This window comes from Epargyreus clarus, unplaced genomic scaffold, assembly GCF_041222505.1.
Source record: "Epargyreus clarus isolate Ecla_fem2 unplaced genomic scaffold, WU_Ecla_fem_2.2 ptg000031l, whole genome shotgun sequence".
Taxonomy (NCBI): Eukaryota; Metazoa; Arthropoda; class Insecta; order Lepidoptera; family Hesperiidae; genus Epargyreus; species Epargyreus clarus.
The window spans coordinates 8,126,967-8,376,912 of record NW_027332236.1 but is presented as its reverse complement, the minus strand read 5'-3'; the positions used below and the strand labels follow the sequence as shown (position 1 = coordinate 8,376,912).

Below are 249,946 nucleotides of genomic sequence, written 5' to 3'. Positions count from 1 at the left end.
GTTATTACTATGACATACGGCTTAGTATGAGAAAGTAATAGTTTGGCAAATAAGTTACCGCCGTTTTTGGGATTTATTTTTGAATGAAAATAGATAACTGATTAAATAGTAAACCCTTATTGTTTGTTGTTTTTCAACTTCGTTTCAACGTTAAATATGATTTTCTATATCTCTTTTTTTAGTAATCACTCGAATTTGACTCTAAAAAGTAATTCTCGCAAATTGTCAACTTTACATCTGTATTAAACGAAACGCCGCCCATAACAAGTAAATCTATTTTAATGGTCCTATAAATAACCTTAGCTAAGTCGGACATAAAATATAAATTATTGGGAAACAAAACGTCAATTTCGAATGATTAGAAACATTGAGCCAAAAAAAATGTTAATACACGAAATGTTTAAATTGATGAATGGCGGGAACTTAACTGCCAAATTAATATGAAAAAATATGTATTTTCTTAAAATTGAGGCTTTTCCTTTAGTTTGTCATTTATCATTACTTTCCAGATTTTGATCCTTATAAGCAACACTATCAGATAGTGGAATAATATAGAGGGTGCATTTTTTTTTCAAAATGAACTCGTTCGATTCCCGGCTAGGGAAAAAGTTATTTTGAAAAAGTAACGATGCAGTTTTAGTTTTTATCAAAATCGGCCTCGTAACTCCTTTCAGCATTTTTCGCTAATCGTTATAGTTTCGGATTTGGCCCTGAAGGCCCGTTTTAAAAATTCACCCTGTATATTAATATTGTTCTTGTTAGATATCTACAAGAGATTTTAATATTCCATTTTTATATCTAAGCGTGTCATCAATAGAAATAAAATTGAAAATTTGTAGGAGAAACTGTGTTACAAGTGTAGTTATAACTTTTTAAAATTGTGAAATGGATGAAGAATTCCTAAAGAATATATTTTAAAATTTATAATCAAATATTAATGTAACATGTATTTATGTTATTTGGTATGTGCCAATTCTAAATTAAAATAATTTTGACTGCAGCCAATGGGTTGATATAAAAATCAATGCATATTTAAAAAAAAACTATTTTATTTTATAGTTTTTTTTCTCTCCTTTGCGAATACGTGCATTTTTTGTAAATAATACATATGAACCCATTGGTTGCAGTATTTTTATATAAAAAATTATTAAACTATAAATTTAAAAATACAGTATAGTAGCTTGTCATTGACTTCATTTACATTTATTAAAAATTAATATATATTATTAATTAATTATTTATTATTTACAAATTAATTTAATAATATATTATTGTCTTACCTTTCATAAAGTGCAATGGCAATAAATATTTTTTGTCTTTCTAGTTATTGGCCTTGAATCTCTCTGTTTTATAAATATGTAAACTAAAGTGCCTACTGCTTATAGTAGATAACCATTGAGAAATTATTTTTAAATTGATAGATAACTTTGTATTACTATGCTATTACTCTCCTTAAAAAAACCTGTTTAGCGTTATACTTGTTTAAAAGGTTTTTAGAGGGAGAGAGAGGACGCAAGGCATTTCAACTTAGTCTTCAGGCTTTAGATAACTTCTATGCTATTAGGGTTTGATTACAGATGTCCATGGGCGGCAGTGACTACTTACCATAAGTACGGTATTAACGATTGATTACATACCCTTACCATCAATTTTCAAAACAACCCATAATTTTACGTTATGTTTACTCAATCCATTATTCTGTTCCGTTTGCATCAGTAGACTGAATAAACGTAACAATAAGTAAATGTTCAAGTCTTCTTGTCTGCCTCACATGTTCGCAAAACAGAGAGACAAAACAAAAAGCGCCATTTTGTCAATTTAGACATTTAATGTTACGTTACTGACACTATAGTTCTGATATAATCCGTTAGGGGCGCTGATTGGAATTTGTATGGAAATATACTTAAACAAATATCAAAACAGTCATATTTGTCCAAACGTAATAACTTATGGTAAGGATACAGATGTGCATGGGCGGCAGTTACTATCATTTAAACTGCTAATTTTTCTGCTGCTATTTCAATTTAAAAAAAAATAAGTTATGATACCACCAGTCGGATTTTACATTAAATAACGTATTTGCCAATATTTTATATAACGACCTACTTCGCTATCTATTTGCTATACATAATTATAATATTCTAGGTATATATAATTATATTATATGCTATATAGTTATATCGAATTTGTAACAAACATAATGATTACAATGGAAAATGTATTGTAAAATGAGTTTATTCTAGTCTAAATGAAGCTTGAATTGTAAAATATATGAATGATATAGAAATATTTTATTTAGTGTTGTATTTTGTATGAAGTATATCTTACCTGTTATCGCGAATAAAATTTTTGAACGAATTTTAATTACTATGTTTTATTTCAGAAAATTTAATTTTGTTTGCTCCGACCATAGATAAGTATAGATATCTCACCGCCTTGTAATTGAAGGAAGCCATTAAAAGGCTTAAACTGCTGACAATGTGTCAGCCGTTTAATGGCTGTCATGGTGTAATTTACGCGGAACAAAGCCGACATGTGGTGCAAAAACACGAAATCGAAGAAAAAATACGGGGAAATATCGTTTCATTCGTAAATTATGTAAAAACTATTTTTTTTAATATTTTTTAAACACGAAAATAGATGACAGTGACAATTTCAATTGTAAAACTGGTTACATTTTATTGTTAGGAATCTATGGCTCCGACGCTGAAGTGGTTTTCAAAATATTTATTTTCAAGTAGCTACATAAATGAAAATCTCATAAATATTCATATACAGGGTGGATACTACAATACTACAATAAATTTAATCACATGAACATTAATCACATGGTTCGACTCCGGCGGCACCACCGCGATTCTACCTAATAATATCAGTGTTAGGCGCTGCTGAGTTCCGTTTTGAAGGGTGAGGAAAGGGAAACATACTTTTCCGAGACGTTCCAGCTTAGTCCTCAGGGGTAGCGGCGCGTCTGTGGCCGACCTCAGGTAGGAATATCTAATCATATCTGGGGTTGATTACAGATGTCCATGGGTGCCAGTAGCCACTTAACATCAGGTAGACTGCACGCTCGTCTACTACTCCTATATTCGAGCAGTTGTGGCCTGTGACCACTTTTTATCTGTGGACGATACGCTCGTTTGCTACTCCAGTCTTTCTAAAAAAAAGTATTTTTTTTAATGTTAATTTTTGGTGTAAGTAAAAAAAAATGTGTTTAAAATCTAATTGTTTTAGTTATTCTATTTTTGAGAAACCTGTTCTTAGGACATAAAAAGTAAATTGCTAGCTTGCAACTGAATTTTACTTTAAAATACATTTTTATTTTAGATCGTCTACATATCTTAGAAGTAAATAATAAAAACCGTTGTGGTTTAGTTGTTTAATTACTGTAAATAATCAGAATTGGTTTTGGTTTTTCTTAAAACAATCGGCCCATCATTATTTTTTGTTCAACGTATCTATCGTATCATTAATTTCAGCTCTCAGTTCCGCTATCATGACTGTGATGCTATCCTTATCAACAATAGTCTTGCTTTCTTCTTTCATTTCATTTATATTGTCTTTCCAATCAAATGAGACCCTCTGCCCAATAGTAGGCATATTTTTGTCTACACCGTGTATGAGGACTTTACCATCAGACTCATCTTCATTTATAATAATTGTAGGTTTGTCCTCTTCTAATTCCGTTTCCTCTGTTTCCTCATCTTGATTTTCTTGTACGTGACCAATATCTCTGAGTATTATCGGATAGCGATGGCTTGCTGATTCCATAGATTTCTGCGTTTTGTCTATCGCAGTATTTATTTTATCTATTATAACCTCATCCTCAGGTTGACATATGTCAGGTTGTGGGCATTCAGGTTCTTCAGACTCGCATGCGTAGTTGCAAGATGTAGGAGAATACTTTCCTTCACATGGGTTGCCGCGCTTGTTGGCACAGTACATCTCATTCAATTCGTCTTGAAGTTGCTTAATTAAACATTCGAGATCAGAAATCTTTTTATCAATGTCACAACTTGGTGGTGGCGTAGACTCTCGGGATTTATTTGAAGCTTGAATAGTCAGCTTTTTTATATTCACCATATCTTCATCGGATGTTTTTGAGATTTCCAATCTGATTTTTTCGATCAACGAATCTGTACTTGAGCCGCAAGGGCTGCTCTGTTTGCAACAATTGTCCATACCGTTTATTCCCAATATCTTCTCATTCTTTCTTTGCACTCGGCTAATGATATTTTCTTTTCTTGAATTTCACAAGGGGTTGGGCCTGGTGGTGGTGGGACTATCACGGGTGGTGGACAGCCTGGCCACGGGAGATCAGGATGTGCCGCGCTCAGGTCCTGAATTGCATCACACCTTTCCGTTCCAGTTCGTTCTCTTTCAACGACACATACAGTGCGTTTGTCTGTTATTTTAACTGGAGGGTTTTTGATTCTTTCGATACAAAGAGCGTGGCAAACAGGTGGTGGGGGTGGAGGCTCAATTGGGGGTGTCGGACATATTTTTATACCAGCCTTTATTTTTTGTTGAATTCGTTGAATCTTGCATGGATCTGGCGGTGGGGGCTCAGGCGTGGGCTCGACGGTACATTTCTTTGTATTCATATTACTTTGATCTGTTATTTCAACATTTTTGTTTTGGTTTTGAATCTGGTTAGACTGTCAGATGAATAAGTTTGTCAATTGTCATTTCAATTTCACTTCTTCTTAATTTAAGAATTATAGGAGCCAGTGTTGTCCTACATTTGTCATTTTATAAGTTTATGCTTTTATAGTTTGCAAGCAATACAAATTTAAACAACCGAGAAGCAATAAGAAAAATTGTTGCGCGTGATTTTTAACAATAAAAAAACTTTAATTTCGGCCATATTAATTAAATAAAATACATTAAATAAGTATACTTTAATAAGTGAAAGAAATACACTCGTATATAATTATTAAAACGACTTTATTTTAAATGTGAAGAAGGGATGGTTAAATAATTATCTGTTTGTGATTTTATTACGTATCATTAGACTTATTTTCCAGGAACAACTTATACTTTCTTGTTCTTCATTTTATTTCTTTATTCTTTATTCTTCTGTTCGACCTGTAATTATGAATATGAATTAAAAATAGCTAAAGGGGTGGGAAAACCTTTGGTTTAATGGTAAATTTAACTATAATTCCATCTAAACATCTAATGAACATAAAGACAGTTCATAATGAAGTTGAAACTGCTGTGATCTGCCATGATGGTCACATATCATTGTGATGACATTATAAAAAGACCAAACTGAGTACAAGTTAGAAATACCTGATTATTTCGCTTCATCTTTATCTGAATCGCAACATCCCTTCGGAGCACATTGACAGGAGTGGTCATTTTCAGGATCATCGAATTCGTCTTCTATGTGTCCCTTTTCCTCTTTTACATTATCATCTTTGTATGGTAATACACATGCTAAACATTTCATTTGAACCTTCTTACAGTTGATGCAATATTCTCTATTATTGTTATCAGCCATATTTTATCGGATTTTGTTAAAATATATTAGTGTCGTTACATTTTGTAATTGATGGGTGAATGACGTCGAAATGTTAAAAAACCATAGATGACATAGAAGTTAAAAATTCGAATTATATGGTCGAGAAAGATAGTTTGTATGATTTCCTAAAATCTAAAAAAAAAACTTGCCAAGTCCGAACCGGAACTACGAATGTATAAACTAAACAATTACTTATAAATCGTTACGTCATCATCCCATTATTGTCCCACTGTTGGGAAGGGGTCTCCTCTCAGAATGAGCAGGATTAGGCCATAGTCCACCGCGCTGGCCAAGTGCGTGTTGGTAGACTTCACATACCTTTGAGATTTTTTAATATTAATCTCTCAGGTAAGGTTTCCTCACGATGTTTTCGTTCACCTTTTTAAGCAAGTGATTTCTAATCATCTTACTTATCTACTTATAAATAAAGTAAATATTTCTTTCATATTTTCTCTAATTCATATACGTTACTGTGTTTGGGTAACAGAAACTTATCTATGAAAGAGATTGGGGATAAATGGGCTGTAACAGACACATATGTGTTCCTTGTAGTATGTAATGTGTAATAATTTAAATACTGCAACGTTTCAAACTTTAAAGGACATTAGCAACCAATTTTAAATCAAATGGGATTCCAAAATTCGTTAAGAAATGTGTTGCTACCACGAGTATAGTATATGAATCAAATATGCCTAATTGATTCTCTGTAAGTATAATATTGATTGGATTTTTAGCCAAGAAGAAATTTTAACGGATTAACAAATGAGGCAAAAATAATATAATTTAATTACTGTTATATTTTTATTAATGGTGTATATTTTTACTATTGTTCCATAAATCTTTCAAACGGATATTCGTCATCGTCATCTTGATTTGATTCATTTATTTCTTCCGGTTTTTCTTCCTCTCCAAATAATGAAAATATTTTTGATTTTATGATCTTAAACATATTCGATGCTGACGGTGGGTCTGGCGTATGATCTATTGCACTCACAGTCGGCATTCTAGACTCTACGGGTACAGGTAGCTTATTTGAGACCTCTTTGGGTAACGGTTTATCATATGGTGAACTTTTATCAATTCTTTTATTTACTATATCTTCTGCTATTTTGCTGATAAGATTCCCTGGACTTATGGCTGGCGGTGAATTATTTACAGATTCCGGCTCTTCAGAATTTGGAAGGTCCTTTATTATAGGTTTATTTTCTGCCTTTTTGAAAAAGAAACTGGCGATAGAATCAGCACTTATATTTCGTAACTTCCTTTGCTTTCGATCAGTGTTATTGTCACTAATATTTTCGCTACTTTTTTCTTTATCTTTACTTAATAATTTTGCACTCTCTGAAGTTATTAGGGTGACAGCATCCTTCGAGTTCTTATAGAATTTACCCGCTAAGTCTTTTACTGTTTCTTTAATTGTAATTATCTTCTCACTGTGGTTATTTAACAGGTTCTTTATACTTTTAAGGCTATTACCTGTTTCCGTTTGAACATTATGAGAAGCATTACATTCCACTTTTGGTTTTTCAATAGCGTAATACGTTGGTTTCTCACCCGGCTTTTCGGGTTTCTTGATGCCTATACCAATTTCTATTTTTTCAATACAAGAACTAGCAGTTCGCTTAAGAGCTGTAAGACTTTCCTTTACACATTTTGCAAGGGATTCGGATGATATACTTCTCTCAGGCTTGACTGCAACAGTTTCTTCGGCTACAACAGTTGGTAGCTGAACATTGTCTGTATAAGCTGGTTTGCTGTTTTTCTCGTCAACTTTAGATGATGATGAACGCGATGATAGTAAAGGTGTAAATTGCTCTTCTGATTTGTTATCACTTGTTTTGTCACTTGGAATATTATTTCTTATGGAAGTGTCTTTTTTACTTTCAGTCTTAGGCGTGGTGTCCATCTTTTTAATTTTTAAACTCCTTCCTGTTATTTTTTCTTGAATATCCTTTTTTCCTTCGTAAACCTCGTTACAGGGTTGAAAATCGGGGAAGTCTTCTAACGCGTCTTGGATTAATTTTTCCAATGAATCAATGTTATCTTCACAGTCGTTCAAGTGAGGTTTTAAGTAAGGCGTAACAACTTCCCTGCAGTACGTTTGTCTTGGAGACTCACTTCCCTCGCTAGTGCTAACGTTTGCGATGTCTTTCACAAAACTTTCCGTTAGAATTATTTGTCTGGAATCACTCGGGTCTTTGATAACTTTACAGTCCAACAAATTGTCAACTTTCACTTCAACGTTTGATTTGTTGATACCTTTCGGGAGGGGACGTGATGGGCCTTTTACCAAAGTAAATGAATCTGTGATATACGCAGTACTCGTTTGGGTTTCTTTGTTACTTAAAATTTCACCTGAATTATCCAATGATCTCTCTTCTATCGATAAATTATTTGAACTCATAGTCCAACTGTATTATTTCACGTTTGTTGCGTTGTGTCCGGCATGGTGAGTTAATTATTTAGGAAATGTATCTTTATTAATATTAACCATTGTTATGTATACATTTATCAGAATTTGTAGTTTTCCTCTCAGAGAAAAAATTGTGACAGTGACATCTTCATTACGTTTATCTTTTTTGTTTAAATAAGAATTATCTACTTCTTTTAAGTTTTATTGTAGTAATACCACAGAACTAAAAAACTAGAACAATACAATAATATAAGTGAGAATGATATTTTAACTTATATCGGTCAAAGCTCACAATATTTTCAAATTTAATTTCAGAACTAAATAACATTAATAAAAAGTAACAATAAAAACTTTTACATGTTTTCGATTTTCATATATTATAATGTTAGTCAAAACTTAGCATGCAGTTCACCTAATAGTTCGTTGTCATTGTCGCTGAAGACATTTTTAGGTAGAATCAATCCCAAATACGGCAGAAATCTCTTTGAGTCGGCCACCAATAGGATGCTATTCTTAAGGACTAAACGAGGACGAATCGTGAAAGAGCCTCTGCTTTCAAACCAGAATACAGCCTTAAGTTGTAGGTATATAACTTAAGGAGTTAATAAGATGCTCTACTGCTGTTACAAAAAACATTCAAACATTCTATACTATCATCACAAAAAGAAACATTTTCATAATAATACTGAAGCAAACAAGCTTGCAGTTCATATGATGGTTAGTAGTCTCTACTGACCATTGCCATCTATAACCAACACCATTCAGAATAAAGATTCTATTCGAAGCTAATCACAAATGCATTGCGACTCCTATAGTGTTCATTTAGCATGTACATACGATTTTTTTTTATAAATTAAGTGTAGCAGACGAGCATGCAGTCCACCTAATGGTAAGTGATTACTGCCGCCCATGCACATCTGTAATCAACCCCAGATAGGATTAGATATTCCTACCTGAGGTCGGCCACAGATGCGCCGCTACCCCTGAGGACTAAGCTGGAACGCCTCGGAAAAGTCTGGCTCCCTTACCACACCCTTCAAATCAGAACACAGCAGGCTTAACACTGCTGTTATAAGGCAGAAATAGGTGGGGCGGTGGTGCCGCCGGAGTCGAATCACAAAGGGTTCTACCACCTAAAATACGAATACTTTAGTTACTCAATCAAACACATTATTATAAACTCATATGCCTTTATTTCTGGTGCGTTTGCCTTACAAATATACTTATTACAAATTAAACAAAACTATTACTTTTCATTAATTTATCTATTATTATCATTATGACGTGATATATCACTTAAATCGATATGCTTTGAACAAAAGCGACATCGGAATAAACAAAATAATAAATAGGAAACATTTATGATAATTACATTTATTAAAATATGAGTAGATCGTTCTATATGTGGACTTTTCTAAGGTAGAATATGTTAGCGTGAAAAAGATAGTTGGAAATTGAAAATAAAAGCACAAAAAGTTAGGTTTGATCAATAATAAGTTTGTTTTTCAGTTAATTGAGTAAATGTAAAATGCGCAGAGAATATCGAACTACCGACTTTTTATTAAGAAAGTGGTATCATTGATCAATATATTTGATTATACATTTAAATTATTCAAAAAGATCGAGAACATTTTAAAAATAAAGTTTTTGATCCGATACTGTGATTATAGTAAAATTATATATGCATTTCAAAAGTGTCGTTAAAATTTTATATCTTGTAATGACCACACAATATAATGTCATGTTTTTGCATGTCAAAAGTTAAAAAATAAATCGATATCAAAATCTGGAAACACTGAAACTATTTTATGCTCATTTATTTTGAAAATAAACATGCAAATATAAATTTTGATACTACAAACCATTTTATATATTGTGATATCGCTTCGACGTTTAAAATAATATCTGTTCTTTCTCAAAAAAGTCCACGTCATTCATCTTTGGCGATAAAAATATTGCTTTATATAAAAATAAGCTACTTTAAATGGGTTGAAAAGACATACAACAAGTCTTTGGCGTGTCTCTAAACTGTATGTATTAGTATTGAAACAAAACACTTTTCATATTTATGCTAACGGAATGACATTGAAAAAATATGCACTAGGAATTATTTACAAAATAATTTATAATAATAAAGAAAAAATGGACGGAAACGATAAGATTATAAAACGATGTTCATTTAAAATAAACACGAAATAATATTTTGAACATATAAAAGCATTTACAGTTAATCTATGACACATCTTGTTTAGATCTCAAATGTATTCCATAAAATCAAACTTGATGAGTTAAGTACTAGAACCTAAAACTTTTTTATAAAAAGTAAAAAAAAGGAAACACAATAATCTCAAAGTAATTTCAAATGAATGTACAAAGTACATTAATTACTGGTCTCAATTAATATATAATTTGTTCCGAAGCTTTATTTAAGAGCATTCAGTATATGTACCTAATATTTAACAATAAAATAAGTTAACTTATGCGAACAATAACAACTTTAAGTAATTATGCCATTGTGCTTTGAAGACAGCTCAAAGAAAATAAGTCCTGATGCTACATAACATACATTTGTTTTGAGGTAAAAGAAAATACATTCATTCTTAACACTAATAATGACATTAAATGAATTACATTTATTTCCATTAAAATACAATATTTACATCTTAGTCTTAATGAAACATTATCAACACTTTGGCTCTCTCATTCATTTAATATTTTAACTAAACATAATGAGTATGAATGAACTGTAGCCTTTGTATGAGTTATTAATGCGAAAAAACTTTTCGAATATGATCATCAACACTCGATAGTGAAAATGGCTAGGTAATATGGAAAATTATAAAAATTACTTTAGTTATATGTTTTAGTATAGATGAGGATTGGCATGATTTTCATAAAAAAACTTTCATATCGCCGACACCATCTCGGGTTGAACAGATTTTAGAACAACTTATTACTAATCGGTAATAAATCGTGGATGTCACTTTTTACCCCATATCCGTTCTATAAATACTAAACATTGGAATTTTTATTTTATGGGTAATTTGAGCACATATATTTACACAAAGTTTTTATAAATTTTGCCTAAATACAATTATGTTGACTTTTCTTCGAAAATTTTTTCGCATAGTAACTCTCAGTTAAGGCCTTTGAATTAACGCTATTAAAATATATAATTAATCATTTCGAGAAAGCAAAAGAAAGCGATATACTGACCTCAATACAATTAATATAATAACGAGAATAAAAATCGAATTGTACATATTTTATCTACACGAATTGAGATTGTCTAAAGGAATGGATAAGGTAAACTAAACTCTCACATTATGTAATATAGTGTCCATTATCACTTGGTTTCGTTGTGACCCGCCCGCAGCTAATGCTCGCATGGCGTCCGTTGATATCTGAAAAAAATACAGTTATTATTAATAAATTGAATAATAAAACAGTAATTCTTGGATAACAGTAGGGTAATTTTTGGGTCAACAGTCATTCTTGGAGCAGATTCATAGACTTAGAATATTTTTAGGGTTCCTTACCCAAAGGGTAAAAACTGTCACACTATATCTTCGGAACCGTAATAGATAGACACATGATTTTTTACAGAGGATGCATAACGGTAGCCGCTAGAACAACAAATACTAAAAATAAAATAAAGTTGAATATTAAAGGGGGTTTTCATGCAACAAACCGGTATTTTTCGGCATTTTTCGATCTAACAGTCAAACTGTACTAAGGAAACGGTTGAAATTTTTACAATCCATTTACTACTATAACTGGTATTATAATAAATACAAATAAGAACCATAAAACATATTTTAATATAGTTATTTTAATTTTATTATACGTTGTTTACGTATCATTGATCATCACCCCAACGCTTATCTATTTTTGTGTAATATAACTAAATATTGTAGAAAATAATAAAATGGATAAAAATAAATACAAAATAATGAACATTTGGTGGTACGGAAGCCTCCAGTGCGAGTTCGACTCGTACTTGGCGAATTATTTTTTCATTACTATGATCAGTTTTAATGAAACTGTAAAACAATAGCACACATAACAAAAAATAATAAAAATATACTGTAAAAATACAAGTGTATTACCTACAATTGTTTATAAAACGACGTACATTATCGATGAATGATATAAAACCAGTTACTATTATAGGCGCTACTTCGCGGAAATCTATGTTACAAAGTTAGGTAATTTTTTTTTAAATCTCATTTATTTAGAAGTTTTAAACAATAGTACATGACAACTTCATTATAACTAACACTAGTGACATACAAATATATAACAAGAATACTAAAATATTCAAATAGTTACTCAAAACATTAGATTTTTCTATTTTGAAGAGAAGCATTGATGAAAACATATACGCGTTTAGCTTTAGTTTAGATGTTGGATTTGCTAGAATAGGTAAAAATAATAATACAATGCATATGAAGGTTAGGTTTTAAAGGTTCGAACCTTATTTACTATGCTTTGATGTATAGCAAGCAAGAAGTTTACTGAATTATGTTATTTCGTTAATAGAAAGTACTGTCTCAAACCATTTGTAAATATTTAGCTTAAAATTAACTGCTTTTTAACGTTTAATCGGAAACGCATCTCGTGTGTTTAACATCCAACAATATATCTTCATTCAAAACTAAAAAAACAGCACCAATAATTATTTTCGTATTTACAATTTACTGTCAACACCAAACAATATACACAAGCAATCCAATTCAAAAGCTTCACAGTAAGAATACCTGTGATCTTACCGCCCATATTGAATCAAAGCTCAATTCCCCTTAACTTTCGAAAACTTTAAAAGCGATAGCAGTGGAATCACTTAGATTTAATGCCCTATAAGTTACTCCCTCTCTCTAGGGACCCACCCTGCCCTTTGTCGCAGCCCCCCGGGAGGTATAAGGGACAATTCGACAAATGTACGAAAGAATCCTCCATTGTATACCAATGATGCTCGGATTGATGATTTTAAACCGATACTGATTAGTTTAGAAACGATAGTGATGATTGAAATGAATGGAATTAGATTTGATGGTTCCGTACGGTACGGAAGTTTTTGTTTATGTCGAAATAAATTTACGTGAAAATAAGAAAAACCAATATTAAAGATTATTCGTATTTATAACATAGCTGACCGGCAAACGTTGTGTTGTCATATAAATAAAAAAAATGTTATTGGTGAAAAACCCTTATCAGTTAGGGGTATGAAAAATAGATTGTATCCGATTCACAGACCTACTGAATATGCACATAAAATTTGGTGAAAATCGGTAAAGCCGTTTCGGAGGAGTACGGTAACTAACATTGTGACAGGAGAATTTGATATATAAGATGTACAAAAACTTATATATATGAGTGCGACGTGCGTGTATTCGAAACTATAAATATGTAAAATAATAATTGATATAATCAATTTATATTTTACATTTAGGTACTAAAAAGTATAAACAGGTAAAATATTTGAAAGAGAGCAACGCAAGCTTAGAGATTTTCGGATGTGACAAACTATATCCGCGTGAAATAGACTGAAAATCTCATCACTTCGCTGGAAAGCATGTTTCTTTTTGACAAGGGTTTTTAAATATTACCTTTTTTAGCGGATATAACGTTCAATAGACTTCACTTAACGTTCACTTCGAAAAAATGATTTAAATAAACGCGTCAGATATATTTAAAGTTAATTTAAAAACAAAGCGTCAAATTGAACGATTTAAAACACGCACGAACATTAAAACCACAGGTGCTAACATATCTCCCTGAGGCACACCTCCAAATGCTGGCTCGTCCAGTTTTACCAAGTGATAAAACGTTTCAGATTTATTCAGTACACACGGCCATTTGTATTCCGGCGGTTGTTAAATGGGCGAACGTTTTAAAGGCTGTAAAATCTGGGCACAGTCGTAATGTTCGTGTGGTCAAAGGCCTCTGCGAAGTCGAAATCCTCCAGAGAACGTAATGTAGGTTAATGTGTTGAGGCAATTAGATGTGTGCGATGCAAAATTTGTCGAGTCGTAGGATGTGACGTTTTTTACTTTTAGCTAACTGAACTCAGAATGTTTGTGTAGATTTTTAAAGAGGTTGTTTAGATTAAAAAAAGGCAAGGCAAATTTGTATAAACTTGAATACCAAAATAATGTAACAATTCTATTTAAAGGTCTAAACTTTTTTCAAATAAGTAGAGTTCAAATGTATTGATTCGATAACGGCTACAGTAGGCTATCGTCATAATAATATTAATATCATAACTTTTCAGTTTCATTACAATTCCCTAAATATTCGTTTCTGGCATTTTTATTCTGATTCTCAAAAAATCGATCCAATTTTTGTACTACTTCTTCTCCATAAAGCATGTAGCTACTCAAGGACAAGATAACTCTGTAAATAATCTATTTTCAACCGATTTCAAAACCGATTCTTTATTTGACCGCTATCTATGTATGTAAACTTGTACATCCGCGATTTTCTTAGAAACTACTGATCAAAGGCTGGAGGTTTTTAGTATAAATATTTTAGCGTTCAATTTTAAACCATTGATACATATACTTACCACTTAGACAGTAGCCCGGTAGCCGCGGAGTGGGAGTAGGGTCCTCCGTACGGGGAATACTGGGAGTAAGGCGCGGCGTACGCGTACTCACTCGCTAGGGTCGCTGTTCCTGTAATTTTAACGGGAATTTTTTAACGTCATTGTTGCTAATGGTACCTTCATGTAAATCGCTGTAAAGTTTTTTTGTATCCCGCAATTAGGAAGGCCTGGAGCGTACGTCACCGAGTTATCTTATGCTATCTTTGAAGGTAGAACCTTGTGTTCGATTCCGGTGGCACTATCGTCACACCAAATTTTGCTTATTAACAGTAGTGTTAAGCACTGTTTTATTCTATTTGGAAGGGTGTTGTACAGGAGATATACTTATCCGACGCCTTCTAACTTAGTTCTTAGAGGTAGCAACCCATCTGTTGCCAACGAATGTAATCTTATCGAGGATTGATTACAGATGTTTGTGGGCGGCACTAGCCACTTACTATCAGGTGACCTGCATGCTTGTTTGCTATTTAAAAAAAGAAAACATATTATCTGAAATGAACAAAATTAGAAATTTTGAACACGAAATATAAATCGTTAATCAACACATTTTAGAACTATTATCTACTTTACTCATTGATACTGATACAGTAAAGTAAATACTTTATAACTTGCAAATACTAAGCTACATACATTGTATGTTAGAAACAGTCATAAATTCTAGAAACAAAAGGACGTTCTCCGATAGAAACATTATCCTCGGCAAACGATATTGTTACGTGATATCGCGTTTCCAAACATATGCACGCTATGACACGCCTAGAGAACTATTTAGAATTTACATCGGCACGCCCCGCAGTATCATGCGTAACCACCCACTCCACCCGAGAGGTGACAGTTTAATATTTATAACCGAAAACCTCGAAACCCGTTTGAAGTAGAACCACTCCGTGCCATCAGACTTGTCTTGCTTCGTTAACCGCTACAGACAAAGCCCGTATGATTTCCCCCTCGAAAATTATTTGCATAGCCCCGAATGAGCTATTAAAGGCACCCCCACCCACCCGGGATAAGCAGATTGCGGTGGATTAAAGACCAGGCGTAAAGAGAGAGCGACGTACACCCGCAGATTTCGCGCTTGCTATTAATATGCATAAGTGCGAGAATTCTGTGGATCCGTATGGATTTTATGGCGTTCCGAGTACCGCCCTATCCACAGAGAAAATTGGATTTTCAACAGAGTGCCGCTAGTGCTCGAGTTTGTCGAGACACCATCTAAAGTCCCTTTTTTTCCTCATACTGTTTTTCTGTCCGGCCACTCCTGAATTTACCTCCATTATTTTATTTCAGCGTCTCGTAAATGGGGGCCACGATTGATGTTTTTCCGTGTTTAAAAAAGCCGCTTTTATTAATTCCATTTTGGTTTCTTTTATTGTTTAGTCCCAATCTGGCTCCTTGTGCCAAGTTCGCAGATGTTTGAGTTTACTGCGAATTAGATTTGGGGCGTTAGAGAATATTTTCTGAAATGCCTTTTTATATTAAGACTAAAGAAAGTTAATGCGATGTTAATAGATAACTTAGGCACTTAGCAGCGTTGAATTAGTTATGTTTTTGTTTAACTTGATTTTACTTGTTAACGAATCATTAGTTCTAATGTGGTTCTAATAGACAAAGTTTATTTAGAACGTCAGTTTTACTTTACTGATTTTCGTCTCTTCACTTTAGACACACCCTTCAGACATGAACTCAGCGCTGGATACGATTGTTTATTACTAGGTAGAAAAAGGTGTGGCGGTGGTGCCTTCAGAGTTGAAAGACAAAGGAATCTACTACGTTAACTTCAATAATCTATTCTTTTTTATAATACAGGAGTAGCAGACGAGTATGCAGTCCACCTAATGGTAAGTGGCCACTACAGCTCATGTACATCCGTAATCAACCCCAGATAGAATTAGATATTCCTACCTGAGGTCGCCTCAATACGCCACTACCGCTGAAGACTAAGCTGGAACACCTCGTAAGTCTCCTTTCAAACCAGAATACAGGATCGCTTAACTGATGTTGCTAGCCAGAAATAAATGGGGCAGTGGTGCCGCTGGAGTTTAAGCACAGAAGTTCTACCACCTTCAAGCTTACAAGACTAACTAGGCTATCATTAGAAAGAAAGAAAGAAAGAAAAATACTTTACAAGTACTCACCATCATAATGCGCGTATGGAGGGTAAGGAGGCGCCGGCGGCTGCAGCACCACCAACGCCGCAGCGTCAGGGCTCCCCGCGGCCGACGGCGGCTCACCTGCCGCACCACCTGTTGACCCCGTTGAATCATTTGTTGCTGTAAATGCGGTTCGTGTGTTAGTTATTGATAATCATCATCATCATCAATCACTGTATCAAAAGTTAACAGAGATAGTTTTCCCTTGATTTGTTAAATTTTTGAAGTTTTTTTATTTTTTATAATAGTAGACGAGCATGCAGTCCATCTGATGGTAAGTGGCTACTGCCGCCTATGGACGATTATAATCAACCTCGGATAAGATTAGATTCCTACCCAAGGTCGATCACAGATGCGCCGCTACCCCTGAGGACTAAGCTGGAATGTCTCGAAAAAGAACATCTCCCTTACCACACTCTTCAAATCACAACACAGCAGCGTTTAAAACTGCCGTAAAGTATACTTTAGACAGAACGTTGAAATGAGTTTATGTAATACATAACTTTAGCGTGGAACGAAGTTGCGCGCCGATGTAACACATTATGTATTTCCAGTATTTACTTTTCAATAGCTTAGTTAAAAATTATTTAATCTATAACTTCTTTCGCTTTTTATTTTAAAACCAAAAATTTACGAATATTATTGATCACAATATTTTATTTAAAATTGTCAGCAGAAATGAAGAGACGCAGTTCACTACATCGATCGATACGAGTACTAAAAATTATTAAATTGACATTGAATTGATTTTGAATTATTAATTAGTTCAGTGAAATCCTTTATTTGAATACACTGATAAAGTTGAGAACTTTTTAGAAATAGGTATTTAGATAAACGTCTCATATTGTAATATCAAGATATTCGTGATTAAAAGGGCAGTGACTAAAACTGATATTCAACTAAAATAGATAGTCACTTAAATGTATTTATTTTTATAGATTAGGAGTCTATCGATTACTTCGTCTTAAACCCATTCACAAACCGGAAGCCATTGATTCCCATGTCGGGTGATGGGGAATAAAACGATGGAAACCACAAGATGATATGCGGTTAGGATCCCATGGGATGGGAAAGGTCCATTCATTCGATTGAATGGGATTCTATAAATAGACCCTTGATCAACGCGATAGAGGTTAATTGAGTTATGCAGTTTTATTTTAAGAGTGATAGCTATTTTTATGAGTTTTTTAATTTGATTTGTTAGTTCGTATCAAATTTTGCAACTGAATTTTAAACTTCTTAACCCTAACAGATTGATCTGACATTTAACATACACGATTGGTTTGGATGACAATGCAAGGTTAGTGACGTCATTCTAAATTCAACATGGCGCACCAATTATTTTTTATGCACTCCCATTAAAAACAAATTAAAGGGTTTTCTGAGTAGAATACAATAAATAAAATCAATTTACTATAACGAGTTATTTGCTTGTATCCAAAAATATAAGGATAATAAGTAATCAATAAGTTTTCAAAGTTCAAATCATCATCAACCCGATACTGTCCCACTGCTGGGCATCTCAAAATAAGAATGTTTTTTTTTTATAATATAGGAGAAGTAGACAAGCATGCAGTCCACTTGATGGTAAGTTGATTATGTCATAGTCCTCCGCGCTGCCGAATTGGTAGACTTCACATGCCTTTGAAAATCTTTTATTAAGTTTTCTCAGGTATGCATATTTCCTCATGATATTTTTCTTCACCATTTGAACACATAGCTTTGAAAAGTCAAAAGTGATTCTTAGATTTGAATCTCGAACTCGTGGATCAAAAGGCCGAGTTTCTTAACCAATAGGCTGCTTAACCTACAAACTGCTTAAAGTTATTTAGTTTTAAATCGTATGACGTCACTATCGATCTACATAACCCACCGGTTAAGTGTCTATAAAAAAATATGGAGACATAAAGACCGTTCAATTTCTTTCCAACTAAGTTTATCTCTAGGTCTATTTAGCCCTTACAATCGCGGCGCCGACCACATCCCGGTGTGAAAGGAGCTGAGGCGCCCTCCCAGTAACCTGACGCTGTAATGAGATAGCCGATCTATTATGGACTAGTTTCGTGGGTCGATGACCACTGACACCTGTGTGGAGTGTGTTAATGACTTGAAGATTGTGTGGTTCATACATTGTCTATGAAACAGGATTAAAATACGTTTTATGTCCATTTAGCAAGTTTCTTGGGTTGTAATAGTTGCGTAAGCTAGGTTCAACCACATATATTATTTTGGAGAAATATATATGCCAAATAGTAGTCCATTTTCTACTTACTAGACTTTTCCAACTAGGGTATGGTGGTAACTAGTAACAAATTAATTATTGTGAATATTAAGTGTAAACGAAAATATCCTATGAAAATTACTTGGAGACGTCTTAAAGATATCTAAATTAAAAGTTCTCAAATTTGCGTTAGTCCAATTTAGGCTTAAAAAGACCCAATTTTAATATCCAATGTATGATTATTTTTATTTTGAGAGGATTGTAGAAAATTATTTGGTGTAGTTTCATTGTACCTATTTGTATATTTATTGTACTGATTCAATATTGAGGATTGATACTTTAAACAGCGATATTTTTTACCACGCTTTTATTAGCTTGACTTGTACCTATGTATCTGGGTATGTAACCGAATCTTTGAAATATATTTATACGCACTTTGAACGATCAAAATAATTCAATATTTTTAATAATTATCAAGAGCTGATGATTGATCATTTTTGTCCTATTTGCATCACCAGAATCGTTAGTATACGTAGTGTGGTTTTTAGTTTTTTAAACTTAAATTTTATTATTTTTTAAACAATCATCAAGAACTGATAATTAATCATTTTGCCCTATTTGTCTCATCATAATCGTTAGTATACGTAGCTTGTTTTTTTTAGTTTTTTTAAACTTTAATTTTATTATTTTGTCATCCAAACCTAGTCTTAGCACAACATGTCACCTGTTGAAAGGGAATCCAAGAACAGTTAAACCAATCACGGAGCCATAGCATCACGAGTAAAGGTACACCGCAGACAAATCAGGGCGTAACTAATAACTTGGTGATTATGGGAGGTTTAGCATCCGTTAGCGAGTCACGATACCTGCTTAGTTACTTTATGTTGACTTTGGTTTAGGTTTAATAATACTGAAGGTGTAAACAAGCAGTCTATCTAATAATAAGTAGAAACTGCCAAATATTTTGAAGGTGGTAGAACCCTCTGTGGTTCAGCTCCGGCGGCACTACCGCCACACCTATTTCTACCTAATAACAGCAGTGTTATGCGCGCTGTGTTCCGGTTTGAAGGGTGTGGTAAGGAAGGTATACTTTTCCGAGGCGTTCCAGCTTAGTCCTCAGGGGTAGCGGCGCATCTGCGACCGACCTCAAGTGGGAAGCTAATCCTATCTGGGGTTGATTACGGATGTCCATGAGCGGCAGTAGCCACATACCATCAGGTGGCCTGCATGCTCATCTGCTTCTCCTTAATTAAAAAAAATACATGAGAATTGAAAGCATGTAACATAATTTAGAACAAACATTTGCGCCACTGACAAATTTCCCATCCACGCAACGCGCGCAAAATATATTTCCCGCTAATTGGATCACTGTCACGGCGCTAATCGTTCCCTATTTTTCCGTTTTGCACCTTGATTTGAATTTATTTATTTCCATTTCCGTCTATCACAATTTGTAGCTCGTAATTTAGTTAAATCAAATAATTATTTGATCATAAATGTATGTCAGGAGGCTAATAATTTGGAATCTTTTCATTGACTGACTACTCAACTTTTGACTATCGTAGATTAAAGTTACTTAATCGTCATGATTATTATAAATGATGATTATACTTATCATCAAATCATTTTTATATGTCGACTAACTAATACTAGTAGACGTGTACCACAGATTAATAAATAGTTACTACGTAAGCTTTTTTCTAAAACATATATCGTCATATAATTTTCATATACATACGAGTACCTAGTAAAATTAATGATGTAATCTCAGAATTAAAAAAAGAAAGTTGTAAAATATCGGAAACTCTCTTTTTTCTCTTTAGTCGTTCACTCTTGACAGAGCGGTCGTGGTTTCACGATGTTACATCAGTTCTCAGTTCTCTTTCTCTCTTTCTTAGCTTCTCTCTTTTTTAGCGGAAATTATTTTTTTTTCATTTGCAATATGTTTACGACTTTCACATCTAAAGGTTTTTGATAATTGTAAAAATTCGACTAATAACAAGTTAAAATTTGATCAAAAGCAAAAGGCCTCATACTCCACCATTTTATCCAGAACAACTCACCAGAATGGGGGGTGTAGTGGGGGTGTGCTGCGTGCTCGTAGGGGGTGTCGAAGAGTTCTCCGTAGTAGCCAGTACCACCGCCGAGCTCCGACAGCAGCTTGTACTCGTCTTTGAGACTCCATTTCGAAGATGACCATAGCTGTAATAGAAAAATCTGTAATTATCTAAGTCGGATATGACCTTACGCAAATTCTTTTACCAGTATCTATATATTTATACATATGTTGGGGCACAAATTTATCATTCTGAAATAGTTTCTTCCCAGCTATATTGACCAAAGGAATAATAACCGACGGATAAGGAAGGTTCCAGAATGAAATATGGAGAATATGTTTCAACTGTGGACTGACTACCACAAACGATGCTAACCTTTGCAGTCGAGATTGAATCGAATGATGTTATCTCAAGGAGAGCTCTGTATAGTAGGACCTCCAAATATTAAATACATGGATTAAGCTTCCTTTTGGTACAAAATATCGTGGCCACATCTACATATTTCTTTAAACATTGCAAAATTGTTTGTTTCGCTTGCAATGACACCATTTCTATCTCATAACAGCTGTGTAGTGTTCTAACTTAGTTCTTTAGAGCAGCGAGGCATTTGTGATCGATCTGAGTTAGGACTGATATCCTGTGTTTGACAGTCAAAAGATGCTATGCTAGTAGTGGCATCAGGTGGACTGCATTCCCGTACCCTATTTCCATTATAAATATTTACTTACATTTGATAGTTAATTGTATCTAGGCGTTACTTGTACATTTGTAGCGGATTGTTGCGAAGTAGTTTTAACCTTAACTTAATACTTACGTTTGAGTATATTTGGTCGCCGTTGTAATGACTTCGCTGTCTTTTCACGTCGTCTTCTGAATGGCTGTTGAAGTCTCGATTTTCGTCTGAGAACAAAACATTATTGGTAACGTTAATCTGTCGAACTTAAGGCCTTAAGTAGCTTAAAAGGTACATGGATTGGCCACTAGCTCTTATCTTAGAATAATTCGCATTGAAACCACGTGGTGTGGATGATGAAAACCAATGATTTGGATATTCGTTTTGCGGATATGCCTTTGACCAGCAGTGAGACAAAAGAGGTTGCAGTTAAGTGTAGAATACGTTTATCATAATAGTAATAGATTCCAATTAAAATTAATGAAAAAAAATCTACTTAAAACAAAATTGTTATAATTGGCTTTTGTTGTTTTAATTTTTATACAAAATTTGACTGACACGTAATAATGAATTAAGAAAGAAAAGAAAGAAAACATTTATTTCGGTAAACATCCTGTTACAATTAAGGTTACTTAGTACTTAATACATAAAACATACAGACAGATATAACATAATATATATGACATAACAAATGAGAATTAGAATTAGAATTAGAAACATTTTTTCACATTTCCACCGCATTTCTAACATAAGCAGCTATAATCTATACAAAATGATATAAGTTATAACATCTTCAAATTTATGCACAAGAAGATTATGCCTATTATAGGAGGCTGTGCGGTGGATATAAAGAGGAGTTATAACTTAATATAATATGGCCACAATTTGTGCAAGACTTAATAGCACAGTAAATCTCAGCGGTTCCGCTCTGCGCCCACCACTATGGTTAAAAGGATATTAGGGATGGGACGGGAAAGGGTTGTATCGATAAAAATTGAATTTTGTTAAGTCGATTTTAATTTTGAATTTGGTACTTGTCGGATATGGAAGTATTGTTTCATAGTTTGAATTAATTGTTTAATAAGTATAAAATTGTAATTATTAGGTTTGTGTGAAAACTAATGAAATTAAAATAATCTTTACAGGTATTTTTATATGTTTTTACTTTACCAATTTTGCGTTTGTTACGTTGACAATATTTAAATTTGATTTTAAAAACCTATAATTAAATATTTTATAACAATAAAATGTCATCATTTTGATCTTGTAAAACTATACTCTATTCATTTGTTTGTTTGTCTGTTTTTTATTTATTAAACCGACTATTTTGCAAAATATGTTTTTTAATGCACATTTTCGATACCAAAATAATTGCGTCACATCACTACACACGATTTGGGGACAAACCACGGCACAAAGCGGGGGGTCTCTCTAGTATTTTAATTCATATACTTTGGCATCATTACTTGAAACTTTTGGACCCTTGCACAAAGAGTTCGCTGGTTATCGGGCCCATGTGGCGAGATACGACTGCCGGGGGTATATAACTTTTGAATTTATGTTTGTGTGGAACCAATTATATGATATTGATTCAGGAACAAGTGTTTTCGCGTTAAAATAGTTTTTAGTAAAAGTTAAGATGTTTTCGTAAAATAATTAAATTATTTTTTATGATTAAGTAAAATGATTAAGATTTTTTAGGAGAAAAAGATGAAATTTATTTACAAAGCTCAGAAAATAACTGTCTGTTGTAAACGTTAAACACCTAGATATCACACGATTTATCATAGATTTTTTTAAATAAGCTAAACATGTATTCGCAATATTTAGAAGTAAATCCAGCACTTTTAACCGGTTTTATTATAGAAAATGAAGACTGTCATGAAGAATGAAGTTTTGAAACTGTGTGGGTTGACTCTAGATCAGGGTGTTTCCAAAAAGTCGATATTATCTTGATAACTGCGTAAACGGTAACGGAGTCTGAACTCCTTACGGGCCTCCAAATCTCTATATCAACCATTGTATGATACAAGTGTTGTATTAAACGCACAAAATCAAAACTTACATAATCATGTGTCATATTAATCTATATACCCACCCACAATACCCACATATTAATATATATATTATATAGATTAATATGTGGGTATTTACAGTGACATATGATTTATAGTGACAATGCCACATGGATAGACAAGTCCACAAAAGCTCTTAAAAGTCGTAAATCCCTTACCCTGGTCCTCATGTCTCTTCCTCTTCAGCCCGTTCCCATTATGCAGGCCCTCCACCTGCTCGATGCCCAGGATGCCGTTGATGCTGTAGCTGCCGGTGTTGGTGACGTGCTGCTCCGTGGTCGGAGACAACACCGCTGTGGTGCCGGGAGCGTTGCCCGCGTGGGTTATTACCTGGAGGAAGGTAGATATTAAGCAGCTGTACAAAATGTAGAAAGAAAGGAAATAAACATCAGCAAAATACATAAACACTGTCAAATGTTAGAGGCGTCTGTAGTTTGACTTTATTACCTGGTAGGAGGTGGATATTAAGATATACAAAATATAGAAAGAAAAACAATTTATTCGGCAAAATAAGATACACTGTTGGATGGTGGTAGAACCCTCTGTGGTTCGATTCCGGCCGCATCATCGCTACACCTATTTCTGCCTAATAAAAGCAGTGTTAAGCGCTGTTGTGTTCTAATTTGAAGGGTGTGGTAAGGGACATACTTATCCGAGGAATTCCAATATAGTCGTCAGGGGAAGTGGTGCATTTGTGAGCGACCTCAGGTAGGAATTCTAATCCTATCTGTCAACCACAGATGTCCATGGGCGGCAGTAGCCACTTACCATCAAGTAGACTGCAGGCGTCAACCCCAAATAAGAGTCCTACCTGAGGTCGGCCACAGATGTGTTGACCCTCTGAGGACTAAGGTGGAACTCCTCAGGAAAGTATATGTCTCTTACAACACTCTTATAACTTGAATACAGCAGCGCTTAACTCTGCTGTTATGAGACAGAAATAGGTGTGGCGGTGGTGCCACCGGAGTCGAACCTTCTGATATCTTTAAAGGAAAACCTTGACTTGTTTTAACTAATATTTTGCGTATCTGACCACTGACAATGATAGCATTAGCCAATATTGTAGTATAGTTACTTACAGAAACAACACTCCCTTGCGCGGAGCTGATCTCCTGCTCCTGCTGTTGTTGTTGTTGTTGGTTGTGCGCGTGCTTCGCCTTCTCCGCTGCTTTGTTGCGGACGATCCTGGAACAAAATTACGTATTTATAATATGCAGTGATAACGTAGTTGATACGACGTCGAGTCCTTAGAAGGGTTCGAATCTTAGTCATACAACTTTCGATTTTACAAAAAAAATATGCGCTCATTCGAAGATTTGGTCATTATTAGGTTTATCGTAATATCTCAACAGACAACATCGTGAGGAAGCTTATAAGTTTTAATTCTTAACAAAAGTTTTATTTCGTATGGTTATGTGAAGTCTACCGATTCACACTTGCCTAGTGGCTATGAGCTTATGCCCCTCACTCTGGGAGACACGAGTCCAGAAGTGGAACAATAATGGGTAGCCGACGATATCCATCTACCCTTAAAAGTCGACTTACTAGTTATGGACCTTTAGAAAACACTTATTATCTTTAAGGATTAATTATTAATTACTTTTAATGCAATTAACCGCTAAAACCTACCTATCAAAACAATCAGTACCCACCGAATAACATAATTACAACCGCACATCCGCGAAAAAAACGCAAGCTTATAATCCGTCATCAGAAAATAAATTACCAACATGAATATTCCATTACCGCTGCGACTGCGACACGACACGCGACACGACACGTGCCGCGACATCCAACCGCAATATACGCGCGGCTGTCGCGATTTGTAACGCTTCCTTCCGTCGTAAAAAACGCACGCTTGTAAATTGCTTTATTGTTGGCGATAGTTTTAAGTATTTTAAAGCAGTATTTATATAGAAAATTTGATTTTTAAAATGTTTTAAAATTATCGAAGTATTTGAAATTATTCCATCATAGGTGATTGATTTAGCTACGTATATAAATTTTGAAATAAATATATTTTTAATTTAATTTTAAATTCGCAAAACAAGCAAAACCTTACTCTAGAAGTTGAATACGAAATAAGCCATAATTAAGGATCCCATATCCAAAGTGTAAAAACGGAATGCTTTTACTAAGTCTCTCATAGATTCTGTCATTGACAGACATTTTTTTCTAGAGCATCTGTCTACATCGTCACTGCCATAACAATGCTAGAAATTAAAAAAAAGATAAGAATGATGTGGTATGGAACCCTTGAAGTGTGAGTTCGTCTCATACTTGACCAATTATTTAAAATTTGCATCACCATTTACTTCGCAATGACAATAATGTAAACCGCCTCTGTTACTATGTATCCCAACTAACCCTAATAAAATTGATTAATATTCAGTGACAATACTTAAATACCTTAAGAAACGATATTCGATGTTTATGCAAACAAATTGCACACCATAATCCCGTCATACCAAAAAACGTGCAATAACTTAAGAAATCAACACAATAGCGAACAATGTCAAAAATCAGTGACAATGGGATGCAACCGATGACGTCATTAGTTTGTTGCGCGCCATTTTCCGCGGGTTGACAGCTCATTCCGCAGCCATGATGAATGATGGCGGCTCGTGAAATATTGCCAGATTCGCCCGGGTTGACATATGCAAAAATTGTTTTGCAACTAGTAATAGACTTATCACTTTTTGCAAAGGGATTCCGTGTGATTTATCGGTGTTATTACTGGTTTTTTGATTGTGTTTTTGGTGTTACGTTGTTATTAGGATATGAGGGAATTTGATGTTAGTAAAGTCTTTCAGGACGATTTTTCGATACTTATACCTACTAACTAGATAGTGGGGTTTACAAATTATTAAGTCACAGGAATGCTTTGTTTAGTAACATATAATTAATGATGTTATACAGATAACGGTTTACTGAAAATATTTGTGCGGGGAAATATCAGTACTTACGTACGTTGACATTAAGCAAAAAATGTTTATGAGTTACACAAAGGTCATATCAGGATTCGGGGGCGATAATAGATTTTTCTTTAAAAAAAGATACTTTATACACTCACACACTCACAGATTCCCTGTGTCGTGGGTGCAATGGACGCACATAAAGACGAATATACAAACACCCAGACCCAGAACAAAAATTATTAGAATCCGAACATTCTGCGCGTCTGACCAGTATGGTGACCGCTCTGCCACGCGGGTCATCAGGTCGGGTGGTTTGATATGAATTGGGTGGGGTGCATTATTTTAATAATATGTATGGAATGACTAATGACGGAAAATACAACCCAAAATAATTTTTGCCTACAAAGCAGACCCGTAGCAGCAGATCAGCCTTATCACACTTTTCAAAATTCAAACATAAACTAAGAATATGGCTAATTGACAAATGTTTTTACAATGTGCAAGAATTTGTTGACATAAAATGATTAATTTATTCAGTAATATTAACTTTTATTAAATTGAAATTTTATTGTGTAAATGGCGTGAAATCTTGACATTATAATTATAATCTATCCTAATTTATAAATTATGATATTTGTGTGTATTATTTTGTATTTAAGTAATAATTACTAATACTGTAAGTTTATAATAATTTTGTACGTCAGTGATGACAAAATGTATAGTATTGTATTGATAAAATATGTATATTAAGCATTTCACAAAATAAATTTGATTTGAATTGATTTGATTTGAAAATGGAACACAGCAACTCATACGCGACCTTCGAGATAAAAAAGATGTAGAAACACTTGTATATTATGTACAGTTCTTGTCAACTTATACTTGAACTGTATAAAAACAGTGATAGGCTAATGGTTAAGAAACTTGGCCTCTTTATCGAAGAGTCCGAGGTTCTAACCACCCAAGTCTATATCTGTTACAGTCTCTATGTATGCTATGATAAATTAAAAAAATAACTAAGTAATGAAAATTCGGCGGTATCGAACCTTCCGTGTATGAGTTCGACTCACACTTGCACAATTATTTTATTTATAAACATTATTTAATAGGTACACTCATGTAAATTTTTTGTATGACAATTTTGCAAACGGCCCTATATTCGTTTCCGGGTGAAAGGGTACTTGCTTTACCACGGTTTTTCCCTAATTTATTATTTGCGCTTTTCTTTGCCGGAAGAACGTACAGTTATTGTTCGCAAATATTTTTGATTTATTAGCCTGAGGTAAAATGTTGTAGAATTATGATGTTCCCTCTCTTAATTTTACTTCTACTTTTGTGTCTATTTTTAGTAATTCACTTTTCTATGACATGGTATTGACTAACGCTCCTTATTTTGTCTATAATATATACAAATTTAGCCTAACAGAGATAGAAATTTTACAATTTCTAGTAAGCCGAAATTGTCAAATTTAGATTTTGCGCATATGTAAATTTATACTTAACCTCACGACTTCTGCACATCATAGCATTCGTAGCCGATTTAAAAAGTTAAGCAACCTTAGCTTTGGTAGCTAGTAAGTAGTAAGGATAACCAGTAATGCACTTTCGCGCCCACTTCTGTTCTTAAAGGGCATGTCAAAGCATTGGGTAATAGTCACCGTGTCGGTATTAAATCAGATTGAATGTTAAAAAAACAGTAGTTAGTGATTACAAGTAAAATATCAATCAAATTTAAGAAAATTTATTTCAAGATTACTTAATACAAATATGATATGGTTTTCTTCTGTTGGAAGCATAGATTAGTAAAGATTACTCGCTCCTAACAAGAAAATGTAACCTTTTGACAATTGTCACTGTCAATTATTTTCGTTTTTGAAAAATATTAAAAAAATGACGTTTTTAGATCATTTACGAATGAAACGATATTGCTTCTCACTTTTTCTTCGATTTCGTGTCTTAACTGCGCATGTCGTTATTGTTCCGCGTAAATTACACCATGACAGCCATTAAACGGTTGACAGAATTGTCAGCTGTTTAAGTCATTTAATGGCTTCCTTCAATTACAAGGCGGTAAGATATCTAAACTTATCTATGGTTGGAAGGCTCAGATTTGTCCAGCGCACTACCGTGTGTCCAAATAGTTTGACAGTCATAAATGCTTGTCTTAAAAAAGTAGTAAACCTCTTTAAAAACCAAATTACAAAACAAAAAACGACCCCGAAAGCGTTGACAACTGACAACCCCACGACAATCCGACCTAAATTATCCTATCGGACAAATTATTCTGTATTGCGCGGCAAAAAATTCAAATGTCAAACGGGGGTTGCCAGAATTATTACTTCAATTACCCGCCGCCGCCCCCGATTAAAAATGTCTTGACGTTTCGCAACTTGGCGTTTTTTTACTCTGTGCTTTTTGCTTTTTTATTTTATTGTTTCGGAGGGCATTTTTATGGTTATGATTTTCGTTACACACTGTTGATTTTTACACTGGACGTTTGGTACTTTATAACGATGCATTGCATCCACTTTTATTTTTAGTTTGGGTGATAAAATGTGTGCTGTACCTAATTCTCGTGCTTGCAACGTTAGTTTTTTCAGTATTTTTTTGCTTAAAATAACAGGTACATACATGGTGGTTACAAAAGGTTGAATGGTGGTTACATGGTGTTGAAGGTGGTAGAACCCTTTGTGGTTCGACTCCGGCGGCACCACCGCCACACCTATTTCTACCTAATAACAGCAGTGTTAGGCGCTGCTGTGTTCCGGTTTGAAGGGTGTGGTAAGGGAGACAGACTTTTCCGAGGCGTTCCAGCTTAGTCCTCAGGGGTAGCGGTGCATCTGTGGCCGACCTCAGGTAGGAATATCTAATCCTATCTGGGGTTGATTACAGATGTCCATGGGCGGCAGTAGCCACTTACCATCAGGTGGACTGCATGCTCGTCTGCTATCCTTATATTATAAAAAAAAACAATGGCAGTGGTTTCAGTGTGTATACGTGCATTTTTAAACAATTTTCTTATTAAATATTTATTTGGTATGCTGTTTGATATTTCAAATTAAATATGTATTTTACATATGTTTATGTTATTATTGACAATTATGTAATTAATGTAATTGTTGGCAAATGCATATGAGAATAAGATGTTAGAAAAGTATAGGGATATTTTTTCTGTTTCAAACTTTCATGACCGTGCAGATTTCTTGCAAAAACAAGCCCATTCTTCTTTTATTTCCAATACCTCATGAATTATGTGTGTTCACTGTGTTTTTACGTTGATCTTCAAAACCGTTCAACGGAACTCTGTGAATCATGTGAGTGAACGGGTGAGTGTGTGTTTTTGTGTATGTGCGAGTGAATTGGTGTGTGTGTTTGTGTGTGCGCATGTGTATGTGTGTGTGTTTGTGCGTATGTGTTTGTGTATATGATGTGTTTGTGTGTATGTGTCTCTGTGTATGCACTTATATGCGCGCGTGAATGTGTGTGTCTATGTGTAATTTTGGGAAGTGATCGCACCTCAGTCGCAACGAGTTCAATTCCATAAAAAGCTCATCCAAGTCAGCACCCAAATTTATTACATTTCTCGATCTAATCTAGCAGTTTAAACTAATAATGGCCCCACTAAACACATCATACCAGCCACAATCGAGATCATCTGAACCAAACATCCAGAGTCAATTTTAAAGCAATCGCAATACGAGGGCGATTCGCACCCCACGACACGTGTCCGACACGTGCCGGTAATGTGCCGTCGTCGACCTTCCTGTGGTCGTATCGGGGTAAATAGAAATCTATTTAAATGTGACGATTTCGCAAAATAATGTGAAATGTTAAGTCTGGTGATGATTGTGAAATCGAGCGATGGTATTGAATTTGTTTTTGTAGATAAAATTATCTTTTCTCTCTCGATCTCGTTCTCGATACTTACAGGGTAAAGTAAGTATCGAGAACATTAATAATTTTTGTCGTTAATGTGTGGCGGTGGTGCCGCCGGAGTCGAAACGGTTCAGTTGAACTGCTGTGATTACTTAATATCGCGTCGAAGGTGATAGAACCGTCTGTGGTTCGAGTCCAGCGGCACCACTGCCACTTTGCCTAATAACAACAGTGTTAAGCGCTGTTGTGTTCTGGTTTGAAGGGTGTGGTAAGGGAGACATTCCTACTTATCCGAGGCTTAAGAACTTAGTCCTCAGGAGTAGCAGAGCTTCTGTTGTCAACTTCATACTGGACTCTTATCTTATCGGGGGTTGATTTTAGATATCCATGGGCAGCAGTAGCCACTTGCCATCAGGTCGACTGCATGTTCGTTTGCTACGAGTACTTTAATATTTAAATAAAAAAGATGGACTACATGTTCTTTTATTAAAGAAAATGCGAGTAAGTCTAAGAAGATATGCTCGCATTTTCTTAAAGATAATGTATATTGTATAGTTTTCAAAGTGATCTTTCCTATTGTTAGTGTAAGAAATAGACCAGTTTTCCGAAAAACTTTGGAATGTAATCTGCAAATGTTTTTACCGAGGAACTCCATTTCTGCCCTTTTACGAAGTTTGCTAAAAGTTTCAGGACAGCGTTTATTGTAATCCCAACTCTTTTGTGTTATATTACAGTTTGTTTTTGTCCGATTGATTGAGTAGAGTATGGAGGGGTTAGTGGGGCCATAGAAAAAGCGGGAAGTTACAAGCGATAAACAGTACGTTGAAATGTTTTAACTGACTTCAAAAAGAGGAGGTGCTCAAGTCGAATGATTTTTTGTAGCAATATTGTATGTGTTAAGGATTTTATTATTTAATATATTAGTTTTAACATTTAACTTTCATTGTGCTTAGAATTACATTAGCCAGGGTTGTGTTTTTTGAGCGTATGTGGGTATGTCTTATTCCTTGGCCATGCCCTGCAACCCTGATTTATCGTATGGGGTGTCCTTAGATCTATCTGAATTGTACGAGTGTAATAGGCTATATTTTTAAGCTGTCTGGATTTAGGTGTTTATAATAATTTGCTTACTTAAAACATAAAGTACATATCACCTTTAGACCTTTAGGTTTTCATTAAAAAGGTTATTTTTATCGTAAAACCATGTAATTAATTCTTATTGTTTATATCGTATTATAAAAATGTCAGTTAAATTACAAGTCTTCTGACTTGTAATTTAACTGACATTTTTATTATTAATTATGTCTTAAAATAATCAATTATCTCCGTTTTCATGGCCCCAAGCAAGGGGTTGCGTGACTCGAAAGCTACCGGAAGTCGGATCTCGGGCGGGGAGCAAAGATGGCGGTACCGGAAGCAGGGACACGTGCTCCTCTCGCCGGATATCCCCTGCCTCTATCCTGAATTATTGCTATTCCCGTTACAATAATAATCATATAAACTATCTCTTGGTTATTCCTATTTCCTTCATTGCTTATGGGATTCTGGATTTTTCGGTTACAACGTTTTTCGATTAGGCTTTGTGTGGAGTTGGTTTTATGATTTGTATTGTCTGTCTTTATCGAATATCATAGTAAATTATTAATAATTTATTGATTATTTGTTTGTTGGTTTTGGGAGGTAGGTTTAAATCATAGATTTTGAAGTCTTATTTTTCATTAAATGCATAGCATATTTTGGTCAAAAGCCTGTATGTTCTGTGAGGTATGTTAGGATAATCTCAATTGTGACTTGATGTCTGGCTTGAGGTGTTTATATACGTGTTCAATAACAAGTACGTACAAGCAAATAAATAGGTATACACCGTTATGGACATATAATGATACCTTTTATGAAGATAGATGATTATCTATCCGTAGAATCGATTGATTCTACGGATAGATAATCATCTATCTTCATAAAAGGTAATAAAAGGTATTCCTTGGAATATAACACTTTTTTTTACAAAAGTCTACATTGTTTTTGTAAAAAAAATATATGGTACCAGCTTACTTTAAAATGAAATAAAAAAATATATAAATGAACAGTTCCATTCAATAACTTGAACTATAAAATATTATTTTGATGAATACAATGTCAAATGGATACCAGGACTTATACAAGTAGGTACCTACTAGCATGTCAAGCCATCACTAGATAAATTCCAATATTAATAAATTAACAAAAACATCCAGTCATGTTATCACTGACACTTCAACTCAAGTGTGGCCAGCATTAAAAAATCCACGCGTCTAATTACGCGTAGTGTTGCCAGATTAGATAAAACTCCCCAGATCCGGGGTGTATATTGAAGTTTATGTCAACATTTGTTATCTGTGCTACCGATTATTAATTTATACGTTATCTGTGTAATAGCGATCGTGATGTTTATGATATGCTTAATAAGTTTGTAACGCGAAATTGGGTTACGTCAAGCTTAGGACTTTTTGATAAAAAAATTATCAATTATCACGTGTATTGTCCGCGCCAAACTTCTAGTCTGCTCTGAAGTTGTTGCGCGCAGGTTTAGTTAGCATATACTCTGTAACGTAAGGGCTCACTAACGCAGCTATGTACCCGTGGGCGAGAGCGGGCAGTGGAGGGTGCCGGGGGTACCGCACTGTCTTCGTACCCCTAATATTTACAATTTGTTATTGCGACGCGACTCGTATCTATATTCGGAGCGGAGTAGCAGTTTGGCGCGGACTCTACATAAATACATATACATACATCAAATAGAGAAGAAACATATTAAACATTTTGGAAGATATTTTAGTTATGTTTTTCATTCTTAAAGGTGATCTGACGCATATGTCCGAGGTTCGAATTCCAAACACGCACTTCTGATTTTTCAAAATTATGTATATATTACCAATTAATTAGCACTTAAAGGTAGAACCCTCTGTGGTTCGACTCCGACGGCACCACCGCCACTTCTATTTCTGGTTAATAGCAGCAATGTTAGGCGCTGCTGTATTCTGGTTTAAAGGGTGTGGTATGGGCGACATACTTTTCATAGACATTCTAGCTTAGTCCTCAGAGGTAGCGGCGCATCTGTGGCTGACCTTAGGTAGCAGTCTAATCCTATCTGTGGTCGATCACACATGTCCATGTGCCAACCACTACCATCAGGTAAATGCTCGTCTTCCTATATTACAAAAATAAAAAATCAATATGCAAAATTTCCTTTCAAAACGTTAAAATACATTTCTGTAATGTAGGCACCGTCCATTCGAGGGGACGCAGGGGCTCAGGGGTCCATTATCGAACAATGGAACAGGATTGGTATCAATAAACATTGCACCCGACTCCACTCGCTTGGGGTAACACAATTTGTTGTAAAGTGCTTGTAATTGAGATGTAATGAAGATTGTTTTGGGTATTTTAGGTAAGTTACTTATTATTATAAATACTGATAGCCTATTCTCTTGAAACTTAGTCTTTCAATTAGGGTTCGAGGTTTGAATCTCAGAAAGGAATTCTGCTCTGACTGTTTTAAGGTATGTGTGTGTTAGATATTTACTTAACAACGATAAAGAAAATCATCCTGAAGAAACCTACATACCCGATAGGCTTTATTACATTTATGAGTTAAAAAATGTACCCAAGAATATGAAGCCTATCAATTCGCACTTGGCTACCGTGTCGAACTATGGCCTAAAACCCTCTTACTCCGAGAGGAGACCCATACCCAGCAGTAGGACAGTATTGTGTAGACTTATTTTTTATTCATTATCATAGCAATTTTTAAGGTAGTTACTTTAAAGAAGTGACAATAGGAACCAGAGTCCACCTGATGGTAAGTGGCTATAGCCGCTTGTGTACCTCAGTTATCAACCCGATTAGTATAAACGCCTGAGGTCAGTCACAGAACTAAGTTGAGATACCGCGTAAAGTCTATCACACTCATCACTGCTGTTCTGAGGACGAACCATGTGTTGATGCTATGGTATCGTACCACGACGGGTTCTACACTAAACAATGAAATAGTATCAATCATCTTACCTGTTAATACTGGACACTGACGGCACATTATCCTGGCTGCATATCCCCTCACTCAGCAGCCGATCCCGGATCTCCCAGGCGAACATCGTCGGGTTCTCTCTCTTGTAGGCAGCTATCGCGTCCACAACGGGCGGGGTGGCCACCTTCGGCTTCGAACCCCCTATCACACCCGCTTTGAAGCTCCCCGTCTCGTAATACCTGGTGGAGATGATAAAAATATTAATAAATAGAAAACTTGAAAGATGTATATAAATAAAACTACAATTTAGGTACTATGTGGTTTGTGTCAAGAATGTACATACTTTTTTTTTTTATATAATATAAGAGTAGCAGACGAGCATGCAGTCCACCTGATGGTAAGTGGCTACTGCCGCCCATGGACATCTGTAATAAACCCCAGATAGGATTAGATATTCCTACCTGAGGTCGGCCACAGATGCGCCGCTACCCCTGAGGACTAAGCTGGAATGCCTCGGAAAAGTCTTTCTCCCTTACCACACCCTTCAAACCGGAACACAGCAGCACCTAACACTGCAGTTATTAGGTAGAAATAGGTGTGGCGATGGTGCCGCCGGAGTCGAACCACAAAGGGTTCTACCACCTAAACGTATATTGAATACTCGTATATTGAGGTTCATTTACACCTACAGGCAATATTTAATTATTGTTACATCCTCATACTAATATTTTTTACACGTATTAACATTTTGGATATACAAGAAATGATCACAACGTACTATATCACATCTTTAATTTACATTTAACTTGAATTTAAACTTTACTTAGATTTTAATAGTTTAATATGTGACGGTTACTGGCGATATTTGTAATCGTAATTATGCTGAATTATCGAGTATAAAGAGGTTAAAACTGCGTATCGTGAATACCCGTTGTATGTTAAAATGTCTCAACTCACCGATAAATTTAGTCTAAAATCATAATACGAGTATAATATATTAGATTTTTATACTTTTAAATTACAAAATCTAACGCACAATAATCTAGACATCCAATCAAAAATCGCGACACAAAAATAAATCACTCGTACGCACCCTTTAAACTCTACGTAGGGTGTCCATCTAATCGAATTGCCATAATACAGTCCTATTATTTTATTGAGCAGAATTTAATTTTCGTCAGTCTAATGCCACGTCCCTAGGGATGGGGCGTGAATCGAAAGGGTAGTTTATGGTTGATTTGGGAATTACTAGCTGGTAGCTGGTAGCTGGTAGCTGGGAATTACTAGCTACTTACTGGTTCGCGTTTGTTGGCAATATGGTGTGATTTCGCACTTGTATGGTAGGTAATGGAAGTGTTATTACTTTTAGAAGTGTTTTTGGAAATGTACTTTGTACACGTGTTTTAACAAAAAAAATAAAAAAAACATTACAATGAACTTAGAGAAAGAATCAAATTTATGTAGTCAGCTAAAATAAAAGTAGATTTAATAAATAGGGGTCGCTATACAATAGACCGCTATTTTTCGACGATTTATGCTTAGTCTAAGTATTTATTGATTAACTTTATATGATTAGCTAAAATAAAAATAGCTTGAAAATAAAGGGGGGTGGTAAGAAACCGCTATTTTTCGTTGTGTTTCGTATTTCTATTGAATCATAACAGGTAGGCAAATAGATATAAAGTTATAGTAAGCCTACTAATACTGAAGGTGAATTAAAAAATACGCAAAAAGTTCAAATCACATAAACCTTGAATCCAAAAAGAAAAAAAGATACAAAATCTAGTTTCTCTTTTAGTGGGGACGGAATTATTAGAAAACTGGGTTAATAACTGCCTGTAGGTTTTTGTGACGGACAAGTATACTTTGTATCAATAGAGAATGTAATCAAAATTGCTAATATATCTATGTTTCTTGCTTACTCATTATATAGATAGAGACATAGTAATGTCGCCATTTTGGAAAACAATCTTTATTGAAACAAGTTGTATATTTTTTTACTCGACTGCGAAGAGTAAGTTCCTGGAGCGTACGTATGTATGTATGTATGTATGTATGTATGTATGTATGTATGTATGTTTGTATGTATGTATGTATGTATGAACGTACGTATGTATGTATGTATGTATGTATGTAAGTATGTATGTATGTTGCATTCTTTGGCACGCGTTGCAGCTCGGTTTGACGGATTTTAACATATGAAATGTCGTTGGATTCGTCTAAATTATAGGCTATGTTTTTAAGCAGTTGTTTTTTTATGTATAATATTCCTGGTTATTTCGTATTTTAGCTTTAAAAGTGGCTCTAGAAAACGTAGTACTCATTTACACAAATTTTGTAGTGACTTTACCACTTTGAATTTTTGTCGACTGCGGCGAAGAGGTCACATATTATGTTTTTTGTATGTATATTTTTCGTCTTCCATTTAATCTTTACATTTTTTAAGAACCGAGTATGTATAATGATGAGGAACTAATGTAATGTTCGTTACTAAGTTGGTATATACAGTTCTATTGCGTAATTATGGAGCCTAGTTGAGCTTAAGTTAAGTTTAGTCTTTTAGTTAAGTTTAGTTAAACTTTCACATGAAATGACCATGAGCAAAATCAAATTTTATTTGCTAAATTAAAATAAAAAATAAGTCACGTTAGAAGCAAAGTAAATTAGTTATAAAGTTTTTTATTTATTTGGACATCCATATTTTAATAATATATTTTACAGGAATCGATAATAAAGGAAAGTTAAATAATAATATCTATTTTTTTTTTCAAATAAATTAATTAAACTGTTTTACTGTGATTTATATTTCAAATTTCAATTCAATTCAATTCAATTCAATTCATTTATTGCTGGATAAGGTGAAATACATTATATGTGGAATACATTAGTTTTGTGCTCCTATCCTAACTCAAAGGGTATGCAAATATGTCACATGTAATAATTCTTATTAAAAAGTAAAGTTAAAGTATAAGTATAAAGTATAAGTTAAAAAAGTAAAGTTATAATAAAAATATTTATTTAAGTATCATTTAATAATATTTTGACTCCAAATAAATTAATACAGAAATGTACCTATTTATTTGTAAATCATAATTTGTTATACACAATACTCAACTGACAGTAGCAATGTGACTGACGGAGTGCTTTAGGGATGCCCGCGTCCCCCGGGATAGCGGGACGGGCCCGGGATCTTTGTAATAATAGATTGTTTTCATTAACGAGACAACAAATTTAATGATATGGGATGTAGAATGATTTATCTATTTGACAGTTATATTTTGTCAGTATAACATATAAAAAAATATTTTCTTATTTGAATACGAATCGACGACTCGCGTTGCGGAGCGGTCAGCATGCCGGTCTGACGCACAGGGTTCCAGGTTCGATACCCGACCAGACAGATAATTGAATGATGAACTTTGTGCTTTAGGGCGGACATTTAAACGCTTATTCCGTGTGTTGTCATGATATCAGTTGTTAAACCTTGTAAGAAATTCTACGAGCAGTTTTATTAAAGTCAACACGAGCTCATCTAAGTCGTTCTTTTTTCACGAATCTACAATCAATCAGCGTAGTAGAGTACGCCCTAGGCCTCCACAAGTTATATAAATGGGTAACCCCAAGAAAACTCCATGTAACACGAATTGGGGAATTAAAATACTGCCGAATTTAGAACCTCTTCTTTCAAAGTCGGTTAAAATGGATTACAGCCAATAAAACATTACATTACATAATTATAACCGCAAAATTATTCAAAGTGCATCTAAGTGCTGAAACCCAAAGCAAAACAAGATTAAACAGATAAAAATAACTCAATCGGATCTTGCACTTAAGTAATTTGGTGGGGAAGCATGTATCGGGCGCGGGATAAGTCAATTAGAAGCGATCACACCCTTAGTGGAATGGGGTGGCCAAAAGTGTTATGAACTTATTTATGGTTTACTTTAGTAATGGTTGAATAGTGACATATTATTCGCTTTTTTTTGTGTAATCTATTCATCTATAGAATACTTATAATCTATACATATACCTACTTGATCTATATTTTTAATTTAAAGTAAGTATTACTCTTAGATTCGACCCGAATGATAAAAGCTATATGAATAATATTGTTTATGTACTAGACTAAACTATTTAATTATTTATATTAAAATGGATAAGTATTCTTTGCTATTTACACTTAAAAAAATTAAATTGTGAGTTCTTATAAAATGATCTGATGATTTAAAAGCTTTAATTTTCCTTCAAGAATCTAGCAAATTTAGTTATTTTTATTATAATTTGAGACTGCATAAAATTAGAAAGGTGTGTTTAACTCATTTATCAAATGTACTAACTACGTGTATGTAGGTAATGTCAAGTGTAATTAAAAATTGTTAAACATAAAAGATGTATAAGAACGCCACATTAAGATAAAAGTTGCTTTTGGAATATTATTCTACGCGCATATAATAAAGTTATTTTTACTGTTCTTTAAAATATTACACTTTTCTGCGTGACTGTACCATTGAACAAGGGTGCCTGTGTCCTCCCATGGGGATCTACTGTCGTAATGTACTGCAGTGTTTTAGGGTTGAATATTGCGATATTTTGAGTGTGTTGTCGTTGCTCTTTTTGCGCCTGTTTGTGGCTAATAATATTATTAGATGGTAGACGTTATTAAGTTAAAAACCAGTTATATGTATTCAATTTTCTTCAATTTCCATTTTTTGGCCTGAGTTTAAATTCCTCTTATTGTGCAAAATCATGTTTTTGATTTCGATCCATTTTATATCTCTTGGGCACTGGTAGTTTCTCCTCCTAATTGAAGTACTTACTTCAATCACGCTACTCCAAGATAGTCCGAAGTTAGTAACAAATATTATTTAAAGTTGCTTTCATAATTATGGCAAATCTACGTATGTTCCCAAAATTTGTATTAACATATAAAATCAACTTATATTTGGTTTGCATGAAGACCATCATCTAGTAGCGGATGTCAGCCTTGATATGGATTATGACTTTGGTATAGGGGGAGATTTCCACTTCCCACTTCTTACAAGATGAGGAATATATCCTATAGAACGCCACTCCGAATTCCGATAACTATAACTCAATAAGCATCAAAGTGGTGAATTGTAAACTGACGAGCGTAAGCCGACCGAATCCCGCTGAATCCCGCCCGTAATCTCGCTTGTAAGCCCGTAAGCCTATTACGCCGACACTGGTTATCTTGATCGGCAATATGTCCGATATTCGATGAACAAATTGGCGTCTCTATACGATAGGTTTCTGCGAGAATCGATTTTGCATAGCAGTCTTGTTTGAGGGTATGCAATTATGCATGATATAATATGAAACATAACACACGACATAATAGTTTCAAAAAATATCTGCGGTGGTTACTGCTATTTATCTTTATATTTTGTCTTTTTTAAAAAATCAATTGATTAACTCATTTTGAAGTATTTAATATTAGTAGATAAGTACCATGTTATTTAATAAATATATTTGTATTAGTATAGCTACGAGTATGTATGTAATGTTTATTTTTCTTCCTTTTAATTTGAAATATCTTGATTGTTGAACTAGTGTATCAATTATATGTTTATATTTTACCTAAGTACCATTTTTAAATAAGAAAGTCTTAAGTCTTAAAAATAATATTTATAGCACTCAGCACGACATTTAGGTTTAGGTATAAACTAAGTACCAAGTTTATAAATATGTGTAAGCTGAGTTAGATAAGGAAGGTCTACATCGAATCGTAGGTAGATGGGAATCATGGGAGCTATAAAGCACATAGTGTTGGCAGAGACGTATGTGGGAGTATAAAGATTAACGTATAGCTACAGGGATAGCTGCCCACATAGAACAACATAGTAACATCGACCGCGTAGAAGTGTGGGGTGGGATAAATTTTATCATCTGATTTTTCGAAGATAGTTACTTTTTTATTTGAATGTTCAGAAGTGCACATATCTATTTTTTACTTAGTATTTAAAAAAGGACCTCTAAAGTGGCTCTACGGTTTTTTTTAAAAACCGTAGAGCCACTGATTCACTGCAACTATTCAAAGATGACTTACAATAATCTTCAGATTTACAGCACATGAATTAGTTAAGAGATCTCACAACCACTGTGATAAAGATCTTACATTATGATTAACATAGTTCTTTGATCAGATCAGGTCTAAGTTTAGACTTGCTCAGAATGATTGCTAGTTTAAAATATTGAAGAATCGAATCAGAACCTTTGAGAATTTGGGTAATTTCCGCCAAGAACTGGGTAACATCAGGAATACCATTGTTTCCGGGTTACAAATTAAAACCGAAACACCTATCACAAATGAAAGTAGTACGGACGGTCCTGCGTCCGTATATAATAATTAGTCTGTTTTTTCTGACCGTACGCCGGCATTCAGAAAGCGTGACGCCCGCCACACTTCCGCTGTTAGAACTAAACTTTTGACACGCGATTCCCACCTTCAATACAATTGGCTTACAGGTGAGTTTTCCATGGCAGGAAAATGAGACTTTACAGTAAAACACACAGAACAATACCGTTATATGTAGCACACGAAAATATTCTGTATACTCTTGTTTGTAGGATTGTTTTCCTACAGCTTCACTTCTACGTTAGATCTATATAACAAAGTCTACGTTTTGTGTACTGTGTTAATGATTTTAAGAAATAATTACAATTAAGAATCGGCACAGTTTAAGTCGGCTCGTTGGTTTCGTTTGAAATCAGATCTAGACCGCTGTTTATTTAGATTTAAGTTTAATCTAACTGGAATCTAGTCTAACGTTAAATGTAACATTGTTAATAGAAGTCTGGTTTTAGAATGGTAATTACCGTTTTAGTGCAACTTATGTTAGGAACTTACATTATTTAAAGGTGTGAAAAAATGAGTATTTTTAAATCATTACTTATTCACACTAAACATTGTTTGCTCTCATTATTTCTTTCCTTCCTATATGGTTTAAAAGATAGCAAGTGCCCTGAAGCTTCATATTTGTTTGAGATTATAACAGCTGATATACGGTGATTTAAAAATGGCAGGTCAGGATGAATGGAAGGACACTTACGAAATTTTCTAACTTAGTCTTTATATAGCATCTCATCTATAGCCGATCTCAAGTATGTAACATATACCAACTTAAGTTCGGCTCGTCATATTTGGGGTTGATTCCAAATGTCCAAGACAACTTAGTACCAAGGAGACTATTCTTTATTAGACTCAGTAGCCTTAATTAAAAAAGAAAATGATTTTATTCTGATTTAAAAAAAAATAACCCTAATATGCCTAACTCGCAGAACATACCATCAAGTGGACTGAGTTTTTTAGAATTTCATATCAAAGACAGCAGCATGTATTACAAAACAAAATATTTTTATTCCAATTTCGAAAACATAGATTACCCTAATACGCCCAACTCGAGTGATACGGCACTGCAGTGGCTAAATTCAAAACAGTGTGATGGAAAGGACCGGGCAAATAAATTGAAAAGCGATGGCCAGTTCTATTCAGACTCCCGAGGGAGTAGTGATGTGCGTGTGTCCCGTACGTAGGGAAGATGTTTGGATGTGACTGTAGGCGTTGGATAATAGATACAGAACAGTGTAGTGACTAAAATATCAGTGTATCTGTTTCATTCAAAGAACAAAACATATAATATTCAATTTGGAGATGTAAAGGTCCAATACTGAGCTTTCATATGGACATAAAATCTACCTTACAAGGAAGGGCTTTGCCTATAAATTACACCAAAATCAAAAAAATATATATCTTTTAAACATTAGAATAAATAAAGATAATAATATCATCTGCGCCTTTATAAATAAATATTTTCTGTCAATTTCAATAAAAAGAAATATCACAACAAATGAAACCCAATGAAAACTAATTATGATAATCCCGTGGCCCTAAACTCCGGTCTTCATATAAAATATGTTTCCCTAAAAATCAATGCCATCAAAAATAACAACAAATGAATCCAAATAAAAACAAAACTAATTATAACAATTCCGCAATCCCGGGGCCCGGTACATCCCTCACTAGTCGGTCAGTTTCAATTTAAATCAGACAATGGCTCGGCCCAACCTCTCATTCATATCATTGTTCATTTATATTGAAATTATTGACTTTTCATATGTTTGTCGCCCTGGGTCTCATTCGATATTAACTGTTGGGGTTTATTAAGCGACATTCAATTATATTCATTATTTCATTTATTTCTCGAATAAGTTCGTTATTTCGTTGAATTAATGATAATTATTGTGCGCTGAATCCTGAATAGTAATGATATTAACTAATTGATTTAATTTAGAGTATCGAAGCTGATATGTAGTGATAACTGTCCATAGTTCGAAACCTATGTAGATTATGATGCTATGTGCGTATTGCTTATTTTTTTTTATATATATGTAATATCTCCTATATTAGCAGACGAGCATGCAGTCCACCTGATAGTATGTGGCTACTGCCGCCCATAGACATACCAATGGTCTGTAATCAACCCCAGATAGGATGAGTTATTCCTATCTGAGGTCGGCCACAGATGCGCCGCTACCCCTGAGGACTAAGCTGGAACGCCTCGGAAAAGTATGTCTCCCTTACCACACCCTTCAAAACGGAACACAGCAGCGCCTAACACTGCTGTTATTAGGTAGAAATTGGTGTGGTGCCGCCGGAGTCACAAAGGGTTCTACCATCTTCAAATTAATTCCTACCACCTTCAAATTAGTTCCTGATTAATTATTTATTACTTGCTTTAACGATAAGGGAAAATACCGGGAGGACATGAGTCTGTCTGCGAGTTCTCGAAGTTTTCGAAGATGTGTAAAGTCTTCTAATCTGTACCTACTAGGTCAGGATGTCAGCAACGAGCTTGCAGTCTATCTGTCTAGATGGTCACTACAGTCCAAAAAAATCAAGCAACTCCATAAAGCCCAATTCCACCTGAAGATGATTCCTCTCCAGAAAAATAATAAGCAAAGATCGATTTACGACAATTTCCTCATATTAGACATTGTCTTTTTTCGATCTTTAACAGGCAAAAACATGGATAGATTGCTACTTAATAACGAGCGTAAGATTACCTCATATGTAACGTAATGTAAGAACTGTTACAATCTAAAAAATAAGTGTAACGATTTACCTCCCCATTTGACTACTGTACCCTTACCATGAGTTTTCAAAACATCCCACAATTTTACGTTATGTTTACTAATCTATTATTCTGTTCCGTTTGCTTCAGTAGACTGAGTAAACGTAACAATAAGTATGCGCTCAAGTCTTTTTGTCTGCCTCACATATTCGCAAAATAGAGAGACAAAACATAAAGCGCCATTTTATCAATTTAGACATTTAATGTTACGTTACTGACACTATAGTTCTGATACAATTCGCTAGGGGCGCTGATTGGAATTTGTATGGGCAAATACGTAAACATACTAAAACAGTCATATTTATCAAAACGTAAAAACACATGGTAAGGGTACTGGTTCTACCACCTTTCAAATTACAACCACATAAATCTTACAATTTACATACAAATTAATTCTCATTACAATATCGTGTAACCAGTAAGCTACAGCCGATCGTCTGGTTAATGATCTCATCGTGGTTAACCGATGTTTAGTGATGTACGCTTTAACCAAACCGCAGTTAACTCGAGATCGTTAAGATGTAACGGTTATGTTAATTAGTTATGTTAAGTTATTGTCTAGTCTGTACCTTTAGTATGAGCTTTTACGTTTTTACAAAAATAACTGTTTTTGTATTTGTTTACGTATTTCACATACATTTCCAATCAGTTCTGATACAGTGCGCTAGGGGCGCTGATTGGAAATGTATCGGCAGATACGTAAGCAAATACAAAAACAGTCATTTTGTAAAAACGTAAAAACTCATACTAAGGGTAATGTATGGAGAAAAAACTGTGTATGTGTGTATGTTAATTGATGAGTTTATAATATGTATGTTGTTACAGATTTTGTGTGAAAAGTAGGCCATCACGGAATGTCCGTCATCAACCCATTACTGTCCCACTGCAGGGTCTTCTCTCAGAATGAGAAGGATTAGGCCATAGTCCACCGCGCTGGCCAAGTGCGTATTGGTAGCCTTGACATACCTTTGAATACTTATTTTTTAAAGATATATCGGGTAGGTATGTTTGAGAGGCTGTGTTTCGAACCAGTACGCTATCGCTGCTAGTCACAGGGAGATATTAATCAAAAGTGGTAGTAGAATATCAATATGGGTATATAATAATAAAATAGTCAAATTATGTATAATGAAATAACCAAAATAAAAAAATGGTTAGCTAGTAAAATAGACACAGATACTGAAATATTTTGGCTTTGTTTATTCTATGAATACAGCCTAGCCTGGGTACGAATCTGGAACTCATAAGACTAGTATAATAACCGCTCCGCCATGCATATCTATGGTGCTTTTTACTCGTAGAACACTACCTAACTCATGGCCGTAACTTATATGGTACATTTTAATGTACCAATCGTAGTGGTTATAGGAGCGTAATATATGGTTTTATTTCTGATAATTACTGTAATTATACAAGCTTCCGTGTGTACTACATAGTACATACCTTAGGTGTTTACGTAACGATAAATTGTTATACTGTTGCGTTTTTCTTTCTTTACCGTATTCATGTTATTATTTTAAATATTTTACGTTTATTGTGCAAATATGTAGTCCTTAGCTAAACGTGAAATTGTAAAAGTTACTTTTGTCAGTACCATATCATCATCAACAACAACCCATTACTGTCCCATTGCTGGGCACGGGTCTCCTCTCATAATGAGAAGGATTAGGCCATAGTCCACCGCGCTGACCAAGTGCGTATTGGTAGACTTCACATACCTTTGCGATTTATTTTATAAATCTCTCAGGTATATAGGTTTCCTCACGATGTTTTCCTTCACAGTTTAGCAAGTGATAATTAATTTCTAATACGCACATAACTTTGAAAAATCAGAGGTGCGTGAGATTGCCTGAGATTGCCTGAGAGTGCCTGAGATTTGAACCTCGAGCCCTCGATCAAGAGGCTGAGTTTCTTAACCACTAGGCTATCACTGCCCTTGTACCATACGAGTATGTTATATCATAAGCCAAAACATAACAGCTAGTCTAACGACTTTGCGACTGCAAAATTAATCTAGCCAGCTAGATTATCCGTTATAGATAAATTTAAATTGACAAACAACCCATATTTTAACCCAAATTTCAAGAGTTAATTGTGTGCACCTTATTTTAATATCACATAAAGATTGGTTAAAGTTAAAAAATATACGCTGTCCATTCAATTTTGAATCGCAAACTAAAATTTAAAAAATGCCTCAAAATAAAAGAAAATCGTTCTACATTGTTCGTTGCCCAGCAGTGGGATAATGAGTTTATGATGAAGCAAGTCGACTACGACGTTCCGGACGGTGCGCTCGGCGCGTGCGCACACTTACCGTCAGACATTACACTTATGTCATTTACCATTGTTCTTCCTAACTGTACTATACAATAGACCATTTTAAACTACTCCAACATTTATATACGAGGATTACCTCAGGTGACAACGCACGACTGATTTCCAAAACGTCGTGTCGTTATCGTGGCATCTAAATGAGCGTTTTTTGTTATGAAAATCGGTGACTATTGTTTTGTATAGGAAGTTAATGTTTTGTTCTGTTGAAATAATAATTACAAGTTTAAACACCTATGGCAATATTGTGTTTTTTAATATAAATGATGAATAGCAGACGAGCATGCAGTCTACCTGGTGTTAAGTAGCTACCGCCGCCCATGGACAGACACGACCAAATTCCTATCTGAGGTCGGCCACAGATACGCCGCTACACATGAGGACTAAGCTGCAAATGCCTTCGAAAATTATGTGACATACCTATGCGTAAGGAAGCAATAAAAATGCAAATCGTGAAAAGAAAATTTGAATATGAATAGTAAATTATCGAATAATAAGTTCCTTAGGTACAAAGCAAAAAATGGACATTTGTGTTAAACATATTATAATTAAAACGGATTTAATAGCTTAAAAATGATTCAACTATTGAAAAATGTCTGTGAAAGAAACGTAATATGCAATATCTTCGTAAAAAACTAATCACTTGCTTGCATATTTTATGGTAATTATATATTGATTTTCGTAACGTGTAAAGGATGATTTATTAAAAGATTAAATAAACATTTTTTTTATAATATAAGAGTAGCAGACGAGCATGAAGTCCACCTGATGGTAAGTGTCTACTGCCGCCCATGGACATCTGTAATCAACCCCAGATAGGATTAGATATTCCTACCTGAGGTCGGCCACAGATGCGCCGCTACCCCTGAGGACTAAGCTGGAACGCCTCGGAAAAGTCTGTCTCCCTTACCACACCCTTCAAACCGGAACACAGCAGCGCCTAACACTGCTTTTATTAGGTAGAAATAGGTGTGGCGGTGGTGCCGCCGGAGTCGAACCACAAAGGGTTCTACCACCCTCAAAATACGTACGGGTCTAGTTGGTAGTAAGTAACCCTTAGTTTAAGGGTACAAAAATAAACAAATATATAAATAAGTCACTTGCGCACGCAGATTTGTAAAGATTACTCACTCCTAACAAGAAAATGTCACCAGTTTTGACAATTGAAATTGTCATCTATTGTGTTTGATAAATATTTAAAAAATGTAGTTCTTAGATCATTTACGAAAGAAACGATATTTCTCCGCACTTTTTCTTAGATTTCGTGTTTTTGCACCACTTAACTGCACATGTCGGCATGGTTCCGCGTGAATTTACACATTGAGAGCCATTAGATGGCTGCCACATTTGTCAGCCGTTTAAGCCATTTTATGGCTTCGTTCAATTACAAGGCGGTGAGATATCTGTACTTATCTATGTACGCACATGGACATCTGTGACCAAGTCCATTTACAATAGATTACGTATCTAGAAATATATCTACACTAATATTATAAAGAGGAAACCTTTGTTTATTTGTTTGGTTGTAATGAATAGGCTCAAAAACTACTCGACCGATTTTAAAAATTCTTTCACCATTCGAAAGCTACATTATCCACGAGTAACATAGGCTTTATTTTATATGAAATATATTTCATAAATAGATTTTGAGGCGGTACAAAGTTTGCCGGGACAGCTAGTGACTTATAAAATGTAAGAATATATGCCGTGAATGATTGTACAAGTTCTGACATAAAGTCAGAGTTTACGATATAGGGAAGTGGGTGATTGGTTTAAGGTTTTTTTAAAACCCATTGTTGTGTATGAACTCTTATTATGTACGAGCTATTGCCGGCAGCTTCGCTCGCGTTACGAAGTAATATTTTCATCTCCTATTTTATCCCCTTGGGGGTAGAATTGATCAAAATCCTTTCTTAGCGGATGCCTACTTCATAACATCTACCTGCATGCCAAATTTCAGCCCGATCCGTCCAGTGGTTTGGGTTGTGCGTTGATAGATCATTATGTCAGTCAGTCACCTTTAGTTATATATTTAGAAGGGCCTACATTGTTATGAAGTGGGATATAATAATGCTTTGGCTAAAGAAAATCCAAAAAATACTTACTATAATTTCTACTACTAAATACTATACTTTAAATGCTTTAAGCGCTTTGGTGGAAGAAGTTGCGAATTAGTGGCAAACTCCTATTTTGTATTTTTTAAACGTTAACAACAAGGTCTAAAGTCACCTGTAGCACTACCATGAGTTGGCATAGAAACGCCACTATAGAAATTGTAAATAGAAAACTATTGTCATTTTGCTAGTCAATAACATAACTACTATCGTTACGGTATTTCTTGACAACGTCTGTCAAATTAATGACTCATGGAACCGAATTTGTATGGCAATGACATTCGCTAGCGATTTGATTTCGATAGGTTTTTTACGTATCGAGTTACGTAGTGGCTCACACTACGGATTTTAATTCTACGAGTAACCACCAGAGGCGCCTTACAATTTTTCATACATTTATTTTACGCAGTCGCTAGCGAGTAATACTTTTGTAAACTCATGGTAGTGCTACTGATAACAAGAATAAAGTCTAAAAAGCATACATGTGAGTCTTTATCAGTAATCCGTCAATATTTCAACGTAACACTGCTATTTTGCAGATCTATAAGCCTCAAGACTATCTTCACAATAAGCTACCACTAAAATAGGATTATTTTTTTAAGAACTTGTAGAACAGAGGTTTTCAAGAACAGTACAGTACCCTTACCATGAGTTTTGACGTTTGCACAAATATGACTGTTTTGGTATTTGTTTACGTATTTGCCCATACTATTTCCAATCAGCGCCCCTAGCGGATTATATTAGAACTTGGAAATTGTATGCCAATACGTAAACAAATACCAAAACAGTCATATTTGTCGAAACGTAAAACTCATGGTAAGGGTACAGAACAGTACAGTCAAGAACAGTAGTAGGCTATCATTATAAAACTAGGAAAACTCACCTAGACAGTATCTTCGAGACGCAACCATGCGACACTCGCAACTGGCGGCTAATGTCGCATGGTCGCACGCCGCTATGCGCCAGTTCCACTATCCGCTGCCTGACCACGTCGGGTAGTGGTCGACCGTTGACGAACACACCGCCTAGTTGGTTGACTCCACCATGACCTGCAATGAAGAATAGAGTTGTATTTGCGCGAAAGAAATTTGTTATCATTTGTACGCCAATATTTGTACAGTAAGCGTTGTTTTTTATAATATAGGAGTAGCAGCCGAGCAAGCAGTCCACCTGATGGTAAGTGGCTATTGCCACCCATAGACATCTGTAATCAGCCCCAGATAGAATTGGTTTCCTCCCAGAGATCGGCCACAGATGTGTCTCTGGTCCTGAGGTCTAAGCTGGAACGCCTCGGACAAGTATGTCTCCCTTACCACAACCTTCAAACTAGAACACAGCAGTGCTTACACAGCTGTTATGTTGCTCCCAAATTATCAATAATTTACAAGTCAATAAATGATTATGGTTATGATAAATTGTTGGAAGAAGAGAAGAGAAGAAAGCTGGCCAGGTGCTATTAACTGCAAACTGACGTTTTGCATATTAGATAAACATCTTATTCCACAAGAGTGGCAATTCTGTGGTCGGCTTCTGTTAGAACGCCTATTCCACATGAAGCTAAGTCAAGAGTTGAAGACAAATGCTCTACTACTTCTAAAAACTAAGTTATATATCTAAGGGATATCTATTTTTCTGATTGCATTTGTTACTCCTACAGAAAAAAGATACAGTATAAAAATACCCGGTTAAAAAAAGAATAATTCGTAAAACAACGTATTGTTTTCACCATGTCAATTTGTTAAACCGGTACGGATATTATTGTAAAAGTGTACACCCAATGAGCCGTGGTGGCGGCCGTGAACCGGGTATCGATCTCGCCCGGTTTATCCGTGTACACATCGATCGGGTTTACCCGGGTCGGCGGTGCATCCGACCATAACCGGGTATTTTGATGTGAAGTTTTGAGTAAGAAATTGTTATACAATTGGACCATAACCGGGTTGAGTTTGTGAAGAAATTTTGAGTAAAAAATTGTTACACAATTCACCCATAACTGGGTAGTGTTATGTGACAATTTGAGTAAGAAATTATTATATAATGAAACCATAACCGGGTAAACTTTAATGTCAAAAATTGTGTAAAAAATGTTTTACAATCCTTACTTAACTGAGCTGAGTTTGTTCAGAAATTTTAAGTAAAATAATCTCATACTAGTAAACCATAACTAGGTAATTTGATGTCATATTTTGAGGTACAAATTGATATATAATTCGGCCATAATCCGGTAGATTTTGATGAGTTGCTTTCATAAGAAATTGTTATACAATCCGAACATAATCATGTAGATTTTAAAGTGCAGATTTGAGTAAGGAATTTATATACAATCTGATAATATTCCGGGAGATATGGAAGTGCAATTTCGAGTAAAAAAAAGTTTGTAAAAATTATTGAAGGATTACATCGGCGGCAGTAGTCAATTAATATGAGGTGAACTGAGGTGAGGTAAGGTGAGGTGCATGCTTTGAAATTTAAATATTATGAATACCTTTATAACAAGACTTAATAGATTTTATGTAAACAAGTATTATAACGGGGGATATCCGTCTCATATTCGATTTATCGGATATAATAATATCTGTTATGTAATTTACACGGAAATACGTATGTTACTTACATCACTTTATAAGTAAGACTGTGTTATTTATGTTCTAAGGTATAATTTTCCTTTATGTAATAGAAGTAGTATGCAGCCTACCTAATGTTAGTGGTCTCTACCGCCTATATTAGTCAATATATTAGTACAAAATAATATAATCATTTTAGGTGAGACTATTCTAACGATAACTATCTGGACTACTAGTTTTAAGGATTTTTCCTAAATAAATGCATTTTTATTTTTTATGTTTAACTAAGTGACGACTAAGTATGAATGCCTTTTAGCATTAATAAGCCTTAGATATATTATTTTTTTAGAGCAAGATATATTTTACACAAATACGACGATATACCTAATATCCAAAATATTATATTATTTAAGATGAAACATTTTCTAAATATAAATATATATAAATACTAGAAGATATATACTACTAAATAATAACTATAAGTACTACATAGTATCAGTACTACTAGTTAATAATAAGGAAGAAACTTAAATTTCAACATTTGAACGTGATATACCTACCGACTGTGATACATTTGTAACCAAAATATCTTAAGACTTTCAGTATTAAGAATTAAGACCCTCTACGATTAACATTTTTTAATTCAACAAAACCAATTAATTAAAATAAAGCTTAGCTTATTCCTTAAGAATTTTACCAACTATAGTCCAACGCAATTTTGTAAAAACCAAAGGTCATTCACACCCAAAATCGCAAGATTTCCGCGAGTCCAAGACGAACACTTTCGGCGGGGGGCGCACGAGGCGTGACGCCGGATCGATCGGTCACGCCCCTCGGCGAATCGATACCGCCTGGCTTTGTTGATATCCGTGAGCTTCTGCTCTCCTGGTACCGTGATACTGATGTATGCTTGATTGTATGAAAAGTCGATGGTTTAATGCCGTTATTAATAAACAATCTATGTAATATTTCGCGTAAAGATCGACATTTAGCAATTTCTGCTTATTAGACATTGTCAAAATTTGTACTTTGGTTAATAAATATTATAAAAAGAAAAACTCAATTTTTTAAAATCATAGCCTATAGTTAGCCTATACTCCTGCAATTTAAACGAATTGAATGACACCTAGTACCTTAAAATCCTTTGAGCCGGGCTGCAGGGCGTGCCGAAAAATGAGAGATTCACATTTGAAAACTGGCAGTCGTAATGGTCTTATATATAAAATTCTCGTGTCACAATGTTAGTTACCGTACTCCTTCGAAACGACTTCACCGATTTTCTCCAAATTTTATATGCATATTCAGTAGGTCTGAGAATCGGCTACTATCTATTTTTCATACCCGTAAGTGATAAGGGTTTTATTTATATGGCAACACAACGTTTGCCGGGTCAGCTAGTAATCTTATAAACTTTACTCTACTACTTACACTACCATGTAACCTGTCCACAAGTACTTTGACAAAGCATTGTACCCTTGGGTACATGTACGCTTCATCAAAACTATTGTAGGTAGGACCGATGACAATTTAAAATATTACCTACTCATGCTTCTGTCACCTTTTTAGAGTTGATTTAAATCTACAGCATAGTGTTTAACGCGTGCCGAGGCAGGCAAAACTGAAAATGTGTTTCAATGTACCACAGTCCATGTTTGATACGTTCAATGTCTGTAGCCTGATACCTTCAATATATACAGAGCCTGATGCCCTATTCCTAGAGACAGGTCTATTCTCAGTAAGAAATTTAGACTAAAGTCTATTAAAACACCTAAGTGTGTGTTATTAGACTTCAAACGCCTATAAAAATATTTTGAGGGCTTCAAATATGTGGGTAAATAAGGAATTTGCGTTACAACACGTAGCATCTAATTCTTATTCTTTTTCATTATCTCTTAATTAATTGAAATCTAATTTGCAAATTTACATTTAGCTACATTTCTTTACTATTTTTAGATATAAACTTAACTAATGTCTGCTGAAACAGCTTGATGAATTCGCTTAGTTCAAATGATATAGCCATTACCAGTAGTGGGACATTTGAAGGTTGCGAAAAGAATAGCATTTGCACTCCTAATCTCATAACATTAGTATCTGACGTCGCTCATAGATACCCCAGTGGATTAGGTTAATTTAAATTTATTATTATGTTCATCATCATCATCATTAACCCTTTACTGTCACACTGCTGGGCACAGGTCTCCTCTCAGAATGAGAAGGATTAGGCCATAGTTCACCGCGCTGGCCAAGTGCGTATTGGTAGACTTCACATACCTTTGAGATTTTTTTTATATAAATCTCTCAGCTATGCAGGTTTCTTCACGATGTTTTCCTTCATCGTTTAGCAAGTGATAATTAATATCTAATACGCAGATAACTTTGAAAAATCATAAGTGCCTGGGATTTGAATCTCGGACCCCTCGATCGAGAGGCCGAGTTTCTTAACCATTACCATGACTAGGTTTCTTATTTTTTTAGTTTCAATTTTTTTAGTTAGTTATTATTTTCTTAGTTTCTTAACCATTAGGCTATCACTGTTTTTCTTATTATGTTTCTAAATAGGTATTTTTCAAGTACAATAGGAGGAAAGTACCTATACATATTAATACAAAGAATTTCCGTGCCCTACACAAAATAAGCTAGTAGGAACTAAAGCACCCTTGTTCCGTAGTAATTAAGCGTAATGGCGGACAAGATGGCGCACCGGAAGTGGGGAAGCGGGAAAGCGTCGCAGGTGTATCCTGGATCTAAACCTTGGAGAAAATGTACCTACTACGTGATTATAAGTATTTTTAGAGAATATCGGATTATTCTACCGTTACATGATGATCTAGAATAGTCTAGACATAGCCTTCGTCAAACCATTTTTGTATCAGGAACTCGTCATCTGTCCCACTGCTTTTTATACTATAGGAGTATCAGACGAGTATACAGTCCACCTGATGGTAGATGGCTACAACCATGAACTGTAATCAACCCCAAATAAGATTAGATTCCTACTTGAGGTCGCCCACAGATGCAAAGATGCAGAATAGGAAAAGTTTGTCCTTAGCACACCCTTCAAACCAGAACACAGCGCTGAACACTGCTGTTGTTAGGTAGAAATAGGTGGTGGTGCCACCGGAGTCGAACCACATATAGTTCTACCTCCCTTTTTGCAATTTCATGTCGGTCTAGAAAGCACACATCATCATATCTTTTCTAGAACTTGTCAACCGGCCAATGTAACTAACTAGAAAGATGATGAAGTTTAATCAAAAAATTATGTTATTTTTAATGGTACTTAAGTAATCTTTCCATTGTAAAGTTAATTATTCTAATATTTTTTTAATCTGTGGTATAGTGATAGTGTATGGTATGGTATAGTGATGGACTGTTAAGGTGGTAGAACCCTTTGTGGTTCGACTCCGGCGGCACCACCGTCACACCTATTTCTAATAACAGCAGTGGTAGGCGCTGCTGTATTCCGGTTTGAAGGGTGTGGTAAGGGAGACATACTTTTCCGAGGCGTTACCGCTTAGTCCTCAGGGGTAGCAGCGCATCTGTGGCCGACCTCAGGTAGGAATATCTAATCCTCTCTGGGGTTGATTACAGATGTCCATGGGCGGCAGTAACCACTTACCATCAGGTGGACTGCATGCTCGTCTGCTACTCCTATATTATAAAAAAAGTGAAATTTAATAACTAGTTTTAGTTTGTTAGGTATACAGCTGTACTGAAAATTTAAACACATTTCAGGTACGAATTTAGTTAAGAAAAATACATTTCGTATGTAAACTCGACTCATTACGTCAAAAGCTCTACCTTCGACGCTAAGAAATTTTAGCCGAGTTTTTCCTCCATTCACATTACTTTTAATTGAGTTACGTAGCTACCTACTTAATGAATTAAGAATAGTAGCGCAGTGGAGTGGGCTATTAAGTTGCCCAGTAGTGGTATAAACATGATGATTTTGGTTATAGTTGATATCCTTACTAATATTATAAATCCGAAAGTAACTCTTACTGTCTGTCTGTCTGTCTGGTTGTCTCTTCTTCACACCCAAACCACTGAACCGATTTTAATGAAATTTTCTACAAAGATAGTCTGATACCCGAGAAAGGACATAGGATAGTTTTTATCCTGGAAATCCCACGGGAACTAGGGATGGCGACCTAAGATCAATTAATCGGAGAATCCATCTTTTGGACCAAAAAGTCTATTATTTTAATCGGTATTAGTAAGGATTGAATCGTAAACTATGCATTTGATCAAGTGATGATCTTTAGCAAAGTTACGAATTTAACGAAGGTACGAATTTTCAGTTTTATTTATTTATTATTTTCTATTAAACGCGGGCGAAGCGGCGGGCAAAAACTAGCTAAACTATACAGCATAAATAAGAAAATACCTATACTTTTTATAATATTGGAGTAGTCACTGCTGCCATAATCAAGTCCACATAGGACAAAGGTTCTACCTTAAGTCTATCACTGATGCATTGCTATTCCTGAAAAGTAATATGGTCTCAGATATAATTAGGATATACTTGATAATCTGTAATTTTAGGATTGTAGTGTGTTTCGGACTTTCCCCAGTCATGGACAAGATTCCGCAAACTTAGAACATAAATTCTTAAGAAACTACTACATAGTTAAATGTCTTCCATGCACAGAACATAAAACATAAGAATCGAAGAAATCTTATAGAAAAGAACATAAGCTTCGAAGCAATCTTAAGTTAACGAAATAGTTTCATAACAAAACAAAACATAACTAAATCCGATTATCTGACAAAAACTTCCCATCAAATTCTATCCGTGGGTCCATAAGTCACTCCAATCGGTTTTCAAATTTGGATAGTCCTCCCGTAGACATCGGTGACCATTCGCCATTAGGTGGACTGCAAGATTTTTTGCTATACCAATCTTTAAAAAAAAACATTAAAGTCTTTGTGAATTGTAACATGTTTGTGATATGTCCGAACAATGGAAAAATCATGCCTGATTTAGAGTCAAAATTTCTTCATTCGTTCAATTTGCAGAGAGAAGTGTGTATTTTAGACATTCTTAGTTGGGAGAAAGTGTCTTCAGCATTAAAACACTAACAACTACGATTTAATAAATTACGTCATAGCTCAATATCTTTGAAACATAGAACATAAGCTTCGGAAAAATCTTAACTTCACCAAATAGTTTAATAACAAAACAAAACAAAATCCGATTATCTGACAAAAACGTCCAGAAATCATCCAATCGGAATTCAAATTTGGAATAGCCGGGAAGCGCGCCCGGAAGACCTCCCCTTGGACATTGGTGACCAATTACCATCAGGTGAACTGCTAGGTGCTTTGCTACTCCAGTCTTTTGTTATTGTAACGTATCGATGTTAATCAAAGTAGGTAAAGTTTATGTCCGATTTAGAAAAAAATATTCATTCGATTTGCAAGAGAGCAGAGTGTATTTCGGACCTTCCTAGTTGTGGTCAAGACTGCAGAATTAAAACATAAATAAAATGACGTCATATATACCTCAATATTTTTTTCAAAAATAGAAAATAAGCTTCAAAGTAGGTAATCTTAAGACAACTAAATACATAGTTTCGTAACAAAACAAAACACAACTAAATCCGATTATCTGACAAAAACGTCCCATCAAATTCTATCCGAGGGTCCACAAATCACTCCAATCGGAATTCAAATTTGGAATAGCCAGGAAGCGCGCCCGGAAGACCTCCCCCGTTTCAAATTGGATGGACGTTCGTTTTTAACTTTTAAATTTGTGGCCACAGATAAAATTGAGCTTTTGACTTTTAACGGATGCGGAAGTTGTAATGATAATAATGTGGTGCTTTAATGTATAATCGTTTTGGTTTGTGAATATAATTTTAATTTAATTGTTATTGTCTTTTTTAAATAGAAATTGCAAATGCGTATTCAGCCCAGCTGATGGTAAGAACCTTCTGCCAGTAGATATCTGTGGTAAATTTCAGATCGGATTGAATTGCTAACTTAGATTGGCTCATAGTGATGGTAAGTCACTACTGTCTATAGATATCTGTAATCAATCTCAAATAGGATTGGACTGCTAACTTAGATTAGCCAGATGCGCGGTCAAAAGTTGATTATTATTTAAAAAAACATTGCTTTAAATACAGCCCATGTCACTATGCTTATACCCAAAGACGAATCCAAATCTGTCAAGTTCTTTGGGATGCAGAGGTAGCCAAAAATTTAACTCACATACACTCATACCCTCCTCAGTTAAAAGACTTTTCTGTGTCCTAAAATCTTTGCTCAACAGTGACGATTGAAATAAACTAGTAGAGTCCAAAAACTCTACAAATCTCTACAATTCTAAAGTCAACTTTAACAGTCAAGGACGATCACCATACCCCTCGTTATGGTGTCTGCACACCCATGCTATCATGGTTTTTGTATGGGATCGCCCGAGACTGAATTAATTATAGGATGTAGAAATGCGGACCAATGACCCTATGGTATGGGGCATGCTAAACTAGTAGGAACTAGTTAAATCTGGTTTAACGTAAAGAGCTGAACAGATTTTCATTTTAATATAAAGAAAGATGATAGGGCTACCTCTTAAAATATTGTTGTACAGCATAGATAAGTAAAGATTACTCACTCCTAACAAGAAAATGTACCCAGTTTAAGACAAATGAAATAGTTGCGTAAAAAAGTTTTGCCACGTCTCCGTGCTAAAATGTCCCTAAAATATTTGAAATAAATATTTATTTATTATGTAAATTACGCAGTATTAGTTATTTATTCGTAAATTTTCTCTAAGAATGTTTTTATTTGTCAAGAATTCCAAAAAATAACTTACTAATAAGCCGTTTGTGGCTTCATTCAATATCAAGGCGGCGAAGTATCTTTACTAATCTATGATGTACAGGAATTAAATAAAATGTACATATTCAAAACGTTATTAAGTTACTTCAGAATTAGATATTATGGTCCTACACTAAAATGTAAGAAGTAGAGTGAAGGTACACCAAAGATAGAGTAAGGCTTTCATTTTCTACCCCACTCTACATTTAAGTCGTCATATTTTAATAAGTGAAACTCACTATAATAATAAAATTGTGAATTGTTATTGCTCTACAATGTAGAGTCTACATAGTTACTTCCACCGTGGAATCCGTGGATCGCCACGCATATATTTATTATTACTATGTGTATTATGGCTTCAAAAATTTTGTACGAGTCTGAGTTTTAGGCAAATACAGACCTGAGTGCAGAGCTACTTCAAGTAGAGTCTTATTTTATTGGTTTGTTTCATGGCACTGACCACTCAACATCAGCTTCACTTCACATGAACTTTTTTATTATTTATTGATAAAACTGAATAGACATAATTTTCCCACAAAAAATGATTTACCGCAACATTCACATATCGTTTCCAAAGTTATCCTATCTTTAAAGCTTAAAACAATTATTATAAACACACAAAATTTTATCGAAATCAGATGAGCAATTTTGGTAATTAGCGACTACTACAGTGACACGGTTTGTGTGTGTAAGATATAATTTATATTACCGGACAAACAACAATATAGTAATAAAAAGCATATTACAACAATAAAAAACTGGTTCCTTTTTTGAACTAAAACAAGATGGCGGCCCAACGGCGGCTGCGTTTCCGGTGGGTATGGTAATTCAGTTCCTCTGACTCTACCATACTCTACCACACAGCTTTAAATTAAATTTCATTGTATAATTTTGTAATCTGTTTCATAACTCTACTTTTTATTTTGAATACTAATTAATTTTGACCTAATATGTTTTAACTCCGTAAAGACCTATCTTAGATTAAATCTGGTTGCAATCTATATTTTGTTACTTAACTGTGTCTGTGATCTAGGGATTATGCTAAGGCTAATATTCCACCATGTTTTTCTAGAGTGAAGTGATTTAATCTCTTTTAAAATACATTATTAAATTGTTTTATCTACACTAATATTATAAAGAGGAAAACTTTTTTGTTTGTTTGGTTGTAATGAATAGGCTCAAAAACTACTGGACCGATTTAAAAAATTATTTCACCATTCGAAAGCTACATTATCCACGAGTAGCATAGGCTATATTTTATATGAAATATATTTCATAAATAGATTTTGAGGCGGTATAAAGTTTGCCGGGTCAGCTAGTTGTATATATAAGGGAATATTGTAATTGTTCTACTATAAGTCAAAAAATTAACAGAAATCTATATTTTGGTTTATGAAGATTATAAATTAATGAAAATCGTATGATTTATAAGTTTTACTGTCATTACACAGAAAAATGACTTGATTATTTTAGAAAATCAAAATTAAATGTACGTATATTGCAAAAATCTGAACGATATAAGAGTCATTAGAGTATCTTAAGTGCCTAAGTACAGAATTTACCTACTGTATAGATATTTCATAATTTGTATAGAGTTACTACATAATATTGATTCAGCCGTATGTACCAAAAAATGATGTGTGTATATTTTAAGCAAAACACATACCTATAGATATTAAATTGCGAAATATTTTAAAAACTTTACAGTATATTCAAGGATCGCCAGGAAACATTACAAAACGCTCAATCAATCCACACACATAAATTGTATTTTATAAGCAGATAAATTATGTAGATAGCTGTTAACGAATACTTTATATAACCTAACGCACGCAATGGCACGTATTAATAAGATATTAAGACCAAAATTGCTTAAACCGAGCCTGCGCAACAAACTGGTTCTATTTCAACAGACCAAACCACCTTTCTAAAATCTCCACAATTACTCACAACTCGTTTCAAAACGAAGATCTATATGTGATATATGCGCCTGCGCATTGACCAATCACAGCGCTGGGTTCGTAGTGTGTGTTCTGTGTGATATATGAAACCTTTGTGTGTCTCGGGTTACGCATATGCTGCCGTTACTTTGTTTTGTGCATGCCATTTTGAACTTTAGCGGCTGGGGTTTTCATACATGTTTCGTGTTATTATGGTGTGTGGTTGTATTGAAGGTGGTTGTACAATGTCATTCACTCGAGGTGCGGCATCTTGCCATACATTATACCTACTCTATTGTTCAGAATAATTTTAACGTGATCTATGCTATGAGTCAGTTATGTCTACCAGGAAACGTTTTTTTAAACTCCTATTGTAATAAACATGGTTTTGATTTTTTTTTGGTATAGGTAAGCATTTGTGAGTTTTCGAAGTGATATGCATATTACAAATTAATTATCACGGGCTTTAATGGTGAAGGAAAACATCGTGAGGAAACCTGTATACCTTAGAGATTTATAAAAAATATCTCAAAGGTATGTGAAGTCTACCAATACGCACTTGGCCAGCGCGGTGGACTATGACCTAATCCTTCTCATTCTGAGAGGAGACCCGTGCCCAGCAGTGGGACAGTAATGGGTTGACGACAACTGTACGTAAAATAAAATAAAAATAGAAATTGCGAAATATTAAAAAAATATATATAATATTATCGTATTTGTTATTGTACATAATGTCTTTCACTCCAGGTAGATACGTCATCTTGCCATACATTATATACCTACCTACGATATTGTTGACTACCCTTAGTATGAGTTTTTACGTTGTGACAAAAATTACTGTTTTTGTTTTTGATTACGTATTTCTCATATATTTCCAATCATATAAACAAATACCAAAACAGTCATTTTTGTCAAAACGTAAAAACTCATTCTAAGGGTACAGAGCATAGTTTTAACGTGATCTATGCTGTGACTCAGTTAAATGCCTACCAGGAAATATTTTTTAAACTCCTATTGTAATAAACATGGTTTCTACTTTTTATGTTAACAAAAAATAATTAATTGTTTCCGACTGGTTAGTGTGGGTAATTTTATTAATCAAGCAATCTGTTTTAATTACTTAATTTAATGTTGGGCCTACATGGTAAGTGGTGTAAATCAGGGTAAAAAGGTAGTAACCCTTCGTAGTTTGTTTTTGAAGAAACTATTGCCACACCTTTTTTGCTTGGGTTATGAATTTTAAACATTAATCACAAATTTAATTCTACTATGTCGATAGGAGAGTCACCAGTCGCCTCTCGTTCCACAATGAGAGGTCGCTATCCGATGTCGGCTGTACGGTCCCCTTGGACGAAGCTTTTAAAGGAGTTTTAGTGGGTTGGTCCTCCCTTCAGGAGGTCCTTTCACGAGCCCCACTCGACGCAGGCACCGCCGTCGCGGCCTGTAAATGCTTGAATGCATTTTTACTCCTGTTTCTCCGCAGAGGGTAGCCCAGTCTTCCACCTATTCGTCTGGGCGCAAAAAAAAATAGAGTCACCATTATACACTTGGCCTCCATAGGCCACCGCGCTCGCCAAGTGTTTTAATTCCAAGTTATTTTTTTAAATTTGTAAATTTAATTCAAGTTTTAATTCTAAGTTAATAACATGTATTTTCGCAAAGTAACGCCTGATACAATTAACTGACTAACAAATACTGATTTTACCTTTCGATTCATATTTTTATCCTAGATTACAAAAAAACACAAACTCTACCAGCGATCTCCATTTATTATGAACTTTCGCTCTACAAAGCTCTACCATCTGCATAAAGTACCAAAACCGCTCTAATATTTAGATAGTAAAACCACCCTCATCCCTTAACACTGAGGTCCGTTGAATCCTACGCTATCGAATAACCTCAAAATAGAAGCCTCGATCCGCCATTTTATATCACAATTTACGTTAAGTAGAGTACTCACTAACCTTACGATAGCGGAGATAGAGTTTTCCAAAATATTTATTTTATAGATAATATTATTGTCTATATTTTTGACCGACTGTAAAAAAAGTCTAGATTATCATGCCCTTTTGCCTATAGGTAGAGTATCCACTACCCTTACAATAGCGGAGGTAGAGTTTGATCAAATTTATTTTATAATATGATTATTTATATTTTTGACTGAGTGACGTTTTTTTACAAAAATATCATGCCGTTTTGCCTATAGTACCTAAGTGGTCCCTTCTGCCAATGGACTAACCAACCATGAAGCTTACATGTGGCCAAGGATGGATCTATATGAATAGAAGAAGGGTTTTACTGAAGTCTTTGTGTTACTCCTAAGGACTAAGAAGTGGCCTTATATATAAGTAAGCTGACATCCATAGTCCACACCATATACACTATAAAGTAGATATTGCATTGTCTACGAGAGAATTAGCACGTATGCGACAAATAGTTATGTTCTATTTTGAATCTATTAAAAATGAAAATATCGAATGTGGTAGAACTCTTTGTGGTTCGACTCCGGCGGCACCACCGCCACACCTATTTCTACCTAATAACAGCAGTGTTGGCACTGCTGTGTTCCGGTTTGAAGGGTGTGGTAAGGGAGACAGACTTTTCCGAGGCGTTCCAGCTTAGTCCTCAGGGGTAGCGGCGCATCTGTGGTCGACCTCAGGTAGGAATATCTAATCCTATCTGGGGTGTATTACAGATGTCCATGGGCGGCAGTAGCCACTTACCATCAGGTGGACTGCATGCTCGTCTGCTACTCCTATATTATAAAAAAAAAATGAAAATGTATAGAATCACCAATCCAAGTAGATTTTTATTTTCTATTTCTAATAAAGAATTTTAGGAAGAAATTGACTAATTTAGGTAAATTAAATAGGAATTGCTTAAGGAACACCGATTTATAATTTACATTCCTAGTTATTTCTTCAGTATGCATTTAAGTAAAGGTCGCCTTCTAAAATACCCAATAGGAAAGATCTACATATTTCTGAACGTAGGTAGATACATATTTTAAAATCCATATTCAGATTATTCATAATATTATATAAACTTACTCTCATTCTGCTGGTGAAATACTTAAAATTAAAATAGTGTACCATTAATTGTTAAATCATTTTAATTGCAATTGCAAACATTTTTTATTGCAATTGATATTCAAATTCAAATATTAATTTCCATCACCAGTTTTAATTTAATTTCCTATTTTTATCGTGTATGAAATGAGTGTTTTTTGACGAGAGAAACAGAAATAGAACTGACAAGAAATCGAGGGTCAGAAACCGAAATTCTCGGATAGTGGGTTGGCGTTTTACGACATGCGCCATGTTCCATCTCAATTTGCCTTACGCATGTGAGGCAAGAACAGCCTCCGAGCCACGCATGTCAACGCACACCAGTGCAGCGCCCCGCCTCGCTGTATCAACCAATCAGAAAGCTCCGTTGGCCCTCCCGCGCGAAAACTCTACTACGTTCTCGAAGCTCATTGGTCGGTTATTCGGAGGGAATTTTTCGGGTGTTTTATGAAATCACGAACACAGATGTGCGGTTATGTTATAGAGGCATTGTATGTGGTTTTTACTGTCGTTATGATAATCTCGTTATGGATCGGGCTCGTTGTTTTTGCATAATGGACGCCGGTTTTTATTCGGCTTATGAGGGATGGGACGGGGTAATTGAGACGCTAAATAGATTTGGTTGGCAAGTGTAGGTATTCAAAGTGGTTTTGGTTATGTATTAAATAGGGATTTGGGCAGATTATTAGGTATAGGTATGTGTATGTACATGGGCTTAATGAAGTATAAAATTACAGTCAACTTGCGTTAATTTTTTGAAGTCGTTTAACAAGAAATAGGTAATCTAGTAACTAGTAACTTAGGTACCTGTAAAAATACTATATCTGTACGTTTTTTCACTAAATTTTATTTCAATTGATCAGATTAGCTTCTGTATTTAGACTAAGTTATATAGGTACACGAGTTTTTGCCCGCGGCTTCGCTCGCGTTACGTAGTAATATATTCATCCCCTATTTTATCCCCCTGGTGGTAGAATTGATCAAAATCCTTTCTTAGCGGATGCCTACGTCATAACATCTACCTGCATGCCAAATTTCAGTCCGATCCGTGCAGTGGTTTGGGCTGTGCGTTGATAGATCACTATGTCAGTCAGTCACCTTTGAGTTATATATTTAAGAAGAAGATACCTTTCATTAATTTGCAAGCTTACCTAGACTTTTATGCACCTAGACTTTTCATTATACTTAATTTCAACTAAATTTACGAAAATTAAACTATTTGACCTACCTACTTAGATTTACTATTTGCATTTCTATTGTCATTTTCTGCCTACTCTTTTCTACTGTCATATTATTTTATTATTAGAATAACTGACTAAAACTAATTCAGGAAAAATAATAGCGGCAGTACAAAGTAGGTGTTTTCCACTGTAGGTAACTGTTGCAAAGAAATGTAGTAACATTTCATTATAATTGATGTAATTTACTCAGGCTGGTGTAATTAGCATAGATGAGTTTTTGTAGTAAATTTATACACAATCAAAGATTTATATGGTTACGTAAAGAGACCGCAAGCTTAGTGGTTACAAGTTGGGTTTCTTACGCAAAGAGTCACAGGTTCGAATCCCATGTCTGTACCTCTGATTTCAATGTTACGCACATTATTACAATGCCTAGAATATGATATAAAGGCGGACTTAATGCTATAATAATTATGACTTGTTTTAACATCAAGGAAAACATTGTGAGGAACCTATTAATGTCCCACTGCTGGGCACGAATCTCCTATAAGAGAAAGAGTAGTTTAGGTCAAACTCCACCACCCTGGGCAAGTGCGAATAGGTAAAATTCACACACCCTTAAAAATTATTAAAATAATTCTCTACCAAGTCTGTCCTGGCCAAGTGACTGGTGGTGTCTGACCTGGACAAGTGCGGATTGCTAGACTTCTTAAAAAAAATATTTAAAAAAATATTTAATAAAAATCTTAGGCGAAAAATTTCTTAACACTAATTTCCTCGCCCTATTCCTTTACAATTTTAGGAAGTTTTCATCAATTTCTAATAGCTACTTACGAATATTAGGTAGGTTCTTGTGAACTTTAACAAAATAATATTAGGTATCTATGTACCGTAGTTTAATAATTATAGGTACGTACATTGTGTCTAGGTGTAGGTACTTATAGGTATCATACTCTAAAACTTACAGGTGTAATATTCCATCATATTCTGGTTGTATCTGTAAGCCGCGGATAGGTCCACGCCGGCCCGCAGCCCGAACAGGGCCGCGAACGTCGCCTTGCTTTGCCCCTCCAGTTTTGAACCCACTACCACCGATTTAAAACCACACACACATGTCAAAAACAAAAAAAAATATTTTTAATTTTCGAACACCCTGTACGCACTTCACTGATACATTTTTAGTCTATGGTTTAAAAGTTCAAAACGTCATTTTTAAACGTCATCGTGGTTTTGACATATCGATATATTATTGGTAGCACATTTTATATCACTGAGTATCGATTTGTCATTAAAAAACGTTTTCTTTTTTAAGTTTTTTATGTCACTTTTAACACATATTTAACACACTTTTTTATTACTATTTAACACACAGTTTTATAGTTGGTACTAGTAAATTAACTTTATTTTTAAGTCACAGATTTTCAATGTTTAAACTACAAGGAAAAAAACATAATTTAATTATTAAAAACATCGTTATATGTAAAGATGTTAAAATAACTAAACTCAAGTTAATTTAAATTTTAATTGCACTTTTTTGGAATACTTATTGAGTTTAGACTATTAAGGTTAAAAACCTTTCGATTCAATGAAGTTAATTAAAACAGTTGATTGAGATACTTAACGAAAGATTTCCTTACAAAAAAGGTTTTCAAATGCTAATTCTGCAGCAAAAACCTTTTCGAAACCAGCTTTTTATTACAAAATCCGGAAATCTTTATTTATCGTCTATTTACTGCGTTTAAGACGAATGCTTTAATGATTTCCAAAAAAGCTTTGATCACCGTGAAAGCTGTGTAAAATCGTATCTCCGATTGGTGGGTTAACATCTTTGATAAGTGAAATAGAAAGATACTTCACCGCCTTGCAATTGGATGAAGTCACAAAAGGCTGATTTGGCAGTTATTTTGAATTCTTCAAGTAAAAAACATTTTTAGAGAAAATTTACGTATAATTAACTAATGCTACATTATTTACGTAATTAATAAATAAGTATTTCAAAAATTTTAGGAACATTTTAGCACGGAGACGTTACAGTTTCAATTCTTATAATTGTACCCTTAGTATGAGTTTTTACGTTCTTATTTTTGACGTGACAACGTCTTAAATTAGGTTGCGGCTGGGAGTCACTTATGAAAAAGTGTAACGCCCGGTAACGTTACGATGAGTCACCGAACGAGAGAGAGGCCCGCCGAATGCCTTGCGTCTCTCTCCCACTCAACTATGATCGGTCTGCCGCGCGCGCAGCACTAGAGACTAAACAAAATATATTTCTATAGTTAAAATTTGTGCAATTCTTATTTTCATTCAATTCCTTGTTCCTATTGTGCAATTTAATTATATTCATATCAATAAATATTCTACCGAGAAAAAGACGTTGTCACGTAAAATCTTCGCCCGTAAAACCGACTTTACAGGCAACCATTTTTTTTTTGTTTTTGTATACTTTTACGTATTTCCCGTACATTTACAGTCAGCTCTGATACAGTCCGCTAGGGGCGCTGATTGGAAATGTATGGGCAAATACGTAAACAAATAGAAAAACAGTCATTTTTGTAAAAAGTATAAACTCATACTAAGGGTACTGATTACACTTTCTTGTTAGGAGTGATGTATCTATATATTTTACTCGTCTAAGGTTAAAGTCGATTCGTTTGGTTTAATTTTGCCGGTTTTTGGGCGATTTTCCGGTGTTTGAACACTGCTTTTCCGGTTGGTCAGCGGCAGGTGGGTCCATAAGGCCCTTTCTCGTGAGAATAGGCTTTAATGGTTGGCGCCTTTAATGAGGAAGTTGAGTAATGAACCTATTTTTATAATATAGAAGCAGTAGAGCTTGCAGTCCACCTGATTGTAAGACTATTGCCGCTAATAGACATCTGTAAACAACCCCAGATAGGATTCCTACCTGAGGTTGATTACAAATACGTTTCTACCCCTGAGAACTAAGTTAGAACGTTTCGTATAAGTATGTCTCCCTTACCACACTTTTAAAATCAGAACACAGCAGCGCTTTAGACTGTTGTTATTAGACAAAAATAGATGTGGCGGTGATGCCACCGGAGTCGAACCACAAAAGGTTTTACAACCAAATGAACTCTACAAAATTTACCGAAAATATAGTATAATTTTATGCCAAATTTCGAGTTATATTCAAATAATTGATCTGATGGTAAGTCACCATCTGCATGGACAGGAAGTCGTTAAAGTCGTGGACGTTAAAAGAGAGCTCTGGAAGCTTTGTTGAAGCTTTTATTTGGACTTTTACAGACAATCCGAATTTTATTGGTGTTATAATTTCAAAATTAGTTAGTTGTTTAGTAGTTATTTTACCATTAAATTAATTTAAAGATATGTAAACGAAATATTTTTTTTTGGGTTTTTTTGGAGAATAACTTAGTTTTTTTAATAAATAGGTAGCTATATATTAATAGGTATGTGAATTAGGTTAAAGCTTTTTATGTACTTATTGTTTAGTACGTTTAATGTTAATTGCATACATTTTGGAAAAATGTTACAAAGGAATGTACAAAAAATACCAAAGTATATGAATTTTACTAATAATGTTTCAAAGTTATTGAGACACTTTCTAAAATCACACACTATTTTAATATTAAAACACACACAAAAATCACGGACTTCACGGTCACAAAAAATCACGTTTGATTTTTATAATCGAGTTCAAAATATAACCGCGAAAACTTTTTTCCAAAATAACTTTAATTCACTTTCTAATTAAGAACTGAATTGAAATTGATCGATCGATTTAAAACCAAACACTTTTGAACAAACTCAAAAAAAAATTTTTTTCAAACATTTTATTTTCAAAAATTTTTCACAATGCTTTTTGAATTAAATACGTCTTAATCGCTCGCGAGATGGTTGGGTACAGATGACTTGGTGTCGATTTTGAGGTATATTTTACGGTTGGTTCACTCGTAGTCGATGGGTTGTGACAAGGGGATCAGTTACCGTCATCCAAGATGTTAGAACGTGGGATTTTATTGTTTTTAATTACGAAATGTCATTTACACTTGACGACTGGCGCGGTCACGGTTCGCGTCGTATCGTCGGCGGCGAAGTAGATATGAGAGAATTGATGAGAGTAAAATTTAAATGACGTCCAATAATTTGATTTTGACAATTTTTTGTATTTAGTCGTTTATTATTTTCCTATTCAACATATGCGTTCTAAGTATGTCTTACTTATACTGTTTTTAAAAAACCGATTAGATGTTTTATATTTTAACAGATTCCTTTAGAACATAACGTATCTAAAAATTTCATTTCATATTACTATAGGTATCTATATCATTACATAGCTGTTATTTTATTTTATTTATCAAAAAAAAAACACAGCTCTTAAAGTATTATACAATTTTCATGCTTAATACCTACAGCCAATTAAGGATTTTATGAGTATGAAACAGAATATAAGTGCCATTTTCAAAATTTGATACTACAGATAAACTACATACATATTTAAATTAAGTTTTGTCCATTGGACACTGGAGGGTAATGGATTGGACATTGGAGGGTAATGTTCTTAATAGCGTATGTACGCAGCTCTTATTTATTGGCATGTCCTGCAGCCCAAATGGCTTAAAATATTTTTATACTAAATTTAAATCTTGTTGGCTTTGTCTTAATTGTGTGAGTAAAATACGTGATATAGTTATAAGTATATATTAAGATGTATGTTAGTCTGTAAGGTATATATGATATGGACCTCTGTATTCAATTATACTTTTGTATCTTTGTTTATATTGTCTGAAATAAATGATGATTATTATTATTAAAATAAGCTATTTTTAACTAGTGTGATTTTTAAAATATTTCTATAGTTATCTACTGGTGTTTCGCAAATAAGTAAAGAATAAAAAACGCATTTATTTTGAAACTGCAGATTTTTTATTCATCATTTCTTTATTTAGTTACGATAAATTGCAACAATATTTAACACATAAGATCTTGTTGGCTTTGTCTTAATAGTGGGAGTAAAATAGGCTATTTTTAATTATTCTAATTTTTTATAATATTTCTATAGTTATCATTCTTTGCTTATTTGCGAAACACCAGTATCGCAAATAAGCCAAGAATGAAAAACGTAGTTATTTTTAAACTACAGATTTTTTATTATTTATTTTGTTCCTATAAATTGCAACAAGTTGGTAATTTTAAGTAATTGTTGCGAATTATTATTGCCACTCACGAGTTTTAATTGGTACCGATTAATTAGTAGTTTTTGTGACTAATTAATTAGTTTTTAGGCAACTTAGGAGTAATTATGACTAGTAAGTTTAACTCTACGGTAGGAATAGGTAGGTAAAGGTCCGCGTAAAACTGCTAATCCGCTCTGAATATAGAAATAAATCGCGTCGCCATAGCAAATTGTATGACTACACCTGCTCGCAACAACTTCAGAGCGGACCAGCAGTTTGGCGCGGACTATACCAATGAGACTGGTTAAATAGTGTAGGTATTATAAGTAGCTATTCACAAATATTCTAATATTAAGAATGGGTTACTTATATATGATTAAAAGACTCAATTTTGCCATATTTAAGAATTTGATCACAAACATTATTTCTGAGTATGATGACCGAGTTATGCATGAAAAGGTTTTAAAGATGGTAGGTATATCCTTTTACGGTTCGATTGTAATGGCACTACTGTCACAGATATTTCTCATAATAAAAGTAGATAGGTAGGTGACATTGACAGTGAACGATGCTGTGTACTGATTTAAAAGGTGTGGGATATTTAAAATACATGTTATATCTTAGAATTCTGTCATTTGAGATAATAACGCAATTGTGCAGAGTAGAATTCCTATTTAATTTGAACTTTGTTATCATCAGTATCGGTCGCCACCTAGTATCATGTCAACTTCAGGTGTTTTACTTCTTTATGTTACGAAAAGCTATTTTAGAGTCATAATATTGTTAAAAAACCAAAGTGGGTACGTACTTGAAAGAAATGACTACGTAACACGCATTATATTGTGACTGCCGCCCACAGATATGTTATTTACTACAAAAAGAGTAGTTCTACCGAAATTGATTCTGTGATCGATTGATCAATATTCTTAGGCATATAAGAACATCGAAAGTAAATATATGCCTCCGTATTCTTTAGAATGCAGAATCTTACTTGTCAAACACGAATTCAGTAGTTTTAAGAAGGTACACAGCTGCTATGAAATTGTAATGTTTAAAATGTAATAAGCTTTGATTCCTACCTAAGATCGGCCACAGATGCGGTACTACCTTAAAGTACTAAGCTGGAATGCCTCGGAAAAGTATGTCTCCCTTACCACACCCTTCAAACCAGAACACAGCAACTTAACACTGCTGTTATTAGAAAGAAATAGGTGTGGTAGTGCCGCCGGAGTCAAACTACAGAGTTCTATCGTTAAATGACCTTTTATATAATTGTATACATCTGTACATAGCCGAATATAGAGGTAGATGGCTCTCCCTTACCACACCCTTCAAACCAGAACACAGCAACTTAACACTGCTGTTATTAGAAATAAATAGATGTGGCGGTGCCGCCGGAGTCGAGTTACACTGTTTTACCGTTAAATTACCTTTAATAATATTATTTATACCCATACATTGCCGAAAATAGTGGCAGATCGCAAGATATTATCATGATAAAGGTGACAAATAGAGGCCACGGCCCTCAGCATTGAGGAAAACGAAGCAAGGGAGGAATTGTATAAACAAACCCGTGGACTAACATTAGTTACACACATTCACACGGACAATCATTCGATACTCGGTTTCTTATTATACGGTATTAGAATTACACGGCGTATTGATTTACATATCTACTTTATAACTATAAATTATTTATAAACTTGCCTGTAATATCTACTACATTTGTATTAAATGCTTCCTATATTATTTACTAGCTGACCCGGCAAATTTTGTACCGCCTCAAAATCTATTTATCATTTATTTCATATAAAATATAGCCAATGTTACTCGTGGATAATGTAGGTTTCGAATGGTGAAATAATTTTTAAAATCGGTCCAGTAGTTTTTGAGCCTATTCATTACAATCAAACAAACAAACAAAGTTTTCCTGTTTATAATATTAGGGTAGACTATTTAACTGGCATTTGTTTTTCTCAGAGTAAGAGGAGAGTCGAATTTGAAGGTAGAACCATATGTGGTTCGACTCCGGCGGCACCACCGCCATACCTATTTCTGCCTAATAACAGCAGTGGTTAACGGTGCTGTGTTCTGGTTTGAAGGGTATAGTAGGGAGAGATACTTTTTCGACTTTAGATACGAAAGTCATCTTAACTGGGGTTGATTACAGATATATGAGCGGCAGTAGCCATTTACCATTACATGGACTACATGCTCGTCTGATACTCCTATATTATATATAAAAGAAAAAATGCCTAGAGTTTATACATTTTTGAAGACTTTTAAAGAACTCTCAGGTGTATAGGTTTGCTCACGATAATCCTTCACAGTTATAACTAGAGATATATCATTTCAAATACGTTTATGATATTAGAGGCCCCTGGGATGCCAAACTTGGAGCCCTCAACTAATTTTCCGTTATAGAAGTATAATGTAATCATTTGTGGTGCAATAGTGGTTCTCTCAAGCGTCGTAAAACTGTTCTTGATTTGAATCAATTAGTAAGGTGCAAATACTTTTTATAGACATTTTAATTTAGTCCTCAACAGCAGCATTTTAAAATACCTGTAATTAATCCATTTATATTATAGGTAGGCGTTCTCTTAGTTTTACGCATATGACTATTTAAGATGTATGAAAGAAAAATAGGCGTGGCGTGCTTGCATTACATCATGGTTTTGGTGCCAACGTCGCTAAATATTTAAAAATGTAATGGAATAATTTGTCTATGTATTTTCAAAGGATTATACAGTAGGTTTGAGTAAATGCTACAACATTATCTATACATTATATACATTTGTTTTTAGAGAACTTTCAGAGTTGAAGCACTTCCGGCGGCATTTTATCTTTACTGTTTTGAAGCTTAATTATTTTTTCAGACAGTTCCAACATAATTATGGACTAAAGGAAGTTTTATAAGGTAATCGTTTAGTTATTTTGGAAGTTATGTCTGTGTTTTAAAATAAATTATGGAATTTTATTTTAGATCATAGGATATTATGAAGTTTAATAATACAATCTTGGGAGTAGTTATTATGTAGCTAAGATATGTTAGTTTATAAATTTAAATTTCTATTTTTTCTTTATGTCCCTATACTGAAGCAGCGTGGTGAAAAGTACTCCAAGACGAGATATATGTTAAGGGGTCTGGAAGCGAAAGTCGCGGTATTTAACAATATGTCATTATTTGTGTATTTATTTACTTATGTTAATTTGTAAAGATGTAATTATTTTTTATGTTTCTAGGCTATTACGTTGTGCATTATTTTTTTACATATATCTACCTATAAACTGTTTTATAATAGCATTGTTTTTTTTTATATTTTTACACCATTGGAAGCTTTAACATGATTATTTTAAGCATAAAAAAATATTTGATACACACACCACTTTACCGCACACAACTAAACCGATTCACAGTCACACACAAATTCACTAAATCACAATCACGTTTTAAACCATATTCGTATTCGCTATGGTATTCGCAACTCGTCTTCGTATTCGCGACATTCGACAACCGTGCGTCCGCTCAACGCGGGATCAAAACACCCTCTGAGGTCACGTGGCGCTACCCCCGAGGGTTGAACCAAATAAGTTTTAGTTTTATTTTCTTATGAGTGTTTTTAAATATTTTTATTGGGTTTGATTTTGATTTAGAACTAATTAATTTTGAAAATATTTTAGTGATAAAAATGTATATATAATATCATTATTAAATCTATTATTTTTATAATAAATACCTACTTATCTTATATTTAACTTTAAGTTTATGACATTTTCTAAGGATCTGTGAAAGTATTTTTAGTATGAAGAGAATTTTGAATTATAACGAATATGGTCGTTATGTTCAAAATATTTTTAATTTGTAGAGATTTTGAAATCCTTTGTATTTTTATTTATTTAGTGTGGATAATACATGTACATAGGTACAGTAACAGCTCGGTATTTGTAAATGTAAATGACGGAGTTGCAGACGCGGGTTCGAATCTATGGCCGATCTTTGAGGTCATGTGCTGCGTAATATTTTCGAACCTTTGGGCGCAGAAAGGAATTCGACATTCCTGAACAGTATCTATACAATTCTTATATGTCCACTAGTGGGATATTAAATTCTGATATTTATTATAGCAGGAAAATATAAAAATAATATTAAAAAATATGTGACGCGACACCCCTCTCTTTACTGTTGCTATCTCTTTCATTCGACAGATAAGATAGTAGTTTTTGATAATACATTTATATTAAATGTAATCGATAGTACATTTTCCTTATCTTTAGTCTATAGTAAAACAAATTTACAGAATAAAAATAGGTTAATTGCATCCCTATTCTGATTCATATTTTATTTTTGCAAAATACTTTTTAAGATACCTTAATTTTATCCCATAACTGTTTAAATTCCAAAATATTTAAGTGTTATTTATACATGTATGAGTAGGTACGAATTCAATGAAAATGTATGTACGTTAGGTCGTGGTATTTTAATACATCTTTGAAAACGTATTTGAAAATTTTATATTGTTCTCTTTCTATGTAATTTCATATAGTCTCTTTCTTATACATCATTACTTTAATTATACTTTTATATTAAAGCTTTTTACAGTCATAATCCACACTAACTGGCTAAAGATTTAATAGGGTTAATGTTAGGTTTAGGATTTAGGAGTAGTGTGCTAAAAAACCCACATAACCCGACATCGCTCCCACGTCGTCGGGTACCTTTTGAAGGTTTCCCCCTCGTAAACAAAAAAAAATGTTTAGGATTTTATTAAAGGTGCCACAGATACACAGAAATACAAGTGAAAACACCCAGACCCAGGACAAAAATCTGAATTAATCTGTTTGGCCGGGGATCGAACCCGAGAACCTGTGCGTGTCAGACCGGAATGGTAACCGCTCCGCCACGCGAGTGTTTGTTTATTTATTTCATTTCTTTGATTCCATAAAAATTACTACAATATCAGGGGCATTGAAATTTGTACCTTCACGATATAATTAGTTAGCTCTCATACAAGATGATAAAATATGTGGTATAGATAGTCTTCACACAGTAAGCTGATACAAAGGACATCACATTATTGGATGCTAGTTTGACAAATTGCCTACATCAGAGATTCAGTTATACAGCACAGATATAGACGAGTGGGTAAACTTCGGACTTGGGAAGTTAAGTAGATACTGAAAATAATTAGAAATATTGTAGGATATGAGAAATTGTAGCCCACCTGATATACAAGGTACCTATTATGTGTAGTACCATGCTACCATGGTACTATTTTACCTTCGGCTTCTTGTGTTTAGAACATTATAGAATCTTTAATGGATCGACTCCGGTAGCACCACCGCCACATCTATTTCTGCCTAATAACAGCAGTGTTAAGCGTTGCTGTGTTCTGGTTTGCAGTGTGTGGTAAGGGAAACATCCCTTTTCGAGGTGTTCCAGCTTAGTCCTCAGGGGTAGCGGTGCCTCTGTGGCCGACTGCAGATAGGACTTAGTACCATTCGAAGCTGGGATCATGGGAATCTGGGATAACCATTAAAAAGTAGTCAGTATGCTCATTTGCTACGTCTATTTAAATTAAGATAAAATTGCATTCTGACAGTTCTTTTTTCTTCTTAAATTATTTTTCTTATATAGCAATTATATTATATATAATAATTATATATCTAATCGCATTTAGCCCAAGTCCGCAGTTTCAGTGGCCACCAATGTAAGTTTGTGTAACACACACACATTTAGTAGGATCATAGAATCTATTGATGAATGGACGGTTCATTAGCTAACCTACTTATTAGTTACGTATATTAGTTTGTAGGTATCTATTTGTGTGATTAATATATCAGTAAAATAACATTGTAAGATTCTGGTTGGTGCTGTAGGTATTAAATGCGATGTTTTATTTGCAAACCGTAATGCTTTTTTTGTGGATTACATTACTTACCCAACTTTCATGGTTCTAGCTTACGAAATTTAGGCTCTGTGATAATTCATCATCATCATCATCATCAACAACCCATTACTGTCACACTGCTGGGCACGGGTCTCCTCTCATAATGAGAAGGATTAGGCCATAGTCCACCGCGCTGGCCAAGTGCGTATTGGTAGACTTCACATACTTTGGGATTTTTTTTATATATCGCTCAGGTATGCAGGTTTCCTCACGATGTTTTCCTTCACCGTTTAGCAAGTGATAATTAATTTCTAATACGCACATAACTTTGAAAAATCAGAGATGCGTGCCTGGGATTTGAACCTCGGACCCCTCGATCGAGAGGCCGGGTTTCTTAACCACTAGGCTATCACTGCTTTTTTTATGTGTGATAATTAGTTAGTCCTTTTTTGTGCCTTCAATGGTGTAAAGCAAATATTCTACGCCAAGTAGACACATTAAGACCCAGACCCAGATCATGAATATAATTTCATTTAAATATTGACCTGGCCAGAGATCGAACACAGAACCTACTAAATGTCTAAGCATCTTATAAACTCTCAACCTTGAAAGTTATTTTTTTTATAATATACGAGTAGCAGACGAGCATGCAGTTCACCTGATGGTAAGTGGCTACTGCCGCCCATGGACATCTGTAATCAACCCCAGATATTCCTACCTGAGGTCGGCCACAGATGCGCCGCTACCCCTGAGGACTAAGCTGGAACGCCTCGGAAAAGTCTGTCTCCCTTACCACATCCTTCAAAAAGGAACACAGCAGCGCCTAACACTGCTGTTATTAGGTAGAAATAGGTGTGGCGGTGGTGCCCCCGGAGTCGAACCACAAAGGGTTCTACCACCTTCGAAGTTAAGTTCGAGAAACGTCTCATGTGTCCTCCCTTACGTCCTTTAAACTAGAACATGACACTTAACACAACAGTTATAAAAAGAAATGTGAAATAGAGTGTTTGTCCCGCTAAATTTAAAGCACGAAAGATTGTACCACCTTGAGATAAAATCAAAATTCTTATTAATAAAAATAAGGCTAAGGTCCATCTAACACAATTTATAAATACCTACTAAACCTTTATCGTTACCCAACTAAAAACTAACACCGCCTACCTACTTAAATCTTTCCTGATTGAGGCTCTGTTTTAGGAAGTCGAAAAACAAGTTCTTTAATTAAAAAGTTCGAAAACCTTCTTAAAAACACAAGTTACTTAATAATTCAAATTAAAATACACCTTACATTGATAAACTTAGAGTTGAAAACCAAATGATGTTTAAAGAGATGTACAGCGTTTAGGTCCAAGCGACTCTACATTATCTTGACAAATGAAAATGAGTTCTAATATCCACGGCTTACGGACCAACGTGCAATAATTATAACAAATCTGACACAAATGGATTAACAACCTCCAAACGTAATACCAGCTCCGAACTCTACTTAAAATCCAACCTTATTACTTGTTAGTAAAGTTGACTTATATGGAAAACTTAGGTGCCATATAAGCCGTTTTGACCAAGTGACGTGATTTAGAATGCGCAAGCCATGTGATCTGATTGGTGTGTAAGCTGTCAAAATTTGAACCAAGGCGGTGTAATGGAGTGGAACGGACTGAATATAGCTGTCTCTTTCTTTACTTTGTTTGACCTTATGGTGTTTGTAAATAGTTAATAAGACAAAAGCTATAATGTAGAGCTTTTGAAATGAATGTAGAGTTTTAGGAACAATGAAAATGTAATTTGTATGTCAAATGAAATGTGTACTTTTATAAAATTGTTTGTTTGGTTTACTAACGCCATCTAGTGACGATTGAGGTGATGATTCGTGGTAGATAGGTAGTAGTAGATAGCTTTAAGCTCTGTATAGATGGCAGCAGCCATATTGCAAATAGCGGTTTCGAAAAAGAGTACTTTAGAACTCTACATGATATTAATTGGTTATAATACGACGACCCGCGTGGCGGAGTGGTCACCATACTGGTCTGACGCGCAGAGGGTTTTGGGTTCGATCCCTGGCCAGGCAGAAATCTGAATATTGAATTTAGATGTCTGTTCTGGGTCTGGGTGTTTGTGTATTCGTCTTTGTATGTGTCCATAGCACCCACGATATAGGGAATCCTAGTGTGGGACTATGAGTGTAGAAAAGCGTCTTTTTTTTATAGTTTTTTTAGATTTTAAACTCTATACTACACGTTATAAATTGGTTATTGTAATTTGGCTTACTCTACTTTTTCGGTATTTCTTTAAGTTAGGTTTACTCTCAAACCACGTGTACTTAATAAGCTTTTGTTACTCGTTTTTGTTGTTGTTATTAGTTTTTTGGAATAGAATTTATATTTGTAATAATAAAGAAATGATAGTGACAGTGATATTGATGAACAAGTATTCGTAAAAATTTTCCAAGATTATTCATTGTGTATGTCCAGTACCCTTAATATTTTTAGTTTTTACTTTTTACAAAAATGACTGTTTTTATTTGTTTACGTATTTACCCATACATTTCCCCCTAGCGGACTGTATCAGAACTAAAACCACTAGTGTCTGACTTGTACTAATATCAGTATTTTTCATTTCATTATCAACTTATTACTGTTCCACTGCTGGGCACGGGTTTCCTCTCAGAATGAGAAGGATTAGGCCATAGTCCACTGCGCTGACCAAGTGCGTATTGGTAGACTTCACATAGCTTTGAGATTTTTTTTATAAATCTCTCATGTATGCAGGTCTCTTCACGATGTTTTCCTTCACCGTTTAAGCAAGTGATGATTAATTAGAGGTGCGCGCCTGCGATTTGAACCTCGGACCCCTCAATCGAGAGGCCAAGTTTCTTAACCACTAGGCTATCACCGCCTTCCTAATTAATATAAGTACCTTAGTACATACACCCATATTCGGGGATTGAGGGATTTGAACCTCGGACCACATTAGAAGCCCAACTTTCAACCCACTAGCCTATAATTCGTAATATACTAACACCCAAGTACATTATTGACTTGTACGTGACAAAATGACCACAGAATTCCACATCGGGAGCTTCTCACCAAACCAGTCGGTACGTCGCCAGTCATCGCGATTAGTTCCGCCCCGGCACCGAACCCGCGACCCGCTGTTCAGTCGAAGAATTTTACTTCTTAATTGTAATGAATGGAATTAGAATTGTAATTTTAAAATTTTAGACTATTTTTTTTTGTTTGTACGCTTTTTGTATAATTAACAAAAATACTAAAAAAGATCTGTGTTATGGAGTTTCTTTCGCCGCTTCTTCTCCATAACGAAACACCTTGTGACGTGGTGGTAGTTGTATTGACATTCAAAAAGTGCTTTGTAAAGAACCTATTTCGAATAAAAAAAAATGATTTGATTTGATTTACTTACTACAGGTTTAGAGTTATCACACTTTAAAGGTTCTTGTAAGGAAAAGATATCTAATAATGGAACTTAAACCTATAAGTAGTATGCAGTCTCCCAAATATCAAGAATTGCCTGGATTTTCCATTATTATGTTATAAGGCTTGGCTTTAAGTTAATCCTCAAAAGTTATATCGATAAATTGTATATCGTATGCCTTATTTGGGTTATATATGTCGGATGACTTTTTAATATATATTGTTTTGGTTATGAAAGTGACATGAATGGAGTCTGATAGGGCTATGATAGTAGTGACAGTAATTTTACACCGAAAACGAAGGGATACCTGTACCCTTAGTATGAAATCTTACGTTTTTACAAAATTGACTGTTCTTGTATTTGTTTACGTATTTGTCCATACATTTCCAATCAGCGTCCCTAGCGGCCTGTATCAGAATTGATTAGAAGTGTATGGGAAGTACGTAAACAAATACAAAAACAGTCATTTTTGTAAAAACGCAAAAACTCATATTAAGAGTACTGGTTGGCTTTGATAGTAATAACAGTTAATACCATGAAAACTAAGAGATACCTGTCTTTTGTCGCATTACTACAATACTCGGCGCGCTGGCTCCGTAATCGAGCTGGCTAACCACAGCCACTTCCTTGGGAACTCACCGGGTTCGATTACACACGGTTTATTTTCTCTGCTTTTTAGTTGTAATACATCTGTGATTGTTAGGTGGTGGGACTAGTAAGGAAGTAAGTCCCTATAAATATACCCTATAAATACTTTGGTGTGTTTATAAATAATTTAATTTAAAAAAAGCAGTGATAGCCTAGTGGTTAAGAAACTCGGCCTCTCGATCGCGGGTTCCGAGGTTCAAATCCCAGGCACGCACCTCTGATTTTTCGAAATTATGTGCGTATTAGAAATTAATTATCACTTGCTAAATGGTGAAGGAAAACATCGTGTGGAAACCTGCATACCTAAGAGGTTTATAAAAAAAATTCAAAGGTAATTTAAGTCTACCAATACGCACCTGGCCAGCGCGGTGGACTATGGCCTGAGAGGAGACCCATGCCCAGCAGTGGGACAGTAATGGGTTGATGATGATGATGATGATAAATAATTTGCTTGTAACATTATAATTGTAACTTAATATTATTTAAATGTGAAGTTGTCTACATTTTTGCCGTAAATGGGTTTTTAAATAAAATAATTTATTTGCAAGAATTCAAGTGTTATGTTATTAAAATAAGTCAATAATTCAGGTATTGACAGGAAGTAAACCCTTTTGTGGTTCAACTCCAGAGGCACTTTCGCCACACTTATTTTTGCCTAATAACAGCAGTGTTAAGCGATGCTGTGTTCTGATTTGAAGGGTGTGGCACGTGAAAGACATATCTATTCATCCCAGACGTTCCAACATAGTATTTAAGGGCGGCAACGCATCAGTGGCCGATCTCAGGTAGGAATCAAATCTTATCTGGGTTTGATTACAGATGTCTATGGGTAGCAGTTACCAATTGGAACCAGTATTTAGCAACAGACTAACTTACTAAATTATAAAAGAGGCTATTAGAAAACTACATTAGGTCGAGCTAGGAAATTTCACGCAAACCTGATTCAAACCTGAGACTCAAATCAAACGCGTGCGCAAATCCACACCACTAAACCATAACTTTTTATACAAGGAAACATAAAAACGTATGTACTGTCGGTCGCTTGGTCACGCGCATCGAAAGCGAAACCCTCAGCTGAGGACGCAAAAAACGTTACGTGATCAGATGCTGTGAAGGGCTTGCCAACGAACTGTTTGGCCCTTTCGAAAAGGTACTAAGGTACATACCTTACAGAGAGATTAGTGGCTAGATCTAAATTTGAAATAGAATCTGAAATTAGTGAATAAAATAAAGTATACATACCTTACAGGTAGTGGCTAGATCTAAATTTAGGATAAAAACAAAAATTTAATTAAAAGCCACTTTTAAAGACTGATGGATAGATGAAAAGTGACTAGATAAAAGATTAAAAAAGGTTCCAAAAATTTGTTCTACGTATTACTAAACATTTGTATACCGATAATATATGGTCTTAACTTATGTTCCATCAAAATCCATTTTATTTTCTTTTGAATTTGTACTTCAATCGTAATTACACTTTCTACGTTCAGAAACTATACTAGAATTCCATGTAGCGAGGGTTATAGAAAATATGAAAATAAGGTGTATCTAATAAAATTTTGACCAGTGTGATGATCTACGTAATTTCTCCTCATCATAAGTAAAACTTCGTGAGGATTCTTATATTTAATGTGGATCAAATAGAAGAGACAACGGACACGAGAGAGTCGCGCGGTAGATAGGTAGGTATATATTAAACTTTTAAGCGTTATCCCTGTGAATAATGTCATGTTATCATGATCTAAGTCATTCGCGGCATACCTGTAAATAATGTCATGCTATGATGATCTAAGTAGCGTGTGAGTGCAACAATCCTGTTCTCATATAAAAGACAATGCGAAGTTACATAGAAGTGTTGTGGAGCGACATTTCGTCGCCTGTGTTTCTTGTTTGACTTTAAGTTTGCGCTTTATCCTCGCCTGATGTTTCTTCTGCTTGACGTTAAGATCATTATAAAGATTTACGTCAAAGTCTTAATCAGTGATACGTGTTAAGGATAATTTACTTACTGAGTAGACGTTTTCATTAATGTTATTTATCATCTAAGTAACATGAAAAATTTAATTTTAGAATCTTCTAAATGTTTAAAAATGTAGCGAACATTTTTTAGAAAAAAGTAAAATGTAAATTTTTCGATTTTCCTTAAAATTCGAAAATGTATCTTAAAATGTTATAAAACATAATGAGATTCTCAAACCAATTTAATCATCAAAACGAAAAATTTACGAAAAATACAATATTAACAAACGTTAAAACAACCGAATATCGGGACCGATCACTTTCTACAAACCAAAAAAGTTGCTCGGAACTCTCTCTCACATGCTTCGATCTAAATATAAATTCATTCAAAAACTCAGCCACGTTCTGAGCGAGTAGCCGGGCGAGTGAATGGGCTGTTTTTTGTGCGAGTACACTTGACTAAATCGGTGTGAAATTAGTTGGGCCGGCGGCGGCGCGCGGCTCCAGTTCTTACGAAGCGAGTAGGGTTACAGTGGTAGAGATTTAGGGATTATTAGTCAATCTATCGAATGTTTTGGTAACCAAAGATAATTTTTGCATAAGTAATTTCAATTTTACAAAAGTGGCTCTTTGGTAGACAAAATTTCGATAGGCTATGAAAATAGCGCAATTTATGAAACCTAATATTTTTCTAAAATTATGGACTATTTTCTTTATGAGCAACAAGTGATGTACTGTACCCTCATCATGAGTTTTCAAAACATCCCACAATTTTACGTTACGTTTACTCAATCCATTATTCTGTTCCGTTTGCTTCAGTACACTGCGTAAACATAACAATAGTTCGCAAAAAAGAGAGACAAAACATAAAGAGCCATTTTGTCAATTTAGACATTTAATGTTACGTTACTGACACTATAGTTCTGATACAATCCGCTAGGGGCGCTGATTGGAAATTGTATGGGCAAATACGTAAACAAATACCAAAACAGTCATATTTGTCAAAACGTAAAAACTCATGGCAACGGTACTGTGATCAGGTGGGTGTTATAAAATACTCGTAGCATAAACCATTACCCAATTTAAATGAAGAGTGGCAAGTTCTAATTTTGAGTTGAATAAATGGCTAAACGTTTTGTGGTAAATATGTATGTTTATGTACTTCATTTAGAACACAAAATTTGTGTCATTTTGTCCTTGTTAAAGATAATATTTGATAGTTCAATACAGCTACAATATAGAGTCGTTATAGGATCTCATCATAGTTATTTCTTCGTTTACTACTTAGTCTACTAAATTTGAATAGTTTTAAATTTCTGTAGTGAGTTTTTATACAGTAGATTATTTACAATTATTAATAAAAATCAAAAGACTTACCGGCAATAAAATCCAAGGCAGACTGTTAATAAAACAAACGTTTAATAAATTATATAAAGAAATCTTCACACATCATTGTATCTATTGAAACACACCTAAAATATCAATACTAATAGCAGAATGAATCGGAAATAACTATTAAATATTAAATAAACCACCCGCTCTCCGCTCCGCTACCCCATCGCTAGCACTCGCACCATACCCTTCCTCACTTATACGTGTATCACAGATAACTGATTCATCTATAAACAACAAAACTCCATTTTTTATTAAGGTTTTGAGGTCTTATGGTTAATCTATCACCACTTTTTGATCGGCTACTGTATTGGATTTTAATGAATGAATATTTTTTTCTAATCAATTATTATCAATCTTAGAGTACTTATTCGAAATTCTTTTATGAATGATGCATTAAGACACGTAGCTATGTCTCAATATGTATTTCAAAGTATCTCTCCAAAGTAAAGAACCAGTTTGGTTTGAACAGAAAGGTATAACCACCACACCCATTTTAGGTGTGAAGCAGTTCTTGAGGTCGTAGAACCCTTTGTGGTTCGACTCCGGTGGCACCACCGCCACACCTATTTCTACGTAATAACAGCAGTGTTGGCACTGCTGTGTTCCGATTTGAAGGGTGTGGTAAGCGAGACAGACTTTTCCGAGGCGTTCCAGCTTCGTCCTCAGGGGTAGTGGCGCATCTGTGGCCGACCTTAGGTAGGAATATCTAATCCTGTCTGGGATTGATTAGACAGATGTCCATGGGCGGCAGTAGCCACTTACCATCAGGTGGACTGCATGCTCGTCTGCTACTCCTATATTATAAAAAAAAGTTCTGCATTTTGTTTGAATAGTGGATGGTAGTGGATATCGGCTAACTTAGACACGAGGCGGTTTTAGTCTTCAGGAGTCGCAGCGCATCTGTGAAGCTTCAGGTTGAATCTGTTCTATATGGAGTTGGGTATAGATGTCCATTCCAGGGCCAATACGTGGATGTCCATCCATCTACGTATTGGCCCATACAATTTCTAATTTCTGATATAATCCGCTAGGGGCGCTGATTGGAAATAGTATGGGCAAATACATAAACAAATACCAAAACAGTCATATTTGTCGAAATGTAAAAACTCATGGTAAGGGTGCAGAACACAGCTTAACACTGCTGTTATAAGGCACAAATAGATGTGACAGTGGTGCCACCGGAGTCGAATTCCAAAGGGTTCTACCACCTTTAAATAGGTTCAACCATCTATAACATCTCTTATAATTATTAAACAGATCACCAATTTAATGGTTTGATGTATTTTCAATTTCACACTTAAAATAAGTACCTACAGAAAAAATAAAATATTGCAGTATCAAGTGAAAGTTAATAATCTGAAATTATTTAATTCGCTAATCACACTGTCCGTGACGATTATGTAATCATTTCGGTAACTGTGTAGTGAAGCTGAACAGGCCTAATTCTGTTAACAATGTTACGTTTAAGGGCTATTGAATTGGCCCTTTTCACTTGAAAGGGCCAAATAATTTAATTTTTACATGAGATGTAATCGATTGATGTGTAAAGATGTAGTGTGTTGCTAGATGGCTATTTTGTGTAAAGTAAACTTATTGAGGCAATTCAATTGACAAGGCTAAAGTTATTTGCAATATTATCTTTGTATAAGATCCGTTTGACTGATGTGTTGCCAGATGGTGTTTTTGAAGGCTGTTTCGAGTAAGATAAAATTATTGAAATCAATTGAAAAGGCTAAAGTTATTGGCAATATCTGTGTAAAGGATCCATTTCACTAATGTGTTATCAGAAAGTGCAGTTATAAGAAGGCTTTTTGTTTATCATCAGCTCATTAAGGAAATTCAAAAATATCCATTTGACTGATGTTTTATCAAAGAGTGCATTCATTAAAAGATTATTTGGTACATCATCATCATCATCAGCCTATTAACCTCATTATCAATTAAAATTAAAGGAATAGTAATTAAAATTAAAAGTGTTATAAATATTTTCAAAGTAAATTTGTGTTAATATTTTCGGCTTATATTTTATAGTATCGAGTTAAAAACGACAAGATTGAAAGGGAATGCCCTTTCAATAATAAAAAATGTACAGCGTACTTATTGCAGATAATGCAATATAACCATAGAGATAAGAAAGAATAGACAATCTCAAAAATGTCAACATATAAATGTTATTCATGAAGTAATGAACAGTAATGTTGGTTTGTAAATTATTTTCAATAAAACTAATTGCTTTGCTGGTGGCCCTAGAGTTTCTTCTTCACTGTTCTTTCCTGCTTCACTGACTTTTGTTGGTGAGTAAAGCTCAGCGGAGACAAGAAGACTATTATAGTTTTAGTTTCATTATTAGGACGACCCTCGTGGCGGAGCGGCCACCATACCGGTCTGACGCGCAAAGGGTCCCGGGTTCGATCCCCGGCCAGACAGATGTCTAAATGATGAATTTAGATTTCTGTTTCTGGGTCTGGGTGTTTGTGTATTTGTCTATGTGTGTATCTATGGCACCCACGACACAGGGAATCCTAGTGTGGGGCTGTGAGTGTAGAAAGCGTTTATTATTATTATTTATTTATTAGTCACCGTTGCCGGTTTCCTAGACTGGCCTCCTTTGCTAGTTTGGTGTTGTATTGAAAGAAAGAAAGAAAAAAATATTGTATTATACAATGTATGATGTTGTACTATACAAATTTTGATATCCTGTAAATTCTTAATAGTATTGGTGTATATTTTAGTACAAAACACTCACCATCCCCACTCTGGTTGCTGCTGTGCGCGTGGTACTGCTCATCTGAAAAGTCGTACTCTACATCAGATAAATACATCTGCTCTCAATACAAATATTCGTAAAATTTAGTTGTCAAATTATAAATCCCGCTCCACATTCTCGCGAGAATCTTGCGAGAAGGCGAGAAAACCCCTTTTCGTATAGTTTCTCAACTACAGTGACGAATAGTTACATATGATTATTTATGATTTGCTGAGTGGTCTGAAATGTTTTGGTCTTAACATTGAATTATAAATACAATAATAATCTACTATTGTCCACGGATGCTTCTTTGACATTTTCTATTGTCATACCACTGACATTATTCATTATTCATTTTTATCTTTATGTGACATTTTATTGTTATTGACATTTTATTTTATTAACGTTTTAATAATATTGCAAATTAGTATCTAAAATTTAATAATTTGAACTTATAAAATGCGACTTAAAATTATATTTGTACGCCATTTATGGCAGAATGAGCGAAAATTCTTGACTGTAACACCAATGTATACACCTTATTCTACAAATAAAGACTTTGTATTTGTATTTTGTATTTGTATTTGCTCCACATTCTTGTTTCTCGTGTTCTCGCGAGAATGTCGAGCGGGCTTAATAATAAAGTCGGATACTTTTTTTAAAATTTGTGATATGCGTTATTTTCACATAACAAGCAATTTCATAAAAGCAAAAATAAAATTAGAGGAACAAGGTAAAATAGAGACGTATAAAGAGCTCTTCTTCAAATACAGTGATACGAGTAGAGGCTTTTCTTCAAGAAGCTCACGTGTCTTATTATAATTGATTATTTAAAAAAAAAAAATGAGATAAAACGAAAAACATATCGAACGAATGTGGAATTATAAGCCAAATTCGTATAATCGGTATAAATATATGGCACTCATAACTTATTTTTTGTCGTAAAAAAAACGAAATAAGATTACCTCCATTCCGATGGTCATTGCTGATCAGCTCCTGGCTTTGCAACGTTGGCGCATGGATGAGGACCTTCTGCTGAGGACTGTGAGGGTCCAAAACCTCAACCTCCAACAACGGCGGATGGGGCTCATAACCATGCACGACCATGGGTGGTAGATCCATTGTAAAATCTATACCATCACTTGTCAAACTCAATATTTTATTTATTTAATTAGTAATGTCCTGTCTAAACTATTTATAACTCTGTCACAGTTAAGGCACGTAATGGTTACTGTTCGTTGCTAGTTCAGTTCTATTTTTTTAACTCTGTGGTTTTGCACTGTTGTTGGCACTTTTGAAACTAAATCCTAAGAGAATTTGTGGAGTATTTTTGATGTACGGAACTATTAATGTCCTATATAATATTTGTTGATTGTCACATAATTAGTTAAGGCACTTGTTTCACTATTTCACCGTTCTCTTTCGGATTTTCAATCTCAGGTTCACCATTTTGATCTGAAACAAAACAAAAGCAGGTCATAAAAGTAATCAGCATTTTATTTTTGGTAAATTACAACATACATTTGTAAAATTGTTAATGAAATAAAGTTTTTGTTTTGTTATTTGAAATCGATAATTTTATTCACTTTTTTAATTGTTAAACAAATCTTCCATTGCTCTATATTTGAAGCCAGTAATAAACCTTTATGATTCTGATTGTATTCCATATTCCATATAGATACTCGTATTTAAATACAGCCTTTAAAATAAAGCCTTTTTAATATGTACGATGCCTGCATTAATTTTTTGCCTTAATATTTAAGCTTAGTCTTTTAAATTACTAAGTCGATTCACATGAAACTTTTACTCCAAGATAGACCATTCTAGTAGTAGTAACACAGACACTATTTACACTTTTTTCAAATAAAAACCACGTAAGGACAACTTTTATTTTTTATAAATAATCACCTTGTTACTTTAGTGTGTGTGGGTGTGAAGACAACTCGTCTTTCCCACGTGATTACATCGTTAGGGCGTTTTTATTGAAATTACGTTTATGTATTTTGAGGAACAGCTGTCGTCATACAAATAGAAAAGTATAAGTGTAAAGAAATTATAGGATAGTGTTCATGAATGATGTTCTTAGTTTTTAGAGGTTAGGTAGCTCAACTGTAAAAATGGAACTCTACTAAGCTTCTGCTGTCTGCATGTCCGTTTGTCCGTTCTGACTGAGACTCCACCCGTTACTCAAAATAAGAAAAGCTTGAAAATAAGATACACCTGTTTATTATCGAGCTTTATTAAGGTTCTTTGTCTTTCTTATTCGTCTTTTAGTTTTTCTTTTATAATATAGAAGTAGCAGACAAACATGCAGTCCACCTGATGGTAAGTGGTTACTGCCGCCCATGGACATCTGTAATCAACCCCAGATAGAATTAGATATTCCTACCTGAGGTCAGCCACAGATGCACCGCTACCCCTGAGGACTAAGCTGGAACACCTCGGAAAAGTATTGAAAACGGAACACAGCAGCGCCTAACACTGCTGTTATTAGGCAGAAATAGGTGTGGCGGTGGTGCTGCCGGAGTCGAACCATAAAAGGTTCTACCACCTTCAAAAAGTTTTAGTTAAAGAAGATTTACGATTACAAAATGATACGTATTATAACTTTGTAAGAATGAAATTTTAAAATTTATTAAGACATTACAATTAATTTATACGAATACCTACATACGAAACGATTCCTTCATCAAACATTTTTTATAAAGTATATAATTAAATAGTATATAGAGGTGAGCATACGATAAAATTGTATACGATATACGTGTGAATGGCCCGTGAGAATACGTCGCACACGGTAACAATATGTCGGGATACGTGTGACGATATCATGTTAATTAAATTTAAAGTTATTATACAATTGTCGTTTGTATGTATAATTTAATTTAATTGTCTTTAAGGAAGTTACATTGACCTCTTTTTATTTTTATGTAAAAGCTATTGTTTTGTTTTGTAAGCCGTTGTAATGTTAGTATGACATGCAAAGGGTGTCGTGTGGAACGTAGGAATATGAACGAGTGGGCACATTTCTCGTTTTAATATACTCGTATATGTTACTGGTATCTAGACTAAGGGATTCTTAGTGTAGGTCAAGAGTGTACAAAATATAAGCATAAAAGTTATTTTTAATTTTCAATTTATTATTATAAGTATGTAAGACTTGTACCAACACAAAAACGTAGTTCAATATATCAAGAAGTTTAAAGTGTTGATGATTAAGTAAATGAATTCTTATTGTTATAGAGTGGCAGATAACTGTCTAGAATAGGTTATACTATACAATTATATTTTTAATTTAAATATACCTAGTTAACTTTAAATATGATGCTAAATTTAATAAAAAAATCATACCTAAATTAAACTGAAACCTCATAAATATTTATATTTTACAAGATCTGCGATCAATAATTATGCAAATAATACGATAATTTTTAACATTTTATAAAGCATATATTAGGTAAATGATCAAATAATTGAAAATGAAAATAAAATCGGGCACCGTCATAATTTTGTATCCCATCTCAATGTCACAATATCGTAAGACGCGTCTCCGGACCGCGCTGCCGTGTGTTCCAGACGGCATTGTATTGTCGAATTCTCACAGCCTTGTTCGTGCATCGTAACCTTTTTGTGCGGGATGGACTTAACTTTGTACTGTGCGTCATACTGAGTTTCTGCCTAAATTATTTAGCTGGCTTTGTTATTCAATATATTATAATACCTAATACGTTTTTAATTTGCGTTGTCTACGCTCCATTTTATTAATACTTTCCTTCCAAATAAGTAACGTAAATTCGTCTTACGAGACAATTTCATTTTGAAAAAGGATTTTTTGATGAGTCTGACATTTTTTAAATTTTATTGAAGTTGTAAACAAGCATGTACGAGTAGTCCACCTGATGGTTAGTGGCTTCTGCCGGCCGTGGACATTCGCAATAAATCCCAGATAAGATTAGATTCCTACATAAGATCGGTCGTAGATGCATTGCGACCCCTGTGGAACGCCTCGGAAAGGTCTTCGTGAACACACCCTTCAAACCAGAACACAGCAGCACTTAACACTGCTGTTATTGAGCAGAAATAGATGTGGCGGTGTTGCTTCCCAAGTTAAACCACAGAGGGCCTTATATTCAAAGTATCTAAGATTTGCTTTAAAGGTAAAAAGCAGTATTCCTTTTAAACACTTTATATTTTTGGCTATCAAAGTCCTTGTTATATTGAAAGATTTCCATTAAGGTAAAAACAGTATTCGTTTAGTCTGTTATATTTTTGGCTATTAAAATCCTTGTTTAACTTTTAACTAACGCATCCCATAAACCACTATTCTTAAAGCAAATATCCCAGCGAACAAACTTCCTGGACAGCAAAAATACTAGTAAATTTTAAATGTAAGTACAAATACTGTGACAGCATTTGAATATGAAACAAAAGCGCTCTCTAGCCAGTACGAAATAATAGTCCGCTTTCATATGAGCTACGAAGGTTTTAGAGTGGATATGTATTGTTTTAAAACGTGATTTATAAAAAAATATACTTAAACGGATATATTTATGAAGAATGTCTCAGTTTATTTTTAATTAATGATCAATTTCCGACTTAGTTCTTATTTGAATTTGAAAAGAATTTCGACGATTAATGGACAAAGAAATTTAATACAGAAAATTGACTATTACGTGATAGTATTTTAATAATAATAAAATTAATTTACTTTCTGGATATGTTAGTATTATGACGTAGTCTTTATAATGAAAAATAATAATAAAATAAAATATATAGTTCGGAAAAACTGTATATTTTAGTTTATTATACCACAACTTAAGAAAACATCACACATAAACTTAGGAATATATCTAAAAGGTTTTAAAGGACCTCAAAGGTGCTGAAGTCAGTCAATCTGTACTTAACCAACATGATAGGACTAATCCCTACTCTTTTATGTCTACTCAAACCCAGCAGAGGGACAACAGTAGGATCACTATAAAACGAATTAAAAAATAATAATATATTTTTATTATTCACCACTAAATCCGTTTTCGTATATCCGTGGCACAAGACGGGAAACAATAGCCGCCCGCGCCACGAACCTGGGACCGCTCCGTTTAAATAAATACTCACACATTTTATTTGCAAAACGGAAACACCTGATTTATATCTGCGTGCGGTTTGACTTCTAATGTATGAAAATTTTGCACAAAATATTCTCTGAAATGTGCCCTATTTTTTAATCCCAGTTTTAAAATGCTGTAGTTTTATTAAAGAGTAGAAAGAATGTCATTGTACATGAAGATCTATTGTTTATTAAATTAAAGAAATAGCATAATTATAATTATTAACCAATTTTATGTAGAACCCGTCGTGGATCGACTCCGGCGGCACCACCGCCACACCTATTTCTACATCATAACAGCAGTGTTAAGCGCTGCTGTGTTCCGCTTTGAAGGGTATGGTAAGGGAGACATACTTTTCCGAGGCGTTCCAGCATAGTCCCCACAGTTAACAACGTATATGGGGTAGGTTGAATGCAATCTTATCTGAGGTTGATTATAAATGTCCATGGCTGCCAATAGGTAACTGCTTAGTATCAAAAGGACTTCTCGAATGTTAATCGCGGATTGATGCAAAATATGTTACGCACATAACTTCGAAATTCACAATGCAATAAAAATTTGCATGATTGGGAATCGAACATCGGACCCCAAGCACATAAGACCAAATTATAAAATTAGGTTATTACTTACAATCTATACTAATATTATAAAGAAGAAAACTTTGTTTGTTTGATTGTAATTAATAGGCTCAAAAACTACTGAACCAATTTTAAAAATTCTTTCACCATTCGAAAGCTACATTATCCACGAGTAACATAGGCTATATTTTATATGAAATATATTTGATAAATAGATTTTGAGGCGGTACAAAGTTTGCCGGGTCAGCTAGTCCTTAATATAGAGCAAAAATCATTTCTAAAAGCAATTTAATAAACCTAAAACTAATTTTAAAGCCACTCCCAAATTTGTTTAAATAAAGAGTACTTAGCCAAAATTCGAGATATAATCAGTGGAATCCAATATGGCCACTAAAAGGATTCGCGCAAAAAAGGTGACATTGAACTCCAAGATAAATGAAGACAGACCAATGTTAATGCATAATTAATTGCGAGTAGGGTGACTATAGAATTAATTAAGAAATTGAAACATTTTCGGGACTGCGGAAGGTAATGTTTTTTTAGTGTTTGTGTTTGTGTTTGTGTTTTTGTTTTTATATGTGTGTGTATATATTTATGTAGCATTCCTTAACACTACACGGACGGATTTTACGAGAACAATATGAGATTTTTTCCTTTCTTAGTTAATTATCTAAAAAAGTGAAGTTTTCGTTTTTATAATAATTACTAGTTTGGTTTTTAGTGCCTCAATTTGGCCTTTTTTGGTGTTGTCACCACAAATTCGTTAAATACATACAAATTAAGGAATTTGTGGTAATATTAATGTAGAACGTAAGAATATGTCAGTGAAAAGTAGTGTCCTCTTATCTCGTAATAGTATAGGTTGAAGGCTCTTTTGTAGTTTCTAATTCTTAAAAAATACTAGACCAATTTCGATGTTCTTTGCTCAAAAATAAAGTTCCTAAGTAAATCTAAATTAGTTAAGTTATAACTAAATCAGTATTTCTTTTCTTCTAGCATGCACTGTTAGAATATTGCTATAACATTATTTTACTAAAGAAAAAATTAACAACAATGACGTCATAAAACCTACTTAAATTACCAAAAACCTGGTCACCACAATCTAGTTAGATATATATAAAATACTCGTTTGAAACTTGTCCTAACGTGCCATTGGGTTAATTATAACTTTTTATATCAAGGAATATGTAAATATGCACGTCACTAAGTGTGATATCTACATAACGTATATGTGAAAATATATTTTAATTAAATGGTGTGTATTTATTGATTCAGCAGTGATAGTAGTGGTTGAATCACGGGCTCTCAATCGAGGGGTCCCAGGGTCAAATCCCAGGCACAAATCTTTAGATTTTTCTGTTATTCGCGTATTATAAATTAATATACACTTGTTTTAACGGTGAATGGAACATGTATATAGGAGAAATTTATAACCAATTCTCAAAGATATCTAAAGTCTACCAATTATCATTGGGATAGCGCAGTGGACTATGGCCTAGTCATTTTCATGATGAGATTCGTTCCCAGCAGGGATAGTAAAGATTGATGATGATGATGATTATTTACTAAATATAATCATTTTTATGTTCCTCTGCGGGACACAGGCCTCAACCCGATCTGAGGGGAGGAGGGGGGCTTTGTGCATACTGTACTAAGGTTAGCGATAACCGAAATAACTTTTTTTGTAAGTTTATCTATCTTCGCCTGAAAGTCCCACAAGTATCAACGCAGTTCCCAAACCTACCAACTACAAACAGTTAGTCTTTTTTATGAAGACACAGATAGACAATCCAATTGTATTTTTCGTAGACAGTAAGACTTTACCACATTTCGTAGTGGAACAAAAAGCAGACAGTGCACAGATTTGAAATAATAATATGACTACATAGATTTTGCAAGTGAATAAATGAATGAAAATAGTTTATTTTCATTTTATTTGTACAGATAACTGTTACAGTCGATTTCAATGCAGTTTCAAGAATTTCTGGTCTAACCTGTCCCCCAATTACCGTTGGTGTAACGGTTGAATGAAAAACATAAAAATGAGTTATTTTGTAAACAATAGCAATTTTACGGTAGATTTAACTTACTGACCCTGCGTAAGCGCAGGTTGAAAAAATGTAATTAGGGTTTACCCTCCTAATTTTGCTACTATGGTATTTCAGTTGGGGTGGGATCTCGAACTAAACTCGATTCTAGTTCTAGTCGTGGCCAAATTTTAAATTTCTACAGTACCCTTAGTATGAGTTTTCACGTTTTTACAAAAATGACTGTTTTGTATTTCCCATATATTTCCAATCAGTTCTGATACAGTCCGCTGGGGGCGCTGATTGGAAATGTATGGGCAAATACGTAAACAAATACAAAAGCAGTATTTTTTGTAAAAACGTAATAACTTATAATGAGGGTACTGAAAGATAATAAATTACGTAAAATTAAACAATATTTACAACTACAGCTTCGAGTTATCAATACGAATTATTTAATATATTTTTTTAATTATTTAATTAATAAGATAGGTTACTTTATATATAAGAAACGATCAGGCCCGTAACCATCTTCTTAAAACTTAGAAAATAAAGTATTGTTTCCCTAAAGTTATTTTTAATTATACACAAATTTGAATGCTGTATTCAGTCTTCTTAGGGGATGGAATTTCCAAAATCCTTTCTAACTACTCTTAAATACTTTTTCACCCTTATGACCTAAATTAAAGGTTACCTTAAGCTTTGGGCTAAGCGTGAAACATGAAATGACTAGATTTTATTATTAAATTAATTTATCGCTATGCGTTAAGTGTAACTATATTAATTATTTATTAAGGCATTTAAAATTTATAATTGCGATATTAACATAAACTTATATAATATACTGGTATATGTTATGTTGGAATGTTCAAGTGGGCGGCAGGTTTTATATAATGCACATTATAGTAGAGTTAACTGTCTGTTAAATAAATAACTAACTAACCTTTAAAATTAATGGCCGAGTTTACACATTTTTGATAATAATTTAAGGAACTATCATGAATCAGGTTTTTGTTTCAAAATAAAATAAACACATTTTTTTGTTAAAAGGATGAAAATTATTTTTTTATAATTACGTACTTTTTTCGACAGTAAAAAAATATTTTATATTATTATACCTACAGCTTCTTCTTTAATGAGCATTATTACATATTTTTAATTACAGACATCTATACCTCTACATATCTATAATTACTTTGAACTTAATTTTTTACTTTTGAATTGAAAACATTGTTCTAAATTTCTGTTTTAAATTTAATACTTATCTACTTATAATTTTACACATTATACTTCGAAAAACAATAGTACTTAGAGCTGTTTGCGTGTTAAAAATGATAATTGTTCATTTTGACCCCATTTAGCTTATAAATTGTATCAACCCTCTGAATGCCGATGGTCAAACGCACCCTTTGACTTATATTGCGTGACGACAAACTATTATAATTAATGGGTTGTTTAGTCGAATGCGCGTAAAGTCATGATTTCCGTTGAACAAGTGGGAAATATTAAAACGATGCTTATAATTTCATTCATTCATTTCATAACACTCACGGTATTTGTTAAACAACGGTAGTAGATGCAGGGTTAACTGTCAAACATATTTAAAACATTAGTAGGAAGCCAAATAAATTATGTTCACTAATATAACGATGAATTATCTTTAACACAGAAACGTAATACTTAAAAATTATTAATGAAAAGGGAAGGGAACTTAATGTAGCCCACAATTTAAACGAATCCAACGACACCTTACACGCTATAACCATCCAGCCGTTTGGGATGCAAACGTTTCAAAAATGAGACATATATCCTATGACATACAGAGACATACATGAGTCATTTTATGCGTCTGAGGAGGGTAATGCTCGAGAAACATTACCTTCCGTGGTCATGTAAAAATTACAGTTACCATTTATATATTGTTGGGAATCGACTTCTCATTGCATTTGCGACTCCTCTGGTGTTGCAAATGTCCATTGGCGAGGGTGACTGCTTTCCATAAGGTAGCCCGTCTGCCTTATAGTTAGGTTACATATATAAAATAAAAGATAGAACCTGAAACCCTTTTAGCGTGAACATGGACAGCGGCATGGACCCGCGAGACTTATTTTAAAAATTTTAACCAACTCAATAATACAGTATTTTTTCTAAGCGTTAAAAATGACGAAATATAAAATTTCCTCCAAAGCAAGGAAAGTGTAACATTTTCCTTTCTACACCAACATGACATAATGTTATGGCATTGTGTTCTTTCACATGACCTCGACATTGATGCGTGGGAGTTGTGTCGATTGCAGATTTGTAGGTTAAGTCTTAACGCTGTGTGCGTTCGGTGGGAATTGTTGAACAACTATGGTTCGAGATATAACAACTTTGTTTTTATAATATCGGAGAAGCAGACGAGCATGCAGTCCACCTGATGGTAAGTGGCTACTGCCGCCCATGGACATCCGTAATAAACCCCAGATAGGATTAGATATTCCTACCTGAGTTCGGCCACAAATGCGCCGCTACCTCTGAGGACTAAGCTGGAATGCCTCGGAAAGGATGTTTCCCTACCACACTCTTCAAAGCAGAACACAACAGCACTTAACACTGCCGGTATGAGGTAGAATTAGGTCTTTTTCAAACGCATTCCTAACATTAATTTTATTAATTTATTTATTAATTTATTCACAACTTACATCTAACATTACAGGAAAAAAATCCTAATGCGTTAGTGTAGCAACATGAAGTAGTAGTACTGAAAGAAAGACATCAGTTCCCTTAGTATGCGTTTATTACGTGTTTACAAAAATCAGCGCCCCTAGCGGATTGCATCAGAACTGATTGGAAATATATGGGAAATAAGTAAACAAAACCAAATACATTCATTGTTGTCAAAACGTTAAACCTCATACTAAGGGTACTGATATGCGTCTTAATAATAGCCCCTCTGCTAATTTTCATTTAAATAAAAAAATATTTGTTTTTTTTTATGTGAAACATCTATAGCCGCACGTAAAACCGATTTCTGGCGTGGCGACGCATGCCGTGACGTCGCCACGCCAGAAATCGCTATACGATGGTATATATATACAGTCTATATGCTGTAGTGTGTACGGTGTGGCGACGCGTCGCCATTCGCAATCGAATTCAATAAATAGTCATCGTTATCTGGAAAAAAATCGTAATATTTTATTTTATCATTATGACATATTTAGTTCCTATCACAATATGTTCTTTTCTGCATATTACTTTTACAAAATAATGTCGATGTTTCACATCTGCCAGGCGTCCCGTGACGGCTCACATTTTTTTTAAATTATAGACTATACTTGACATAAGGAAAGACCTCGGATCTAAAAAAAATACCTTAGAGAACATTAAGCAGAAAACGCATTGCAAGGTATCTAACGAAGCAGAACTTAGGGTCTTAAGGTCCTCTTGTTCCCTTAACGTCCCCTGCCGTATCCTGTACACATCGGTTAACGTCTCTACCGACTTTTTAGTTAATTCCGTTAGTAGACACCTGTTCTAATCTAATGTTCAGTTTGTTTTAAGGCCACGGACTATAGCCTGAATTTTGATTTATTGCATGAAAATTTAGTAGCTTTTAGCTAGATTGAAGAGGGTAATGTTGTAAGAATATGTACGAATGTCTCATTCTTTGGCAAGTTCTACAGCGTAAACGGCTTGAGGAGTTTTAACATGTGGGGTGTCGTTGGATTCATATAAATTGTCGGAGTAACATAAACAATATTCTTTAGCTTTTTTCTTTTAAAAACTATTATCTAGGTGTAATATTACGGTAACTGTACCGGCATGATAAAGCTTAAAGGTTAAACATTCAATGTATGGTACACATGGATTGATATATGTTTGATATATGAAGGAACGTGATTGTAATCGAACTAAAATAATACTACAATTATTTGAATAGTTCATTTTTTACCTTTTAATATTTTATTTCTGCTTTGTTATAGTAAAATCTGGTTTGAAGGATGTGAACCTTTGGATGTGGTAAACGCCGCATATAGGCGTTACCACATCCAAATATATATGAGGCGATATAATATGAGGCGTTTCAACTTAGTTTTTCGGACTGACGGAATATCGTTAAGAAATCTATAATATCTTCGAATTCTCTTAACTTTGACCTGAACATTTACTAAGTGGAGATTTAAGCCCAACAGTGAAAAAGTATTTCAAACAGTACATCCCAACAAGCATACAGTACCCTTAATATGAGTTTTTACGTTTTGGCAAAAATGACTGTTTTTGTTTACGTATTTCCCAAACATTTACAATCAGTTCTGGTATAATCCGCCAGGGGCTCTGATTGGAAATGTATCGGCAAATACGTAAACAAATACCAAAACAGCCATTTTTGTAAAAACGCAAAACTCATACTAATGGTACAGGACACGCGTAAATCATTAAAATGTTAATTAACGTCTTTCCTCGTTCGTCAATTAATGACGAGTTTTTTCCTATTGTATTACAATAAGGCAATTATCTGAGGTGAATGAACCTGATAGCTGATATCTTGATTCATATAGAAAACTGTTTTTTTTAAGTCTGAGACGTTGAAGGTCTTATTCCAAGAGGAAAGCTCTTGGAATAAGGCCTCGGATATAAAAAACAAATATTTTAGTTGATGTAAATTTGTTTTTTATTTGTATTTTTGTATCTAAGTATGTATGGTTTACGACTTCGGTAAAGTACTAAAAATGGGAATTTTATGTATATTTTTTTGTAAAATAATACTCTAGCCTTATCACATGTTACAATGCAGAACACACCACTGTAAAGCAGGAATTAAGGTATTGAATGAATTAATGATTAAAAAGGCTCTAAATATATCGAAATTTGTAAAAATATAAATATAACATATTTGGTTACTTAATCAAGTACTCTTAATTTTATCTTCAACTTTTCAAGCTTCTTAAGACAAATACAAAACTGAGTTACACTTTTACCTATTTTTTTTACAAAACCACCCCAAAAACACAAAATTCACTGATAATAATTCAATAGATCAAATGATCATAGACCAGCTACCGAACAGCCGTTGATTTTTTCATCGACCCTAAGGTCCCTGAGGTCGTACACCTGCGGGGCGGGGGCGCACCTGACGTAACGGACTGCACGCGCCGTCTTCCCGCCTTTTTATGGATTTTTTTAATTTGGAATTATTGGAATGTGTAAAATTATTATTTTTAAAATTCTAACTTCTAATTTTAATTGTCTATCAGTGACATTGTTGCTTATTGTTGTGAATACTGGCTTATTTGTCATTGATAGAAGTTACCTATTTTTTTTCAAGCAGCGCAAATTTCGATGATTTTGACAGTTTAATAGCGTACGTATCTGTATGTGTTCATATATGAGATACAGTGTTACATGTCTTTTTGTCGTCGAAAACCAATAACTTTTAAACCAACAGGTAAATTACAATAACCAGTGCATGTAAGTACATAATTATAATAATTATAATATTCCGTTAATATTATGTAGAACTCAACGGCGTACGGCATAGATTAAAAAAAAGTAACATTTAAATAAAAAAATGCATTTATTTGTTTTTTTTTATCAATATTTTTTTTAAACGTATAATAGACCTACATATTTTTTGGTAGGCGTAATCAAAATATATCCAATCGTATCTTTTTATTAAAATACTATGATTGAAATATGTGCCTATCTTGAGACATGATCGTTATCAACATTGGCACCTTAAGGTCATTACCACGTGGGGGTGGCGCACCTGACGTAACGGAATCCTGCGCACGCGCCGGTAAGATCTTCCCGCTTAAATAGGGTTGCTCGAGCTTAAGCTTTTTCTATCTTTATCTTTGGCGCGATCTGATTTGCCTTTTTTAAATAATAACTTCATACTTATATTAGACTTTTTTAATAGTGTTATCATACTAAATAATTACTATAATAACAAAAAAAACGATTGCTTAAAAATATAGCTTACTGACCGTACTCGCCGTTTCACCCGCGTTAAGCAAATTAACATGAAATAATGTATCTGAAATTATACCTTCAACATGTAGCAAATGTCATTCACATGTTTGCCTTGTTCCCATGTTCATGTATTTTAATACCGCTCTGTTCAAGTCATTCTTATTGTGATAACATTGAAAGTAATAAATCTTAACATTCCTATCCCAAGGTTGCTGGAAGAAATTCCATTTTGGAATAAACAACCCTTTCTACTTTCTATCATATTTGTACCTATTGTTACAATTTTTGTGTATAAAAACTTATTAATGAAATAAAAAAAAAACAAAAAAAAAAAAAACAATATTGCTATGATTGAAATGGTGCCTAACTTGAGACATGGTTTATTAACATTGGCACCTTAAGGTCATTACCACGGGGGGTGGCGCACCTGACGTAACGGAATCCTGCGCACGCGCCGGTAAGATCTTCCCGCCGACATAGGGTTGCTCGAGCTTAAGCTTTATCTATCTTTATCTTTGGTGCGATCAGATTTTTCTTTTATTTAATAATAGATTCTTTTCTAAAACAGCGCCAACAAACTAGAGAATTGTTATAATAACAAAAAACAGACTTCTTAAAAATATACGTTATATCAGTCAGGCTATTTAAACGGACCTTACGATATATAATATGACAGACATACCTACATATATTTATATACATACTCAAAAACATTTTCTTCCGTAGTCGGGTAAAAAATTCAAAACGGATTTTAAATATGTGAATGGTTAATAATACATATGATATACAAAATACATATTCAATTTTTTCCTACATCTAACTCCTACTGAACAAGTTCATTATTTCATGGCGTTAGATAATAAGGTTGGCAATTCAATGAAATAGAAATTCTTGAAATGTTAAGGTGTGAACACTCTTTTGTATTGTTTTTTTTTTTACTTTATATTAAAAAAAATCAAATTCATTTCAAAGGCTTTCATTATATTAGCAATAAAAATATATTTTATCTGTTATTTAATCCTCAGCTTTTGAGATTCTTTATTACAATATATTTTTCATGTTATATTAAATTCCTAGTCACCAAAAATCTTTCAAAAACGAAACCTATTAATTATTCGTTTATAAATATACTCTGATTTTAACTATAACATGAAAATTATGTAACATAAACTTTACTTACACATTTAATAAAATTACCCAAAAATAAACAATTAAATTATTATAATTACCCTCAAAATGCCAGTACAAAACTAACGATTCTCACATACATTAAGCACCTGTTACAAATAATGTATTCAGGTATTTAAATTACAAATGTGACAACCCTAGGAGGGGAATGTATTGTTTTGCATAGATACCATTTCGTTCGGAAATTAAAGTTTTTGTTAAATAAATTATGTACAATTTACGATTATTTTAATGTCAGGGTTACAAATAATGGTATAGATACAAATAACTGAATAAAGATAATTATTTATTTAGTTTTTTTGAAAATATTTTTAGTTTTCTGTATATGGCTAAAAAAGGCTCATGATTAACGCTTGTGACTTAGTGGTTACTATAGTGAGGCAGTATATGTTCAAAATGTTAAAAGGTTTCGGGTTCAATCCTCGGCTATACAAACATATTTTTTTCTATTTCTAGTCTCTGGGCGTTTGTGTACCTACTTAGTTTGAGTGTTCAAAGTTCCTTTGATGCAAGGATACGCGTATATCGTAGAATGAATAAACGTTATTTTTCATATACTAATTTATAAAAAGTTCTAAAAAAACTAAAATATATTTATAAAAAAAGCCTAAAACCTTTCATTTATAATTTTTTTTGCACAGCTATTTGATATACAAATTCTTATATATAAACCGCAAACAAATATTAACACGCTACTGAATGAAAGGGCGCCAAGCGATTAGCGATAAAATAAGCATTAGGGCGATTACACATGACATTTTTAATAACTAGTGACGTGAATAACCGTTGGTTTTGCACTAAAGTTTGCATGATGCCTTATTTCAAATTACTATTTGTAGACGATTTAAATACTCAAAAAGGTATGCATGTCGTATTATGTATAGTTTTTGTTTATCATTTGAATGAATAGAGAACATAATTATATAGGTATATTTCTTTAACTTTAATCTTTATTTCTTCCAAGTAAAATTTTGGAATATAAAATAGGATAGCGTGTACAATTATTAATTATTTAAACCGTTTTGATTTAGTACGTACAACATTTTTTTAAATAACTACTTCGATATGTAAAGAATACTTATGCAAGATAAATTGCATTTTTATTAATAAATTATAAGTTATTAAATTATTATTAATTATAAGTAAATAACAAAATGATTTTAATAGCCTTAAACCAAATGTCGTACTAAGAAACATACTTACTAATTTGTAAAATAATAAAATAAAAATTGTACTTTAAACAAACTTTTTGAAACACATAGCCAGTGTAACCCTTATATTTATGGCAACACAGCACAGGTGTTGCCCCACGTGCTACGCGTGATTTTTTGCGCTGGCAACTGAATGTCAGCGCGGGTCGAGCGGGTTTGTTAACCTGTGCCACTATAATTTTATTCATTGATTTTGACGTTTCTTTGGCGGGAATACTTTTTTTTAATAAAACTTTAGTGCGATGTAGTAGTAACGATTTTAGTGATGATTTTTTTTTTTATAATATAAGAGTAGCAGACGAGCATGCAGTCCACCTGATGGTAAGTGGCTACTGCCGCCCATGGACATCTGTAATTAACCCCAGATAGGATTAGATATTCCTACCTGAGGTCGGCCACAGATGCGCCGCTACCCCTGAGGACTAAGCTGGAACGCCTCGGAAAAGTCTGTCTCCCTTACCACACCCTTCAAAGCGGAACATAGCAGCGCCTAACACTGCTGTTATTAGGTAGAAATAGGTGTGGCGGTGGTGCCGCCGGAGTCGAACCACAAAGGGTTCTACCACCTTCAAAAATGATGCTGGCTATCATTAGTAATTAATTAAATGTACACATAGATGCGTTTATAATATAGTCTAAGTTGGAATGCTTTCGTGACTGTCCCTTATAACATCTAATCAAAATACAACAAAGTTGACAGTCCTCTTAAGGTATGATAATAGGTGTGACAGTGGTGCCACCAGAGTAAAGTATGTAGGGTTTTACCACATTTAATGAGTAAAACAAAATAAAGTTATTAAAAATATTAAGCACATTATATTTTTAACATCACATATTCTACATACATACATACATACATACATACATACATACATACAGACATCTTACAGACAGACAGTTATTAGACAAACTAACACATTTACAAAAACACCTTGTCCCACAAAAAACTAAATTCATAAGCAATATGTTTTCTTGACCGGGGTTCAAACCCGGAACCACACCAAGAAACGAATAAAATAGAACGTTTATTCTAATCAACCCCAAAATAAAACGTCAGCTTGAACGGTAATAAGGGTACATTTGAGTTTTTATTTAAATTTGAACGCGTGGTGCCATCAAGCCTAATTATAAGGGGTGAGAGGGTGAAGGTAACTTCCTGTGATGATAGTAAAAGTGGTTTGGATAGAACGGTTGCAACCTTAAAGGTTTTGGAGGGAAATAAGAAACGGTTTGTCGAATCGACGTACGGTTTTATACGAGTAGAAGCCCTCACGAGAGCTTGCAAAGGTTTATTTATGTATAATAGGTTTATATATTTATGTATAATATGTTTATTATTTAAGGTTTATTTATGTATAATATGTTTATTATTGGATATCTTTTTTTACATTTTTTTTTTTTTATATTATAGGAGTAGCAGACGAACATGCAGTCCACCTGATGGTAAGTGGCTACTGCCGCCCATGGACATCTGTAATCAACCCCAGATAGGATTAGATATTCCTACCTGAGGTTGGCCACAGATGCGCCGCTACCCCTGAGGACTAAGCTGGAACGCCTCGGTAAAGTCTGTCTCCCTTACCACACCCTTCAAAACGGAACACAGCAGCGCCTAACACTGCTGTTATTAGGTAGAAATAGGTGTGGCGGTGGTGCCGCCGGAGTCGAACCACAAAGGGTTCTACCACCTTTATAATCTTACAAAGTACATTAAAATCTTATAAAAATGTATTTTTCTTTACCAATTTTTAACCAACTAAATATATTTCTATTTAAGTTATTAAAGTATTGTAACCTAAGTTTTAAACAAACATGGTAAGTAGAGCTAAGACCTATTTTTGCTAAAGTGGAGAAGGTACATACCAGGCATTCGATAGATTAAATAATCACTGCCGTCTTAGGATTTTAGAAGTAATCCTAAGTAGGATTGGAATCCTAACTTAGATCGACCACAGGTGCGTTTCTGCCCTTAGGTACTAAGTTGTAAGTCCTCGGATAAGTATATTTTCAGTCTTTTTAAACTAGAGTCATAGACTAGAGTACAGCGCCGCTTAAACACTGTTACAAAGCAAAAATAGGTGTGACGGTGGTGCCTTTACAGTGAAAATGAAAGGTTATACCACCTTAAGACATGAAGGACTTAATTATAACAGATATATTTAACCGAATGTTTTTCGTTATTTTTAAAATTGTATATCTTTATACAAGTCACTGGTTTCTTAATTAAAAAAATATACCTATTACTATCTACATTTTTTTAAGATATATTTTCTTAAAATTTAAATGCTACAAAGTCCTCGTTGATCAACATGTTGGATAGCAACAAATTATTTCCAATATAAAACAACATAGAAAAATGTTCAACACATTAAAGTTACAAAAAACTAGGAATAGATCAATCTTGTCTATTATAAACTTCCTTGTAATTATCCAAAGGGCTTGTAGGCACAACCAACTTTACAACTTTCATAAATATGGGAGTTTAGCCCTTAATTCGTAGTACAAAAGACATCAACGACATTTTTGTAAGGGTGAACACAAATTGGTCGGTAACAGCTGATCATTAGGGTTGTTAGACGGTTTTTTCTTACAGGTTGAAGGGAGGTCGCGTAACGGACTCCGCCACCTGTCTTGACAGGTCAGTGAAAGTTTGATGACCTCGTGAACGAATTCGGAGCTATGATTTTTTTTTTTTTTTTCATTTATTTAATAAAGAAGACTTACAAAATAAACATAATTTGAAATCTGCCAAACTGTAGGCCAGTTTGTCGGCAGTACACATCCAGCTCTCGTGGTCCTCATATAACAAGTTACACACACGATTACAATTGTCTCACTCCAACACAGATCTTACATAAAGTTATAAAATATATAAATACTCTTATTACTTACATTTACTCGAGTTACATATAATAATATCATAATTATCAGTGATACAGATGTGCTTTTTTAAGGGTATCATTGCATCATGTTGCTCCAATTGAAGATATACAATCTTTTTAACACGCTTTTATTCGCTTGGGTTGTATGTATGTATGTATGTTTGTATGTATGTATCTTTGAGCTCGATTTTTACCCACCTTGAACAGTCCGATTAATTTAAAATTTTGAACAATTATCAGGAACCGATGACAATACACGATTTTAATAATTTTATCCCATTCTCCTCATCAGGATCATCAGGAATTAGGATTAACGATTTTCCTTTTGCGATTTTAACGTGGTTTTTAGTTTTTAAACTATTATTATTTGATTCGAAGCCGGTACCGCCACACCTATTTCTGCCTTGTAATAGCAGTTTAAGTGCCGGCGTGTTTCAGTTTGAAGCGTAAAATGAGGGAGACATACTTGATGGCGTTCCAAATTAGTCCTCAGGGGTAGCGGCGCATCTGCGCTCGACCTTAGGTAGGTTTCTTATCTTATCTGGGGTTGATTACAGATGTTCATGGGCGGCAGTAGCCACTTACCATCAGGTGAACTGCATGCTCGTTTGATATTTATATTTTATAAAAAAAATATTTAAGAGTCACTTGACTTACATGTAAATGTAAGGTAAATGCGACTATCTTAGTCTTCAGGGATAGTAATGCAAATGTGAATACGATATTTTCCATAACCGTTACAACATGTGATAATTTATTTCTAATACAACAGCAACAATGTTAGAAATTAATTATCACTTGCTTAGCGGTAAAGGAAAACATCGTGAGGAAACCTACGTACCTGAGGGATTTATATAAAAAAAATCTCAAAGGTATGTGAAGTCCACCAATACGCACTTGGCCAGCGCGGTGGACTATGGCCTAATCCTTCTCATTCTGAGAGGAGACTCGTACCCAGCAGTGGGACTATAATGGGTTGATGACGTGACAACAACAACAACTTAATTTCTAATACACACATAACTTCGAAAAATCGGTGCGTGGGATTCGAACCTCGGACTCCTACTTAGAGCATCCGAATTTAAAATCACTATAACTGCTAATAAAATAGTATCTACAGATTAAAAGCAGATGGGAGTAACAGTTGCTCCCTCCGGCTAGGTCCGTCTTGCGACCTAGATCCAGATAAATTGCACGTTAGCATAGAGTAAACACTAGGTCCTGAGGGCTGACTTTCTTTTGTTTATAAAGGTTCAATGGTTTCAATATGGAAAGTTTTGATCAGAATTTACCTTAAATAAAATTGATTTTGCGTACAACACTGTGATAATTTTTTGGTATAAGTAAAAGCACTTCAGTACCCTTACCATGAGTTTTTACGTTTTGACAAATATGGCTGTTTTGGTATTTGTTTACGTATTTCCCCATACAAATTCCAATCAGCGCTCCTAGCGGATTGTATTAGAACTATAGTATCAGTAACGTTACATTAAATGTCTAAATTGACAAAATGGCGCTTTATGTTTTGTCACTCTTTTTTGCGAACATGTGAGGGAGACAAAAAGTTTATCGTCACTTGGAACTTACTTATTGTTATGTTTACTCAGTCTACTGAAGCAAACGGAACAGGATAATGGATTGAGTAAACGTAACGTAAAACTGTGGGATGTTTTGAAAACTTATAATAAGGGTACTGTTTCTAATATTATTATATGTACTCGTATTTCTAATATTTGGTGTACAAATAATGTTGTTGTTAATTCATGAGGATATATTTTGAAAATTAACAAGGTAGTTAACTTTCATAATTTTACCTTATCACCAACAGTTTGCAAAATTGTTTGTTACTTTAATGACATAAAATTACCATAGTTATACACAGTATAATGTGAAACCACCCTAAGTTATATCGTTAAAGATAACGGCTTAATCCTTAACCGCTTTCAGGATAACTGTTATTTATAAAGTACCGTTTGTTGCTGTTTTGTAACTGCTATAAATATTCATATTGTTTTTATAGTCTTTACGTTATAAAGGAGTAATAGCTTAATCTTATATATAAAATTCTCGTGTCACAAAGTTAGTTACCGTACTCCTCCGAAACGGATTTACCGATTTTCACCAAATTTTATATGCATATTCAGTAGGTCCGAGAATCGGCTACTATCTATTTTTCATACCCCTAAGTGATAAGGGTTGTTCACCCTTAACATTTTTTTTATTCATATGGCAACACAACATTTGCCGAGTCAGCTAGTATCTAGTATAACTCTATTTTAAAGCGATTTCAGAGGGTAATGTTTGTGGAGCGTATGTATGTGTGTTATTTGGAATACCTTGCAGCCTAAAAGTCTTGATGGATTTTAACATATGAGCTGTCGTTGGATTCGTCTAATTTGTGGAAGTAACATAGACTATAGTTTTAAAAAAATCTTAAGTATTTGAAGTCAGCAACCTAAACCCTTCTCACTTTGAGAGGAGACATTTTAAGTGCACAGAAATCGGACAATAATGGGTTTATATCTGAAGCCGATCACAGATACGTTGCTACTCATGAGGATGATCGTGTCATATTACGTTGGCAAGCTTGTATTCACACCCTAGTACCGAAAGGCAAAAATAAGTTCTCGGTAGAAATAGGTTTGGCGGTCTCCAGTCAAATATTTTTTTAAATATATTAATACTTTAAATAAATTCCAAAATATTGTTGGCGTGATATATTAGTGCCCTATCAATGAGAGGCTTTAAGAAATATTCATTAAACATTTTCAACAATATTGTCGAAATCTATCAACGCCCGTTATTAGTAATTAATTAATCAATGCACCTAATGTTTTGCCTTTCAAAGATCGATATTAGATAATTTCTTAATTCAAGACATTGTACTTCATTTTCCTTGTAGACAAAACTTAGACAGATTATAAATAACGGACGTATGGGAAAGGGTTCAAAAATCTGTACAACCAATACTAGATCTACAGAAATCGAATCGCACTGGCACTTTGTGGTCGATGTTCCGAAGTACGGAGATTGCGGCAGGTGGCGCAGACCGCAACCGCTTCCGCGCGTGTATGGTCATAGTGGCAGCGATTAGCGGGTTAGAAAGTAAAAAAAACTATAATTTATTTTAAATGTCAATTCTTTCGTTTAACCTTTTGGTTTGTTTTCTTATTAGATAACTTAATATAAAAAATAAGAAAAATATAATAAAATATATAACGGTTCTTTATACATAATCTAATAATCTAATAATCATAACAATAAATATCAATTATTTAATAATATAAAGCACGTTTGTTATTTACAAGGTTCTATTTTGATAGATTTTTTTCTGTTTGCCCCGGATTTCTGTCTGAATTTTCATCATTGTCCGAAAAGTCTGAATTTCTAATTTTGTACTCTGGTAACGACCGTTGTTATACTCATCTTTCATATGAACTACGAAACTGTGGATACTAATGACTATGACCTTATAAGCAGTTTTGTCGTCAGAATACCCATGATAATAAATTAAAAGCGTTGTTTTACGTATCGCTATCACTGACAACCTACACTATTAAGATCTCGGCGCTATAAATCCTCCGCATTGTTTCAGAGACAACAAAGGGGGTCATCTTACCGTGTTTACATCATACGTTGTCTATACGATACGAAACCAAGTGTAATAGTCATTTTTTTATTTTAAGTTGCAGGTCTAAAAATAGATCTGTGAAGTGGTCGGTTTATTTGTAGTTTGTTTTTAAATTGTATTACTAATTCTTGGATTACATTATTCATTTTTATTTCTGCATCAAATAGAGAAATACTTAATAGAACATGTGAAAGGGTATAAATAGTTATTAGGGCATTTTACTTAAATCTGATTTTCTTAAGTTTGTCAATATAGTGCATTCATAGTGCGTTTATTTTCGTTAATCGTTTTCGTGTTTTTAATTTGCAAACGTTCCCAATAATATATTTTTCTAAAAAATATATATATTTTTTATTTATTTCCATTATTTGCAGGAAATTCATTTTTCCAAAAAGCATTAATTTCTCAAACAGAAATACTTATAGAAGTGGTGTAAAATATTATATTTCAAAGTTTCTCAATCATCCTCTATCTAGATTATAATATTTTGAACCATAATAAACTTTACCACCAATCCTAGGCAATTGAGAGCAGCTGTAAGAATTGGATAGAAAATTATATCATCTGAGGTTCAAATGAAATTATTAAGCAATAATGACCATTTAGGTTCAAACCCAATATTGTATTTCTGTTAGGTTAGCCACTGGTTGGATTGAATAGGGTTGTGCTGTTTATCGATAATAAACAACAGTTAATAATCATTATATAAATGGGCTAAAAACAAGACAAAATAATTAGACCGTTAGCCGACCTTGTATGTGTCGTTCTTTGAGCAGCCCTATGGAATTGACGAATTTTAAAATATAAAATGTCGTTGGACTCGACTAAATTGTCGGAGTGATTGGCTATAATGTTAAGCAATTATTTTTTTAATAATTCTCTACTTCTATTTTCTTTGAAAACCGTTCTTTTTCTTAGTTTCTTTAAAAAAATCCCATGTTATTTAAAAATAACAAACGGTCGGGATTTTTTTTAAAGAAACTAAGAAAAAAAGTAAAGTAAAGTAAGTAAAATTTATTTTACTAATCCGATATTTTATATTCTTTCTTACTATTATTATATATCCAATTTGTGTCCATAATTTTTAATTTATATCATATTAAACATTATCATAAATTAATTTATATTAAAAATTATCGTAAGTGACTCTACATATCTAAAAAGACTATAATTTTCGAGTATCGACATCATCACACGTCGTATTTATCGATAGTTTGAACCACTGTAACCGACCACAACTATTAGTGGTTTGTTTACTATTTCGAGCCATTGCTACCTGTCTGTCTGTGTAAATTAACACAGATCACTATGCACCGTGCAACACTTTTTTATTATAATAATTTTAGAACATCAACTTTTCTATAGAATGCCTTGTTGGAGGCCGTATGGGTGTTTTTAAAATAACCTACATAAGTTAGCAAATAACTTTTAACTACCTTGAGGCCACATTGAAACAGCTTTATTTATGGGTAGAGATTCATGGGGAGATGATTTCATGCCCAGTGGTGGGACATAAGAAGGCTTTAAGCCACATAACAAAATGTACCTATACTTTTATTGTTCTCAAATATGTAGATATACCTATTGTCCAGAAAGAGGCATATTTCAAATATTAGCCTTTTAACCCTTCAAACGAACATGCAGTCCATCTGATGGTAAGTGGCAACTGTCGCATATAGATATGACTATCTTCAGATAAAATTAAAATTGTACCAGCCACAGGTGCGTTACTCTAAGTGTCTTCCTTTACCAACCAGCCTTCAAATCAACACAGCACACGCTTTACACTTTTGTTATTAGAGACAATTAAGTATGGAGACAAGTATGCAGCGTCAGCGTAGTGGTTAAGAACCTCGGCCTCTCGATCGAAGATTTCGAGGTTCAAATCCCAGGCATGCACTGATTTTCAAAGATATGTGCGTATTAGAAATTAATTATGACTTGCTTACACAGTGAAGAAAAACATCGTGAGTAAGCCTGAATACTTGAAAAATCTAAAAAACAATTTTTTTCAAAGGTATGTGATTACACACTTGGCCAGCGCGGTGGACTATTGCCTAATCCTTGTTATTTTGAAAGGAGACATGCCCAGCGGTGGGACAGTAATGGGTCGATGATAATGGTGATGAAGTATGGAGGTGGCGCCCTAGAGACGAAAAGTTTTTACAACCTTAACTACTTTTACACGTGTACATCAACTAGTTTTAATTCTAGATTTATGTCCCCTTGGTAAAGCACGTTGGTAACTTGCAGGTTATAAAGCTCTAATGTATAAAAACCAACACACATAAACATTGTACTTGAAAAGGGCAACTCTGTTTCACACGCTCCGGTGATCATACTGTGGGGGAATCAAAATTCCGACGCATAACACAGAATGTAAATCTAATGTATATTTATACCTTATACTCGCTTTTGATGACAAAAAAATGGAATATTTTTCATAATTATAATATTTTAACGTTCATGTTAAATAAGTCACAACGCTTAATTAAATGTTAATGATAAACAAATCGTAACAAAATAATTTAATTTCAAAGGCTTTAAGTTGAAATAAATTAGTAAAAAAACGTGAATATTTATATTTTTTTATATAATTTATTGTAAACTTTTTATTTATTTTGTAGATAAAAACAGATACAAATGCGTAACGCCGTAGAGAAAGATACTTAGTAATTAGTATAACGTTAGTACTTTATCTACATAAACACCCTCACTTTGGGATTTACTATGTTCGTACAAAAATTGCACTATGGGTTTCCCTACGTTTTTACAAAAATCTAAATTTGTTAATTATACATCCACCTGACCGGAGATTGAACCTGAAAAATCTGTGGCTGTTATGCTACAATATGTGGATTAATAATTAACATAAACGAAACTGAATTATTAAAAAAAAATATTAGTTACCGAAATTTACCTACATATCTACTACAAAGTACGTGTAATAACAGACAGACAGACAGTCCAATAAAAATCAATATTAAAAACTAGACAAATCGAGACTTCTGCATCATCGCGCTCAGTGATCGTAACGTCTTCAACGGATGTACCACCATTGCTCGCTCGACCGTTCCGAATTCAAAACGGAGCAGTTTCCGGAGTGACGTCAGCGTCCGCCATTTTGTCGTCTGCGTCTGCGCAGCGGACGACCATGGGAAATGGGAATGAATGGATTTCAGGATGTTTTTAAAATAATTGGGGGACTTTTTATGGTCGAATGTTATGGTTTTAATATGATTAAGTGAAGTTGATTTCGAAAATTGTAACTACCGAAGCGTGGGCTGTATATTATTTCATTTCGTTTATCGCGATAATAAAATCAGGTTTAATTACAGGTTTAAATTTAAACTTTTCGAAATTAGATCGTTTTTTGCCCTTGTAATGAATTACGTTAATAAAAAATATATACATAAGACATGATAGAATGGATCATTTTTAATGAAAAAATATAGTTATTATAAAAATATATTAAATATTAATCCGAATGTTACACTTTGTGCGAGGTTTCGTTATAATAATATGAACGTGTTTATTTTCGTATTAAAGTCAAATTTAACAGAGATGCATGACGTAGTGATGATTGTACTGTTCCGGGGTCGATTTTCAGTTTTGCCTTAATGAAATCAAATCAATCAATTAAGACTTTTGTATAAGGTTTGGATGTTTATATCTTTAAGTGTACTCACAGCACCCACAGAAAATCCTTGTATGCGTTTAAGGACATAGAAAACTTCACAATAATTTTACCTGCTTATAGATCTTAAATTATTATTAAAATCATCACACCTACTATCTATTTTGTTATACTAAATTCAATTCAAACAAATTTAAAGCATAACAAATTACAAACCTCAGCATCATTTAAAATTTAACGCTTTGACTTATAGTAACATTGACTTATTAGTAACATTGACTTATAGTAACATTGAATTATCGTAACATCAAATGCTCTTAAAGCGTCATTTTGTAACCTTGTTAAAAAACAATTGATTCAAAGAGCACTATAGTAACAATGATCAAAGTTTTTAATTTAATACCGAATATAAATAGAATCTAATCATATAAAAAAGTATAAAAACAGGCGTGACAATCATTTGACCTTAAGCGATGCGAACTTGGCCTAGCCTCGCTTAAGTTGGACAAATAATATTGTACTCATTCGGTTTAGGAAAAGATTTTTGGTTAGATTAGGTTTAAACCGTCTTCGATCTTTCCGTGAACTAATTTTACCTTCCTTACATTTATTTATAGTCAAGCATAGAATATACTTACTTTTACAGTGTGATGTACCTATCAATTTTATTATTGATCGACTGTAAATAAGGGATCGAGTCTTATTTTTTAAAACAACGTTTTTATTTATATCGCTAAAATCACTTTTAATAAAACAATAAATTAATAGCGATTTTAAGACCAATTGAATTAGTAAGAAGAAAACAAGAAAAACAGTCGCACTTAAATATGCGTAAATAAAAAAGAAAGACCAAGTAAGTCCAAGAATCTAAAAAATATTTACAGTCTTATTTGTGTTAAGTTCGTTAATTTGACAATTTGTTAACAAGAAAAACGTTGGAACTAAAAATTCAGCTAGACAGTTTAAGTCTAATGAAGCAGAAAGTTCAAATAATTAAGAAAAATAGTCAGACGGATCCAATTAAATTGTAGTAAATAAGACAAATAAAATTTAGTAAGGAAATGTTTTATCTAAGTATTTTAGATAATTTCTACTTAATAGAAGCCGTTTTCTGTGTATTGGGCGTATTGTACTTGGTTTAAGCTTTTTATAAGCGGTTGGTTAGTGAGTAAAAAAATCTATGAACGGTCTTATCGGAAGAGGACATGCTCATTTTCTTTTTGTAGAGACTAGCGGTTCAAGATTCAAATCCAAATACACTCTGATTTGTGATTTTCTAAGTTACGGTGGTAAAGCATAGTTATATACATATTTAGTTATAGACAGACTTATTTGAGGCGTTACAACTTAGTCTTCAGGGGTGACAGCGCATCTATGGCTAACCTCAGTTAAAGCTCATGTATCTTATATGGGGTGAATCACAGATGTACATTAGTGGCATTGGCCACTAATCATCAGGTGGACCGCGTGCTCGTATTTTTTTTATAATATAGGAGTAGCAGACGATCATGCAGTCCACCTGATGGTAAGTGGCTACTGCCGCCCATGGACATCTGTAATCAACCCCAGATAGGATTAGACATTCCCACCTGAGGTCGGCCACAGATTCGCCGCTACCCCTGAGGACTAAGCTGGAACGCCTCGGAAAAGTACGTCTCCCTTACCACACTCTTCAAACCAGAACGCAGCAGCGCCTAACAGTGCTGTTATTAGGCAGAAATAGGTGTGGCGGTGGTGCTGCGGAAGACGAACCACAAAGGGTTCTACCACCTTATAAATAGCAAAAGTAGTGGATGATACTCTCTCTCTCCATATCCGGTCTATTGCTACTATACAGTTGATTGTCTTTGTTACATTTTATTTACAACAAATCGTTAGGTTAGGAGATGTTACAAAAATATGTTAACCTACTAAAACATCAACAAACTCAGTGAACCTTGATACATACTGTGACATTTCCGTGTTTTTCCAATTGTCAATGCATTTAAAATCATAATTCGGGTTTATAATTGCCAAACAGAGTCAGGGCTAGTTAGTGACCTACTCCACATTTTAATGAGTGACCCTATAATCTTTTAATCGGTAAAAAAACGGCCATCAGTGAACATCCCTAGGTATCAACAAAAAATCGGAGGTCACGTTGACTAACAGTTTTTTATCGACGTCGATTTACCTCCGAGGTCTTTGATTAAGTGTCCTTACGCAATCATTTTGTGTAAACGTGGTTAACAAGACTTAGATTTATGCGTGTTTGTGCAAATTTGCCTGCTGATTCGTATCTTACTGCTAGAGCCATACATTCGAGTGGCGAAGGAAATAGCGAGGGAGATGAGCAGAAATGTAGTGTGTGCTGTGGTGTGCCGTGTATTAAGGCTGCTTTACTTGTCATGTTATGTAATTGTTTTTAATTTGAGTCAAGGATTGAAAGATGTATGAGTACATCGCGAGTAGGGGAGTATATGGATGCTAGAGCAATATTTGTGCAGCGCGAAAAAAGTGCGAGGAGCATATTATGGCTGTAGTATGAGATATGAGCGATTTTCAGTTGACTATTTTACTTGAAACTATTATAAAATAAAACGGAAAGAGATGGTATAGTTCGCTATAATGATTTCAAGGATTTCAAAGTCTTAAAAATTACTTTAATAGTATTACAGTCTAGACTTTGTGAGGAACTACATGCCTATAAGATAATCATGAGTTACTAGTGACGACAAAATCAAAACAGTTTCTTTTTCCAAGAAAAATATTAATAATGGCATCAATCATAGTTTTTGTGGGTACTTTTAGAATTACTGCATCAATGACGGAGGCTTTATTGTTTCCAATTTTAAGACGGTGATTGTTATTTATTTTGTTAAATAGGTACTAGAAGAAAAAAAGTACGTCTAACTAAGCGTTTATTATAATAGGAAATAAGAAGACACTGAAAATTCGCCTGAGGCAAGGAAAAAGATGAGTAATCTTTTCTAGATAAGATACAATTTACGGAAGAATGGAGAACCAATTTACATGCCACCAAAAATAAACGTAGGAAATAAAATAATTAAAATTTTACGGAGGACACCTTTAATCTAGTTACATAGCGCCAGAACATTAATTTATTTTGATTACCACTGAAAATTTGCATTTTATCTTTTAAAATTCCAACATTACCAAAATCAGTCTTATTTTTAGCGGCGCTTGTTCCAAAATTTCATGACTGGGCTTCAGTGACAAGAATTTTAAAAATAAATTTACCAAATTTACCGTTTAATTGTCACTTCGTACTATCATCACGATTTAAGTATTACAGTCAGCTGGTAGTTTAACAATCGATTACGTTACATCGGCGTCTTCGAGAGCATCGCGGTTAACTTAAACTGTACTCTGAATCATCAAATCATTTGATTCATACAACAGTTCATTCAATTCGATACATATTTTGTTATATGCGATAAAATTTAAAGCTTATATAAACAAAGCAGGTAAAACAAATATTTTGTGTACAGTGGATGAATTTGAAGAAATCTAAGTAAGAGATTTAAAATAAAATTATTTTTCCACGTATATAAACTATAAGAAATCTCAATATCTTATTATTGCAACGATAAAAAGCATAGACACAAAAAGTAAAAACAAAATAAAACATTTTAAAAAGCTAATCGTTGTTCCAAAATGATTGTTGCTTTAAAATGCTACTATTGTCCAAATTATATGAATGGGAAAAATCTATTACTATAACCAAAACGTACTATCAAAAAAACCCTAAGTCCCGAACCATAAACAAACGCCGTACCCAGTCACCCAAAGAATCTAACAAAAACTACTCGCAACTCCTCACTAGCCTTACATCACTGGGTCAGAAGCTAACGGAGCAAGAAGACACCAGCGAGTGAGCAACGCAGCCATTGAGCGAATCAAACAAACGCCGGTGGAACGTCCTACGTCCTGCTTCAGTGCATGCCACGTGGACACTGGCCACCGGAACGAAAAGATGCATTTGAGAATAATTGAGCTAAATGGAAATAAGGCCCATAAATAAATTGAAAACCAAAAATTATATTTAGACTAAGACTAAAAATAAAAGTAAGTCCCATAAATAAGTTTAAGAGCTGAAATATAAAAGACACTAAATGATAATGACGAAGAATAAAAAAGAAGAAACAAATACAAAAGACCCTATTTTTATTTTGAAATGGTGAGTGCTTCTGATACAAAATTATCCACACAAACAAATAGAGCCACATACCCAGAAGATATATTTTTTTTTAATTTAGACCTAATCCAACGCCTTGTCGACGATCCAACCTAGAATTCTTTGTCTTTCAAACTGACTTGTTAATCTGATATGACCCATTCATGATAATTCCAACCCTATCAAACCACCAACAAGAAAGAAAATATTAATATGTACGAACATCATTAAACGCTATTCGCTAACAATGACCACAAGTTGAAAAGACGAGGACAATGATAATTGAGATACGACAAATTTTTCAAAAATTTAAACAACTGATAAATTAAATAAAACCATTCAACACAAAGCAATCTCTGGTATAACTCCAGATGACGCTTCAGATCCAAAAGAATAACGGAACCTACAAAAAAGCTTCCACTTGTAGTTTCGGTCAAACAATTACGCATATTAAAATTCATGCAACCAGCAGACCGTTGTTTGGGTTCAAGACACCAAGCGGAACATTCAGCAGTTCACCAAACGAAGAACTTGAATGAGAGCAGCAAACGTAGCCATCGTGCGAATCAAAGTCCTGCTTCACTGGAGCATGCACCACGTGGTCTCACTCATCCATCACAAACTTAAATGGGTGGATTTGGTATGTATGAAATTTGACCTTCTATAATCGACCTTGGAATGAAGTCTCTTTTCAAAATTTGAAATTATCCTACCTACCCTTGAAGGGTTTCTTTTATCTTTATCCTTGTATCCTTGAAGGGTTTATGAGTAATCTGGGTACCTCAGAATAGTGTGTATTTTTATATAGGTTTGGCAGACGAGCATAAAGTCCACCTGATGATAAGTGACTACGGCCTAATGATAAAATTAGATTCCTACCTGAATCGACTACAGATGCGCCGCTACCCTTGAGGACTAAGGTAGAATGCCTCGGAAGAGTATGTCTTCCTTACCACCCTTTACTTACCCTTTAATCCAGAACACACACAGAAACGACAACGATTAAACGCTATTAATCCTAATATATAATGTAACGCTACAACGTTTAAGTCTTTCGTTTTTGTTACTGTAAAAAGCTAATTAACAGTGAAAATTGACGCGAAAATATCTTAATTTATTGTCACGCAATGTTCTCGCGTTATCACCTATTTGATAGCTAAAATTTGTTCCAATTCAAATCATGAACATTTATAATTTTTCTTAATGACGCTAAAATTTCATTTATAAACATTTTTATCGTGATTTTGCATTGTGGTTTAACTATTGTCACCTCTATCTCAGCCTTATCAAATTTCATTGAAAAAAATATGATTTCGCTGTGTGGATTAACTACCATCACCCCGATGTCTGATGGCTCTACTGTCATCTCTTTTTTTGTCTTGAAAGAGAAACGTAGTGCAGTGCTTTGAAACGTTAAGTCAAACTGACTTAAAGTTTGAAACTGTAAGTCGAGTTGACTTCAAACTGTAAAAGAGTCAAACTGTAAGTCAGTTTGACTTCACTTTTCAACCGAGTGTAGCGTTCTATTCAAATTCAAATCTCATTTATTCAAAATGAATTCATATAGAATTATTTTTGAATGTTATTTAGTCTAATTGGTAAGTAACGTCGAGTTCGTAAGATAAGAGTACTTTACCATAAAATGTGGTTAGACATAAATGTATTAAAAAGATCTAAGTCCGTGACATCACATTAAAACCATTTAAAATCAATACATTATAATAGGAATGTTAACTTCGCGTGTGTATACGTCGAATATATTTGTAAAAAAATACATTTGAGAGAAATGATAATAAGCAAGTAGCATTAGCCATTTCTAACATGTTTAGGAATTATTTTATATTTGTTAGTCTGTATGTTTGAAATCGCATAAAACAAAGTCTACTAAGTTTTAATTGAATTTATTAGTGATATATATTCGTAGTCCGCATCATGACTCCACATTTAGTCTTTATTTCATTCAAATTGATCTACGCTATCAAAACGCAGACATGCTTTTGAGGACTAAGCTGGAATGCATCGGCCTCGGCATTCCAGCTTAGTCCTCAAGGATAGCGGCGCATTTGTGGCCGACCTCACGTGGTAATATATAATCCTACCTAGGGCTGATTACAGATGTACATGGGTAGCAGTAAGCACTTACCATCAAGTAGAGTGTACGATCGTCTGCTACTCCTACGAGTATGTTATAAAAAAATTATTAGAATTTAAATCACAAGTAAATATTTTAATATTACATGACTTATGCAGAGCGGAGAATTTCAGTTTAATTGTGCTTGATAGGCGTTGTAGAATTAACGTTATATTCTGCATCCATGCGAACGAAGGCACAGCTCGTTCGTACATAAGGTTGTAATAATAAGCTAACCCTTAGCTTCCTTCAGACGCCAGACCTCCAAGCGTGACCGAAGACCGTCACGCTCGGCTACAACCAGCTGCCAATGGCATGGCATGAGGATACGTGCATTTATATCCTACAGTTTAATTCTTTTTATAATCAACGAAGGCGCCGCCGGTACACCTATTTCTGCGAAATAACAGCAGTGTTGAGCGCTGCTGCGTTCAGTACCCTTACTATGAGTTTTCAAACATCCCACAATTTTACGTTACGTTTACTCAATCCATTATTCTGTTCCGTTTGCTTCAGTAGATTTAGTAAACGTAACAATAAGTAAGTGCTCAAGTCTTTTTGTCTTCCTTAAATCTTCGCAAAGAAGAGAGACAAAACATTCAGCGCCATTTTGTCAATTTAGACATTTTATGTTAAGTTACTGACACTATAGTTCTGATACAATCCACTAGGGGCGCTGATTGGAATTTGTATGGGAAAATACGTAAACAAATACCAAAACAGTCATTTTTTGTAAAAACGTAATAACTCATACTAAGGGTACTGGTTTGAAAGGTGTGGTAAGGGAGACATACTCATTCGAGGCGTTTCAGCTTAGTCTTTAGAGATAGCAACTCATCCATGGCTGACATCAGGACTCTAATTTTCTTCTACTCTGGGGTTTATTATACATGTCAGGTCACTAACTATCAGGTGAACTGCATACTCGTTTAATATTTTTATTATAGAAGTTACCTAAAAAAGATCAAGTTTAACGACTGTTATCCAATTATAATTGAGCTCGACAACTTAATGTATTTTCCGAAGCCCACAAGAGTATAATTTTTATCTATCCTTTTTGTCTTATAAACGCAAGAAATAATAATTGGGAAATTCTCATGGAACGCACACTCTTACATATTCTCACACTGCTATAACTGAAAACATTCAAGTAGAAGGATTAATTATAACCTCTTTGATATCTTTGATATTGATACTACATACACAGCCATACCTATGTATGTACACCACACACACATTCCAATTGCCAACGAATACAATATTACTCGTAGTTTTCTCACACTACTATAAGTCCATAATATTCTTATTCTAAATATATATAACGCAAAGGTGACTGACTGACATAGTGATCTATCAACGCACAGCCCAAACCACTGGACGGATCGGGCTGAACTTTGGCATGCAGGTAGATGTTATGACGTAGGCATCCGCTAAGAAAGGATTTTGATCAATTCTACCCACAAGAGGATAAAATAGGGGATGAAAATATTACTTCGTAACGCGAGCGAAGCCGCGGGCAAAAGCTCGTAAGTCCATAACATTACATTACATACATAGTACGGTTTCCTATAAACATAATCTCTTCGATATTCATAGTTATCCTCTCCCTCTAACACAGACACACAAAAATATACCAATACATACACACACATCCCAATTGCCAACGGAAACAATATTTGCATCATAAATTGTATGCTAATGGAAAATAAATTAAGTTTTTCTTTACAAGTGACAAATTGTCTTATGGGAAAAAGTTTTGACAATACCACGCGATTTAAATACTGTCATTATTAATTTTTGAAAGGCATTAGCTAAAAAAGTATGATTTGGATATTCAAATTTTCTTGAGCTTTTTTGGCTTTTTGAATGGCAATACATTAATAACTCAACATGATTTTATTAAGAATCAAATATTTTTTTATGTATAATCATTTATGAAATAATGCAAATTTATGTACCATTTTTTTAAAACGCATAGATTTTCGTTTACTTCGGTAATTTTCGCTTGAACTCTCTGTAACATTTCTGAACTTATTTAGTGTATAATTTACATACTTTAATACAATGATATTTTAAACTATAGATGGGTTATATGCTCACTAAAAATAACTTGAAAAGTGAGAGAACTGCGTACTTTGTTTTCAAGTTTAGCCCGCTAGTAACTCATCTTTAATTTATTTATTTTATATCAATATATATTTAATTTATATCAATGCTTTTATATAAATTAATCTAAAAAGATACCAATTCCCAGCAGTGGGAATAGTACGCCAATAAATTCATATAATGCAGTTCATTGCAGCAAGCTTCCTACTTCAAAAATAATAATAAAATCGTAAATTGAAATGAAAAACCGTAGTTCCGTTTAAACTGACTTTCCGATAGAAAAACATCGTTTCAAACAATAAAAACATCGTTTCAAACAATGTTTACTCGTGAAGAATGGCATCGATTTACTAAAAAACTTACGTAATTGATAAAATGTTGGTCTTTTTCGTGGAAAGTTCATCTGTTTTTGTGTGATAAGCTGAACTAGTGAAATGGGAAAGGGTTTTCGCGTTTTTCAAGTAATTCAAGCGATTAAAGAGGGTAACCCACCTGCAGTTAGATGACACTGTCGTTCATAGACTGTAACGAGGGAAAATAGATGAGATCCGTAAAAAGTATCGGCGGAAACTTTGTAGTTACTGACGGATGTCTGCCCAGTCGGTGGATATTATATCGCTATTAATAATCGTTCTATTTTCATTTTTAACCGACTTCAAAAAGGAGGGAGGGAGGCTATAATTATATATGTATGCTTGTATGTGCGCAATTTTCTCAGAAACTTCTGATCAAATTGCTGTGAAGTTTTATTTATTAGAAAGCAAATCTTGAAAGGAAGGTTTTAGTTTTAGTTTAGATAGTAAAATATATTGGGGATTTGTATACCAAATATCGAAGTTTTACAATGTCTTCTATGAAGCAATTATCTTACTCATTTGACAGCTAAACCCGACTTTAAAGGTTTTATGCTGATCAGAAAAAAAAGGATTTTGGAGATGTTTCATTTAATATCAAATTTACTTTCGAATATGAAACTTCGTTGACGTATAGAATAGATTAGACGTTGAAGCTTTAAATAGGAAAACAGTTTTAGTAGAATTTTAAAATGTAATTGCAACGAAGCCATGATAACTTTACCTTTAAACCAAAATTGTGTGGATGAGCTACGATTTTGTTCTGATGCAAAAAATGGTACTCTAATAAATTAGGAAAATTTCTGCGTTATAATATAAAAATAAAAAAATACATATTTTCATGCCCTGGATTGGACCAAAACACACATAAAAAATATGGTGACCACTTTTTTATTCAACTTATTTGCATACCGCATCGCTAATAAAGAAAAACTTACTTTTTTATTTCTCAAACACTGTCTATAAACTCTATGTTCACTGACTGTGTACTTAGATGACATTTTTTGCGACAAAAAGTAAACAGGAAGTGCACTAAAAAGTAATTTATTAACTCATCTCTTAATAGAATTGAGTTTTTGTGACGACAATATACCCAAAAAAGTATTTAGTATTATAGTGGACTTACTAATGTCAGTAAAATGACTACAGATTTTAATTTTTAACATAATAGATTTTTCGAAATTATTTTTAACAATTTTTGTATACCACAGTGGCAAATTTAAAAATGAAGGTGTTTTATAATAGCTTTTCCAAAAGTGGATTAAGAAGGTACAATTATATAGAAAATGTATATTATTAGGACATTTTTATGTTCAATTATAAACAAAATTATGGGTATATCATCCATTTGTTAATTTATTATTATTTATTATTTTAATGTGTGGAAGGGAGACATACTTTCCAGCTTAATTCTCAGAGGTAGCGGCGCATCTGTGACCGAACTCAGGTTGGTATATCTAATCCTATCTGGGGTGATTACAGACCATGGGCGGCAGTAACCACTTACCACCAGGTGGACTGCATGCTCGTCTGCTTATCCTATATTATAAAAAATCAATAGAAAATTTAATTAAAAGTTCAGTGACAAATTAATAACTATAATTATTAATAGCTATTAAAATACTATCCTCAGTAAGTATAATAGGATAGATAATAAGCTATCTTGAAAAATGTACATAAAGTTTTTATAATACAGATTTACAGATATATAAGTTTAGCTAGTCATGCAATTGCAGGAAAATATATTTTTGATATTTCATGTATTATTATGTTTCACTTGGATTTCAAACGTACCCTTAAGGCAGAATAGTAGGTATTTTAATAGTATGAAGAATTGTGTGATTGTATTTTTTTATTAGTAGCTTATAGTCAAATTCATGACTTCTGTATCCTTAGTATGAGTTTTTACATTTTTACAAAAATGCCTGTTTTTGTATTTGCTTACGTATTTGCCCATACATTTCCAATCAGCGGCCCAAGCGGACTGTATCAGAACTAATTGGAAATTGGGAAATACGTAAACAAACACAAAACAGTCATATTTATAAAATCGTAAAAACTCATACTAAGGGTACTGTTATTATTTGAAGTAACTTGCGCCAATCCATGAAACAATCGGTGGTAATGGTAGCTCATTGTAATAGGAAATGCAACCTTTTTTGGTCTGTAATTATGCAATTTACCAATTATGAGATAAGTAAATGACGCTGATTTTTTAATTAGAGAAGTTTTTATAAGCTTATTCCTATTTAGTTGGATTTTTTTGTTTTATATATAGGATTAAATTGTTATCCCACTGCTGGGCACTGGTCTCCTTAGTGATAGGGCTTAGTCCCACCACGCCGGCAGTTATAATTAATTTATAATACTTATGCACAAATTACAACAATTTGGATGAAGCCTATTATACTAAATAATAGTTTTTTTAAGTTTTTGGTTATGTAAATAATAATTAATTTAGTTTAGAATAATCTATATATTTTAGTTAATAAATAATAAAAAGTTATAATATGCACATAATTAAAAATCAGAGGTCGGATTCGAACCTTCGACCCCAGAGGCGACCGAGCTTAACCACTAGGCTATTTACCTACAGAAATAGTTCTATAATATTATTGAAGAGAGTTTGCCAAAACCCTAAACCTACTTCAGACAGCGGACGGTTTAGAAAGTAACCGCGGTAGTTCTTATTATATTTTTTACTCACAAAAAACACTTAGTAGGTGCCGCTGTCACCGAGAACGGAATGAATGTGTTGGTTCTTTGATCGAAAACTGTTTGTTGTTCAAAATATACATATTTTAATATCTTGAAAGTTGGATGGATTTTTGTTCACATTTTCTCTTGATATAAATAGAAGTGTTATGAGTTTTGTGTATTAGATTGTATTACTGTGTTGTTGTAATTATTAATTGTATTGTAATAAAAAACGCTAACTCAAGGTTTGGATGTATTATGATTTTTCTATAGATAATAATGTGTTACTGTGGTTGAAATTATTAACTGCACTGTAATAAAAAAAAATCGCTAACTTAATAAAGGTTTGGGAGAGCAAATTACAGGCTTTTCCGATGAACAGATTGTAGAAAAATCAAGATTCCAATTAAACCTCCATTTTGTTCATTTACAATACATGTTCATAATTTCACGCACATAAATTACGCCCAGTCCACGTAAGACCCAAATACATATGTATGTCACTCAAACCGCACCCGGGAATAGAACCGGGTATCCTCTATTTAGTAGTATATTCATCCATAGCGAGGTAAACCAAGATAAACCTGAGTATATATCCCTATTTGGCTTTCTGAACTTCTCAATTCATTTCACCATCCACTTAATCTACACCAGTATTTCCTTCCTTTTATTATAGATTAAACTTGCGAGTTTGCGGACAATAAGCAAAAAGCAGCCAATATTTTTAAAAAATAAACAAAGGTGGGAAGCATTAGTATAAGTTTAAACAGGGATCTTTTGATTTTCTTACAAACATCAATTAACAAAATAGGCAAACATTTTCAGTTTGCATCTTTTTAACAGCCTTAGTATTTTACCTTTAACAAACCAAATTGAAACCTTCCTTCTGCTATAAATTTAGAGTTTTGAGACATCATTTACCACTTTAAACCATCGCTAGCCCCGTATTCCTAAAACAAAACACACAACGGAAAACCCTAGCAAAATCAATCGCGTCAATTTTTGCAGGAACCGTCAAAGCAAAACCATGATGCTATCAGCCTATAAAGGTTAATTTGAAACCGGTAACGGCATGGGAACCGCATAACATAATGTAACAAAGACGGTGTAACCTAGACCGAGTCACAATAGCCTTCCCACACTTGAGGCTTGAGATTAGATAAAAAGTTATGTTTTCACTCGCGCTTACGTCATCTTTTTGGGGTTATAAAGGAAATATTGAGGCGGACGCTTCATGATTTTAACGGCCACGTTTACGATTTAAAATTTGTCCTATTAATAGGACATGCTAATGTCCTATTTGTGCTGTTAGGTTGACGGAAAACATCGCGAGGAAGTCTACAGTCCTAGGACACTTTAAAAAGTTCTTTAAAAAGTTGTGAAGTGACTAATTCGCACTTGTACAGTGTGATAGACTATGGGATAAACTCGCAGTCTGAGAGGAGCCCAGCAGTGGGACAGTAATAAGTTGAAAAAGATGTCCTATTTCTTTTGTATAGCAATACATTGCTTTACGACTTAAATAACATTCTTTTTTCAGAGGACACCAAACTAAATGTTACAAGAACGATGGTAAGTTTTTATTTATTATATTTAACCTAACGATAAGGTCGACGGGCTACCTGATGGAAAGCAGTCACCGTCGCCTATGGACATTTGCAACACCAGAGGAGTCGCCAATGCATCGCCGGCTTTGGAGGAGAGCTCCTTTTACACCCCTCTTGAAAACCCCATGTCATAGTATTTGAGGTTCATTATAGGTTTCCAGAGATGCCATAGAATGGATTGTCAGAGAAAAATAAAGAATGGAGTTGATATTGATTCCTTTACTATAGGAAATAGTCACAGTTCAGGAATAATCACCTTATATAAGGAATACATAAACTAACCAGAAATTAAAATCTTTTTAACGTTGAAATATCGACCTGTTAAGGAAAATATGTATGTATTATCTGTATGTGGAAATTCGTTAATGCACTTATATTCTTTGAATTGTCTTATGACTAAGACGAAACATGAAAAAGTCGAATAAAACGAATAAGGATGTATTATAATAGGATATTCATAATGATAGGTAGACTACAGTAACAATATGATTTCCGTTTGGTAATAATATACTTTATATACTTTTGAGTAATAAATTCTATGTCGTCTTTGGCTTAAAAAACTGTTTTTTTTTAACTAAACTAGTACTTTTTTATACCAGTTCTTACATGAAATTACGAATCAAACCAAAATTGTATTTAAAACACAAAGTAAATTATAATATACTAAACTTATTTATTCGTTAAAATAATTAATTACGTTCGTTTAATTTCATACTTAATTTGAAATTTGTCAGAATTCTTTAGCCATCAAAAGAAACGGTATTTGTATAGGAATTGATTGAAACAGCAATATTCGTTCAGGAATGCAGAAATCTACCAGAAACATTTTAAATTATTCATTATAGATTCTTTAGGCAATTTGTTACAAAATCGAACAAACGAGATTATGTCAAAAAACTAAATAACAATGTTTTTAGTTAACATTTTAAATCTAGTTCGAACAGAAAAGTTCTTTGTTTAATACCGACGGGAAACTCAGCTCTATCGTAGAGCGTACGAATGTTAATGTAGAGTCTGTAGTATCCGTAAATAAACGCAAAAAGCGTTATTAAAGCTTTTATTAGAATTTTAATACAAAATTAATGGTAATACACACTTCTTTTTCTAAAACTGTAGAGTTATTAAGAGTATTCTGGTGTTTTTCTCGCATTTTCAGAGACGTACTTTAGTATTGTCTACTTCAAGTTTTGCGTTAGTTTTAAGCTTTGCCAAATTTTTGAGAGTGTCAAACAATTTATGAGAAAATTGAAAATTTAGGCTTATATAAGTATAAGTAATGTTAATGTTTTCCGGAAGAGAATTACGACTAAATAGTAATGGAATGAAGGTTTTTATTTCAGTCTTCGATTCTTTTTGTATAAATATGACTCATGTCTTAGATTGAAGTTTAAACCATTGATTCAAACGTTAACAGTTACAGTTAACGCATATTTAAGACGTGTAATTCATTATTTTTCTCTCTGTGTTATTTGTTAACTGAAACTTTGTTTTAAACAAAATTTTGTTAGTAAATTAAGTATTCCACTCATGACCCGCGTTCAACTTGCATTCTTAACTAACAATTTATAATCCAGCGATAACACTAACATTACATGACTAACATTTTCTTAAAACCCCCAATTTTACCGCACAACGTACATTCGAAAAGTAGTCCACTCAAACTACTGAGTCAAGTAACATTAAACAAAATAAAACTTAACTCCACTGAAATTTCATAACGAAACAGCAAATCGGTTAAAAAGACATACCTTCCGTTTGAGCGAAATCACGTACAAACTCAAAATTAACTTTCTACACAGTCCACACCGCACAGTGCACAGTCACTAAACACGTCCGCGCGCGACGGCGGCCAACTAACAAATGCGGTTGAGTGGAACAAAATCGACTCCCGCGCAGCCGACTGGCTCGCCTCATGTGCACACACACTTATATAAGTCCTTATATAAAGTATATAATTTGGACTCGAAACGGAAAAGCATCATTAAAGGCGGATTTCGTGATTGCGTTGACAGTTTTGATGGGTTTTGAGTTTAATTAATTTTAGGTATAAAGTTAAGGTTTTATAATATGAAAGTTTAGTAAGTTTTTTTTTATATATAATGTAATGGTAGCAGACGAGCATGCAGTCCACCTGATGGTAAATGGCTACTGTCGCCCATGTACACCTGTAATCAACCCTAGATAGGATAAGATCCTACCTGAAATCGACCACATATACGCCGCTACCACTAAGCTGGAACGCCTCGGAAAAGTATATCCCTTACCACACCCATCAACCGAGAACACAGCAGCGCTTGACACTACTGTTTATAGGCAGAAATAGGTGTGGTGGTGCCGCCAGAGTCGAACCACAAAGGCTTCTACCACCTTCTTAAGTTATTTAATATGTTAGATTTAAAATGTTAGATTATTTATTAAAGGAAATATTGAATAGGGTTATTTACTTGTGAAAGAAATATTATTTAAGTTTAATTCTGTAGAAGATATACAAACGTTAGAAATACATCATATATAATGCTATGTATGTTAACCTTATGGTAAATTAATTTGGATCCTTACCTTTCAGTAAATACTAATTAAAGGTGAGTGAGACAGAATTTTCGGAGGCGTTCCAGCTTAGTCCTCAGGGGTAGCGGCACATCTGTGGCTGACCTCAGGTAGGAATATCTAATCCTATCTGAGGTTGATTACGGATGTCCATGGGCGGCAGTAGCCACTTACCATCAGGTGGACAGCATGCTCGTCTGCTACTCCTATATAATATAAAAAAAAAACTTGGAAATAATCAGGTAAACATTTTATCATTTTGTGTATTGTCTTTTTAGAACAGTCTGCTAAGTCGCACTTCATCGTGGACTAGGTATGGCCTAATTCCCTCTCACTTTGAAAGATTTGCCCAGTAGTGGGTCAATAATAACGAAATAACATATTTTTGTTTTACAGTAATTACAGTGTCTAAGCGTGATTATGTTTATGTTGAAGTAAAATAAAACTCGAACCCTCAATGAGAAGCTCCGAGGTCCATATGCACTAGACTGATTTTTCAATGTTATGTGCTTAATGGAAAATTGTTAGTCAGTGTAAGCAGTGATAGCCTTGTGGTTAACAAACTCGGCCTCTCGATCGAGGGGTCCGAGGTTCAAATCCCAGGCACGCATCTCTGATTTTCAAAGTTATGTGCGTATTCGAAATAAATGATCACTTGCTAAACTGTGAAGAAAACATCATGAGGTAACCTGCATACCTGAGAGATTTATAAAAAAAAACTCAATGGTATGTGCAGTCTACCAATACGCACTAGGCCAGCGCGGTGGACTATGGCCTAATCCTTCTCATTATGACCCGTGCCCAGCAGCGGGGCAGTAATGGGTTGTTGATGATATCAGTTGCTATAACTGTGAAGGAAAATATCATAAGAGAACCTTCACGCCTGTCAGTTATTAATAAAAGTGCTCAAAGCTAGTAGCTATCTATCAATTCGCTCTACCTGTCTTCCTCGTATGAGACGACATCTGGGCAAAAGGAGTGTACTTCATAATCATTATGGAAAACCATATTAATAATAAGTATTTATATATTAGGTAGGTCTTCTAGTATTACCTGTACCAACATCTTTCACCAATAGAAAAGAACATTCGATTTTTAACATGAAAAGATACTTCAAAAAGATATTTTTAAAACAAATAGATAACGAAATAAATATCTTTCGATGACGAGAGTTTAGCAAAAACCGTCACGTAGTATATCGTTTTAGTTTTTTGCACATTTCCTTTCTTATTTAAATTCGTATACCTGTGTTACAATCGAAAGAATGAAATTATTCTAAAATAGAAAATATTTATTTTTCATAACAGTGTATTTTTCATTCATGGTTTATATATGTTACTAGCTGACCCGACAAACGTCGTGTTGCCATATAAATAAAAAAAATGTTAAGGGTGAACAACCCTTATCACTTAGGGGGATGAAAAATAGATATTAGCTGATTCTCATAGATACCGGATAAGCACAAAAAATTTCATCAAAATCGGTCAAGCCGTTTTGGAGGAGTATGGCAACGAAAACTCGAGAATTTTATATATTAGATAGACGTCAAATATTGTCGTAAGATATAGTTTAGTTTTTCATCTAGTCGGGAATCGAATCTGGGATGCTACGCCGTTATTACGGTGGATTATATTAATATTCATTTAGATATTTATTATTAATTTTAATATTCTAGCCTAGTGGTTAAGAAAGTCGGCCTCTCGATCAAGGGGTCCGAGGTTCAAATCCCAGGCACACACCTCTGATTTTTCGAAATTATGTGCGTATTAGAAATAATTATCACTTGCTACAACGGTGAAGGGAAACATCGTGAGGAAACCTGCATGTCTGAGAGATTTATAAAAAAATCTCAAAGGTATGTGAAGTCTACCAATACGCAATTGGCCAGCGCGGTGGACTATGGCCTAATCCTTCTCATTCTGAGAGGAAACCCGTTCCCAGCAGTGGGACAGTAATGGGTTGATGATGATGATGATGATGATGAATTTTAATATTACGTTATTTTTAATTTTATTAGTATTATATTTTTATTGTTATTATATAGATTATTAAGTATAGTAAATATTGTTTGTAGAATGTTTAGATATTGGTTCAAATGACAATTAAACTCGTGATCTCCACCACTTTTATGATCATTTAGAAGGTAGTATAACCCTTTGTGGTTCGAGTAAGGAGGCACTACCGCCACACAACGCAGTAAGCGGTAACTTTGGCCAGGAGGCTAATTAGAGAAAGCCTGTCCTATTCAATTGTGTAGATTAAATTATTTTTCATTTTTGTATATATGTAAATTTTGTAAATAAGTTGTTTTATATTTACTTATAGTTTATTCTACCAATTAATTCTATTAAATAACATTTTTATCAGTTTTCTTTTCATATATTTTAATATTTTATAGGAAATGATTCAAATAATTATTTACTTCTTTATTTGTTGCGATCTGCGATTTGGTGGAAGGGTGTGAATCTAGCTGACTTTCATATGAGGAGATCACCTTACTCCTCAAGAGTAACACCGTTTTGCGTTCGGCTTGAGTTAGAACCTGTTCTGTTCTGTAGTTTACAGATATGTATCGACTGTAATGACCACTTACCATCAAATGGACTGCAAGCATTTGCTACTCCTGTTTAAAAAACTTACTAACTCTTAGTGTCTATACTGTTTTAAGTACGTTCTTAAGTAACTTTACTGTTTTAAGAAATTCAAAATAAAAGACATCAACGCGCACCAATAACTTAAGTTCAGAAATCGTAACCTTCTATGAAACGGTGTTACACAGTTGTATGTCAAGTTTCATAGATTTTTTTAAATTTATTTTAATTGATTATAAAGAAATGTTATATTATTTTATTATATATACTAATCAGTTTTGAAAAAATATTTAAAATAGATGAAATATTATTTGACTTTAATAAATACATATAATTTGAATTCATAAAAAACAATGTAAATTATTTATCTACCTACTAGTAACGGATTTGTTCTTGATCAAAAGATATACAAATAACAAAAAAAAAAACAAAAACCAGTATAAATAAAATTAAAGGTTCCAAGGGTGCCTCAAAAAAGGTTTTATTTGATTGTTTCGTAGCTCACCATTTTTGTTAGTTTCAAGTAACTAATTTTTCATAATAACTTTGAGTATACTCTCTGAGCATATATCTATCCAAAACATTGATGTGCAAGCAAGGCATAGGAGAAACCAGTTACCAGTAGCGCACAATTACAATAGTAATTACCTTAAAATAAAAACTAGAATACAATAAAAAGTGATAGCAATACTAGCAGGTGGATTGCATATTGTCTCACTCTAGCATGTAGAGAATGGTATAGTGTCGTCTCGCTCTACCGGAAGACACCGCTGGTGAATAAATTGTAACGGCTGAATGTCGTAACTGACTTTTGTTGGGCAGTTGTTGTCAAAGTTGAGGTAAAAATATTTTGAAAATTATCACGGTTACCTATTTATGTATAAGTTAAACAAAGTTATGAATTTTAAAAGTTATTCCAGACATAAGAACTATTTATTTCAGATTTTATAACACAAATTTTGTTCCATATTTTTTTGTTTTATCTACGATTTTCTTTGTCGTTTTTTGCTATCTATACCATATCTTTAATATTTAAAGCATAGGTTATATAAGTATATTATAAGTATCACATATCACTAATTTAATTTAGAATAAATTTCTTTTGTAAGTAATTGTACCGTACCGCCAAATTGTCGTTAATTTTTACTTTTAGTATTTGTCATCATAGCAGCCATAGATAAACTGCTTTTTGTAGATTTAATCGATTAGGTTAAAGGTTACGTGATTGACTTTTTTACATTTATATTATATACATAGAAAAGTATAGAGATCTCACCGCCTTGTAATTGAAGGAAGCCATTAAATGGCTTAAACGGCTGACAAATGTGTCTGCCATTTAGTGACTGTCATGGTGTAATTTACGCGCAACAATGCTGACATGTGCAAATAAGTGATGCAAAAACACGAAATCGAAGAAAAAGTGCGGATAAAGTTTCTTTCGTAAATGACCTAAAAACTACATTATTTTAATATTTTTCAAACTCGAAAATAGATGACAGTGACAATTTCAATTGTCAAAACTGGTTACATTTTCTTGTTAGAAGTGAGCATTTTTTACTAATCTATGATTATATACAGATTGACAATCTTGCATCACTAAATATTTTTCCAAATTTGAGAAACACTGTCATTTTTATAACAAAGAATGCTGCTGTTTGCGCACGCGCCACCAATTTTAGCAACAGATTTCATACAATCACAATTATTCACTTATTTGTTCTAAAATTTGTCTAATTATTTTTATAACTTTTTAATTAAAATATCTTGCAATGATTTCAGTCACCAGAATTCTGTAAATTGATTTTTAATAATGTGTTATTAAAGTTCGTATCGTTTTACCTTTCAAAAATTAAAAGTCCCTTTAGGATAGTCGTGTGGAAATCAATAAATGGAATACAATCATGTTAAAAAATATATACATATAAGCAGTCGGCACCGAAATTAATATAGGACTGTATAACAACTTAAAGTCCATGGAAATCTGCAATCACATCCATATAAAATAAGGCTGCTACCTGAAACCGTCTCACAGATAATTTCCCACTGCTGATGACTAAGATTGTTGCTTTATATGTAAGTCAGCCGCATGCCCGCAAGTAGTTACACAATAATATGTACTTACAAGTACACCATAAAATTAAAAGATGGTAGAACCCTTTGCGGTTCGACTCCGGCTGCACCAGCGTCATACCTATTTCTGCCTCATAATAGCAGTGTTAAGCGCTGCTGTGCTCTGGTCTGACGGGTGTGGTAAGGAAGACATACTTTACAAGGCGTTCCAGTTTGGTCCTCAAAGATAGCGGTGCATTTGTAGCCGACCTCAGGTAGGAATATCTGATCCTACCTGGGGTTGATTACAAATGTCCATGGGGGGCAATACCCACTTACCATCAGGTGGACTGCATGCTCTAACTGACAAAAAATTAAAAATATTCCCTTAACGTTGAAGACCTCCAGAAATTTTAAAGCATCCAGTCAGCTTTATTATCCAGGCTAGATACATCATCATAAAACTACGAACTATCATCATTATCAACCCATTACTGTCCCACTGCTGGGCACGGGTCTCCTCTCAGAATGAGGGGGATTAGGCCATAGTCCACCGCACTGGCCAAGTGCCTTGGTAGACTTCACATACCTCTGAGTTTTTTTTTATAAATCTCTCAGGTATGCAGGTTTCCTCACAATGTTTTCCTTCACCATTTAGCAAGTGATAATTAATTTCTAATACGCACGTAACTTCGAAAAATTAGAGGTGCTTGCCTGGGATTTGAACCTCGGGTCCCTCGATCGAGAGGCCGAGTTTCTTAACCACTAGGCTATCACTGCTTTTTAACGAACTATCTATCAAACGTAAACTGTTGGGGAGAGCAGATGTCTATGGACGGTACTGGCCACTTAACATCAGGTGGACTGAATGCTCCTTTGATTCTCCAATTCTATATAAAAACGTTATTTATTACATATTCCTTACAGAATATACACATAAAGAAAAACATAAAGAAAGTAGCATAATTAGAGAATTATTATAAAAACGAAATCCTTAATAATTTAAAAGAATGCAACGACACCTCTTCTGTTAAAATCTATCAAGCTGTTTGGGCTGCTAGGCGTGCGTAAAGAATAGGATATACAAACAAAATTACATACATACATTATATTTTTGAAAATCATTACCCTTACAGTAGAGTAGAATGAAGGTGGTAGAACCCTTTGTGGTTCGACTCCAGCGGCACCACCGCCACACCTATTTCTGCCTAATATCAGCAATGTTATGCGCTGCTGTGTTCCGGTTTGAAGGGTGTGGTAAGGGAGACAGACTTTTCCGAGGCGTTCCAGCTTAGTCCTCAGGGGTAGCGGCGCATCTGTGGCCGACCTCAGGTAGGTATATCTAATCCTATCTGGGGTTGATTACAGATGTCCATGGGCGGCAGTAGCCACTTACCATCAGGTGGACTGCATGCTCGTCTGCTACTCTTATATTATAAAAAAAAAACAAAAAAAAAAGAGTAAAAAGCTTTCTACACACTCTGTCATTGTGATTAATTCAGTAATTTTCAAATAAGCCTGTAACTACCCTTAGTATGAGGTTTACGTTTTGACAAAAATGTCTGTTTTTGTTTACGTATTTCCTATACATTCCCAATCAGTATACAATCCGCTAGGGGCGCTGATTGGAAATGTATGGGCAAACACGTAAACAAATACCAAAAGCAGTCATTTTTGTAAAAACATAAAAACTCATAAGGGTACTGTACTATATAGAGCTATAATACTAAATATCTACTTAAATAGACTCTACATAGAGTTATTTTTCTCGATGTACAAAACCTTGATAATAATAAGAGAATGAATTGCTCGTTCGCTTGCTATCGTCAGGAGTCCGACTAGTGAGGGGAAGACGCCGCACAATTATCGTACTTCCGCTGCAGGACGTTAGGGATGTGCCAGTGTGATACCGATATCAAAATGAAGGTTATAAATAAATGGTAACTTTTATATACCTTTTGTGTCGAGGGAATTCCTTTGAAAGGTATTCGGTGGGAGCGACACCAGATTATGTGAGATTTCCTAGTGATAGGTGACATGGCCTAAACAGGGGTCATGCTTAACGCGAGGTCTCTAAAATCGCTAACAGAACTTATTTAATCTTTCACCACAAAAATAAATATTTCACTTGAATATTAAAGATATTTTTCTTTCAAATCTGTAAAATGCTTATTTCTATAAGAGTTACATTAATGACGACTCACACAAGGCACTGGCCAGTGGATTCCTAGCCAGATAGAGGACTTAATGATTTGTACTCATACTTATATTTCGGACCTGGATCAGGATGTTGGCAGATCGTCTTTGTGTGTGTCCATAGCATAACACAAATAATGCTATTATATAACTATAACTATGAAAATTTTTTTACAAAATTTTAGAATTTTAGTCTTTAAACGTAATAAGAAATAATTAAGTAATATTAAATTATATGTAAAAATTTAGTTTCAATTCAATTCACTTTATTTGCAAGAAAATAGTAGAATACATGGGTCTTAAAATTAACATGTTTTCTTATGTCCTACCCCTTCGGGTGTGCAAAATTATAAGAAATTAAAATATTTACAATAAGCGTTTATATAACTGCAAATGAGGAAAATAATAATAATAATCGAGGTCAAATATTAGTTGTACATAATAACAATAAGTAATACATTTTCCTAGTCTTCAAAACAATAGCTAGGACAATAACATTTCGAAAAAAATATAGTTTTTGTTCATTGTTTTTGGACTAATATTAACCACCACCACCTATTTCTGCCTAATAACAGCAGTGTTAAGCGCTGCTGTGTTCCGGTTTGAAGGGTGTGGTAAGGGAGACAGACCTTTTCGAGGCATTCCATCTTAGTCCTCAGGGGTAGCAGCGCATCTGTGGCCGACCTCAGGTAGGAATATGTTAAACCCTATCTGAGGTTGATCACAGGTGTCCATGGGCGGCAGTAGTCACTTACCATCAGGTGGACTGCATGCTCGTCTGTTACTCCTCTATTATAAAAAAAAAAAAATTTAGAATCGCTATATCTGTAATAATTTAAGCTACAGTGTAAGGGTTTACGAATTTATTATTATTAATGTCATCTTTAATTTATACCGATATCGATATTACAGCACATCACTAGCGCCACCGTACGCGGCGGACCGAGACGAAGAAAGCACAACCGTCGTAACGGCCGACACTCACCGAAGAAATTATAAGGTTCTTCAATGACTTACCTAGAATATATTATGTTGAAACTGGAAAATATTAGCGAGAAATGACATTTAAGTTAGTATAATCTTATATATACAATCCTCGTGTCACATGTTAGTTACCGTATTCCTCCGAAACGGCTTTACCGATTTTCACCAAATTTTATATGCATATTCAGTAGGCCTGAGAATCGGCTTCTATCTATTTTTCATACCCCTAAGTGATAAGGGTTGTTCACCCTTAACATTTTTGTTTACATGGCAACACAAAGTTTGCCGGGTCAGTTAGTACTTTATATATCTTAAGGCACACCTAAATAATAATTACAAAAAAATGTATTTTTATTGACCTATTGTCGAACCTAGACCTCTGAAAATAATGTCTAATTTATACCACTTGACCATTACACCTACTATTCCAAGTAACGTTACTTAACTACTTATTCATACTTAAAACCAGTATCTAACTCATTAGTTAGTAAAATTTTATGATAATTTTCGACCATTATTGTTATCTACTTTAAAATCAACGAAAAAAGTATAGAATACCTACTTAGTTCATTGGGTAAAGTAATTAATTATCTTTAAAAAAAACTCGTGAATTTATAAGTAGAATTATTAAAGCAAGATTATTTGAATAAAATTAAAGATTTTTATCATTCGGGAATATATTAATAATGTCCCTAATATATTTAATGATATATTTTTTAAATAATATACTTTATTAGAAAAAATATTTTTATATTTTTGAGAGTATCATTAGAATATTTCGATGGTGGTAAAATCCTTTGTGGTTATACTGCGTAGGCACTGCAGCCACACCTTTTTCTGCCTAATAATAGCAGTATTAAGCGCTTAGTATTTTGGTTTTGAAAGTTGTGGTAAAATACATACTTATACTTATACCTTTGTGGTTCGACTCCGGCGGCACCACCGCCACACCTATTTCTACCTAATAACAGCAGTGTTAGGCGCTGCTGTGTTCCGGTTTGAAGGTAGTAAGAGAGACGGACTTTTCCGAGGCCTTCCAGCTTTGTCCTCAGGGGTAGCGGCGCATCTGGCCGACCTAAGGTAGGAATATCTAATCCTATCTGGAGTTGATTACAGATGTCCATGGGCGGCAGTAGCGACTTATAATCAGGTGGACTGCATGCTCGTATGCTACTCCTATATTATATAAAAAAGGCGTTCCAACTTAGTTCTCAGGGGTACGCATCTTGGGCCGACCTCGTCGGACTCCGTTGCCATCTTAAAGGTAATTATATACTCGCAGGAGATTTACTAAAGGATATCTGCGTTATATTTTATATCACACTTTTCAACTAACACAACGCCTAACACATAGCACATAATTATGTATTGCTTTGTTATAATATAGGAGTAGCAGACGAGCTTGCAGTCCACCTATGGTAAGTGGTCACTGCTGTTCATGGACAACTGTAATCAACCCTAGATAAGATTAGATTCTTACCTGAGGTCGGCCACAGATCCGCCTCCCCCTGAGGTCTAAGTTGAAGTCTCAGAAAAATATGTTTTTATAACCTTACTAGCTGACCCGGCAAACATTGTGTTGCCATATAAAAAAAATGTTAAGGGTGAACAACCCTTATCACTTAGGGGTATGAAAAATAGATAGTAGCCGATTCTCAGACCTACTGAATATGCATATAAAATTCGGTGAAAATCGATAAAGCCGTTTCGGAGGAGTACGGTAACTAACATTGTGACACGAGAATTTTATATATAAGATTATCGCCAAGATTAAGTACTACAAAATATAACCCAGCCTTAGTACATAAAGATTCCTGTTAATAAACTTCATAAAACCCACCATTACATCCACCATCTAATTATTTCATAACGGATACAGCTTACTCATCGGGGCCCCGTCCATCATACGTTTTTATAACCAATTAAAGCAGAGCGTCCATAAAACATATAGCAAAATCTGTACCACACAAGTATTGTACGTTAATTACATAAGCGAAAGAGATGGGTATACCCAAGAACGGTACGCCAGAGCGAGATAGAGCGTGTGTGTAACTTAACTAGCGCGTACGCATGTATGTGTATAGAAATTTCTAGTACTGTCGTGATTAATGTTATACTTGACATTATGCGATAGACATCTGAAAATTGCCTTAATGGTAGAGAGGGTATACTAGTGCTAGATGGATATCTTTTTATATACCATAATGCTTCCTTCTTTGGTATGTACGTAATTAAACGGATATAGAGGTGTTTATTTACTGTTATTTACGAATACCTACAAACAAATCCCAGGCACGCACCTCTGATTTTTCAAAGTTATGTGCGTATTAGACGATTTCATTATCACTTGTTGAAACGGTGGAGGAAGATGTAAGGAAACCTGCATACCTGAGAGTTCTCAACGGTATGTGAAGTCTACCAATTCGCACTTGTCCAGCGCGGTGGACTATGGCCTAATCCTTCTCATTCTGAGAGGAGACCCGTGCCCAGCAGTGGGACAGTATTCTTCATTCTGAAGGATTAGGTCATAGTAAGCCGCGCTGGCCAAGTGCGTATTGGTAGACTTCACATATCATTGACATTTTTTTAAAGATCTCGGGTATGCATGTTTCCTCATGTTTCCTTTTACTGTTAAAGTAAGTGATAACTAATTTGTAATACGCACATCACTTTGAAAAATCAGTGGCCTGGGCCTATACCAACCTCGGACCCCTCGATCAAGTGAATGAATTTCAACCACTTAGCTATTAGTGGTCAATTGCAGCCAACGTTATCAACATAATATATGAAAGTATGACGTGTTTGTCATAAATATGTTTTTTTCAAACAAACGGTATTTTTAATTTATTCATATGGCTTTCAAAAATTTTTTTATTTCAACTGCATCTTGATTACTGTTTCCGTTATCCGTTAATGATAGTTCCGTTGAATGAGGCGTAAATACATAAGACGTTCCAGTTTAGTGCTTCCTGGACATGTCCAATATAATCATACATTATTATTATTTTATAATATAGGAGTAGCAAACGAGCATGCGTCCACCTGATGATAAGTGGCTACTGCCACCCATGGACATATGTAATCAAGCCCAGACAGGATTAGATATTCCTACCTGAGGTCGGCCACAGATGCGCCGCTACCCCTGAGGACTAATCTGGAACACCTCGGAAAAGTCTGTCTCCGTTACCACACCCTTCAAATCAGAACACAGCAGCGTTTAACACTGCTGTTATTATGCAGAAATAGGTGTAGCGGTGGTGCCGCTGGAGTCGGTACTTACCATCAGGTGGAATGCATTCTAGTTAGCTATTTCTTTGCTTAAAGTTTGTCGCTCCTTCCACACCCTTCAAACGAAAACACAGCAGCGCTTGAAACTGCAGCTATAAGGCAGAAATAGATGTGTAATGTTTGTTGTACGGAAGAAATATATGCTGGTGTTTCCGGAGTACCACAAGGTACGCAACCAGTACAGTACTGTCTTGGAGGTACATAACCAAGTGTGTTGACCCGGCCGCACGTGCCGTTTATTTATCAATTACGACGGAGATTTGAACTTCTCGGTCTACCAACCAACTGTGGCCGGTTGGAACGGCGCCCGCTATGTACGGGCGCACGACATTTTTGCTTGATAAAGATTTTTCAGTGTTCACTGCCGCGGTATCTGTAACCTATAAAAGCTATATGCTAGTACGCGTCGGAAAATTATGTCTCCCTTACCATACAAATCTATCCTTCTGAATAGAGGTCCCCTCAATTACGTTACTACTCCTAAGGTTGAAAATATGGCCTTATAATATATGTTAGTTCTTTCGCCTGTATACGTATTTACGAGCCCTTAAAAGCTCACAAGCCCTACTTAGTCCAAGATTTAATACTCCTAAATACTTTGGTGAAAAGCCTCCATTTAATTACACTCCTAGTACTTGTAGGAGGTGTCTTCTCCACACTTTATTATTTTCTCCACAGGAAACATAAAAGATTGTATAATATTATAAAAGTATATTAAGTATAAAATTTTAAATCTCGAATCTCGCATGCTACATTTTTAAACATTTGAGTTTCTCCTTTTTAAAATAGATAACCACTAAATAATGATAATAATAAAGCTTCTTCCTCTCAAAGCTCCACACTAAAGCCTTTCTTGTCTGGTTATTGCCCACACACACAAACACGAATACACAATAACTAAACCGGAAAAATCTAAATCATTTAAATTAATACCTGTTTGAAAACGACGATCTAATTTTGCGTGCGGGTGTACCCACCTCAGCGCGCAAGTAAGGCACACTTAGCGTATTTTTTATTCTCTCCACAATTACTGTTCGTGTGTGTTTGTTTGTGTTCGTGTGTGTTCGTGTGTTTGTGTGTGTATTTGTCCGTGTGTGCGTGTAACTGTTTATACTGGCCGCCTTGTTGCAAAGTTAGTCGACTTTCTTAAAATTTTGAAAGCAACAGGATGTAAAACCATCTGCGATTTACTGGTTTCGAAAATTGTTTTTAATTTTTTTAACTACATTTTATTATATTTTGTGTATATCAAACAGAGATAGTCGAATGTGGTTTGAAATTCAGCAGTTTATCTGTGGGCCCGAGGTTCGAATCCCAGGATTTCATTTTTTGTACTTACATGCGCATTAGAAGTTAAGTATTACATGTTTGCCGTTAAAGTAAAATATCATGATTAAACTTACACGCCCAAGAGTTCCTTATTAAACAAAAATCCTTAGGTTTGTGTGAAGTTTACTAATTTGTAAATAACAAGTGCGCTGGACAAAGAGTAAGCACCTATATTTCTTAAAGCAGACACGTGTTGACTGTCTAGCATCAGGACAAAAATAGGTTGACGATGACAAAATGTACCTATATTTTTGTATGGTATTGTGGTTAGGTTGCAGACATTCTCGTGACAGTTTCACTGCTGAAAAAAGGCAGTTGTTTTTTGGGTTCCGTACCCAAAGGTTAAAAACGAAACCCTATTACTAAGACTTCGCTGTCTCTCCGTCTGTCACAGGCCTATATCTCCGGAACTGTAATAGATAGAAACATGAAATTTTTACAGAGGATACATAACGGTGGCCGCTATAACAATAAATACTAAAAATAAAATAAAGTTGAATATTAAAGGGAGACCCCCTCATACAACAAACCGGTACTTTTCGGCATTTTTCGATCTAGCTGTTAAACCGTACTAGGAAGACTGTTGAATTTTATACAATCCATTTACTAGTACTATAACTGGTATTATAATAAATACAAATAATAACCATAAAACATACTTAAATATAGTTATTTTAATTTTATTAATAATATTATGTTGTTTGCGTATCATTCATCATCACCCCAACATCTATTTCTGTATCATATAACTAAGTATTGTTGAAAATAATAAAATGAATAAAAATAAGTAAAAAACAATGAACATTTGGTGATACGGAAGCCTCCATGTGCGAGTTCGACTCGTACTTGGCGAATTATTATGGTAAAGGGAGGACTTTGCAGCTGAACTACGTTGACAACACCACCATCGGATTCCGACCTATGAATCATAATAATTCATAATAGTTACTGTATTCTTGATAGAAAGGTAGGATACATTAGTACTACTGTCATGCGTATATCAGTCCTAAAACAGTGCTATAAGCTCATAGATAGTGAAGATTACTCACTCCTAACAAGAAAATGTAACCAGTTTTGACAATTGAAATAGTCACTGTCATCTATTTTCGTGTTTTAAAAATATTAAAAAATGTAGTTTTTTAGATCAGTTACGAATGAAACGGTATTTCTCCATACTTTTCCTTCGATTTCGTGTCCTAACTGCGCATGTCGGCAGCCATTAAACGGCTGACAGGATTGTCAGCCATTTATGCCATTTAATGGCTTCCTTCCATTACAAGGCGGTGAGATATCTATACTTATCTATGTATCAGCTACTATGTTTTGGTTTGAAACTGCTAATTTGAAGTACTTACTTGATACGAAGAGTTTCAATTTAGACTTGAAGGATATTCGCCAATGGACTTATGTAGTTAACTCCAAATGGGGGATTGGACTCCTATCTTAGTTTCGTAACATTGATGCTATGGAATGCCTGATATGTAATATTTGTAACAAACCAGAACACATCAAAGCAATACTGCTGTGAGGCAGAAATAGGTGTAGTGGTAATGCCACCAGCGTCGAACCACGAAGGCTCATTTAATAATGGTTACCAATATCCATACACAGCATTGACCATTTAAGTTGAACTCACTTGGTTTTATTACAAAAAAACATATTGCTTCCCGATAAACGCATATAAAGAGAATAAATTATAAATGGTAAAAGGAAAGAAGAAATGTAGTTTGAACCGATATATCATCTGTGGTCAGTGGGCCGTTGCATCATTAATATGCATTGTTTTTGTATCGGAGTGTAAGTATTGTTATTCGCACTCCTGGTGAAGTAATCTGAAGGTAAGCTTCATAGATTGAAGTAGCCAATCCACCTAGGGGTAAGTGGAAACCTTTGTGGTTCGAGTCCGGATCAACGATCAACAATAAATAAAAAAAAAATAAAAAAAAAAACGACATACCTATCTATGTCTGCCTAATATATATTTTTTTATATAATATAGGAGTAGCAGACCAACATGCACACCTGATGGTAAGTGGCTACTGCCGCCCATGGACATCTGCAATTAACCCCAGATAGGATTAGATATTCCTACCTGAGGTCGGCCACGGATGCGCCGCTACCCCTGAGGACTAAGCTGGAACGCCTCGGAACAGTCTGTCTCCCTTACCACACCCATTAAAACGGAACACAGCAGCGCCTAACACTGCTGTTATTATGTAGAAATAGGTGTGGCGGTGGTGCCGCTGGAGTCGAACCCCAAAGGTTTCTACCACCTTCAATAATACCTAAATTACCTAATATATAGCAGTGTTAAGCGCTGATGTGTTCTGGTTTGAAGAGTGGTAAGAAACTTAGTCTTAGTCTTATTCGAGTTACTTCTCAGAAACAATAAGAAACTCGTATTTAAAGGTGGTATTCCACAGGTCAAATATTTTTGTCCAATTTCAAAGTCCAACATTTGATCAAGTTTCTTTGACAGTTGCCCATTGCACTCGTCCAATATCTTTCTCCAAGACTTCTTTATAATTTGCGTAGTTGGATTTTTTAAGCAGGATTGTTTTTGACTTATAAACGAGCTGGAAAAATCTTGTCGTTGTGGTATCTAACATTACTTAACTATAACCTTACTTTACTTAATTATATTGAAGCTTATAGAATCCTTTGCAGTTCGACCCCGGCGGCACCACAGCCAAACCTATTTCCACCCCCACAGTACACATAACAGCAGTGGCAGCAACTGCGGACTAAGCTGGAATACCTCGGAAAAATATGTCTCCTTTACCGCACTCTTCAAACCCGAACACAGCAGCGCTTGGCACTGCTGTTATGAGGCAGAAATGGGTGTGGCGGTGGCGCCGCCGGAGTCGAACAAAGGGTTCTACCACCATCACATATTGCGCAGGGCAAGAGTTGAAGACTGCTTGTAGTAAGCTCCCATTTGTTACATGAATGCACCTAGACGACATCTAGTGAGTAAAATTTTACCTATTATGTCTACTAGCTAATTAGTGATGTCGACTGCGTTTCGATATATTTAACATGCAACTAGATGGCGCTACATGGGCATACTATTTAGTTTCCATACAATCCGCAGGATGACAGCGCTAAGGATAACAATTGTTAAAAAACCCGACTGTTTTAAGATTTAGCTTAAGGTTACTCTCGCAATTTATACGAATTCTTATGTAAAGATTCGTCATACACTTTGAGCGTCATACAGTTTCCTTGCCACACCGTAGTGTAGCAAATACAAGCGTAGAAATACATATACATTCATAAGACATATACATTCATTGTCATAAAATTTTCAGAATTACCTAAAAACAGGAATATCTACTGCTTTTTTAAGTAAGCCTACATCTGTATGTCTTAAAATCTACATACTACTTGCACGTTGATTTTAAGGTGAAAATAAAATAATCCTTGCAAAATCTGGGCTTGGGAACTTAGGATAATAAAATAACACACAGTTTATCGTTATATACAATTAAGTTTAATTCTTTTTTTTTTTTCAAAATAACAAAGAATTATTAAGCTAAAGGTTCTCAACCGATGGTCTTATTTTACACGTCAACAGTGTTCAATTCGAAATTACCAATAGCTCTGCCAAACATTCATAGACTATGATACGACTAAGCTAGTAACGCCATCTATGTGGTCAGTTATAAACTACAAACTCAACAGAAAAAATATACGCCTGTTATTAATATTCAATCTATCCTACGTTTTGCCTACTAAAGATTTCACAATTACTTCATACAAATGTCGAAATTTGGTTTGCTAAAATGATAGATTTAATATTAATAACTAATGATAGAGACGGCCATGTTATATCATAAGAATCACTGCAAAACAGCGCCATCTAGCGTTATAATCTGAAGTTCATTTTATGATTTTACTTTTTGCAATTCTTACACGTTACGAAGGGTTTAAGGAAGAAACAAATTATGCGAATAAGTATACACAATAGTAAGTACAGTACAGTAATCAAGTGGAAAAATCGAGTACTGCTAAATTTGTAGTTTCACAATGAAATAATAGATGGCGTTACTAGTAGTGTAACTCAAACACGCGGCTAGTGAACATAACGTAACTCTTGAGTTTTTAATAAAACTTTGGAAACAAATAAAAAAATCATACATATATTTTGCCAGATTTAAATAAAAAAATTAAAATACCTCTTGGCGGGTATTTACTTTTATTTACATTTATTAAAAACTCAAGAAGATAAAGCCTAGATGACAGTTTTCGTCTCGTATGAGTATCGTATCGTATCGTTTCGTCTGAAAGAAAATGACGATGCCAAAAACTGTCAACTCTTTGGGTACGATTATAGAGATGCTGATTTCAATTTAGCTTTCAGACATTTTGACCCGTCAAAAGATTTTTCCTAAGTTTATTAAATGATACATCTGTACGCCGGCTATTAGAGTCACGAATCGGCATCTATATAATCGCACCCACCGCCACCCACTTACACAAGGATTTGAATCTCCTGATTGGTCCAACGACATACTTACATTCACAACACGATAAAATTTCAAACTTTACTGTATTCATTAGGTACTATTAATTTAAAACATTTCAGGATTCTAATTTACAAGTAGTTAACTTACCTATCTATTACAGAAATACATCTTAAGCGAAATAAAAAGAAATAATAATTACAATTTAAGATAAAGAAATAATAAATTATACTTATATTAACCACGCCAGTCCCAAATATCTTTCCTTCAACTTTATTTACAGCGACTGTCTATATTTACAAATGATTAATTATTAACGATTATGTAAATTAAAATAAATTGTAATAAATTTGATTGTCTCAATAAATTTTTAATTTTCGTTAAAAACTTACAGGTAGGTATCGAAAATTAAACATTAATTTAATCAGTTTTAATATTTAAATTGCAATTGTAATATTTAAATAATGCGTTCTACTACAATATACTATGATAATAGGACAAAATTGAGATATTTAAAATTATGAATAGGCCGCATTAAAATTACAAACTTTTGACATGTCGAAAATTTAACTTTAATTTTACCAAAATAATAATATTTATGTCTCTACCTCAGTTTTAACGCGCTAGGGCGAAACATCAATTATTTTAAATAATAAATCAAATAATTGTCGCAAGACCAAATAAATTAATCCTCAAATTAAAATAACAGAAATAAAATTCACGTTTTAACTGTTTTAAATAAAAATAAAATGAAATATTTTCACAATTTGTTCCATAATCCATATTTCATTAATGTGCTAGAAATAACATAACTTCCTAATTCATAAAAATGCCAATACCTAAAAGTTTTTGGGCGTATTAAAAAATATGGTAAGTACCTATTCATATAGAGCTGAAATAATAAAAGTACGAATAGCAATTATGACAAGTAAAGTAAAATATGAGATATTGATATAGAGTTGTAAAATTTTAAATGTAACAACTCTGTGAAAATATTTTTTAACAAATTATTAGAAATATGTACAGTCGCTATGTCCATTCTCATTCCTTTATTTATCTTTAAAGAGAAGGTACTTTGCACAAAACATAATATAGAAATTGGAAAAGTAGTTAAAATAGAACTTTAATTACCTTGTGGTTATAATAATATTGTTAGACTGGAGGTTATTTTAATTGACATTAGAGATTATACGTGTGTCGTAAATAAGTCGATATTACAACAGTTTGAAAAACACGGAAAAATGCTTACTATGTATTAATGTATAATAAGTAAAGGTCTTTAAAAACTTGTAGGTACTACAGATTATTTTAAAAATTAAGAGGGTATCATACCCGTTCTACACAACTCTGAAACAATGTAAATTTCATCTTTTTTAATTTGATGATAAAATGATACGCTCATTATTTCTCCTATTTCTCGACTCCATTTTATGAGCGCACGGTTCGTAAGCATTAAATATTTATAACTGTTTGTTGTACACAAAATAATTTTTCATAAAAATATTTTAACTACTTTTCTAATCATAACAAAAAACAATATTAGTAATAATAGACTTTCGAATGCAAAAACATAACATTGTTAGTAATAATATAATAAATTTTAAACAGCCATTAGAATCACAGGGATTAATTTTACAGAGGAGTTTCATATTATTAAATTACATATAAATGAGTTAAATGAACTATGTCATCTATATCATGATTCTAAAATTAAAATTATTATTATAAAGTGAATTCATTCACGAAATTATTTTCATGAATTTCTTGCAAAAAAAATCATGATCAGTTATTTATTCCACATAAATTAATAAAATTTTATTCATTTTAACATTTATTATAATTATTTATAATAAAAAAATAAAGTCTTAAATTTTATTTCAAATTTAATAATTATATATTAAGTAAAATAAAAATAATTTATGATACTGATGACATAGTTTTAAGCCCGCAACAGACGACAGTATGCATTTAGCATGCGCTTAACACTTATATTGATTTGTCCCTTATTTTATCGACTAAATAGCTTTCTCTTTCTATTTTGCATTTTACGTGATAGTAAATAGGATAGCGAATTTACTCTGCTGACGCATCGATTCTATTTCGCTTTACTTAATATCGTCTGTTGTCGGCTTTATATAACTCTTACGGCGCTTTTCCTGTCGCGCGTGCGTCCCTCTCTCATGCGTGTAAGAAAGGATGCATTCTTTTCATATGCATACACAAACGGGTTGTGAATAGACTGCAGCGAGTTAATCCATGCGTGCTGGTGGAACACGCGTGCGTGCGTATACACGCGTGACAAGAAAAACGCCTTACATATTCTGAAGTAAAAAGAAACAGGGAAAACGTACCGACAATCGTTACCTTATCACCCACTTACATTAACTATATTATAACTTTACTGAATAAGTATTACTTTTATTTCTTTAAAGTTAGTAGTAATAGTGGCAATATTTTGGAAGATATACTTTAACATCGAATTCGGTTTACAAATAACTACAAAATAAATTTACTTATTCTACGCATATTTAAAACATGCATCCAATGCATTAAACACATGACATGTCATTACATGTCACATCACTAAACAGTAACATGTTTTTGAAATAAACTTCTAGTTTAAACAAATGAATCTACCTATCTACTTATTTAACATATAAGATCTATTCATAAGATCATAACTATATTTAAAAGGGTCATTCTATTCATTCATACTAGACACGACAAAATTTCATTGTTCATATTCATTGTACCTCTGACACATTCCATCCACATTGGACAAAATATCCCTATATAAATCCTCCAACTCCCCAATATTGGCCAAATGTTTGGTCAAATATTGAATATAGTCCTGCCTACGAAGATTGGCAATATTTACGGCACGTAGCTTACTTATTACTATACAGAACTCCTTATTAATAAATGGATCTATTATGACAAATCGTCTCTATCTATACAATACCTATACAATAAATCTTTTTCCACGTCTGTCATGTCCTATGCTTTCATGTTTCATAATATAGTACGTCTAAGGTCTAACCACAAAAATACATTTCAATACACCTGTAGGATATATTTTTAGTTTATATTAAAATAAAATAGTTTTATTTAATGTGCTACGACTTATGATGCAAATGGATTTAATTTGAATATTATTATCATTAAAGTATATGGTAATAATTTTACGCTGTTTCCCGCAGGTAGCGCCTCTGGTGGGAGGAATTGGCAACTGGCTTCATTCCATACTAAAATACTCAATGAGCGATCTATTGAACGTCTATCAGTTCAACGTCTTGTTACAACAGATACTTTCCTAAACTTTAAATATAGAAATATCTTATTCTAGGTACCAACGTGGCAAGCTGTAGGAAATTGACATCCCGAAGCTACGTGCCAACGTTAACTTCATACGAATATCTATTCCTATCTTCACTAACACAGAGCAACAGTTACAATGATTAATTAATGAACTTTCGAAGGCACTAGTGTCCTAGTGGAATTGAAGAGGAAAATTGATTATAACGAATTTGTGTGTCTGAGAGCGAATGGTAAGAAACAAGCGATATTTTATGATAAAGACTAAATGACGTTACAACATACTGTCAAAAGTTAAAGAGTGACAAGTTTTTGACAAAAATGCTTTCATAAAATTAAATACAATATTATTGACAACATTTTATTTTATGTTCACTAGTCTGTGGCAATTTACAATATCGGTTGTGTTAAATCAACAAAAATGTAAAAATAATGATCATCAGTACAATAATATCTAATAATAATGATTTGATGTAAAACTCACTGCCTCAATACGTATTATTATCTGACTTTTATTTATGATTATTATACAATTTTATTATTTTTCACAGTGAAATCAAATAAACACTAAATAATAACAATATATAAACACATTAAATAAACAAATAACATATATTTGTTTATTTCTTTAACATTTTAATTTTTACATTTAATAGAATAGATGATTACAGGAATAAGTTTGAATAATTACACGAATAAATAAATTGAGCTGCATTTATTTAAATGTTGTCGATATTTATAATCAAGACATACGGAAAAGAAAACCATTTTTTATTTATCATTTATTCTATTTTATAGTGTTTATAATTATTTTTAATATTTGTCAATAATTTGTGCATCATTTTAATGACAATATATTTGTCACTTGTTCGCTCGCTCTCAAACATATCAGTAATGGGTTGAGAAATTACAGAAATAGTTAAAACGGAGACGTTTAAGAATTGATTAATCCGACCTAAAATTGATATGGTTTGAACTATTGACTATAGTGAACATTCCACATGTCTTTTCTAATGCTCCAATCATAGGAAATCAACCCTCCGAGCGTAAACATCCATTTAACATTAACCTTAACTAATACTGTTTCTTTACAACTAAAGTTAAAAGAAAGGACGATAAATGACAGACCAACTGACGCACATTCACGACTTAACTCGCCTCTATACAAATGATATTCATTAAAGTTAGGCAGTATTGTGTTTTATAATATGTATTATAACCTAGTAATTGTATTATCGTTAAAGCCAACGGCTAATGTCTTTGCACGCACGTGGTTTCACGTTCACACATAGCTCTCTAAATGAGCGCTAGAAGACGGGTCCTAGAAGGATGCTTCCACTAAATAGGTTCCGTCCATCGCTACGCCGGTCTGGTTGCCCTGCACCGTACTCCCTGCTGGAATGTATTTGCCACATGCTTGCTGGAATTAAAAAAATAATAATCAGTATGTTAAAAAATATTAAATGCACTTTGTATTTATAAATATTCAGCTTTTATCTTGGCTATTTAGTGTTCGAAATTTGAAATATACGTTTAATTTACTGAGTATTTATATATACAAAGTATTTATATATACAGGGTATTTTCATTACAGTTTTATAGGGACTGGGAGAGCATAACACAGGAATCGGGCAAATGCGAGTATTATAAGTATAGCGACATTTCATTCATATTTATTTATATTGACTCTTTGAAACATATATGCAGTTTTACGTTAGGACATTAATAAGACAACAAGTGACAGATGCAAGGACTGAATATATTATACATATTTTGGTGCATCCAATCGAGAGTTTATAAAAGAAAAGATTACCGCATTTTCATAAATATTTATGCTGTAATATGGGGTAACTTTGTTGAGACCCTTCCCTAATACTAATAAATTCTACATAAATAATATATATTATATATACATACATATTTTCTCGAAAAATACCCGAAAAATATAAAGGTCTTAGAAAAACCCGCTTAGAAGCACCATTAAACACACGAAAAGGAAATGTATTTTATAGGATACAATACATCGGGTAACTAGATACACTTTATATAAATAAACCGTACGCCACTCAACTATCTACTTGATAAAATTGCAGACAATTTTGCTTAAGCTTACACATCGAATAAGCGACCAGGGATCAAGACGTGGCGAACAAAAAAATGAACAATACAATAATAAATAAACAATACATTAACTTGTGAGCAAGTAGCAACGTTTGTGTGTGTTCGATTTGAGTTGAAAGTGTGCTTAAGCATGCCAATTTGATACATTTATGTAGACCCAGTAGTGTATAACGTGTTATATAGTGTATCGTAAAGCGTTTGTATTTTGTATTGTATATTGCTTAGGTGCACACTTTTACGGTTAATGTTGGAAAAGCCGGAATAATCGGTTGGGCTTATTTTTATCATTGCGCTATATACCGAAAAGAATATTTGTTATATTTTTGAGAGATTCATTTACATTTATTCATTTTTCGCTGAGACATAATATTTGATTATTACTTAGTTTAACTGACTAAAGGACGAAAATTTCGACGATTAAAAACAAAACTGTTGAAAATTATGAAATTGTCACCAAATTATGTAATTATAACCAAAAATTAATTAACGGATTGAATCCAGAATATGATTAGCTGCTTTTCCCTGAAAACTATTTCGAGCAGTAATGAATACGCACAAACCAGCAGTGAGAGGTAGTGGAGAATGGGTTTATTTCTATTTTCTTCTTACCTTCAAATATTTGGGGCGTTATCAACATAGACCGTAATTAACAGTAAAACTGTGCACCTAAGTACGCTTTGGATGTCGGTATTATATATCTAAAATTTCCTGGACTAATTAAAAACATAGAATGACTTTTTATGTTAATATCCAATTAATAATTTTGTTATAAGTATTCCTAAAACCTATTGAAACCACTAGTTCCAGTTCATCTGACCTCCAGATGGGTAGTTCCAGTAGAAAGTATAAAAATACTTTTTATCCTGTAACAGTCAGATTATGACCTAAGCAATTATTATAACTTAGCTTAATATTTGCCACTGTTTTGCCATTTTGGCTATGTGTGCAGTGTGTTGGCAGACTCAATTATGTTTAACATGCCACAAAATATTTTAAACGACATCCTCGTTAATAAATAATAATATACATTTTAATTAATCTACTTTACGACACTCTTGGATCTACTGGTATTTTAAAATCGCATCATTTTATTTATGTTAAAAAATAATTAATAATGAAAAAAATAATGTTTATTCAACTGTATTTTTTTTAATTTTAATTTAAGAAAGACTACGTTTAAAATTTCATACAAAATAATAACAAAAATATAATTGATTTTATTAGTAAATGCAATTGTAATTTTAACAAAAAGCTAATGTATTTTTGAAATAATGCGACTTTCTCACAATACACCATATCAATATTTGTTTCTAAACTTTACACAATATACACTTCACATTGAATGAATATAATAGAGAAATAAATTATTCTTTGTACATACGACAACAGCATTACAGCACAAGCTTACAAAATAATACATTGAACATTGAATATTACGAATATTATATGTAATTATAATAATATGTATATTTAAATATATTTTTTATAAAGCAACACTGTTTAGCAGCCAACACCCTGCAGACATTAAAAGCCTTATCTTAGGATATTACCACCCAGCGATTATTTTGAAAATAACTTTTGAAATTAAAAGAAATGAATAAAAAGCATCACTTACCAGATTTTATTAAAAGTATTTAAAAAGTCGTATTGCTTTACGTTTTGTTAAATAATAAAAGAATATGAAAATATATTCACAAAAAAAGACTTTGTGACTGTTAAAAAAATTAAAAATAAAGTCATAATATTTTAATTAAGTAAGTAAAATAAAATGTGATCAAATTAATAAATAAATAAAAATCTTTAAAATCAACTGATTAAAATAAATTATTTTTTTGATAAAAGAAAAATAAAGCAAGCTATTGACGCCCCGACATCGCTGCGTGGTAAAACCAGACAAACGTACTGGTAAGGGATCTTCGCTGGGCGCGGCAGACACCGAAGTGTCGGATGGTCGCGAAGTCGCTGTGTACCGCCGCGCGCCTCTTGTTCGCTTCCTACTCGAATCTAATAGCAGGACCTGTTAGAGCCAATTTGTAACTGAGCGCTTTCTAAATAAGAGATTGTTCGGAAAATACCTGTGTGTGGAAGGTGTGTGTTGAGAAAATAGTGCAAGAGATAAAGAGAGAAGTTTGTGAGTAAATGTTTAGAGTATAAAAGATGACTACTATAGCTTTAATAAAATAAAATGTTAACATAACAATATATACTCAATACATAAGGATAGCTTCACAGTTCAATATTTATATAATGTACCTAATACATCTGGACCTGTCTTTGAAAAATAGTACACCGTTTTAAATGTTTCTGGCGTTCAAGCATATCTTTAGCCATTAACATATTTGTTTCTTACTTACCATACACATTTGAAAGCAACGGTCGCTGTTTTTAAATATTTATACAAAAAGCACGACGAAGATAGCTTTTATATCAATAATATACTTAGATAATATTATAATGTAGCGAAAATGCGATAGTAACACTAATAAATAGCTACCAAATTCTATATGTATGGATTGGAATGACTAGCATTCATAATATATGGTTAGAACCAAACAAGAAAATAAAAAATGGTCAAATTGGTCATTATGGTCGAGTTTTAATGAATTTCAATTCACATTTCTCAATCTCAACCAAGACACAAAAATGTTATTAAGGATTGATACTCATCGCGCCACCTACCGGAAAAGGTAGAGCAATTTCTGTCCAACCAGGTAGTTAAATTGCTTCATTGAATATTATTTACTGCAGATTCGCCACCTATTGACAGTGAATTTGCATTATTATTTGATATTAATCTATTTAACTTTAGGATCTTTTATAGTAATGTAATAAAAGTAAAATAAATTATTGAAATTAAAATTTAATTAATAGTTTCTACCGCATTTTATCGCTACAAAAATGTCACGTGAGTTCCGTGACGTTAGCGTGACATCTTAGCTCATCTAGCCACACAAGCGATACACGGATCTCTGTTTCGTGTTCTGATGGCTAGTTATTTCTATGGCCATTAATAAAAATATGTAACACATTATGCCCTCTCTAGAATTTTTTCAATAAATATATAATGCTAACAGTATTTGAATATGCTGTATTGTAAGAACTGAATTTAGTACACAAATATTTTACATAAAATAGAGTCAATCTAAAACTCTGAACATTTATATATAATAAATACTTATAAATGGGGTTATTTTCATTTTTTGCAAGTCAGCGCATAGGATTCGAACATAACTTTAATTATGCAAAATAATAAGCAAGCAACATAACTGGTGTAAAGTCCATAGAGTATTGTAATTTCTATCGGCCATAGAAATAAAGCGACACGTAACAAGACCGACAGTGAATAGTCGAGAGCTTTATACCTCACGACGCGGGCACGTGGCGAGCCCGATCGGACTGACGCACCGTACGGAACGACTGCGTTTCTGTTGTGAAAATGTCGTGATGATGTGAAATTTTGTTACCATAAAAATATAAAGAAAAAAGAAAGAAAGATAAAGTATTCTAGTTATTATTATGTTCACAGACGCTAATTAGAGCTAGTAAAATAAGTTAGAAGGTTTGTAAAAATATGCAAGTCAGAATAATATATTAAAATATAAGAAATTATAGAGATATTTATAGCTATGAATGTTGTGTTTGTCTGAGTTTGGGTGCAGAATAAAGATAGACTTTAAATAATATCTAGTAATACTTTTGCAAATAAATCAAACCTCATTATGTTAGTAGCGAAATTAATTCTAAAAATAAATTCATAACTAAATTTTTACTTTTAATAATTTTAAATAAATCAATTTAAAATATATCTATGATTCTACAACTATAACTAATATTAACCTAAAATTAAAACTAGAGTAATATTAAGCTGAATTAGAAGTATCTAGTATCTACATAGTTTTATTGAAATAATTTATTATCGTAAATAATACCGATGTATAACATTTAAACAAAAAAAGATAAGTAATGATAAAGATATCCAACGATCTGTTTAATGTAAGATAATATATAAAAGAAACCGTTTTTATACAATACATTGCACCTATAAACAACCTTAAAGCTTGTAAAGCGATCGTACTGTCAAAGTTAATACTGAAATAGCAGATTTGAATATGTAATGCGGTAATACGGTACGTGAATAGCTGGTTTTATCGGTGCCACGGCTTAATGTGTGACTCGTTTCGAATGGATATTATTTTTTCATTTCTTTTAGCATTTACGGAATATAGCAGTTAGCTTTTTGAATAAATTTATGTAAATTCTAAGCATGAGGCCGCAATTCTCACGAGTAGAATTTTATTTATTTACTCATAAAAATTATCCAAAGGCATCAGGTTTATTTCTTTCTATGCTCGGTAATAAATAATACAAACACTTCTTATCTTACTTTTCAACCGACTGCGGAAGGTAATGTTTTTCGAGGGCATGTATTTATGTATATCTTTTATTTGCCTTTGGCACGCCAAAACGTCTTGACAGATTTTAACTTTAAAGATGATATTTTATTTCAAAGCAGTCGGGATTTTGTTGTTATAAACATTCCATTTCATTAACAATATCATAAATAATACGTAATTGATTAATTTTATTACCTTACGTAGATTTAATCCCATTAAATGATAAAATAATATTTTCATAAATTAGACATATAATTTACCTGTTCATTAATAGATACATATAAATTCTAATATTTATTACAAAATTATAATTAAATAAAAATAAATAAATTATAAATGCCGCAACGCTGTTATATTTAATTCAAAACTTTAGTAATCGAAGTCAAAACTTAGAAAATTAAATAATAGTTCGGGTACACACTCACAATATTATGGAACGTAGATTCATTTACTCATTAATGACAATAATCCATTCAAATTATTCATCAATGAGCATTCATTTATCCATCCAAATGAACAAATGAAATCGCGTGCTCAACTTTAGAATTTGAAATGGATTTCGATTTTTAAATTAATGTGAGCATAAGGCTGACTACTCATTGGCTACTATCGTTTGAAACATAGTAGCTTTACCCATTGATTACCAATTGGTTATTGATTATTACCAATTGATTAACGCGAAAGTTACTCAGCGGCTATTTAGTAGCTTATGCGGATTCCTAATCACTACCTTTCATAAAGTTTGATAGCTTCATCTAATTAATTTAAATGAAAATGTAAGTGCGTCAAAAACTTACATGTGATCACGTCAATATTTAGTGACGTTGTCAATACTCTTGTAAATATGGACATCTTAAATATATGAACTATATAATGGGAAATGTAGTGCACATTAATATTACTGTCAGTGTGCAGACAGACTGTCAGCCTTACATTTAGTAGCCCTGACGGTTATGCAGTCGCTAATAAACAGATCTTACTACCCACATTATAATGACAATCTGTCTGTCGGCCGAATGTAAACTGACGCTTTGAAATTTACTGTCACGCACCCCAGATACATTACAATACCAATTACAATGTCTGTCGGCGAACGTTAAACTGTCAGGTCAACTGACGCTTTGCGTTTACTGTCACGAACCACAGATACATTACAATGCCAATTACAATGTTTATCGGCGAACGGTATTTATCAGGTCAACCTAATGACCTGACGCTTTGAGGTTTAGTGTCGCCAGATACATTACAATGCCAATTACAACATTTGTCAACGAACCTTACACTGTCTGGTCGACTTACTGACACATTGACGTTTAGTGTTACCAGATTCATTACAATGCCAATTACAACATCTGTCAACGAACTTTAAACTATCAGGTCGACTTACTGACACGTTGGCGTTTAATTCCACCAGATTAATTACAATGCCAATTAAAATGTTTGTCGGTGAACGTTAAACTATCAGTTCTACCTAATTTATTTGACTTTTAGTGAAACCAGATACATAACAATGCCAATTACAAAGTGTGTTTGCGAACTTTAAACTGTCAGATCAACCTAACAAACTGACGCTTTGTGTCACGATTACTGACGCTTTGACGTTTAGTGTCACAGATAAAGAACCAGAGCACAGACCTGATACTTCTGAGGGCAGCAGCCACATCGCGCGCAGCAGGCGAGCAGCGCGGGCGCGCGGCCGGAGTGCGCGGGGGAGGCGAGGGGGGAGGGCGAGCCGGGACGCTTCGCCGCCCCGTTGTAAGGGTTCTCCATTTCAACGAACTCTCGGTCCTGAGGAGGTTCGAGGATAATGTGAAAAAAACTGATCACACTACGTGGTATTTAGTACACACACTTAAAAAAGAAGTTATATTGCAATGAATCATTTAGTTATCTGCCTAAAAATCTTAGGCGGGTGGATCTGGTTCTATGTTTTATTAGATACCTATATTTCTTGTCACGTGTACCACATGTATACCAGATTGCGGATCGTAGTTAGGTAATTCACGCATGTCTTCAACTAAAATGCCCAAACGAAAAGTGCTACAAAACGAAAAACGTGCTGTAGTTACAAATTATTGACGAATTAGTGAAGAATTTATCTATAATTCCTTTTACTGTGATAAAATTATAAATACACTTGAAATAGGGGTTATTTTTCCATATTCTAATATAATCTATTTTAAATATAAAGGTTTTGATGGGCTCGTAATCAAACCTAAGTAAAATTGGAGTAACACCTGAGGTCAGCTACAGACGCATTGATATCCTCAGGAGTGTCCAAAGGGATTCCATTGCAAATTCTACTTACTGTAGTACGCTCAAGGCATCTTAGTAACTGATGTTGCTGCAATTTGAAAACGTCTTCAACCCGGCCAGCGTTGTTTAGCTCCAATCCTGAGTTTTGAGCTGCCTTATGTAGTTCTATTTCAAGTTGTACTTACACACAAAATATCATAAAATACGATAATGTCCTCATGCTGGCTGATGGTGTCCAGTTCCACGCCTGAGTCTTGAGCTGCTCAAAATCTATTTACCGTGGTACGCTCAAGGCATCTCAGTAAGTGATGGTGCTGCAATTCGAAAATGTCTTCATCCCGGCCAGCGTCGTCCAGCTCCACGCCTGACTCCTGAGCAGCGAGCCTGGCTTCAGCTGCCTTCTTCTTGGACACGAAGGCAGCTCCAGAAGACGCCTTCGCGATACGGATGCGAGCGAGACGCGCTTTCTGGAATGATGGAAGAAGAATAAGATGAATGATGGAAGATTTGATTACTAGCTGAGCAACTTACTGTGTAGTGATTTGAAACCAGATCTCAACTGAATACTTTAAAGGTGGTAGAACTCTTAGTGGTTTGACTCGGTCTCTGGTGGCACCGCCGCCAAACCAATGTCTACCTTCTAACAGAAATGTTAAGTATGGCTATATTCTGGTTTGAAAGGTGTGGTAAGGGAGACATAATTTTCTGAGGCGCTCCAGCTTAGTCCTCAGAGGCAGCGGCGCATCTGCGGCCAGCTACAGGTAGGAACTAATCCTATTTGGGGTTGATTACAAATGTCCATGGGCGGCAGTAGCCACTTACCATCAGGTGGACTGCGTGCTCGTCTGCTACTCCTATATTATAAAGATATAATAATATCGAAAGCCGTCTCAGATAGTACAACTCCTCTCGTTATAATGGATGTATTGACATGCGACCGTAAGGATGCAGTTTACCCGACTGCGGGGAATAATGTTTCTCGAGCAAGTGCATTTATGTGTAATCCTTTGACACGCCTTCCAGCTCATACGACTTGACAGATTTTATGATAAGAGGTGTTTGAGGTATTGGATTTAACATGGGAATAATCTTATATATAAAATTCTCGTGTTACAATGTTAGTTACCGTACTCCTCCGAAACGGCTTTACCCATTTTCACCAAATTTTACATACATATTCAATAGATCTAAGAATCAGCTACTATCTATTTGTCATACCCCTAAGTGATAAGGGTTGTTCACGCTTAACATTTTTTTTATTTATATGGCAACACAACGTTTGCCGGGTCAGCTAGTATAAGCTAAAATTTTAAGCAATCAGGTTTTTGTTTATATATGAATTAGTTTTTATTAGAGGATATATCGTATGATCTATTAGGATTTATCAAAATTCCTTGGACTATGACCAAAGTACCAAACGTCTCGTTCCGAACCGAATATCATAGACGAAGGAATTATAATAAACCATACCCGTTGCGCCTTCCGCTTATCAGCCCGCTGGTTCTGATGGTAGATCCTGGAGAAGTTGGACACGATGACCGGCACGGGCAGGGCGATCACGAGCACACCGGACAGCGAGCACACACCACCCACTATCTTCCCAGCTATTGTACCTGGCACCATGTCACCGTATCTGGAAAGATGGAAACACTGATTGAGATTTGTGGTAGAAGGTGAGTAGAAAAGTTTCACTGAATTTTTTGCTCAATAATGTGTAAGTAAAATGATATATTAACAATGTAATAAACCTAAAAGAGATAGGTAAAATCATTTGTAACAGACAACCAGCATGCTGTCTGATACTAAATAATCACGGCACATCATATTGGGTACAAATATATGATAGGACTGAGTAAAGTTATTTTTAAATTAATAATTTTTAATTATTAAAAATAAAAATTAAAAAATTAAAAATTGTCAACGCTGTCGCTCACAGAATAAGCGAGTCCAACTCTCACAGGGCCGATTACAATCTATAAAAGATATAAAGTCAAGTGCATACTGTCGCCAATAGTAAATATTCATTATACGAAATGACTTAGTTAACGTATACATAACGTAACGTATTTTAACTAAAAAACAAGATTAAAATGACGATCCCAGCGCATTAAATAAAACTACCTGAATTATAAACATATATAAGAGTCCACGCTTTCGACAAAAATATCCTGTGTTCAAAGATAGGAAAATATAAAGGTCTTATCCCCAAACAACAACAGGTCCATATTTTCCCGGGGTATCTGGGAAAAACACGCACAAAGAGAATTTTACGATCGCACGCGCAAATTAATGCAAAGCTAAGGGTACGTACACACGAGCGATTAAATCCTGACGCTTTCAAGTCGAGGTTACTGTTTTAATTTAAAAATGTTATTTTGAAGTTCTTAAGCGTATTTTACACGACATAAAAATTAAAAAAATAACCCGTAATTTGTCTCTCTCTTATTCGTTGTTGTGTTCTTAAAAGTTGAAAATTACTGTACCGATTTGGATGTAATATAGCTCTAGTAGCTATGCTAAGCTAAATGAATGAAAATGAAGCATTCCTATTGCTAGATTTTTTATAATATGGGAGTATCAGACGAGCATGCAGTCCACCTGATGATAAGGGCTACTGCAACCCATGGACATTTGTAACCGACCCAAGATAGGATTAGACATTCCTTCCTAAGGTTGGCCACAGATGTGCCGCTACCCCTGAGGACTAAGCTGGAACGCCTCAGAAAAGTATGTTTCCCTTACCACACCCTTCAAACCAGAACACAGCAGCGCTTAACACTGCTGTTATGAGATAGAAATAGGTGTGGCGGTTGTGCCGCCGGAGTCTAACCACAAAGGGTTCTACCACCTTCAAAGATTTTACACATATTCTTCATTGAGCTACCTCATTCGGTGTTATTTTTTTAATGATTAAATTCGTATTTACTGCAAACGTTAAGTTTCTGAACATAAATAATAAATAATTACGCATTAAATATCGATCAGCAAGAACGGTTAACGTTTATTTAATGTTTTTATAACTACCCGTGTGACACAGTGCTCAAGGTTAGTCTGGCTTTTTCTGGATTTGTGATTTTCTATTCAGTGTATTTAGCACACATAATAGAGGGTATAGCCTGCGCCAAACTGCTAGTCCGCTCTGAATTTATTGCAATCAGGTGTGACATACAATTTGCTATGGCGACGCGATTCCTTTCTATATTCCGAGCGGACGCAGTTTTACGCGGACTATACCTTGATGTGGACTATCAGTGTCCTCTGCACTTTTATTTATTATAAGCGCTCCACTGTGTATCTCAATAGGAATTTACGTAAGAATAAAATTGTTTGCATTTTTAAGAAAAAAAAATGAAGATAATATCCAAATTGGTCCAGTAGTTTCCAACTTTTAAGAACATAACAACGAATAGGAGAGCTTAGCTTGTGGGTAGTAAGTTTAAAAGCTTAGCTCTATTAGCTGAGCTATATTTTTATGGAGGGACCTGAGCTAAGTAATGGAGCTACGCATTGGAGCTGTGGATATGAGCTAAAGATCGCGATCTTTGTATTTAAGTATCTTCATGGCATGTCTTACTAAGCCTAGATTAGCTTTGACCTCGCAAACCACTTAGCTACCTTGCACATGTCTAGTGAAAAGGCAATATAAGAATTTCAGCTTATAAAACCTATTTAATAAAAATTTCACTTAAACGCAACTTTAAACAACGCACTTTTTCGCAACTGTAAAACAAATTTAAAAACAATTGTAGCGTCTTTTAATCGCTTCAAAAACGCATCGTGTGTACACACCCTAAATGAAGATGATAAGATAAACTCAATAAAAATTGACTCTGTTGGCTTCGGCTTTGATCTTCCTTGTTTACAAGTTTACGTTTTTGAGTAGTGTATAACATTTCGTTCCATTAAAGGTGTTTAGAAAATATGTAAGCTTTCAAACTTACTGCCCACACTTTTTGTCTAGTTTTAGTCATTCTCAACTTCTTGGGTGGGCTGGTGTCCCACTTTTGGACTAGACTCCTTTTATATATTGAACTTTTTAGTGAGAGTATATATAAAACATGAGTATTGAGTATTGTTTTAAACAAATGAGAGTTTGTATATTTCATACTCTTTTAAAAAATATAGAAATCTCTCGGACAGGTTGATATATTATGGTCATACGAGCTTTTGCCCGCGGCTTCGCTCGCGTTACGAAGTAATATCTTCATCCCCTATTTTATCCCCTTGGGGTAGAATTGATCAAAATCCTTAGCGGATGCCTACATCATAACATCTACCTGCATGCCAAATTTCTGCCCAATCCGTCCAGTGGTTTGGGCTGTGCGTTGATAGATCACTATGTCGGTCAGTCATCTTTGAGTTATATATATTTAGATTTTATTGGCTAGGAATTCACCACAGGAAGAATTGCAAATTATTATTTTTTTAAGCCACCATAAGATATTTTGCAAAGAAGTATTTTTCTTTTTCCATTATAGATAATTTTTCCTCCACCCCACCACTCGCCTGGTCCACAACTCATGGTGATCCTCTGTGGTCATTTGCACGATCATTTTTGCTATAAAAATGAGATGTCTAATAAACTTCCTCCTGAGGTATACCAGAAGCGCTTTGACATAGGGCTCTTCAAAAAGAGTGCGAAGAACACTCCTGTTAAGTCAATGTGTGGAGATGATGCCTTGGCGATTTGTTGCAAATGTCCATAGGTGACTGTGACTGCTATCTATCAGGCAGTCTCTCTGCCTTATCGCTGGGTTATATAGGTACTAGCCGCATACAATGGTGTATGAATCATGTCGATCGGTCGCGGCATCGCGGAAAAATCGCGGAACAAACATAAAAAAACATATATACGGTCGAATTGAGTAACCTCCTCCTTTTTTGAAGTCGGTTAATAAAATATAGCCTATGTTACTCGTAGGTAATGTAGCTTTCAAATGGTGTAAGAATTTTTAAAATCGGTCCAGTAGTTTTTGAGCCTATTCATTACAACCAAACAAACGAACAAAGTTTTCCTCTTTATTATATTAGTGTTGATAACGCACGTGATTTTGAAAAATCACACTGGAATTCAATTTTGCAAAGATCTGCGAATGCGATAAGCATTTTTAAATCATAATGATTTACAGCTATACCATAATTCTTCACTTTGAAATCTTCAAATGAAAATTGATTTGTTAGTAGTTTCGTAACGCGGTGTTTCCGTTACATTAAATATTCCAAAGAAAACCGGAAGACGTAATTAGGAACGGAAGTTACATTCCAAATTGATTGTTTAGTGTTCTAACACCTACGCACTTCGATATTTAAAATGTTCTAATAACTAGCGGTTATGATTTAAAATTCATACCGAATTAAATTTTAGTAAATTTAAATTTTCACATAAGTTGTCATTTTGTAAGGTCTTTATTAACTTTGTATCGTCCTCATGTCATTATTTTCTCCATGATGGGCACGAGTATCTTGTTAAGGTTTAAGCCATAGTATACAGTTAAAAAAGCTGTTAAAAAGCTTTTAATATAAAAAGAAGTAAAAAAAAGAACAAACGAGCACTTCCTCCATATGATGGTATACTTATAGGATACTTTTAATCAATTTCTAATAAGGTAAATATAGTTCAAATCCTATGGTCTGTCATAGTTGCATCGCTTGACCTAAGACAAAATTGGAAAGCTTTATATTATATGCTTTATTAATTATATGTAAATATAATGGCATTAAAAAAATGAAAAAGAGAATAATTATTTCTAAAATTAAAAAAGACCAACCCACTGAGTTTCTTACCGGATCTTCTCAGTAGAGGTCGCGTTCCGATCCGGTAGTAGTTTAAGAAAATATTGTAACTGACAATTTGTAAGTGCCGCCGTTGGCCTATACAAAATAAATTCATTAATTTCATATAATTATGAGCCTTACGACGAGTAGATAACAACATGAGGGCAGAAATCAGTGTGACGGTGACGCCGAAGTCAAAACACATACCTTTTTCATTTTAATGCACAGAGATAGATTTAACCAACATCGTGCATTTTCCAGTTTGATTTTAAAACAATCTATCCGAATGGAGTAGTGATGGAAAACTGATCTATTCGGCGATGTACGGCCGTGAAATAATGACCTAGCGCATAAATCTATCAGCGGCCCAAGTTCACTACACTTTTGTGAACATACGGGAGTATATTGTGTGCGTGTAAGACGCGTTTTTCAAGCAACGAATTGAAACTAACTTAATACATTCTCAGTAAGCTGTAACTTATATTTATTTAATTATTCTTAAGTTTTAGTAGTAGTAGTACTAGTAGTATTAGTGTTTAGTAGTTTATTCTTAATAAAAGGTGCGAATAACTTTTCTTGATTTCTTCATGCTATTTCACGTGTAAATTATTATTAGGTACTACTGATCTGGGAGCTCGAACCGCCCGTCAGCGACCTCAGGAAGGACGGCTGTATGTGTGGTCGCATACCGTCGTACACACTAGACGGTGTGGCGAGCGTCAAGCTCGCCTGGGCGGAGCCCGACGGGGCAACGCGCTAAGAGGACTCCGGTTGCGTTCCTTTGGAGATCCCTACGCAGTCCTCTACGCAGCGCCGAGGACGGTCACCGGGGGGGGGGTTTTAGTGCGGTAAGAATCCCACATAACCCCGTGTCGCTCCCACGGCATGGGGTACCTTTTGAAGGTTTCCCCATCGTAAAAAAAAAGGTACTACTGATCTATAATTTATTTTACGTCTTAATGACACATATAATTTGATGTAAAAGTCTTTATATCAAACAAATATCTATCATGTATTTACCTAAAATCTATCTCCCTACCTATCTACTCGTAAACTGCTCAAGTGTGAGCAGTTTTAATGATCTATTAAAATATTTTAATGAAACACGTTCCCAAGAATTTGTTTTTAACTTTTTATTGGGTGCTTTTTGCTTATTACCACCTGGCTTTCACTGGACTGAAGGAATGAACTATATGCTTGTGTGTTACTTCCACAGTCTAAAAACAAGCGTGTTTCAACAAAATATATTTCCGTATATCCCAACCCCACATGTTTCCTTCACAAGGCCAACCCTTCAGCGTTACGGAAATTGTGTTCCACTATCCCACGATAAGATCGATATTGCTTCGTGCCTTCCGCTTACATCACAGCTACAATTGTTTACCTCATATTTGTTTTGTTTTGCACTGCTTCCTCTACCCTTAGTATCAGTTTTTACAAAGATGACTGTTTTTGTATTTGTTTACGTATTTCCCATACATTTACAAAAAGTTCTGATACAATCCGCTAGGGGCGCTGATTGGAAATGTTGGGCTAATACGTAAACAAATACAAAAACAGTCATTTTTTTAAAAACTCATACTAAGGGTACTACTGTTTTGTGCGGAATTGTAATATGCCTCCGGTTTAGATGGTAATGTTAAGTAGTATTTATTTTAAAAACAAAAAACTGAAACTAAAAGCTGATAAGGTTATTTCAGCAATTTTGACGAATCAAATGAAATGTCAATTTTAAAATCCTTCAAGCCGTTTTCGTCGCAGGGTGTGGCAAATAATTATGTCCTTACTAATATTATAAATCCGAAAGTAACTCTGTCTGTCTGGTTGTCTATTTCACGCCTAAACCACAGAACCGATTTTAATGAAATTTTGTACAAAGAATATCTGAGACCCGAGAACGGACATAGGGTAGTTTTTATCCCGGAAATCCCACGGGAACTAGGGATGGCGATCTCAGATCTATTAATCGGAGAGTCGATCTTTTGGACCAAAAAATTGATTATTTTAATAGATAGTAAGGATTGAATCGTACACTATGCATTTGATCAAGTGATGTGCTTTAGCAAAGTTGTTGTCCATGAGCCCACGAAGGTTCCAGAGTTGGTACGACCAATTTTCGCCAGATGGCGCCACTGTCGTTTCAATGAAGGTACGAATTTTCAGTTTTATGTATGTTAGTATGTCATATTATTTTCTTTTAAACGCAGGCGAAGCCGCGGGCAAAAACTAGTATACATACATATTCTCGAAAAACATTACCCTCTGTAGTTGGTTACAAAATGCATTATTGCAATTTATGGTAGCAGTTTGCTAAAAACTTTGTGTGTTTGAACTTCGAACCTCGGACCTACTGAGTGCGGAAACGAATTTTAAACCACTCAGCTATTACTATTTTTACTTCATTTTACCATTCTATTATAAGCAGAGAAAGCTATTTTCACACATAATATAATAAACCTATCGTTCAAGTATGCCAAATTCTTCAGATGTTCAGGAATGTAGCTAAATCAGTTGTTTGTTTGTTTAACAGCTAAAAAGGAAGAGTTATGAAGACTTTAATAATGCAGCTGTAAGTATACATTTCATTTTTATAACCTTGTGTCTTCATAGTAAATATCTTGTACGGATTTTTATGCATTTTAAAGATTTGTATGCGTTTGGTGTAAAATTATCAGGAGTCGCTTATTTTGGGTACAAATTTCGTTCACAGTTTTGTATTCTTTAATTATTTTATTTTTATTATATTCAAGAGTTTAGCAGATAGTCAAAGAAGTTAGAAAGGTGGTGTTAGATGTAAATGCCGACTAACTTACATATGAGGTGATTTAGTCATCAGAACCGACGAACGACAGAACCGCTATAAACTCTATATAAAACCATATCCATTAGCAGCAGTAACCACTTACCATCAAGAAAACATCAATCTCCTACTTATATTTTAAAAAAATGCGGTTGTAAACGTTACTGACAACGGCCGACAACAATCAATGACAAAACGCGATGGTTGCCAACAACAGCCGACAACAATCAATGACAAAATGCGATGGTTGCCAACAACAGCCGACAACAATTAATGACAAAATGCGATGGTTGCTAACAACAGCCGACAACAATCAATGACAAAATGCGATGGTTGCCAACAACAGCCGACAACAATCAATGACAAAACGCGATGGTTGCCAACAACAGCCGACAACAATCAATGACAAAACGCGATGGTTGCCAACAACAGCCGACAACAATCAATGACAAAACGCGATGGTTGCCAACAACAGCCGACAACAGTCGTCTACTGTTCGGGACAGTAATCGAAAACATTCGGCAACAGTCAATCAGATTGTCGAACATGACAGTTGTTAACGACAGCCGGCAACAGTCGACTACACTCCAACAACATCCGGCTACAATCAACAACACTACGCGACGGTCAGCGATACAAACTATCGTATATTACTCATACAGTTAAATGATGGTGGAAGAACCCTTTGTGGTTCGACTCCGGCGGCACCACCGCCACACCTATTTCTACCTAATAACAGCAGTGTTAGGCGCTGCTGTGTTTTGAAGGGTGTGGTAAGGGAGACAGACTTTTCTGAGGCGTTCCAGCTTAGTCCTCAGGGGTAGCGGCGCATCTGTGGCCAACCTCAGGTTGATTACAGACGTCCATGGGCGGCAGTAACCACTTACCATCAGGTGGACTGCATGCTCGTCTGCTACTCTTATGTTATAAAAAAATAATAATAAACGTATAGCTGAAGACATAGTACATAATATGTTATACTTAATTTATGTCATATCACGGTTTTGGACGTAACCTTAGTTGGATAATGACCGCTAATGGCACTTCCCCATTATTTATGTATGTGCAGCCTTGTAACACGTACCCGTACCACGTAGCCGTGTAACCGCCACACCTATTTCTACCTAATAACAGCAGTGTTAAGCGCTGCTGTGTTCTGGTTTGAAGGGTATGGTAAGACAGACATACTTTTCCGAGGCTTTCTAGCATATTCCTCAGGAGTAGCGGCGCGGGCAAAACTCAGGTAGACATCTAATCTTATGTGTGGTTGATCACAAATGTCCATGGTTGGCAGTAGCTACATACCATCAGGTGGACTGCATGCTCGTCTGGTATGTTATAAAAAATATGTGTGAAAATACCTTTCTCTGCCTATATCATCATCATCATCATCAACCCGTTACTGTGTTGGGCACGGGTTTCCTCTCGTAACGAAGGATTAGGCCATAGTCCACCGCGCTGGCCGAGTGCGTATTGGTAGACTTCACATACCTTTGAGATTTCTTTTTTAATAAATCTCTCAGGTATGCAGGTTTCCTCACGATGTTTTCCTTCACCGTTTAGCAAGTGATAATTAATTTCTAATACGCACGTACAAGGCCTATACATCTATGGCCGACCTCAGGTAGAAATCTAATGTTATCTGGGGTTGCTTACAGATATTCATGAGCGGCAGGAGCTACTTACCATCAGACGGACTGCATATCTTTAATTTTATACAAACAAAAGAAACACGTTGAAAGTTTCGTAGCAATAACCTATTGATGTGCATGAATCACACATGTTTATATTCACTACAAAGGCGTTATATTCGCTACATATCGTAAATACACGCCGGATGGATAAATCAGGATGTGTAGACATTGCCTGTATTTCGTATCCTGAAAAGCAGATTTTAACTACAGATGAAGTCTGCGTGTGGCTGCAAGGAAATCTTTGTCTACAGAATATGCTTTTAATTAAAATACTTTAAAAATTAATAGACAATAATTTAAAAAAATATGCGGTTACCTATTAAAATACCGTAAATCCGTATAAAATTTTATTTATTATAATTTGTCGATTAAAATCAATTCTAATTTATTTTAAAATTGCAACAATTTTAGCATTATTGTAATACATTTAAAATTCAATTGTAATATTATCAACCCATAAAATTCGAGTTCGACTTAAGATCGATCACAGATTGCTATCCTTGATTATAACAAGTTTGAACGCCACGTATGTGTCCCCTACCACACCATTCAATCCAGAACACATTAACGCTTAAAACTGCTGTTATATGGTATGGTCGGGCCGATTCTGCATTCACAATCGAATCATTAAGCGTTTTACCAATTGCGTTTTACCAATTACCAATTGTTTTATCAATTGCAATAGTCCATGGACAGTGCCCACTATCTGAACATGCATACTTGCTCGCTACTTCTATACTTAAAAGTTGATCTAACTGAAAATAGTTTCAAGTTAAAAAAAGAAAACGCATTTATGATGTAATCAGATGCAGAATAGCGCTAGGTTATACAAATATAGGTAATAGTAATAGCGTGTCGATTGAGAGGAGCCACGGTGTAGTCTGCCTTTCTTTAGAATAAATTACCCTCTAATTTACTATTTGCTCTGCTATTTGTGGTCAAAAAATTGTAATGTTTCTGTTGATAACCACAGACCTGTAACCAGTAACCTGTAGCCTGTAAATGTTGATAACATTAAAAATTGTTGCGAGAGAGAACAAAACAAAAAAAAGAATATTGGTTGAAAAGTTAGGAGAAAAATGATCTAACTTATTTTATTTCACTGTGGAAGGTAACGTGTTTCAAGCATATTTATGTAAGTTTGATTTTTTTCGCACAATTTAAATCTCATACAGCTTTAAGGACTTCAAGAAATGAGGTGACGTTCATCATCAACTTGTCACACTGCTGGGTCAGGTCTCCTCTCTGAATGTGAAGAATCGTGCCGTAGTCCACCGCGCAGGCCAAGTGCGTATTGGTAGACTTCATATACCTTTGAACATTTTTTTTTATTTGATTTAAGGTGTCGTTAGATTCGCCTAAATTGTGCGAGTAGCATTGGTTAAGTTACGTTTGGATGGGTCCATTCCTCTTTCTATTTTTGATTTCGTATCTAGATTATAAAATCCCATCCAAATCAGATCAGTCATTTTTGAGAAAAGCGCGAGCATATCGAATACAGAACCTCTTTTTATGAAGTCCATTAAAGACTATACCGTAATAAAATATCACTATGAAAAAAAGATAAGTAATTCCGTGAAATAAACTAGTTTAGATCTACATGTTTTAGTTTAGAAACACTCATTCGCGTGTTCTTGAACTCTTGACCACGATGAAGATAGTGTTGATGTGCAAATTGTTGCAAATAAATTCCTTTGAAGTTGCCTATTTTCGACCACTTTTCATCAGGTAGAAGAAATAAGACATATTGTACAGGTGGCTTTCTTTACAATCAATTTACTATAATGATGGTTATTTTCCATCATTAACCCATTACTGTCCCACTGCTGGGCACGGGTCTCCCCTCAGAATGAGAAGGATTAGGCCATAGTCCGCCGCGCTGGCCAAGTGCGAATTGGTAGACTTTACATACCTTTGAAAACTTTTTTTAAAGATTTGTCAGTTATGCAGGTTTCCTCACAATGTTTTTCTTCAATAGTTAATTTCTAATATTGTGTGTAACTTCGAAAAATCAGAGGTGCCTGGGATTTGAACCTCGGACCCCTCGATCAAGAGGCCGTGTTTCTTAACCACTAGGCTATCACGGTTATTTTTAGTACTATTATTAGTCCTCAGGAGTGTTAGCGTATTTTTGGATGTGTTTAGGTAGAACCCTTATTTCATTTGGAGCTGGTTACAGATGTCCATAAGTGGTAGTGACCACTTAGGGTCTGTTCACATAGACCGGCTCGGAGAGCATCGGCTCGCATTTCTCTTTCCACACAGAGCGGATGGTATACGCTTGGAATTGACCGGAGCGGAGCCGCCAACTGTTTCACATAGACCGGCTGGTAAAGATCTGAAAGTGCACAGGCAAAAATAAACCTTAATACCTACATGCTTTTAAAAAGCGTTTAAATGAATGGCTTCTTCTTAATAATTTTTACAGCCTTAAAGAATTTTTTGACAATTTATGAATGTATTACTATTATATTAATTAATTGCATGACTAATAATGTTTGACATTTATACAAAAAATAATAATTATGATGTGTGTATTAATCTGACAATTTGTTATATACCTAATATTATAAATAATATTGGACATATTTTTGGTCTGACTGTATATTTGCACGCCTTAAAGGTAAAATAAGAGAAAATAATACTTTGTGTTAACATCCATTGTACCTTATTTAGCAAATAAAGATTATGATTATGATTATGATTATGATTATGATTATGATTATGATTATGATTATGATTATGATTATGATTATGATTATGATTATGATTATGATTATGATTATGATTATGATTATGATTATGATTATGATTATGATTATGATTACAATTATGCGGTTACCTATTAAAATACCGTAAATCCGTATTTATTATAATTTGTCGTCAACGACGATTAAAATCAATTCTAATTTATTTTAAAATTGCAACAATTTTAGCATTACTGTTATACTTTTAAAATTCAATTGTAATATTATCAACCCATAAAATTTGAGTTCGACTTAAGATCGATCACAGATTGCTATCCTTGACTATAACAAGTTTGAACGCCACGTATGTTTCCCCTACCACACCATTCAATCCAGAACACATTAACGCTTAAAACTGCTGTTATATGGTATGGTCGGACCGATTCTGCCTTCGCAGTCGAATCATTAAGCGTTTACTATCAATTGCAATAGTATATGGACAGTGCCCACTATCTGAACATGCATGCTAGCTCGCTACTTCTATACTTAAAAGTTGATCTTTAAAACTGAAAATAGTTTCGAGTTAAAAAAAGAAAACGCATTTATGATGTAATCAGATGCAGAATAGCGCTAGGTTATACAAATATAGGTAATAGTAATAGCGTGTCGATTGAAAGGAGCCACGGTGTAGTCTGCCTTTCTTTAGAATAAATTACCCTCTAATTTACTATTTGCTCTGCTATTTGTGGTAAAAAAAAATGTATTGTTTTTGTTGATAACCACAGACCTGTAACCAGTAACCTGTAACCTGTAAATGTTGATAACATTAAAAATCGTTGCGAGAGAGAACAAAACAAATAAAAAAGAAAATTGGTTGAAAAGTTAGGACAAAATGATCTAACTTATTTTATTTCACTGTGGAAGGTAATGTGTTCCAAGCATATTTATGTAAGTTTTATTTCAAGAAATGAGGTGTTGTTCATCATCAACTTGTCACACTGCTGGGTCAGGTCTCCTCTCTGTGAAGAATCGTGCCGTAGTCCACCGCGCAGGCCAAGTGCGTATTGGTAGACTTCATATACCTTTAAACATTTTTTTATTTGATTTAAGGTGTCGTTAGATTCGCCTAAATTGTGCGAGTAGCATTGGTTAAGTTACGATTGGATGGGTCCATTCCTGTTTCTATTTTTGATTTCGTATCTAGATTATAAAATTCCATCCAAATCAGATCAGTCATTTTTGAGAAAAGCGCGAGCATAAAATCTCTTTTTATGAAGTCTGTTAAAGATTATACCGTAGTAAAATATCGCCATAGAAATAAACACGAGTAAATCCATGAAATAAACTAGTTTAGATCTACATGTTTTAGTTTAGAAACACTCATTCGCGTGTTCTTGAACTCTTGACCACGATAAAGATAGTGTTGATGTGCAAATTGCTGCAAATAAATTCCTTTGAAGTTGCCAATTTTCGACCACTTCATCAGGTAGAAGAAATAAAACATATTGTACTGTACCCTTAGTATGAGATTTTACGTTTTTACAAAAACTGTTTGCCCATACATTTCCAATCAGCGCCCCTAGCGGACTATATGCGAACTGATTGGAAATGTATGGGAAATACGTAAACAAATACAAAAACAGTATTTTTTGTTAAAATATACCAACTCATACATACATATATATAGGGTACAGGTGGCACTCTTGACACTCTTTACACTCTATTTACTAAAATAATGGCTATTTTTATTACTATTATTAGTCCTCAGAAGTGGCAACGCACTTTGGTTGTCTTTAGGTAGAACCCTTCTTTCATTTGACGCTGGTTAGAGATGTCCACGAGCTACAGTGATTCACTTTACTCATCCACTTTACACATTCACTTTACACATCCACTTTACACATTCACTTTACACATCCCCTTCCACAAAAACTTTGATGGAAGTAGAACCCTTTGTGGTTCAAGTCCAGCGGCCCCACCGCCACACCTATTTCTACTTAATAACAAGCACTGTTAAGCCCTGTTGCGTTCTGCGTTCAAGGGTGTCTTAAGGGAGACATACTTTTCTAAGACGTTCCAGCTTAGTCCTCGAGGGTAGCGACGTATCTGTGGTCGAGCTCAGGAATTAAATCCTATGTGGTTGATTACAGATGTCCATGTCCATGGGCAGCAGTAGCCACATCCAATCAGGTGGACTGCTCGTCTGCTACTCAACTACCCAAGAATCTTGACTGAATTTAGTGTGAGACATACCATATTAATAGACACAGTGCAGTAAAGTTGAAAGACCTAACCTACATTTCCTAACCAGCTATTAACCAACTAAATAGCAGAACATTCTCTGCGTCATACAACCCATCATGGCTAACGTTATCCCAAACATTGCAACGCAATGCAGTTTCATGTAAACACTATAATTTAGCATGATTTCAATAGCTTTATCCTAAACGAGCTTTTGCCCGCGGCTTCGCTCGCGTTACGAAGTAATATTTTCATTTATTTTATCCCCTTGGGGGTAGAATTGATCAAAATCCTTTCTTAGCGGATGCCTACGTCATAACATCTACCTGCATGCCAAATTTCAGCCCGATCCGTCCAGTGGTTTGGGCTGTGCGTTGATAGATCACTATGTCAGTCAGTCCTTTGAGTTATATATATTTAGATATACGTACTCTAGAATTACAAGAACGTAAGTGTAAACACTGTTCGAAAGATTTGGGAAGTCAGCATGCGGTCAACCTGATGGTTAGTGGCTACTGCCGCCAATGGACATCTGTAATCAACCACATAGAATTAAATTCCTGGGATCGGCCACAGATACGCCGCTACCGCTGAGGACTAATCTGGATCGCCTCGGAAAAGTATGCCTCCCTTACCACACCCTTCAAACCCGTGTTATGAGGCAGAAATAGATGTGGCGGTGGTGCCCCTTAGTCCGCTAGAGTTCTACCTTTAAAACATACAACATTTTTGAAGGTGGTAGAACCCTTTGTGGTTCGACTCCGGCGACACCACCGCTACACATATTGCTGCCTAATAACAGCAGTGTTCGGCGCTGCTGTGTTCCGTTTCAAAAGGTGTGGTAAGGGAGACAGACTTTTCGAGGCGTTCCAGCTTAGTCCTCAGGGGTAGCGGCGCATCTGTGGCCGATTAAGTAGGAATATCTAATCCCATCTGAGATTGATTACAGATGTCCATGGGCGGCAGTAGCTTCTTGCCATCGGGTGGACTGCATGCTCGTCTGCTGCTCCTATATTATAAAAAAAATACAAATGCTCGAATAACATTACCCTCCGCAATCAGTAAAATCCCTTTCTAAGTGACGCTTGTACCCAACAGTGAAGTTTTAAGACCTGTACCCTTACCATGAGTTTTCAAAACATCCCACATTTTTACGTTACGTTTACTCAATCCATTATTCTGTTCCGTTTGCTTAGTAGACTGAGTAAACGTAACATTAAGTAAGTGCTCAAGTCTTTTTGTCTACCTCACATGTTCGCAAAAAAGAGAGAAACATAAATCGCCATTTTGTCAATTTACACATTTAATGTTACGTTACTGACACTATAGTTCTGATACAATCCGCAAGGGGCGCTGATTGGAAATTTTATGGGCAAATATGTAAAACAATACTAAAACAGTCATATTTGTCAAAACCTAAAAACTCATGGTAAAGGCACTGCTAGAATCAAATATACCCTGTTGTTTATCAGTTTCCATGTCGACTTTATTATATTACGCGCCGCCAAAAGAAACATTACATCGGGGCAAGTTTGTTTTTCTTGTCTGTCTGTCACTGTTTATGGTTAATGTGATACGTAGGGTTGAGACAGGTGAAAATTTGAAAAAATATTTACATTGCAATTCAGAAAACATGTTAATAATATCGCGGGATTCTTAAATTAAGCAGTCTTAAATATAGATGCAGTGGGTTTGAAATAAACCAAATATTTGAAACGAATGTTATTCATGAAAGAGAAAATTTATTTTGATTTACGTATCTGATTTGGAGTTAATATTTTTGGTTCTGTGGTTAAATAGCAAAAATCAAAGCCCCTATAATTTCCCCCTATCCGTCTATTCGTCCATGTAACGTTCGTAAAGAACCAATTTTATATGGATCTTAATAAAACAGAAGTTTTATATCGAAATTCTTATTTATATCCAAACTTGGTGACATAATATCCCCCTTGAAAAACATTAAAAAAAAGAAGTCACAATATGTCGAATTACATATGTACATTGACATAAAATAATATAACTAATCTTAGTTGTTATCTAACAACAATTAAACTGTAAAAAATAACATTTAGTCTACACACAATAAAACAAAATGTAAATTTAATTTTTATTACGTACATTATTTCTTAAATGTCTGTGACTAGGTAACAGCCCTAGCTTAGAAACGATATTTCCCCGAAGAACGCTAGACTGGGGAAATGTGAGATAGAACGTAACTGTGTTGTTTTTGTACTCTATACCTGAATTATAGTCGGCTTTTATCTTGTTTTGTTTAGAAATACAATTTCTGAACTAGTTCAGCTTGCATTATTTTTTTCCAATTTATTAAAAATATTTGCATTAAATTGTACATTTTTTTCCAATTAATTGAAATTATTTGTTTTAAACATTGTCATTTTGTGAAATAATAATTCCATTGAATATATTTTTACTAAAAAGTATTAAATTATGAGACATAATAATTGTATTGAAAATATTTTCGTTGAACGTACGTTCCATTATGTGGAATAACAATGATAGTATTAAAAACACGTTGCCTAACAGTATGATAATTTATGTGTGATTTTAAAAGTGATTCATTTATTTCTCCAGAGTTTTATTTCGAATATTTAAAGAATAATGTAATAAATACGTGTAAATTAATTGTATTTTTATTTTACAGTTTAAAAGATAAATAAAAAACATTTTTTATGAGAAATAAATGTAAATCTTATGATAATATGTTTTTGTAATTTATGACCAATCTATAGTTATAATTATAATATAATTTTAAATAGTGTTTCTATTTTTTAAATAACTTTTATATTATCGTACTAACTTTTCATTTACATTTAGAAATATTGTTGCCGTATCAATAACCGAATATCTGTTTTAGAAACCGAAGCTGTATAGGGGAAAGTGAAACGGCTTATATTTAAGTTGGGGATTAAATGAGTTAATGTTACAATCCCGGGGTTACGAGGATTAGTTTGAAAACCCCTCAAATGAATAGAAAGACTTTGTAACCCTTAATGGTGATTAAGACGTAAGACAATAAGATTAATTTAAATATTAAATGTATTATGTAATATAAATGTGATCCTTGAAGACTAAGTTGGAACGCCTCGTAGATATCACTCCCTTACCACACCCATCGTACCAGAACTCAACTCTTAACTACCAGAGTTTAACTCTACTGTTATAAGACGAAATATGGCAGTGGTTACAAATCTAATCGTGTCTCATCATTATCACCGACATCATCTATCTATTATTAATAAACATTTAACTCAATTTGCATTTTTTTAACTATAGTCATAGATTAGTATAGATTACTCACTCCTAACAAGAAAATGTACCCAGTTTTGAGAATTGAAATAGTTGCGTAAAAAAGTTTTGCCACGTCACCGTGCCAAAATATCCCTAAAATATTTGAAATAATTATTTATTTATTATGTAAATTATGCAGTATTAGTATAATACTAACTAAAGTATTATAATTTTCTCTAAAAATGTTTTTATTTGTCAAGAATTCAAAAAAAGAACTTACGATAATAAGCCGTTTGTGGCTTCATTCAATTTCAAGGAGGCGAAGTATCTTTACTAATCTATGACTATAGTATACAGAAATGCATTAGAAAGCACACAATAAATTTGAAAAATCACACAAATACACACATTACGTTTGTTCTATTAGAACAATACGTTTCGAACTTTGTTTATTATCCGTTCTTGTCCGCATAAAATGTTCGTTTATTTGTCATGTGACCAGGAATAAAATAAACATCAATGACCTCAAACATAGTGATCGTAAATGCTGAACAACAATAAACGTGGCTGACGGACGGAACATCCACTTTACAATGTATCGTACTGTCGTAAATTAGTAGTAATACAGTAGGCGTGCCGTAATCTTTTTCTTGTGCGGATTATTAATGAAGATAACGACGACGACGACGAAGGACGAGGGCTATCACTCGTATATTATTGTCTTAAAACAATAGAAATGCGGTAATCCAACAATGATTTTGCAAAGCGGATTAGCGGCTCTATCGGACTTTACAATACTGCTTCCGATCAAAAAGTTTTTAAAAGAAGTTCCCTGTAACGTTGTGTAACGTGCTAACGTAATTGCGTCGTGTAAATCTACGGCTTTGTAAAAAGTTATGACGTCATGAATATTTTAAAATAAAAAATAGTTTTAAGTATGTTTATGTTTCTACAATAATCAGAATAAAATTGTATCAAAATGTCGATTACACAAGAGATACAGATTTTTTTAAGTTTATACGAGTAGTTGCATTGAAAACAGTTTTGATACTTAAAACACAAGTTAAGCCACGTTTCGCAAGATGCATAATTGCATAATTGTCTTCTAAGTCCAATCTCTTAAGTCTAAAATATCATCATCGACCCATTACTGTCCCACTGCTGGGCACAGGTCTCCTCTCAGAATGAGAAGGATTATGCCATAGTCCACCGCGCTGGCCAAGCGCGTATTGGTAGACTTCACATACCTTTGAGATTTTTTTTATAAATCTGTCAGGTATGCAGGTTTCCTCAAGATGTTTTCCTTCACCGTTTAAGCAAGTGATAATTACATTCTAATACGCACATATTTTTTGAAAATCAAAAATTGTGTGCCTGGAATTTGTACCTCGGACCCCTCGATCGAGAGGCCGAGTTTCTTAACCACTAGACTATCACTTAATTCTAAAACATAAACAAGCTGAAGAATCATTTATTTTAAAATACATTAATAGCTTTTAAAAATACCACTCAACCCTGTAAAGCAGTTACAGAAACATTACAGGTTACACAACATCGGTCGATAGTGCGCGCCAATTTAAACCCGGAATCAGGCGACCTAGATAGGCACTGACATTCGTAGACCACCTAGATATGCACGTTCGTGCTGTAATACGAGATCCGGTTTAATAGTGTTCGAATTTACAAATAGGGCGGTTTTCTTGCCACGCAGGTTAACGAGTAAGTCTGTGTGCATGCCACCGCACGCGTGAGATAAAACAAAACAGGCTATTCGCGTTCGCAGGTTCAGTTCGAGTTGTACTACGAGATACGGTTTACAGCAGTATCAATTATTGGGCGGCTTTCTTGTCACGCAGGTTAACGAGTAAGTCTGTGTGCATGCCATCGTACGCGTGAGATAAAACAAAACAGGCTATTCGCGTTCGCAGGTTCAGTTTGAGCTGTACCACGAGATACGGTTTACAGTAATGTCAATTATTGGACGGCTTTCTTGTCACGCAGGTTTTCGTGTATCTCTGTGCATGTCTCACTCGTATGCGTAAAATAAATCGCAGCAGGATTTTCGCGTTCTTTGTACGTGTATATAACGGGAAAGACTTTTGTCCTGTCACACAAGTTTATAGCCACAAGCATTGTCTTACCTGCATGTAGAACGCATGCGGAAACGTAAAAACTTTTGCAACTTCCATAGATACTTTCCTAGACATGAGTGCCACACGCACGTGGGTTGTTATAATTTTTTTTTGTCTACGAGGGGGAAACTTTCAAAAGGTACCCTGTGCCGTGAGAGAGGCACGTGGTTATGTGGTATTCTTACCGCACTAAAACCCCCCTGGTGGCCGTCCTCGGCGCTACGTAGAGGACTCCGGGATCTCCAGAGGAACGCAACCGGAGTCCTCTTAGCGCGTTGCCCCATCGGGCTCCGCCCAGGTGTGCGTGACGCTCGCCACACCGTCTGGTGTGCACAACGGTATGCGACCACACATACCGCCGTCCTTCCCGGGGTCACTGTCCGGGCGGGTCGAGCTCCCACTCTCACCACCCGCAACCCCGGAAGCCCCTTTTAGTCGCCTCTTACGACAGGCAGGAGATACCGTAGCCCTATTCTGGTCCCGGAAGTACAGGGACCGGATTGTTATAATACTGCTGTAAGTTAATTCATGCCTGCGTCTGTGACACGCGTGCGTGTGTAGAGCCGCATGACAAGGAAGAGGGTTCAAAATTTGTAGTCTTAAAAAGCTCTAGCATTTTTATTTTTGACTGTGTTTTCAGATTTTCAGTAAATTTCAGTAAATTAAAAATGAGGGAGGTGCCCACATGTCATAATAATGCAAGGTCTGGCTCAGCAGTTGTATATAAAAAAAATGTTAGCGACTTGTCTATGGGCCACACTATGACCACTTATCATCACGAAATCATGCATTTTATGACTTCGATCACACCAAAAAATATAAATAATATAAGTCATAAATAGCCAACTAAATAATAATAACTCATCAATGGCTTAACGCAACGTTGACGTCAAAGCGTCAACGCATAATTAACGCACGCTAAAATAACGCAATGGTTATACTGTTATTTTGGCAGCGCAGCCTTCCCGAATTAGATTGGTGCATTTGTGACGTTAATATGCGTAGATATTATTAAAGCACGCCCTTCCTAGTGGTCATTGACATCGTAAGAAATTGCATACTCAGTTATAGTTCAATATGTAACGAGTACTATGATCCTGTCGAAAGGCAATAAAGAAATTTAAACCTTGTAACGCGAGTACTAGTTACATATTAAAATTTCACCATTTCAAGATAATATTAGCCTTAAACATGCCTGGGATTCGAACTCCGGACCTCTCGATCGAGAGCTTAAGTTACAACTACTAGGATACTCAATGCCTTCAGTTTCTCATTCACTCACACAATAAAAAAAATACTCGTAATTACAGCCAAATGTACCAGGAGAAAAGAAAATCGAAACGATTTATCATATAATACGAGTGCCAATAACATCTCATATCACACAAATAATGTGTTCGAATACATACATTAGTCAAAGTCATACACTGAGTGTATGACGCTTCATTACGCACACATTTATCAAACAATTACAGCTGTTCATTACGTCTTTGAACGTATTATTTTTGTCATTAGTTTTCGTATAAGTGTCATTTTGGATTTACGCGTATACCAGTACCCTTAGTATGAGTTTTTACGTTTTTACAAAAATGACCGTTTTTTTATATTTTTTTACGTATTTCCCTTACCTTTCCAATCACTTCTGATACAGTCCGCTGGGGCGCTGATAGGAAATGTATGGGCAAATACGTAAACAAATACAAACACAGTCATTTTTGTAAAAGCGTAAAAACCTCATACTAAGGGTACTGGTAATAAGAAAGGTGGTAGAACTATGTACTTCATGTCCTCATGTCCAGAGGCACCACCTCCACACCATTATTTTAATAACAGCAGTGTTAAGCACTACTGTGTTACGCTTAGTCCTCATGAATAATAATGCATCTGTGACGATTTACGAAGATGCGATTTCTTGAAGAATTTAAGTCTTATTTTGAATTGATTCATTGTCTCAATAGGGGGTAGTATGATCTTTTTTTTATAATATAAGAGTAGCAGACGAGCATGCAGTCCACCTGATGGTAAGTGGCTACTGCCGCCCATGGACATCTGTAGGATAGGATAACCCCAGATAGGATTAGATATTCCTACCTGAGGTCGGCCACAGATGCGCCGCTACCCCTGAGGACTAAGCTGGAACGCCTCAGAAAAGTCTGTCTCCCTTACCACACCGTTCAAACCGGAACACAGCAGCGCCTAACACTGCTGTTATTAGGTAGAAATACGTGTGGCGGTGGTGCCGCCGGAGTCGAACCACAAAGGGTTCTACTACCTTCATATTTAGGTACCTTTTCATATTTATATTTGCTTCGTATATTTGCTTAGATCTACCAAAGAAAAGACTGTGAAAGCTCCAGTCGTGACCTATTTACGAAGTTTCATTCGTTCTTGTCAGCTTCGATACTCTTCGTAAACTACAAAGTATAAGTTACACTTTTGTAGTTTCTTATTATGTATGTTCCACCCCGCTTTGCTATATCGTAAGGGATGACTGGTGGAATTTACGGGAGGCTGATTGCATTTTCGATAAAAACTTTATACATTATTCATGGGGGTTAATAATGATGAATAAGATTGAGCTTTGCATTTTTATAATATAGAAGTAACGAGCATGCAGTCCACCTGATGGTATGTAGCCACTGCTGTCCATGGATATCTGTGATCAACGTCAGATTAAATTTAGATTCCTACCCTTAGTTGGAACGGATAAGTATGTCTCCCTTACCACACCCTTCAAACCAGAACACAGCGACGCTTAACACTGTTATAAGGCAGAAATAGGTGTGGCGGTGGTGTCGTCCGAGGCGAAAAACAGAGGGTTATGTATGTTCTTCCACCCTTCCTTGTCTAATGTCGTAAGGGATGACTTCCTTGGCTAATGTCGTAAGGGATGACTGGTGGAATTACGGGGTGCGATGACTCGGTGTACGCCTGATTGCATTTGCGATAAAACTTTTATGTTAAGTTATGGGGATTACTAATGATGGGTAAGATTGAGGTCTACATTTTTTTATTATATTGAAGTATTTAACGCGTATGCAGTCCACCTTTTTTTCTATTTTTACGTGGGGAAACCCTCATGGGTTCCTCTGTGCCGCGGGGGCAGCTGAGAGGATATGCCGGACTAGTACCGGCTAAAACCCCACGGTGTTACTCTGGACGCCCTTTGCCGGGACTGCGGGTACGCTATAGCATTCGTCCGCAGTCCCGACGGCGTTTGCCCACAGCTGGGCCCGTCTTCTTTTGGGATGGAGTTGGAGTTTACTCCATCCGCTCATCTTTGAGGCACCACCTCGAAGCAGTATGCAGTCCACCTGACGGTAAGTGGCTACTGCCGTCCAAAGACATCTGCAATAAACTCCAGATTAAGTTTAGATTCCTGTGGTTCTTTTTATTTTATATTCATACTTAACGATAAGGCAGACAGGCTACCTGGTGAAAAGCAGTCACCGTCGCCTATGGACATTTGCAACACCAGAGGAGTCGCCAATGCATCACCGGCTTTGGAGGAGCACTCTTTTTGCACTCCTCTTGAAGAGCCCCATGTCATAGCGCTCAGGGAATACCTCAGGAGCAAGTTCATTCCACATTTTGCACGTACGCGGCAAAAATGACCAAATGCAAACCGAAATGTGGAGCACCGCCACGGGTCAAGTTGTTGTGGATGGAACTTCATTCTTCGGCGAGTGGTGCGATGAAGTAAGTTTCGAACTCAAGTAGGATTCCATTTTATCTGGTAGTGATCATAAATATCCATAGGTGGCAGTAGCCACTAATTATCAGGTGGACAACTTTTCACTTGCTACTTCCATATTATACTTAAGAATAATAAAAAAAAAACTTCTTATAATAGTTATATTGTTAAATATTTCGGAAAGAAAACAAAAACTTGGCTGGTAGCGTAAGTTTATGCAGGATGCGTACGAAACTTTGATAGCGCGTTTCAGAAGTTGTGGCGCCATCTGTTTCGATGTCAAAGCGTTAATAAAAGGTGTTGAACACTACCCTTTTGAGCCACACACACATCGCGTAATATTATAAAGAGGAAAACTGTTTGTTTGTTTGGTTGTAATGAATAGGCTCAAAAACTACTGGACCGATTGTACCCTTACCATGAGTTTTTACGTTTCGACAAATATGACTGTTTTGATATTTGTTTAGGTATTTGCCCATACGATTTCCAATCAGCGCCCCTAGCAGATTGTATCACAACTATAGTCACAGTAACATTAAATGTCTAAATTGCCAAAATGGCGCTTCATGTTTTGTCTCTCTTTTTTGCGAACATGTAAGGCAGACAGAAAGACTTGAGCACTACTTATTGTTACGTTTACTCAGTCTACTGAAGCAAACGGAACAGAATATTGGATTGCGTAAAATGGTGGGATGTTTTGAAAACTCATGGTAAGGGTACTGCTCTGAAGTTGTTGCGCGTAGGTTTAGTTAGCATATACTCCGTAACGTAAGGGCAGGAGCGGACAGCAGACGGGTGCCGGGGGTCCCGAGCTGTTCTCGTCCCGCTTTTATCTACAATTTGCTATTGTGACACGACTCGTTTCTATATTCAGAGCGGACTAGCAGTTTGGCGCGGACTATACATGTGTAATCAACCCCAGATAAGTTAAGTGTCCTATCTGAGATCATCTACAAATGCGGTGGTACCCCTGAATACTAAGTTGGAACGCCTTGAATAAGTATGTCTCCTTTATCCTGTAAAGCGAAACACAGCAACGCTGAACAGTGTTATTATTAGACACGTAGTGAGGCGGTAGTGCCTCCCGAATGAAACTACAAAACTACCTATATTTATTTACTCGTAAATATTGCGTACTGTCGACGTCTAACTAGCGTACTCCGAGAAACACGTACTCAACTTTGAGAAACACTCTTTAATAACTACATAGAACAATAGTGAAATAAACTATTTCATAGTAATGTAATTTCGGCGACTAAAAGGGGTCGTGGGAGGCAAGAGTGGGAGCTCGAACCGCCCGGCCGACGGCCCCGGGAAGGACGGCGGTTTATGTGGTCGCATACCGTCGTACGCACCAGACGGTGCGTTGAGCAATAAGGTCACCTGGGCGGAGCCCGACGGGGCAACGCGCTAAGAGGACTCCGGTTGCGTTGGAGATCCCGGTGTCCTCTACGCAGCGCTGAGGACGGCCACCCGGGGGTTTAGTGCGGTAAGAGTCCCACATAACCCTGTGTCGCTCCCACGGCATCGGGTACCTTTTGAAGGTTTCCCACTCGTCAACAAAAAAAAAGGAATGTAATTTCGTACATTTCAGATCGCTGACTCATGCTGGGTGTTGTCTGTTGTGTAAACAACAGTGGTAGTGCAATGTGGGTGTTCGTTATGTCTACACGATAATTAATATCTTCAGCTTCAATTGTATGATTAATGCGCCATTTTGTAAACCAATTTAGACTGTTCAAATGTTACATTTGGGTCGCGGTAGCCAGAGGACGAAATGTTATTTTTTGGATATCAAGGGGGGTTAGGTAAGATCTAGGTTCGGTTTGTGTGAAATAAAATACTTATGACTTATGTTTTGATTTTACAGCAAAATAACACCAGAGCATTTTGATAGAAGGGTTTTCAAGGAACTGGACGATTTCGCTTTTGCCTTTTTGGATATGTTTGCTACAGTGATACAAGTAATGTCACTATAAGAAATAAAATATTAAAGTCTCTAAAGATTACATTTAAACCTTTTTAAATAAGACTTTTCTATACACATAAAATATAAAAAAATGTACACCCCCACACTAGAATTCTTTATTTGTGTGTTGTGTCGTGTGTGCACACAAAACACACAAAGACAAAAAACATCCAGACCCGAACCTGGAATCAAACCCTTTGCGCATATGATGTCCCTCAGCACACGGGTTGTCAAATCTTTTAATACATTATGTAGATAAATTAATAATAAATAATACTATTGGTAAATACAACTTGAAATGTAGAATTTCATGTTTAAAGTTAAGGAAGAAAGCTTTGCAAGCGTGTCCAATCAGCGTTCGCAATCTCGTTACCAGAGATCGTTAGATAAAAATGTATCTCATTATTTATAACTAAGATGTTATAGAATCATTGTACACTTTTATTTCACTTTAATGTAGTAATATGTGCTCTTCTGAGTCATTTTGCTCCTGTCAGAGCGGTCATGGTCATCATGTGTTGTGTGTGGGGGCTGATGTGACTCGCCTCATGGCATTTCGCCATTTCACTCTATTGGTGGTCATTCTGGAGCACTCGTGTACAGGGCCTACAGCTGATTTCACTTGATCTGTCCATCGCGTGGGTGATCGTCCGTGAGATCTGTTGAAATGATTTATACATACTGTGTAAAAAAAACCAAGTGTCTATCTATTACAGATCAGGAGATAGAGCCCTGTGACAAACGGACAGATGGACAGACGGCCAAACGGACAGACGGACAGACGGACAAACGGACAGGCGGACAGACGGACAAACGGACAGACAGACAGACGGACAAACGGACAGGCGGACAGACGGACAAACGGACAGACCACGGAGTCTTAATAATAGTGTTCCGTTTTTACCCTTTGGGTACGGAACCCTAAAAAACGGTGTGGAGAAGATGCCTCTGGAGTTGAAGTACATAGTTCTACCACCTTATTTATTACTAGGAAAATTAATTCGTTTATAAAATACGCAACTAAAACTTCCCCATCAAAAAATAAGATCTCGCTTTTGAGAAAAATAAAATCTATCACTTTAAAAGTCCCTCAAAGACAAAGCGTTCAAAGTTCTTCGTGACCTATTTAACGTGTTTCCAGTTCACGCCAGCGCCGTCTTCAGTCTGAACAGTCAGCTGTTTTAAACTTGCATAACTTCAAGTAGGCGGATGCGCTGCAGTAAGCGGAAGATTCTTAAGAAATAATGTTGGAATAATAATGTAATTCAAGTAGGCGGATTTTGCATTGCAGTAAGGGGAAGATTCTTAAGAAATAATGTTGGAATATATGAATGAGATTTTTTTTATAATATAGGAGTACCAGACGAAAATGTAGTCCACCTGATGGTAATTGGCTTCTGCCGTCCATGGACATCTGTAATCCCAGATAGGATTAGATATTCTTACCTCAGATTGGCCACAGATGTGCCGCTTCCCCTGAGGACTAAGCTCAAACGCCTCGGAAAGTATGTCTCCATTCAGACCAGAACACAACAGCGTTTAATAATGCTGTTACGAGGTAGTAATAGTTGTGGCGGTGGTGACGCCTGTCAGTGCCAAGTGCAGGGTACTGATAAAATATAACGCCTATAGGGACCAAAGGTTTAAAGTATCCTTTGGAGCACTCGTGAAGTTATTTGTCCATTGTAGTCGACCCATCCAACATCCAGCTGCGCCAGATATTTTTCAATTTTATAGATTGGCTAAAATCAACAAAAGCCATATGGCTATTTAAATAAGAACAGTAGTTTTCAAATGAAGTGCTCTCCTGGGTTCGAAAACTACAGTATTAAGTTATTTTATATCAATTATGGTGATGATAAGAAATAACCTTGTGTTGATTCAAACCTTCCAACGAAGGAGGAGAAAAACAGTAGTTTACTGTTCTTATTCCATTTTCTAAAAATGAGAGTAGCTACTTTTATATTTACTCATCCATTATTTCCATTGATGAGAAACTGTATCTATTTATGAACTAGTATTTTTATCCCATTTACTAGTACAGAGAGTAGCTACTTCTATTTTTTCTTATCAGTAATTATTCATTAATAAGAAACAGTAACTCCAGCTATATTCATAAACTACTTTTTTATTTTATTTACTACCACCGAGAGTATTTTTTACTTATATTTACTAATTCATTGTTTCCATTGGTAAGAATACGTCTTCTATCTCTATTCATAAACTTGGATTTCATTTACTAGCATCGAAAGTAGCTCCTCTATATTTACTCCGTTATTATTTATTGATGAACCGTAAAATCTAATTTACCGATCCGGTGGCAGTAGAATCCGTGTGGGATGACGTTAACGAGTTTCATTGTACTTAAATTTAGTGTTATTTTACGAGTCGATTTTACGGCAGCCGCGGCGCGAACGTAAAAAATGTCGATGTTTTACGAGGTGTCCCTTGATGAAAGCATGCATGCTTACACGGTAACATATTGGGAGCTGCATTGCGACTGATTGCGTTGTTATGGGTTGTAGACATGCAATTTGGGATTTGTTAAGGTGTGCTCACACTTGCTGATGTCGTTAAATTGGCTTAAGATAATCACAATTTTTATATGTAAACAATTTGAAAACCTTCTTTGAATTGTACTAAAATGAAAAAAATATTTTGATGCAACTAATAATAAATAGATATTTGGAATTATAATATTCTGTTAAAATAAATTATTTTAAAAGCTTATAGCGCTAAAAAATCTGGGAAGGAGTAATTTACACTAAATTGGGCAATTTGTGCGCTCATTTTATTACATTTACTGGCGTCGAGAGTAGCTCCTCTATATTTACTCCGTTATTATTTATTGATGAACCGTAAAATCTAATTTACCCATCCGGTGGCAGTAGAATCCGTGTGGGATCACGTTAACGAGTTTCATTGTACTTAAATTTAGTGTTATTTTACGAGACGATTTTACGGCGGCCGCGGCGCGAACGTAAAAAATGTCGATGTTTTACGAGGTGTCCCTTCGATGGAAGCATGCATGCTTACACGGTAACATGTTGGGAGCTGCATTGCGACTGATTGCGTTGTTATGGGTTGTAGACATGCTATTGTAAGGGTGTGCTCACATTTGCTGGTGTGAAGTCGGTGTGAAAAAGTCGAGCGACGAATAATAACATCACAAACTTTTATTTGCCTAGATTGCTGAGTATGTACGACTTTCTTTCTAATGATTCCATTTTGATAGAATATAGGTATATAGTGACTTTCTACGTTATATTTTGATTTTGTTGTCATAGAATTTTGTTTTAAAAAAAATAATGTCCTTTATGTTCTTGTAATGAATTGTAAGAAATCCATTATTTTTAATTAAATAATTGTAGAAATTGTATAAATGCACTGACTTTGTGTTAAGATATTAACTTGTTTTTCTTTATCGTAGAAAGTGATTATAAATTTCAAAAACGCACATTTTAAGAAATCATAATTACATGTTTTGGATTCTAACCGAGACCATTAGGGTAAAAGCCACGATCTACTATAGTTTAGCGTACCGTATGCAAAAAAATCGCAAAATCGCAAACAAAAGTAGTCAGCCTGTTCATATCAGTATCGCGTACTTGCGTGATAAGGGACGGATAACCGATATCCAAAAATAAAACAGGTATCGTAAATAGACCTATCATGATGTTGTTTGTTGTTTTACGGTCATATCGGCACATATTTATTTTCTCGACCTTTCGTTTTGGCATGCCAGAAAATTTCTATTTGCAGACTCTTTTTTAGTTTCAAATATGTTTTGGTAGGTATTTTAATATTTTAATATTTATAAGTGGAAGAAATTTAGCTTTAAATAACTTTTATTTATAACTAGCTGACCCGGCAAACGTTGTGTTGCCATATAAATAAAAAAATGTTAAGGGCGAACAACCCTTATCACTTAGGGGTATAAAAAATAGATAGTAGCCAAATCAGACCTACTGAATATGCATATAAAATTTGGTGAAAATCGGTAAAGCCGTTTCTGAGGAGTACGGTAACTAACATTGTGACACGAAAATTTTATTTATAAGATATAGTGTAGTATACCTGTATACACCTAGTTAAATAAGATTAGAGTCCTATCTGAGGTCGGTACAAATGCGTTGTTACCCCCAAGGGCTAAGATGGAACGGATACATATATCCTCGCCATACCTTTCAAACCGGAGTACAGTACCGCTTCAACTCTATGTCTATAAGTACGAATGACCACTATCCATCAGAAGGAATATAAAGTTTGCTCCTCTATCATCATAAAGAAAATATTACAATTAATAGTAATTGTAAACATAGCAATACAATCTTGAAGAAAAGTCGTAATAGGCCAACAAAAGCAAGTCACCGTTCCACGGAACATTACTTAATAGTTCCTGTATTTCAGAAGTACAGTCAATGCCAGCGGAGTTGACCCATTTGGCAACGGAAACGTTCGCTTTCCCTTTCAATGTTGTCTACACTATAGCTATGTACGCGATTGTACCGGTGCTTATAAAAATAGACGCTTCGGCTTTTATTTTGATGTAAGCTTATTTTTGGGGAATATTTAAAATTTGCTTTTAAATGATAAGGGAGATTCAGAATTCTAAATAGTTCATATTTCGAATAGTTTACTTTAAGAATTCTAAGAATTTATCATCATCATCAACCCATTACTGTCCCACTGCTCGGCACAATCTCCTCTCAAAATGAGAAGGATTAGGTCATAGTCCACCGCGCTGGCCAAGTGCGTATTGGTGGACTTCACATGCCTTAGAGATTTTTTTTTATAAATCCTTCAGGTATTCAGGTTTCCTCACGATTTTTCCTTCACCGTTTTAGCAAGTGATTATTAATTTATTTCTAATACGCACATAATTTCGAAAATTCCTGAGATTTGAACCTCGGACCCCTCGATCGAGAGGCCGAGTTTCTTAACCACTGAGATGTCACTGCTTTTAAGAATTCTAAGAATTAGTTTACTATAATAGTTTTAACTTTAACTCACCAAGGTTTGTTGTGGCGCGTTCCAATAATTTTCAGGGAAGTGAATTAAACTATCTCAATTACTTATTCAATACAAAAAAATGACAGTTATTTGGCACATGTAATTGTTTTAGCTAAACCTCGCCAAATAACCGAAATTTTTCTTGGAAAATTCGTGATAAGTTTCTAAAAATACTCTTCCATATAAATGCAACGTTGTGAAAGTCAATTTGTCGACCACTTTATGGGTTTGGTGGATACATTTTTGGATACGTATTTTTTAGCCGAATACGGAGGGTAATGTTAAGGAAACCTGAGGATTCTTTCAGTCAGTATGTTAACTCAATTTCGCTATTCTTTGGCTTCCCAAAGTAATAACAAATTTTGATCTTTGGTAGGCACAAATTGGATAGATTGATTATAAATTATGACCAAATGCGCGAATTGCGGTTTTGACCGCAAGCGGTTATAAGCCTAATATAAATCGTAAGGCGCTTATTGTATTTATAATGACTAATGACATAATAATGTATGACAAGTGTTGTGTAGAATAAAGCGGGGTCATATAACGACCGTATTAATTATATTTGTAATTGGAACTTGTTAATTAGTAGCAGTGAAATTAAAATGATAAATAATTATTTTTTTGCCTTTGAAAAACAGTATTTGTACTGTCTGTACAGTGTTTACTATCAGGTGGATGCTTATTTACTTCAGTATTAAAGTAAAAGTCTTATATATAAAATTCTCGTGTCACAATGTCAGTTACCGTACTCCTCCGAAACGGCTTTACCGATTTTCACCAAATTTTATATGCATATTCAGTAGGTCTGAGAATCGGCTACTATCTATTTTTCATACCCCTAATTGATAAGGGTTGTTCACCCTTAACATTTTTTATTTATATGGCAACACAACGTTTGCCGGATCAGCTAGTAATTATTATAAGAACAAAAATCCCGACCAAGTAAAAATAATTAATTAAAAAGGGAAGAAATGTAGTCTATGTCACTTACACAATTTTTGAATCTAACGACACCTCAAATGTGAAAATCCGTCAAGTCGTATGGGCAGTACGACGTGGCAAGGAATGAGACATGCATACACTCTAACGCTGTTTGTCCACCGGCACCGTCACCGAGCCGATACCGACAATTAATGACGGCGCCGAAGTAGTCATTTACTATAGTCGCTTGTCCACCGCACGTCTGTCGCCCGAGCACCGTCATCCGATATCGGTCGCGGTGGATAAACTATCGCCGTCACGACATATCAAAATCGGTCCCAAAGTAATATCGACAAACAGGCTAAAAGTAATACTATTAATCTACGCCGTCTGGTAAAAAAATATGAATTTTATGAAAACCATCACGTACTCCAGAAAATAATTAGTATTTCAACTAAAGCTTTAATTCTAATTTGATATTTCAGCGTTAATTCTAAGCTTATCTCGAGCTCAGGTATTAGTTCGTAGTTTCGTTATCAATTACCACCGAGCCACCGAAGTTTGAGCTAAGCGAAGCTGACCCAATTCCGGTAACAGTTTTATAACGCAACTTTCAACCTAAGCGCTCTCGGCAAACTTCGGCAAAGTTCGGCTAACTTCGGAACGCCATTTTGTGACGTAACGTTTATATTGCACGTAATAGATCTTCGATCTTGTTATTATGGTAATGTCGCTTTTAAGAAAATGGTAAGTGAATTGCTAAATAAGTAAATTCCAAAATAATAGAACTACACCTCATATGTAAAACTCCGTCAAATCGCATGGGCTGTAGAGCCGTGTAGGATGTGCTAAAGAATGAGACATACCTACAACGTATGCTTGAAAAACATTATGCTGTACAGTCCGGTAATAATAAAAAATGGATCAAGTTAATGAGATGTACAATATAATTTAAAAATTAAGTTTCATTATTTTAACCAAGGCATTAATTTTCGTTGGATAGTTCAACAAAGCGTTAATTCTAATTTGATAGTTTAACCAAAGTGTTAGTTCTAAACTTATCTCGAACCAGGGGGGTTACTATCAACTCCTAAAACAATATTATTTTAATCATACTTTTACTTTTTTTACAGGAAATATAACCTTTTAAGCAAAATATGACAATTTCAGTTGGTTTTATACAATGGATAAGCGCAAAATTAATAAGGGTTTAAGTTTGTTCAACTGTGTATGACGGAATATTTTACTGTTTTAAGGAGGAAATAAAACTTTCCTGAACTATGATTTTTTTTAAAAGATGGTGGTAGGCCCCCAGTTGTTCGTTCATAGTTTCATTATCAATCTCCAACGAGCCACCGAAGTTTGAGCTAAGCGAAGCTGACCCAATTCCGGTAAGAGTTTTATAACGCAACTTATAACCTAAGCGCTCTCGGCAATCTTCGGCTAACTTCGGCAATCTTCGGCTAACTTCGGCAAACTTCGGCTAAAGTCGGAACGTCATACGATCGACATTTATGACGTAATGTTTATATTGCAAGTAATGGCGGGTTATTACTTTCTGTATAATATTGGTGTTCTAATATATCTGTTATTGACAAAGTGAAGTAAGTTCCTAAATTTAGGCATTTATGTCATCAACATAATCAATTTATTCTAGTCCCAATTCTGAGCAAGGATCTCCTATTAAAATGAAAAACTTTAACGTTACCTATAGATAACCATACTGGACAAGTGCGGACTAAAAAATGTTTGCGAGTTTTTAAGGATCTCTCACGACGTTATTCTTTACGTTAAGCATGTGATAATTTCTAATATAACTTTGAAAAATCATGCCTGGGATGTCAACTTTGGACCGCCAACTCTTGCCAAATACTATTGCTATTGCTTAAGTTTCATTAATCACATAACGCCCTATGTTATCCCTATATAATTTTTTGTGAAGATATTCTCGGTTATAGACCAAAGCGACCGGAAAATCAAAATACGCCATTTTGTGTTACGACATTTATTGAAACGTGTTACTTCGATACGTTACTTTAACGAGCAGTGTGCATTCACTTCAGTTTGCTGCATTCGCAAATTGTCTTGAGAAGTACCTCTAGAATTAATCTAGTCCAGTTTCTTGCGAATTCGGAGGTAGAAATATAGATATTTAAGCTTATCTTTTTGAAGTTATAATTATTTTCGTTTGAGGAAAAATATTAGGTGTAGGTAGATTCTACGAGTAGTTTTGTCTTCAGTACCCTTACCATGAGTTTTTACGTTTTGACAAATATGACTGTTTTGGTATTTGTTTACGTATGTACCCATACATACTGACAGACACGGAACGGAATAATGGATTGAATAAACGTAACGTAAAATTGTGAGATGTTTTGAAAACTGATAAAAATTAGATAGGAGTAGCAGACGAGCATGCAGTCCACCTGATGATAAGTGGCTACTGCCGCCCATTAACATCTGTAATCAACCCCAGATAGGATCAGATATTCCTACCTGAGGTCGGCTACAGATGCGCCGCTACCCCCTGAGGACTAAGCTGGAACGCCTCGGAAAAGTCTGTCGCTCTTACCACACCCTTCAAAACGGAACACAGCAGCGCCTAACACTGCTGTTATAAGGCAGATATAGGTGTGGCGGTGGTGCCGTCGGAGTCGAACCACAAAGGGTTGTACCACCTTCAACCGCCTTCTCAAAGTTGTATACAAAAGACCTTTACTACAAATACCTACCAGCCTCGTTAACAAGGGTTGAAGGGTTGTAATATGTCGTTACGTCTTTTATTTCCGTTACATAACGTACCGAGCGAACTCGAGCGCGAGATAAAACCGACTTGGGACAAAAAGAGCAAATGTTCAGGGGAAAACTGTAACGGAAAAGTTTTCATAGTTTTTTGTAACCCGTGATGCAGTAGCGACCACGTTCGGAGTCCGATTTACACTGGAGCATTTTTTTTAAAAGATTCTCCATTTTAAAATACTTAAAGATACTCTGTGATTGTACTTATCAATATTTTGTTACTTGCGTGATATATAAGTGTTAAAAAAGTTAAAAAGTATTCAATTCATCATTTAAAAACAGTTATAATTACCTGGCTTAATGATCTTGATTATGAACAGGTTGAAGATATTTTGGGTAGTATGTAAATTACACACACAAGCAGAAACACACACACAAAATCCAATTTCGGGTTGATTACAGATGTCCATGGGCGCCAGTAGCCAGTTACCACTTACCATGAGGACTGCATATTCGTCTGCTACTCCTATATTATACAAAAATGTATAGAAAACTAGCTGACCCGGCAAACGTTGTGTTGCCATATAAATAAAAAAATGTTAAGGGTGAACAACCCTTTTCACTTAGGGGTTCCTACCCGATAAATCGATAGTAGCTGATCCTCAGACCTACTTTATATGCATATAAAATTTGGTGAAAATCGGTAAAGCCGTTTCGGAGGAGCACGGTAACTAACATTGGGACACGAGAAATTTATATATAAGACTATTATTATGTCTGACACGGCCTGTGTCTGGCACGTTACATGTCTGTATATATAACACTGCGTTACTAATAAGAGAACATGCCGCTCTACCAGGATGGGAGAATTACGAGGAGGGAGGGAGTAGGAGTATGAGGGTGGAGAGACAGATGGGCGCAGTTTGTCACGTTACATAACAATCACCACTGCTCTCGTCCAATAAAAGACTTCCTGAAAAAGAGCAAATAGTCTGAAACCGCCTGAATATAACTTTGAAACTTACAGCTATTAAATTCTAGCTTTTATTTGGCCCTTTCAGTCGACGACTTTTGTTTTTATTATGTTAGCCCCAATTTTAATTAACAATTTCTGTGTGTCTTATGATATGGAATTGTGTGCCTACTATAGAAATCACTATCTTGTGGTTATTTTTTTTATAATATAAGAGTAGCAGACGAGCTTGCAGTCCACCTGATGGTAAGTGGCTACTGCCGCCCATGGACATCTGTAATTAACCCCAAATAGGATTAGATATTCCTACCTGAGGTCGGCCACAGATGCGCCGCTACCCCTGAGGACTAAGCTGGAATGCCTCAGAGAAGCATGTCTTTCTTATCACACCCTTCAAACCAGAACACAGCAGCGCTTAACACTGCTGTTATTAGACAGAAATAGGTGTGACGGTGGTGCCGCCGGAGTCGAACCACAAGGGGTTCTACCATTCTACCAGGAGATGGTAATCATAATAATTGTGGAAGATTAGTAAAAGTATGGTGTTCCTTAAATGCGGGTGAAACACTGCTGCAAAGCTAGTCTTTATATATATATTTCTTATGTGCGTGTGTATGTCACTGAACTCCTCCTAAACGACTGGACTGATTTTGATAAAATTTGTTGTGTGGGTTCAAGGGGACTTGAGAATGGTTTAGATTCACAATTTAGTCCGTGGGAAAAGGTTTTTTTTAATTAATTTTTCATTCATAAGTAGTTATAGAATCGGAAACTATATATTTGATCAAGTGATGGTCTTTAGCAAAGTTGTTGTTCAAGAGCCAACGAGGGTTTGGGAGTTGGTAAGACCAATATTCGATGGCACCACTGTCATTCCAATGCAGGTACAAATTTTCCGTTTTATGTATGTCATATTATTTCTTTAAAATGTGGGCGAAGCCGCGGGGCACCACTTAACTAGTATTCTATAAAATGCTTATGCACATCACCCTATTCATGGCTATGGGCTCCCTGATTATAACTGTGAGCATTCTTTCGGAAATAAAAGGGTTAAGATTAAAATTTCTGAAGCAGAAAACTTTCATTAGTAGTTTGTTTTCAGTGTTTTTCTGCTTCGTTCAATCGACTGGAACATTTACAATATGGTAATGTGGGAATGGTGGTTTGAGTTTGATGTTATATGTATATTGGAAATTAAGAAGAAAGAGTTATTTTATCATCAACCCATTACTGTCCCACTGCTGAGCACGGGTCTCCTCTCAGAATGAGAAGGATTAGGCTTTAGTCCACCGCGCTGCCAAGTGCGAATTTGTATACTTCACATACCGTTGAAAACTTTTTTTTAAGATTTCTCAGGTATACAAGTTTCCTCACGATATGTTCCTTCGCAGTGATAGTTAATTCTAATACGCACATAACTTTGAAAAATCGGAGGTGCGTGCTTGGTGTTTGAACCTTGGACGCCTCAATTAAGAGGCAGAGTTTCTTAACCACTAGGCTATCACTGCTTTTTTTAAGAGTTCTATAAAAACTCCCTATTGGTCTACACACACACACACACACACGTGAACTTTAATTATGAATTGTTTTATTGGTGAAGAAAAATATTGTGCGCAATAGTTATTTAAATTTTTTTAAAGGTCTGTGAAGTCTACCAATTCGAACATGAACTTGGTGGACTAAACATCTAAACCTTTCTCATTCCGAGAGGAAACCTATGCCCAGCTGAGGGACAGTACAATACTATACAATACAAAACTCTTTATTGACATCAAATTAAAAGTAACAAATACCTACATTTTTTTTTATAATCAAAGGCGGCCTTATCACTGTGATCCTTTCAGGCAACCATGTACTTATTGCGAAATGTTAAATAAGGAGATCCAGGGTAGGGGTATACAAAAGTATGATGTCGCGAGAGTCATATTTCAATATATCAGCAACTAGAGTGGAAGACAGAGTACTTAAGAATAGAAGAAAAGAAAAAAAATGGACAGTAATGGATAGACGACTAATTGCATCATGCCTATGACTTCAGGTAAGTGAAATATGGGTTTTTATGTCCCACTACTGGGCACAGATCCCCATACCTATAAAACGAGACTTCAACAGCAAAATATACTCTAAAAAATACAAAAATCCGACTGTAAAATGATTACTTTGTTCAGCTGAAAACAACGTTATTCCAAAATGACGTAATGCGAAAGTTAGATTAAAACGTCATACTTTTACAATGTGACTAGGGACTTGGAAGTTTTGAGGACCGCCTCAAAATGTTTCCCAACTTTTGAGGAAGTACTTAGTCCTTACCAAGTACGCTGTAATATAAATGAGATCGTAAGAAAATTCCGTTTGGGTTTATAAAATCATTTTTGTGGTAAAAGTCTTTTAGATTTATTTAGTAAGTATTCATTTTTTATCTTTAGATTAATAAGCAAAGACGAGATAGAACCTTTTTAACTTACTGCGGAAGGTAATGTAAGGTACGTAAGGCTCATTCTTTAGCATGCCCTCCAGCCTTTGCCTGAAGTATTTTAACAATATCAGTAGATACCCTTACCATGTGTTTTCAAAACATCACACATTTTTACGTTACGTTTACTCAATCCATTATTCTGTTCCGTTTGCTTCAGTAGAATCAATTGTCGAAAGCGCACCACTGAGTAAACGTAACAATAAGTAAGTGATGATGAACTTTTGTCTCCCTTACATGTTCGCAGAAAAGAGAGACAGAATATAAAGCGCCATTTTGTCAATATAGACATTTAATTTTACGTTACTGACACTATCGTTCTGATATAATCCGCTAGGGGCGCTGATTGGAAATTGTATGGCAAATACGTAAACAAATACCAAAACAGTCATATTTGTCAAAACGTAAAAACTCATGGTAAGGGTACAGATGTCGTTGGTGTCGTCTAAATTGTGGGAATGACGTACCTAAGATTATTTTTAGAGTATATTTTTTTAATTTTATAATAATTTCTTTGTTTAATTCATATTTGCATAGGTAGGTAATAATCAAATAGAAGAGCACTTTTTTCATCTTTACTTATCAAATATTTTCTTACTTTTGTTTGGTAACTAGTTTCATTGTTATAGATAAAAAAAAGAAAATGTATGATTAAGGTCGAATTTCTACCACTAGTCTCACACATATTTCTATAAAAACAAAATATAAGTTTAGAAAATATAAACCCGACTGCATAGTGGCATATTAATATTAATAAGCAGTAATTAATTTGCATATACCGTACCGAAAAAAGGAAATTAAAACCGAAAAACGCAAATTTTCATTGTTTCAACCTTTAATAAGCTTCAAAATATTAGAGTTTCATTGTAAAATAAAATATTATGTTACAGTGAAACTCTCTTTTTATTGTTCAATTTTTGTAAGCTCCAAAATATTTAAAAATTGTACACTGAAAGTTTTTATCTATTTTTTGTAACCTACACAAAAACTGCATAAAATGGTTGTCCGTGAACAGAATTTAAATTTCATATAATTGCCTTCCCACTACTGTCGTGCTTTTAGACAACTTTTGCTTTTTCGTAAAACTGCGTAAAATTGCGTAAAACCTCTCGAATGCGTAAAATATGTGATAGAACTATAGGTTTGCCTGCAATGGCACATTTAACACAGCAATCTGCATTGCAGCAGTGTATTTTTGACATGTCGTCAACCTTCAATCACCTATTATTGATCGAACTCATCAACCCATTACTGTCCCACTGCTGGACACGGGTCTCCTCTCAGAATGAGAAGGATTAGGCCATAGACCGCATTGACCAGGTGCGTATTTGAGAACTTTTTTTAAAAGCTCTCAGGATGCAGGTTTCCTTACGATGTTTCCAGGTTTCCTTCACCGTTAAAGCAAGTAATAAGTAATTAATTTGTAATATGCATATCATTTCGAAAAATCAGAGATGCGTGCCTGGGATTCGAACCTTTATAAGACTAGTATTATTTTATCAGTAGTTCTAAGTTAGTTGTTAGGGGCAATGATGTAACTTGATTTTCGAGTATATTACCTCCCCCAAAAGTTATCAAACTCGATAATCACAAAATGATTGTGAAGGACCATAGAATTAAAGAACGTCTGAACATTCAAAGATGGTAGAACCCCTTGTGGTTCGACTCCAGCGGCACCACCGCCACACCTATTTCTGCCTAATAACAGCAGCGTTGAACGCTATAGTGTTGTGGTTTGAAAGGTGTGGTAAGAGAGACATACTTTTCCGAGGCATTCCAGCTTAGTCCTCAGGGGTAGCGGCGCATTTGTGACCGACCTCAGGTAGGAATATCTAATCCTGTCTGGGTTTGATTACAGATGTCTATGGAAAGTAGCCACTTACTCAGGTGGACTGCATGCTCGTTTGCTAATTTAATATAGTAACAAAATAAGCGTATAACATTAGGATTACTTTGAATTTTAATACTTAATCCTTTATAACCAAAATTCCATGAGCAATTTGAAAAGGTGTTGGTGTTTAATTACCATTAAAAGCAGGCTTAATTCTCATTCCGCAATGTACGTTCATCTGGCGCAGTACTGACGCACTGCTCTGCCTTAGAATGTAGAAAACATGTAGAAGGAGCCATTAAAATTAGGTAATTATACAAATATCAAGGGTCCAAAAATCTGGTTGTAGATAAAAAAATTATAATGAGTAAAATAAAATAAGTAAAATAATAGCAGTGATAGTCTAGTGGTTAAGAAACTCGGTCTTTCGATCGCGGGGTCCGAGGTACAAATCCCATGCATACACCTCTGATTTTTCGAAATTATGCGCGTATTAGAAATTAATTATCACTTGATAAATCGGTGAAGGAAAACATCGTGAGCAAACCTGCATACCTGAGAGATTTATAAAAAAATCCTCAAAGGTATGTGAAGTCTACCAATACGCGCTTGGCCAGTGCGGTGGACTATAGCATAATCTTTCTCATTCTGAGAGGAGACCCGTGCCCAGTAGTGGGACAATAATGGGTTGATGATGAAATAGAAACTAAAATTTTATTTACAAGCCGCTTAGAATGAGAAGAATTACGAACATACGCATACCGGAATTTTACACAAATAAATAATAGTTTAAAAAACACTAAAAAAATACACTTTTTATAGAAAATCCAACTAAAAAATAGAAAATATTTTTTTTTTAATTTGAATTAAGAATAGTGTAAATAAGATAAAAATATTATTTATTGTAAAAAAAGCGTGGGGTGCATGGTGTCAATAGTTATAAATATTTTATTGATAGATATTGAGTAGAAGGATTATCATTTTGATAATATCTTAAAAAGCACCCCACGCTTTTTTTACAATAAATAATATTTTTATCTTATTTACACTATTCTTAATTCAAATTTAAAAAAAAAATATTTTCTATTTTTTAGTTGGATTTTCTATAAAAAGTGTATTTTTTTAGTTTTTTTTTAAACTATTATTTATTTTTCATTTTTTGGTCGAATTTTTTATAAAAGCGTATTTTTTAGTTTTTTTTAACTATTATTTATTTTTCATTTTTTAGTGATTATTTTAGCGATTATTTTAACGATTATTACGTAGCGTATTATCAAGTTTATCTTTCGAATCAGCATCAGCACCTTTGCTTAGCAGTGCAAAAATGAATATTGGGTCATTGTTTAACACAGCTGTATGAAGTGGTGTTTTACATTGGTGTTTATTTTTATTGTTAACGTGAAAATCCCAGAGAACTTGTTGAATGACATCCGAATTGCCAATGCTAACTGCTTTCTTTCATAATTTATACCATATCCCAGGTCCTCTATCTTGGATAAAAGTAATCACGGAAAAAGGATGATAGAGCATCTTTTAAAAACAGGCGTGGGGTGCATGGTGTCAATAGCGATGAGCTGAAATCATATATGCCTTTACATTTGGCAGCAAGAAATGGGAACAATGAAATAGTGGAAATCTTGTTAAAGGAAGGTGCAGATGTTGAAGTGCTGAATGAATAAGGATGATGAGACACCGCTTCATGATGCTATTAACAACGGACGCGTGAAGTTGAGGTCAGGTCAGGTCAGGTCAGGTCAGGTCAGGTCAGGTCAGGTCAGGTCAGGTCAGGTCAGGTCAGGTCAGGTCAGGTCAGGTTAGGTTAGGTTAGGTGATCGGCGCGCCTGGTAGATTCCTTTATTGGTCTTAACGCAGACCTTCCGGGTCTCAGGAACACAAAAATCGCTGATCCTGATTATCCTAGTAAGGATAACGGGTCAGAATGTTTAAAATATTGAATTGTCATCGGTCCTTAATAAGTATGCCAAATTTCAAGTTAATCCGACGTTTTGAAGGGGGTTAAAATCATGTTCAAAGATTCCGTTACATACTAACATACCAACATACATACGTCTGAAGCTAATAAAAGCGTATTAAAATATATAAAAAATTAAGGAGATTGCTTATTATGAATACGTAGTCATTTCATCAAAGTCTTTATACTAATAAAATAGTGATGATCGAAAAAAAATGCACGCGTGAAGCATGTTCTGATAAAAGATGGCATTTAAAAACAGCGACATGTTAATAATACGGGGTCTGAGTATTATTTATATTCTAAGGCTTGTACCTGTAATAAACGTAATGTTTATTTATCTTCTCTTTCGCTCATTAACACCCTCTCTATTGTGTTCATTGCGGTGTTATAAATGTAATTTATACAATATAAATAAAAAAAATAAAGGATTTTATCAATGTGAGGAGTTTATTTTTTTTCGGCGTTATGTCCTTCGGATAGTACCAATGATTTTTTTATAATATAGGAGTACTAGACGAGCATGCAGTATATTTGATGATGAGTGGCTACTGCCGCCAGAGGCCGACCTCTAGACTATGTCTAGACTATGTCTATGTCCGAACATAGATGTGCCGCTACCCCTGAGGACTTAGTTGGAATGCTGTGGAAAAATATGTATTGTCTATTACCACACCCTTCAAACTAGAACACAGCGATTAAAACTTACTAGGCAGAAATAAGTATGGCTGACGTTCGTTAGAACTCCGATGTTATCAGGGGTTCCGCATCGCCAAAATTTATTTATTTTAGGTTTTGTTTTAGGGACCACCGTTATACATGTTCTATAAAATATTTAAGTGTTCTACTACGTAATTCTATGACGGTTCAAGAGATAGAACCGTATGATAAACGGACAGACGGCAGAGGTTTAGCAAAAGGGTTCTGTATTTTACCCTTTGGGTACAGAACCCTGAAAACGTATATCGATACCCTAATTGGACAATCAGCCAACTCCACTTTTTGTCAAAATGTTTTTTTATTCATTTTGATTTCGTTCAACGCAATTTACTATCAAAATAAATAAAAATAATCAAAAAAAGTTTGGAAAATCCAAAAGTGCACGACTCATAATGCTCATTTAATTATGAAATATTAAAAAAAAAAAAAAAAACTTCGGTCGTTCAAAATTAATTGCCGAAAAAACAGCTGTAGTAGGAAGAAGGTACTGCACAAGCGCCCCTGGTGGAATAAATGTACATAATATCTATAGATATACAGTCTTGTAGTTTTCGTTTTTTATTAATTGCAATTAAACGACACTGAATTAATTAATCATTCGCATTCAGTGACCTACAATCGTCGATTAGAATTAAAAAAAAAAAAAATAACTCAAATGATGGATTTTTTCACAAGTTACAGTGTTTTCAGGTTTCACACATGACGGACAGGAAAATTTTTTGACCTATTTTGGTGTTTTTTTCCAATTCTATTGCAGTAAATCAATTTTTAAAAAGTATGGAATTAATCTCCATTAAATTATCTCGACAATAGTATGCAAAATATTTTGATTCCGTGAACTATCAAGGCTATAATAATAAAAATAGCCGCCAAAATGAAGCGAAAAAATTTTTTCGATCGTAAAGCACTCTCTGATGCTTCGCATCATGAGTCGTGCAAAAACATTTTGACAAAAAGTGGTGTTGGCTAATTTGCAAATTAAGGTATCGATATGAATAAAATAGTAAGATTTAAACTTCGTATTTAGCAAGTCGTACCTAATAGTGGGTCAGTAATTGATGATGAAGCATTTAAACCTAAGCTTCGTTAATTAAACTAATAAATTCTCCATCTAATGCACATTAACCTTAATTCTTGCTCGCAACGTATTCACTAAGTACCTAGTCTACTGAGTAAAGTAAAAAACTCAGTAATTTATTATGAGTGAAAAGCTTATATTATGTACTTTGCGAATTTTAGAAATTCTATTTTCGTATAATACTTATCTTTTGGTTTGCCTAAAGATGTTTATGGGCAGCAGCATCTTACAAAACTACTCGTAGGATACGTTTAATTAATTATTTCTTAATTAATTTTAAATAGCAGTGATAGCCTAGTGGTTAAGAAACGCGGCTTCTTGATCGAGAGGTCCGAGGTTCAAATCCCAGGCACGCACCTCTGATTTTTCAGTTATGTGCGTATTAGAAGTTAATTATCACTAGCTTAAATGGTGAAGGAAAACATCGTGAGGAAACCTGCATACCTCGGACCTCGGACCCCTCGATCGAGAGGCCGAGTTTCTTAACCACTAGGCTATTACTGCTTATTCTTGCTTAAATTAAATAATATACTTAAATTAAATAATAAGTATAGAATTTGTAAAAAGACTACACTTACGATTATAAGGCAGAAATATTTGTAGTGATGTACCTCCGTATATGAACCACAAATAATTATACCTTTATACCAAGCTTTTATTAGTTTGACCTGTATGTATGTATGTGACGGAATCTTTGAACTCGATTTTTACCCACTTTGAACAGTCCGATTGATTTAAATATAACATTTAACACTTATCAAGTACCCATGACAATACACGATTTTAATAATTTTATCCCATTCATCTCATCAGGATCGTCAGGAAAAAGGATTAAAGAATTTCCTTGTGCGATTTTAGCGTGGTTTTTAACACGCTTTTATTAGTTTTTGAACTATAATTATTTTATTAAAAATCAAGTTTGTATTATAAAGTTGGATGTGGATGAACAGAGTGTAGTAATATTTTATTGTATGAATTATGCAATAAAAATTACTTAGCACTCTGTTCACTTTATTATTCTCTTTATAAAATATAAACGAGACAACGTCCCCAATAACAAAGTAACAGAGATCTAAAACAGTTCATACATACATTTATCACAAAGCTTTCCCCGGGATGAACTACCCCAATTATTCCAGCGCCATATTTTATTCCGGCACGTGGAGAGATTTACAATTTGGGATTTGGACCGTGCGCGAAATAAAATGCACCAAATTCACTGAGGCATGCAGCTGATGGACAAATGGAACATTTGCTAACAAATGTATGGCACGTTGGCTACTGAAATTGCGAAAATAAAAAGGGTGTGGCCAAAAGCAGTGTCGAAATATTGGGATGTGAAACAATATATGTATCTGGTGTTGAGTATTTTTATGAGATACTTTTTCTTTTTTTGCAATATAGGAGAAGCTGACGTGCAATTATTTTATAATATAGGAATAGCAGACGAGCATGCAGTCTACCTGATGGTAAGTGACTACTGCCTCCCCCGGAAATCTATAATCAACCCCAGATAAGGTTAGATTCCTACCTTAGGTCGGTTACAGATGCGCCGCTTCCTAAGACTAAGCTGGCCTTGGAAAAGTAAGTCTCCCTTACCACATCAGACCAGAACACTTCAAATATTCACTTCAGACCACTTCAAACCAGAACACAGCAACATGACACTGCTGTTATTAGGCAGAAATAAGTATGGCGGTGTTGTCGGAGTCGAACCACAAAGGGTTCTACCAACTTCCAAACTATTACAGATGTCCATGGGCGAGAGTAGCCTCTTACAATAAAATAGATTGCATGTTATTTTGGGGTTAAATATATTAAAGCCGGTTAACCAATCCTGCTCGATGATACAAGAAAATTGGATTGTCAGTGAATTTGCATACCAGTATATATGCAAAATTTGAGCAGCGCAAGAGAAATTGGGTCAAGCCCTATTTGTGCAATTTGATTATAAACTGACAGGTAGCTAGTCTAGGTATATCTTCTCTCAAAATTGCAGTAATCCCAAATACGTGGTAATTTTATTTTTAGAAAGAATGTTACTTACTTTTAGACTGAGATCGCTTTCAATCGTCTGAAAACTTCAGTGCAATTACTATTATAGTTATATAAATCAGTAGATAATAATTGTTATAGCCAAGTGGTTAAGAAACTCGGTCTCTCGATCGTGGGGTCCGAGGTTCAAATCTAATCCTTCTCATTCTGAAAAGAGACCCGTGCCTAGTAGTGGGACAGTAATGGGTTGATGATGATGATAATGATGAATATTTGTGACGGTGATCACTGCATTCGAATCGCAATAAAATGTGCTAGAAAACCTTTTAAAGTGTTCTGATAAGTTCTTCTTTCTTTCAGTAGTTTTATTTTGTTTCTTTCTTTCTCTCTTTCCTTTTCGATGTCGTCCTCTAATTATATCTATAGGTATTCTTATTTCTGCCTACTTCTAATTTATTGCGTTTTCACCCTTTGTTACTTCATATATTTCTTTTTTCTTTCTATTCTCCGTATCTTTCTTTTTTATTCTCTTCTTTCTTATATAATCCATTACCATTTCAATCTACAGAATGCAGTAACCATTTAAAACGTAAAATCTCGCTTTTAACATCTTAAAAAATACCTGAATCGTATATCAAAATTCTAGAAAAGAAACCATACGTGAGAATTATTCGCTTGCCTTAAACTGTATGGCTTTGTTGCCTCGAACAGAGCAAATAAAGCCGTGTACTGACCCAGTTGTGAGATGAATGAGCCCGGAATGAATTTTAGCTCTAATATTGACTAGTACGGTTATTTCCGTTGACTAACGGCGCTAGGCTTTTCATTGCGTGTCAAGTGACGGTGTGAAAATAGAAATGTGACGCGTTTCTTTTAATTTAAAGATGGGATTGAAGTTTTTCCGGATGTTTCCATATACAGTACTGGAATGTGCCCGTATTTTAGCAAAAGGGGTTACTTAACAAATGGTGATTCACCACATCTATAATTAATCCCAAATGGGACCAGAGGTTTACTGGACGAACTAAAAATGTGTGTATACTCCTGAGAACTAAGTTAGAATTCCTTATAATTATGTCTCTCTCTTACACACTCCTGTATTCTGATTTTAAGCATTTATTCTAACTAGAATATAGCAGATTCACACTACTCTTACAATCATAAATACGACAAGATGTGGTGGTACTAAAGAACTATAATCACAACTGATTCTACTACTTTTATTTTTATAAATGAAGCCGGAATGAATTTTAGCTCTAATATTGAATAAAGATGGGTTTAAAGATGTTTGATTGCAATTGTACGAACACCTTTTGAAGTGGTGGTAGTTGTATTGACATTTAAAAAGTGCTCTGTAAAGAACCTATTTTGAATAAAAAAAATTGATTTGATTTAATTTGTAAATAGTAAAACTAAGATATTTCTGTGAAAAAATATATAACACATCCTACACTCATTGTGAGATTAAAAGGATTAACGCAGATTACACAAGACACGTAAGCAAAGGTTCTGACACACACACACACGTAAATGGTGTACCTTATGGTATTTTGACATGTATGAGTTGGAAATATAGTTTAAAAAAAATAGTTTTCATTCACTTTGTCGATTTTTTTACTGGCATTTTTGTGAGCATTTTAAAAATCACTTATTAATTTAAATGCCTTTTTTTCTTATCCAGGGGGAAACCTTCATAAAGGTACCCGATGACGTGGGAGCGACGCTGGGTTATGTGGGATTTTCACCGCACTAAAACTCCCCCGGTGGCCGTCCTCAACGGAACGCAACCGGAGTCCTCCGAGCGCGATGCCCCGACCGGGCTCTGCCCTGGGTGACCAGTTTACGCTCCTCCCACACCATCTGGTGTTCACGACGGTATGCGACCACACATACCGCCGTCCTTCCCGGAGTCGCTTACCAAGCTCCTACTCTTGCCGCCCGCAACCCCGGAAGCCCCCTTTTAGTCGCCTCTAACGACAGGCAGGGGATACCGTAGCCCTATTCTAGTCCCGGAACTACAGGGACATAATGGAAATACCTATACTATTTAGGTCATTCTTAATTATTCGGATAAAGCTTACCTACTGAAGAAAAATGTAAGATTTTCTTTCCTAAGACCCTTGAATACGTAACCTTCCATTAACTTTAATGTAAAGTACTTAAACGTATCCCTAAATAAATGTTATGGCATCAATTAACTTAAAATGTAGGCTAAGCTTTTGACTTTAATTAACAGAATTAATACAATTGGTAATTATGTGTATAATATTTCGATTAATTATTTCGATTTCGATCAATTATTAATTAATTTGGATTAATTATTCAGTGTGTAATATTTCGATTTATGGCTTGCGTAAGTCTGGTATTACATCAGTCAAATAGCTGTAATGTAAACCTAATTGTTGTATGGTGCGTTTATCACTTACCAATGGGAAACGTTGAGTTGCAAGCTAGTGCTAGACAATTATTATGCAGTGATAGCCTAGTGGTTAAGAAACTCGGCCTCTCGATCGAGGGGTCCGAGGTTCAAAACCCAGGCACGCACCTCAGATTTTTCAAAGTTATGTGCGTATTAGAAATTAATTATCACTTGCTAAACGGTGAAGGAAAACATCGTGAGGAAACCTGCATACCTGAGAGATTTATAAAAAAAAAAATCTCAAAGGTATGTGAAGTCTACCAATACGCACTTGGCCAGCGCGGTGGACTATGGCCTAATCCTTCTCATTATGAGAGGAGACCCGTGCCCAGCAGTGGGACAGTAATGGGTTGCTGATGATGATGCTAGACAATGTCCTCCATAACATTTTGAGGAATGGAGCATAGCTAAATGTGGTAGAACCCTACATGGTTCGACTCCGGCGGCACCACCACACCTATTTCTGTCTAATAACAGCAGTGTTAGGCGCTGCTGTGTTATGGTTTGACGGATGTGGTAAGGGTAAGATGTACTTTTTCCAGGGATTCCAGCTTAGTCATCAGAGGTAGCGGCGTTTCTGTGGCGGACTACAGGTAGGAATCTAACCCTATCTGGAGTTGATTACAGAAGTCCATGGGCAGCAGCCACTTACCATCAGGTGGACTGGATGCTCGTCTGCTGTTCAGTATTCGATACAATCCGCTAGGGGCGCTGATGGGAAATGTATGGGCAAATACGTAAACAAATACCAAAACAGTCATTTTTGTAAAAACGTAAAGACTCATACTAAGGGTACTGAAGGATTGGAGCTACAGATTCAAGCGATGCGGCTAGTTTAGCTTCGACCTCGCAAATCGCACATCTCTGATGGAGAGACACTAATGTGTGAAGACAGAAGCGTACATGTTTCGCCAGTAGCCAACACTCATCAATCTCTCTACGTCAGACGTTGCAACTTTGTAGATCTGATACCGTCTACTATTGAGAGTTCCTGAGGACTAAAGAATGGAATTTTACAGCACCTACCGGGTCCAATCTACAAACATTCAGTTTATGGTATAATATCGACAAATAAAAGTCGAACAAAAAACTATATCAGTAAGTACCACCACGGTACCAGCGCCACATCTAAGTATCGTGAAGCAGTTCTTATGTTTTGGTGAAAGAGTGCGGTTATCGGCTGACTTACATACAAAGTAACAATATTGAGTAACCATTTACAGTTAAGTGGTCTGCATGCTCGTTTATTATTTCAATCTTTTTTTATATAAAGAAATAGCCGACCAGCATGCAGTCCACCTGATTACCAACAGGTACTGGATATCCTTAATCAACCCCATATAAAATTAGATTCCTAACTGAACAGGCAACAGATGCGCCTCTATCTACACCTGAGGACTAAGCATGAATGTCTTAGAAAAGTATGTCTCCTTTACCACATTCTTAAAGCCAGAACACAGCAGCGCTTAATACTGCAATATTATAGAGCATACTAGCTGACCCGGCAAACATTGTGTTGCCATATAAAAAATTACTTAGGGGTATGAAAAATAGATAGTAGCCGATTCTCAGACCTATTAATATGTATATAAAATTTGGTGAAAATCGATAAAACCGCTTCGGAGGAGTACGGTAACAAACATTGTGACACGAGAATTTTATATATACGAGTAAGATAATCAAGGCGTTGGGCTGGTGCCGCCGGAGTCGAACTATAAGTTCTACCTCAATTAAACAATAAATCAAAACTTAAATACGTTATGTATTATATAAATATTCTGAAGGTGGTAGAACCCTTTGTGGTTCGACTCCGGCGGCACCACCGCCACACAGTGTTAGGCGCTGCTGTGTTCCGGTTTGAAGGGTGTGGTAAGGGAGATAGACTTTTCCGAGGCGTTCCAGCTTAGTCCTCAGGGGTAGCGGCGCATCTGTGGCCGACCTCAGGTAGGAATATCTAATCCTATCTGGGGTTGATTACAGATGTCCATGGGCGGCAGTAGCCACTTACCATCAGGTGGACTGCATGCTCGTCTGCTACTCTTATATTATAAAAAAGAAATACATATTTATTATTATATGTTAGGAATGATGGTAAGAGTAAGAAACTTTAATTGTCAAATGCGGGTATTAACTACAAGTGGGCGTATAAAAGGGCACTGTAGATCGTCTACTGAGAGCCGATTTCACCAACACTTAATTTACACTAGAGTAGTTATCCCGGTTTAACTTTACTCTGTCAATTTATTCCATCGTAGTTATTTTCCGATCTTTGTAAAGAACGTTTTTTGCCAGTTTTGTTGCTCATTTGCGTAAATTGTTTTTCTGTTAACTTATTTTAGAAATTAAGGTTCTCGACTGATAAAAGTAGCTTTTTAAATAATTTCCTGGCGATATTCTTAACATATAATATACTTCAGTTCATCGGAAATGTAACCGGCGCGGCACGCAGACGCGATGTGTGGCGCCGCGCCATAATTACTATCTCAGCATCTTCGCTAGCTAAATACAACGATACAAATAGAAACTTTGTATTAATGATAGTTACTACTTTGTATCAGTGCCTTGACTCTCGTATAGCTTTATTCAAATACATAATTATTTATTTAGTCTCTTTGAATTTTAAGTTGTTGATTATTGCCTACCTATTATTTATTCAGGACCATAGGTAATAAGTTATTTATTGATTTCAATTCGAAATGAATACTGTTCTGTATCTTATTCTGTAGATAGTCAGAGTAAATTAATTATTAATAAGTCAATCAATAAATCAAACGATAAATTAAGGTTATAATAATGGCATGGGTTTTTCAAGGTGGTAGAATCCTTTGTGGTTCGACTCCGGCGGCACCACCTCCGCACCTATTTCTGCCTAATAACAGCAGTGTTAGGCGCTGCTGTGTTCCGTTTTGAAGAGTGTGGTAAGGGAGACAGAATTTTTCGAGGCGTTCCAGCTTAGTCCTCAGGGGTAGCGGCACATCTGTGGCCGACCTCAGGTAGGAATATCTAATCCTATCTGGGGTTGATTACAGATGTCCACGGGCGGCAGTACCCACTTAACATCAGGTGGACAGCATGCTCGTCTGCTACTCCTATATTATAAACGTATTTATCACCATTTCCTTTTAGTCACACACTCACCAATAACACTACCACGCATTCACACATATATAAAAAAATATCTTTATACACACAAACGAACACTCGCATACAAACACAAATACATAAATAGGTATCTACAATTAAATAACTATCTATATTTATACAAGCTGTATAACCTTGTTTTGTCTCGATTTATAATATAATCTACTTTAATTAATAAATTATTCTATGTATCGCTATTAGATTTTTAAAATAAACAAATAAAAGTGTTTCCTTGCAAATTAACTTGTAATATAAATTATACAATACCATAAAATACAATACATATCAAATTATAATTTTATACAAACGGAAATATCCACATTAGTAGTATTGACAGATTATTTTTAGATACAGATGGCTCTGAGCCAAGTCTCGTCTGCTACATTAAAAATATTAATTACTTTTGAGGGTTTGTAATTATCTTATTTATTACGGCGTCGAGGTATTTAGAGGTATAGAGATATTTTTATATTTTATTACATTGTTATGTTATGTAATAATTATTATTTCTCTTATTTATAATTATGGAAACGAGCGTATAATCTATCTGATTGTTTTATCTGATTGATTGATTGATCAGTGCCTGTTAAGGATACCTGTAACAATCTCCGTACACAACAGAGTGACTGTAGCTGCGTTATTACTCCTGAAGATTAAGATATACGTCGTATGCAAATCTGCCGGCATCTACATTATTCCCACACTATCTATAAGTGGCAGGCCGATCGAATCGTTCTTGTTCTTCCAATTTTTACTGCATTTAATTGTTATAAAGCCGAAATAGAAATATGGTCGTGCCGCTAATGTAGTCCTTATCACCTTTTATTGTCTCACTTGCTTACTACTGGACACAAACCTTATTCCAGAACTAGGCTATAGGCTTTTTTTTATTTTTTTTTGTTTTCGAGGGGGAAACCCTCGAAAGGTACCCGGTGCCGTGGGAGCGACACAGAGTTATGTGGGATTCTTACCGCACTAAAGCCCTCCCGGTGGCCGTCCTCGGCGCTGCGTAAAGGACTCCGGGATCTCCAGAGGAACGCAACCGGAGTCCTCTTAGCGCGTTGCCCCGTCGGGCTCCGTCCAGATGAGCCACTCGCCACACCGTCTGTTATACACGACAGTATGCGACCACACATACCGCCGTCCTTCCCGGGGCCGCTGGCTGGGCGGTTTGAGCTCCCAATCTTGCCGCCCGCAACCCCGGAAGCCCCTTTTAGTCGCCTCTTACGACAGGTAGGGGATACCGTAGCCCTATTCTGGTCCCGGAACTACAGAGACAAGGCTATAGTCTACCACTCTATCCACGTGCTGTGCTCTTGAAAACCTTTTTGAAAAAAAAAGTGAAGTCAATATGTTAAATATTTTTTAAATATAAGAACTTAGTTAGAAAATCATAGAGCTTAGGATTTGAACCTCGGACTCCCAGCGTTTGAAAGCCGAAATTCGTGTAAATAACTTCAATACAATTTATTTATTAAATTGCTAAAATTCATCCGAAACGTAACAAAACGTTAACAAGCGTGTTTTTGTGTAAAAATATTTATTTCTGAAAGTGACTCTTCAGTGAAGTACCGCGGGATCTCGCATTAAGTTATTGTTCGTTTCGCACCGACTAAGCTTTGAATAGTTTATCGTGGCTTTTGAATAGTTGAAGCGTGAATATTCACGAAACGTCTTTACAGGTCGTTGACCTGTTATGCGGTCACGTGCTTATTGCGAAATTATGGAATTAAATAAGATAAGCAAGCAAGTTACGTTGGATTATAAATTGGGTTATTTGGTAATAGGAGTGTTATTCATCTAGGAATCATCAGCTATTTGTATTGATCAAACAGTTCTGGATGGAAAACGGTTCAGGAGTGTGGTTGCCGGCTGGAATTACAGATGAGGTAATAATATTACGCCCTATATTATATAATAAATGTTAATAAACGTTTTCTGATTGCACCTATTTCGTTTTTTTTTACGATAGGGGAATTTTGATTCACGTGTTCTTACCGCTTAATGCACTAAACCCCCAGGGTGGTCCTCGGCGCTGCGTTGAGGAATTAGCTATCAAAATCTAGTAGGCAGATATTGTCAAATGTCGATCTTTAGTAGGCCATACAATAGAGAGATTGATTATTAATAACGAGCCTTACTTCTTAAAAGGGGCAACGTATGTTTATCTAAGTTGATTACACATGTTATGATGATTATATACATATAACATATACAGGGTGAATCTCCATAAAGTGCACATATTGAAACAGGTAAAATTAAACCGCATTTTGTCGACAAAAAAATAAAAAAAATAATGAAAAAATTTTTTTTTGGGTGTTACGACCTTTTGAAGTTTTTTTTGGAATTGTGCACCTAAAGTAAATAAATCGCTATAACTTTTGAACTAAAAGAGTTATCATGTTCAAACAAAAATTACAATGAATGCCAATTATAGGCCGTACTAATCCATGAAAAAAAGAAAAAGTTTATCTTCCCAGAAAAAATAGTCAGATTAGTGTGAAGAATTTTTTTAGGTTAAATTTCAGTAATCGTGAATTTCCTCAAAATAATCTAGGCTTTTTATTTTATTTTTATTATTTAATGTAATTCTACGTCGTATTAGCTTTCTACATACAAACCCAAAAAAAAATTTTTTTTAATTTTTTTTTTTTTTTTTTGTCGACAAATTGCGGTTTAATTTTACCTGTTTCAATATGTGCACTTTATGGAGATTCACCCTGTATATATAATCCTAACAGTGGGACACTAATGTGATTATAATGAAGGGATCCTCTTCAAACACAACGGTAATTCTACACTAATAGCCGTAACAACATCATTTGTCATTTCTGTTTACAAACAAACATAATACGGTCTGTGAGCTTTCTGTGAGTTATTTTTAGATGTCGGGAGTGGATTTCAGTAGGTCATGTTTAATGTAGGTTATTTTTGGATTTAGCTTGTTATGGTATACAATAAGATAGATAAGGTTTTTGTGAAAGGAACCCTATGTGAGTCGACTCCGGCTTCACTACCGCCAAACATATTTCTGCCTCATAACAGCAGTGTTAAGTGCAGCTGTGTTTGTTAAAGATTGTGGTAAGGGAGAGATATTATCCCGAGGCGTTTCAGCTTAGTTCTAAGGTGTAGCAACGCATTTGTAGGCAACCTCAAATACGGCTATGGAAGGCATATGAAGGTGGTAGAACTCTTTGTGGTTCGACTCCGGCGGCACCACCGCCACACCTATTTCTGCCTATTAACAGCTGTATTAGGCGCTGCTCTGTTCCGTTTTGAAGGATATGGTAAGGGGGGCATACTTGTCTGAGGCGTTCCAGCTTAGTGCTCAGGGGTAGCGGCGCATCTGTGGCTGTATTCAGGTAGGAATATCTAATCCTACCTGGGGTCGATTACAGATGTCCATGGGCGGCAGTGGCCACTTACCATCAGGTGGACTGCATGCTAGTCTGCTACTCCTATATTATATAAAAAAACGGCTCTCATCTTACGTGGGATTGATCACAATTGCCTATGGGCAGTATTGGGCAATTACCATGAGGTGACTGCATACTCATTTGCTATTTAACTTAAGTTACTTTCTAGTAACTGTTTCAAAAGCCGACACAAAACTAAAATTAAAATTTTAACAAACAAATATTACGAAAATTATTCGTTAACTAAAATTCATGCTTTGCTTATACTTATTCGTATTTCTTATTATTGCTTTCATTTCATAGTCCCTATTGTATTCTTTACATCCTAAGTAATTATTACAAAACCGAATATTACACTGTAGCTACTTACAAAAAGTAATTCACAGATTTTTACTGAACTCTCAAAATAAAATACAAAGTAGGTATATTTATAACACAATGGCACAAGGTACCCAATAAAACAATGAAACAGCACAATTAAAAATTTTGAATTCAAAACGAAACAAAGGAACAATTAGTTTCCCTTAAGGCAAATATATGCGGTCTTAAAAGGGTTGAAACCTATATACATATACAATTACATATTATAACTACGAGTATGTATGTAAATGTAAACGAACAAAGAGTATTTGCGAAATTGTAATTTGGAAGGTCAGCGGTATTACTTTTTCATAATATTTGCCCCAAAATAGATTTGTGGACCTATCTGCATATTCTCAATTTATTTGCTTTTTATAATATAGGAGTAGCAGACGAGCATGCAGTCCACCGGATAGTAAGTGGCTACTGCCACTCATGGACATCTGTCCAGCCCCATAAGAGTCGATTCTTACTTGAGGTCGGTCACAGAGGCGCCGCCTCCCCTGAGTTGTAATGCCTTAGAATAGGGTATCTCTTAACAAACCCATCAAACCACAACACTTTTCTGTTTCGTAAGACTTTTGGTTTGGATACTTTTTAAAACAGTCCATTAGTGGCCATATATGTCATCAAAATTGAGATTTATTTAGGTGGTAGACTCCTTTGTGGTTCGAATCCAGCGGCACCACCGCCACACATATTTCTACCTCATATCAGTGGTAAGCGCTGCTGTGTTCTGATTTAAAGGGTGTGGTAAGGGAGCCATACTTATCCGAGGCGTTCCAGCTTAGTCCTCAGGGGTAGCGGCGCAATTGTGACCGACCTCAGGTAAAACTATCTTATCCTATCTGGGGTTCATTACGGATGTCCATGGACGGCATTAGCCACTTACCATCAGGTGGACCGCATGCCCGTCTGCGGCTCCTACATTATAAAAAAAAACTTGCTCAGCGAAAAACCAGCTAATTAGAAGAGACATTTTTTTCATTCATCTAAAAGGAACCAGGCTAATTAGAAAACACATTAAAATGGTTCATTCATTAAAAATCCTCATGCCTCGTTAATTATGTAGTATTCTACTGAAATACGGCTAAAACTAATACTACCTACGTAAAATGGCAATTACTCATTTGCAGCCTAATTTCGCCTCTGGGGTCATTAATCACCGTCCGTCCCAAGTCTATGTAGCATCTGTTTTTGATATTTAAATTGTAAAAATTAATTATGTAAAAATAAATATAGTAATTTTTACTATTCATCCGAAATAGTATGTAGTACATAACCAGTAGCACTACCATGAATTTACAAAAGTATTACTCGCTAGCGACTGCGTAAAATAAATGTATGAAAAATTGTACAGCGCCTCTGGTGGTTACTCGTAGAACTAAAATCCGTAGTGGCGTAACTCGAGACGTAAAAAACCTATCGAAATCAAATCGCTAGCGAATGTCATTATGATCTATTGCCATACAAATTCGGTCCCATGAGTCATTAATTTGACAGATGTTGTCAAGAAATACCGTAACGATAGTAGTTATGTTATTCACTAGCAAAATGACAATAGTTTTCTATGTACAATTTCTATAGTGGCGTTTCTATGCCAACTCATGGTAGTGCTACAGTAGATAAGAAAGGGAAAACGCTTTCTACACTCACACGCTCACTAGGATTCTCCATGTCCCATATACCATGGACACATAAAGGGTGGCGAAAAATTAATCACCTTATTTTGTTTTTGAATAATTATTTTGTTATTCAAAAAAACATTCCAGCTCCATATACCAAATTTGCAGACTTCCAACAATATTTAATATTTTCGAAAACATATATTTAATGGAAACTGCAAACAAAATTCCGTTACAGCAGTCATTTATCACATCTGTATCCCTATTCAAGAATACAATCACGTGCGAACCACATCTGTTTTTGATATTCGGGGAAATATTTTAATAGAAACATGAAATAAAAGTGTAACTGTATTTAATGTGAATAGATTTTTTTTAAATTCATATGTTTGATTCAAAATACGTGAAGCGGGAAAATATAATAACAGTGTTAAGCACCGTGTTCTGGTTTGAAGGGTGTGGTAAGAGAGACACACTTTTTCAAGGCATTTCAGCTTCGTTCTCAAAAGTAGTGAAAATCCGTGGTCAACTTCAGGTAGGAATCTAATCTTATCTGGGTTCATTGCGGGCGTTCATTGGCAGCGGAAGCCACTTACCATTAGGTGGACTGCATATACTATATTACTACTATATACGAGTACTAACTATAAGTATTTGAATATGCGAGTAAATTTTCTTGCCTATAAGTATCTTCCTCTCTTAAGATTATGAATCCTGCCTGAGGTTTGCCACAGGTTTCTAGCCCTGAGGACTTAGTTGCAATGCTTTACATAATATTTCTCTTACTCCACTGTTCAAACTATAACACAGCAGCGCTTAAACTGTCGTCAATATTGGATAAATAGGTGTGCCATATCAAGTACTGCAAAAATTCAAAATCTATGTAATTCCTATTTTTAATTCTCTTACGCTCAACCTTTCGCGTTTTCCGATCGTAAACCCTTTAATTGGACCCATTATAAAAATACCCTAAGTTTTACTTGTTTACTATAAATTATATATTATTTATAGTAATATATATATAATATATATATAATATATATAAATTATTTATTTTCACACCAAATTTATGTTTACACTTTATTTAAAGTTTTTCGCTGTGTGTGTGTGTGTATATGTGGCTTAGTATCCTCAAAACTGAGGTTGACAGCGTAGGGATGGGCTATGATCGTTCAAAAATAAAGTTTTTTTTATTAACGCAGGATAAATAAATTTAATTAAATGTATTGTTAGGTACGTAGCATATGGAACATATAATGTCTATTGAAATCATTACATATTTATAGGTATCATGATGCTTCCGTTAAAAGCTTATGAAAAAATAATAAAAATACTTTTTTTAAATTACGAACTGAACGATGTTTATAAATAAATACATTAAATGGAGAAAGGGGAATACATATAATACAATACAAAAGAGACAAATAGTAAAATAATTAAACTTAAATTTCATACACATTATTATTTGGGAAAACAATACCTATTACCCATTGAAGTAAAAGAATTTAAAATCTTAGCTTCATTTCCCATTTCATTCTCCCTGAATATTTAATTCTGGTAACTAATTGGGGGTTTCACTCCCATATTAAATTCAAGGCGCAATGTGCTGGCAACATTAATGAGTATAATTAATCCCCATCTGCGCCGGTGTTGCCAGCATTTAATTAAAACACCCTTTACTGAATTATTCTGTAAGTGCAGGTCGAAGTGAGTGTAGTGGTCAAACTCAAAAATATGAAAATACTGTTATGATATTTATTGTCACTAAATTATTACATTAATTATTTGGTTATGCTTTTGAAGGTGGTAGAACCCTATGTGGTTCGACTCCAGCGGCACCACAGCCACATCTATTTTTGCCTCATTACAGCTGTGTTAAACGCTGCTGTTTTCTGGTTTGAAGGGTGTGGTAAGGGAGACATACGTTTGCTGTGTCGTCTTACGAATTTTCGATCAGGCTACATGTCCTGACCTGTCAGGCATTTTACCCATAAAAAAAAGTTCACAACACCGCTAAAGAAGTTCACTTAAAACAAAACAATTTTATTGCGTTCAGAATAAGTATTACGATTTACGTTACGATACATAAATAAAATTTAACGACTTGCACACAAAACGTTTATATTGCTAAGAAAACATAATATCACCTCATCAGAACCGAAAAGCATAAAACATACGGACTTAATCTATTTAGTGTAACAGATGGATACGATGAAAAAATTTCAATCACTATTCATATATAATTGGGTTTTACTAACATCTGTATGTAGAACTGAAAAAGTAAAACCCGCGTGGTTTAGCGGTCATCATACCGGTCTGACGCGCAAAGGGTTCCGGGTTCGATCCCCGGCCAGACAGACATCTATATGATTAATTTAGATATCTGTTTTGAGTGTGGATGCTTGTGTATTCGTTTTTGTAGGGCTATGACTGTAGCGATCGTCTTTTTTCATTTATAGCGTTTATTTATAATCAAAATATATTTTATTTATGTAAAAATGGTTTTAATAGTGTGATACAACATTTATGACTACATTAATATGGAAGCGTCAAGAGTCATATTCAAATATGTAAATGACATACATATGGTGTGACAAAGACTAGGTTGTTGACTTTTAACAACACCCTAAAATTATTATAAATAAAAGGTACTTCTTGCAATTTGAATAGGATTATGATTATAAAACTCTACATATTACGTCGTTTTACTAATTTATTTAATAAATATATACAAATTTCTATGGTTATAAATTATTAGAAGTTGTATCAAGATGAATTCATCATCATCATCAACCCATTACTGTCCCACTGCTGGGCACGGGTCTCCTCTCAGAATGAGAAGGATTAGGCCATAGTCCACCGCGCTGGCCCAGTGTGTATTGGTAGACTTCACATACCTTTGAGATTTTTATTTTATAAATATCTCAGGTATACAGGTTTCCTCAACTCACTATGTTTTCCTTCACCGTTTAGCAAGTGATAATTAATTTCTAATACACACATAACGTTGAAAAATCAGAGGTCTGGGATTTGAACCCCTCGATCGAAGGGCCGAGTTTCTTAACCACTAGGCTATCACTGCTTATTTAAAAATATATATTACTTATTTAATACTCGTGGTTTGTTACAACATTTATGACTATATTAAAAATGTTTTAAATGGGAGCTTGAATATGTATATGACATATGTATATATGGGTGTATGGATGTAAGAAAGAGTAGGTTGTTGAACTTTTAAATCACCCTGAAATTTTCATAAATGGAAAAACCTTGAATAGGATTATATTTATAAAGCTCTAAATAATATGTCGTTTTATTAACTTATAATGTATTAGCTCATAATAAATGTATACGAGATTATATTGTTATTAACTATTCGAAATTGTATGAAGACGAATTAATCTGATTAAATCATAAAAAAATCTAAAACAATCACTAAACATCCGCAAATAGTTTTCCAGAACTATATGTATATTTTATTATTAATTTCCATTAAACTCATGGCGACATATTTACAAAACATATTATACAATAAAGCCCGCCTGCTTTATGATTGGGATTTGTAAAAAAATCAAACCTAGTCGTAATCTACAAGCAAACCACGTCACCAACGCTAGTCTTTCTAACAACGATCGAGCAATTTAAAAATATTTATAACCTCCTCAAAAGCTTGTCTGGTTGTGTATTTACGTCCGACCTCGCTATTAGCCGCACTGTGATTTGATTGAATCACGCTCAACTAGACTTTATTTTTTTATTGATTCAGTAATGGATTATTGATCTTTGTGACATCTTAAGATCGCTTTGTAGAATCACGCGAATGATTTTATCGATTTTAATAATTCTCCAGCCTTGATTATTATATATAAGCTTTACTATAGCTGTTAAAGTAGACCACCACACTCTTTTTTAAATAGACGCCATAACTTAATTTCATTGAATGATATATGAGCGCGACGACTCTTACTTTGCCTCAATAATAAATATTTTTCCTACGTTATTTAATTTTGTTTAAATTCTATAATTCGTTTTAAAATATTTATAACCTCCTCAAAAGCTTGTCTGGTTGTGTATTTACGTCCGACCTCGCTATTAGCCGCACTGTGATTTGATTGAATCACGCTCAACTAGACTTTATTTTTTTATTGATTCAGTAATGGATTATTGATCTTTGTGACATCTTAAGATCGCTTTCTAGAATCACGCGAATGATTTTATCGATTTTAATAATTCTTCAGCCTTGATTATTATATATAAGCTTTACTATAGCTGTTAAAGTGGAACACCACACTCTTTTTTAAATAGACGCCATAACTTAATTTGATTGTTTGATTGATGATCGCGATGTCTTGCAACAAATGACTCTTTATACCTAAGTTGTGTTGCGTTTTATATTTAATTCTCTAATTAATTTTAAAATATGTAACCATCTCGGGAACTCCTCGATTCAGATACTCTTCCTTAGTTCGTTGTTAAATATGTTCTTCGTTCTTTGTTATATGTGATTGACTGTGATTTGATTGAATCACACTAAAATGATTTAGGGGTTACGAATTTTTTGTTTTAAATTATTAATCTAAATAGTTTGTTCACAGCATCCAAAATACATATAGAATTATAAATATATCAAAATATTATGTAACATCTATTACTTTAAGTAACTTTCGTCAAAATCAATTTAATATTTACATCACTATGTCCTGACAATAATGTCATCGTACATAATTAATTTAATTATTGGCCAGCTTATTTGAATAATAAATTCCCGCAGACGCTTATCTACATATAATTTCATAACATGTGCGGTAATTGTCTCATTATAATTTACTAATTCATTAATGACAAAAATAATTTATTCAAATTTAGATTGAAGTTAGTTCAATTATTTTCACATTTTTATAAACTTTAATAGATTACTGATCAACTGCTTGGCACTGATTTTGTCTTAAAAGTTAGACTAGCCAACATTTTTGCTACATATCGCTTACTAAAATATTGCTTGGTTCAGTTCTGTGGCACCACTACCTATTTCTGTTTTATGCTAGCAGTATCGCACTGCTGTGTTATAGTTTAAGGCGTGATAAGGGAGGCACGTATCCGAAGTGTTCCTTAGAGGTAGGTAGAGATAGTTAGTCAAGATACGTAATATGTAGCTGGCCTTAAGTCCATTCCTATTCGCGATTGATACCACTTGTCTATGGCTGATAGTAATCATTTACAATCACGTGGACCGCACACTCGTCTTCTTCAATATTATTTAAAACTAAGAGGTTTTAACTATTAACTATTTCGACCTAAGCTTTAATACGTTTTTATCCAAATTATTATCATTGGAAAGAGTTCTCAAACCTCGACATTAATTCGTTTAATAGCGAACCTAATTCTCTGCCAATGTACGAGTATTTTAAACTAAAAACTCAATTAGTATTTCCGAAAAAAAAGTAAAAAGTATTAAAACTTACAAAAAATCGTAGTACGTATTCACTTCGTTCCCGTACCACAAAAACTCGTTTACAAATCACGTACACACATAACTCACTCGCATCCGTTTCCAATATGACAGCGACATGCTAATAAATTACTAACCCACTCGTATGGATTATTTAAATATTCTATTTGTGAATTTGACGATTTCTCTGGCACTGATTTTTGTTTACATTTTTTACGTGCTTTGGAGTTTTTGTGTATATCATTAGTTCATATCTGACCCATTACTGGGTATGAAACTATTGTCAGTAGATTTTGGCTATATCGCTTCTAACTTTTGTCAGCGACTTCATATGTATGAAACATAAAATGACATTATAGTAGGTACAAACTTTAAGTCCCTATTATATCCCCTTGGAGTAGATTTTTTAATAACGGTGAAACACTAAGTATTCTAGAGTTTTCTCCAAAAAATTGTGAATTTTCAAACAAGCTTTCAACCAGTATATAACTCTGTTTGGAGTGGAATGTCAAAAAAATCCTCATTGGATGCCTACGTTATAAAAGGTACCGATAATCCAAATTTTACGAGTCGATCATCAGTATTTCAGGCATAGTGATACTCGTAATGAATCATTCAGTGAGTCAGGAGAAATATTTTTGTAGGTGTAGATTAAAACACGATTAAAGGATTAAGATTATGACACAAGCGATAAAAGTTTTTATACAAGTTACCACGACATGAAGTGTCGTCGACTATTGCCGACTGTCGTCGATTATCGTTGCTTGTATTGGTGCCTTACGTTGACTAATCTAACAATAGACCAAACAATACTTTTTCTTTTCGAGGGGGAAACCTTCAAAAGGTACCCGACGACGTGGGAGCGACGCCGGGTTATGTGGGATTCTTACCGCACTAAAACCCCCCCGATGGCTCTCCTCAACGCTTGTTGGAGTCTTCCAAGCGCGATGCCCCGATCGGGCTCTGCCCTGGGGGAGCAGTTTTCGCTCCTCCCGCACCATCTGGTGTTCACTACAGTATGCGACCACACATACCGCCGTCCTTCCCGGGGTCGCTTGCTGGACGGCTCGAGCTCCCACTCTTGCCGCTCGCAACGCCCAAAGCCCCCTTTTAGTCGCTTCTTACGACAGGCACCTACCTTGAGGATACCGTAGCCCTATTCCCGGAACTACAGGGACAAGACCAAACAATACCTACTGTCATTTCCAAATATGTCCCACTTAGGTACCTCCAGTTTTTTGTGCCTTTTTGTTATTACAATATTAAATATCAATATAATAGATATTGGTTATATCCAATATTAAATGGACCGGATGCCATCAAATCTTGTAATAAAATGGGATGGCGGGAAATGAGATCAATTTTATTGAAACAAACAAAGAAAGCCACTTCGATATCTTTCGACAGCGGTTATTGGTTTTCATGTTATGAAAGTAACAATCATTACTATAACAATTATGAATTAAACGCACATACATCATGAATGTATGCAAGGGCAAAAAGTTATGCATATGTTTTTAATTTTAATTTTTGAAGGTAAAACCCTTTGTGGTTTAACTCCGGCGGCACCACCGCCACACCTATTTCTACCTAATAACAATAGTGTTAAGTGCCGCTGTGTTTTGGTTTGAAGGGTGTGGTAAGGGAGACATACTTTTTCCTTTTTTTTTACATCTTACCTCAAGTAACCTCAACCTTACCCAACCTTACCAGCTCTAACCACAAGTAAGTGACCTCAAGTAGAAATCTAATCATATCTGGGGTTGATTTATAGATGTCCATGGGCGGCAGTAGCCACTTACCATCAGGTGGACTGCATAAAAAAATGCTATTCATTTATTTTAATTTGGCATTTGGAACGGAGCTCTAGCAGGACTCTAATCCTATTTGAGATTAATTAGAGATTCCCTCGAACGACAGAAAGCACTTACTATTTAACAGATTATGTGCTCGATTTCTGCTCCAATTTAATTAAAAATGAATAGTAATAATGAAGAGATATTTTAACTAAGTCCTAAGAAATAGAGATTAAATTTTATAATATAGGAGTAGCGAGCATGTCTCCTGATGGTAAGTGGCTATTTCACCATGGACATCTGTAATCAACCCCAGATATTATTATCCCCAGTATTAAATATTCCTACCTGAGGTCGGCCACGGATGCGCCGCTACCCCTGAGGACTAAGCTGGAACGCCTCGGAAAAGTCTGTCTCCCTTACCACACCCTAGAAACCAGCCCCTGTGTAGCAGCGTTTAACATTGATGTTATGAGGTAGAAACAAGTGTGGCGGTGGTGCCACCGGAGTCTCCCACCTTCAAAATATTTTTTCGATCTTTTTGGAATTCATTACGATTTTTTATCTTCAATACCATTTTACCACCGTGACCACTTTACATATTGACTCTTTGCTGCGTTTTTAAAATACAAACTACTTTAATAGAAATACGCTTTGAAAAAAACAGCATATTAATAGTTTAAAAGTTCAACCCTTCCTACAAGGGGTGCTAAAGGTTGGAAGTTCTGTAAATAGGCTTCTCGTAGGATTTTTATCTGTTTAATGTTTAACAAACAACCCTTTGTAAGCTAACTATAGCGTTACGATAGCCGGTCAAGTGTGAGTCGGACTCTTAATACATGGTTCCGTAGCACTACATAATACTAATTATTTTTGTCGAGTTTTTTACAAAAAAAATGTTTCGTTTAGTTTAAAAAAAATGTTAAATAAAAAAATAATTATTACCTGTAACTATTGAAATGAAAGTTTTATTGCTGGATTCTGTTACAAAGAAGTCTTTAGAAGATTATGGATTTAATTTTAACTTATTTAGTTGTCTAAATATATATAACTCAAAGGTGACTGACTGACATAGTGATCTATCAACGCACAGCCCAAACCACTGGACGGATCGGGCTGAAATTTGGCATGCAGGTAGATGTTATGACGTAGGCATCCGCTAATAAAGGATTTTTATCAATTCTACCCCCAAGAGGATAAAATAGAGGATGAAAATATTACTTCGTAACGCGAGCAAAGTCGCGGGCAAAAGCTCGTTACAAATAAATCTTTAGAAGATTATGGATTAAATTTAAACTTATTTAGTTGTCATTGTTAAAGAATATCTTTGGCCTTTGGCCTGTCTTTGTTTTTTTCTTTTAGCAAAAGATGCGTAGCTACCACTGAGGACTAAGTTAGAATTTGTCACGTATGTTTCTCCTTTCTCACGCCCTTCAAAACAAAATACATCAACTTAACACCTCTATTAGGCATAATAAGTTATGGTGCCTCCGTAATCGAACAACAAAAGGTACTTTTAAGTGTAAATTCGAATGTTATTTAACTTTTTTTAGTGCTACACTTAATTTTTGTTACTAAGATTAAATGCGGCTACAAATAAAAGCTTTTATCTTGATGAATGTTCTGAAATTTTAAAATCGCTGCACGCTTTATCGCCATATTAAAATGTTGTGTCCATTTGAGCGTTTTTAGCGATATAAAAAGTAAAAGTTTTATGATTTTTTGAGTGAAACACAAATATTTATATTATCATCATACAACAGTACGCTGGGAAATATAACTATTCAAAGCTAAGGGCAGTAACGCACAAGTGACAGATCGACGACCACTGACAACAAATCTATGAGTCGCAAATCTACGACAGGGTTGCCAACGACAAGCTGCGAGTCTATGACAGTCGCGGTCAATCGTCAACATCAAATGTCGCTAATGTATTAGTTCCATTATACTCATATCTAAAAAAAATGTGAATTGAATTTTACCTGGTATAGTCCGCGTAAAACTGCTAGTCCGCTCTGAATATAGAAATGAATCGCGTCGCCATAGCAAATTGTATGGCTACTCGCAACAACTTCAGAGCGGACTAGCAGTTGGGCGCGGACTTTACCTTTAAATTTTGACGGTAACAACCCTATTATTACAACCCTTTTTGCCACTAAGGTCTAAGATGGTCGCCTCATATGTAATTCTTTGACAAATAGTGCCATATATCTATATATTCTTGTCATTGTGGTTAATTGTAAACATGTGTCATTCTACATTTCGTCTTAATAGCAGCCGCCCACACTATGACCAAACTACGCAAATGCACGCAAACATCATAAGCATTTATTCGTTAGTAAGAAACAAATTGTCCTGATATTGCAGTCTTTTTTGCGTATTTTTTATAGTGTTATTGTTTATACGAATAAGAACAACGGCGTCTAGTAGAAGACGATATGGTTGAACAAAAAAAACATACTAATAAAGAATAATTGGCGAGTCAATACCACCAGAGTTCCATATCACCATTTTCCAATATTTTTATTTTTCCTAATATAGTCATATGAAAGCATAACAATAATTTACAAATATAAACATTTACAAAATTTAACTGACATAAAGTCCTAACTATGAAACTGCAGATATGGTATGAATAAGCGATGGGGCACGCGAGGTTGGCATTAAAGAAAGCTGCACTTCTTCATCACTTGCTACACTGTAAGCGGTAAGCCATGAACTTTCTTATATATACACTATATACAACAATCATCATCATCATCATCATCATCAACCCATTACTGTCCCACTGCTGGGCACGGGTCTCCTCTCAGAATGGGAAGGATTAGGCCATAGTCCACCGCGCTGGCCAAGTGCGTATTGGTAGACTTCACATACCTTTAAGATTATTTTTTTTTATAAATCTCTCAGGTATGCAGGTTTCCTCACGATGTTTTCCTTCACCGTTTAAGCAAGTGATAATTAATTTCTAATACGCACATAAATTTGAAAATCAGAGGTGCGTGCCTGGGATTTGAACCTCGGACCCCTCGATCGAGAGGCCGCGTTTCTTAACCACTAGGCTATCACTGCTTTTATACAACAATAATGAATCACTATTGCACACTATTCCCTTAGTATGAGATTTTACGTTTTTACAAAAAATACTGTTACAAAAAATTTGTTTACGTATTTCCAATCAGTTCTGATATAGTCCACTAGGGGCGCTGATTTAATTTTATGGGCATATGCGTAAACAAATACAAAAACAGTCACTGAAATTGGCATCTATATAAGATGCCAATTTCAGTCTTGTCATGTAAGATAAGTGAATGTTATCTTTCTGATTCATGATTTGAAATGCATCGGGCATATATACCAATTCAAGATTCAAGAGATGTCCCAACTCAAAACAAAATTAAACTGTGATTGATCGGGATTAAGGACTCCTCATATAAGTATGGTTAATTAATAACATTTTACATCAGCGTCCAATGCAGGGTTGATATCAAAGATCAATCACCTGATACTCAGAAAATTCCGGGGATGAATGACTAATTTATGTATTTCTCTGTACCTACTAGTTTTAGGCGTTTAATGCAACTATAATGTAAATGCTAGCGAGTGGACTATAAGTATAGAAAAGTCATTTTAATTATTTTCAATATCATATTTTAATTATCTGGCTACTCGCTTTTTGCCTACAATAAAACAGGTGCCTTATAAATGATTGATAGAGTTGCGAAACAGAAGCTTCGCTACCATTAATCATGTAGAAATTGATGATGATGTGGGAACTCTACCATCGGCTTAATGATGCTACATGCGTTCATACATTCTATAGATAAGGTGAATGTATTAGGAGATATATTGATATGTGGACTCTATAATTGTTTAATGGTTACTGAGAACTATGATATTATTATTATTAAATAGAAGTAGTTAAAATTAAATTAGAAGTAATCATACATTTTCCAGAATTTTTCATAGTGACAGTAAGACCTGTTTACAAAGGAAACAAATAACGGTTGACAAATGCTTGTTAGTTATAATGAATCTCAATCATTTTTTTACCTAGCAATGTTGGATATGTCAAGTATTGGACTTTACTAATGTAATGGTAATAATAATAATTGTTTATTTGGTAGACATAATTATAAAATTTAATAAACTTACAGCAAATCAGAAATTCAATCCATATAGGTTGACAGATAGGATTGATTTTTTGCCCTGAGGGCTACTATAGGTAATATACTGGTATTCCTGAGAATTAAGGTGTTGTTATTTGGGTTCCTTATCACACCATCTAAACCAGAACCCAGAACACCACACAGCTGCTATGAGGCAAAAACACATATTAATTCTGGATTGGAGGGTGTAATCAGGAACCCAAACATAATAAGCTGCAAAATCAAGTCAAATCATCAGAAATCGTAACAAAAGTACCATATTATTATCTTTAAAAGATAAAGATATAAAAGAAACACTGTAACTGTAATGTTGCAAGTTAGACATTTAGTTACATGCCTTTTGAGGCTAACCTAAGTAATCAAAGCGTTAGGGCGTAAAATCACGCACAATACCACAGTCTACACGCGAACCTTAGGCACTTGTTACACTAACGGCTAGAAAAGATGCTAAGCGATTTTTACAGAGTTGAGATCATTTTTAATGACAATAAGCAATATGCTTTTTTGAAACTATGCTTCTTAATCTTAAGGTTAAGAATTGAGTCCCAGACACACAGATGGCAATAATAGCCATTTTTATATATTTGAGCCTAACGATAAAGCAGACGTGCTACGTGATGGAAAGTAGTCGACGTCGCCTGTGAACATTTGCAAAACCAGAGGAGACGCCAATGCATCGCCGGCTTTGAAGGAGAGCTCTTTTCGCACCTTTTTTGAAGAGCCCCATGTCATAGCGCTCCGGGAATACCTCAGAAAGAAGTTCATTCCACATCTTGCACGTTCGTGACAAGAACGTCCACGCAAACCGAACCGTGGAGGACCGCCACGAGTCCAGTTGGTGTGGATGGAACTTCATCCTTTGGCGAGTGGTGCGATGGTGGCAAAGGGTCAAATAGTACCTCGGAACACTCACCATTGTAAAGCCGGTTAATCAGGGCCCGAGATTGGAATTCTAAACACACACTTCCGAAATTAATTATCATTTGGTGTAACGGTGAACGCAAACATTGTGAGGATAACTGCATGTCTGCGAATTCTTTAAAAAAAATCAAAAGTATGCAAAGTCAATTAACCACACGTCACTTATGGACGATTGTGAGTTCATTAAAAAAAGTTCTTAAAAGTATGTGAAGTCTATGAATTGGTACTTGGCCAAACTGGACTATGACCTAAATCCCTGTCATTCTGGCTGTATCTGTTTGTGTTCATCAGTACGACGTTAACAACAAAAGAACATAATATTATTTTTTATAACGTGTTCGCTATCTCTTAGCTATAATCGCTTATCGCTAACCAACTGGCAGTGAGAAACACGTCACACAGAATAATAAATAAGGTTTTGGCTTTCCAGATTAGTTAGACCAGTTGTTCCACTTGTATTTGGGTAATGTTTACGTTTGTAAAGCGCGAAATGTTATTATTGTTCGTAGGAACAATGGGCGAAGTTTTGTTAGTACGTACAAATATGATTTAATATTTACGAGCTTGAGTAACGCCCACGTGTGATGCAGTTGCACGTTGTGTAGGATAACACAAACTTCAGTGCTAGAACTCTCAGTGTTTCGACTTCGGCGACTTCGTATGTTATGGTTTGAAGGGTGGTAAGGGAGACAGCCGTTTTTGGAGGCACCACTCTGTCTATTTGCCCATACATTTCCAATCAGCACCACCAGCCTCTTAATCAGTACCTGTAGGCGACACGCGCGTCCTTTGCGTACATATTCCTGACACGATATGTAAAATAACGGTAAAACAATGTCGGTACCGACAGATTTTATATTTTTCACAATTGCCGAAAGTAGGGTACTTTGTGATAAAATAAATTAGTCGGCCATTCGAGATTTTCGTAACACGACGCGTTTTATTTTCGGCGATCATTACAGTACCCTTAGTATCAGTGTTTACGTATTTACAAAAATGAATGTTTTGGTATTTGTTGACGTATTTTCCCATAAATTTCCAATCACCGCCCCCAGTGGTCTGTATTAGAACTGATTGGAAATATATGGGAAATACGTAAACAAATACAAAAACAGTCATTTTTGTAAAAACGTAAAATCTCATACTAAGGGTACTGGTCTATTAATCCCTAAAGATATAATTATTGACCTAAATCTATCACAATTAGTGTTACAGCCAAACCATTATTCAATTAGATGACACGATAATAGACTTAAGCTATGCATAATTGATTTGGAATAGAAACTAATTAATGCCATTTCTTAATATAGAAACTATTGAGTGAAAGGGTTATAATTGTAATTGTTAATTAATATTTGTATTATATTGTGTAATTATATTGTGTGAATATCTCAAAATGATGAAATAAATAATTGATTGATTTGATATAAAATAAATTTTGTACTTAGAAATGTAACTTTTATTTTGTTAGTACTACAAAGTAATGTTGCTTTTTGATTATAGGAAGTATTTAATGATAATAATAGAAAATATAATAATAAGTAGACGTAATATACGAGTAAGCAAAATAATATTGGTAAGTAACATAACTGTTCCAAAGGACAGCAATTTGGATGAAGCTTATTATATTGATTTTTTTCATAAGTATTTTACATCCTGTATTCATAGATTAGTAAAGATTACTCACTCCTAACTAGAGAATGTACCCAGTTTTGAGAATTGAAATACTTGCGTAAAAAAGTTTTGCCACGTCTCCGTGCTAAAATATCCCTAAAATATTTGAAATAATTATTTATTTATTATGTAAATTACGCAGTATTAGTTATTTATTCGTAAATTTTCTCTAAAAATGTTTTTATTTGTCAAGAATTCAAAAAAAGAACTTACGACAATAAGCCATTTGTGGTTTCATTCAATTTCAAGGCGGCGAAGTATCTTTACTAATCTATGTCTGTATTATATATTATTTTTTTACTTTTTTATTAGATTAATTTTGTAAATAATTAAATATATATAGTAACATAATATAAGTATAAACTACACATTAATAAATGTTATGTATTTTTTGCAAAGAAAGCGTTAAAATTATTTATTTTAATTCAATAAATTATTGTCCCATTGCTGAGCATGAGTCTCCCTTCAGAGTAAGATGGTCAGTTTCTTCGTCCACCGTGCTGGCCTAGTATGAATTGGTAAACTTCACACTTCTTCGATTTTTTTTATTAACTCTAAGTTGTGTAGATTTCCTCATCATGTTTTTCGTAACCGAATTTAAAACATTAATCATCATTCTAAAGTTATATAGATCAATCGTGTATAAAAATATTTAAAAAAATTACGATAAATATCATGAAAGCCTATTTATGTATATTATTAGTTATTCTCGGTATATCTTTGAAGTAAACATCATAATATTACCACATACAACAACAATACATAATTTACTGTTTAAAGCCGACTATTTGTAGCTTTCAGTGCAGGTCATTACTGTCACAATGCTGGGTATTCTGCCAACCGCGAAGCTATCTTCAACTATTAGTTATTTACTCAGCCGTGGATCGAATTTGAAGCCTCGTGTGCTGCAGATCAGTAGTGTTTATTATCAACTAGGTTCTACGGGTGGCTTCGCTCACGTTCAGAGGTCGATGATCGATTGTTTATTAGTTCGTTCATCACTCTTTCCCAAGTCATCGTCATGTCACCAATGTATTACGGCCCCACTGCTGGGAACGGTTCTCCTCTCAGAATGAGAAGGATTAGGCCATAGTCCATCCCGCTGGTCAAGTATTGGTAGATTGCACATATCTTTGAAATCTGATATTTTTTTCAAATACGGATGTAATCTTGAAAAATCAGAGGTGCGTGCTTGGGATTTGAACGGACCCTTCGATCAAAAAGCTGAGTTTCTTAACCACTAGGCTGCTTTGTTTATCAAAATAAGTTAAAGTAAGCTTAACTTAATCGTTGTAACATCAGCTAACTATCAATGAAAGTCCTGTCAAAATCGGTCAAGCTGTTTCGGAGATATGCCGGAAAAAACAGACAGACAAAATTTTGAATAATTACTTTTTTGTTATAAGTACTGTGAAACTTTCATATGTAATTAGTAAAAAGTTATCATTTTGACAAAAATACACTCAAATTTTATGTATGTATAGATAAGCTTGCAAGACTTGGACAACGGAACTAAAAAACTAAAAAATCCGTCCTCATTGTCAAAAAGCTGACATAACGATAAAGATGCTATCTGGGGTGCAAAATAAACATCTCAAGTGGAGAGCCTCTGTCAGCATCAGTTCGAGAGGGATGGAACTGCCCTTCAGACGCTCTTAGCCGAAGGTTAGGTATCAAGTAGCGAACAATCTGGGCTGGAATTGAAGTTTACCTGCGGAGAGTAATGTTTGAGAAATTATGTAAAAAATATATTAGTACAAATTATATGAGTAGCAGTGATAGCCTAATGGTTAAGAAACTCGGCCGCTCGAACGAGAGGTCCGAGGTTCAAATCCCAGGCACGCATTTGTCTCTGTGTGTGTTCATAGTAGTCTCGACACTGGAAATTCTAATGTGGGTGTAGAAAGCGGCAAATTTATATTCACTATATTTTTTCTTTTATCTTTTTAATAAACTTTTTTCTAATTTAGGTCTTAGATAAATGAAATGAATTAAAAACTCTGTTTCGTACCGGATCATAACATCAAAGCTGGGGAAATATTCGTACAAACAACTGACTTAATAACGCTGCCTAACAACCGGATATAACCGGTTTCGGCCGGTTATTCCCCAAGAGTTTAAGTCCGTTTTCGGCTGATGAAAAACAAACAATGCAAGAGCTTGACACAAAGCTGCCTAAAGTTTCCGCTGCGCCAAAGCTTCATCGAAGGTAAAGCGCTTGGAGCTTCGAAGTAACGAAGCTTTACTTCGTCTCTTTGAGAAGCTTAACACGAGCTTTTTAATTTTTATTAGATTTTCGCTTTTGACACTGTTTGGATCTCTGGTTAATCAATAAGATTTTAAACTATGAGGAATATTTTATTTAATAAAAGTGTATTTATTCTACGCCACTTTAATGGTGAATAAAATGGTGTTCAGAAAAACTTCATGCCTAAGAGTTCTCGATATACTTTTTTGATGGTGTAAATTCGGAAATTTTGGAAAAATCGAGCCTAATAAACATTTTTATGACATTAAAGTAGAAAACTAACATGCAGACTTGACGAAAGTAGTGTGTATAGCTACTGCCACCCATGGACATCTGTAATCAATCCTAGATAAGATTAAATTCCTAGAGGAGGTTGGAACATTTCAAATAAATATTTCACCCTTACCACATCTCTCAAAGCGGAACACAGCAGCGCCTAACACTGTTGTCAACAATAATACGGTAATAAAAACAACTATATAATTGACAGTAACTGAAACATCAGGTAGGCTTTATATCTGTTTGTGACTTGTGACATAAAAGTCCAAAATGAAGAAACAACCTTATCGATAAAAACTTTCCCTTAGCACTACCATGTTTGTCACGACTGACTAATCCGACTTTGAAACTAGTTTATATCGCTAGTAAATTTACCCCGAATATCATCCCCTATCGGTTACAAAACTACCCCTAAGAATTACCCGAAACTTTTACGTTTTATATAGATTTCATTAGTGATCCTGATGTAACAGTCGTTAAACCTTTTCTAAGGGTTGAGGGTTTAGAAATTCTACATTCGGATCAGTCAGAAAATCTTTTTTTATAAATCATTTAAGTTAAACTTTTTAAGTGAGTGAGGGTAAAAAGATAAGTGAAAATTGTTGGTCACATCATCTTTCTTAGATAATTTATTTAAGAAGTTAAACCCCTTTATTACAGTTACAGGAGCCAATATTAACGCTTGCGCTTATTGTGACACGATTAAAGTAATATTATATGATTATATATAAAATTCTCGTGTCGCAATGTTAGTTACCGTACTCCTCCGAAACGGCTCAACCGATTTTCACCATATTTTATATGCATATTCAGTAGGTCTGAGAATCGGTTACTATCTATTTTTCATACCCCTAAGTGGTAAGCGTTAACATTTTTTTATTTATATGGTAACACAACGATTGCCGGGTTAGCTAGTTTTAGTCATATTTTTCTTACTTAAATAAGAAAGATATATAAGAAAATGTTCGATTATATACCAAGTGAATATTACGAGTATAATAATAAGCCCATGGATACAGATACTTTAAAAATCAATTCTCATTTTTAAACTATCTATACCCAGTTTACCCATCTATGTCTGTACTATTTTTAACATTTTACAAAGAAAACACGCAACAGATGCTTCTCCGAAATCTTTGGAAATTCGCAAAACCTGTTACTAAGATCCCAAAAGTTAGGGTAACTCAATAAGGGATGTTTGATCGTTGGGAGGCTGCCAGGAACCCGAAAACGAGAGTAAATTTCAAATTTCGGACACCTGTAGAGTTTGGTGGAATGAAAAGACTTTTAGATTGTTAGTATTGCTTCAATACTTTAATACATTCTGGTGTTGCTAACATATATGTACTCTAAAACTATTTATCAAACAAATAATTCATTTCATTAATGTGAAGGTGGCAGAACCCTTTGTGGTGAAGGTGGTAGAACCCTTAGTGGTTCGACTCCAGCGGCACCACCGCCACACCTATTTCTGCCTATAATAGCAGTGTTAGGCGCTGCTGTGTTCCGTTTTGAAGGGTGTGGTAAGGGAGACATACTTTTCCGGGGCGTTTCAGCTTAGTTCTCAGGGGTAGCGGCGTATCTGTGGCCGACCTCAGGTAGGAATATCTAATCATATCGTGGGTTCATTACAGATGTCCTTGGGCGGCAGTAGCCACTTACCATCAGGTGGACTGTATGCTCGTAGGTGTGGCAACTTTATGTGGATTCAACGCCCGTTTTTATTGATCAATATATACTTTGCCTGCCAAAGAATGAAATTTTATAAGTTGTATTAGTTATTAAAGAATTTTCTAACGTCAATCTTTGATAGGCAAAAACTTGGATAGATTGATTATTAACAATGGGCGTAAAATTGCCTAGGAGTGTGTTATATTTGTCCCTGTAGTTCCGGGACAGAATAGCGCTAAGGTATCTCTTAGGACGGAGCCCGATGGGGCAACGCGCTATGAAGACTCCGGTTGCGTTCCTTTGGAGATCCCGGAGTCCTTTACGTAGTGCCGAGGACGGCCATCAATGTCATTTGTGTCGCTCCCACGTTATCTGGTACCTTTTGAAGCTCTCCGCTCGTTAATTAAAAAAATAGTATTAAAAAGTATTAAAAGGAGATCTCATATTGTACTTTGTGCATATCGAGACATGTGAAATGATGGATAGTATTCCCACTTTCGGCGGCTTCTATAAAAGACACCAAACATTGTATTGTAAATCTTGAACAAGGCCAAACCATCACACAACATTGTTAAACCACTCAAATACCACTGTCCCATGAATTTAAAGTTATGGCTACATATGTCCAGTGGAATGTATTTATTGGTTGGTACAGGTGCGTTTATTATTGCAAGCGTTCACAAAGTGTTTCCTCGCCGTTAAAATCGCGTTGACGCGTGCGTTTGACGCACGTTGGTCGTAAAAAATACAGTTGTGTGACCGCCGGCGATAAGCGAGGTAAATATAGCTTGCTTTTGATACAGCTAAATTTCATAAACATATAGTAACATTTTTAAAAGGAAGATTGAGATGTGTGGTCGCATTACGTTGCGTTTGTTCGATCGAATTCACGTATCATCGCCTCTGATCATTTCGCAATCGTGTTCGCTTTGAATTTGCACCGGGCACCTTATGAAAATGTCCCCCTCGGTAACAAAGAAGGGACACTCCAATATGTATCGTCTTTTCGTAATTTCAGCGCCGCACTAACCGCTTTATAAATAATAGATAATAATAATTTATTTCAGACAATATAAACAAAGATACAAAAGTATAATTGAATACAGAGATCCATATCATATTTAGCTTACAGACTAACATACATCTTTATATATATATTTCTTATGTGCGTGTGTATGTCACTGAACTCCTCCTAAACGACTGGACTGATTTTGATGAAATTTGTTGTGTGTGTTCAAAGGGACTTGAGAATGGTTTAGATTCACAATTTAGTCCGTGGGAAAATGTTTGTTAATTAATTTTTAATTCGTAAGTAGTTGTTGATTTTGGAATGTTTCACATTGAATTCGACAGCTATTTTTCATACCCCTAAGTGATAAGGGTTGTTCACCCTTAACATTTTTTTATTTATATGGCAATACAACGTTTGCCGGGTCATCTAGTATTAATATATACTTATAACTATGTTCGCGTCAAGATCGCTCACGTATAACATAGCTTAGTGAGACAGTAGCCTTATTCAAAAACATAAACGTACGATGACGTGCGTTAACAATCGCATTGCAGTTTGTGGCTTCAGTTATTATTGCTGATATTTTTGCACTCGTACCGAATTTAGTAGCGCTTAAACAGATTTACGAGCATAACTTGTATCTGGATTATGAGCTTTAAGTTTTATGTTAGTTTTCTGTCGGGAATAAAATATATCTACAATAAAATTCTCCATTCCTTGATTATATCGTTATTGTTTTAAGGCTACGTAAATTATGATTTTCAGTTACTTTTGGGTTATTACTTACTATATGTTTAAGCTTGTTTGTTTCACAATATTATCAATAAAAAATCTATCCAATACTTTGGCTGCAAAGATCGATTGCAGCCAAAGTAGATCTTTGACAGCTAGCAGCTAAAGATCTTTGACAATTTTTTCTCACTAAACGTTGTCAAATTTCAACCATTGACAGCCGAATACCCGAAACATGTAAGAACGCGGTAGAACCCTCTGTGGTCCGACTCTGTACATGACCACCACACCTATTTGTGGATAAACTAAACTAAACTAAACGCTTTCTACACTCACAGCCCAGACTAGGATTCCCTGTGTCGTGGGTGCCATGAACACACACAGACAAATACACAAATACCCAGACCCAGAAACAGAAATATAAATTCATCATTCAGATATCTGTCTGGCCGGGGATTGAACCCGGGACCCTTCGCGCGTCAGACCGGCATGGTGACCCCTCCGCCACGCGGGTCGTCATAATTATAGCGCCCCTGTGTTCTAGTTTAAAGAATGTGGTAATGCAGACATACTTATTCTAGGCGTTTCAACTTAAGTCTTCAGGAGAAGCAATGCATATGTTGTCAACTTCAGTTAGGAATCTAATCTTATCTGGGGTTGACTACAAATGTTCATGAGCGGCAATAGCCACTTACGATCAGGTAGAGTGCATGCTCATCGGCTACTTCAATATTATAAATAACGAGCTTTTGCCCGCGGCTTCGCTCGCGTTACGAAGGAAATTTTTCATCCCCTATTTTATCCCCTTGGATATCCGCTAAGAAAGGATTTTGATCAACACTACCCGTGTTGTTGATCAAAATCCTTTCTTAGCGGATGCCTACGTCATAACATCTACATGCATGCCAAATTTCAGTCCGATCCGTCCAGTGGTTAGGGCTGGGTGTTGATAGATCACTATGTCAGTCAGTCACCTTTGAGTTATATATATTTAGATAAACCTTTTTTGGACGAAACATGAAAAAACCGAAATTTTCACTAAAATTTACATTTTACTATTCTAAGGTTTTTAAAGACAAAATGACAATACTACATACTGAATACAGCGATATAAGTCATATAAAATTTCATGTTAAATCTCAAATCATATAACACATTCACACAACTTCCCTATTCATAAAATATTATTGATTTCTTAGCTATTGAATGTTTTGTCCTCTTCTAACGTAATATTTGGACTGTAAGAGAGAACAAGACAAAGCATTCAAAAGCTCAGATCCTGCTGAATAGACGGAAAAACTACAATGAACTTTTCTACGAATGTACGGTTTTACAAAAAGACAGATAAAAATCTGGAACTATTATAAAACTGTTCTTTGTTCGTTTGTTCGATTATTACGTAAAACCTACTGGTAGACTTTTGATGCGAGTTTATGTGTTTAAAACCTTATAATTACACTTAAAAATGATATAACTAAGTATATTTTATCTCAACAAATCAGAACGGAACAGAATTAATCTATACTTAAATATTATAAAGAGGTAAGATTTTATTGTTTGTTTTTTTTTGTTCATTTGTTTGTTTCTTTGTTTGCATTGAATAGGCTCCGAAACTACTGGTAATTTAAAAATAAATCAAATGTGTATCTAATACTGTTCAATAGATAGAGCCCTGTGACGGACGGACAAACAGACAGCGGTGGATTGCGTCTGATATTAATAAGCAATCATGCAATTTTACCTACCAACAATCGTAATTTGAGCATCTCATCTCAAACTGAAATTGTCAAATGTCTATCTTTGGTTGAACATTAGATAGATTGATTATTAATAACGGACTTTAGAAATAGAGTTAAATTTTGACCCTTTGTATACAGAACCCTAAAAAGACGTGATAATTGATTAGTAGTACCCACATAGATAAGTATAGATATCTCACCGCCTTGTAATTGAAGGAAGCCATTAAATAATGACAGCCATTAAACGGCTGACAATTCTGTCAGCCGTTTAATGGCTGTCATGGTGTAATTTACGCGGAATAATGCCGACATGCGCAGTAAAGACACGAAATCGAAGAAAAAGTGCAAAGAAATGTCGTTTCATTCGTAAATGATCTAAAAACTACATTTTTTTTAATATTTCTCATACACGAAAATAATTGACAGTGACAATTGTCAAAAGGTTACATTTTCTTGTTAGGAGCGAGTACTCTTTACTAATCTATGAGTACCCGCTACAATTTTAGATATTGGCCACCACGCTAACAAAATCTCGGGAACAAACTAGCATTCCTTATATTTCCATTCGTCCAATCATAAGCCATTTTACCTTCACAAAATGTAATTCTACAGTTCAGAGTACGCATTACTGAAAAATTGGCAAGCTTAATCAAGGGCAAAATGCTATTTCAGATTAATTCAGGCCATAAAATTAAACAGGTTTCCAATATCTAGCCGAAGTTGGCATACTTTCAGATTTCAGTGATAACCTGGCTCTTACTTCAAGTTCATACGCCAGTATCAGCAGTTTTTCTTGATATATCACGCGATAAATAAGTTTTAAGTCTATTCTATTTTATTATGTTGTCTATTGAAATACATAAAATTTGAGTCTGTTTGTTATATATGTCTATATATGTCTGTCTTTTTTCTTTTTTGTAATATATGCACATATGTTTGAACACCAGTAGTTGGAGTAAAAATACTAATTATTACCATGTTTGTCTGTCTGTCTTTTTAACTTTTTTATAATATAAGAGTAGCAGACGAGCATGCAGTCCACCTGATGGTAAGTGGCCACTGTCGCCCAGGGACATCTGTAATCAACGCCAGACTATATTGCTACCTGAGCTCGGTCACAGATGTGCCCTTTGAGAACAAAGCTGGAATGCTTCGGAAAAGTCTTATCACACCCTTTAAACCAGAATACAGCAGCGCTTAACATTGCTGTTATGACGCAGAAATGGTGGTACCGCCGGAGTCGAACCACAAGGGTTCTTCAAACCCACTTACGATTAGTTGGAAACGCGCAACTAAATAATGATTAACGACAATATATTCATTAATACATTAACTATTCATTAGGCATGTGATATTAATTTCAAACTGACGTATAAGACCATTAATTCACATAATTGATGGTTACTCTGATAAATGATAACCGGAAATGGATATACATGTCTTTACTATGTAGCTATGATGATTCAGTTTGGGAATTAGAATTAATTTTAAAGTTGTAGGTCTTCGGTGTCCTTGTAGTCCCGGGGCTAGAATCGGCTACGGTATCCCCTGTCGTAAGAGACGACTAAAATGGGGCTTCCAGGGTTGCGGACGGTCAGAGATAGAGAATCCCAGAGTTCTCCAATAAGCATTCAGGACGGCGACATGGGTATTTCAGTGTGGTAAAAATCCCACATAACCCGGCGCTGCTCCTACGGCGTCGGGTATCTTTTGAAGGTTTCCCTCTCGTAAAGAAAAAAAAACGGTGTTTCTTCAGACAACAGATGAATTTTCCATTTTCTTACTATTGACATTAAAATATCGAGTATTTTTGGTCAGTCTTAATCATGTGTTCGTATCGCATCAATCATGTAACCGTAATAGATAGACACTTGAAATTTTTAAAGAGCCTTTATAATGATGGCCGCTGTCTATTACCTAGTATCTATTTTATATATTTATATGTAAACGATAAGGCAGACAGGCTACCTGAAGGAAAGCAGTCACCGTCGCCCATGGACATTTGCAACACCAGAGGAGTCGCCAATGCATCACCGGCTTTAGAGGAGAGCTGTTTTTACACCTTTTTTGAAGAGTGAATGTCATAGCACTCCGGGAATACCTCAGGGTACCTTCTGATACTCTGATACCTTCGATATATTGATCGATATATTGGTTTCGATGTTCAATAAGTCTCGGGTACAAGTCATAGTTGTAAGCTGAAACTAAACCTTAATTGCAGTAAGGAAGTTAGCTCCGTAGCTCAACATTTAGTGCAGTTTGAACCAGATACACCATCCGGCTGAAACTGGGTCAAACTAGTTTGTTCTCAAAATAAGGTTTAGCATACCCTGAATATATGTTCAAAACAAGTCAAATAAAGAGCTCGAAAATTTGAAACTAAATTACTTTCGTACTTTTAATCTAGAATTCTTTTGAGTTTGAACGTAAATTTTAATTTAAAGTTTCGTCAAAGATAAGCACTGGAGCTTTCTTAGTTGAAATGGTTTTGAAAGAATTAATAATTATGTCGACGAAATTTGAAACCTACATAGCCTCAGGGTTTTGTATAAGTCTTAAAAATATTCTACAAAGTTAAGTAACGTTGGGAGCGTTTGGATGTCGGATGGGTGACCGCTGGTGGCTTTGCATGAACGCTTCAAAATGATTAATCAATACTAACATCGTCAACAATACCGACGTTGATAGAATTAAAACCACTCAAAAATATTCAAGGTTTTCTCTATTGCCCCATAACTGGGCATAAGCCTTTTCTATGGTTATATAATACAATTTCTGATAATATTGAAGATAAACAGCTTGGAACTGATCAATAACAAAATCGTTAGTTAATTAAGAAAATGTTAAAATGTAGCATATCTTGCTGAACAAACTTCTTTTTTAGATAAATGGAAAACAAGATACTGGAGCTATTGCTTTATTTATTACATGTAAAAAATGTTAGCATTTTTAAAAAAAGAAAAAATATATAAATTATTTTACATAATAAGTAGAAGTAGAAGATAAAAGAAGTAGAAGATAAAAGAAGTAGAAGATATATTTTAAAATGTATGTTGAGTACTTCTGGCAAATGACAAAAAATGTTTAAATTTTCAGCTACAGACAGACGTCAATTTAATTTAAACATAAGTAAAAATACGTTCAAATATTATTTAAGGAATATTTTAATAGTAGAAGGTTTGAACGAGAAAGTCATCTCTCCTCCGGCCATAAAACTAAATGTTTGGGAAAATTCCCGAGTTTCCGACGCTGTTTAGTTATTCAAATTCTTGGAGGACATTTATTTTGTTTGTGAACTCATTAAGAAACAAATAACCGTTTCCATTTAAATAACTATTCTGTATATAACTCGTGGATATAGTTATAAAGTTTGGGGTAACTACTTTGGAGTATTGGAGTAGTTTGGGATATATTTTTAAGAAAGTTTACATATAATTGGATATATACTCAATAGAAATAAAAATATATTGTCAACTACGTTATAACTTCCCGAAAATATTTCATTGTTATTTTTGCTATGAAGATATAAGTTAGGTTTATTTTTTGTAAAACAACTACTGAATTTAAAAAAAATTGTATTAAAAAACTTTTGTATACTTCCCATCCGTAAACTAAACATCTTGTAAACACTTTATCATTAAACGTCAAATCAAAAATTTCATTGTTAGCCACACAAAAAAACAGCCCTTACCTCACCATCCATATTAATTTGAGAACCATCCGACCACTCAACCATTAGCACGACATATCCAAATCTTCATGTCACATTATAATCGATCAAAACACTTAACAATATGGGTCAATGTCTTCACTCGCGTCACGAAACCAAGGTTCGATTCCGGATTACACATACCTGTTTATATTGTGGTGTTACGCAAGCGTTGAATGAATGGAGTTTTAATTTTTTATGTTTGTTTTAACTTTATGTGAATGAAGTACATAAACAGAATATATAAATGTAAATAAATTAAATTAAATTATCAGTGATTTTATGCTAAATGATGAGTATCATGCTTTGGCATACAATCTCATCTTTGTCTATTAGTTTTTATGTACCAAAATTGAATTTGGAGAGCAACATAAGTTACTCTTATACGTGCACTGCGGAAAATACATATGTTTTTTAAGAAACCTATAAATAGAACAGACGAATTATAACCATGACTGTTATAACATAAGTGTCGATGGTATCGCCGTTTACAAATAACTCTTTTTACACCTTTATTTTTAAACCCCTACCATAGAGTAAGGAATACTGCAAGAAAATCGTACATAACCATGGTACATACAAGAAAATATTAACGCAAATCGTGTTTTGATCATACACAAGAGAAGATCCTAAAAAGACTAAACTCAGTTTAATAAATTATTTTCAACCGACTTCAAAAAAGGAGGAGGTTTCTCGATTCGACCATATACATATATGTTTTTTAAATACATTTATTAAACTGGAAATCAACCTGGAACTCTGCGTGGTATCAAACAAGTGATTTATATAAACTTCTTGAGCATGAATAAAAATCACTGCATTAAAAAAAAAAGACTTCGCATATTATTAAAACTCATGTGTTTATTCAATCAACAAACATTAAATTTAACGTTTCGAATGTCTTATGTTTATTATTTTTTAAACGAACAACCCAAAATATGACATCAAGTGTTAAATATCTGTCACCGAACTAATCTAACTTTTTCATTCAAATAACTTTAGCCAAATAGCATTGTTATATTTATTTTTCGAAAACAAAACACTTTTTCGTTGGCATCAAATTGGATTACCGTTTCCATATATTTACGTCACGCTTCGAAAGATTTTATCAGTTTTGACTAGAAGAACGGTTCTTTGTAATGGAAAAAAAGAAAGAAACAACATAATAAAACAATCGGACATGGAAAGTGCCGAAAAGACGGAAAACTTATATACAACAATGTGGTATTTCGAAGATGCTAGAACGGAGAACCCTGTGTGGTGTGACTCAGGCGACACCACTGTTTCACCTATTTCTACCTAATAAAAGCAGAGTTACGCGCTTCCATATTCTGCTTTGAAGGATGTTGTAAGGGAGACATACTTTTTCGAGGCGTTCCAGCTTATTCCTCAGGGGTAGTGGCGCATCTGTGGTCAACCTCAGGTAGGAATATAATCTTATATGTCCTGTGATATCACAAATGAAGATATAGACTTATCGGGTAGACTTTAGTCACATTGACCGTACCCATTCGCATATGTCACCACATATGTCATATATCACCTCAGTTTCATCAAACTGAAGTGATAATTGAATCCTATCTGAGATGGATTACAGATGTCCATGGAGGACAGTGGCTTACAATCAACTGCACTGCAAGCTCATTTACTACTTCTATAGTAAATAAATATTTCATCGCCTCTCGCTCACCCTTTCGCAGTGTGACAAAGACAAAACGACTATCAAACGTTAGAAATAGCGTAGAAGAGGCGTCTATGAGTCTGTCATTCTAATAGTGTGACCCAGAAAGCATATTATTATAGCTTTTGACCGTGATTCGAGCATTAAATAGTATATATGTTTATACTTTTATATTGTTATTTACTATAAAAGATACATTGATACATCAGTTACACTTTCTACTGATGTTTTCATCAGAACTTGTGTTTCTTTGTGTGAAATTGTGAAATGTGCGACATAGGATGTGTGTCGTATATTTATTGATCTCGTAGGAGAATTTTGCATCATTACTACACCATTTCACTACACGTTGCTGTCATATGAAGTCTTTAGGTAATGCTAAGAGATACTTACATGAGGCATTCCAAATTACATCTCACAAGTAGCAAAGCAGATATTGCTGATCTACGCTAATATTATAAAGAGGAAAACTTTGTTTGTTTGTTTGGTTGTAATGAATAGCATGAAAACTACTGGACCGATTTTAAAAATTCTTCCACCATTTGAAAGCTACATTATCTACGAGTAACATAGGCTATATTTTATATGATATATATCTAATAAATATATTTTGAGGCGGTACAAAGTTTGCCGGGTCAGCTAGTCTTAGATAAAAAATTAATCTTGTTTTTAATTATCAATCTAAGTGATCTTGCCTACCAAAGGTCGAAATTTAACAATGTTTGGTGTGCTAAAGTTATCACAATTAGTGGATCTTTGTAGGCAAAGCAAAGGATAGATTGAATATAAATAAGGGTCGTTGGGGTTTATTACACATCCATGGGCAGCAGTGACCACTTATTTACCACTCTGATATCATAAAAAGACCATCAAGAGTAACCTTCATAACATGATACAAAAAATGGTTCAAAATTATAAAGTATTCCTGTAATTTTATTTGCACTATCTTCTTATTAGAAGTAATCTTATATTTTTAATAAAAATCCTCAGGAAGACCATTAAAACTAACCACCGTCGTAGTCTGATAAGAATACAGCCTACGCTTCCGTGCACGTAATCTACGAAGCCTACGCGCTACGGTGCTACGGAGCTACGTAAGTTAAGCTACGGAAATTGAACATATGGTAATCTGGAGAAACATATGTAGTATTATTTAAATAAAAAACGGCTTAGCACGAGGGGAGCTCTGCTACTTCACTTCTGGTGAGTTCCGCAGTGGAGATAATTGTTCAAGATTAAATTTTAAGGTTAATTTAATATTACTAATTTAATATTAAATATGCATATCGTTCAATCGGCCTCATTTTTGAGGGTTGTATTTCATAGTATTTTCTCAAAAATACCTTGAATAAACACACTTCTTCTTTAAAGCGAATATCTAATACTCAAAATATATAAAAAAAAATGTTTTAACTTATTCAAATCAATTTTCATTTACAATTTTTACTTAGTTTTATTATTTTGCCTTTTTCAGAATTATTCATACACACTTTTTTGCGAATTAAATATCATATATCTTACAGTCATTCATTCCACAAATATACATTTTATGAGACCATTTAACTTGTCTCCTCTTAACGGCACTTAACATTATATGCCGTGTCACCTTTAAACCTGAGCGTAGCAACACAATACCCTTTGTTATAAGACAAAAAGAGGCGTGGAGTCGTTTTTCAAAAGATAAGACATTCACTAGAGAAATATTACAAAAATAAAAATCCGACTGCTATAAATATGTAGTTTCACACACAATTTGGATGAATGCACGACATCTCATATCTTAAAATCTGTCAATCCATTTTTAGGGCGTGCCAAAGAATGAGACAAGCATACATACAAATGCTCGAAAAACATAGCACTCGGGTAATAGCACAAAAAGAGGCATGGAGTCGTTTTTCAAAAATTAATACATTCAAAATCAGAACATAAATCCTCAAAGAGAAACAAAGGTGCTAGGTAGACCCTAAAAGGGTATTAATTACTCATACTATATTTCAAAGACCCTTTATCAATGTCAACCGCTGGCAGGGTCCGACCCAGGGTCTCAGTCAATATAAGGGTTAAAGATACCTTTATATTATTTTGCGTAAATGCGTAAAATATATTTAAGGGTTGGAGTTACGTAGGATATAAAATGGTTTTGTTTTCTATTAGAATAAATCGCATAGTACTATCACCGTACCAATTACATAAGGAAACGGTTCCGGCTTCGATTTCCGGCCAATAAACCTTCGAATTAAAATTTCAGTTCAAAAGAAAAGAAAAAAAATTGAAATTCATTATTTAAATCTATTATGATATCTTTGACAGTTCCAGAGTTGAACCTTGTGACTGTCGGACAGACATCGCAAACTTAGTAATAAAGCTCCGTTTTTATCCATCAAGTAAGTAATTTCCTGCTGCACATTCTCCTCATCCACCCAGGGTTGAGGTTAGAGGTGATGCAATATTTTTTTTTTTTAAATAAATAAACAAATAATAAGTACGGAACCCTAAAACGTAATAATACGATGGGTTCATATTTTTGACGTTTCATCTTCAGTAGTTCATACGATTTTGGCAAAGCTCCATAGTTCAGGAAGTTCGCCACTCAAGATGACGCGGAACAATTCCATCGTATATAAACAAATAAAATTGTAATGTCTATGTGTTTTCGAAACTTTCTATGCTTATAGGGTACCTAAAGAACAAAAACTTAAAGCTCATATTATTTTTTACATCCCCTATTTAGATATCGAAAAACGTTTTCTGAGAATACTATGAAAATTTTGTATTTTTTTTTATAAATGTATATAACTAAAACTAGTGAAGAGAGGATCTTAGCCTATAGACATTTGAGCTACCAAAGAAGCTATCAAGCCCTTTGAAGGTCTTTGGGTTCCTGAGTAAACATTTAAAACCTAATCAAGGGTTTGCTCAAGCGGCGTCGCGAATTTGCAAATATTACCTAGACAAATGTTAGGATAAAAATACTTTCATCGAAGTATTTAAAATTATGTCTATATTCAGTCATAACATAATTATATTTAAAACAATAGATCTCTACGGATCTTTTGTTCTTAATATATTTTTTTATATTAGTATGAAAGAAGCTTCCGTAATATAGTTATTACGAAAGCTTTGTGTATATAATAATTATTGCTTCCTTTCTAAAATATTTGATGTAAAAAATCATGATACTGTTTCTACTAAAGAGTACAAAGAAATACAAAGACACATCAGCTGTCTACAATCGATCCTAATTAGGCCCTATTAAACAAAATTAGAGCTTACACACCGTAATTAAGCAGGTCGTTAAGCCATCCACCTGGTTTAAATCAATTCCGTTCATTACCATACGCCTAGCCTGTTGACCCAATTTTATGTTTATATGTGATTAAAATACCACCCTGTGAGCCTTAAAAAGGCACTACGGTTTCGTTTTAATTGCTTTACGAGTTTTACGACCCTCGCTACAGTTTTACAAAAAAAACGAAACGTTTCAACATCTATATTTCATCGCTTAAGCCCTTTATGGAGGGAATGTTTGACGCCATGACAGCTATTTACCCGCTTCAATTTTTAATGGCGTCGACAGGTGTCAGCGCGTTCGAGTAAAAGTTACGCCAATTGTAAATTGAACAAAGACTCACCCGAGTGTCGTCATTGTCACGATGGTGTACCAGAAGGCGGCAGGAATGGACGTGAAGTTCGTGTCTTGTTCGTTCTTCTCAGCGTAGAACATAACTGTGGCGAAGATGATAATAGCCATGGCGAGGGAGAACACCAAGAAACCCAGTTCACTTGCGCAAGACTTGAGCGTGTACCCGAGGATCCGGAGCCCCTGGGAGTGGCGCGAGAACTTGAAGATACGAAACACTCTGAACACTCGCAAGGTCACGAACGCCCCGGAGACATCATCGTTGTCTGTGATCCCCAATCCAATGTAGTAAGGTAAAATCGCCACAACATCTATGATCGACATGACGGATCTCACAAATTTGCAACGGTCCGGCGCTGCGAACAATCGGAGCAAGTATTCCGCTGTAAATATCATCACACAAGCTGTATCCAAGCAGAAGAATACGATCTTGTACCGTTCGCCACAGGGCAGTGTTCCAGCGCGACCTGGTCTGTGCCCGCACGGGACAGTCTCAACAACGTTGGCCATCACGGATACCGCGATGAAAAAGCCAGTTACATAGTAAAATACTAGAGCAGCAGTCGATGTATGGGGGTTTTCGAACGCCCGCCACATCTTCTGCCTTAAATCTGTAAGCTGAGGCAGGCTCTGGTCACCTGCCTCGCTGAGCTTATCGTCCATAAGCCGCTCAGCATTCTCCCTCTTCCTATCCCTATAATCCTCATAACAACAATCTCCTATCACGTCTGGTAGTATCCCAAAAAAGGCGAGCTCCTCATCGTACCCTGTGAGACACTCATGTTTTGGGTAGTGGAGCTTGCCAGTTCTGTAGTAGTTGAGTATGTGTCTGAAGATGTCTGGGTCTCTATCGAAGAAGTACTCTCTGCTGTCCTCATCATAGAAGAACTCGCGTTCAGAGGAGCCGAGGAGGGAGTCAGGGTATTTTTCGAGGGTATTTCTCCAGGTTTCGAACCGTCGTCCGGAGACATTGATGAGGAGTTTTTCGTCCTCAGCACGTCGTCGGTCTTTCGGGACCGGTGGCGGGGGAAGCGGATGGGTGGCTATGGGGACCCAGCCGATGGCGGCGGCGCGCGCGAACGGGAGCCATGCGGCGACGGACGCCATCACGTGCTGTCGGCGCCACCGTCGCCGCTCTACTGAAGTCCCCCCGCGTGGCGCTATTTCGAGCAGCCCGCCCAGATGTAACGCGTGTTGCCAGTATTGAAACCAAAATAGCCCGCCGATAACCATATGATGCACTTTATCATAATTGTCCTATTGTTTCAGAATTGTTTTAAGGAAACCCATACCTTACACATTCTAAACATATGAGAAGCTTTATATTTGTTTCGCAATTTATGATTTCTCGCGATTTATAGATATTCTAATGCCAATGAAAATACGTACTCGTATTGATCATCGTAGTAACTATAGCTTTTATTATTTTTTTTTTCAAATAACACATCCTTCCTCGCTAAAACTTACAAAGTACGTTACAAATATTTCCCTTGTTGTAATATTTTTTCCAATATAAACAGAGTGTCCACGATCTAGCAACCCGATCCCGGGACCGAAAGCCTTACGCATGCGCGAAACGTGACGTCACAGTCTAATAAATTGATTTTCAGCTACCTGTCCCTCTCTCACACCCGGGATCTCCCAGCGCGCCATCTACCTTGCACACCTTTAGGCTCCGGTGACCTTTTGTATATTTTTCGCTGCTCTAAAGAGTTTTTAAGGCTTTTGTCTTGGGAAGTGAAAAGGCTTAAGACTGAAGGCACTCTTATTGCATAAATGTGCCTCTGTTTTCTTAGGCGTTTACGTAAATGGGTCGTTGTGGGGTAATGACATTAGATGCAACGATTGAAGATTACACGCGATTTGTGATTGAGATGGTTAGCGTTTCGTGTTGGAGAACCTAATCATTAGAGGTGATAAGTTTTACGCGATATCGCGCTCTTCATGAATAGCTATTTGAATTTGTAAAATGTATTTTTTTTTCTTAATAAAAATAATGAATGTGTATACATTTTTATTATAACACAAAGGCATCGACAGCGTAGCTTTAAATAAATTTGTTTTAAAATTAGTGCATAGATTATTTTTTCGAATCAATTAATAAGGAATCAATTTTAACATATTGATTTGAATTTCTGACAAATACGCTTCGAGTTTCAATAAAATTGTATTTTTAAATCCTTCGTCTGTTTAGCTGCAGCGAGACCCATGACTAGCTGTGGAACAAAAAAATAGTTTAAGCCACATTTTAATTAATTCGTAACATATCTATAAATTGGAAAAGCGCGCCATACAATATATTATTATTTTTAACTAATGTCATTTCAGAAAGTTTCTACATCTTATATTAGAAAGGGTGTTTCTTATAAACTCTACCGAAATACAGCAATGCCGATGATTTTCATGATATATATTTAAAGTATATCATGCAAATATTTTAAAATTAAGGTAGACATAGTATTAACCGACTTCAAAAAAGGAGGTTCTTTATAAGACCGTTATGTATGTATGTATGTATGTATGTAAACTTGTATGCCCGCGATGTTCTTAGAAATTACTGATCCAATTTCGATGAAGTTTTGGCTGTATTAGTGTATTTTTAGTGTGTAGTATTTGGTAGGAGTTACTTTATATATTTTTATATAATAGAGGAATAGCAGACGAGCATGCAGTCCACCTGATGGTAAGTGTCTACTGCCGCCCATGGACATATGTAATCAACCCCGGATAGGATGACATACTGTTATCGGAGGTCGGCCACAGATGCCAGATACCTCTGAGGATTAAGCTGGAATGCCTCGGAAAAGTATGTCTTACCTTCCTTCAAACCCGAACACAGCAGCGCTTAACTGCTGTTATGAGGCAGAAATAGGTGTACCGGTGGTACCGCCTGAGTCGAACCACAATGGGTTCTACCACCTTCAAACCTACTATATCTTCTTTATATATATATTTCTTATGTGCGTGTGTATGTCACTGAACTCCTCCTAAACGACTGGACTGATTTTGATGAAATTTGTTGTGTGTGTTCAAGGGGACTTGAGAATGGTTTAGATTCACAATTTAGTCCGTAGGAAAAGGTTTTTTTAATTATTTTTTAATTCGTAAGTAGTTGTTGATTTTGGAATGTTTCACATTGGATTCGACAGACTTCGCTACCATCGCAGTTTCAAATATTCTATCTATTTTTAAACCCGTAAGTGTAAGGGTTGTTCACCCTTAACATTTTTTTATTTATATGGCAACACAACGTTTGCCGGATCAGCTAGTGTAATATAAATGTAATATCGCGGTAACGGCATATTATTGGAAGTTATATTGCAGATAAATTGCAGGAACATTCCGTCCTTGGCCCAGATAGGTTGCAGCTGTCGTAACTTTGTTGTTAACGATCCACACGAACCTTTGTCATTTTCACGATTGAAATAATGTTTTGTGACATCGAAGCCGATAGCCTAGTGGTTAAGTTATTAAGACTCTCATTCGGCAGGTCCTAGGTTCAAATGTGATTTATCAAAGTTATGTGCGTATTAGAAATCATTAGCACTTACTTAAACGGTGACAGAACACATCGTAAGGAACCCATGAAAGTTCAAAAAATCCTAAGGGTATGTGAAGTCTACCAATTCGCCGTACCTAGCACATGGGTACGACTGTAAAAGCTAAATGACTCTTTTTAGGCCTTAAATACCGATTGAGGTATCTTTGGTCTCATAAAAAACAGATATTAAAATTTTATTTACAGGGTTATTTCAAAGATCCAATGTTTAATGATACCGGCTTCATCATCATCATCATCATCAACAACCATTACTGTCCCACTACTGGGCACGGGTCTCCTCTCATAATGAGAAGGATTAGGCCATAGTCCACCGCGCTGGCCAAGTGCGTATTGGTAGACTTCACATACCTTAGAGATTTTTTTTTATAAATCTCTCAGGTATGCAGGTTTCCTCGCGATGCTTTCCTTCACCGTTTTATAAGTGATAACTAATTTCTAATACGCACAGAACTTTAAAAAATTAGAGATGCGTGCCTAGGATTTGAACCTCGGATCCCTCGATCGAGAGGCCGCGTTTCTTAACCAGTAGGCAATCACTGCTTTTATGATACCGGCTTACCCATATTAAAGAGTGAAGATTCGATTCCCTACCATGCATAATGAAATCTCATTTTATATATTCTTAGAGAAAAGTTAAGAGCATTAAACGCCTTAAAACAAACTGCATAAAGTTCATAATTGTATGTTTATTTTATTTACTGACATCTAAATACAGGGTGCGTATACTTACTATAGTTACGTTTGTAAAACACAGAGGGCGCTACTGTACACTAATTTATTTTAGAAATAGAAATAATAATAATAATAACGTTTATTGCCATAATAATACAGGTTACACACAAAAAATAATGTACATTTTACAATATTAGTAACATGGCAAAAGGAATTCGGCTCAGCCTTGCTAACTCAGAATCAGTACCCTTACCATGAGTTTTTACGTTTCGACAAATATGACTATTCAGTAGGACTACCATGAGTTTACAAAAGTATTACTCGCTAGCGACTGCGTAAAATAAATGTATGAAAAATTGTACAGCGCCTCTGGTGGTTACTCGTAGAACTAAAATCCGTAGTGACGTAACTCGATACGTAAAAAACCTATCGAAATCAAATCGCTAGCGAATGTCATTATGATCTATTGCCATACAAATTCGGTCCCATGAGTCATTAATTTGACAGACGTTGTCAAGAAATACCGTAACGATAGTAGTTATGTTATTCACTAGCAAAATGACAATAGTTTTCTATTTACCATTTCTATAGTGGCGTTTCTATGCCAACTCATGGTAATGCTACTGGTATTTGTTTACGTATTTGCCCATACGATTTCAAATCAGCGCCCCTAGTGGATTAAATCAGAACTTGGAAATTGTATGGGCCAATAAGTAAACAAATACCAAAACAGTCATATTTGTCGAAACGTAGAAACTCATGGTGAGGGTACAGAGATTCGAGTAGCGCTGTTTTTCAGCCGCTGCTATAGTCCCTGTGGTGTTAGTTGAGATGAGAGTATTACCAGCCGCCAATACATCTACTAGGTTTTTAATCCAAATAGGTATGTGTACGTGTGTACACGTGTGTATTTGTTGTGTGTGTGTGTGAGAGTGTGTAAGTACATCACTTTTATATTGTATTTTTTTTCAACTGCGGTGAGTAATGTTTTTCGAGCTTATGTTTGTTTATTTTATCTTTAGGGTACCCTATGGCTAAAATGGCTTGGAGATTTTTAATAAAGAGAAATGAATTTAATATATAAAAAAATAAGTCACGTCAAAATAAAAAATACGCTTTCTATACTCACAGCCCCCACTCGGATTTCCTGTGTCGCGTGTGTCGTGGACACACACATAGGCAAATACACAAACACCCAGACCCAGAAACAGTAATCTAAACTTATCACTGGCCTGGGATCGAACCCGAGAGCCTCTGCACGTCAGACCGGTAAGGTGACCGCTCCATCACGCAGGTCGTTCATCTATCGTCAAACGATAATCTATGAATTCTAAGTCATCAGTAGCATCATATATATATACATCCATCAGTGTTATAGCAATAATAAACGCTTTTGTATTCTGCTTTGAAGGGAGTGGTAAGGGCAATATAATTAGGTGTTCGAGGTGATCCAACTTAACCCTCAGGGATAACGACGCATCTTATCTCGGGTTGATTACAGATGTCCCTGGGCGGAAGTGGTCACTTACCATCAGGTGGTCTACTACTCACCTAATGATAAGTGGCCATATTACACTGCTTTCATTTAGCAAAATCAAAATGGCAAACGTGCTATTTCAACATTTTACTACGTAACGGGTAGGGACTCACGAATTGCGGTTTTTTCTATTGCAAGCTCTATTGCAAAATTTTCGACCCAGTTATATAGTAAAATGTCTCAATTCCGCGACAATTTTATTCTAAAATCATACAGTGCTATTTCGATTTTGTTAAACAAAGCAATTCAATTGAACCTTATGATTTAGATGCATTGCAAAGTCTATAAAGGAATATTCATGTACACAAATAAAAAATAGAACACTTTATAAAATTTACATTTATTCTTACATTCAAAATCACGTACTATGTACAGGTAGAAAGAAAAGCGCACTAGACATGCACAAAAATATGTATTCTATTTTCGAAATAATCCACGATTTGAAATAAAATTTGAAATGTAAAATAATCTCTTGAAGAACATAAATTGAAATAATTGAAAATAAATTTCAATAATAAAATTGCAAAGCACGAACTTTATTCTATTTACAAAAATTATTGTATTATTAATTTCTTGTATTTTAAATTCTTGTGCGCCATTTTCTTAAAAACATTCTGCGCCTAATATACCTAAAATATAAATTACGTGGAATGCATTATGGAATGTATTTCTTTATTATTTAATTAATTGAATAAATAAATAATTACTACCTATACGCGTTAAAATAAAAATAAAAATAGCTGATAATTATTTTTTATCTGTACCTAAGTGTTTATGAAAATAACTTTG

The 249,946-nt window shown here is 34.8% G+C and overlaps 2 protein-coding genes across 8 annotated transcripts; both read right to left on the bottom strand.

Annotated features, from left to right (window-relative positions):
• Positions 1-11,017: 11,017 nt before the first annotated feature.
• Positions 11,018-126,109, bottom strand: sv (paired box protein shaven). 4 transcript variants are annotated; one of them, XM_073089778.1, is made up of 12 exons: positions 125,959-126,109; positions 85,888-86,377; positions 84,923-84,979; positions 49,001-49,166; positions 34,562-34,759; positions 24,803-24,908; positions 23,882-24,053; positions 21,790-21,875; positions 20,982-21,120; positions 16,683-16,817; positions 14,509-14,617; positions 11,018-11,344 (listed from the first exon to the last, which is right to left on the bottom strand). In XM_073089778.1, coding segments are annotated over exons 2-12 (1,326 nt in total). In that variant the 5' UTR covers positions 86,045-86,377; positions 125,959-126,109; the 3' UTR covers positions 11,018-11,343. The 4 variants fall into 4 exon arrangements, with proteins under 4 accessions (XP_072945879.1, XP_072945881.1, XP_072945878.1 ...); XM_073089780.1 differs by having other exon boundaries at positions 16,683-16,790; XM_073089777.1 differs by lacking the exon at positions 11,018-11,344 and having other exon boundaries at positions 14,505-14,617.
• Positions 126,110-145,519: 19,410 nt separating this feature from the next.
• Shal (potassium voltage-gated channel protein Shal) lies at positions 145,520-244,514 on the bottom strand. 4 transcript variants are annotated; one of them, XR_012103705.1, is made up of 7 exons: positions 243,379-244,514; positions 157,217-157,379; positions 156,025-156,213; positions 155,126-155,278; positions 152,459-152,521; positions 151,776-151,853; positions 145,520-148,395 (listed from the first exon to the last, which is right to left on the bottom strand). XR_012103705.1 is itself a non-coding variant. In XM_073089920.1 (6 exons), exons 1-6 carry the CDS (start codon positions 244,491-244,493, stop codon positions 148,297-148,299), a joined length of 1,782 nt encoding a protein of 593 aa, XP_072946021.1. In that variant the 5' UTR covers positions 244,494-244,514; the 3' UTR covers positions 145,520-148,296. The 4 variants fall into 4 exon arrangements, 2 of the variants coding, with proteins under 2 accessions (XP_072946021.1, XP_072946022.1); XR_012103706.1 differs by lacking the exon at positions 152,459-152,521; XM_073089920.1 differs by lacking the exon at positions 151,776-151,853.
• Positions 244,515-249,946: the final 5,432 nt, after the last annotated feature.

Bases quoted from the DNA above. Each gene is read 5' to 3' on its own strand.
- sv (XM_073089777.1), bottom strand. From the start codon at position 86,044: ATGGATCTACCACCCATGGTCGTGCATGGTTATGAGCCCCATCCGCCG. The intron at 24,054-24,802 runs GTAAGTAACTAT...ACCTTCCTCCAG, and splicing joins CGCAAGGGAGTGTTGTTTCT to GTAATAACCCACGCGGGCAA. The intron at 16,818-20,981 runs GTGAGTTGTTCT...CCGCATTTACAG, and splicing joins CCACTACACCCCCCATTCTG to CAACAAATGATTCAACGGGG.
- Shal (XM_073089920.1), bottom strand. From the start codon at position 244,493: ATGGCGTCCGTCGCCGCATGGCTCCCGTTCGCGCGCGCCGCCGCCATC. The intron at 157,380-243,378 runs GTGAGTCTTTGT...CCATCTTTCCAG, and splicing joins GTGACAATGACGACACTCGG to ATACGGTGACATGGTGCCAG. The intron at 152,522-155,125 runs GTCTGTGCTCTG...TTTTCACAACAG, and splicing joins GCTGCCCTCAGAAGTATCAG to AAACGCAGTCGTTCCGTACG.